This window comes from Narcine bancroftii, chromosome 4 (genome assembly GCF_036971445.1).
Source record: "Narcine bancroftii isolate sNarBan1 chromosome 4, sNarBan1.hap1, whole genome shotgun sequence".
Lineage (NCBI taxonomy): Eukaryota > Metazoa > Chordata > Chondrichthyes > Torpediniformes > Narcinidae > Narcine > Narcine bancroftii.
Window position 1 is genome coordinate 85,374,092 of NC_091472.1, and position 288,358 is coordinate 85,662,449.

The following is a 288,358-nucleotide window of genomic DNA, read 5'->3' on the forward strand; positions in this document are numbered from 1 at the left end:
GATTGGCAATACAGGAATTACAAATTAATCTCCAGGGAATTGGTGCAAGGTATATCTGGGGGAAAATCATGAGACATTAACATAAAAAAATTTGCTTTCAAATTTGTGGTCTTGGAATAGTTTTACAACTAATAAACAAAAATATCAAATGTGGGGAAAACACTGAAGGTCAAGCAACAGCCCTTAAAATAATAGAAAGTTTGTTCACTTTCTAATTTGCTACGGGAAGGGGTGCAATGAGGATGGGTGTACCAGAAGATCAGTGGCTAGGGATGTGGGATTGAGGTACTGTAGCTGGAGATGGGAGGTCATACGATTAAATCTTCTGGAATATGCCCAACCTGTGCAGGCAATCCAAGGAGGCCAGTATAATAAGCTGGTAATTTATAGTTGGTCTCATAATTATTTTCACTCGTACCTTTGTAAGTTAATCATTCATTAGAATGCCATTGATCTGGTTTTGTGCGTTGTCCAAATTACTTGATGTAAAATCAACCATAGAGAGTCTTAAATCAAAATCATCCTTTTAAGAATGGAACTAGTTACTTATATGTGATTGAACTGCCTGGTTTAATAAATTCCTATTTGCCTTGATTTAAAATGGTTTGAATTTTTGCCAATATTTAAAATGCTGTAGGATAATCAAAAAGTCTATTGAAATAAAGTTTGAAAAGCAGAGTATTAACCCATGAGTCTCCTAGCTTGAATCTGACACAAAGCGACAGGCAACTCGAGATGACAAAATGTCCTGCTCTCCACCTGGCCCCATATATCTTGCTTGATCATCAATTATGATTTTTACACAGAAATAAAGGAAAAAAATTCTGTAAAAAAATTTGCATACTTACTTCCGGAGCAGTCGCTTACACAGCACTTTTCCTAAACACTTCCTTCCTGTGCTGCGGAGTTTGTTGGAGGGTGAGCTTTGTATTCATTTGCCCAGTTTCTTATGGAATGCCTGCGGTCAATTTAGACTGCAGTCGCTCCGTAGAAATGTGTAGGGGTCTTGATGGAAAAATGATGGGAAGGAAGTTAGCAAATAAATTCTGTCAGGACATTTTTACACTGCCAGGAGAGCAGAACATTTGCGCAAATTTGCTGCTTCTCAGCTGCTGTGTAAAAGTGCCTAATGAGGTAACATTCAGGCAAGAGATCAGACAGCCTGCTTTTACTTGGAAATTACTCAGAGTCCAGATGTATGGTTCAGCAATGACATAACTGAGGCCTTGATTGGCAGATATGTTCCTATTGATCATTAAGAGGATACAAAGACAGGGAATCTTCCTGGAAGTGGTGCAAGTGGGCAGTAATGGTTCCTGTTCCTGTTAGAAGGAGCAACCTGTTTATTTCCATTGACAGCCATGTATTGAGTCGATGCTGGCTCAACATTACAATTCCACTCTAATTTTGGAGACATGCAGGAGACTGCAGATGCTGGAATCTGAAGCCAAACACAATCTGCTGGAGGAACTCCACAGGTTTGGGCAGCATCGCCGGGAGAAAAAGAATGGTAGACATTTTGAGCAGAAACTCTTGTCGAGGCAGATCAGACAGGATGGGAGGGTGGGGGCTCTTGGTGAAACTTGACAGACAGGGGCAATAGTAGAAATCTACAGATAGCTCATTTTGTTATTGGGGTTGAGCAGCCTCTTCACTGAATGAATTCTTTGATGATTATGCCTGGTCCTAATGTTCTTGGATTGAACATCAGGACTTGATTGGAAGGTAGGTTGTTGTGGAACCTTCCTCCTTGGAGAAAATCATTGGGAATAATGCACTGCTAGAACTTTGCCTGTTCTTCCTTCCCTATTTTCTTCAATAATCATAATTTTTGACGATCAGAGCTTCACTAACACAGACATGTAAATCCTTAAATTATCATAAAACCCTGGGCATTAGGTTCATCAGTGTTCCTGTTTTCATGGATGACTCATCAGGCCATTAAGATCTAACCAAACAACAGATCCAACACAGCAATGATGTGCATTTATTTGGTACAGTTCAAGGCACAAAATGTCTCAACAAAAGCAATTATTAACAAAAAAATTCTGACATTGACTCACAGAAAGAAATTTCAGGACAGATGGCAAAGAGCCTCTTAATTTGATTGAGCCTCCTAAAGGAGGGAGAGAGGGGCAGAGAGCTTTAGAGTTTGTGGGTTAAGCAGGCGAAAGTAGACATCAGTATAACAATTGAACTCAGCAATGCACATAATACAATTGAGGTATATTACAATAAAACATTGCTTAGGTACGACGCAGGATCTCGGGTATGCCATGTTTAATGATTGCATCTCTGCATTTTAAGTGTTGGGATTAGCATTGCCTTCAAATGATGTCCACTTGTGCGCCTTCTGGGCTTGATCCCTCTTCCATGTTTTGGTGTTCAAAGTGAATTGGACAATGGGAAGCTCTGGGAAATAGGGATTTGGAGATTCAACAGCAAGCATTGTGGATATTGATCGTAATACAATTATTTATTTTGGAAGGCACAGTGCACTCCGTCAAGGACAGGATCGGATGCTGCTGTGATGGCCGCATGATTGAAAATATATACCTACCACTGCTGCCGAGACTCACATACACAACGTCACTTATGGAGGAAGGAGGCAAAGAGTGAAAGTCAAAGCAAACAACAGCAAGATGAACATTACTTGTCAATTCCTTGCAATATGATTCTAAGTAAAAAAAACATACAAAAGGAAGAACAAAAGGTGTACGGTCATAGTTGACAAATACATCAGCTCTATTATCTGGATTTCTTCCATATGCCTTACCCATCTATTGACCCAATCATCACAGCTTCTTATGGGACTGAAAGCCAGATAACTTCTACCATTTATGTTTACGAATTCTCTGTTATATCCTCTCATTCTGATTCTCCCTCCAGAGGAAATAGTTTCTTGGAATCCACTCCAATGAATCCATTAGATCATTTAAAACATTTTGAATAGATTCACCTCTCAACCTTCTAAATTCAAAGGCACTCAAGTCCAATTTCTGCATCTGGTCTTCACCATTTTGGGTATTTGTTCTGGTCTCTTTTTGGAAAATCTAAAACAGTGTTTCTCAACCTTTTTCTTTCCACTCACATACCACTTTAAGTAATCCCTATGCCGTTGGTGCTCTGTGATTAGTAATGGATTGCTTAAGGTGGTGTGTGGGTGAAAATAAATGTTTGAAACCCTCTGTCTTAATTGTACCTAAGTCATTATGTGCATGGTTTCATAATTCCAAAGACCAATGACAATTTTTCTGAAGGAAAATATTTCAGTAACAATTGGTTCTAGAGCAGTGATTCTCAACCTTCCCTTCCCACCCACATACCTCCCTAAGCAATCCCTTACTAATCACAGAGCACCTATGGCATAGGGATTATTTAAAGTGGTATGCGAGTAGAAATAGGGTTGAGAACCACTGGTCTAAAGTGTATTTCTTTCCAGACCATTGTATTTTCCCTGAGATTGAAGACCCAAAAGTGAGCATGACAAGCTACTCTTTTGGAATTTTGTATCCCAAAACCCTTAACATCCATTGTTTTCTTTGCGTCTACACACAAGATCTTTGTTCCTTTGCTACTCTCAGCTCTTCTCAAAGAGAATTCAGATTTCTTCTTTGATTCCTAATTGACATTGAACTCCATTTGACACAGTTGTGCCCCATCATTGAAGTCCATTAATCTTCGTCCGCGAAGCCAAGCCAAAGAAAGAGTTTAGTGTACTGCTCTTAACCACACCAGCGCCTGCAATTCCTTTGCAAATTTTGAGATTCAGCATGTCATTTTGCATTTCCTTCAATGTATATTGTGAATCCTTCCAATAAACTCTTGGGGGAATCATTTCCATATCCTGTCAATCACTCAATATATTTTCTCTACCCTGCCTCATATTTCGCAAACCCTTCATGAATTATTACAAGATCGCAAGCCTTAATTTTTGCAAAAAAAAAAAATTTTGGATAAATGCCTTGAGGAAATTCATAGGTGCCAAGCAACAGATTGCCTCTAAAAATTCAATGGAACAGGCAGGACTTGTCTTTTTTTTTAGGCAGGACTTGTCTTGACACAAATCCACACCAGCACCCTTTCATTGACTGTTATTTGTTCTTAATGTTCAGTCTTTGACGATAGGCTCCAGTGATCTCCAATAACTAATGTTACATTGGCATCACTGCAATTACCTGATTTCTCACCACTCCTCATCAAAAAATCCAGAATGGTTCCACAAAAAAGGGATTTTGTAGTGGGCTGCACACTGATCTGTAAACATGCAGGTGTAGGTATGCACTTGCTGACGTCACAACGGTCCTGGTGGGGGGAGCCCAAAGGATCATGGGGTCTTGCTGATAAGCTCTCGGAGAGTTCCAGTAAAATCACTCACAGCTTCCATGTGGTCTTTCTTTCGTTCGCTGCACAGCGCCACCGACCACAATTTAAGGTAAGATTGGAGAAGTCTAGGTTATTCACTTTGGAGGAAAGGAGATTGTTTATTGATGAGAGAATGAATTGAATCGTTTAAACACATGTAAAGGCACGGTGGATCAACTTAGTTTTGTTTGCCATGCAGGTAAGTCGACTTCCTCATAGTACAGAACGTAGTGGATTAATAACAATGTGTCATGTGAAACAAGTGTGAAGTAGTGTTACATAGAAAAGTAATGTTAAACAGTGCTTGCCATCAACTTATACTTATCAGAGGTCCATTCTGGAGACTCATAACAGCAGGAAAGAAATGGTCCTTGAACTTGGAGATGCGTGTTTTCAAACTTGAATATCTTATCCCTGAAGGGATGTTTCCTATAATATGTCAGATGCATTCCTAAGGTAGAGGGGGATGAAGAGAGTTGATGGATAGGAGTTAAACAAGACTGCAGACACTGAGATTGCAGTGCAATACACAAGAGAACTGGAGAAAATCATTAGGTCACGCAGCATCGAAAGGAAGTAAAGGGTAACTGAAGTTTCAGGTCTGATCCCTTCATTGAGGTAAGAACAAAAAGGAGGCAGGTGTCTGAATAAAAAAGGTGTGGTGGGGGGGGTTGTGGGGAAGGAGAGGAGAGAGGAAAGACAGCGGGAAGAGCACAGGCTAACAGGTAAGAGATCATAGGTGGATACGAGTGGGAGGGTAGAAGAAAAAAAGCTGAGATGATGGGAAGGGGGTAGCTCTCTGAATGGAGAAGGGGAATGGAGGATAGAATGTAACATACATGAAATGTTTTAACTTTGTCCACTGTTGGGAAGACAATGTCAAGCACCCCTCACAGGGATGAGGCTCCTGCGAGGGTCAAACTCACAACCCCTGGTTTATAAGAACAGTGCTCTAACCACTGAGCTATCAGAGCCTCTTAGTGCTATCTGGATGGAGAGTGCCCAGACAGAACATTACGTGTTATTCCTCCAATTTATAAGTAGCCTCAGTTTGGCAGTGCACAAGTCCATGGATAGACATATCAGAGTGGGAATGGTGTGTGGAATTAAAAGGTCCCTGTTATTATAGCAGAGCGAAGGTGCTCAATGAAATGATCTCCCCGTCTGCATCCAGATTCTCTAGTGTAGGGGAGGCCACAGTAGGAGAGCCAGATGTAGTAGCTGACCCCTACAGATTCATGGGAAGCAGTTTCACTTGGAAGGACTGTTTAGGGCATCAAATACTGACGAGGGAGGAGGTGTGGGCTCAAGTGTAGCATTTTTGTGGTCACATTGATGCTGCCACAAAACAACGAATTTTCATGACAATGTATTCTAATTTTTAAATACGAAGGGGACGATTAGTGGGAAGGATTGGCTGAGGGAGTCCCAGAGGGAACGATCTCTGCAGACATCATGGAGGAGAGGGGATGGCATCACATTGCAGGTAGTCAAAATTGTGGAGAATAAGTTGGATCTAGAATATAGTGGAGTGGTATGTGAGGACATGGGAAATCCTGTCCTCGTTGCTTCTCAGGGTAGACGGAACCTGGGCAGATGTGTGGGAAATAGAGATGCAGGTAAGGGGTGAGGTGATGGCAGTAGAGGGGAAGCCACATATTTTAAAGTAGGACAGCCCAGATGTTCTGAAATTTAATAGAGGACAGAAAAAGGAATAGAATCCTTACAAGGGACAGGGAGTGAAGAGGTGTTGCCAAGGTAACTGTGGGAGTTGGTAGGTTTATTGAAAATGTCTGTAGAGCTTATTTTCTGAAATGGAGACAAAGATTGATAAAGGGCAGAGTGTTGCCAGATGGACAAACTGAATTTGAGGTTAGGGCAAAATGAATAGAGTTCACAAGTTCCTTATGGGTGCATGACAGAGCAACAATGTAGATGTCCATGTAACAGAGGAAGAGATGAGGAGCTTTGCCTGTGCAGGCTTGTAGCTTGGATGGCTCCACAAAGCCAACAAAAAGGCAGGTTAGCCCCAACCCATGGCTACCCCTTCAACTTGGACATAGTGGAATGAGCCAAAGATGTTCTTTTGAGGATCAGAATAAGTTCTGCCAGACAGAGGAGGGTGATGGTGGAGGGGGACTGGTTGGGCCTGTCGTTGAGAAAGAAGCAAATGGCTTTGAGACCTTCAAGACAGTGGAGGTGCACACTGATTGGATATCCATAGTTGAGATGAGGTGATCAATCAGGCTGCTTTGTGTGATGGTCCATTCACAAATCTCTTGTAGCTTGGTCAGGATAATTTCTAGGGTGCATTTATAGAAATTGGTATGGGACACAAATCAAGCTCGATTTCCTCAGTCTTTTGCAGATGTAAATACATTGGCGAGTTAAATAGAGGGAAGGTGTACTCACTAGTAGATGACTCAAGGACTGTATACATAGATTTAAAGTCAAGCGCAAAAGGTACAAGGAGGACAGGGAGAAAATCTTAAGTGGTTGAGACATGGAATGCACTGCTTTGAAAGGGTGGTAGAGGCAGAGCCAAGTGGGATGTCCAAAGGGGATTTGGCGAGGCATTTGAGTGATAATAATTGCAGCTAGAGAACGAATGGAGAAATGGGCCTGACAAGATTGCTCCATAAAGTGCTGGTACAGTCTCCAGCAGAGTCCCGTGCCAGAACAATTCTATGATTTTGGACGACACTGGCATTGTTCCAATCCAAAAGGCACAATTCCTGAATCTGTAGGGTTTTGGAAAATTATGACTAATGCATCAGTAATTTCCACTTCAATTTATCTTAATAGCCTGGGTGGGGACCATCAGGTCCTGAAGATTTGTCTAATACATATATGGTCTCATGTTCTTTAAATGTATTTTAATCTGTTTATTATCTATTTAAAATACAAAACACTTTTTTGTAGACACATGTCAAGGCATAACCATTACTTGGTTGAAATCCAATTTTCTTCACTCTGCAATTAAACAGGCCAGAAGAAGTCAACCCTACATCATGATTATTTTAATTAGACCCATCAGAAAAAAAAGCCTAAACATAGCAGTTAATAGCAGTTATTTTAGTGAGACGCTTAACATAGTTTACAGACAGAAGAGGCCAATTAAGGGAATGTTAAGGGTTTTATTTTTTATTTGTTTGTTCCATACATTTGATATGACACCTGCCAGTCTTTATATGAATTCTGATCTCAGAAAAGGGAAAAATAAACTTTTGTACATTATGTATATTTTAAAAGACAGACAGCATTCATATATATATCATATAGTTATAATATATATACAAATCTTTTACCATCAGCACTTAAAGGTACGATGAAGGTATACAAAAATTAAATTTACAAACCACTCGACACCAAACACTGGTAACACCATAAACTACCCATGGAGCCATCAACTTTTGAATCCATGCATTAAAATCAGGATACAGGTTACTTTTCAAAGCTCTTAAAGTGCTATTTCCGACATTTCAGTGCATACAGATGAACAGATATCTTTGTTTAACAGAATAAGTATCAACCTTCACTCTGGAATTAAACAGAGTTGAACATGTCACTGCCAATCATGGTAATTCTTGTCCTGAATAGGTAAGCTTACAATTTAACTCTACTAAATCTCACCTTTTCCAACCATCCCATTCCAATTGAAAGCAATCAATTACTTTGCAATCCTGATCTTTGAGGATGGATTCACAAAACAATCCAATAGCAAAAGTTTTTCTTCGAGAAATATAGTAAACAAATGTTTTCAATAGTATAGGGATCCTTTCAAAACAGCACCAAGATGCAAATTTGCAGTGGTATCAATTGCAACGGCCAATGAATGCTGAAGCTTGGAAGAGTTTGGCACACCCAAGGAAGCTTTGTTATTAAAGCTGGTTAGAAAGTCCAGATTAAAAATGCATGCAGAGGTGCTTAGGGCACATCTTATCTTTTCCCTTCATCATGACTACCTACACCTAGCACATAATAACAGGAGAACATCAATGATCAGAATCCACATTAGAAACACGGGGTACAAAATACCTGACCGATGAATGTTTTATGTCAGCTATGAGCATTCAGGCAGATTCACAGAGACTATTCTAACCCAGACTATTCTTGATCATTCTTGTTGTGTCCTCTTGAATAGATTGTACCCAACTATCCCACTTCAACTGAAAGCTGAAGGAAATTCAACATACACAAGGCACCGACATATATAGTGCAAATTTTAATGCTGCCCACTGCAAAAAATATATATATTCTACAATCACTTGGAACATATTTCCTGAGATCCTCAAACTTTTATCCTTGTTCATTGGCTGAGAGAGTTCCCATTGAAAGATGAGAGGAATTTTGGGCAATTGAACTTTCAGACCATGTTGTCTTTGGTCAAACTGAAGCTGTTGTAACAACAGTTTAATAATAGCACCCCCACCCCTCCCCCCTTGCTCATTAAAGTACTTGGTATGGACAAGCACAAGCTAAATACTTCCTCTTTATGCCCTTCTCAAGGACGCAAATCCCATGTCCCAATAAGAATACGGAGGATAAATATATAAAATTAAAAATAAGCACAGACTTCACCCTTTGGATTTCAACCATGGAGAGCTCTGCTTATTTAGGACAGTAATGATTGCTGAACATGGGATGCAAGTACATCTCACCAATTGGCATCAACACGCACTCAATGCCACATAGAGGCACGTCCCAATTAAAATCTAGCTCTAAATTCAACTCAACAATTCTTGGCTTTATGAAAAAAGGCTTTCAGAAAACTGATTTCCCCCTGTTAACTTGGTCCATGAAAATTTCAAGTCTGCAAAAGGAAATTATGCCTTGAAGAGAGATTTTGTGATGCTTTATTATAATTTAGTAACCTTAAAGAGAATACCTTCAGCAACCTTTCTTGCATGGAAGGCAATACACTTGGGATTTTCACATCCAATTTTTAAGCCCGTTCTTGCTTCACGTGACATCTGCCAAGTTGCAGCAATTGCTCTCCAACCTCTACTCAGAAGGAACTTCAACTTTCGAAGTCCATTTAAAAGCACTGTTTAACTCCAGTCCAATTCAATAATAAAGAGCAGAATAAATGGGATCAATTTTGAACACTTCAAAATCTGGAATTAAAATGAAAAGCATTAGCAAATTGAGTGGAATGAACTCATCAAAATGGGGAATATAATGCCAGAAATGATGAAGAACTTCAAGGTTAGTTAACTGCAAGGCAAAGCCCAATTGTTAAATTAATAGCACATTAGCCTCAGCTTGCTTCAAAGTACAACAGTTCAGGTCTCTTTTGACACAGTTGGTCAATTCAGTCCTTATCTGTTAACTACTAAGAAAGTGATTCTGTATAGTAGTATGAGAATATTTTTGTTTAAAGTCTTGTGTTATATCAAGTGTAGAACTTGGAAATTTCATATGAACTATAACGTTTTAAGTACCAGTTCCCCACCAAGGTAGTTAGGGATGGCTTTGCCAGCAATGGCCATGCTCAATGTACAAATAGCAAGGGAACAATGACAGACTCTGAGTCTATTCAAAAGTTTTAACGTTGCATTCTAATTCACAGACACAGGAATCTTTTGACTCAGGGTTTCCACAATATACTTCGTTTTGATGAAACGATAGACAAGGAAGACTTATTTTTCCCTTGGCTGTCATGATGTAGTGCTTGGTTAAAAAGGCAATGCCTCAATTCTCTCAATGCTTTCCCACACATGCCTCAGTCTCCTTTATGTGAATGCAATGAGTACTTCATGAAACACCCATGTTACATGCACAGTGGATTAAGTAATCATGATCACACCATCCACATGCTTCCTATTTTTCTGAATTCCTAAAATAAAGACCTGCACTTACAGATAGATCATCTTTATAAACCTCAGGAAACCCCCCAAAATACTTGCTTTCAGAAACAGTACAACAATTCTAATGTAGGAAACATGCCATTTGATGTGTAGATGGATCTCACAAAGTGATAATAACTTCACAAATTGCTTATTTTCCCCATTGAGAGAAATAAATATGGCCAGAAGAATGCCTCTGAATAGAATCATTGGATTTGTGTTTGCCCACCTGTGGGGACAGATGGTTTCAGTTCAGCATCTCATTCAAAAGACGGCTCTTTTGACAATGCATTGCCTCCTCAGGAGTGTCAGTCTGGATCTTTGCATTTGAGTCTCAGGGGTGGGACTCAAACTTGTGACCTTCTGACTCTGAGGTGAAAGGACTACCCAGCAAACTACAGCTGACACTATAGGGGGGCTGCATTAACATTTAAAAGTCAATTTGGGAGAATAGTTTGCTTCTCAGCCTGTGATTTAAAAGGACTGTTAAACACAAGACACTTGACATAATTTGCACTTCCAGCTGCTGATCAATGGAAATGACACCATGCATAGCCAGGCTTTTGAAACTGGAGAGCAAATTTCTCCACTTGTTCAGCAAAATATAAATAGTGAAGAACGAAGAGACATTCCACATGTGACACCAGGCTTCAGTGCAAACATCAGAGGCTCATCAGTTTGCTAGGAAGAGTCGGTTAACTCTCTGTACCACATGCCAAGTTCGCCACTGCTGTTAACAGGGCCATACGTTGCAGATCAGAGGTGTTAAAAAAGATTCCTCAAGAGCTTTTGGAGGAATTGGCAATAATTGCTCTTGAATCTGCAATTTCAGTCATATCTGTCTTTCTTTAACACCCGCTTTTTGGAGAAGTGCAATTAGAAAGAGGCAAATTTAGGCTCAATGTATCACAGTGCAAGTTAGCTTTGGCATTGATACTGATGAAAGGAGTCATTTCAGCTGATTCCATGCTCTTTATGGCCATCAAATGAGTGATAATTAGGGCAGTAGGTTTGCATTTATTGTACAGGAGAAACGGAGTCTTCAATACAATGGATTTAAAGGCTTTTAACATGGGTTGAATTTAGTGAAGTCCTCCATGTCTGTATTCAGAGGTACCTAGAAACTTTGACTCGAGATGTGTTGCAGGAAATGAGCCACCAATTCAAATTGATTGGTTAAAAAAATATAAGCAAATTATGGTGTTAAAGTACAAATTCTACTGATTCTTTGATCCATCTGTAAATTTGCTATAAAGAAAATGTATGCTTTCCTTTAAAAGCCCTGGTATAAGTGACCTGCTTCCTTGCTCAGTGAGCAGTGCAGGGTCCATTTCTACATGTTGTTGTGAGATCTGGGCACCCTTAGGTGTAGGGTGACCCTGGAAATAAGTGGGCAAAGTGAGCGCATTGCCACAATTATATTCCCACTGGTGGCCTCGCTGAAAGCACCAACTTTGATTTTTCCCTGAGAAGACAGGAGGGTCCTGTATATATATATATATTTTTTTTTGCTCAGCAAGACCTTACTTGAAAAGGATTTTTGAGTACTGTAGGATAGCTATGACTTAGGGTACAGTGTCCTCACCTCACTGGATGGAAGAGGACTGTGAGGACACTGGGAATGTACCAGGCACAAACAAAGATAGTATTACAAAAATGTAACAATGGCAAGCTATTAAAATTGAATTAAAATGTCATAACCTTGAGTAGACAATCTGGAGCAATTAAACCTTCTTTCTACTCCCCTCAAAATATTTCTGTTATGAATTTTACTCTCCTGTTTGCAGAAAGAATTTCACATTTTTAAGAATCATAAACTGCACTGTTTGAACACCAACTTTTAAAATGTGCACCTAAATATCTAAGGACAATATTTTAATGAAGCTTCAGAAAATGTTTACAAAAATTATAATTTCTGTATTTACATATGTTTATCTCCATTAACATTTCAACAGAATTTCAAATGATCATAAAATGCATCTTTGGCAACTTTCCTCCATCAGAACATGTATTTCTCTCCATTGTAAGGGACTGAATCTGGATCCGCCTGAAAATCCAAGTGCATGTGATTCAAAATCTGACATAAATCCAACCTGAACATGCCTGAGTTTAACATTTGGTTAATTTGCAAATTAATATGTATTGGAATAATCACAGTTAAAGATAAATATGCTTTTTAAAACCTTGCTTGGAGTAACAGCAACTGTATTCTTGAATTTTAAAAGAAAAAAAATCCAAAAAGGCAAAACGAGCGACTGAATAAAAACGTCTGCAAAAAGAACAATGCAGGATATTAACGAGGATTTCAGGATCTTCCCTTGGTCTGGCTCGCCAACTCCACACACCCTTCTATCTAAGCCCCCTTCCCTCTCCCCCATAATAACAACACAATGTACAAGGGAATGTATGTTACCAATGTTTCGTCAAGCCCCCTGCTTGGTTAGCCTGGAGAATTTGTGATGTCAATACAGTCTCCTCGTTTTCCCTTTTGTTTCCTCCAATTCATGCTCAATAAAGAGATGTGCACACTGCAATCCTAAATGAGAGCAAAAAGGCTCCTCATAGCTCAAATTCCACACTTTGGACAGGGTTTAGTCTTCCAGTTCGAAGTTGTACTCATCGTAGGGTTCAGGTCGAATGGAAAGTGTCCGCCTGGAGTACTTGAATTGTAGGTAGTCCCCCATTTCATCAAGAACATCCAACACCTGGTACAGCAGAGAGGTTATGTTGTGATAATCATTTTATTTTATAAAAGGCTTTTAACTCGATGCCTATCACTTGACCATTAATGGCATATTTGTTAACAGTTACTTTGTTAATTGGACAAACAAACATTTAACACTATAGAATGACTCAAATTTACACATACTGTATTTTTAGAACACAGTAACAGGCCATTCTGCCTAGTAGATCCATACTGGTGTTTTTGCTCCACATAAACTCCCTTCCAGTCCTGCTAAGGAGTATTTTTCTCTCTCTCAATTTGTTTAGCTTCGTTCAAAAGCATCTCCTGATTTAAAAAAAAACTTATGTTTGATAAACTAAAAAGTTCCTGTGATGTTTGAACTGCAACCACAATTCCACAGTCATCGGTTAACAAATCCAATATAGAGGGTGTAGAGACCAGGAGAAATGGCCCTACATCTCACTTAATTTTGACCCCTTGTACACAGGGAAAGTTACGGAACATTATCCATTGTACCCTGGTGTACTGGCAATGGGCAGTGACCATTTTAACCTGGTGCACTGGCAAAGGGCAGTGTTCACAATCTCATCTGCTGGACAGAAAATAGAATGGGAAATACTGAGGAAAATGGGAAGCTTACTCAAGCCTGGAAATTACTCTTTTCAACCACTGAGCTCGATGCAATCATTTTACAATGAAACCTCATAACTAGTATTTGCTTGTACTTTTAACATCACCAAGAGATGCTTTGCAGGATTTATCAAATACAATTTGATCACTATCCATCTCCAGTTATGAAGTTATACAGCACAGAAACAAGCCATTTGGTCCAATGAGTCTGTGTTTCTATTCACACTTCATCAATCCCATTTCTCCCCACATTCCCCTCAACTCCCTTCAAGACTGGACCATTTTATCACAATGGGAGCAGTTCTGAGTGGCCGATCATCCTAGCAACCTGCACATCTTTTGGAGAAAACTGGAAATCTCATGGAAAATCCATGTAGCCACTGACAGAATGTGCAAACTCCACAGACAATACATAGTCAGGATTGAACATGGATTGCTCGAGCTGTGTGGCATCAGGACTACACATTGCACCGTTCTGTCCCCCCAAAGGTGACCCCCCCCAAAGGTGACCAGATGGCTGGAAGTGTGATGATGATGAACGTATTGTCATTCCAAATACAGTACAACTCCAACGATCCAAAATCGGATTCTCTGAAATCCTCAATTATCTGAATTTTTTTTTTTGATAATTGAGGATAAGGGAAACAAATCAGAAATCCTCATATGTCTAAATTTTTTTCAGAGCCGAACTGTCCTCACAGGTTAAAAAAAAATCACTCAACATTAAATTAAGACAACGATTATCCTCGTTTCAGGTAACTCCCTCCCCTCTCTCTTTCCATTTCTTCTTCACCTTTCCCTATTGACTTTTCTCTCCATCTCTCTTCAAGTTGCGTGCCACTGTCTCCCAGCCGCAAACGGTCGGAAGAATCCTTGTGCCAGCGTCATCAAGGAGAGCAGCCTCACGGGCAGGTGGGGGACTTCAGACAGTGGCATTCCCTCCCCACCCCTCCTATCCTCGGCACACTGGACGCCGACTCTGAATCCTCCCCTCAGCCTACTTCCCCAATGTGTGTGTGCAGTAGGCCTAGGGGAGGATTTGGAATCGGGACTCTGGCATTGGGAGCTCCGGTGACCGGGGAGACAGGAGCCCGCCGACTCGCCAGTAAGTGTTCCACCAGCCCAGGAGCCTCCCCGGGGATCAGGAGCTGCGGTGGGTTCGTGTTGGGGATTGGCAGTGGTGGTTGGGTGGTCTCAGTGATTGACAGCGGCCAGCATTTTATTTGTGAGAATTAAACATTATTTTAATGCTTAAAAAGCCTTCCTCTGTTGTTTGTTGTTGTTTAAACATAATTTGCTGTTGCGGTTGTTATTTGGCTGTTTTAAAAAAAAAATGACTATAGGCCCGGTATAGACTATTTTGGATAATAAGAGTTGTACTGTACAAACCAAAGCAGAGGATAGGAGGAGAGAGCAAGTGGAAAAATCCATTGGGAGAATGGGGTCGGGAGGGGATGGAACTAAAGAGGAGGGGGGGGGGAGAGAATGGGCAGGGGTGGTAAGGAAGAAAAAAATGGAGAAGAGCAGAAGGGGTATGGAAGAGAGAAAGGACTCATTACCTGAAAATTTCATACCATTGTGTTGTGGACTACCCAGACATCCCCTCCTCTTTGGTTCCACCCCTAGTCCCGCACTGGATTCTTTTGCTCTTCCCTCTCCCTTCAGTTCCATCTGGTCTCTCTTTATCTCATCATTCTGACCATCTCTATTTATCGGACCCCAGCAGTGCCAGACAGCCTTTGCACTCGAATCACCCACTCCACCTGAGTGACTCATTTTCCTCTACTTGACCACTTTGCTTTTCTCTCCCTTTGTCTGGTAACGTCCTCTCCTCCGCCTCAGTCTGTAATATTTCAGCTCTGCCTGGTTCACCAGCCTCATGTCTCACCACTCCCGTCCCGCTCTCCGTACACTGCTTTGGAAGTAACCTTTCTCTGTTCTGATGATGAGTTTCTGTTCGAAACGTGGACCATCCTTTTTCTCGCACTGATCTGCTTGGCCTGCTGAGTTCCTCCAGCAGATTGCATTTGCACTCTAGTAATTCATGGAGCAAATAAACTAGGATATGATCAGGAGGTTGTAAGGGTTAATCATGAGAGAAAGTGTGGCTTTAATTTGCTCAGGAGTTTGTGCAAATCTGACTGTTTGCAGAAAAGATGGGAATTCCTGAGCATAAAAGTTATAGATACCAGAACTGAGCAAATTTTGCCTCTCTACACATTCTCTGCCATATTCTTCCTTGGATGTGGAAAGAAATGGAGAAAACTGGGCAATGGGAGCAATTGGAGATTTACATCCACACCCAACTGGTGGTTCAGTATTTGAATTCCTTCCCTTGAACATTCTCCCTGCTTCTTACCTACTGTAAAAACTGGCTGTAAAATAACCCAATGTCATCAGTTTTTAAACACGCTTTATACTTTTCCCTTTCTGACTGTGGCCAAACAATTTATTTTGAACCCGTGTATGTGGTGAAATTAAGCCGGCAAAGAGTGAGAGCCAGGAGCAGAGAGTGGAGACTGTGCTCATCTATGAGTGAGAAGTGAATGGAAAATAAGGTTCTGGTTCCGAGACTGGAAGAGAACGAGTGCAAGAGCTGGGGAAATACTCACTGTGTCCAACATCTGTCGTGTATGGGCTGCGGACAGGCAAAAGCGGGCTCGAGATTCGACGATGGGAGTGGCAGGGAACCCCACCACCACCACTCCAATGTTCTTCTGCAGCATTCTTCTGGCAAAGGCACTGAAAGTAGAGTCCCCTGTTACAACATAATTCCTTGGCTACCTGTACCGTGGCAGCAACAGCATCAACATGTGTTCTCATGGAGCCCTTATGCAGGAGCCTTGGCATCCAAAATGTGGCACTAGCCCAAACCAAATTTACATTGTGTGTTGAATGGAGGACGGAAAATCGAAGGTCTCGATGCAGGAGGGCTGAGAAACGAAGCTGGAAGTCTTACCCTACTTTGCCAGGCATGTACAAGAGCAGAGGCACAACAGGAGAATTATCATTGCCATAGGTAATGAAACCCAACTCGCGCAGGCGTTGCCTGAAGTACCGGGTGTTCACACCGAGTTGTCTCACTCGCTCAATTCCTGCGGGTAAGAAGAAGGTGAGGTGTCAGGATGCTTAGAGACAGGTGTACCTTTTGCATTCTAAAAAGTCAAACTCACTGCATTTACTTAAGGCCTGGATAGAACCGCCACATAAAAATAATCTAGAACCAGTCAGGTGCAGTGTAACTACTGCACAGGGCAACCTCTCAGCAGCAACAATGAAGTAAATGGGCAACTAGCCTACTTCAGTGACGGAAATCAACTGTTGGCCCAGATTATGGAGATTACACTGCTGCAGAGAACCAGATGGATTTCTGTTTCATGTCACATCCGAACGACGGCAGCTCCCAAGGTGCAAACCTCATCCAGAAAGCAGCAGCATGCACAACCTCTGGTGTGGGATTTGAACTTGTAGCCTCCTGAACCAGGGCTGCAAGTGCCCCCAGCTGACACAACTAAAGCACTGCAGGAGCTAGACTTCCATTGGCCTCAAAAGATAAAAGGGCTGCATTTAATACCAGCAACTGATAATGACAAGGAGAGGAAAATGTGTGACTACATTTAAGATCATAACATGATCTGATCCGCAGGAATGACCAACCTTTTAATTTTTAATTTATACATACAGCACGGTAATAGGCCATTTTGGCCCACGAGTCTGTGTCGCTCAATTAACCTACACCCCGGTACGTACTTGTGGGTCGAATCGGCCTGTTACTGTGCTGTATGTCCAAATTAAAAATTAAAAGGTTGCTCACCCCTGATCTAAGGTGTCTGAATTTTAGCACATATGCTCTTGGGGTTTTAATATATATGTTCTTCTTTCTTTCTTCTTTGGCTTGGCTTCGCGGACGAAGATTTATGGAGGGGTATGTCTATGTCTGCTGCAGGCTCGTTGGTGACTGACAAGTCCGATGTGGGACAGGCAGGCACAGTTGTAGCGGTTGCAAGGGAAAATTGGTTGGTTAGGGTTGGGTGTTGGGTTTTTCCTTCTTTGTCTTTTGTCAGTGAGGTGGGCTCTGCGGTCTTCTTCAAAGGGGGTTGCTGCCCGCCGAACTGCGAGGCGCCAAGATGCACGGTTGGAGGCGAGATCAGCCCACTGGCGGTGGTCAATGTGGCAGGCACCAAGAGATTTCTTTAAGCAGTCCTTGTACCTCTTCTTTGGTGTACCTCTGTCTCGGTGGCCAGTGGACAGCTCGCCATATAACACGATCTTGGGAAGGTGATGGTCCTCCATTCTGGAGAAGTGACCAACCCAGCGCAATTGGGTCTTCAGCAGCGTGGATTCGATGCTTGCGGACTCTGCCAGCTCGAGTACTTCGATGTGGGTGATGAAGTCTCTCCAATGAATGTTGAGGATGGAGCGGAGACAGCGCTGATGGAAGCATTCTAAGAGCCGTAGGTGATGCCGGTAGAGGACCCATGATTTGGAGCCGAACAGGAGCGTGGGTATGACAACGGCTCTGTACATGCTGATCTTTGTGTGTTTCTTCAGGTGGTTGTTTTTCCAGACTCTTTTGTGTAGTCTTCCAAAGGCGCTATTTGCCTTGGCGAGTCTGTTGTCTATCTCGTTGTCGATCCTTGCATCAGATGAAATGGTGCAGCCGAGGTAGGTATATGTATAAGAACAGAATCTAACCATTGTAAATTATGTTCAGGATAAACAAGGCAAGATATTTTTCAGTGCTAAACCTTGATAGTTGCTGGAAGCAAATAACTGCTCATAAATACTACAACACACGAGCAGGTGAGAAGCTGGATATCCAGCATGGCAACTCCTGAATGAAATTTATGAATGATGTTTAATGCCACATACAATTGACAGAAGGAACTGATGTCTTGCCAGCTGCAGCTTCCCAGGTACATACAATAAACAAGAAAAAAAAAGAAAATATCAAAGGAAGTGGAAAAAAAATCATAAATATTCACAGATGGAAATAAATTGTGGTGCAAAAAATGCATCATCAGTGGTCTGGACAGAACTTTGGTGGCGTTGAAGCAGTATTGTCAGTAATTAATTTGAGAAATGTCACAATTCCTGACATTGCAAACTCTTCTCATCAGCCAGAAAGTACAAAACAGAAACATGATGGAATTCTCTCAGTTAGTATGGATAACACCCAAGGAGCAGATGTTATGTCAAGGAAGAAACAGCCTGCTTAACTGGCCACATCCACCACCCTATTAACCCATTTCCTTCACCGCTGGATGGCACCTGTGCAGAGTGTCGGAAGAACAAAATGGACTGCAGCCTGACTATTCCAACTATGGCTTTTCTGCAGTGCTTCTCAAATCCTCCACACTAGAACTAACAAAGTCATTGTGAAATGCATCTGTTGTTGGGATATATGAAACAAGAAGCCAGCTTGCCCTCAGCAAGCAAGTGAACAGTGATGACCAGACAATCCAATAAATATTGATCAGTGCACAATGGTTGATGTGTATTGATTTTTAATGCAACTGCTCTTCTTTGTCAGGTGAAATCTGGAGTATCTGTCTGAGGGAGGATTGGGCCTCAGTTTAATGTCCTATCTGAGTGAGCTTATCTCTCTCAATGTCACACTGGGTCATCAACCTGGACTTCTGAAGTTTCAAGTTATGGATTAGAACTTGGAAAATGACTGGTCACTATAGGAACACTGGTAGTGGAAAATATTTTGCAATTCTGAGAATTCCACTCGTTCATTGGAACTGTTACAAACATTTAGATAGCAGTTTTGGGATCAATGCTCAAGATGTGGAAGGAGAGCCTGTATAATGTGCACTTTGTTCAGTTTCACAATAAAATCCATCTTGGGTCACTCATTTGAGTGCTACTGGTACCATGTAACATAGTTACATCCCTGTTGCATGGTTGGGTGATCGGCGACTAAACCGGCTCCCCCACCAGGCTTGCCTTGTGCAGAAGGTGGCTAGACACCTTGCAGGATGAAAAACAAGACCTGTCAAAGGGTGATCAAACCCTCTCGTAGAGTCAGCGGCCATCTCGCATACAAGTGCCGTGAAGAGTGGAAAGGGCATCCCTTGCATCGAAGCTTAGTCTGGCCATTCACTGAAACAGAACTTTACCCCAGCCGTCTTAGACCTCACTGTGCTGCTGGATCCAGGAGGGGATGTCGAGAGGGTGGGTCAGAACTTGTGCAATCCACCTACTCACCTAAATCCATTCACACACATGCTGTTCCTTTCTGAGGAGTGGGGTATCCTCATATCCCCCACAAACTAACTGAAAGGAACCATAATAATCCTTTGGGAAGGATAGCCAGAAGAAGAAATTCAATCATGTTTAATTCTTACCTATTGTTGATCCATCAAGTCCCATAAGACACTTCAGTGATCTGATGATTTGTTCTGCAATTGGTGGAGGCATTGAGGTAGAGTAGACAGCACTGTGGGAATATAGTCGTAGATAATCCACAATCTCCTGGAAGAGAAACAAATGCTTTGCAGAAAGTAGCTAATAGATTCTGTTAAGATGCAATGGAACTGAGACAGTTTCATCGCTATATGGATATGGCGCTCAGGGCAGCATTTGTTAACAGTCTTTTAACTGCCTCGGAACTGAGGGGGATAACTGGCCTATCAACGTTATGTAATACGAGTTATTCATAGGCCATAGTGCGCAAGGATAAGAGCATTTTCTTTCTTGAAGTACAATAGTGAACAAGATAGTTCTCTTTGATCTTGGGTAATTAACTGCACTTTTCACTGTCAGCATCACTGAAAGTAGTTTATAAAACTCTGGGTTATTTGGTCAATTGGATCAAAATTCTCTAGCTGGAATTTGATCTCATCATTTTTGATCATTGGTCCAGGCCCTAAACACAATTGCGCATTTCATCACATTGATTCACCTCAGCAATGCTACGAAAATGAACATCTTCCACGCGACTCTTGAGTCAGACTTTGTCCTTAAGCCAATTACAGTTACTTGAGGCATAAGACAGACACTTCTGCCACACATGCATTCAAACATATATAACAACATAATATATACAGTAAAACCCTTGATATCCAGAATTCAAGCAACTGGCACCCTTGAGCAAATGGCAAAAAAAAAATTGAGGAAAATAAGTAAAAATTTTAAAATTAAATTCAGAATAAAATAATAGATAAAAAATGCGCAAGTTTAAAATTGTAAACGTAAATATTCTCTGAATCAACACATAAACCTTTGGTGAAGATTGGAGCAAGTATTCAGCCAGTGAAGTGCCTTGGTCTTTACTCATAGCAGCTGTTTGAAAACGTTATGTGAAACAGCAATGGTGTTGCCCAGGATGAAGAGCTAGTTGATGCTGCTCGCCATTGGGCTGACTTTCCTAAATTATTTCCTTATTCCTGCTTAGTAAGAGTCACTCCAGTACCCTTGGAGGAGGGGGTATTAATTATTTCTAATGTTATTGTTCATCTTTTGGGTGGCTTCATGGAAGGGGGTGGAACCTACATATGCAACGATAGTTAAATGTTCTCAAAGATTATGACTGAATATATAAAATAAAATGCTTTAAGGTTTATATATTCATGCAAGTGAAGTTTTTTCAGTGTAAGTACAGTATAGATTTTTGTCTTTTACCTTTTAAACTGTTTATTCTTAATGCAGATATATTAGGCATTGCAAGTTTCAAGCAACTGGAAAATACACTTATCTGGGATCTACCAATCCCCATAGGTGCTGGATACCTAGGGATTTATTGTACTTGGATAATTACTTGAAGGGGATAACATATGCAGGGCTGTAAGAAAAGAGGAGTGGTTTAGTTGGACAATTTCACTGAAGGAGGGCAGAAACCCTTTGGGGAAGTTGGCCTTTATGTTGCTTAAAGAGTAGAGCTACTCTTGATTAATAGGTTTTGGCACTGGCTAGATGGATTTGGATGGCATGAGAACTGTGACATAAGATGAGTCTTTAATAATCAGGCTATAAAAGCTGTCTTTCTGTTTTGCTCCTCTCCTTGCAGCTCATCCAAGAACTCAGAGCAATAGGAATTGATTTTATTTCTCTTCCTACCCCCAAAATTACAGATTAAAAATCACAACACTTGCCTATTATATGCCATTTTTAAAATCTTCAGGTATTCATGCATGAAGGGTTGAATAAGTAATCCCTGATCCAAAATTCTGTGTTCCTATCTCTTGTGAATATTGAAAGATTATGGAATATTTAAGCTTGAAGAAAATTAGTTACAACATTATAGATGTAAATTTTCAATTTCAAAAGATCTGGAGCCCATTCATAGAATACCTCATGATTGGCAGATTTAAGCAATTTGGATGCTTCGGTGATTCTCTGTCTAGTTTCTAAAAGTCACTACTTGATCCATATCCTTAATTTTTTTCTATAAGGTGACCTTGATTAGAGGGAGGGGGTAGATTAAATTTAGTTTTTTTCTTTTTATTCATTTTTAATCGATTATATACGGGTTTGATTATGGTTGCCCTAGATCATATTAGACAGATATTACTTTGTGTTACGATTAGGGCTTGCTATATTGTAACTCAATTGGTTTCTATCCAGAATTAGTTTTAAGAACTAATGTTTAATCAACAAATATGGATGGATTTGAATTATTTATATTAATTTGTGATATGTATATGATATGACATGCTTCTTTGCTATACTAGTAGACTTTGTATGTAGGATTAAAATGTTAAACTCAATAAAAATATTTTTAAAAAGAAAAGAAAGGGCAAATAGATCCTAATTTCTCAGGTTCCGGCCATACAACTGAGTTCCTGTGAGAGGCACTGCTGCTCAACATTGTAAAGTACACTGCTGCATCAGTACCCTCTACAGGCATTCACAAGTACTACAATCTTGATGTGCAGTATCCTCCATGAAGCCTACTTCAAGATTCCTTTTATTGTCACGTAATAATACATTAACAATGTAACTTTAACTTTTGTCTGGCATAAAGAAAACGAAGGGTCACCATGAGCCCGACATCCCTAACAATAGGAGAAAGAGAAGCAAAAGAGAGTCAATGAGTGCCTGTGGTAGCCTCTAGCGCTCCTGCAGCCACAGACTCCTGTTTGATTCATCGCCAACTCAAGCTCCAGATCCAAACCTCTGACATAATCAGAAAGCCTTCAGCGTCCCAGCGGTTAAGTATATTCTTAATTAAAACTGCAAAACGCAGTTATTGACCATGGAAACATTTTGGAGTCTCCTTCAAATGGACGTCAAGAAAAAAATGAAATAGTCCAAGTACAGAACTTTGCATTTCCTGCTGTTAAACATCCTTTTCAATACAGACAGAAGTAGAACAAAAAAGCTGCTTTGTGGCATCTTAAAAAAAAATTTCATTTTCCATAAATATATTCACCCAATCTTTAAACTTTTATACACATCAAAGTTATGAAATATTTACAAAATTCACCCCCCCCCCCCCACAAATACAAAAATATAACTTCACCTACTGTCAGAGTTCTCATTTTTTTCTTAATTCTTTTTTGGGGATATCTCCGTTTCATATATTGAAGAGTCAAATTTATAATTGGACCCCGACATAATGCAAGTATGGTTGCCATATCTTAATAAATGTGTCATATTTATTATTTATAGGTAATTTTCTCCATGGGTGTACAACTACGTAACTCCGTGGCCCATCGAGCAAAAAGGGAAGAGTCGGACTTTCAAGTGATTGCTGTACATTTCTTGGCCACAGCTAGAACTACTTTAAGAAGGCAAATTTGAAATTTAGTCAGTTTGTAGCTCACGTCCATAAGATTGCCCAGAAGGTACAGCTCTGGGTTGTATGGGAAGGTCACTCCTGTTACCAACATCCTCTGCTATTATAACTCCCACCTCTCAACCTTAGCACTCGTCTCAAGAACAAAATACATTCTAGTTATAAATTTAGGTGTATTTCCCAGCTGAAGCATCCTTTCCACTTCTTTACTTAAAGGTGGGGCCATTGTGGGACTCCATCTTTCTCGCAAGAAGGATCTTAACTGAAGAAAGCAGTGGGAGGTTCCATTTGACAAATCATATTTCTGTTTTAATTGTTCAGTGGACCTAAGTAGTCCTTCCTCCTAACAATCTTCAATTATTCCTTTCTCATGCCAAATATTTAGAACTCTATTACCCAAATTCATGGGCACAGTGGTGTTTTTGGCGATATCCCCACTTTTTTCCAATACATTCATTAATCTCATGCCAAATTTTAATCATATGTATTTGAATGGGGTAATCTGGTTTTATTGTTAGCAATTTGACGTTCCATCTGTAAATAAAATCCTTCACTGCCTCTCCCTCACTATATGTAATCCATGAGGGAGAGCTCCTTTCTTCAAAGAAGGATGAAAGGAACCTTACCTGGGCTGCTAGATCATTTAAAAAAAATCCAGCTGTCGTAATCTCTCCCCCTCCCCCCCCCAATTTATATTCCCACATCAGTTTCTTCATGGAGATCCTAAGACAATGATTCTCAACCTTTTTCTTTCCACTCACATACCACTTTAAGTAATCCCTATGCCATCAGTGGTCTGTGATTAGTAAGGGATTGCTTAAAGTGGTATATGAGTGGAAAGAAAAAGGTTGAGAACCACTGTCCTAGGCACTTTATTATTAAAAAAAATAGTCTTAAATGATCATTGAGTATCTTTTTAAAAATCCCGAGACAAAGGAATAGGCAATGACTGGAAGAGGTATTGCAGTCTTGGCATCCCTTTCATTTTCACACAGTTCACCATCCCAACTAAAGTATTAGGAAAGTTCTTCCATCTTTGTAGATCGTCTTCTATCTTTCCAAGCATAGGGAGATAGTTAAGTCTGTACAGGTTTTGTAAGTTATTATCCAACATTATTTCTAAATATTTAATTCCTTCCAGCTTCCATTTAAACTGACATCCTTTTTGGAATCTTTCATAATCAAAATTTGTCTGTATATCTTTGCATTTTTCCAAATTATTTTTGTAACCAGAAACTCTTCCAAATTTCTCCTGTGTGGACGGTAGTTTGGCCAAAGACTCATCAGGGTCTGATAAATACAACAACATATTGTTTGCAAACAAATTGTTTTTATGCTCCTCCTGGTCAACTCTGAATCCCTTTTATGTCTAGATCACTTCTTACAGCCTCAGCTAATGGTTCAATCGCCAAACAGAGAGACCTGGAGACAGTGAGCACCCCTTCCTGCTGGATCTACTCAAAGGAAACATCAACGACATTCGACCATTAGTTATAATTATGGCCCGTGGCTTATAATAAAGGGTTTTTATCCAGTCAATAAATATTTGGCCCATTTCAAACTTTTCTAATACTTTGAATAGAAATGACCACTGTAATCGATCAAATTCCAGATTTATTATACTGATTAATCTGCCCAAATTATCCACAGGATGTTTTTTTTTAAACGAAGCCCACCTGATCCCTTTTTAATTTATTGTGTTCCAATTTGTAAGGTGCGTTTCCTGTAGGAAAACTATTCAGACAATAGTGATTTTTTTCCTTTTAAAAAACATGTGTGATGCCCCTGCTCTTACGGCAATGTAAATAAGAAACTCCTGAAGCCCACGATAGAAGCCCTCGGTAATATCTCAGAGAAAATCCCTCCCCCAACTTCGGTGTCACACTGCAAAAACTCCCCTTCTTTGGCATCATTAACCCCCTTAAATCAGGGTATCTGGCCTGCAACTATTTTACTAAGTATTCATCCTCTCCCAAGCTTGTCTTAAACATTTCAATGTTACTTTAATTAACCAATAAAAGATGATTCAAAATAAAACTTTCTGTTTGCTTTTACCCAGATTTTAAAATTCACAGTTCACTTTATCTTTTTCTTGTTCTTCTTTCTGCAATTCTCTCTGAAGTCCCCCTTATAGTTCTTGCATATATCTCTCTACCTCCTTTGGAGATTTACAGAATCTTCAAAGTCCATCTGACGCTTCGATTCTCAACCTCGCTGTGTATAACATCAAATACTTTATGTTCCCTGTTCGCAGTTGTCGCTTGATGCCATCAAATTCCTTTCTTTGTTTAACCAAGTTCGCAGAAAGGTCTTGAAAAATGTTCTTTTCCACCCTCCAGCTCGACTGGGCCTTTATTTTCCCTGGCAGATAATGACTGCTGCTCTTAACATTGCCTCCCGATCCCGGTAACTCAGAAAACTTACCAGGACCGGTCGTGGTCTTTAATTATCTGGTCTTGTGGTGTGCTCTCTCTAAAAGCAAGTTTTCTTTGAATCTTCCTGTTCCCAACACTCATAGGACCCATCCCTCGAAGAATCCCACTAGGGATTCAGGGGCTTCAGTTCTTCATGAGCCATTATCAGGTCATTTTTGGCCTGGCCCACCCAAGTTTTCAGATTTTCAAATGCTGTCGCTATCACCAATATTTTGTCTTCCATCTCTATCAGCAGGTTTCTACCTTAGAAAATTGTCCAGTCAATGTCTCCATTGTTTCCAGCAACTTTGCAGATCAGGTGTTGTTGTAACTTTTTATTTATCGCACTATAAACCATATCAACAAAAATATGTACAAGTGTTCTTATTAAATATACACAGTGATATTTTCCCTCTTTTCTCCTCCCTTCCCACCCCCCTCCAAAACCAATAAGTATTAAACATATAAAATACAATAAAACATCTTCACACAAAAGAAAAACAAAAAAGTCGTGTTGTCTACTTTTACACGTTAAATCTGATCATGTTTATCTTCTTATCACTTTAGAAGATGGAGGTCCGAGGCCAGCATTTTCTGTTATATTTCATGTATGGTTCCCAAATTTGTTTGAACAATGTAAATTTGTCTTTTAAGTTATACATATTTTTTTCCAGTGGAATACACTTACATTTCCATGTACCATTGTTGAATTTTCAGGCTCTCTTCCATTTTCCAGGTTTACATTATACATTTTTTGCAACTGCTAGGGCTATCATAATGAATCTTTTTTGGGCTCTATCCAATTTGAGACCTAGTTCTTTACCTCTTATATTATTTAAAGAAAAATTTATGGATTTTTTGGCATGTTGTTTTTTGTAATTTTGCTTAATATCTGATTTAGCTCTTCCCAAAAAGTATTCTTACTTTAGTTCTGTTTTTACAAGAGAGGATGTTGGGAAACATAGAGACTAATGCAAGGCAGGAACTGAAAAAAATCAGTATCTCTAAGGACATGGTCTTGGGGAAATTGATGGGATTGAAGGCAGATAAATCCCAAGGGCCTGATAATCTACATCCTAGGGTACTCAAGGAAGTGGCCATTCAGATAGCAGATGCTTTAAGAATTATTTTCCAGAACTCGATAGACTCAGGATCAGGACCCATGGATTGGAGGGTAGCTAATGTTACCCCACTATTTAAAAAGGGGGGTAGAGAAAAAGCGGGGAATTATCGGCTGGTGAGCCTTACATCAGTAGTGGGCAAAATGATGGAATCCATTATTAAGGATGTAATAGCGGAGCATATGACTAGCAGAGAAGGGATCGGACGGAGTCAACATGGATTTACAAAAGGTAAATCGTGCTTGACAAATCTATTGGAATTCTTTGAGATGGTGACAGGTAAAATAGATGGGGGAGAGCCAGTGGATGTGGTGTACCTGGACTTCCAAAAGGCCTTCGATAAAGTCCCGCATAAATGACTGGCTTCCAAAATCAAGACTCATGGGATTGGGGGCAAAGTATTGATGTGGATTGAGAACTGGCTGGCAAGTAGAAGACAGAGTTGGGATAAATGGCTCGTTTTCTGAGTGGCAGGCGGTGACCAGTGGGGTACCACAGGGATCTGTACTGGGACCCCAGCTGTTCACAATTTACATTAATGATCTGGATGAGGGGATTGGATGTAATAGCTCCAAATTTGCAGATGACACTAAGCTAGGAGGGGTTGTGTGCACGGAAGAAGGGGTCAGGAAGCTCCAGTGTGATTTGGATAAATTGAGGGACTGGGCAGATACATGGCAAATGCACTACAATGTGGATAAATGTGAGGTTATCCACTTTGGTAATACAAACCGGAGGGCAGATTACTATTTGAATGGCAATAGATTAAGAGATGGGGAAGTGCAGAGAGACCTAGGGGTACTTGTACATCAGTCTCTGAAGGCGAGCATGCAGGTACAGCAGGCAGTTAAAAAGGCAAATGGTATGTTGGCCTTCATATCAAGAGGGTTTGAGTATAGGAACAAGGATACCTTACTGCAGCTGTAAGGTGAGACCACACCTGGAGTATTGTATGCAGTTTTGGTCACCTTATCTAAGGAAGGATGTTCTTGCAATGGAGGGAGTGCAGAGGCGATTCACCAGGCTGATACCTGGAATGGCAGGAATGACTTATGAGGAAAGATTGTGCAAATTGGGATTGTACTTGCTGGAATTTAGAAGATTGAGAGGGGATCTCATAGAGACCTATAAAATTCTGGCAGGACTGGACAGAATGGATGCAGATGGGATGTTTCCAATGATGGGAAAATCCAGAACCCAGGGCCATGGTTTGAGGATAATAGGCAAACCATTTAGGACCGAGATGAGGAGGAATTTCTTTACCCAGAGGGTGGTGAATCTGTGGAATTCATTGCCACAGAGGGCAGTAGAGGCAGGTTCATTAAATATATTTAAGAGGGAATTAGATCTATTTCTTCAGTATAAGGGTATTAAAGGTTACGGAGAGAAGGCGGGGACTGGGTACTGAACTTTAAGATCAGCCATGATCTCGTTGAATGGCGGAGCAGGCTCGAAGGGTCGAATGACCTACTCCTGCTCCTATCTTCTATGTTTCTATTCACTTTTGTGCATGCCCAAATTGCGTGTATTGTTGTTCCAATTTCTTGTTTCTTTGGCTTGGCTTCGCGGACGAAGATTTATGGAGGGGGTAAAAAGTCCACGTCAGCTGCAGGCTCGTTTGTGGCTGACAAGTCCGATGCGGGACAGGCAGACACGATTGCAGCGGTTGCAGGGGAAAATTGGTTGGTTGGGGTTGGGTGTTGGGTTTTTCCTCCTTTGCCTTTTGTCAGTGAGGTAGGCTCTGCGGTCTTCTTCAAAGGAGGTTGCTGCCCGCCAAACTGTGAGGCGCCAAGATGCACGGTTTGAGGCGATATCAGCCCACTGGCGGTGGTCAATGTGGCAGGCACCAAGAGATTTCTTTAGGCAGTCCTTGTACCTTTTCTTTGGTGCACCTCTGTCACGGTGGCCAGTGGAGAGCTCGCCATATAACACGATCTTGGGAAGGCGATGGTCCTCCATTCTGGAGACGTGACCCATCCAGCGCAGCTGGATCTTCAGCAGCGTGGACTCGATGCTGTCGACCTCTGCCATCTCGAGTACTTCGACGTTAGGGATGTAAGCGCTCCAATGGATGTTGAGGATGGAGCGGAGACAACGCTGGTGGAAGCGTTCTAGGAGCCGTAGGTGGTGCCGGTAGAGGACCCATGATTCGGAGCCGAACAGGAGTGTGGGTATGACAACGGCTCTGTATACGCTAATCTTTGTGAGGTTTTTCAGTTGGTTGTTTTTCCAGACTCTTTTGTGTAGTCTTCCAAAGGCGCTATTTGCCTTGGCGAGTCTGTTGTCTATCTCATTGTCGATCCTTGCATCTGATGAAATGGTGCAGCCGAGATAGGTAAACTGGTTGACCGTTTTGAGTTTTGTGTGCCCGATGGAGATGTGGGGGGGCTGGTAATCATGGTAGGGAGCTGGCTGATGGAGGACCTCAGTTTTCTTCAGGCTGACTTCCAGGCCAAACATTTTGGCAGTTTCCGCAAAGCAGGACGTCAAGCGCTGAAGAGCTGGCTCTGAATGGGCAACTAAAGCGGCATCGTCTGCAAAGAGTAGTTCACGGACAAGTTTCTCTTGTGTCTTGGTGTGAGCTTGCAGGCGCCTCAGATTGAAGAGACTGCCATCCGTGCGGTACCGGATGTAAACAGCGTCTTCATTGTTGGGGTCTTTCATGGCTTGGTTCAGCATCATGCTGAAGAAGATTGAAAAGAGGGTTGGTGCCAGAACACAGCCTTGCTTCACGCCATTGTTAATGGAGAAGGGTTCAGAGAGCTCATTGCTGTATCTGACCCGACCTTGTTGGTTTTCGTGCAGTTGGATAATCATGTTGAGGAACTTTGGGGGACATCCGATGCGCTCTAGTATTTGCCAAAGCCCTTTCCTGCTCACGGTGTCGAAGGCTTTGGTGAGGTCAACAAAGGTGATGTAGAGTCCTTTGTTTTGTTCTCTGCATTTTTCTTGGAGCTGTCTGAGGGCAAAGACCATGTCAGTAGTTCCTCTGTTTGCGCGAAAGCCGCACTGTGATTCTGGGAGAATATTCTCGGCGACACTAGGTATTATTCTATTTAGTAGAATCCTAGCGAAGATTTTGCCTGCAATGGAGAGCAACGTGATTCCCCTGTAGTTTGAGCAGTCTGATTTCTCGCCTTTGTTTTTGTACAGGGTGATGATGGTGGCATCACGAAGATCCTGAGGCAGTTTACCTTGGTCCCAACAAAGCTTGAAAAACTCATGCAGTTTGGCATGCAGAGTTTTGCCGCCAGCCTTCCAGACTTCTGGGGGGATTCCATCCATACCTGCTGCTTTGCCACTTTTCAGTTGTTCGATTGCCTTATATGTCTCATCCAGGGTGGGAACCTCATCCAGCTCTAGCCTTAGGGGCTGTTGAGGGAGCTGGAGCAGGGCGGAATCTGTAAACAATTTCTTGTTTACAGCGAAAGCATCTATCCGATATTGTTGGGTCCCACTTTTTTAATTTCTGAGGGGTGATATATAGCCTGTGTAACCAATTATATTGTATCATACATAGCCTTGTGTTTATTGTGTTTTTCATAGTTCCAGTACCTAACTCTTTCCATGTTTCATTCTTTATCTTTATGTTTAAATCCTTTTCCCAGCTTTGTATCTTATTTCATCATTTCCTTGTATTGCAGCTTAATGTACATGTTTGTTATAAATCTTTTAATTATCATTGTATCTGTAATTACACATTCAAAGCTGCTTCCTTCTGGTAGTCTCAATCTGCTTCCCAATTTGTCCTTTAAATAAGCTTTCAATTGATAATATGCAAACATTGTACCGTGAGTTATTCCGTATTTGTCCTGCAATTGTTCAAATGTTAATAAATTATTTCCCAAAAAACAATTTTCTATTCTTTTGATTCATTTTCTCTCCCATTCTCTAAAAAATAAGTTGTCTATTCTAAAAGGGATTAGTGGATTTTGCATCAATAGCACTTTTGGTATTTAGTAATTTATCCTTTTTCTTTCTACATGTATCTTCTTCCATATTTTAAGTAAATGATGCAGTACTGGTGAGTTGTTATATTGCACCAGCTTTTCATCCTATTTATAAAGTATATGCTCCGATACCTTTTCTCCTATTTTATCTAGTTCTATCCTAGTCCAATCCAGTTTTTCACCCGTCTGTTAAAAATCTGACATGTACCTTAATTGCGCAGCTCTGTAATAATTTTTGAAGTTTGGTAACTGCAATCCACCTTGTTTACATCTCTGTTAATTTGTCCAGCACTACCCTCGATTTTTTTTCCCTTTCCTTAAGAACTTCCTTGTTATTCTCCTTAGTTCTATAAAGAATTTCTCTGTTAAGGAAATTGGTAATAAATGTTGTACCTGTGGGAATACATTCATTTTAATGCAATTCACCCTCCCTATCAACGTTAGCGGCAATTCTTTCCAATTTTCCAAGTCTTCCTGTATTTTCCTTATTAATGGCTGATAATTTAGTTTGTACAAGTGATTTAGATTATTGTCTATCCTGATACCAAGATATTGTATCGCTTGTGATTGCCATTTAAATGGAGATTCTTTTTTGAGTTCTGTATAGTCGGCACTACTCATTGGCATCACTTCGCTTTTATTTGTGTTGACCTTATACCTAGATATTTCTCCATACTCCTTAATTTCTTGTATAACTCTTTTATTGATTTCTCTGGTTCTGTTAGGTATACTATGATGTCATCTGCAAATAGACTGATTTTATACTCATTCTCCTTTATTTTTATCCCTTTTATTTTATTTTCCTTTCTTATCATCACTGCCAATGGTCTATTGCCAAGGCGAACAATGAGGGGGACAGTGGGCATCCCTGCCTAGTTGATCTGCTTAGTTTGAACTGGTTCGATACATATCTATTTACCAGTACTTTTGCCAACGGCCCGTTATATAATGCCCTAATTCAATTAATATATTTTTCCGGAAGATTAAATTTCTGTAACACTTTAAATAATTAGTTCCACTCTACCCTGTCAAAGGCTTTTTCTGCATCTAATGCAACCTCCACCGTTGGTCTTTTATTCCCTTGAGCTGCATGAATTAAATTAATAAATTTACAAACATTATCTGCTGTTCATCTTTTCTTGACAAATCCAATTTGGTCTTGTTTTACTAATTTTTGTACACAGTCGGTTAGTCTGTTTGCTAATAATTTTGCCTATATCTTATAATCTGCAGTTAATAAGGACATTGGCCTGTATGATGCTAGTGTTAATGGGTCCTTCCCCGTTTTTGGTATTAGTGTGATTATTGCTGTCTTGCATGATTCTGGTAAGTTTTGTGTTTCTTCCACCTGATTCATTACTTCCAGGAGGGTGGGATTAATAACTCATTAAATGTTTTATAAAATTCTATTGGAAATCCATCCTCCCCTGGTGTTTTATTGTTTGGTAGCTTTCTTAATATATCCTGTACTTCCTCTATTTCCAATGGTTTTATCAGTTTACTTTGATCCTCTACTTGCAGTTGCAGAAATTCGATTTTAGCTAAAAACTCATCTGTTTTATTGTTTTTTCCTTCGTTCTCAGTTTGGTATAGTTGCTTATAAAATTCCTTAAAGTTTTCATTGATCTCTATTGGATTGTATGTGATTTGTTTATCATTTTTCCTTGATGCCAATACGCTTCTTTTAGCTTGCTCTGTTTTAAGTTGCCAGGCCAATATTTTATGTGTTGTTTCTCCCAATTTGTAAGACCTTTGCTTTGTTTTCATTATGTTCTTTTCCACCTTGTACGTTTGTAATAATTTGTATTTTATTTTTTTGCCTGCCAACTCTCTCTTTTTCTTTATATCCTCCCTTTTCACTAATCCTTTTTCTGTAATTGCTATCTCCCTTTCCAACTGTTCTACTTCCCGGTTGTATTCCTTTTTCATCTTAGTTACATAGCTTATTGTCTGTCCTCTAATGAAGGCTTTCATTGCATCCCATAGTATAAACTTATCTTTTACAAACTTTGCGTTTATCTCAAAGTATGTTTTAATTTGGCGTTCAATAAACTCCCTAAATTCCTGTCTTTTAAGTAGCATGGGGTTTAACCTCCATCTATATGCTCTTGGTGGGATGTCCTCCAGTTCTATTACTAATAGCAGGGGGTGAATGATCAGAAAGTAGTCTAGCTTTATACTCAGTTTTCCTGACTCTCCCTTGAATTTGGGCCGACAACAAAAACATATCAATCCTTGAGTATGTCCTGTGCCTACTCGAGTAGTATGAATATTCCCTCTTTTTTAACCATAAATTTGGCTACTTTATTCTTTTTGTTTGTTATCTTTCCAGTTTTATCCAGCACTGGATTCAAATTAAGGTTAAACCCCACCCCACCACATCAGAAAGTTTCCCTGTGTATATGCTATCTTTAAAAATATATCTTGCATAAACTCTTGATCTTCATCATTAGGCGCGTAGATATCGAGTAAATTCCAAAATTCTGAGTCTATCTGACACTTTATCATTACATACCTTCCCACTGGGTCTGCTATTTCCTCCTTTATCTTGATTGGTACATTTTTGTTAACTAGTATGGCTACACCCCTAGCTTTTGAGTTATATGATGCTACTGCTACGCGTCCTACCCAATCTCTCTTCAATTTGCTATGTTCCATCTTGGTTAGATGCGTTTCCTGGACAAATGCTATATCTATTTTTTCCTTTTTAAGTAATGTTAGTAGCCTCTTCCTTTTAATTTGGTTATGTATTCCATTAATGTTTATGGTCATATAATTCAATGTAGCTATCTTATATCTTTGTTTTCACTTCTTTTTTTGCCTCCTCAGCACCCCATCCTCTTTCTTCCATTATTAAGTTTTCCTTATTTATCTCAATATTCAACAATACGCTTAAAACATAAAATACCCCAACAATCCCCACAACCCATTTACCCCAAATGACATTAAACCCCTCCACTTTGGGTTATCCCTAGTCCCTTGTTGGGCAACCACAATCCCCTTTCCATTTGGTTTGCGATAATAATTGTAAGCGTCAATCAATTTCACAGTGATGGTTCCCCCCCCCACCAGCCCCTCAGAGAAACACTATTCATTTTCTGTACATATAACAAAGCTCTTTTTTTCCTTCTTTCCTTCCTTTCCCTTCTCTTTTTCAACTTTAAACCTCTGTATATATTGTCTCTCTTTTATATTATTACGTATTTTTATACATTTTCTTGCTAGTCTTCTTTCTTGTTACTCCTCATCTCGTCTCCTGTCCTGCAAATGTTCTGCGAATCCTGGGCTTCCTTTGGATCGAGAACAGTCTATTCTGTTCCCCGGGGATAAATACTTTAAGTACTGCTGGGTGTCTCAGCACAAAGTTATAGCCTTTCTTCCATAAAGTCATTTTCCCCGTATTAAACTCCTTCCTCTTCTTTAAACGTTCAAAACCTATATCTGGGTAAAAAATTATTTTATGTCCCTTATATTACAACAGCTGCTTGTTTTCTCTTACATTTATTCCTTGCCCACTCCAGTATGTTCTCTCTTGTTGTATATCTTAGAAGTTTTATTAAAAAAGGTCTCGGCTTTTGGTGTGGTTGCGGCTTCGGTACTAGTGCTCTATGTGCCATTTCTATTTCTATTTGTAGGTCTGTCACTCCCAACACCTTTGGGTCCATCTTTTTATAAATTCCTTCATGTCTGTCCCTTCTTCGCCCTCCTTCAGGCCCACTATTTTTATGTTGTTGCGCCTTGTAGTTTTCCAACATGTCAATTTTCTGGGATAACAAATCTTGTGTCTCCTTAATTTCTTAGTCTCTTTCTTCCAATTTTCCTCTTAATTCATTTATCTCCATTTCTACAGGTGCTTCTTGTTCTTCCACATTTTCTATTCTTTCCCCTATTTCTGTCATGGCCAACTCTAAATTTTGCATTTTGTCTTCTGCTCTTTCCATTTTTCTTTTAATTGCATTAAATTCAAGTGTTAGCATCTCTTTTAATTACCTCATTTGGTCTTCAAAAAAGTCTTTATCTGTAGTCTGTCTATTTGCTTTACCTTCTTTTCTGTGTAGATCTTGGTCTTCCTTCTCTTTTTTTGTCTGTGTCTGTGTCTTCTTCATCTCTTTCTGGTGAGCCATTTCTGTCACTTTGTCGGGCCTCTTGTTGCTGAGCCTCCTGCTGCAGGACGTCCTGTTGCTGGATGCCCTGCCGCCGATTGCCCTGTTCCAGCTCCTTGTATCCTTGTTTGCCCCTCTCCTGTTCTTCCCGACTCTGGGCGTCCCTCAGCTGTCTGTCCCTCAGCTGGTCCCCCCTCCTGCCGGCGTCTTCTTTTCCTTGTTTGCGTACTGCGTATGCGTGAGGAGTCGCGCATGCACAGTTGCACAACTTTGTCTGGCTCCATGAGCCATTTTTTTAGTCTGCCGCTCGGGAGGTCACTGCTCCTCTGGGCATCTACCAGCTTCGGGGGTCGGTCGATCCTCTTCACGGTGGCTCCCTGCTCCCGTGTGTAGGTAAGGCTGTCTTCATTTTTTTCCAGGGATTTTCTTTCTTCTCTTTTCTCTGTCATTCTTGCTTTCTCTCTTTTCATTCCCATCTCCTGGCTCTTCCTTGTTACTTTATCTTCATTTTCCTGTGTTTTGCGTTTGTTTGGCAGTTTTTTTCGGACTTTTTTTTCCTTTTCTCTGGAGAGGGCTGGTTCTACTCGACTGGCCACTACTCCATCATGTGACACCTCTCCGCAGATCAGGTGTTGACCCCTTGTCTATTCGAGTAGCTCTGACATCATTGTGGCACCTTCTTCACCACTCCCTCATAGATTTTCTGTCAACGATCTTGGTGACTTTTCAATTACATCAACCTTAGTTTTTTGTGTCTTATATTTCTTAACTGTCCTTTTCTACTTTTAGCATGGAAAATCTTTACTCTGATAACTTTGAATTGTCTTTTTAATCACTCTTCACGGAGAGCTCTTCCAACCCACGTCTGACTAGATCTTTCGCACGGCCACGTCCCTTTTGTGGCATCTTTGAACATAATTACTCAACTGAAGGTGGCAGTGTCTTCATATGTCAAGTTACCAGCTCTGCATTTCCTTCCTAACTTCTCCCCTACATTGTTACCCTTTTCAAACCATTAAAAAAAAACTTTAGATGATCTAATTTAATACTCTTCATGTGGTTCAAAGTCTGCTTTTTCTTGCTAATCATTCCCGTGAAGCACTTTGGAATGCTACACGACATTAACACCATTACATGAATTAGAGAAGATGCTGTGGATAATTTAGAACAAAAAAAACATTATGAGCAGAGGACACATCTTGTGAACTTGGGAGTCATAAAGAGGTATAGCAAGAAAAACAATCCCTTGTGATCATCAACTTTCACAGAACTTAATCTCACATTTTATTCTCCCCACGTTCTCAGTTGCAGAGCATGGAAAGAGATCACCAGACCCATCATGTCCACACTGATTTGCAGGGATCCACTGATTTAATTCCATCTTCAAGCACTTGGCCTGTGGCCTTCAACACCTTACTGATTCAAGTGCTCATCTAAACACTTCTTAAAGGATGTTTGTGACTCTGCTTCCACCACTGTCTTCTGCAGCGCGTTCTAGGTACTTTCCGGTCTGAATGGATAATGGTCCTGCTCAGATCCCCTGAAAATCTCCTACCACATACCATGAACCCATTTCCTCTGGTTTTATCAAGGAGAAAAGATTTTTGTAATCTATCCTGTCTATAATCCCTTAATTTTAAGCACCTCAATTATGTCCCCCCTTAATCTCCACTTCTGAGAAAACAGAAGTAGCCTCTCTAGTCCCCCCTCAAAACGGAAATGGGCCATCCTGGGATAAACCTTGGTGAATCTTCTTTGCAGCCTTTCCAGCAGCTATTATCTCCTTGCAGCATGGTGGCTAGAATTGAAAGCAGCACTCCAGCTGAAGACTGACCAATATTTAAAGATGGAGCATAATCTCCCTGGTCCCTGAATAATGAGGGCCAGTGATCTGTACACCTTTTTCCCACATTATTTGCCCCCTGAAAAGGGAGACCACATATGCTGTCCTCCAGTTATCTGGTATCTCACTTGTGGTCAGTGAAGATTAAAAAATCTCAGCAGGAGCCACAACAATCTCTTCCCTTGCCTCCTGAATCAGACTGTGATGAGTCTCACCTCACTCTGGGGATTTATCAAGTTTAATAAGGCACTGAGTATTGCATCCTTATTTGTGTAGATTTGGATTGGAATTTCACCTTCCCTTTCGCTGGATTTTTCAACTACAACGTTTGTTTCCACTATAAATACCAATTAAAAGTATTTATTTCTTTTAGGACTTCACCTTATCTTTTGGCTCAAAATACAGATCACCAATGTTGTCCCTAATAGATCCACCTCTTTTCCTGCTTTTTCTTTTGTCCTTAATATTAGCTGAGGATACCTTCAGATTTGCCAGTGCTATTTATGACCCCTCTTTCAGGGCAGCACAGGTAATGCAGCAATGAGCACAATGCTATTTCAGCTCAGCAACCCAGGTTCGAATCCGCATGGGCTATGAAGGATTTGAATGTTCTCCCTGTGTCTGTAAAGAGTTGTCCAATGCTGTCTGTAAAGAGTATGTATGATTTCCTGGTGTCCATGTGGTTTTTGTTTGGGAGCTCCGGTTTTTACCCACGTTCCCAAGGACACGCAGGTTTCTTGGTTAATTGGTCACGTGTATATTTGGGCATAAGCTCATGGGCTTGTTATCATGTTGTATATCTAAATGTAAAAAAAATTAAATTGGCCCACTTAATTTCTTTTCTGAGGTGCCTATACTTTCTATATCCCAGGGTGGTGAAGACAGTGTTTGTTGCTCATGCCTTCACTGGTCAGACCATTGAATTCAGGAACAAGGATATAATGATGTTGGTGAGATCACACTTGGAGTATTGTTCACAGTTCTAGTCATCCAACTACAGGAAAGATATTAATAAGCTGGAAAAGGTGCAAAAAAATTACAAAAGTGTCACCAGAAACTGGGAGGCTTGAGTTTTAAGGAGGTTAGATAGGGCTGGAACTTTTCTCCCTGATAATTTGTATGCTGGTGTGAGTGGGGGTGGAGGGTGGAAATGCAGAGATTTATAAAACTATGAGAGAATTAGATAAGTTATAACCTTTTTCCCCAGGTAGAGGAATCTATAACCAGAGGGCATAGATTTAATGTGAGAGGGGAAAGATTTAAAAGGGAGTTGAGGCGCACCTTCTTCACAGAGGGTGATAGATATATGGATTGAGCTATCAGAGATATTGTGCAAATGAGGTCAAATAAAAGACGCTTAGGCAGGAACATAGATAGGTTAGGTTTAGAGGGATATGGGCAGAAGTAGTCAAATTTCCTGGCATGGAGAAGTTGGGTTGAAAGGCCTGGTACAGTACTGCAAAACCTGATGACTTTTCACATTCTTGATGAACATCTTTGGTCTTTGTTCTTCATATCAGCCATACTCTTCCCTTTTATTTTTATTGATAACTCGCAACATCCAGAACTCCCTGCATTCATTACCCTTGGAGGAACAGGTTGGCTTAACTTGTAATTTTTCCTTTAAACTCTCCACAGTGCAGGTGTAAACTTATCTGAGCATTGATGCTCCCAATCTATTTTTGCCAGATCCTATCTTATTTCAATTAAATTGGCTTTACCTGAATTTATACCCTTTAATCCGGGTCAGTCCATGTTTTTTTCTCCATAACCACTTTAAAATATGTCGAGTTATGGTCACTATTTCAAATAACTACCAGAGCACCAAAACAGGTCCTTCAGCTCATCTAGCCCTTGCTGAGCTATTTATTCTGTCTAGTCCCATTTACTTGTAACCAGATCATAGCATTCTGTACCCCTCCCATACATGCACCTTTCTAATCTTCTTTTAAATTTTGAAATCAAACCCTCATCCATCATCTCCACTGGCAGATAGTTCCACACCCTTACCACCCTCTGAGTGGAAATAGTTCCCCCTAATATTCCCCTTAAACATTTCACCCTTAACCCATGTCCTGTTGTTCTTTTCTCACTCAAGCTCAGTGTTGAAAGCCTGCTTGGATTTATCCTATCTATACCCCTCATACTTTTCTATACAGGCATTTCCGAAATGTTGCCCTACCTCTCTCCACCTGACTGGCTCAGGTCCCCAAAACTAGTTCCAGTAATGTTCCTTTCTCATTGGTTTATCAACATACCATGTAAAAGAGCTCTCCTCAGATCCTACCTCTCACCCACCAGTGGGGGACACTCTGGACACACTTCCTTGCCTACAAGTATTTGGATATGGGTGTCAAAAGGAACATCTGTGGTGGTGGTTCGGGGGGCACTCATAACAGGGAGAATGTGCAAACTCCACACAGATAGCACCCAAAGTCAGAACTGATCTTGGGTCTCTGGCTTGGTGAGCTTTAGTAGCTACTATGGTGCCTCAGTTCAAATCTTTAGGCTTGTGTGTCAAAATTCTGATGTAAACTGCAACATTCTGTCTTTGTTCAGTAAACAAGTTCGCAGTTCGATATGCACATCAAAATGTTCTCCTCGGTTCCACCTTGATCGTAACTCACTGCTGCATTGAAGACTGAAGTCAGAATATAAGAGAGCAAGGGAAGAGCAGAATAAGCACCACAGGAAGAGACCTTTCACTGTAGCCTTTCACAACTTCTCAATCAGCCTGATCTTTTTTTCCTTCCTTGAAAGGTTATCAAAGACTGGTCCCCTTTAGGCAGGCGTGTCCAGGAGCATAGCTTCATGACAAGGAGTCACTGAGATTAAAGGAATTTCGTTTTCACGGAAATGTGCAAGTCATTGGAATTCTGTACCCAAGCAGTGATCGAGTCTTGAAGTGATTGGCAGCTGAGACAGTGAGACACTTGAACATAAAGAGAATGAGAGGAAATGCATCCCCTCCAATAAAGTGGCTCACAAGAAGAACTTTTCAATTATGTCCTCTCCTCTAACACCCCTCACTCTGCCTCATCTTTCTCATCGTTAAAATTTATTTTCCTCCAAGTATTCATGACATTTTTATCAAGGCTATGACTGATCTTTGGTCTATTAATCTGTGAGACAGCACATTCCAATTCCTGACCATCCATTGTATATATACTGTACCCCTTGAACTTCCTCATCTGGCAATCACTTTAAATTCTTATGTTCTGGCCATTAATGCTTCAGAAACTGGAAACATTCTATGATTTAATTATTTTGTTATTTTAAACTCCTGTGTATAGCTGCTCTAGAAAAACAAGGAATTCTGTATAAAGCTAATTCAGAAGTTACCTCTTGGACCAGAGAATGGTGAGAATAGGGAACATACCACAGAAAGCTGGATAAATGCAAAATAGAGAAGGAAGAAAAAGGATCAGTTCCCACACGTGTATCTGGGACCCTGGTACTACATCAACAGAAGTGACATAGAACATCTTTGCATGAATGAATTGAACATGTTGTGATTGTATATATTCTGGAATAGAAGGTTAGTGGAGATTTAATTGATGTGTTGAAAACTATAGGAGAATTTGATATTGCGACTAAGGAAAAATTGCTTCCAGTGGCAGAAGTTAGAACATAGTCGACTTGGAATGAAGGTGGCAGAAAATATATGGGAAGTGTAAGGAAGATTAGATTGGAGTTACAGAGCTGTGATTTGCATTGTACTGCACGGCAAATTTAATTGAACGGTTATATCTAACAACTTTCAGCTTCCCAAGCATTGACAAGCATTTTCCCATGAATATTTTCCTAGAATTCAATTTGTGAGCAGCAAGACTCCTCACACTAGAATACAATAATGACCGGGGGTTATACTCTGCTTGAGAAACTTTGGTTTCAGAGGTAAATTTCGACCAGGGCAAGGGGAACGACTCCAATGAGGGAAGATTTATGGCCATTAATACACCACAAGCTAGCTGTATGAGAATCACAGCTCACTGTCTTCACCTAGCTTCTCCACCAACTCCACAATCCTCTCAATTTACACATTCAATGAAGGAATTGTTAATCAGTGCTTAACTAAGATCAGACTTCTCCAATTAACTAAATGATGAGCAAACACCAGAAGCTACTCTGGGGAACAAAAAAGAATGATAGACAGATAGACCAAGAGAGATGGGTGAAGTGAGCACATAAAATGAACTTGCAAATCCTACCTTCTTGCCAGCAATGTATCCTCCAATTGCACCGAAGCTTTTGGTGAAGGTGCCCATCAAAACATCAATATCGAAGGGATCAACTCCAAAGTACTCGACCACACCACGGCCTGTGGGCCCCACAGCTCCTATGCTGTGAGCCTCATCCAAGAACAAGTAGACTTTATACTTTTGCTTCAAGGCTATAATTTCTGGCAATCGTACCATCGAGCCCTCCATGCTGGAACAATAAAAATAACATGCACAGAGTGAAGGAACTACACTAATATGTTATTTGCTCTGAAAAGCCAATGCGAAGAGGGAGACCAACTTCATGGATCTCTGGCCTGATACATTCAAACCACCTTCTTTGTAACTTTTTGTTTCACTAGAAATGAGTGAACACAAGCAGGACACTCACAGTTGCTCAGACATTCAATAATATAATTCCTGATCTTCATTAGTGCCACTTTCCTCCCTTAACTTCACATCCCTTAATAGCCAAAAATTCATTAATTTCTATCTTGTGTACGTTCCACGCTTGAACCCAAGAGCCTTTTTTGGGTGAACATTCCAAACAGTTACGAGAAGAACAGAAATGCATGGAGCTTTCAGGAGGCCAGGCAGCATCTGTGGAACAGAGTGAATATTACTGGTCAGAGCAACAGACTCTAATGTAGAAAGTGACCTGCTTTGGGAGATAGTGAGATGGGTGGGGAATGAGCACAAGCAACCATGAATGTTCAAGCAGTAATGCTATCAATCAGAGAAAAGGAACATGCATATTTCCAGTATCCTTATCTCCAAGTATCCCATAGCAAAACCAGCAGATAAACCTGATGCAACTACTATTTAGTGTTCAGCAAGAGGCTCGAAAGTCAATGCAATGTGTTCCATTCTGTTTTAGAACCACAGAACCATGGAATGTTACAGCACAGAAACAGGCTAAGCCGAACCACTGACCTGCACCCAGTCCATATCGTTCCATACCCCTCCCATCCATATACCTGTTCAAATCCCTTTAAATAATAAAATTGAGCCCACATTCACCATTTCAGCTGGCAGCTTGTTTCACTCTCCCACTACTCTCTGTGTGAAGAAGTTACCCCTAATATTCCCCTTTAACTATTCCCCTTTCACCCTTAACCCATGTCCTCTGGTTTGTATCTCACATAACCTCAGTGGAAAAAACCTACTTGCATGTACTCTATCCATACACCTCAATCAAATCTCATCTCATTCTTCTATGGTCCAGGGAATAAAGTCCTAACCTGTTTAACCTTTCCTTATAACTCAGTTCCTGGAGTTCCAGCAACATCTGAGTAAATATTCTCTGCACTCTTTCAATATTATTGAAATCTTTCCTGTATTTAGGTTACCAAAATTGCATACAATAATCCAAATTTGGCCTCACCAATGCCTTATACAACTTTAACATAACATCCTAACTCCCATACTCAATAATTTGATTTATGAAGGCCAATATGCCAAAAGCTCTCATTACAACCTGATCTATCTGTGACACCACTTTCAGGGAATTATGTATTTGTATTCCCAGATCCTTTTGTTCTACCACACTCCTCAGTGCCTATCCTACCTTGGTCTGTCCTTCCAAAATTCAACATCTCACACTTTTCTGCATTAAATTCCATCTGCCATTTTACAGCTTATTTTTCTAGCTGGTCCAGATCTCTCTGCAAGCTTTGAAATCCTTTCTTGATGTCCTCCATACCTCCAATCTTTGTATCATTTGCAAAGTTACTGATCCAATTTACCACATTATCATCTAGATCATTGATATAGATGACAAACAACAATGAACCCAGCACCAATCCTTGAGGCACACCACTAGTCACAGGGCTCCAGTCAAAGAGGCGATCACCCACTACTAGTCCCATAAAGGTATTGTTGAATCCAGTTCAGTACCTCACCAAGTACATTGAGTGACTGAACCTTACTGAACAAGCTCTCATGAATGACCTTGTCAAAAGCCTTACTAAAGTCCATGTAACCAACATCCACAGGCTTTCCTTCAGCAACTATCCTGGTTACCTTCTTGAAAAATTCTACAAAATTGGTTGAACATGACCTAATATGCGCAAAGCCATGATGACTATCCCTAATCAGCCAGACTATCCAAATGCTTGTATAGCCGATCTCTTAGAACACCCTTCAATAACTTACCTATTACTGACGTCAGGCTCATCGACCAATAATGTCTTGGGTTCTATTTGTCAACCTTTTTAAACAATGGAACAGCATGAGCTATCCGTTAATCCTCCGTCAACTCACCCCTGGCTAAGAACATGTTAAGTATATCTGCCAGGACCCTGCAATTTCTTCACTCGTCTCCCTCAAGGCCTGAGGGAATACCTCATCAGGCTGCGAGAATATATCCACCTTCATTTGCTTTCACAAGAAGCACCTCCTCTTTAAACTGTATAAATTTCATGAATTAATAGGTACATAAATTAAAAACAACTACAAACTGCGAGACACTTGTTCTGCCAACTGTGGCTTCTCATGATTGTGCCTGTGCTCATGTCTGAGAGGGACTGAACCCATAATATTCTAACAGTAAATGTAAATACTTTACAACTATTAAAGATACAATTGCCCCTCTTCCAGAACCCAAAAAGGATTTGACTCTAAAATCACCACCAGACCACCGAAATGAGGAAAAAAATTAAAGCAAAAAAAAAAATGCAGGAACAACATTCCAGCACAGCACAGGCCCTGCAGCCCACAATGTTGTGCTGACCTATATAAGCCTAATCAACTAACTGAACCTCGGGACTGTTACGAGGAGCATGGGACTCTAGAGAGATGGGACAGTCGGGAGACAGCTGGAGGTGAGTGGCTTTAAAAAGTAAGCTGAGGGTTAAATAGAACAGTGATTGGTGGGAGGAGTAATTAAGATGTAGTGACAGATAAAAAGAGGGGTAGCTCAAGTGGAGCAGCCAGTGGAGAGTGGCCCAGGCAGAGGCAGAGTTAGAGAGGAGCTTCAGGAAGACAGTCACTCCTAGAAGTCAGGAGACAGGTAACTGGGTGACTATTAAGAGAGGGAAGAGGAAGAGACCGACTGTGCAGAGCACATTTCTGTCTAGTCCCCTCAACAACAAGTATACTGTTTTGGATACGGTTGGGGAGGGAGCGATATACCATTCGTGGTGGTCATGTCTCTGGCACAGAGGCTGGCCCCTAGCTCAGAAAGAAAGGGTGAGAAGAGGAGAGCTATGGTAATTGGGGACTCATTGGTTAGGAGAGTAGATAGAAGATTTGGTGAATGAGATCAACATTTGCGGATGGTTTGTTGCCTCCCAGGTGCCAGGGTCAGGGATGTCTCTGATTGAATAAAAAGCATTCTGGAGTGGGAGGCAGGGTGAGCAGCCAGATTGCGTGGTCCATGTGGGGACCAATGACATAGATAGGAGTATGGATGAGGTCCTGAAGAGGGAATGTAGGAAGTTAGGAAAGAAGTTAAAAAGGACCTCAAAGATGGTAATCTGGAGATTGCTACCCACGTCAGAGGGTTGGAACAGGATGTTGTAGCAGATGAATGAGTGGCTGAAGAGTTGGCGCAGAGAGCAAGGGTTAAGATTTCTGGATCATTGGAATCTCTTCTGGGGAAGGTCTGACCTGTACAAAAAGGACAGGCTGCATTTGAACTGGAAAGGGACCAATATCCTGGTGGGCAGGTTTGCTGGAGCTGTTGGGGAGGGTTTAAACTAGTTTGGCAGGGAAGTGGGAATCAGAATGTGAGTGCAGAGAATAGGATAGAAGGACAAAAGTATGATGCTCTGTGTTCTGAGTTGGTGAGGAAGGACGGGCAGGGAACAAAACATCAAGGTAGTCAGAGGGGTTGAAATGTGTGTATTTCAATGCTTGGAGTATTAGGAATAAAGGGGATGAACTTAGAGCATGGATCGGTAAGTGGAATTACGATGTTGTGGCTGTTACTGAAACTTGGCTGGAGGAAGGGCAGGATTGGCTGATGCAGGTACCTAGGTTTATAAGTTTTAAAAGGAATAGGATGGGAGGTAGAAAAGTGGGGTGGGGTGGGGGGGAAGAGTAGCATTACTGGCCAGGACAATATCATGGCTATAGAAAGGGAGGGACTCTGCAGAGTGAGTGTCCACTGAATCGCTGTGGGTGAAAGTCAGAAATAGGAAGGGAGCTATCACTGTACTGGGAGTAGTCTATCGGGCTATCCCAAATAGCCCTTGGGACACCAGGAACCATATAAGCAGGCAGATTTTGGAATGTTCGGGGAAATTCAGGGTTGCAATTATGGGTGACCAACTTCCCTAATATTGATGGGCAGAGGAAGTTGAGGAGGTCCTAAATGAATACTTTGTTTCAATATTCACAAGAGAAAAGGACCTTGATCAAGGTGAAGTCAGAATAGAACAGGCCTGTGTGCTGCGCAATTGGGAGATTAAGGAAGAAGTGTTGGATCTTAAAAACATCAAGATGGATAAGTCCCCTGGGCTGGACATGATATACCCCAGGCTGCTGTGGGAAGTGATAGCTGGGGCAGTAGTTATGATCTTTGAATCCTCTTTGGCTGCAGGGGAGATTGGAGAAGGCAAATGTAGTCCCCTTGTTTAAAAAAGGAAATAGGGAGAATGCTGGGAATTATAGGCCGTTAAGTCTTACGTTAGTGGTGTGCAAACTAATGGAGAGGATTCTTAAGGATAGGATCTATTGACATTTGGAGAAGTAGTCTACTCAACGACAGTCACCATGGCTTTTCAAATGGAAGTTTATGCCTCACAAGCCTAATTGAGATTTTGAGGAGGTAACGAAAGAAATTGATGAATGTAGGGTAAAAGATGTGGTCTACATGGATTTTAGCAAGGTATTTGACAAAGTGCCTCATGAGAGACTCATCCAGAAAGTCAGGAGGCATGGGAATCTTGCTGGTGGATAAAAAATTGGCATGCAGGAAGAAATCACAGTAGTAGTGGAAGGCAAGTATTCTCCCTGGAGGTTGATGACTAGTGGAGCGCTGAAAGGATCTGTTCTGGGAACCCTGCTCTATGTGATTTTTATAGATGACCTGGATGAAGAGGCGGAAGGACGGGTCAGTAAATTTGCAGATGACATGAAGGTGGGAGGAGTTGTGGATGGAACTGAAGGTTGTCAAAGGATACAAGACGATATAGACAGGATGCAGAGTTGGGCAGAAAAGTGGCAGATAGATTTCAAACTGGTTAAATGTGAGGTGATGCATTTTGGAAGGACTAACCAGAAGGATGAGTACAGGGTTAATGGTCGGTTACTTAAGAGTGTGGATGAACAGAGGGACCTTGGGGTTCAAATTCATCCATCCCTCAAAGTCAATGCACAGGTTGATAGGATAGTTAAGAAGGCCTATGGGATGCTCAGGAGTAGAGAGGTCATATTGCAACTCTACAAATCTCTGGTAAAACCTCACTTAAAGCATTGTGTTTACTTTTGGTCACTTCATTACAGGAAGGATGTGGAAGCTATGGAGAGGGTGCAGAGGAGATTTCGATGATCCAGATATTGCCTGGATTGGAAAACAAGTCTTATGAGGTAAGGTTAATGGAACTGGGATTTTCTCTTTGAAGCATAGAAGGATGAAAGGACACATGATAGAGGTCTACATATGTACAAAGTGAAAGGAGGGAAGTTTAGGGGAAACATGAGATGTACATTTTTTTTATGCAGAGAGTTGTGGGTTCCTGGAATGCCTTGCCAGGTATGGTGATGGAGGCTGAAATATTAGGGACATTTAAGTCTCTTACACAGGCACATGGATGAAAGAAAAATAGACGGTTACTGGGTAGGGAGGGTTTAGAATTTTTTTTAAGGAATATATGGGTCGACACAAAGGGCTTGTAATGTGCTGCTGTGTTCTATGTTTTGTTCCCCTCCTCACTTCCATAGCCATCTATTTTTCTTGTATTCAAGTCTGACCAAGACTTAATGAAGGCCAATGTACCATAAGCCTTCTGAACTACCCTATCAACCTGCATGGCAACTTTGAGAGACCCATGGATTTGGACCAAAAATGTCCATCTGTTCTTCCACACTGTTGAATCTGCCATTAACCAAATACTCGGCCTTCGTTTGGCGTTCCAAAATGCATCACTTCACACTTATTTTGCTGGAAATTTTAATTGAAACATTGGATACCTATTGAATATATTTCAGAAAATAGATCTGCAATGAAATTAACAGATGGAAATGAGGGGAGAGAGAAAAATAGAGTTGGTGAAAGAAAAAAGTGAATGAAGGCATGGATGTGATTTACAAAGAGCTGTATCCAGTTTTGATTAAAGATGAGGCTTCTCTGCTTTTAGTAGTGTCATTTAATTTGGAGATATAGCATGGTAACAGGACCTCCTACACCACCCAAATATGCCCATGTAATCAATTAACCGCATGCATCTTGGAATGAGGGAGGAATGCATCTTTGATACCGGAATTCATTGCTGAACCCTCTGGAGGTGTTGTGGGTCAATCAGCGAAACACTGAGGAAGGAGGGCGCCCACTTGCTAACCCAAAAGATGCCACCACTCACTTGGCTACCCCGCAGAGTCTAGGCATCAAGTCTCTGGAGTGCAGTAAAAAATATTAACATCTTGTCCTACATAACAGACCTGATCATCTGGTGAACAAGTGACTGCTGTGAAAAAGCAACTGACAACTATGGAAAGACCTTGTGACAGCATGGAAAGACGGGTAGCAGGAGGGAACAGATCCCATTGGGGCTTCCACAGGCTAGCTACCGCAGAGTGGGATCCAGCATGTAAGGTGTGTGGAACCCTCCCATTTTTGGCTAAGAATATACCCCCTGAGTCAGTGAGGGTTGGGGAGGAAGATAGCTCATTGGCAGATAACCTGGTAACTGACACAGGAATGGAACAATGTGTTGGATGATCAGCACACCAGAGGCTGTAAAAGCTGCAGCAGGACATAAGCTCCAGAGTTGCATATGTAGCTGGGCAAAGGTTACTTCCAGTAGAGGAATGATTCCCAAAGTGGGTACTGCCGTCCTCCTCTCTGGCTATCTGGAACATTCTTGCACTACCTGGCATCAGATCCAGGTCACCAAGAATAAGGGAACAGATCTTCAAGTGCTGTTCCTGGACCTTGCCAATGCCTTCGGCTTGGACCCTCATAGCCTCATCTGGACTGCTTTCTTGGTCTTGGGGCCAGTACAGCAGCGTGGAACATGGCTGCTCCATCTCAGATGGAGGAAATTTGTTGGCAGGAGGAGGTGGCAAGGTATGCAAAGGCTGTTGCTCAGGCAAGGCAAGGACAATAGATGAGATGGGAGGGAGTGGAGGAAAAAGAAGATCTCTTGGAAAGTTATGGGAGATGGAGACATTCAGAGCGAGCCTTACCATCTGAGCTGCATTGCCCTCTGCCATGAATCTCAGCCAATGGTACGGAGAGGACCCTACATGCTTCAACACACTAAAACACATTTTGGTGGGCAGCAAGACCAGCCTCATTCAAGGTTGATACACTTGGCATCACAATCAGAAGTCACTGGGCCTTGCAGCAGTGCTAGAAAGTCAGCGGATAAGTGTCAATGCTCTACCTCCCCCTTCATCCCGCTGGTCGTAAACAGCATTTGTCCAGGAGATTGATCTGGCAGAATTGGCTAATTTCTGATGAACCCCTTTTGGATCAGGATTTCTCCAGCTCTCTGCCAGGATGTTGGTATCTCCTGTTTACGCCATACCACCTTCATGAGCCTCCAGAGGATCCACAGGACACCTGGTGTACTTTTGTAGAGCCTGGATGGCACTCCATTGGGACCTGGGGACTATGAAGCCCTTGCTCTAGGCACAAATTTCTCCACCTCACTCCATTTAGGTGGGCTGATATCATGTTGGGATTCCGGTGGAAGAATTGGTGGCATATCAGGTGGGATTGCGATCGCTTCGTGGCGTCGGTTGTCTGTGTAGAGCTTTTCCAGGCTCTGCATATCTGTCCTTGACTCTGAGAGACTTCCACTTTTCTCCCCTGTGAAGAGACCCTTCACAAACTTGGATCATTATTGAAGCTTGATCTTGTCCGCTCCTTCTTCCTGCGCTTCCTTACCAGGTTCTCAGCTCTCCTTAGTGATGCATGCCTGTTCCTGATTTCTGCTTGCAAACTGGAATCGCCACATCAAGATCAGACTCCAGGCAGTTAGGCAGGACATGTGATTGGAATATGGCGGCACACTTAGGCCAGAGGTTCTGCTTCCCAAATTAAATTGTGGAAACCAACCTCAGACCAGACCTTGTGCAGTAGTCGGCCTCTCTCCATCTTGTTTATATAATCGAGCTGACAGTGCCCTAGGAAGATGCCACGGAGGAGGCCTGTGAGCACAAGAAACTAAGTTATACTGAGTTTGCAGCTTATGTACAGCAATGTGGCTGGAAGGTAAGGGTTCAACCAGTTAAAGTAGGCTGCAGATGATTTGTAGCCACATCGACATCACAGCTACTCTGGGAGTTGGGTGTGCGAGGAAAGATACATTGGCAAGCAGTCAAGGATCTCTCCAGAGTGAGTGAATGGCATGTAGGGGGGTAAGCCTTGGACGCCGGGATTCACTACTGAACCTTCTGGAGATGTTGTGGGTCTATCAGCGAAACACTGAGGAAGGTTGATAGCAAGTCTCAGGAGTGCAATAAGGGATATTAACATCCAGTCCTACATAACATAGTTCGAGTAATGGAAGACAGCCAGAGGGTGCAGAGAACTAACAGGATACCTGATAGGATTGTGTCATACCTATAGATTCCTTCCACCAGGATTAGAATTTTCTTCCAGGGCCTGTGGGTTCGGGGCTGACCAATGATCACGGCATCTCGCAGCAGCTTCTCCAGGCTCTGCATATCTGTGGAACAGTACACAAAACACAAAAAAATGCTGCTTGGAAATGGTTCTTCTGAGTTTGTTTAAAAAAAAAATCAATAGAACAAGTTAATTCAAATTGTCCCTAATTGTAACAACACAGAAAATAGCAGGAGCAGGAATTTCATTCAAGATGGTCACAATGATATTCAGACTGCTCCACCATTTAACATGATCACTTCTCGGTTGATCCTGTGCCTTAACGTCACATTCCTGCTCTTTCTCCCCAGTCTCACCCCAATACGCAAGTGGATACCAGGCCAGATGACCAAAAGCTGAATCAAAATGAATTGAGGAGTGTCTTCAAGGAGAAAAGAGTGGCCAAGAGCAGAGAGATTTAAGGAGGAGGCTTGTGGAGCTGAGAGTTATTCCCACAAATGGCACCAACAATAGCTCAATTGAACTGGAATGACCACATGGCAAAAATTGGAGGAAGCGCAGTTACCTTGTAGAATTGTAGGGCTGGGAGAGACCAGAGAAAGAGAATACGACCAGACAATAAAGAGATTTTATATAATTCTGCCATTTCAATTCTGCCTCCCACTCCAGTGCTGACGTGTCTGTCCATGGCCTCAGATACTGCGAAACCAAGCCCATTCATAAATTGGAGGAGCAAAAGCTAATCCATCTGGGCACTCTCCAACTGGATGGCACCAGTTTCTACTAGCCCACTCTCCATTCTCCCTCTCTTCCCCATCCCTGTCTTCTTTCCTCCAGCTCTTCACTCCCTTCCCTCTCCAGTCACAGAGCCACCCCTCTCCCCCGTTTGCTGGCAATTTTCTTATCCACCTTTTACCTTCTGTCTGGAGGACTGTGCTCCTCCCTCTGCCATCCCCACTTTGCCTGTCTACATTTTGCTCATACTTGATGAAGGGCTCAAGCCCAAAATGTTGGTCATGTGTTTTTATCTTTGCTATTTGACCTACTGAGTTTCTCCATCATTGTGCTTTTACTTCAATCGTTGTGTCTGCAGACTTTCGCATTTTATTCTTTTTGAGACAAGAATCCTAACTTTAAAACCAAGATGTCCCCAACCAAGAGGCAAGGCTGTGCAAAAAAAGTGAATGTCATGGGTAGCAGAGATTTGGATGAGAGGTGACTGGTAGAAAGATGAAAGGTCAACTTGGAGACCACTGGCAAAGTCAAGTTCAAAGTTAACACAGGTGCTGAGCAAGGCATCAGCAGCAATGAGCTGAAGTGGGGGCTGAACCAAATTAAAGAAAGGTTTGATTATCAAAACTATGGCTGGAAGTTCACTTGATAAACAAATATGACCCAGGTTTTTATAAGGCGCCTGCCTGTATTTGCTTCTACACAACGAAGGGCCCAGGCCTGAAATGTTGTTTACCCTTTACTTCCTATGGAGTCTGCATGAACTGCTGAGTTTCTCCAGCATATTTGTGTATTGCTGGTGGTTTGGTTCGTGTGCCTGGGAGAGAGATGGAGAGGATGCCGATGGATATTTCACATGCCAGTCTTCTTTTTTCTTCTTTGGCTTGGCTTCGCGGACGAAGATTTATGGAGGGGGTAAAAAGTCCACGTCAGCTGCAGGCTCGTTTGTGGCTGACAAGTCCGATGCGGAACAGGCAGACACGATTGCAGCGGTTGCAAGGGAAAATTGGTTGGTTGGGGTTGGGTGTTGGGTTTTTCCTCCTTTGCCTTTTGTCAGTGAGGTGGGCTCTGCGGTCTTCTTCAAAGGAGGTTGCTGCCCGCCAAACTGTGAGGCGCCAAGATGCACGGTTTGAGGCGTTATCAGCCCACTGGCGGTGGTCAATGTGGCAGGCACCAAGAGATTTCTTTAGGCAGTCCTTGTACCTTTTCTTTGGCGCACCTCTGTCACGGTGGCCAGTGGAGAGCTCGCCATATAATACGATCTTGGGAAGGCGATGGTCCTCCATTCTGGAGACGTGACCCATCCAGCGCAGCTGGATCTTCATAAGCGTGGACTCGATGCTGTCGACCTCTGCCATCTCGAGTACTTCGACGTTAGGGGTGTAAGCGCTCCAATGGATGTTGAGGATGGAGCGGAGACAACGCTGGTGGAAGCGTTCTAGGAGCCGTAGGTGGTGCCGGTAGAGGACCCATGATTCGGAGCCGAACAGGAGTGTGGGTATGACAACGGCTCTGTATACGCTTATCTTTGTGAGGTTTTTCAGTTGGTTGTTTTTCCAGACTCTTTTGTGTAGTCTTCCAAAGGCGCTATTTGCCTTGGCGAGTCTGTTGTCTATCTCATTGTCGATCCTTGCATCTGATGAAATGGTGCAGCCGAGATAGGTAAACTGGTTGACCATTTTGAGTTTTGTGTGCCCGATGGAGATGTGGGGGGGGCTGGTAGTCATGGTGGGGAGCTGGCTGATGGAGGACCTCAGTTTTCTTCAGGCTGACTTCCAGGCCAAACATTTTGGCAGTTTCCGCAAAGCAGGACGTCAAGCGCTGAAGAGCTGGCTCTGAATGGGCAACTAAAGCGGCATCATCTGCAAAGAGTAGTTCACGGACAAGTTTCTCTTGTGTCTTGGTGTGAGCTTGCAGGCGCCTCAGATTGAAGAGACTGCCATCCGTGCGGTACCGGATGTAAACAGCGTCTTCATTGCATGAGTTTTTCAAGCTTTGTTGGGACCAAGGTAAACTGCCTCAGGATCTTCGTGATGCCACCATCATCACCCTGTACAAAAACAAAGGCGAGAAATCAGACTGTTCAAACTACAGGGGAATCACGTTGCTCTCCATTGCAGGCAAAATATTCGCTAGGATTCTACTAAATAGAATAATACCTAGTGTCGCCGAGAATATTCTCCCAGAATCATAGTGCGGCTTTCGCGCAAACAGAGGAACCACTGACATGGTCTTTGCCCTCAGACAGCTCCAAGAAAAGTGCAGAGAACAAAACAAAGGACTCTACATCACCTTTGTTGACCTCACCAAAGCCTTCGACACCGTGAGCAGGAAAGGGCTTTGGCAAATACTAGAGCGCATTGGATGTCCCCCAAAGTTCCTCAACATGATTATCCAACTGCACGAAAACCAACAAGGTCGGGTCAGATACAGCAATGAGCTCTCTGAACCCTTCTCCATTAACAATGGCGTGAAGCAAGGCTGTGTTCTGGCACCAACCCTCTTTTCAATCTTCTTCAGCATGATGCTGAACCAAGCCATCACATGCCAGTAACTAGGAGAGAAATGGCAGACAGAATGCTCAGCTCATGATGAGGGAGCTTCAGAAGTTAGTTTAAACATATCAGGCAGGACTTTAGTACTTTGCATTGGAGCAAAAGTGCCGCACCTCCTCAGTAATCCATTGCAAAGTCAGCCCAGATGATGCAGCCAATCATCTGGATGATTCTCAAGCACAATCTTCCAACAAGTCCAGACTATGAACCCACACCACAAATTCTTCTGCTCATAAACATCTCGCAATACCTATATGCAGAAACTGCATTCAAATTATTTGCTAAGCAACCTGAAACCTACCTCATAAACATCATGATTATTTATGTCTCTATCAACTGAAGGAAACAGATTTAAAAAGCAATTGTGATTCAACTCAAAATTTGAACCAGTGTTTGAGAATTCTAGAAGGCTTTACATTATCTCTTTACATTACATCAATTGATTTAGCTGTTGAAGTTTAAAAGCGAGGAGTGGATTGTAAAATGTGACCTCTGGGAGGCCGGGAACCTATCCACCCACCTCTCCTTGGACCAACAAGGTCTGCTATAGGTAGCATGGGAATGATATTCTACTTCTAGCCACAGTGAAAATACATGTTCCTCAAAGCTCCCTTCGCTGCCTAAGAGACATTAATCCCAGCAAGGGTAAGGACCACAACACAGCAACAAACATATCCCCCCACATGATCTCATTGACAACCAAAGATAGGGAGGACATTTCCAGTACGAGAAAAGACAAGAGGCCATAATCATTCACACAGCAGTAAGACTGGTGGGAGAAGGGGAAAACCTCTCAGTTATAGTAAGGTATAAATCCTGCTCCAAGAGTTAGGGAAGGAAGACCCTTACCACCCACCCAAACTCACTCTTCAGAAGAGATAAAGAAGGCAGAGAAAGTTAATGATCAAGGTAGAGATGGTAAAAGACAAAGTAGTGGGAATGGGACAATTCAGGGATCAAAAAGATGGGTGTAGAGGAGGTTCAGATGGAGAAACAAGCATCAATCTGTGAGGTTTAAGGCTGCAGCTGAAAATAGAGGCAAACAATTGATTCCATCAACATGGAAGATCTCAAAGCTTCAACTTAATTTATATTTATATTTTGAATTTTTCTGCTGCTACTAAAGGTTGGTTCCAACTCAGGTGCAAAGTGAGAATAGGCAATTTCAGACCCAATTCTGCTGCCATTGAGCAATGCGACCTACCACAGTGGATGTTCCCAACTAAATCATCACAAGGGAGTTTATAACCATATAACCATATACAGCACAGAACAGGCCAGTTTGGCCCTACTAGTCCATGCCGGAACAATTCCCCACCCTCCTAGTCCCACTGACCAGCACCTGGTCCATACCCCTCCAATCCTCTCCCCTCCATGTAATTATCCAGTCTTTCCTTAAATGTAAATAATGTCCTTGCTTCAACCACCTCTACTGGAAGCTTATTCCACATCCCAACCACCCTTTGCGTGAAGAAATTTCCCCTCATGTTCGCCTTATAATTTTCCCCCTGCAATCTCAAACCATGGCCTCTGGTTTGAATATCCCCCACTCTTAATTGAAAAAGCCTATCCACGTTGACTCTCTCTGTCCCTTTTAAAATCTTGAACACCTCCATCAAATCCCCCCTCAATCTTCTACGCTCCAGAGAAAAAATCCCCAGGCTGCTCAACCTTTCTCTGTAACTCAAACCCTGACATCCTGTCAACATTCTCGTGAACCTTCTCTGCACTCTCTCTATTTTGATTATATCCTTCCTATAATTCGGTGACCAAAACTGCACGCAGTATTCCAAACTTGGCCTCACCAATGCTTTGTACAATTTCATCATAACATCCCAACTCTTGAATTCAATACTCCGATTTATGAAGGCCAACATTCCAAATGCCTTCTTCACCACTCTAACTACATGAGTATCAAATCTCGGAATGCTGTCAGTCAGCTGCCCCCAGGAGCGAGAGGAGCCAGGTCTGACAGTCTTCTGTCGAAGGTGTGCGAGAGATCAGCAGAAGTTCCTCAGGGGAAGACAGTTGCTGAAGCTCTGAGCACTGAACGTGTGCTGCTACACAGAAAGAACAGAATAAAGAACCCCACAGAGAAGAGAGAAGCAATCAGCCCGAATGAGTTCTGAAATTTCTTTAAGATGGGGTTTAACTTCAAATCAAGTAAATAGAGCTGGAATGGCAAAACAGCTGGGAATTGTAATGGTGACCACAAATCTACTGGGTGGTTATAAATCCCTATTAAACAAGACAAGGATTTTTTTTCTCCCCTCACTGGACTTTAAGAACTCCTTCTCAAAGGTTGATGAAAGCAGTCTTTAATATATTTTCAAGGAAGAGGAAGAAAGCTTTGTGATAGGATTACTATGGGCAGACTAGAATGCAGCACTGAGGTTGCAATCAGATTTTTATTGCAGTCTAATAAAATTGAGGAATGGGTTAGAAGAACCAAAATGCCTACTCATTCTCCTCACTTGTTGTATTGGTTACAGTTCAAGAGTGGCTGTGAATGCTTTAGGATGCAGTGGATTTGGGAAAAATTAATATAACTATGTTAACCAAACATCTGTGGAACATTATTTCCTCTTCCTTACTGACTTGGAATGAGCAGGCCAAACCATTCATTCCCAATACTTTGGAAAAATAGCACAGGTGCTGAAAATTCAAAGTCCGAACACAATACCTGGGAATTGTTAAGCTCGTCTGGTGCTATTGGTAGTATGCAACAAAACCAATGTAGTCTCTCATCAGACCAGAGAACGTTAAGAGATATAAAAGAAGGCGAACAGAGGGAGTGAAACAATGTAGTGCAGAAAGCAGAATTGGATATGGGTCTGGAGAGAAAGAGAGAGAGAGAGAGAGAAAGAGAGAGAGAGAGAGAGAGAGAGAGAGAGGGCAAGAAGGAAAGGGAAAACCTTTGATCTGGTGGAATCAAGAGCAACTGAATGAGAGGATGATTATCATGGAAGGCCAAACTGGAATACTGTTAAGATAAACAGAGAACTGAAAGATGCATTGTGCATTGTGAGTATTGAATTCCTGACAAAAAAAAGTCACAAAATTTATTCAAATAGAAAGTCTTTTTTTTAAATACTTCGTGATGATTTGTGGACTGGCCGAGAGGAGAGGCCATACTGGATCTGGTTATGTGGAATGAACCTGGTCAGGTAGAGGACCTCTCGGTGGGGGAGCATTTGGTGAGTGACCACAACTCCCTGAGCTTCAGCATAGCTATGGAAAAGGATAAAAACAGTCAAGCTGGGGAAGTGCTTAACTGGGGAAGGACTAATTATGAATGGACAAGGTTGGAACTAGCGAGAATAAATTGGAAACAGATAGTTATGGATGAAACCACAGAAGTAACGTGGAGGAAGTTTAGGGACCACTTGTGCAGGGTTCAAGATAGGTTTGTCCCACTGCGACAAGGAAATGATGGTAGGAAAAGGGAAGTGTGGCTGATGAAACAAGTCAGGCAACTAGTCAAGAGGAAGAAGGAAGCAAACATTAGATGCATGAAACAGGAAGGGCTCATGAGAAGTATATAGTAATCAGGAAGGAGCTTAAGAAAGTACTTAGGAGAGCTCGAAGGGGGCATGAGAAGGCCTTGGCATGTAGAATTAAGGAGAACCCCAAGGCGTTCTATGCATATCTGAAGAACAGAAGGATGACAAAAATGAAGATGGGGTCTCTAAAGGATAAAGGAAGCAACATGTGCCTGGAGGCAGAGGGTGGGGAGGTCCTAAATAAATACTTTGCATCAATATTCACAAGAGAAAAGGAGCTTGATCATGAGGTCAAAATTGAACAGCCCTGTGAGCTGGACAATATGGAGATTAAGGAAACGGAAGTGTTGGATCTTCTTAGACACATCAAGATTGATATCTCTGGGGCTAGATGCCATATACCCCAGGCTGCTGTGGGAAGTGTGAGAAGAGATAGCTGGCTCAGTAGCTATGACCTTTGAATCCTCTTTGGCTGCAGGGGAGGTGATGGAGGATTGGAGAATGACAAATGTAGTCCCCTTGTTTAAAAAAGGTAATAGGCAGAATCCTGGGAATTATGGACTGGTGAGTCTTATGCCAGTGGTGTGCAAACTAATGGAGAGGATTCTTAAGGATAGGATCTATGAGCATTTGGAGAAGTACCGTCTACTCATAGTTAGCATGGATTTGTGAAGAGAAGGTCGTGCCGAGGCTAATTGAGGGTTTCAAAGGGGTAACAAAAGGAATTGATGAGGGTAGGGTCATGATGTGGCCTACATGGATTTTAGCAAGGCATTTGACAAAGTCCCCCACGAACGACTCATCCAGAATGTCAGGAGGCATAGGAATCAGTGGACCTTGGCTGTGTGGATAAAAAAATTGGCTTGCAGGAAGAAAGCAGAGTAGTAGTGGAAGGAAAGTATGCTGCCTGGAGGACGGTGACTACTGGAGTGCCACAGGGATCTGTCTGGGACCCCTGCTCTTTGTGATTTTTATAAATGACTTAAATGAAGAGGTGGAAGGATGGGTCAGTAAGTTTGTGGATGATACAAAGGTTGGTAGAGTTGTGCATGGAACTGAAGGTTGTTGAATTTTACAACAAGATACAGACAGTACGTAGAGTTGGGCAGAGAAGTGGCAGATGGAGATCAATCCAGATAAGTGTGGGGTGATGGATTTTGGAAAGACAAACCAGAAGGCTAAGTACAGGGCTAATGGTCAGTTACTTAAGAGTATGGATGAACGGAGGGACCTTGAAGTTCAAATCCTCAAGGTCATCGCACAGGTTGATAGGATAGGTAACCCTCTCAAAATGAGTGGGAGAAATGCCCGCAGTCTGAAATTGTTGAATGATATTGGGTCGGGAGGGATGTCTGCCAAAATCTACAATTCTCTAACTGCAGCCATCTGTCAGCAGGAGGTAGACTTTGACATTTTTCACATCCAAATCCTGACAGTCAGAGAGGGCTCTGAATGTCATCATGAGTTTCACAATTGAAGAAGAAAATCTGGCGAGAATTTTTTTTCCAATAAAAGGTTAACCGAGAAAGGATTGGGAAATTAGTTTTTTTTTTCCATTTCAGGCACCCAGTAGTTGTCTCAAGCCAATTTTCTCACCTTCTGCCACATAGTCAGAAAGAGGATCTTCGTGCTTTCAAAATGCTTTAGGGTTCAAGTCCCATTCCAGAGACCCGACCACAAGAACATCAATAGATTCCAGAATTAGGGACTAAAGCAATGTTGGATGAGACGAATAATGAAGTTTATTGTCATATATATAAGTACAATGTAGCCAAAATTCTGATCTGCTGTAGCCAAACAGTTATGCACCAACTACGACAGTATAAAGTATCACATTATGCCAAGACAGAAAAAAGAGATAATAAATATAAAAGAATAGATAGATAAATATTCATAGTTAGTGCAAGAAAAAAAAAAATCAAGTTTCAACAGTGCAGATGGATCTTCTGCTGGTCCCAAATGAGTATGGTTAGGATTAGGCTAGTGTAGGGAGGTTCAAGACCTGGTAACTGTTGAATAGAAAATGTTCTTGAACCTAGAGGTGCTGGGCATCAGGCTTTTTCCACAAAGGTAGCAGTGAGAAGTGGTTGTGACCAGTTTCCTTTATGATATTGGCTGCCTTCTTGAGGCTGCACCTCACACAGATGTCTTCAGTGGATGGGAGGTCAGTGTCCATGATAGACTTCATTAGGTATGTTGACTTTTGCAGCCTTCTGCATCCCCAGGCATTTAAATGACCACATCAGGCTGTGATGTAACCAGTCACTATACTTTCCATAGTGGATATGTAGAAGTTTGTTAGAGTATTTGTCACCATGGCAAATGTCCTCAAGCTTCTTAAAAATCAGAGGCATTCTTCATGATTGCCTCGATGTGCTGGCTCCAGGAGAGGTCCTCCGATATGTAGACTTCCAAGAACTTGAAGGATCTAACCTTTTCTGGCGTTGTTTTGTTAATGAAGGAAAGTGCATGGTTCCGCAGGTTTCCCTTCTTGAAGTCCACAATAAGCTCCTTTGTCTTACTGATGTTGAGAGCAAGATTGCTTTTCTGGCCCCACCCAACCTGATTTCCGATCTCCATCTTGCAATCTGACTCGTCATTTCCCTTTATTCGGCCAGTAATGCCAGTATCGTCAGCAAATTCACAGATTGTGTTGGAGCTGAACTCGACTACACAATCAAGAGTGTACAGGGAATAGAGTGGGGACCAAGCACGCAGCCTTGGGGATGTTGATAGCCAGAGAGAACAAGGTGATGGAATCAAACTGCACTGATTGAGGAGTGCTGATGAGAAAATCAAGAATCCAGTCGCAAAAAGACGAACAGAGTTCCAGTTAGAGCCCCCTAGTATGATTATGTTTCATAGGTTTAATGGATTCAAGCACCAAGCAGTCATCAATGTACAAGATCACCTCTTCCACGCTGACCATCAACACAGGTTCACCCCAAGGCTGTATGCTTAATCTCTTACTTTATACTTAGCTGTTCCACAATGACTGTGCAGCTAAGTTCAGTTCCAAATCAATCGATAAATTTGTTGACAAAACCAAAGTTGTTGACTGAACAACTGGAAATTACAAGTTAGAATGCAGGATGGAGAGTGAGAATCTGGTTGGGTGGATCCAGAACAACCATCTTGCTATCAACATCACCAAAACTGAGGTGTTTATTGTTTATTCTCAATGCAACCTGTTCACATGGCGGACCGTTCGGTGGAGAAGCATTTTGGTGAGAGCGACCCCAACTCCCTGAGCTTTAGCATAGTTATGGATAATGATAAAAGCAGACTAAATGGGAAAGTGTTTAATTGGGATGAGGTAGGAACTAGCAAGAGTAAATTGGAAACAGATGTTCAAGGGTGAAAGCACAGACGTAATGTGGAGTAGGTTTAGGGGCCACTTATGCTGGGTTCAGGATAGGTTTGTCCCACTGAGACAGGGAAAAGATGGTAGGAGAAAGGAACCGTGGTTGACAAAGAAGGTGATGCAACTTGGCAAGAGGAAGCATACATTAGATATAGGAAAGCTTGAAGTTGGCTTGAGAAGGCCTTGGCATGTAGGATTAAGGAGAACCCCAAGGCATGCTATGCATATGTGAAGAATAGAAGGATAATGAGAATGAAGCTGGGGCCGCTATAGGATAAGGGAGGCAACATGTGCCTGGAGGCAGAGAAGGTTGGGGAGGTCCTAAATGGATACTTTGCTTCAGTATTCACAAGAGAAAAGGACCTTGATCATGGTGAGGTCGAATCAAACAGGCTTGTGTGCTGCACAATGTGGGGATCAAGGAAATGGAAATGTTAGATCTTCTTAAAAACATCAAGATCGATAAGTTTGCATCCCCGGGGCCAGATATGATGCTGTGGGAAGCTAGAACAATAGCTATGATCTCTGAATCCTCTTTGGCAGCAGGGGAGATGCTGGAGGATTGGAGAATGGTAAATGTAGTCCCCTTGTTTATAAAAGAAAATAGGGAGAATCCTTAGAATTATAGACTGGTGAGTCTTAAGTTAGTGGTGTGCAAACTATTGGAGAGGATTCTTAAAGATAGGATCTATGAGCATTTGGAGAAGTACAGTCTACTCAAGGATAGTCGGCATGGCTCACAAGCCTAATTGAGTTTTTTGAGGAGGTAATAAAAGAAATTGATGAGGGTAGGGTGGTAGATGTGGTCTATATGGATTTTACTAAGGCTTTTGACGAGGTCTCCCATGAGAGACTTGGCTGTGTGGAAAAAAAATTGGCTTGCAGAGAGTAGTAGTGGAAGGAAAGTATTTTGCCTGGAGGACATTATCTATAGGAGTACCACAAGGATCTGTTCTGGGACCCCTGCTCTTTGTGATTTTTATAAATGACCTGGATGAAGAGGCGGATAGATGGGTCAGTAAGTTTGCGGATGATACAAAGGTTGGCAGAGTTGTGGATGGAGCTGAAGGTTGCTGAAGGTTACAATAGGATACAGAGGGGATGCAGAGTTGGGCAGAGAAGTGGCAGATGGAGTTCAATCTGGATAAGTGTGAGGTGATGCATTTAGAAAGGTCAAACCAGAAGGCTGAGTACAGGGTTAATGGTCGGTTATTTAAGAGTGTGGGTGAACAGAGGGACCTTGGGGTCCAAATCCATGCATCCCTCAAGGTTGCCTCACAGGTTGATAGGATAGTTTTTTTTGAATATTTTATTTATAGTTTCTAATGTCAAAACATGACCATCAAAGTTCATTTAATCACATATTAGATGTTGATTATAACCATGCATTCCTTCCTCCCTCCCCCCCCCTCCTAAAACAAAAAGAAAAGAGAAAAAAGGGAAAACTAGATTGGAAAAGGAAAAAGGGAAACAAGACAGTAAAGAGAGAAGAAAAGAAAGAAAGAGAAAGTTTGTCGATCCATGGACCTGAGGTCCACCTTTGAGAAGGCTCTGATCTGGTGAGCTACAGCCCAGGTGGACTGAACCATCTCACAAACTTACATAGCCTCCAGGTCACACTAGGAGTCAGATCCCTCAGAGCATGTGCGATCTGTCTCAGCATTTTGTGGGTGAGGACATTTATTTGAAGTTCCCTATGCAATTTATCAAAGTTCAAAGATGAAGGGTAAAGGATTGTGAAGAAATGTCTGTTCCTCATGATTCCAGAAAATGGCTTCTACTTTTCTGGGCTCTGCTATTTGGGTGTACTTCAGCTAACAATTAATAAATCTTTGGTAACTGAGGGAATGAACCAGGTAATTGGCTTAAAATGGAGCATTCAGGCTGGACTACAACTTGAGAAGCATTCAAAATAGTAATAGTGTAAAAGTACTTGTAGAAATTATGCTGTGATTGATAGGGGACTGCAAAAACTTTGTACTGACGTAGACTTTTGAGTTAATGAATGCAATGCAGACTGGCGGGGTTCCTCCAATAAAGTTGGAAAGTAGAATCGCACTTGACATTTAGATATTGTCTACATGTTGATATGATAGAGTCGGGCAGTCTCAACAGAGCCCCAAGCCCGTTTATGCTCTTATTTCTGAGGTTAGAACACAGAATATAGAAATCTGCTGTACAGTACATGCCCTATTACCCCACAATGATGTGACAACCTAATAAACTACTCCAACTGCTTTCTCAATTCCTAATACTATTTTTGTTTCATTTAACCTGGAAGACTGATATGACTCATGCTTCACAAACCAATTCAATGTTGTTCCTCAAGTAATGCAGTGGGTGGTGTCTTTAATTGAAGGAAGGGATTATTCCCACAAACACAGAGAGCTGCCAAATCAACAAAGCACTCCATTTTTACCCTCCAGGGTATTTGAATAGTAGTTAACATAGAGATCCATGAAGGCCTCACCTAATTCAATTGAATGGTCTACTGTTTCAACCACCAAACCATCCCACTTACAACTGGTCCAACTGCATTCCTGTTTGCCCTAATGATTGCTCTTAGCAATCTTTCTTGGCAAATCTTTGTATGATGTCACTAACGATTTCAAAGAGAAACCAGTCCTTCTCCCAGCTTCCCTGTATTCTTTGTTAGAAAACTCGTTTACTCATGTTAAACAAGATTTCTCCTCACTTTAGGGTATTTTTTTTTTAACAACAGGCTCTTGAAGCTTAGAATTTCATTATACTCTCCTTCAAAAAAGGGGCAGCATGGTTAGCGTAGAGGTGGGTACAATACTATTACAGGGCCAGTGACCCAGGTTTGAATCCGGCGCTGTTTGTTTGGTTTGTATGTTCTCCCCATAACTGCATTCTCTGGGTGCTCCAGTTTCCTCCCACGTTCCAAAGATGCATGGGGCTTGTAGGTTAAATGGTCACATGGCTGTATTGGGTGGCATGGGCTCATGGGTCTGAAGGGCCTGTTACCTTGGAGTGTCTCTAAACTAAACTTAACTCTCCAACGCTCTTCTATCTTTACTCACACCAAGACCTATTTTCCTATCCTTCTCAAGGTTGCCAGTCTGCATTGGCTTTCTGCTTTGCTTTTAAAATTCCTTCAAATCTCGCCATGGTCTCTGTCCTCCATTCTGCTACAAACTCGCCCAACCCAACAACTCCGATTTTCTCCAATTCAGGCATTTATCAGGTTTATTAGTTCATGTGCTTTGATGAGGGTGACTTCTAATCTCCATTTCTGAATTTGACAAATGCAGCCTCCAGTTCCATCTCATTGGTATCTGCCTTTCATAATTCTTTAAATTCTATTTGTGTACCTTCCTCATTTCTCTGTGAAAAGATCCAGATAGGCATGCCTCTCACTGCTTTCTGCAGTTGCAAGTTCTACAATGTAGACAGTATCTGTGTAAATAGTTCACATTTTTTAAAAAAACTTAATTTTCTCTGCTGGCTTTGGATTCTTTTACAAGGAAAAACTAATCTGCCCAACCCATTCAAATTTGTAACCACACTTTCTCTTTCCCAAAGCTATTGTGAACGCTTAATCAAATACAAGATTAAACCCTTAACTAGAACCAATCAGCTGAAGTGATCCCAAACCCCAAACACCAGAAAGGTTCATATTCTATCCCAGCTCTGTGCCAAGTTGTCTGATCTTGGACAAGATGTGACAGGAAAAGTCAATGGATAGCCCTGGGCCAGGGATCCATTGTGGACCTTTTGCTAATTTCTCTTCTCTCCCTCCTGGCCTGCCCAAGCTCTTAGATGAAAAAAAGGATAAATTAGGATTAATGTAGATGGGTCAGTGATGCTCAGTGCAGGCTCAGTGGGCCAAAGGGTCTGTTACCATGCTGAATTTCTCAATAACTTCCTTGTCCATGAGACTCATCATCTGCTGCCTTTACCCTTTTCCCACTAAACTGCTTTCTATTCAGCTACCACAAGAGAGCAGACGTTGTTGATAACTATTGCCTATCCTTTAGAATGGATTTATTTCAGCACCTGTCCCACTATCTTAGTCTATGGTTCAGCATCAATTTTTGCTTGATAATGTTGCTGTGCAATGCCTTGGTACATTCCACACAACACCAAAAGCATTCCACAGATCCCACTTGGTTTATACATTAAAGACAGAAGATGCTGGAATCTGGAGCATTGAACAATATGCTGGAGGAGCCCCGCCAGTCTGCACTGCATTCATTGTCTCAACAGTTGTATGTATCTACATCAATACAGAGAAAGTCTTTGCAGTCCCCTGTCAAACACCGTGTTGGTTTCTACAAGCACTTTTACACTACTATTTTGAATGCTCCATTAAGATATTCACCTTTTCATTCCTGGGGCTTCACAAAGATAGAGGTATTCGCACTCTGTCCCATCTTCACGCCTAGAGATCTCGCTGACATTCAGAATCCTCCCTGATCATCTTTTAAATGTTTAAATTTAGACATACAGGTCCAAATTCTGGCTTGTGCTTGCCTAATTACACCCATACATATTTGAAGGGTGGGAGAAAACCATGCAGACACATGAAGAATGTACAAACTTCTTACAGACAACGCCGGATTCAAACTCCCGTCGCTGGTGTTGTAATAGCGTTGTGCTAACCATTACCCTAACCGTGCCACCCTAATCTGCCCAAGCAATTCCCCTTGATCTGCTCTCCATTCTCAGAAATGTAATCTTTATTTTGCAGCTAAAGTGAAACTAATCCTCTCTTTGCCTTATCAAAAGAAAGTCAGTCAGTCAGAAAGACTTTGATAAGAGTCCCACATGGCACCACAGACAGAAACAATCAGACTGCCAGGAAGACGGAAAGATGGGCGGTGTGGGCTCATCGGCTGGAAGAGTCTTGTTACCAAGCTGTTTCTCACTAAAAAATGTAGCAGAAAGCTCCAGTTTTCTTTACTTATTTCAATGTTTTTTTAAAGATATTCAATTTGTTAGGTTGCTTATTGACCGCAGAGCCCACCTCACTGACAAAAGGCAAAGGAGGAAAAACCCAACACCCAACCCCAACCAACCAATTTTCCCCTGCAACCGCTGCAATCGTGTCTGCCTGTCCCGCATCGGACTTGTCAGCCACAAACGAGCCTGCAGCTGACGTGGACTTTTTACCCCCTCCATAAATCTTCGTCCGCGAAGCCAAGCCAAAGAAAAGAAATTTAATGTACCAGGTGTGAGAGATAATAGAATATAGGAAGTAAAGCTAGTATGAATGAAATAAGGAATACTAGACTAGATTAGAGGAAGTTAAGTAAGTGCTGAGTAGGGATGAATAAGAGTGTGAGGAAGGGTTACGCAAGTATAATAGAATAAGGGTCTTATAGAGATAGAAAGAATTAGCAAGTTCTGATTAGTAACTCCTGGGGGTTGAGATGTGTGAATAAGGACAAAGGCAGATTCATGAATAAGGACAATGACATGATGGGATCCAGACAGGATACCCCATGGTCTTTCAAGTTTACAGAAACTGCAGGTACGCAGACAGAATTACCAAATGCCAAACCAATCCAGGAGGCAGAAGAATGTTGGGGGGGAGGGTACCTCTACACTGAAATGAACTTGGGTGAGCCCCAGAATGTGTGTGTATTCCCAGGGTAAGGGGAAACACCCCACTTTGCATTGTTGTACAATAAATGTTTTTTGTTCTCAATTTTTGTCTCGAGCGAAATCTGTGAAGGTACTTCTGTTTCTCACACAGGTATTGCAGGAATGCATCTCCCTCAATGCACTGTTGCAGACTGAGTCAGACACCCCATTCCTTCTCAGTGCCTCATGCAGACAAAGGCCTCCCATCATTCATTAGGTTAGGTGCACTACATGACTACTGGTGATGATGATTCTGGCTCCCTGCATGGTGGTGACACCCATTGCAGCACCAAGGTAGTCAGTCAACTTTACCTCTGCTGAGGTGCCCACCTCATGAAGTGCAGAAGCTCACACTGAACATAGACACTGGTGCAGGAGTGGGACCTCAGGCTCAGTGGTGTTCTTTCCCCTTTCCTCCCTCCTCCCCCCTTCCCTCCCTCCTATCTCCGTCTCTCCTTTGCACACCTGACGCCAACTACAAACCCTCCCCTTGGCCTACTACTGTACATGCACAACGGTGTGTGTGTGTGTGTGTGTGTGTGTGTGTGTGTGTGTGCAGTAGGCTTAGGGGAGGATTCGGAGTTGGGTCTCGGGCATCAGGAGCTCAGGTAACCGGGGAGACAGGAGCCTGCTGATTTGCCAGTGAGTGTTTCATCAGCCCGGGAGACCTCCCCATGGGGTCAGCAGCAGCAGTGGGGTCGTGTCGGGGTTCAGTGGCAGCGGTTGGGAGGTGTTGGTGATCAGCGGTGGTGGTTGGGATGTGCTGGGAATCGGCAGCGGCCAGCATCTTTTTGGTTGAATGAAACATTATTTTAATGTTTTAAAAAACTTCCTTTGTTGTTTGTTGTTATTTAAACATTGATACAAGTGATTTGCTGTTGCCACTGGGCTGTTTTTTAAAAAAATGACCAGTGTCCACCATTTTGGATCAATCGGAGTTGTAATGTATGTTTTCTTTCTTGACACAAGCTGGGGCAACAAACTGGGTCTGACAATAAATGGGAAGATTTTAGGAAGATAAGAAATGTCAACTCTGTTTCTTGCTCCTCAAATATTGCCTGATCCACTAAATATTCCCAGCATTTCATTTCATATTTTGAGAAAATCAATTATAAGGTGCTGAAATGTATCAGTACTGTTCTTACACATAGCTTACATCTTTTTTCTTTGGCTTGGCTTCGCGGACGAAGATTTATGGAGGGGGTAAAAGTCCACGTCAGCTGCAGGCTCGTTTGTGGCTGACAAGTCCGATGCGGGACAGGCAGACACGGTTGCAGCGGCTTACATACAGTTTACATAAAGTGCGTAAGATTGCAGAGATCGAGGATCAAAATTTGTTACAAATATATTTCCAGACTTGATAAAAATTGAAATATAATCACTTTTAAAACAGAATCTGTTCTGTTTGTTGAAACTGAGCCAGTGAGGGTGTCAACTCGATGGAGATAGAATCAGATATCAAGTATTTCAGCAGCGTTTACAATTGGTTAGTGTGAGGGTGTGGACATACCTAAACACATTTAACAGGTAATTTTAGCACAATATGAAAGTTTATGTAGTCTTTGTTGATGACAATGGAAACAGACAAAACCTCCCAGAGTGTATAGCTTTCAAAAATGGCTGAAAAATTTGGATTTATAAATTAGACTAATGCAGAGGTATCACTCCAAAGAAAAATAACTCGATTTTCGACGTTCAAATTTCCCACTTGGTTTTCCTTTAACAGCCACCATGGATGAAGTCGCGATACAACTGGAATGATTCCTAATTTGGCATTTGGAACAGCAGATCAGCTTGAGAGAGATCCAAGAGACTGCTTAGATTTGCAATGTAACTCTTCAAAGGCTATCTAGGTCCTTGAAACAGCTGGCAAGCCTTAAATACAGTCTGTTGCAGGTTAGCAGCAGTTAACTTCCCTTCTGGCAGGCTTTGTAGTGTATAAAAAGAGGAGTTCACCAGCATCGGAGCCATTTTGAGAACGGCTGCTTTCAGGTGGAAGTGTGGCTACATGCTGTGAATGCAGCTCAGACTATCACATACACCCTCCCCATTCATCGACTCTGTTGTTGGAATCTAGGGGTTAAAACATTATGAAAGAAATGATTAATTAATAATTTTATATTTACTGCATGGTTCAGGGAAAAAGAGGAATGTGATTAAGTGGCAATCACAGCATGGAGCAAAGTTGGCTGAGCAAAATTGTCTGCTCCCAAATACAGGGAGAGGAAATGCATAAAACGATTTAGGAGGAATGCTCAAACTGAAGGAGGTGGTGACACAGGCCAGACCAGAACAAAGAATGGCCTGCAAGAAACAAAGGGAATGAAAAACCATTCTAGGAGGAAGATTAAGGCATGAGGAGGTGTTAAAGAGAACAGCAGAAATTGGCCAGACAGGAACAGAATGGTGATTAGAAATATCTGGGGATGAATTAATTTCTGATCAAAACAACAGGATAGTCTGGCCTGGAGGATTAAGATGGGAGCGCTACACCCCAGATATCTGCAAAACAGGAGATGACTTGTGATAACCCTTATGCAAAAAGATCTAGCAAAGGAAGCCAACTTTTTTTCTGTATAATAAGGTTGATCTATATAAACTGAGCCAACTGGACAATAGGGGTCAGTCTTGGGGAATAGCTCACTGTGCAGGTGACCTATGAACTAACGACTGATCCAGAGCTCTGTTAAGTTTTATTCTTGTGCTGTGTAATAAATTGACTGTTGAACCGAATACCTTCTCCTATCACTTCATTCAAAGAACACGCTGGACTCAGACCACACATAGACTAAGTTAAGAGTAAGGTAAAGCCAGAGTCCGACACTATACATACTGCTGCCTCGGAAAAGCAGCCAAGTTATTAAAAGGTTAATCTCACGTCGGTCACCTCCCTCCCCTCAGGAAGAGATTCACTGTGAGATCACGCACAACCAGATTCAAAGACAATTTCTATCCTGCTGTTATCAGACTCCTGAATAAACCCCAATATAATCCAACAATCTTGCCTTTTACCAAACAATCTCTCTCTCTGTAACTCTGCATTTCTATACAGTGTCTTATTTGCTGTACTTTATATGAGATGCTCAAATGGACTGCAAACAAAACAAACTATCATTGCAACAAACTTGAACTTGAGATACAGTGGAGACTGCAGATGTTGGAATCTGAAGCTAAAATCAACCTGCTGGAGGAACTCTGAGGGAAAAAGAATGATCGTCAGTCCCCACCCCCCACCATTTCTCACCCCCCCTCCTCTGGTCTCTCTCCTCATCCCCATCTCTTCACTTGATTCTTCTGTTCTCTCCCCTTTCTCCCTTCAGTTCCATCTGATCTCACTTTATCCAACCACTGTTACCTTCCCTACTTATCTAACATTGGCAGCCTTTGTCTTTTATTACCCCATTCCACTCTACCTGACACCTTGGATTTCTTGGCTCTCTCTCTCCCTTTGTCTTATATCTGCCCACCCTCTGTCTCTATCATCATTTCACCTCTCCCTGGTTTGCCAACTAATGTGGGGCCCCTGTTCCACCCCTCCCACCTTGTCCACTTTACACTGCTCCTGCACTAATGTTCCTCAGTCCTGATGAAGAGTTTTGGTTTGAAATGCCGACTACCGCATATACTTGTGCAAGAGTCATTTTTTTGACTAATTTTTCAGGTCAAGTTTGTGGAGGAGGGTGGGGGGGGGGGGGGGGGTCATACTTTTGACCATTATAAGTACCTGCATCATTCAAAGCATAGGGAGCTCATATGACCTGGACTGGGAGGTAAGCCCATGTTCAGGGAATCGGGAGCTTGCATGGGCAGGCAGCCAAGGCAAAAATCCATGGTCGGGAGCTCTGGTCTGTGGGCGGTGAGGGTGCGAATCCACGGTCAGAGCGTCTGGAGCTCGGATGGGTGGGCGACCAAGGCTAGAATCCATGGTCAGGGTCTTAGGAGCTTGGATGGGTGGACGAATGAGGCACGGGCTCACGGTTGGGGTGTCACGAGCTCAGATGGACTGACGTGAGGATCTGCGGTCAGGGTATCAGGTGTTTGAATGGGTGTGCGGTTGGGGCAAGGATCTGCAGTTGGAGTGCTTATAAGTGTCAGGAGCTTGGATGGGCAGGTGGTCAGGGTGTCAAGAGCTCAGATGGGGCCTAGGAAAGGGTCTGTGGGTTGAGCATCGGGAGCTCGGATAGGCGGACGGTCCGGGTCAAAAATAAGGAGGTCAACTTTTATATGGGATCGACTTTTACATGAGTACAGCCATGTGCTTGGCTGATTCTCCAGCAGATTGTGTTTGAACTTTAACTTGCTTGCAGGTCAATGTTTAGGCTTTGGTGAAAACTGATTCAGAGAAAATTAAATATATGATCATTTGGCCAGAAATTTGCAACAGCCAACTTCTTTTTCCCTAAAAGTTAGTGGAGCAGATGAATTAAAACAGGTCTAATCCCACAGAGGGGATGTCACTTGCAGATGGCCATTATGAAATTGTAGACTGAGAAAAGGATCCAGAGATTTGAAGTGGAGGTCAAGGCGCAGAGATTTAAACGTGTAGATTAAAAATTGGAGGCATTGGTAGACAAGCAGTCGCATAGGAAGGTGAGCAAAGGGTGTCTAATGTGCAGGCCTTGGTATGGGTTAGGATGCTGGCAGCAGAGCTTGGTATCTTGGAATCATAGTATATAGGTGCAGGAATGGGTAATTCAGCGCTTCAAGCCTACATCACCATTCAATCGGATCATGGCTGATCACATAACTCCAGTATCCTCTTCCATGATGCAGAATTCCTTTAGGTCCAGATCCATCTCCACTTTGAACATATCTAATGAACTGGCTGCAACAACCTTCTGTGGCAGGGACTTCAACTTTGAGTGACGATTTCCAAATCTCATTGTCATGTATTATTACACAAAATTGCCTTTTTCCTGCTGTAAGGCAGACAAAGAGTTGCCATTAGTGTTGCCCGGCAACCTTTACAGTTAGAGAGAAAGAGAAACAAAACAGAGTTCCTTCAGTGTCAGTGAGTGTTCGTGGATTCACCTTCTTGTAGCCTCTGCAGCTGCACAGACGATTCTCAAGCAGTTTGGGCTCCAGATCCAAACCTCTGACATGATCAGGAAGCACTCTTGCCGTCAGCACCCTCTCGAATCCTGAAGCACTCTTGCCGTCAGCACCCTCTCGAATCCTGGTTCTGATACATGTTTTTCGTGGCCAGTTTCCAGCAATCTGCAGCCTGTGTGGGTCCCCCGACTACATGTCTCCAACAGCCTATGTGGATTCCTCAGCCTCTGAGCTCCTAATTGGTCTGCTGCTATGTTCAGCATCCTGCAGAGACATCCCCTCTACTTCTCCTTCTCAACGGAGGGTGTTTTTCCTATTTCTAGTGCTCTGTGCCTGTCCGCTGCTCCCAGAGTCCGCAACTCTCATGGCTGGTGCTAAGCACAGGCGCCACCATCTTGAGCACTGATCTCCGTGGTTACAGGATTACTTACAAACTCCGTCGGCTTCTTTAACAGGATGTTTAAAGCCTGTACTGAGCCGTAGGCATTATGATCAGGCAGTTGAACCCTTTGGATCAGTGCTGTGTCTCCACTCTCTTGAGTATTAAATAGCTTACCCCTTATCCTTAGACTGCGATCTCTTGTTCTGGACTTCCACAACATCGGGAATATTCTTCCTGTATCTAACCTACCCGTCTAGTTCCATCAGAATTTTATACATCTCATTGAGATCCTCTTTTCATTCTTCTAATTCTAGTGAATATAACCCTCATCTATCCAATCTTTCTTCATAAGTCAGTCCAGTCATCCCAGGAATCAGCCTGATGAACTTTCACTGTACTCCGTCAATAGCAAGAATGTCCTTCCACTGATTAAGAAACAAACATTGTACACAATACTCAGGGTGTGTGGCCTCAAGGCCCTTTACAACTGCAGTAAGACCTCCCTGGTTCTATAATCAACATTTCTTGCAATGGAGGCCAACATGGTGTTTTCTTTCTTCACTAACTGCTGTACCTGGTTTTCAACTTTCAATGACTGATGAACCATGACACCCAGGCCTCGTGCCACCTCCTCTTCTCCTAATTCTCACCATTCAGATAACAATCTGGCTTTCCTTCATTTCAACCAAGATGGGTAACCTCATATTTAGCTACATTATGTTGCATCTACCACTTTCCTAATCTGTCCCAGTTATCCTGCAGCCTTGTGGAATCTTCCTTTCAGTTCGCACTGCCACCCAGCTGAGTGTCATCTGCAAACTTAGAGAAATGATAACAATTCATCCAACTACATCGTATGTAGCTGGGGTCTAGCACTGAACCTGTGGTTCCCCACTACTAATTGCCTGCCAATCTGAAAAGGATCCATTTATGACCACTTCCTGGAACTTGCCTGCCAAAGTTTTCAATCCATAGGAACATAGGAAGTAGGAACAGGAGTAGGCCAAAAATGGCCCATCGAGCCTGCTCCGCCATTCAATACGATCATGGCTGATCTAATTTATGACCTAACTCCACCTACCTGCCTTCTCCCCATATCCCCTAATTCCTCTATCATGTAAAAATTTATATAACCGAATTTTAAATATGTTTAATGAGGCAGCCTCAACCACTTCCCTGGTTAGAGAATTCCAAATGTTCACTACTCTCTGGGAAAAACTATTTTTCCTCAACTCTGTCCTAAATCTACTCCCCCAAATCTTGAGACTGTGTCCTCTCGTTTTAGTTTCCCCAGCCAGCTCAAAAAACCTTCCAACATCTATCCTATCCATACCCTTCATAATCCTATATGTTTCTATAAATCCACATCTGATACAATACTCTCTAATTCTACAAACCAATCTCTTTTGTGGGACCTTATTTAAAGCCTTTTGAAAGTTCAAATATACCACATCAACTGGTTCACAACTGTCCACTCGACTGGTTACATCCTTAAAAAATTCTAGAAGATTTTTAAAGCATGATTTGCTTTTCATAAATCCATGCTAACTTGGACTAAGCCATCATTCTTCTTCAAATGTGCATCAATGATGTTTTTAACAATTGACTCTTATCACTTTTCCACTACTAAAGTCGAGCTGACTGATCTGTATGTAATTCCCTGGTTTTTCTCTCTTCATCTTTTCTTAAAATGGTGTGATATTTGCATTCCTCCAAATTTGCAATCAAGGAACTGATAGAGAATGTTGAAAGATATAGAAAATAATCTTCTTAAGCACTCTGGGATGCACAATGGCATCACTAGGGGGATGCAGACCACTCCGGGTGACACCATCAGTGGGGCTGACAACAAAATTTTTGCGCGGTGTTACAGCAGAAATTTATTATTTTTTAAATAAAAATATCCCTGTAGTTAGTTATAACAACAAAAACATTTTTGAAAGCCCAACTTACACGTATCAATATACCTACAAAGGCTAAACACTCTATGCTAATTTACTTTTTAAACCTTCTAATGTGCTCCGTCCGGTCAGAGCTGTCATTATTACCCAATTACAATGACGCTTCGAATCAGTTTGTTTCGTCTGCACGCACTAAAAACACGCTGTTGTTTTCATTGCTGCTGGTGTTTTTATTGTCACTGCTTTTGTCAAATTTTTTTGCATCTTAGCTACAATATTTTGGTAATTAGTACAGTACGTTTTTGATTATCTGAAATACTAGGACTGGACCTATCTCTGTTAAGCGGATTTTTCAGATATTCGGGAATTTTCTCCAAAGCAGCGCAGTAGCATCATACTTGTATCAGCTGTTGCCGATCCCTGACACCTCCCCATAAAGTCGCCGATCCCTGACACCTCCCCACTGCCATCGCCAATCCTGCCCGGGAGCCAGAGGACCTCATCTCACCTGTAAGTGATAGGAGATTGCACAGGGATTGTGCTCCAGCTGAATTTCAGCAACATTCACTGAAAGGGTATTTGACAGAGGAAATGGCTCGGGTAAGCAGGGAATGCGGCTCGGGCGGGGAGAGAGCGTGCTTGGGCAGGCAAGCGGGGAGAAGGAGCGACTCAGGCAGGCAAAGACCGTGCTATTCAAATTCTGAGAATGCCACAATGCAATTTATCACAAAGTTGCAGTAACTCATGGCAAAAAAAACAAACAATTTATAAATAAATAATTAGTGCTATCCTTTCCTTCAGTGTGTAACCTGTGGACAAATGTCTCCTTTGTAAAACTAATTCCATGTAGTCCCACTTGAGCATGGTGGGTAAATTTATTTTCAACTTTTCTTTCAAACTGTGATGCCATGTCTCACCCAAAAAAACTTTCGGATGTTTGGAATTTCGGTTGTTCGGTTTTTGGTTAATTGGAAACGTACTGTATTTGAGAACCTATATCAATAACTTTTTTGAGAATGAAGTAATAATTAAAGGAAAAGAAGGAGAAATCAAAAAAGGTTCCCACTCAGTTACTAATAATGTAATTCAATGTAGAAAGACTTTACAAAACAATTTTGTTGTTAGTATTCATATAATCTACGAAATATTATTTGACTTTATTCCCTGGAGCATAGGAAACTGAGGGGTGATTTGATAGAGGTATTTAAAATTGAGGGGGACAGATAGAATCGTTGTAGACATGCTTTTTCCATTAAGAGTGGGGGAGATTCAAACAAGAGGACGTGGATTGAGATTGAAGGGGGAAATGTTTAGGGGAAACATGAGGGGGTATTTCTTCACTCAGAGGGTGGTGGGAATGTGGAATAAGCTTCTGACCGAAGTGGTAGATGTGGGTTTGATTTTAACATTTAGGGAAATGTTGGATAGTTGTATGGATGAGAGAGGAGTGGAGGGCTATGGGCTGGGTGTGGGTCAATGAGACTAAGTGGGAGAAGGTGTTTGGCACGGATTAGAAGGGCCAAACTGGCCTGTTTCTGTGCTGTAATTGTTATATGGTTATATGCTATAAGTAATTTATAACTTTATTGATCACATATTATCCTATATTTTTTATAACAATATCTTTTTCAAGTATTGCTAATTTGCCTTTTTTTACATTGAGGCTGTGCGTATGATATTGTAATTTAAAGGTGTAATTTTAATTTTGCGAGTTGTTTATCTCACTACTATTGCCATTACATGCAGTGATATACGGGAATTAAGATTTTCAAATAACAATAGTACAAAAAATCATTACTAAGGATTCTGTATGGTCTGGTATGGGAGGAGGTCCATGGGGTGGGGGGTTGACATGATGAGTTAACACACTGGGTGGCACCAACCCTAGAGACGCCACTAGGGATGCAGAGTATCAGGCCCTGGGGTTTTATTAACTTTCAACTGCATCAATGTACCCCATATAATTTCATGACATAACAATTTTCATCAATTCCTCTTCTATTCTGGTTCCTCGGACCCATAGTATTGCCAAAATGTTAATTGTGACCTTCCTTCTGCACTATCTTAATTGGGCAGGGGACAGGTCTTCTGCTCACAAACACTAAACTCAAGCAAATGCTGGAAAAGTAGAGTTGTAGCTGAAGGCATGGCTAATGGTGGTACAATAAGGTCACGTCAATTGATGGTTATGATGACTGAAACCGTACTATGCTTCAATTGCATTGTTTCAACAAGTAAAGACTCCCATTTCGCTCTATATTAATGAGTAATGCAACCTATGCAAAATAATAGTTGGAGAACTGTGTGTTTTATTTAGGCTAAAGAAACATCATGCTCAACAATGTCAATAAGGCTGTGCCTTCACTCCAGTCCCCAGTGCTTCACTAGAACAATTACCAATGATCAAAGAGAAACTTTAAACTGTTTGTCATTCTAGGCTTGGAACAAATGTTTGTGGCCTAACTTCCAATCATCTGATCTCAACCCACTGGGATTTGCTGGATATTTATATAACCAAGGAAGTAGCCACTCTCAAAGCAGTTGAGTGTCAGTCCTTTTAACAGCTTCAGGTTCCACACACCATTACCACAATGACATGTCTGTCCATGGCTTTATGTGTTGCCAAGTCAAGGCCATATATTCTGTCTTGGCAATTTCCAATGAGACGTCACCAATATTGATCTCCAATCTCCATTAACCCCCTTCCATGGTTTTTCACTTTCACTACCCCGTCTCCATTTCCTCTAGCTCCCCACCCCTTTCCCAATCCTTCTCCTATCAGGGAGCTACCCTTCAGGAAGGCTAAAATAAGATATAAGGTTGTTTTGGCAGACAATGTGAAGGAAAATCCTAAGGGTTTCTGCAGGTATATTAAGAGCAAAAGGATAGTAAGGGATACAATTTGTCCCCTTGAAGATCAGAGTGGTTGGCTTTGTCTGGAGCCAAAAGATAGGGGGGAGATCTTAAATACTTTTCATCAGTATTCTCTCAAGAAATGGGCACAGAGTCATGGGAAGTAAGGGAAAAAGCAGGGAGGTCATGGAACTTGTACAAGTTAAAGAGGAGGAAATGCTTGCTGTCTTAAAGCAAACAAGGATGGATAAATATCCAGGGACTGACAAGATAGTGCCTCGGACCTTGAGGAAGGATAGTGTAGAAATTGCAGGGGCTCTGGCAGACATATATAAGATGTCCTTATCGATGGGTTGTAAAGAGAGTTTTTGGCATATTTTGGCCTTCATAAATCAATATATTGAGTATAGAAACTGGGATGTTATGGTAAAGTTGTCTAAGAGATTGGTGAGGCCATATTGTGCAGTTTTGGTCACCTAACTATAGGAAATTTATCAATAAGATAGAAAGAGCGCAGAGAAGATTTACGAGAATGTTGCCCAGACTTTAGGAACTGAGTTACAGGGAAAGTTTAAACAGGTTAGGACTTTATTCCCTGGAGTGTAGAAGAATGAGGGGAGATTTGGTCGAGGTAAATTATGAAGGGGATAGACAGGTAGCCTTCTTCCACTGAGGGTAGGTGAGATACAAACCAGAGGACATGGGTTAAGAGTGAAAGTGGAAAGGTTTGGGGGAACATTGGGGAGAACTTCTTCACACAGAGAGTGGTGGGAGTGTGAAACAAGCTGCCAGCTGAAGTGGTGAATGCAGGCTTATTTTAACATTTAAGAAAATGTTGAACAGATTCCTAGATGGGAGAGATATGGAGGGCTATGGACTGGGTGCAAGTCATTGGGACTAGGCAAAAAAATGGTTTGGCACAGACTAGAAGGGGTGAAGGGCCTGCTACTGTTCAGTAATGTTCTATGGATCTTAGCCCACCATTCTCTCCCCCTATCACTTCCCCGCTTCTTTATCTTCTACCTCCCATGTCTATCTACCTATTACCTTTTACTTGGAAGCCTGTGGTCCTCCCCCCTCTCCTCATCTTTTGATTCAGGCATTTTCCTGTTTCTCCAGGTCCCTGATGGAAGGAACAGGCCCAAAGCATTGTCTGCCTTTTACTTCTTGTGGATGCTATGTAATCTGCTGAATTTCTCCTGCACTTTTGTGTGTTGCAGATGGTGTGAATAGTTGTGATGCTGCCAGAAATGGATCTCAATGGGTAGCAGTTCACTACCTAGGCTGAATTGGGAGACCACAATCACAAGTTGGGCTGTGGTTTATGTTTCCTGTTGAAGCAGGTGGCTACCCTGTTCCCTGATCTGTCCTCATGGTTGAAGGTTGCCCAGCTTTCTCTTGGAAGATTAAAGAGTGAGATCTCACCAAATCAGGTCAATTACCAGGTTGTATCTGCAATTTGTTGAGAGGTGTACCACTGAGAAATAGGGTTTCCTGGGGTTTTTCCTGAACCTCCACAGTTTAAGAGGAGGTTAAGTAATGGATTATGAGAAATCACACAGACAGATCGCTGTGATAACAAAGCAGTTCCCAGGATATTTTGAGCCACTGGTTTCAGAATAAATGGTGTGAAATGTGAAAAGAAAACAAATCAAGAGAACCATGGAATATGCAGTTAGAATATGACATTTTATTCTGGGATTCTTGCACCTTGGGTGGAATGGTGGGGAGGATAGTAATGGTAGGGAAGGTAAAAAGAAGAGCCAGTGACGAGGAAGTATACTGAATTGGTCTAAGTTAAGAGTTCTGATAAAAATTAACAGAACGTTAAAGTGACAGGAGGTGCAGCAATCACAAGTCAGAGTTCGAAGGCATGTAGGACAAACACAATGTTGTATGATGCGAAAGCTACAAATTTACATTGGGAACAGGTGGAGGAACAAGGTTTATAAGTTGCTAATGTTTACAACAGTGGTTTAAAAGTAACCGACTCCCTTCACTCTCATTTCTTTCCCACACATAACGCTCAACGTGACCGAAGCTCATCAAATCAAGTGCAATCGGCTCATCAGTTCTGACTCAGAGGATTAAGCAATAATGACTCAGTTTTAAGACACAAGAGACTGAAGTAACACAATTACTCACTGTTGTGTTTAAATACACGAATTGTGGACCCCGACAAACGAGCGCCAAGAATCAGAGATGTGTGGTTTAGCTCATCGCTTACGATAAGGCAACCCTACACAAGAGAGATATTGAGAATGTGAGACACCTGGAGTGGTTGCAGTTGACACAATGCTTCAATGTTCTATGCCAAGGACAATTTTTTAAAAAAGCACTCATTTAGAATTTGAAAGGGATCTCCTCCCCTGGTACTTTTCTTCTTAACCATGTTTATGCAGAATTAGCAATGCATGCCAATCCTTTGAACATCCACGAGTGACCAATGCCAAACAGAGTTGATCTTTGAAGCTAAATAAACATAACCTTCCTGGGTTTTGCTGCATGTAATCTGCAAAATTTTGTAAACTTTGATCTTTCAGGATCAATGCACCCAGGACATGGGAGCCAACATGTCACTTTTGAGTGCTAGATCCAATGCAATGCAGGCAGAAGGATTTCTGTGTTTAATATGGTAAACATTAGCAATTATACAATGAGCATCATTGAACAGTTGCAGAACAAATGAATTAAGAGCTGTTTAGTGGAACAGATTTGACACAGCCTCAATATAGAATGACGCCAATTGTCCCACTATGCTTGTTCTGGATCTGCGTTAAAATTAACTATATGGTCCTATTTTACAGAGGACACGAGGGGATGGTTTTTACTCCAGCAATCTGACCAAATTGAACTTCAGATTCTACAATGGAGTGCCCATTCAACAGATCCTTCTGAGAGTCAACGTTATCCAGTCTCAAGGAAGTCATATTCTGTATCCAATCAGTTTGATACCTGTCCTATGACTGTTTGATGTATACAAAGAGGAAAAACCTGTTGTCCTATTGTAAGTGTCACCACTGAGTTGTTCCACTTTGTATTTGTAGCCAACAAAATGGCTAACAGGATCCTTAATGATGCCTCCAGTGCAGTGTTGTGCTTTCCCTGGTGAGCACGATATAGATCAGTGTTCCCAAGCAATGACAATTTTTATGAGAGAAGCAACACAATTGAGCTGCATGCCACACTTTTTGTTTCTGACAGAGCAGCTGTATTATTGATACAACATCTTCTTCAGAAGGTGTTTTCAAGGTGTGGAGATATATTTGGCACGAACAAAATAAAACTGCTTTGCCAGAATTAGACAATGGTATTGGCTTTTTTGTTATTTTTGCTTTTACCAACATTCATCCATGTTGCTTGTGAAGTGGACTCTTGCAGCATGTACACTGGAAACTGCTGTGCATAATATTTAGCAGTGATGACGTAGACCAAAAACATTAATAAGCAGTAAATGGAATACCCCAAGTCTGTAAAAGGCACTGTAAAAGGTGCAATACATCATTTTCTTTATTTTTCCCTTTTCATAAGACACTCATTTTTTGTCCCCTTTAATATTCCACAATATCCATCCCACATTCCAGGCCAGAGGGATTAAAATGGTTCAATGGTCATACACCATGAAGATCTGTGAAGTTTATGTTCAATAAACTTCATAATTTGTAAAACAGAACCTAAATACAAGTAGCTTGGTGCATTTCTGTGGTCTTATTCATACTTGTTTTGTAACTGCAGAGGCTGCGGAGGCGAATGCATGGACACTCAGTGACTCTATGGGGACTCTCTTTTGCTTCTCTTTCTCTGATTGTAAGGGCACCGGGCATTTTCTGATGATGGCCAATCTTTGTCTGTCTTAAGGTATACTAAAGGAAATTTTGTGTAATATCACATTTTCTGTTTTTATTACAGGACAATAAAAGAAACTTAAAACTTTTCTCCATACTACATGCTGATTGGCTTCAGGTGCATTGAAAAAAAGTACAGCGGGCAAATGCAATGTCTTCAAATTCCATTTCTGTGCTGCCAGCGTAAATAATCAATCATAATAATAAAAAAAGCAACTCTGAAGGGGCTAAATGTACGATCAATGCAGCAGAAGGTTGCTTGCATCTAAGCTGATAGTACTCATACTCAAGTCTGGAAGTTATGGGCTTGAATAACTTCAAAGACCTATTGGCTGATCTTTCCATGAACCATGCTGAACCATGAGTGTGGGACCAATGGCAGTTCTGTCTTTTGGGTGAGATATTATAATCATGGGCATCTTAGATAGGTGCAAAACATTACAGAGCACGAACCCCGGCTAATATTTATTCTTCACTTGATGCCATGAAAAGAAAATTGTCTAGTTATTGTAACATCGCTGATTATGATGTGGAGCATGCAAGCTTGCTGCTACATTTCTTGAAAATGAATCCACTTCAATAGTGTGTAAACTGGCAGTGAAGCATTTTGGGCCATCGATGGTGATATAAAACTTGCAGATTGAACTTTCATTCCACCCAGCCTCCATGTAAGGAAAAAATTGTCATTATGATATAAGCTTTGTAACCAGGTGACATCTCAGTAGAATCAGAAGGAGTCATGAACAAGTCAGAAAATGGGTTGTTTTGCAGCAGCTTCACAGTGAAAACATTTCTATAAACCACCGTACAAAATAAATAAAGATAGTGCAAGGAAAAGACAAAGTAAGGCAGTGTCTGTGGTTCATTATTCATTCAGGAATCTGATTACGGAAGGGAAGAAGTTGTCCTTGTGCCACTGAGTGCTCGTGTTCAGGGTCCTCTATCTTTTCCCTGATGGTAGCAGAGTGAAGAGGGCATGGCCTGGGTGGTGGATAGATGCCTCATGTAGACATCCTCGATGGAGTGAAGAAGACTGATGCCCATAATGTTGCAGGCCAAGTTAACAACCCTCTGGAGTTTTTCTTGTCCCGAGCGTTGGCACCTCCATACCAGACAGTGATGCAACTCTCTACATAATCACTAAATGGAACTATGATAATTTGGAGAGATGACAAAGTCGTCTCAGTGTATGGACTCTGAGCCCTTACAGATTTAACTTTCACATAAGACTTCTCATATTGTTTTATCAAATTGTATTGAATATACTGAAACTCACCTTGCCAACCAGTGCTGGAATATTCATAGAATTAGTGGCAAACCCCATTCCGAACGTCATTGCTGCTTCTACTCCCAGAAACTGGGCGACTAAATTCTCTAGCTGAATGTGCTTGTCAAGGTTGCCTACAAAGAAAAAACACATCAGAGGGAATCTATTAAAAATGATATGTACACAGACAGGTCTCATTAAAGGGTTCCAACCTAAAATGTTGACTGACTATTTCTACCCATGGATGCTGATCGACACGTTGAGTTCCTCCAACAGATCATTGTTTGCTCAAGCTTCCATCATCTGCAGTCTTTGTTTTTCTATTCATGATGTATCCGCCAAATTACACTTGCCCGGTACAACTTTGCCAGTATTATAGTCCCTCCTCCATCCATTGGCAATCATCCTGCACCCATAAATATCTGGGCTGAATATGTAGAGCTGCTGTTACAGGCTCTTTGCATGAGTCCAGTGGTCAGCTGGTTGGCTGGATTTCAGGGTGTGAAGTGGCAGTCCCTGGTCCTAAGTGCCCTGCCAACCAACATAGCTGCAAGTTCTCACCAAATGTAATAACCTTAAGTTGTTGCTGACAATAATGCCAAAAATCCTTACAAAAAAAATAAGAACTCTGAGCTAACTTATGAAAAAGTTTATCTCTCTTACTTTATCTCTCACATTATTGCCTTATAATTCTTACTGAAATCAATGAGGTCTCAGGTACCTGTGAGGTCTTAGCTGCTGGAGGAGAACCTAGGTGGCGATTTCCCCAGTGTGACACGAGGACATCCCCACAGGCTCCGTGGGCACGATTCTCCATACTTCAACACAAAAGATTCATTTTGAAACACAACAGCTTCATTGGGAACAAACTGAGAAGCACCCTTGGGTCAGTTTGCTAGCAGAAAGGGAAATCTACGTAGCGTGAAGACTTGATTGCCAAAATCAAGATTCCAATTTAGGTTGAATTTAAATAATTTGAGTCAATTAATAAGTGAGAAGCTACATCAGCAGAGGAAGGTCGAGAGAATCTTTGGTGAAATAGCTAGTCAAGAAAGCTTAAAATACTAATATCAAATGTCACAGTTTGATGCGCGCATTTATGAATTAAAAATCTTTGGTTTTTACTACTTGCATGATTAGAAATTGGATTTTTAAAAAAATCAATAAATTTTATTTTCTGCGATTTAACATTAGCAATAAAACTGGAAGCCAATATTCAAAAGGCAGATCAATTTTCAAAGGGGCATTCGCTAAATCATAAACAATTGGAAAAAGATCTGGGGAAAGAACAGAAGACTCTAAAATTAATTTCAGGGCAGTTTCAGAGAGGTACTACGGAGACAAAGAACCAAATGTTCTCTTTCCAAATCTGAAATTACAAGCAAAGGTTGGAGAAAGGATTGCTTCCTGCAATTGATTCGACAATCCAATATCCAGCAATGGATACCACGATACCACGAACAGGAGCTAATCATTTAGCCCTTGAACCTATTCACCATTCAATTAAATTGTGGCTGACCAGAACCTTTTCTCCATCCACTCACCTTGCTCTATATTCTGAAAACTTGGGTGAATCAAAATTTGTTTCAGACTGAAATTTTCAAGAGCCACACATAACCATGGTTTTTTGAGAGAATTCCAGATTCTCTCAATGTCTTGAGTACTGAAAGGCTTCCTGACAATTTTGCTGACCAAGCTAGTTCTAATTTTAATCAATGTTCCTTCTCTCATGCAGTGCAAACCTGATGGTTTTGCGAGAAAACTGGCATCCTGTATCAATGTCATACTGCACTTTCTATTTGATGCAATATGGGACTGTTGTCAACTTTATGTGTCCCTTCCTCCCCTACCAGCAGAAGTACTTTCCCTCTCCACCCTATAAAAAACAGCAAACATTACGATTTGATCCCTCTCAGTCTTCCGTATCGAAGAGAATGTGAATTTAGTCAATGTGACCTACCAAACTGTAATGGACCCCTCCCAGGATGCTATGTCCATATGTGCCCAATATGAGTACTGAATGACCCTTTACAACACCCAACAGTAGTACAACCAGATGTCAACATGTCTCCAAGGAGAATGGCAGCACAATGTTCCAAGCCATACATTATCATTTTATGTTACAGCTATTCATGTTATATAAATTCACCTTTAAAAAAATTACAAATCGCTACTCAGGAATTTGAAACATGCAATAAAATTTGCTCCCATGAAATTCACATGGTAAAGATTAAAAAAGAAAGAAAAAATGTACTTTTTCCAACTTGCATTTCTTGACTATGGTTTTGAATTATGAAAAATTTCCACACAGTTAGTTATCTAGCAATGCACCCCATCCTCCGTAACATGGTGTTTATCTGCACAGTGTCTGAATGGAACGGCACAGCGCTGGGCCTGAATGGGAGGGTCCTGCACTGGGTCTGAACAGGATGGTCCTCCACTGTAAGACATATGTGCAGCTGCATGTGACTTCCTCAACTGAATGGGAACTTAGTTGCTCATGGTTGCTAGCAGGTAGACATTTCAGATTCTGAAGAGAATTCTGCCACCATCCTGGTGACTGTTTCCAATCAGGACACACTAAGGACTTGCAGTGTCATTGAAACCAGTTAGAACTGATATTATGTTTGGTTGGGAATATTTTTGGTGGTTCCATCAAGATCTACCATTTCAGCTAAGGAGTTTCTGCTCCTGTCAGTATACTAAAGTATTCTTTGCCTACCATCTTGAACATTTCCTCTTATGAGAACTTTTTCATGGACAAGCCACTGTCATCTCCAGTTCAATACAGGGATGGCCACTACCTTGTGCCAATATCATCTACCCAACAGGCTGAATCAGACTACTTGCAGCCTCAAGATTTGTATTGGCCCAGATTGCATTTCTGATGCAGTTTCCACTCCACTGCTTCTGCCTCCATAGCATTGCCACAGTCTACCTCCTCAAGCATTCCTGGTATGCTTCCCATACTCCAAGACCAACCCAAACCTGCATTCCACTCCACCTTGAGCTGTTCATATTTCACTTCTGTTATCAATGACCAAAATGAGCTTCTGGACCAGTAGCCCCTTCTTACAATTCTTGACCCAGTTTCCTAATTCTTCCGTATGCTTGCCTCTTTTCCATTGATGCCACCTCTTCCAGCCTTATATTTTTCCTTGAGTAATAACCTCTTTTGTATTGGTGACTTGGAAACCTCACAAAGATAAGCGTATACAGAGCCGTTGTCATACCCACACTCCTGTTCGGCTCCGAATCATGGGTCCTCTACCGGCACCACCTACGGCTCCTAGAACGCTTCCACCAGCGTTGTCTCCGCTCCATCCTCAACATCCATTGGAGCGCTCACACCCCTAACGTCGAGGTACTCGAGATGGCAGAGGTCGACAGCATCAAGTCCACGCTGCTGAAGATCCAGCTGCGCTGGATGGGTCACGTCTCCAGAATGGAGGACCATCGCCTTCCCAAGATCGTATTATATGGCGAGCTCTCCACTGGCCACCGTGACAGAGGTGCACCAAAGAAAAGGTACAAGGACTGCCTAAAGAAATCTCTTGGTGCCTGCCACATTGACCACCGCCAGTGGGCTGATAACGCCTCAAACCGTGCATCTTGGCGCCTCACAGTTTGGCGGGCAGCAGCCTCCTTTGAAGAAGACCGCAGAGCCCACCTCACTGACAAAAGGCAAAGGAGGAAAAACCCAACACCCAACCCCAACCAACCAATTTTCCCTTGCAACCGCTGCAATCGTGTCTGCCTGTCCCACATCGGACTGGTCAGCCACAAACGAGCCTGCAGCTGACGTGGACTTTTTTACCCCCTCCATAAATCTTCGTCCGCGAAGCCAAGCCAAAGAAGATTGGTGACTTGAATCTACCTGCCACTGGTGTCTTCAATTGCTGATCACAAGCTTTAGCCCTAGATTTTCCCCTCCTAAACTTCTCAAAATCTTAAAATGTATTCATTTGACCAAATTTACATTCACCTCTCTGAACACCTGTGTTGTGCTGACCAATTGTCATAATGCTCATGAACCACTTTGCATTGCTTTGTTATATCAAATGTAAATAATTCTCAACAAAGGCCATACAAATCCCCTCCTCCCAGGAGCCACAGCATATTTAAGGGGGGGCGGGGGAACTGCAATCATAAAATATTTTTTCTTGCTTTTTATGTAGTTGGTAGGAGAAAAGTACAGAAGAAACCTATTAAACTTGACTTCTTCCCAGCGAAGGGGGCCCATAAGTTTTGAGTCCTAAGGGGGCCCCCAGTCAAAGAAAGGTTGAGAATAGCTGGTTTACATGGTATTTTACAATTTCCTGTGGAATTCAGAGAGTGGAATGTCAGTTGAGGCTCAGGTGAGTCCAGCTTGCATGTTTAGACTGGTTAATGGTTAAATGAAATACAGACTGTTTCTATTTATATGTACCAAAAGGCTCAAAATAGGGTCATCATTATAATAAAAAAGTTTTGCATGCTGTTTAGTATGCAACTCCTGTTCTCAGTTGATGTGATAAAGTGGTTTATGCTACAACCCAGTTCTGATCATTTTATATTTAGTCACAGGTAGTGAGCTGAGATCAGTAAGAATACAGCTCAGGAAGAGGCCTTCAGTGCCGGTTATCTCTGCTGAAAATGATGTCCAAATCAAACTAAAAATCTGCTGCTTGCATCCGATAAATATCATCTCCATTCCCTTCATTTGCAAGTGTCTGCCCTTGTTAGGAATTAAAGTACCTTTAAAGAAATTGCTCGAGACAAAAATTGAGAACAAAGAACATTTATTACTACAACAATGCAAAGTTGGGTGCTTCCCCTTACCCTGGGAATACACACACATACTGGGGCTCACCCAACTTTTATACAGTCAATTTCAGTATCAGAATGCCCTCCCCCTTACATTCTTCTGCCCCCTGGATGGGTTTGGCATAGGTAATTCTTCCTGCCTACGTGCAGTTTCAGTACACTTGGAGGACCAGGGGGTATCCTGTGGGTGCCCCATCATGTCATTGTCCTTATTCACACCTTCCTGATTCTCTGGGCTACAGTCTCTTAATATGCAGAGTTGACTCATTCTATCTAGAGAAATTCTGGCTAATTTCATATGTATAAATCTGTGTATGGTTAGCTAATTAGAAATGTATGACTTGGTACTTCTGTCCAGGGCTAGGAGACCCTTATCTGATCCAGACTACCTCAACTTCCTACATTCTATTGTACCTTACCATTCCTTATCTTAGTCCTATGGTCTTGTCACAAAGGATAGAAGATTCTTATGTTAATCGTGCTGACTCTGCTTTCCTGCATCCTAAGCCCCAAACTTATCCTGTTTGAACTGGTTTCAGCCATTTTACTGATGAACTTTAGTTTCTTCCATGTTCATAATTTTAGGTCAATTTTCCCATCTCTCACACCCTGGAAGCCTCCGAAATGCATCCATTGTATCTGCTTCCATCACTACTCCTGGCAACCCATTCCTGGTACCTACCACTCTATGTAAAAAAAATTCCTTTTTAAACTTGCACAAATTGCACTGATACTCTAGCTCCTTCTTTCTGCATTCTACCCATGAGTTAAATGGGTTTTATTGTTGATATTCACAATGGATAGAGACTCAGAGTAACTTGATAAGCCTTTGATATCACAGCCCCTAAGGCTAGAGCTGGATGAGGTTCCCACCCTGGATGAGACATATAAGGCAATCGAACAACTGAAAAGTGGCAAAGCAGCAGGTATGGATGGAATCCCCCCAGAAGTCTGGAAGGCTGGCGGCAAAACTCTGCATGCCAAACTGCATGAGTTTTTCAAGCTTTGTTGGGACCAAGGTAAACTGCCTCAGGATCTTCGTGATGCCACCATCATCACCCTGTACAAAAACAAAGGCGAGAAATCAGACTGCTCAAACTACAGGGGAATCACGTTGCTCTCCATTGCAGGCAAAATCTTCGCTAGGATTCTACTAAATAGAATAATACCTAGTGTCGCTGAGAATATTCTCCCAGAATCACAGTGCGGCTCTCGCGCAAACAGAGGAACCACTGACATGGTCTTTGCCCTCAGACAGCTCCAAGAAAAGTGCAGAGAACAAAACAAAGGACTCTACATCACCTTTGTTGACCTCACCAAAGCCTTCGACACCGTGAGCAGGAAAGGGCTTTGGCAAATACTAGAGCGCATCGGATGTCCCCCAAAGTTCCTCAACATGATTATCCAACTGCACGAAAACCAACAAGGTCGGGTCAGATACAGCAATGAGCTCTCTGAACCCTTCTCCATTAACAATGGCGTGAAGCAAGGCTGTGTTCTCGCACCAACCCTCTTTTCAATCTTCTTCAGCATGATGCTGAACCAAGCCATGAAAGACCCCAACAATGAAGACGCTGTTTACATCCGGTACCGCACGGATGGCAGTCTCTTCAATCTGAGGCGCCTGCAAGCTCACACCAAGACACAAGAGAAACTTGTCCGTGAACTACTCTTTGCAGATGATGCCGCTTTAGTTGCCCATTCAGAGCCAGCTCTTCAGCGCTTGACGTCCTGCTTTGCGGAAACTGCAAAAATGTTTGGCCTGGAAGTCAGCCTGAAGAAAACTGAGGTCCTCCATCAGCCAGCTCCCCACTATGACTACCAGCCCCCCCACATCTCCATCGGGCACACAAAACTCAAAACGGTCAACCAGTTTACCTATCTCGGCTGCACCATTTCATCAGATGCAAGGATCGACAATGAGATAGACAACAGACTCGCCAAGGCAAATAGCGCCTTTGGAAGACTACACAAAAGAGTCTGGAAAAACAACCAACTGAAAAACCTCACAAAGATAAGCGTATACAGAGCCGTTGTCATACCCACACTCCTGTTCGGCTCCGAATCATGGGTCCTCTACCGGCACCACCTACGGCTCCTAGAACGCTTCCACCAGCGTTGTCTCCGCTCCATCCTCAACATCCATTGGAGCGCTCACACCCCTAACGTCGAGGTACTCGAGATGGCAGAGGTCGACAGCATCGAGTCCACGCTGCTGAAGATCCAGCTGCGCTGGATGGGTCACGTCTCCAGAATGGAGGACCATCGCCTTCCCAAGATCGTATTATATGGCGAGCTCTCCACTGGCCACCGTGACAGAGGTGCACCAAAGAAAAGGTACAAGGACTGCCTAAAGAAATCTCTTGGTGCCTGCCACATTGACCACCGCCAGTGGGCTGATAACGCCTCAAACCGTGCATCTTGGCGCCTCACAGTTTGGCGGGCAGCAGCCTCCTTTGAAGAAGACCGCAGAGCCCACCTCACTGACAAAAGGCAAAGGAGGAAAAACCCAACACCCAACCCCAACCAACCAATTTTCCCTTGCAACCGCTGCAATCGTGTCTGCCTGTCCCGCATCGGACTGGTCAGCCACAAACGAGCCTGCAGCTGACGTGGACTTTTACCCCCTCCATAAATCTTCGTCCGCGAAGCCAAGCCAAAGGCAAAGACAGAACAAAAGAAACATACCATATATCATCCAAACAGTCTCCTCCTCTCCACGTTCATCAAGTATCCCTTTTGTTTTAGAAAGGGAATGATCTATTTCCTTGGCTCTTGCGACCTATGTATATTTATTTTTCAATCTTTTTTCATTTTTTTATATAATAAATACAGTTCAATAAAGAAATGGGAATGAAACTGAAAATACAATATCACATATATATATTTCTCAAGATAAAACTTCAAACAGTATAAACTCAGTCCCTCCTCCACTGCACTGGGTGAAGATGGAAAAGATCAAAAATATTAAACACACACACACACACACACACAGTATAAACCCCACTTAAATTACTCTATTAAAAAAATAACTGAAAAAAAAAGAGCAGCTTATCCTGAGGGTTAAATATATCGAATTTTTTTTCTAAACATAATATGAGAGAACCATTGAAACACTTTTGGAGGTCTTGAGTCTTTACAATTTAATAAGATGGCTCTTCTAGCCAACAATGTAGAGAAGGCCACAACCTGTAGCGCAGGTTGTTTTATGAACGGTCCTTTCACTTTGCAAGTCTGCCATTTAGAGGGAAACTAAAAAAGATTCCCAGAAAGAACAGATTTTACAGATTAAAATAGCTATTGGGTATTGGGAGAAAGGTTAGTTGTTCAAGAGCAACACTAAAAATGTGTTACTCCATCGGCCACCAGCTGGAGTCTCCGCAACCTCTGAATCAACGATAACTGTATTTTGTTCAGGGATGGAGAAATGTTACAAAGATTGCTCAAAATATTTGAGAGCTGGCTGATATACTGCCAGGAAATAGGTCAATCCATTCAATTCAAAGTGCAAGTAGCCTGTGCTTATTTCCTTAAAGTGCAATCTTAATTAGAGGTTCTGTCAAGGTTTGGAGCAATTCATTTTCCTTTGTTTTTGAACAATCGCCAAGTTTCCAAAAATGAATCTTGGATACGTGACTACGAGTTCATTCCAAGTTCAATCTGCCATGTAGCATCAAACAAAAACATCAAGCTGAATTAAAGTTTAGTTATTGGTGGGACAACAGTTGTTTACCGCATCTCAACGGGAAGTAATTAAATTGGTTTCAAGAAGCCTATGTTCCCTTTTAAAAGAATGATAGAGAGAATCCATTGGCACACATGATGGACTTTGTGTCTTATGTCTTTGACAAAATATTGAGGGGAGACAAGAATTTTCTTTTGTAAGTCATCATGGTCCAGAACACTCTGTGAAAGAGTAGTGGATGATTGTTTAGAGAAGAGCTTCAGAGAGATTTGAGGATCAGAATTGTGAGCAAAAAGAAAGAATATGGGGACAAAAGAGTCAGCAGAGGCCTGAACAACCTCCTCTTGCGCTGGAAGTTTCCATGATTTATCCGTTTGATGTTGCTGGTCAATCTAAAGCTTTGCAGAATTGTTAAGGCAAGTGAGCCATTTAACTCAATGAGCCTTTGTCATTGCTTTGTTGGGAAAATTCAACTAGCCCTTTCTCTAGCTCTTTTCTGATTCCAACAAATTATTTTAAATTTAAATGCTAAATTTTAATTTAAAAATTTAGACATACAGCACGGTAACAGGACCTTTCGACCCACAAGCCTGTGCTGTCCCTTACATCCAATCAACCTACAACTCCCCAGGAGTAAACTAGGAACACCCGGAGGAAATCCACGCAGACATGGGGAGAACGTACAAACTACTTAGAGCCAGCGCTGTAACAGAATTGTGCTAACTGCTACGATAACCTGTGCCGCCCCAGAGATATTTTCTCTCTTCACGTTCAAGTTTATTATCATCTGACTGTACATGTACAACCCGATGAAACAGCGTCTCTCCAGACCACGGTGCACACACAAAAATACATAATACACAGTACATAATGATCACATGAATAATCAAAACACACACACACACACACACACACACACACTATATTATTCTGTTAATCAATCTCACAGCCTGTGGGAAGAAGCTATTACCCAGCCTGGTCACCCTACTTTGATGCTCCTGTATCTCCTTGATAGTGGGTTACATACTGTATGCTGGATGGTAAGGGTCTTCTTCAATCCCTTGAGCCCTATTTAAGCTATGCTCCCAGCAAATGGCATCAATGCTGGAAAGGGAGACCCCAGTGATCTTCTTAACTGTTTCAATGATCCTCTGTATTGACTTCCATACCACACAATGATGCAGACAGACAGGACACCCTCAATTGTGCTCTTGTAAAAGGTTGTCAAGATGGGGGCCAGTAGCCTTGCCTTCTTCAGCCTCCTTAGGAAGTGTAGGTGTAGCTGCACTTTCCTGGCAAATGAGGAGGTGTTGTGAGTCCAGGATAGATTGTCCTTATATGCACGCTGAGGAATTTTGTGTTCCCCTCTCTTTCCATGACAGAACCTTTGAGGTATTGCGGAGAATGGGAAACCTTCATGTCTATCTAATTCCTTTTTTAAAACTCTGGTCAACTCTTCTATCCACTGCGAACTCCTGATTATAACCAATCAGGGCTTTTTTGATATTTCCTCCCTGCAGCTCTTGCATCTCTTCAAATCCATCTCTCCAAGTGCATTTGCCATCTGCCTTTAGCTTCTATCTACCAATCCCAAGTCTGTGAAGCTCTGGAATATTTGATGAAGATATTTTCTCTTTATTTTCTTTGCCTCAGGAGAAGAATCCAATGTTCTTAATCTAATTTTCTGACTAAAATCTCACTTTTCTGCAACCATTCTAGTAAAGCTTTTCTCGAACATCATCCAGAGATTAGGTAGCATCTCAGAAACAGCTGTTAGTCAGGAGCTTAGGAAAATTAAAGCCACCAGGAAAGTGGAACTGAGCAAATAACTGGAATTGTGTGAACTGATGAGATTCCAGATCCTGACGACTTCATCCCAGATGGTGGCTTGTTCATGAATGGTTTTAATCTTCTAAAATTGCCCAGATTCAGAGAGGATTCCATTAGATTGGAAAATAATGGATATAAATGTTCAAAAATTTGGGACAGAAAGAAGGAAACGACAGGCCAGATAATTTAACATCTGTCATCGCGGAAATGTTAGCAGCCATTAGTGAAGATGTTACAGCAGGTCACAGAAAAATTCAAGGTGATTGAAGTAAGGCAACATGGTTTTGTAAAAGGGAACCATGCTTGCCCAACACTTTGGAATTATTGCTGGTTTAAGAGGACCAGAAGACATTTGCTAAGGCTCCACACCAAATGTTACTAAAGAAAAGCTTGTGACATAGGAAGCAATATTTTTGCATGAACAGAAGATTGGTTGGCACAGAGGAAACCGACAGTCGACATAAATGCCTTTTTTTTAAGGTTTGGCAAGATATGCACGTGGTGTGCTGCAGAGATCAGTCTCTTGGAATTCTCTTCCTTAAAGCAGAGGAAACAGACGCTTTTAATATTTTGAAGGCAGATGGAAATAAGATTCTTGATAAAATGGGAGTACATCTTGTAATAGGTTACCAGGGTAAGTGAGAATGCAGAATTGGAGATTTCAATCAGATCTGCCTTGGTCTGATTAAAATTATACTGCAGGCACAAAACATTGAGTGGCTTATTCCTGCTTATAATTTGTAGCTTCAAATTTTACATAAAATATGGTAAAAAGGATTGAATACAATGATTATTTGTAGTCTAATGAGTGTTTTGTAAACTTTCAATATAACCTCCTTGCTCTTATATGAAACCCAGATCATTTATGCTTTATAAATTGCTCTCCAACATGTTTCAGTACATTCAGAGATGTATGAGCACCCATTTCTGCACACTCTGTAGAACGGTGACAATTATCTCCCCTAATTCCTTCTGCTAGTGCACATCAGTTGACAACTCAGCAAATATAATTGCCTACCTGTCTATCCAACATGCTGTTGCAGCATATTTCTCACTGTTGTTAGCCACACCTCAAAACATGCACATTTTGTAATTTTATTCTTTCATCCATGTCTAAGCCACTAATATACATTGACCTCCAGCCTGAAAAATGGTTCCAGAACGTTGCCTTTCCATTTTAGTTGCAACTTATGGGTTCAGCCTTCAGAAATTGAGGGGTACAAATGGCAGCATTTTAAAAATCTAAAGAACCAAAATACCCTCCAGTCTGATGAACACCTTTGATCACAATTCATTTGGCTGTGGTCTGCAGGAATTATCATCAGGAAAAGGAGACAGCAGACCTGGTAGGGACTTTCCCCATGCAGACTGCAAAAGTCATTCCGCAGAATACCTCATCACCCAAGCTTTCAAATAGGCACCGAGACCTTGGTTGTTTGGGAGTGGTGAGATCCAGGTCGCTGGCGCTGCAATAGTATTGCGCTAACCACTACATTAACCATGCCCCATCTTGCCATTGCTCACAAGTTAAATGCCTTTGAATCCCATGAATTAAGGTTGTAAATAAATACTAACATCACGCTCATGTTAAGTAACAGGAATAACATTACTCATGAAAAGCTTGAATTAAACATTCTGCAATTACATATTTCTGAATTCTTTAAAATTAAAACATACTCAAAGCTTCACATCTCTGAACAAGTCAATGAGATCTATCTCTACCTTTGAGAAAAATAACTGTACTGTGGCAGGTCACGCTGACCAAGTAGTATTTGGCTTTGAGGAACTATATCAGCCAGACCTGCTCAAAACACACAGCAGAATGTAACTGGAGACACATGAGAAACACATGCTAGAATCCGAAGCAAAAAATAATCAGCTGGAGGGACACAGTGGGTTGAGCAGCATCAGTGGGAGAAAAAGAATGGCCGATGTTTTGGGCCAGAACCCTTTATCAAGACTGAGAGTTTAGTTCTACTTAGCAGCATGTCAGAACCCTTGCGGAAGGTTATCAAGAGTCAAGGTTCCTTTATTGTCATGTAAAAGTACAGAACATGCAAAATTACATAAAATTGGCTTTTGCCTGCCATAAGGCTGACAAAGAGTTGCCTTTAGTGTCACCTGGTGCCCCATACAGAACGAGAGAAAGAGAAGCAAAACAGAGTCCTTTAAGAGTCAAAGTGTCTATGGATTCTCCTTCAGCACTCCCGCAGCCTCAACAGCCATACAGACCCCTGTTTGATGCATCAGCAACCCAAGCTGCAGATCCAAACCTCTGACATGATCAGGAAACCCTCAGCGTCTGAGAGCTTTCAGGAGCGCCCCTCTTGCCCTCTTATACCTTCTTCTCAAGAGCCAGTCTCCAGTAGCCCACAGCCCAAACGGGTCCTCCACAGCCTGTGTGAGTCCCTCAGCAATCTATAGGGTCGTTTTCACTGCTTCTCCTTTGGGGGGTGGTCTTCCTGTATCTGGTGCCCTGTGCCAGTCTGCTGATCCCCAGAATGTGGCTGCTGTTGAGCACAGGCACTGCCATCTTGGGCACACCCTTTGCTGCTGCTGGATTTTAGTTTAAAAATACCATCGGCTCTTCTAATAGGCCATTTAAAGCCTGGAAGGAGCCCTTTGGAGCAGAGCTGCGTCTTTGCTCTCCTGGGACCACACCAGCGGCAGCACTGCCGCTATAGCAGCTCCGGCAGTGCCACTATTTTTCGATCCTCATTTACAAGTTGAGGGGGAAGGAGAGAACAGGAACTGGTAACTCATTTCACTCCTTCGAGTGGAGGTTCTGTGTTTCACGCAGATTAGAATGGGGGGGGGGGGGGGGGAAAGAGTCTCTGGTAGCCTTGCGCTACTCAGGGATACATTTGCCCAAGGCATCAGGCCCTGATAGCATACTGAAAATCTCCACCAACCAACTAGCCAGAGTGTTCACTGACATTTTCAACCTCACATTGGTGCAGTCAGAGGTTCCTACCTGCTTCAAAAGGGCATCAATCATCCCGGTACCCAAGAAGAGTAGTCTGAGCTGCCTCAACGACAACCACCCAAGTGACACTAACTTCTACTGTGATGAAATGCTTTGAGAAGCTGGTCATGGCCAGAATTAACACATACCTAAACAAAAATATGGACACACTGCAATTCGCCTATCATCACAATCGCTCCACAGCAGAAGCAATATCGCTGGCTCGCCATTTAGCTCTGGATCACCTCGAAAACAGCAATTCATACATATGGCTGCTCTTCATCGTCTAGAGCTTGGCCTTCAATACCTCAGTGCTGGTCAAGAAGCTACAAACTCTAGACCTCCGTACCCCACTCTGCAACTGGATCCTTGACTTTCTCATTGGAAGACCACAGTCAGTACAAATTAGAAACAACGTATCCTTCTGTTTATCAACACAGGCACACCCCAAGGATGTGTGCTTAGCCCACTGCTCTACTTGTTATACACCCATGACTGTGCAGCCAGGCACAATTTCAAAGCTATCTACGTTTCTCAATGACACCACAGTAATTGGCAGAATCACAAGCGGTAATGAGCAGGTGTACAAGAGGGAAATATATCTGCTTGTTGAATGGTGACATAACAATAATCTTGCGCTCAACATTAGAAAAACCAAGGAGATGATTGTGGACTTCAGAAGGAAGTCAGGGGAACACGACCTAGTCCTCATTGAGGGCTCAGTAGTGGAGAGGGACAAGAACTTCAAATTCCTGCGAGTCAACATTTCCGAGGATCTGTCCCAGAGCCTCCACGTTGATGCAATCACAAAGAAGGCTCACCAGTGGCTATACGTTGAGGTGTCTAAGGAGATTTGGTAGGTCACCAAAAACTCTCAAAAATTTCTACAGGTGTACCTTGTTGAGCATTCTGGCTGGTTGCATCACTGCCTGGTATGAAGGCACCAACTCTGAGAACAAGAATAAAACTCCAGAGGTACCACATCACAGGTACCAGACAGAATTCACTCCACCGAGAACATCTACATGAGGCGGTATCTTAAAAAAGCAGCCTCTATCCTCTAAGACCCGCACCACCCAGGCCATGCCCTCTTCACTCTGCTATCATCGGGAGAAAGGTCCACGAGCCTAAGACGAGCACTCAACGGCAAAAGGATAGCTTCTTCCCTGCTGCCATCAGATTCCTGAATAATTAATGAAACAAACTGCCTTACTTTTCATGCACTATTATTTTTATTTATAATAATGTTGTAAGATGGTTATAATATGAATGCACTTTGATGCTGCTACAACACCAAATTTTATGACTTGTTCATGACAATATATTCCAATTCTGAAATGTGGGACATAAGAATGTAAGAAATAGGAGCAAGAATTGACCATCTGACCCATTGAGCCTGCTCCACCATTCAATAAGTCTGGCTGTGGATTCAGCTCCAATTACCTGCCTTTTCCCCATTAGCCTCAATTCCTCAACTAGGCAAAAATCTATCAAATATATTTAATAAGGCCGCCTCTGCTGTTTCCTTGGACAGAAAATTCCACACATTCACTACTTTCTTGGAAAAGTAGTTGGTCCACATCTCCATCTTAAATCTACTTTCCCAATTCTTGAGGGCTATTTCCTGCATTTAGTCCAGCCATTCTCAACCTTTTCTCAGCAATAGCCCCCTCGGTCTCTGCGCAAAGTTTATGGGTTCCCTTTTCTGTGAATTAATGTAAATGAATGATAACCACGCTCATGTTAAGCAACAGGAATAACAACTCATAAAAAGCTTTAACTTAACACTCTGTAATTACATACTTTTGCATTCTTTGAGTAAAACTCATTTTGAAATGTTAAAAAGGTATGATTTCAAGATCACAGCCCGTAGACACATTCAAAGCTTCATATCTCTAAATCAACAAGATCTATCCATACCTTTGAAAGTAGCTTCCGTACTTCTACCGACTACATAAAAAAATATTTATGCTCCGTGAGATGAAAAGAAAACAAGGCCTTTACTTAAGTGTGCTGTGCCCCCCAAGAAGGCCATAGGGCCCATGTTGAGAATGGCTAGTCTAGTCTACCTACCAGTAAAAACATAATTTTCCTGCCTCTATCTTATCTATACCTTTCATGACTTTGTTTCCAGCGAGTATGATCTCAGGCAACTCAATCTCCCCATATAGGCTAAACCCCTCATGACGAGAATTCACTTGGTGAAATCTGCATTGCCTCCAAAATCTTTCCTCAAGTTAAACAAGAAAATATACAGATGCTGGGGTCAAGTGCAATGCATAAAAGTGCAAGAGAAACTCAGTGGGTTGTGCAGCATCCAGAGGAAGTAAAAGGTAACTAACGTTTATGGCCTGAGCTCTTCATTGGGATCAGGCAAAACAGGTAGACACATATATAAAAAGGTGGGGGAGGGGTGGGGGGGGCCTCGTGTATTGCCAAATTGAGGCTATTCACAAATTGGAGAAAGAACAGCTTGTATACTGACTCGGCCTTCTCTAACCAAATGGAAATAGGTCAAGACTATATTAATGCTGTTAACCCCCTCCTATTTTTTCTCAAGTACAGAGAACAGAACTGGACACAGTATACTCCAGGTCCAGACTCACTAGTACCCTGTACAGTTGCACTACAACCTTTCTGCTCTGAAACTCAATCCCTCTCACAATGAAGGCCAACATTTCATTTGCCTTCTTGATTACCTGTTTAACCTGTAAGTCAACCAGTATAATTTTTCTCGTCTTTGCACAATAGCATGCTGCAATCTTTCACAACTTAAATATGATCTATTTTTTCTTCCAAATTGGAGGAATAACCCCTCTTATTCCTTCCAGACATTCACCAATCAGATGGCATTAACATCGACTTTTTCAGTTTGTAAGGCTCCTCTCCCCACCCACCCCCCCCACCCTCTTTCCCTAACCCTCTGGTCCCCTTCCCTCTCCCTATTACTTCCCAACTTTTTTCTCTTCTGCCATCCTACCCATACCCAACTATGACCTCTTGCCTGTGGGCCTGTGTTCCTCTCCCTCACCATTTTATTTAGGCCCTTGCCTGCTTTTTGCTCATACCTTGACTAAAAGCTCAGAGCCGAAATGTTGGTTAAGAATGCTGCGTGACCTGCTAAGTTTTTCCAGCAGTTTTGTGTATTAAACTACAATCACAGCATCTGTAGACATTGTTTGATTTAATGGAGGTGTTTTGTAAAACAATCACACAATTTGTTTGATTTCTTTGAATGCAGCATGGTAATGTGAAGAGGTGGAAATAAATCACAACTTCACCTGGAAGGAATGTTTAGATCCCGAGATGGTGGAAGATGCTGTCTTGAAGCAAATAAAGGTAGATAAATCCCCAGGGCCTGATAGGATATTCCCTTGGATCTTAAGTGTAGGAATTGCAGGGCTCTGGCAGAAATATTTAAAATGTACTTAGACACAGGTGAGGTGCTGGAGGATTGGTTGTTCCGTTGTTTTAAAAAGACTCCAATGTAACCCTTGCAATTATAGGCCGGTGAGCCTGATGTCAGCAGAAGGTAAATTATTGGAAGGTGTTCTAAGAGATCTGATATAGAAGTATTTAGATAGCCAGGGACTGATTATGGATGGTCAACATGGCTTTGTGCGTGGTAGGTAGAGTTTTTCGAGGAGGTTACCATGAAAGTTGATGAAGGGAGGGCTGTTAATGTTGTCTACATGGACTTCACTAAGGCCTTTGACAAGGTTCCACATGGGAGGTTAATCAGGAATGTTGAGACACTGGGTATTCATGGTGAAATATTGAACTGGATTCGACAATGGCTGGACAGGAGATGCCAGAGAGTGGTGGTAAATGACTGCTTCTCAGATTGGAGGTCTGTGCCTAGTGATGTGCCTCAGAGGTCAGGCTAGGACCATTGTTTTTGTCATCTATATTGATGATCTGGATGATAATGTGGTAAATTGGATCAGCAAGTTTGCAGATGATACAAAGATTGGAGGTGTTGTGGACAGAGAGGAAGGATTTCAAAGCTTATTGGGCAGTTAGCAACCGCTATATTATTTTCTGGATCAATTCTAATAAAATTGAACATCCTTACTGGGTAGATTTGGAATTGAATTCTGTGCAGAGGTATTCAGTAGGTCTCTTTATTGGGAGCAGCTCTTCCTTTTACACCTTCCAAGATTAGTGGGCATACCTTCATCCTAATACTTAAACATACATTACCGATTTGGTTTCAATTTCGGAAGTTCTTTGACATAAAGTTTTATTTTATGTAGTACCATTTCTCTTATTTTTTTCAACTATCTATAATTGATCAAGCCTTCTCTTTTTGTAAAGTTAAAGGAATTGCCTCTTTTTCAGATTTGTTTATAGATGGTAGCTTAATGTCTTTTGAACAATTATTCAGTAAATATAATATACTCAAGTCACTTTTTTTAAGATACTTCCAAATTAGAAATTTTCTGAATACTTTACTGGCGAAATTTACAATATTGTACCAACTGGTTTGATTGATATGTTTTTTTTCATTTGAACTCTTCTCATAAGGGTTTAATAGGCAACATTTATAGTAAGTTAAGATTGCAATCAAATTCTAATGACAAAATTCAAAGGGCCTGGGAAGAGCAATTTCAGTTACATCTTCCAGAGGAATCATGGGAGAAGACTTTTGGATTGGTCAATACATCTTCAATATGTGCTCATCATCCTCTGATTCATCGGGCTCATATGTCAAAAGACAAATTGACCTGTATTTTTTCTAATGTTAGTCCTATTTGTGATAAACGTAAATCAGAAGTGGCTTCTCTAACTCATACATTTTGGACGTGCCCGATGTTGGAGAGGTATTGAACAGATATTTTTGTCAGCTATACTTTTCAACCTAACCTATTAACTGCTATTTTTGGTGTTACAGTTCCAGAAGTTGGACAAGTTCTCATTTCCACATATTGGGTTGTAGTCTTTTGTATCTTATTTAATGGAAAGATTGGAGATTGCCCCTGTGCGGCCCGTGGCCCTGCTGGGCATGCGCGGTGCCTCCAGGGTCCGCGACTTACTGGAGCGTGTGTGGGCTGTAGGGGCCCAAGTGGCAGCGCCCTGATGAGGTCGGGGTGCTGTCGTCAGGTGTGCAGACCCACAGCCGCATGGGAAAAGGCCTGATAACGGTGGAACAAAAAGACTTACCTTTTATGGTCAGTTCACAGGAACAACTAGAGGAGGAGTTTATAGAAGGTGGGTCCCAAGATGTGGTACTGGAATCCTGACTGAACTCTATTTTTAATGTTTTGGAAGGGATTGCCTGCCATATGGATAATATGTCTCACCAAATGACCCAAATGTAAACTAAAATGTTTAATGTGTCTGAAGATATATCCACACTTAAGAGAGATGTTAATAAATGCCTTACTTCAGTGGATGTAGTACAGGAAATTTAAAAAAAACTTGAGACAGCTTTCTCTGAATGTAAAGAGCAAGTCGTACGTAATAAGGATAAAACAGAGAAAGTGGAAGATTCGTTCGTGGATTGGGGAATTCAGAAGAGAGATTTATTGAAAAAGATTGATTCATTGGAAAATCAAAGTCTGAGAAATAATGTAAAAATTGTGGGCCTTCCAGAAGATATTGAAGGAGCAGATCCAATAAAATGTTTTAAGGACTGGATCCCTGAGATGTTGGGTAAAGAATTCTTTCTGGGTGGTTTAGTATTGGAGAGGACAGATAGAGCGCTAAGGAAGAAACCGATACTGGGACAGCCATCACAAGCAGTTTTAATTTGGTGCCTGAATTATCAGGATAGAGAAATGATTTTGCGGTTGGTGGTAAAGAAGGGAAGACAAAGTCAAGCTCCAATGATGAGTCAGAATAATAGAGATTTTTTTTTACAGGGTGATGATGATGGCATCACGAAGGTCCTGAGGCAGCTTTCCTTGGTCCCAGCAGAGCTTGAAAAACTCATGCAGTTTGGCATGCAGAGTTTTGCCGCCAGCCTTCCAGACCTCTGGGGGGATTCCATCCATACCTGCTGCTTTGCCACTTTTCAGTTGTTCAAATGCCTTATATGTCTCTTCCCGGGTGAGGACCTCATCTAGCTCTAGCCTTAAGGGCTGTTGAGGGAGCTGGAGCAGGGCGGATTCTTGGACTGAGCAGTTGGCACTGAAAAGAGATTGGAAGTGTTCTGACCATCGGTTGAGGATGGAGATCTTGTCACTGAGGAGGACTTTGCCGTCTGAGCTGCGCAGCGGGCTTTGGACCTGGGGTGAGGGGCCGTACACAGCCTTTAGAGCCTCGTAAAAACCCCTGAAGTCGCCAATGTCTGCGCTGAGCTGGGTTCATTTGGCGAGGCTAGTCCACCACTCATTTTGGATCTCCCGGAGTTTGCGCTGAAGATGGCTGCATGCGCGACGGAAGGCTCGTTTCTTCTCTGGCCAGGACGGCTTTGCAAGGTGAGCCTGGTGGGCAGCTCGCTTCTTTGCCAGCAGCTCCTGGATTTCCTGGTTTTCATCGAACCAGTCCTTGTTTTTCCTGGAGGAGAAGCCCAGTACCTCTTCAGTGGATTGCAGTATGGCAGTCTTCAGCTGATCCCAGAGGGTTTCAGGGGATGAGTCCGTGAGGCGGATTGCATCCTCGAGCTTTGCTTGGAGGTTTGCCTGGAAGTTTCCTCTCACTTTGTCTGACTGCAAGTTTCCAACATTGAACCTCTTTCTGGGGGCTTTACTGTTCCTGGAATTTGGCTTGAAGTGAAGGTTGAGCTTGCAGCGAACAAGCCGATGGTCAGTGTGGCATTCCGCGCTGGGCATGAGCCTGGTGTGGAGCACATCTCGTTTGTCTCTTTCTCGCACCAGGACATGGTCCAGAATGTGCCAGTGTTTGGATCGGGGATGCATCCAGGTAGTCTTCAGGCTGTCCCTCTGCTGAAAAAGGATGTTTGTAATAACAAGCCGCTGTTCTGCGCAGAGTTCCAACAGGAGGCGCCCGTTGTCGTTGCACTTGCCAACACCATGCTTGCCCAGGATTCCTGGGCAGGTTTCTGAGTCTTTGCCGACGCGAGCGTTGAAGTCGCCAAGGATGACAACCTTGTCGGCTGTAGGGGTGCGTTGAATGAGGTTGCGCAGATCAGAGTAGAACTTGTCCTTTTCTGCTGGTTCCGCCTGGAGGGTTGTAGCATAGACAGTGATGAGGGTGATGCGATGCTTGTTTTGAAGGGGGAGTCGCATGGACATGATCCGGTCCGAGTGGCCTGTCGGGAGGTTTTCGAGTTTGGAGGCAATGGAGTTCTTGATCGAGCTAAGACACTCCTACCTATCTTAGACAGTTTTGCACGTCTAATAACATTTCTGATTTCTTCTTAATCATAAGATTATGAACAATTCATTCCCAATTCCCTCATCATATTTTGAATTGACATCCAAAGGAAGTGGTCCCTTCCAAGTCAACAACTTTGTGAATGACCAACAGCCTATAGCTTGCTAACAGACCAACTTCAATGCATGGAATTGCTGGGTTTTGGAAGTGCTCCTACAGTATTTAAAATCTGGGAGTGAGAGAAGTTGCCTACCCTTCATCCGGCTTTTGGTAACAGGAACATTCAACTCCAGTATTTCTTCACTGGCCTGTAATTTATTTTGTAATGTCTTTGAGTATTCACAGTGACCATGGCTGGAGCAGACATTAGGGTTCAGGCAAAGTTTAATTACCTTCAATTGGCTGTTACCAGAGATGTTCCCAAGGCTCAAGGTAATTTCTCAGCCAAGAAAAACAGACCACACTTTAAGCAATAAGCTTTGGTTAAAATTAACATCCAAAAGTCTTTGGTATCGCTTAGGCACATTAATTATAGATCTCAATTATCTAAAGGATACTGAAAAAATAGCTAACCCTTTTCTGTTGAGAGGGAGAGGGAGCACAAGGAAAACCCAAGGAAATATGAAAGATAGCTCTATTGATCATGGTGGGAAAGAAAGTACTTGGAAACGACGGACCAGTTCAAAACCTACAGTGAAGGGTTTTCAATCCCTTCAGTTGTTTGGCATGTTTACAGCACTCCGTGAAAAATGAATTGATTAACCTCCCAACCTCCAAAATGAAATGTATTTGTAGTTGCAGACCATATATTGCAGAATTTATGGCAGCATAAAAATAATTTGGCCATGCATCACAGGACTCAAAACTGATTCACACTCTTTGTGCCTTTTACAAGTATGACATACTCCCTGCACGAGTCATGGATGAACAAAATCATGGATAATCCGTATCTTGTGCACCTCCTCCACTTCCTTCAATGACCAAAAATCATTGAACATGATTGAACAGGCCAATGGATGAGAGAATGCAAACATTTCTTATCTTAGAAGAAAATAATTCATCTTCTAAATGGCCGATGCCTTATCTCCATTTCAGTTTCAGGAAATGATACCTTCAAACGTCCTTGATGTGATCTCCTGCTCCTATCTTCCACACACCTATTTGGTCCCATTAGATACCTCTGCCATTCAATAAGATTAGATCTGATCCATATTCCATGATTCATTCAGATTCAATAATATGGATCAGAGTACATATTTGAGAGGAGTGAGACTTCAGGAAAATAATGAGAACCTGTGAAGATGCAGCTGACATCAAAAATGACTGCTTTTTTGGGCTTCCTTGAATCCTAAATTCCACAGTGTCCTTCATGAAAAATAAATCATAGATGATGCAGCTTCCAACATAAAATATCAGCTCTCTATTTTAGCCCTGCAAGAGTAAACTCTGGGCTATGGATATTTGCTGAAGGGTGCTCCTTCAACAGAAAACTAACAGGTAATCAAAGCTATGGACTCATGACTGCAGCATCCATCACACTCTGCAAGAAACACCTTACTCCACAAAAATGTTCGGGCAGCTCAATGAATACTTTTAAATCCCAAGTAAATTTTTTTTTTTTTTTGGCTAAGGGTATAGACACAAATAGATGGATGGCATTAAGATGCAGATCAAACCTGATCTATCAAAGAGTGAAGTCTGTTCTGACTACAAATGAAGGCAGAGGAGTCCTGACTGAACCCCAAAATAGTAAAAATTATGTTGCCTTTACTCTGTATCATCTGATGTCTCTCTGTAACTCTGCACTTTTTGTACTGTCTTACTTGTTGTGCTCTGTTTTGTGAGTCGACCAAAAGATATACAATCTCTATCACATAGTTAATACACTTAACAATAAACTTGAACAAATGTGGATGCTGGTGGATAGAAGATGAGGGTAAGGGGAAACCTATCCCTTTTCTGTTGAGAGGGCGAGGGAGCATGAGGAGAACCCGAAGAAATATGAAAGATAGCTCTATTGACCATAGTGGGAAAGAAAGTCCTTCCCAGATACATCTATGGGACCTCTCACGCTCTTCTGTCATTTTGACAACTTCTTGTTCCATGGACAACACCATTTTATCTTCACCATGGATGTCCAGTCTCTGTGCAGCTCCACCAGGAAGGGGTTAAAGCCCTCTGTTTTCTCCTGGAACAATGTTCTGTTCAGTTTCCCTCCATCAACACTCTCATCCACCTGGCAGAACTTGTTCTCTCCTTGAATAACCTCTTTTGACACCTCTTTTCCTTCAAATCGAAGGTGTAGTCATGAGCACTCCTAAGGGTTCCAGCTATGCCTCCCTTCTGGCTGGCTATCTGGAACAGTCCTTATTCCAAACTTACCCTAGAACCACACCCCAACTCTTCCTCTGTTATATTGATGACATCATTGGTACTCCTTCCTGCATCTGTGTAGAACTCATCAACTTTATACATTTTGCTACTAACATCCATCCTACTCAAGCCTGGGATGTTTTTGAAACTTTCCCCTTCCTAGATCTCTGTTTCCATCTCAGGAGACATGCGACCAATTGATATTTACTCTAAACCCACCAACACCAACAGCTGCCAATATGATATGCACGAGACTGCAGATGCTGGAAACTGAAGCCAAAAGTAATCTGCTGGAAGAACTCGGGGTGTGTGGGGATAAGAGGAGGGAGCAGAAGAATCCAGCATGAAGATGGGAGCATGAAGCTGGATGGAGAATGGGCAGGTGGTTGGGAAAGAGAAACAAAAAAAAAAATGGTGTGGAGCAAAGAGCGCGAGTAGTACAGAAGAGAGAGGGGACATTACCTCAAATGAGGAAAGTCTATGTTCATGCTATTGGGCTGTACAATGCCCTGGTGGAATAAGAGTTGTGGTTCCTCTAGTTTATATTGGGCTTCAGTCTGGCAGTGGAGACCATAAGACATAGTAGCATAATTACACCATTCTGCCTATCAAGTCTGCTGCATTTTTCTTCTCAATCCCATTCGGCCTTCTCCCCGTAATGCTTGACATCTCTGCCTTAAATATACCTAACAATATGGCCTCCACAGCCTTCTGTGGCAATGAATTCCAAAGATTCATCCCCCCTTGGCCAAAGAAAGTTCTCCTCATGTCTTTCTAAAGGGATGACCTTTTATTCTGACATTGTGCCCTCTGATCCCAGACTCTTCCACCTCTGGAAGGACAAAGAGGGAGACTCTCCAAATCCATTCTCTCCATTCCTTTCAATATTAGATGGGCTTCAATGGGATTCCCAGTCATCCTTTGAAACTCCATCAAACGTTCACCATACATTAACCCGCTTATCCTTGGATCATTTTCTGAACCTTCTACAACACATCCTTTCTTAGATATGGGGCCTTAAACTACATACAATAATGTACTCCAAATGTGGTCTAACCAACACCATATAAAGCCTTTATATTCAAATCTTTTTGAAATAAATACTACATTCCATTTGGCTTCTTTACTACTGGCTGAATGTTCAAGTTAACCTTCATGGAATCCTGCTCTAGGACTTGCAAGTCCATTTGGACCTCTACTTTCCAAATTTTCTCCCCATTTCGAAAATAGACTGCATCTTTATTCCTTCTCCTAATATGCATGGCCATACATTTGGCCCATTTTCCCAACTTGTCAAAGTCCTTCTGCAGATTCCCTGTTTTATAAACGTAACCAGCCCCTCCACCTATCTTTGTATCATCCACAAACTTGGCCGCAAAGCCATCAATTCATTCACGTAAATCAATTACATGTAACTTGAAAAGTAGAAGACCCAACATCGACTCCTGCGAAACGTGATTAGTCACTAGCAGCCAGCCAGAAAAGGCCCCTTTATTCCCACTCTTTCCTTTTGGAAGTCAGTCAATCTTCCATCCATAATTATCCATAATCCTTTTCCATAATTATTTGGGCCCCTATCTCGTTTAAGCATCTTGTCAAAGACCTGCTGAAAATCCAAGTAAACAACCACTAACTCTCTTTTGTCTGTCCAGGCAAAATTTCCCTTGAAGGAATCCATGCCTATTTTATCATGTATTTTCAAGTGTTCCAAAACCTCATCCTTAAGAGACTTTAGAATCTTGCCATAAAACACGAAGGTCTGCAAATGTTGTGAATGTAGTATAAACACAGAAATGCTGGAGGAACTCAGCAGGTCTCACAGCATTCACAGGAGGTTAAGATATATTACTGACATTTCAGGCTGAGCTCTTCCTTAAGGTAGGGGAAAGGCTGTGGAAGGGCACAGGCCCAAAATGTCAGTAATATATCTTTACCTCCAACGGACATTGCACCATTGATATTAAAATATCCAGTGATATTAATGTAACTGGCCTATAATTTCCTATTGCTCAAGGTCCTTTTTTAAAGAGTGGAGTGATATTTGGAATTATCTAGTCCCCTGCACCCATTTCCGACTAGCAATTCTTGAAAAATCACTACTCACGCATTTACAATCTCTTCAGCTACCTCTTCAGAACCATGGGGTGTAATCCATCCAGTCCAGATGACTTATCAACCATCACCTTCCCAAACACCATAGCGACTGCACTCACTTTTTCCCCCTGACTCCCTCAAATTTCTGTCACTGGTCTCTTCCATACTGAAAGCTGATGCAAAACACATATAGTACAACTCTGATTATCCAAAAATAGGATTATCCGAAATCTTTATTTATCTTTTTGGACCCGGAAATGGTGTCTGTTTGCCTCAGAAAAATTTTGGATAAATGAGGGTATTCAAAATAAATCAGAAATCCTCAGTTATCCAAAAATATTTCAGAACCGAACTGACCTCACAGGTAGAAAACAAAACTCACCCATCATGAAATTAGAAAGACGATTGTCCCCGTGTTAGGTACTCCCCTCCCCTCTCTCTTTCCATTTTTTATTTACCTACCCCTATTGACTTTTTCTCTCCAACTCTCCCTCTCAAACTGTCTCCCAGCAGCAAGTGGTTGGAAGAAACCCTTCTCCCAGCCACATCAAGGAAAGCGGCCTCCTGGACAGAAGCGGGACCTTGGTGGGGAGGTGTTGGTGATCGTCGCTGGTGGTTGGGAGGGGGTGTGTGCACAGGTGAAGACTGGATCTGTGTCAGGCTCCAACTTTGAGAACCAGGATGCAAAGCCCCTGCTGAAACAAGCCTACGAGGAGACAGGAGCCCACTGACTTGCCAGTGAGTGTTCCACTGGCCTGGGAAGCCTTCCTGGGGATTGGCAACAGCGGTGAGGATGTGTCAGGGATCAGCAGCGGCGAATGGGAGGTCTTGGTGATTGATGGTGGTTTCGGAGATGTGTCGGGGATCGGTGGCGGTCAGCAATTTTTTGATGAGAATTAAATATTATTTTAATGCTTAAAATGCCTTCCTTTGTTATTTGATATTGTTTAAACATTGATACAAGCAATTTGCTGTTGCTACTGGGCTGTTAAAAAAAAAAGACCATTTATCTGAAAAATTCAGTCATTCAAAATTGGTCAGGTTCCAACCATTTTGGATAATGAGTTGTACGGAATTCAGTTTATGCATTATTTCCCCATTATCACTTCTCCAGCATCATTTCCAACTGTCTGATGTCCAGTCTTGTGTCTCTTCTTTACTCTTTATATATCTCAAAAAAAACTTTGGGTATCCTCTTTTATACTGGCCAGCTCATCTTGACCCTTCATCATTTCTCACCTCATTTTGTTTTTAATTGCTTCTATCCAATCCTTTAGCTTCCTATTAATTTTTGTAATACTGTATGCTTTTGCTTTTATGCTGTCTTTGACTTCCCTCGTCAGCCACAGTTGCCTCACCTGCCCTTCAGAATGTTTCCACTTCCTTGGGATGAAACAATGCTGCGTCTCCAAATTACTCTCAGAAACTCCTGCCATTGCTGCACTACCATCTTCTTTGCTTGGGCCCCCTTACTAGTTAACTTTGGCCAGCTCCTCTCTCATGCCTCCAGTTAACTTTACTCAGCTGTAATACTGACACACCAGACTTTAGCTTCTCCCTCTGTGACAGATTATGCTGTGTTTGTATTGTATATAGATATGTTTTTGGGAGATAGAATGTGGTAGGTTTTGTTTAGTGCAGGTCACAAACAAACACTTCAGAAAAGATCTCATTTAAAATACTGGAGCTCTGCTCAAGCCAGACAGGGTGACTCCTGGGGACCTTTGCAAAAACTTTGGGGAGTGCCCAAGAGACTTCACTAATGGATTAATGTTCTGAAAAGGAACAGATGAAAGAGATCGGAGGAGTAGTTCAGACCCGCAGACTGTCTGAGAATGCAGCTTGCTGTTCTAAGAGGGACATGTGGTTTTTGCAAGCAGAGAGAGTTGAACAGCTTTTTCTCTGAGGGAGAGGGAGAGGGGGAGAGAGAGAGAGAGAGAGAGAGAGAGAGAGAGAGAGAGAGAGAGAGAGAGAGAGAGATCTATTCTGCAGTGCTACAATCAGCAGCAGCAGCTGGGACTGGAACAGGACAAGCTGGCAAGCTTGTGGAAAAACCCCATTTGGAAGACAGTTTGTGAGTGCCTGGTCAAAACTTGCTGCCTAATGCTTTTCTTGAAATAAGGGAAACAAAAAGGAACTCTGTGGTGACATGAAAAAAAGAAGTTATCATCTGATGGGGCATGTCTCTTCAGCAAGACACTGACATTGCTGATTAAAAGGGATCAGTTTGTGTCCAGGAACAACAAATCTCTCTCTGAAAAGCGACAAAAACCTTCCTAAGCGGTTACCATTTACCTTTCAAGCACCCAAGCCTGGTGAACTTCATATATATTAAATTCTACGCACAGTATAAGAATTTCCTACAACCAGTAAACTTGGGGGAATGAGAAGTGAGATTGGAATATGAAAAGAACTTTTCTGAACTTACACACACATTACATACACGTGTGCTTAGAATTAGAAGGGGGTAAAGTTAGGTTAGTTAAGTTAATAGTGATGTTAAAGTTTGATCTTGTTTTCATGTTTAAAGGTAATTAAAAGCAACTTTTGTTTAAGTAACCATTTGTCTTGTTGAATATCTGTTGCTGCTGGGTTTTGGGGTCCTCTGGGCTCGTAACACCTCTCAAACTGCAGCATGAATTCTATTATATTGTGAACTGCTTCCAAAGGGTCATTTACCTTAAACTTTCCAATTAGAATGAAGCTTGGTTGTTTATTGTGAAACATTCAGAGCTTTACATTCTCCATGCAGCAGTCTACAAAGTTGCACAAAATTTTCATTCTGTTGTCATTTTCAATTTTACAAAATGTCTGATCAATTTGAGCAAAAAAAAATTGGATCAATTGCAGTAAAACTCTGATAATGTGCTATCTGAACTTTCAGAAATTCCAATGGTTTGACACCAGTCTTACTGGGTAAAGATTGCCATGTTTCTATCTGTTCACTTGACCCTGAAATTTGCTGTTCTATACACTTCCTTCTGACTCATGAGGGCTCTGGTTCCAATTGATCACCATGACCCTGCTTCTTGCATTCCCTTCTGACTTGTTGGGGCCATGGTTCCTGTGTTCCTTGCTGACTTACACATGCTACACACACCCACACCTCACCTCCAACACCATTGGGGCCCCAACAGTCCATCCACTTGTGAACCTGCAGGTATCATCTACTACATCCGGTGCTCCTGTTGTGGCCTCCTCTACATCAGAGAAACAGGACGCAGACTGGGAGATCGTTTGGCTGAGCATGTTCACTCTGCCTGCTGCAATTACAGAGAGCTCCCAGCAACCAATCATATCAATTCCGCAACCCATTCCCGGCCTTGCACTGCCAAACAGAGGTCAATGACAAACTGGAGGAACACCACCAAATATCCATCTGGGAACTCTCCAACCAGATGCCATCAACATTGATTTCTCCAGTTTTTGTTGGCACCTTCTCTCCAGCTTTCCATCCCATTCCTTCTCCATTCAGGGTGTTACCCCCTTCCCCTATCACTTCTCAGCATTTTTCTGTTTTGTTCTCCCACTCATATGCACCTAAAACCTCCTGCTAAGTTTCTCTAGGAAATTACAGACTTTCCTGTTTAACTTTTCTGTTAACTTGGATACTATTATAGAAGCAAAACTGCTGTGTGCAAATTGGCTGCTGCATTTTGTACAAAAACAATTACACTTCAAAGTATGTCATTTGCTGAAAGGTTATTTGGGAAACGCCAATGTAATTGAAGATGCATAATCTTTCTTTTTGATTTGGAATGTACCACGGTCTATTCATGCAAACCTAATATTCAGATTTTTCCCCAGGCAACGCTGGGAAGGGATCATTAATTGGCCATGCAAGCTGACAATACATAGTAGAGTGCTACTTTAGCACATGTTTAATTGAGGTCCCATTCAGATGAAATCGAAGATCTTATTTCCCTTACTTGAAAAATAAAAGTTAATGCTATGCCCTGATCAATTATCTGTCCCTCAACCAACATTCCTGAAACTCTTGAGTTAATCATGGTAAGGTGGCTGTTGAAGTTTCCTGTGCATAAACTGGATGCTACATTTCTTACCGTCCACAGTCTGTAGATTAAAAAGGTATTCCACTGATTATGGAATCCTTTTTTTTTAATTTTTTATTTTTCACACCATAAATCACATTAGCCATGATATACACTATTTCTTTTTCACACATATACAGTGACTTTTTCTCCCCCCCCCCACCCCTCCTCCCAAGCCACCCCCCCACCCCCCCCTCTCATCCATTTTAGGTATACAATCTAGGTTGCATTAAGCCAGTCAGACAATGTTGTCATTCAACAAAAATACACCAGAAATTCTACTGAGTCCATTCTTTTCTTTCCTTCTCCTTCCATCAACTTAGGTAATGTTTGTCCCCGGTAGGTTTTCGCTATTGTATTTAATGTAAGGCTCCTATACTTGTTCGAATATTTCAATATTATTTCTTAACCTATATGTTATTTTTTCTAATGGAATACATTTATTCATTTAAATTTAGTAGTTTCTTCCTTTTAATTTGGTTATGTATTCCATTAATATTTAAAGACATATAGTTCAGCGTAGCCCTTTTATATTTTGTTTATCTTCTCTTTCCGTTTTTCCATCATTACCTTTCCTCCTTTTCCATTTCTGTTTTCTTATTTTCAACTCTTTATAAGACAACATTCCTACAACATCCAACATTTTCCTTATTCTCCTATTTCTATCTTATTTATCCCCAATCTCCCCTTCCCCTCCTGAGTTGTCCTTTATCCCTTGTCGGACAACCACATCTCCCCTCTCCATTTGGATTTGCGAATCCACTCGCAAGCGTCAACTGATTTTGCAGTGACCGCTATTTCCCCTCACCCCGCCCCCCCCAGAAAAGATTTCACTTTTCATATGTCACAAAGGTCACTCTTTTAATTCCCTCCTTATTCTCTCTATTCCATTACCTTCCCTTATTAATTCTTGTCTATACTATCTATATTTTCCTCTAAGTACAGATACATTCATGTATGCACATTGTCTCTATTCACTCTTATACCTCTTTACCCGCATACATATCAATCGTGATCATTTTTACTCTCATTACCCGTCTTCATCCCTCAGTCTATTTTTGTCTTTACCCACATACATATCAATCGTGATCATTTTTACTCTCATTACCCGTCTTCATCCCTCAGTCTATTTTTGTAATTGTTCTGCAAATTTTTGTGCTTCTTCTGGATCCGAGAATAGTCTGTTTTGTTGTCCTGGAATAAATATTTTCAATACTGCTGGATGCTTTAGTATAAATTTATACCCTTTCTTCCATAAAATCGCCTTTGCTGTATTGAACTCTTTTCTCTTCTTTAGGAGTTCAAAACTTATATCTGGATAAATGAAGATTTTTTGCCCTTTATACTCCAGTGGTTTGTTGCCCTCTCTTACTTTTTCCATTGTCTTCTCCAGTACCTTTTCTCTTGTAGTATATCTTAGGAATTTTATTACAATAGATCTTGGTTTTTGATGTGGTTGTGGTTTAGAGGCCAATACTCTATGTGCCCTTTCTATTTCCATTTCTTGCTGTAGTTCTGGACATCCTAGGGTTTTAGGGATCCACTCTTTTATAAACTCCCTCATATTCTTGCCTTCTTCATCTTCCTTAAGGCCCACTATCTTTATGTTATTTCTTCTGTTATAATTTTCCATTGTATCTATTTTTTGAGCTAGTAGTTCTTGTGTCTCTTTAGTTTTTTTTCCTCCAATTTCTTTTTTAAGTCTTCTACCTCCATTTCTGCTGCTACTGCCCGCTCTTCCATCTTGTCCATTTTCTTTCCCATTTCTGTTAAGGTCATCTCTATTTTATTCATTTTCTCTTCTGTGTTGTTTATTCTTTTTCTTAAATCCTTAAATTCCTGTGTTTGCCATTCTTTAAATGACTCCATGTATCCTTTAATAAGAGAAAGTATATCCTTTATCTTGCCTTTCTTTTCTTCTTCTATTTCACTGTACTCTTCCTCTTCCTCTTCTTCTTCCTCTGGGTTGGCCATCTGTTGTTTCTTTGTTGCCCTTTCCTTCTCTTCTTTCTTGTTTCTATTGTCTTCTGTGGTCTCTTCTTGCTGCAGGTGTTCTGCAGCTGTCGTTGCTGGCTGTGGAGATCAACTCCCCAGCTGGTCCCCCTCCCGTCGGTGTGTTTTTTTTCATTCGCATCGCGCATGCGCGGTTGCGCACTTTTACTCGGCTCAGCGAGCCATTTTTGTAGTCCATTATTTACCGACCTGAGGGAGCGGGTTTCTCTCTCCGCAGCGGGCCTCTTCGGACAGGTAAGGCCTTCACCTTTTTCCTCCTTTGTCTTCTCTTCCTCTCTTCTTACCGTTGCTTTCGATTTTTCTTTTTTTGTCGCCATCTTCTTTCCACCTTTATACTCACTTTTCTGAAACTTTTATTTCTGTGCCTTTGTGTTTTCCTTTGTTTTTCCCGACTTTTCTGGAGAGGGCTGGAGTTCACCGTCCGGCCACTACTCCATCACGTGACTCCTCCGATTGTGGAATCCTTGAAGATTTCCTCAGTACATGAAAAGCATTTACATAAATGAAAGGTCCTCTTTCATTTTTTTTTTGGTTTTAAAGATACACTATACAGAACTGTCTCCTTCATCCTCCACCAACTGAAATTAAAAGATATTGGAAATAACTGATGGGTGGTTGGGAATAAATTGCATTTAAAATTAAGCTTCCTGTATTGATACATCATAGCAGAAGCTAAGTAAAGGGCAATTAGTGACAAATGTCACACAAAACTTTCTTAACAATGAACCATTTGTTGCAGGCTTGTTATCTTTTTTGGCAATGCAGCCAAGGTTAATATTTGCTTATCACTCACTGACTGTTACATACCCATTTCCTGCCTTGTGCTGCACACTCCGGCCCCATGCGTCAGTGTAATCTCTGCTACAGAGTTCAAGGATTCCCCTTTGTTTTCAGCGAAACCCAGGTAGTTATAGGAACCCATGTTAATCACATCTTTAATTATTCGTCCAGTGTATCTGCATGAAAATAATGATCAATATTTTAAAAATTGCAACAGCGTTCATTCCATACTAAAAATTAGTTAGGGTTTCATTCTGCCAAGGCAAGGACCCACAGGTTATTAGTCCTGTAATATTGGCTGCTGACAACTAAGACGTCCACTCAAATGTGGACAGAAAGGCTCCAAATGTCTTGAGTGGTAAATGGATCACATTGTTGTCCCAGAACAAGTTGATGGTAAGCTCCAATCCAGACATTTGAGTACTACTGGCCAAACTGCCCATTCCCCACATCTACGGGTAGAAAATCCAGCGAAAGGTTTCCCGCTGAAAAATTTGGGTGGATCATCTCGCTCACCTCCAACCCCCATGGTTTTCAGAGGTGCTTTTAGTCCCACCCCTTCCTCCCAGCCTGAGAATCCCACAAGAAGGCTAGCCTGGAGATGCATTTTACTTTGGATGGCAGCATTTGATCAAGAGTTAACTGGGGTTTGAATGGGAGTGCTGGACTGGCTGAGGCACTCCTTCTGACCCAAAGGGAGCACATTGCCAGAGATGCAAAGGGGAAGATGGGTTGGAAACGGGCTGCTTGGACAATAAACACACAACAGTCGGGTTAAACAATCATTTATAATCATATAACCATATAAAAATTTACAGTACAGAAACAGGCCATATCAGCCCTTCTAGTCCGCACTGATTTATGTGAAACTCCACTAGTTCCACCGCCCACTCCCATGCCCAAAACCCTCCAATCCCCTCACATCCATGTTCTCATCTAACCTCCTCTTAAATGACAAAATTGACCCTGCCGCAATTACTTCTTCTGATATATCATTCTACTCAGCCACCACTCTCGATTGAAGAAGCATCCTCTTATATTACTCCTAAAGTTTTGTCCCCTAACTCTTAACTTATGACCCCTTGTTCCAATCTCCCCTACCCTCAAGGGAAAGGGCCTATTCACATCTACTCTATCTATTCCCCTCATAATTTTAAATACTTCTGTCAAATCCCCTCTCAACCTTTTACGCTCCAATGAATAAAGTCCCAGTCTACTCAATCTCCTGTATTCAAGATAAACCTTCTTTGCACCCTCTCTACCTTATTTATATCCTTCCTATAATTTGGGGACCAGAACTGCACATAATTTTCCAAATTTGGTTTCAATGCCTTAAACAGTCTCAACATCATCTCCCAGCACCTATATTTTAAGCTATGATTTATAAAGGCCAGCACACCAAAAGTCTTCTTCACCACCCTATCTACATGGGAATCCACCTTCAAGGAAGGCTGAACTGTTATTCCAAGATCCCTCTGTTCCTCAGCATTCCTCAATGACCTCCCCTTCACTGCATACATCCTATTTTGGTTATTCTTCCCAAAATGAAGCACCTCACACTTATCTACATTAAACTCCATCTGCCACCTTTCAGCCCACCTTTCCAAATAGTCCAAATCCTTCTGTAGTCTACGAAAACCCTCCTCACTATCCACATCTCCCCTTATTTTTGCATCATCCGCATATTTACTCACCCAATTTACCACCCCGTCATCCACATCATTAATATAAATGACAAGCAACAAAGGACCCAACACCAATCCCTGAGGCACACCACTTGTTACTGTCCTCCATCCTGACAAACAGTTGTCCACCATGACTCTCTTGTGCCCATCTTCCAGCCACCTTTGAACCTATCTGACTATCTCAATATTAATCCCTAGAGAGTGAATCTTCTTCACTAACCTTCCATGTGGAACCTTATCAAAACCCTTACTAAAATCCAAATGGACCACATCAACTGCTCTACATTCAGCAACCTTTGTGGTCACCTCTTCAAAAAAATTCAACATGATTCGTCAAACATGACTTTCCCCTCACAAACCCATGTTGGGTGTCCTTGATCCTGCCTATCCAGATATTTATACATATTATCCCTAAGAATTCCTTCCATAAGTTTCCCCACCACCGATGTCAAACTTACTGGCCTATAGTTGCTTGGCCTACACCTTGCACCCTTTTTAAACAGCGGAACCACGTTTGCAACCCACCAATCCCAAGGCACCACACCCTCTTCCAGAGACCGTTGAAAAATCACTGTCAGAGCCTCTGCTATTTCCTCCCCAACCTCCCTTAAGGTCCTGGGAAAAATTCCATCAGGACCAGGAGACTTTTCTACCTTTATATACCCCAGAAGTTCTAAAATCCCCTCTTTACTAATCCCTATAACTAACCCTTTTGTCTCACTTATCCTACACAATTCAATATCCCTTTGGAAATTTTACAGGGCCTTTTGGTACTGAGGCCCACAAACCACAAGCATCAGTTTACACCCAAAATTCTTGTTGAATAACTGTATTTCAGTTGGAACACCATAAAGTAGGGTGGGGAAATCGGCAGGATCACTCAACTTGATCCACAGACGTCTGCTGGAAAGGTGTCTGGGACTTCACTTGCCATTTAGCAGCCAGTCTAGCCAATGAGCAGTACCATAGCCAGAAGCCCTTTGGGGGCCATTTCCGCCAATCCAGAAATTGGAGGACAGGGAAAATGTTTGCACATTCCTGGAGAACTGACAATTCCAGAAAACATTGATGTAGACGATTAAAATAAAAGGCCAGCACAGGTTTAAAGGTCCCACCTTTGCTCTGGATTCAGAATGACCCACTCTATTCCATCAGTAACTAACAGGTTGTTGCATTCTTGCACAATATTGGAGTTCTCTTTTATATCACACCTATCTCACTTTCATCCCCCCCCCCCCCCAACTCCCACATTCACCCTATGCTTCTGTTGCACGCCTCACTGTTCAGTGTTTGATGAAAGCACAGAGCAGAAAGAGGTCAGTCGAGCCAACTCATCTGCGCTGGAGTGTAACCTATTTGTGATTCTCTGTTCAGTTTAAAAATTATAGTAGAAAACTTTGATGGGCAGTGAACGCAACATAATTCCATTTCAAATTTTCTCTCACTAATGAAAGGGCAGCTATTTTCTCCTTAATTTATTTATTTATTTCATGCTTGTAAAGACCAAACATGCCCCATAACATCTTATGACATGGGTATTTTTGTGAGGGAAGAGTGGTGTGATATAATTCTCTCACAGGTAACTAATTTGATTTGAAGCTGCTGATAGAAGACCACAATCCAAGGTAGACATTTGGGTCCCACCTCAAGGTGGACATCATAACCATAACCTCCTCTCTTCAAAATTACATTCATCCAAGTGAGCAGAAGGTACCTCTGTTTTGAATACTCATTTGAAAAGGTTAACTTCCAGCTGTGCCGTGCTCACTCAAACTAGACTAGTGATTCCCAAAGTGGGTGCTCAGCGAATTCCCGAAGGCTGATCCCCGCCCCGACCGTCCTATCATTGAGCTCCCAACAGCACGATTGCAGATCCTTGCCCCGGCCTCACCCCCATCAAGCTGCTGATGGCTGATCCTCAGCCTGGCTGCCCCCATCGAGCTCCTGTCATGTTGGTAAATATATTGGTTTACAAAGTTTTATTTGTGAAATACATACTTTTGTATTTAGTGTTAGATTAGTTTAAAATTTGTGCTAGACCTAATGCAAAGAAAATGTGTGTGTGTGTGTGGGTGGGTGGGTGGGTGGGTGGGTGGGTGGGTGGTGTTGCTAGGGATGTGGCCTGGGAGCCAAAGGAGCAGCAGCCGAAAAAGTTTGGGAACCACGAGTCTAGACTTTGAGCATTAATTGTCCATCCACAACTACCCGTGCAGAGATGGTGAATCATCTTCTTGAATCAGGTGAAGAAACACTGACAATGTTGCTCAGTAATAGGGAGCTGTAGGAATTTAATCCAGCAACAATGAAAGAACAGTTAGTTTCAAGTCACCTTGGAATGCAACTTTACTTTGTACCTGAAAGTCCAGTTGTAATCATCGCTGACTCTCTCCACCAAGTCAAATGTAGGGCCGGGCACACTGCAGATTGGACGGTTCCAGTTGTCACGCACTCTCATGTACAAGTTTCTTTTGTAGAAATTTTCAAAGTCTTGATAAAGCGGCACAAAATCCTATACCATGAACATCAGACAATAAGTGGTGTGCCAATGAACAAGTCTGCTTATTTACATAATATCAATAATAAGTAAAATGTCCTCAAGTGCTTCACAGAGAATATTACCAATATTTGACACTCAGCCATACAAGGAGGCATTGGGACAGGTTTGTCAAAGTGGATTCAAGGAACAATTTATAAATGGGAAGAGAAAAAGAAGAAAGAAACTTTAGGGAAGAAATATACAAATTTGCTGGAGAAACTATACAGGTTATTCTTTGTTCAGCATCCAAAGAAGTAAAGGGGAACCAACAATTCAGGCTCGGGCACTTTGTCAGCCAGGCACTGAGGTAGAAGTCCTACTATCAATTAATTCTGGGGAACAAGCAATAAAAATGCCTGAAATGGAAGGGCACACAAATCTCAAAAGGTTTACTAAAGTACACACATCGGAAGATGACGCAAAAATTCAATGCATCAATATCTTCCAAGGGGCTGTAGTCTAAACCAACAGCACACAAATCAAATAAAATCAAGAAGCCAGAACATGTTGAACTATCCTTTTGCAGATTAAGATTAGAAAAAAAAATTCTCCTTCAAAACTTCGTTGCAGTACTTAATGCTGGAAGAAATTTCATCCCAAAATCCACAATTATTATTAAAATGCTGAATAATGATTTACCACTCCCCAATTTTAAAGTGTTGGAACCAAGGGGCTTAAGTAATCATAGAAAATATGCCAATGTAATATTCATTATGTATTCATTAATCCATTACTATGTCTTTTCTTCTTTGGCTTGGCTTCGCGGACGAAGATTTATGGAGGGGGTAAAAGTCCACGTCAGCTGCAGGCTCGTTTGTGGCTGACAAGTCCGATGCGGGACAGGCAGACACAGTTGCAGCGGCTGCAGGGGAAAATTGGTTGGTTGGGGTTGGGTGTTGGGTTTTTCCTCCTTTGCCTTTTGTCAGTGAGGTGGGCTCTGCGGTCTTCTTCAAAGGAGGTTGCTGCCCGCCAAACTGTGAGGCGCCAAGATGCACGGTTTGAGGCGATATCAGCCCACTGGCGGTGGTCAATGTGGCAGGCACCAAGAGATTTCTTTAGGCAGTCCTTGTTCCTTTTCTTTGGTGCACCTCTGTCACGGTGGCCAGTGGAGAGCTCGCCATATAACACGATCTTGGGAAGGCGATGGTCCTCCATTCTGGAGACGTGACCCACCCAGCGCAGCTGGATCTTCAGCAGCGTGGACTCGATGCTGTCAATTATACTGTTTAAGGGAAATAGTAATGCAATTAAGTAACAGCCACAGGTATGTAGAAAAGTTGGCTGATTATAGTATGTGTAGAATTTGCTGCCTCCAAATACAAGAGAGAAAATGTATAAACCAATTTAGTAGGAATGCTAAGTCAAAAGGAGGTATTGAGTAGAACAGAAGACTATGGCCAGACGAGAACAAAGAGTACCATGACTGAGAATGTCAGAGACAAAGAAAATGGATAAAACCAATTTAGTAGTAATGCTAAGGCATAAGGAGGTGTTGAGTAGAACAGAAGACTATGGCCAGACGAGAACAAAGAAATAATTAGAAATATCTGGGGTATGAAAATTGATTTCTGATCAAGACAACAGGATGTTCTGGCCTTGAGAATTAAGATAGGAGGTCTACACCCTAGATAATTGCAGAGCAGGAAATTGCTTGAGATAAATCTTATGCAAGGAATCTAGCAAAGAAAGCCAACTCTTGGTCAATGTAATAAGGTTGATCTATATAAACAGAAGAGACTGGACAATAGAGGTCAGTCTTGAGGAATAGCTCACTGAGCTGGTGACCTATGAACTAACGACTGAACCAGAGCTCTGTTAAGCTTTATTCTTGTGCTGTGTAATAAACTGATTGTAAAACCGAATACCTTCTCCTATCACTTTATTCAACGAGCACACTGGACTCAGACGACACATAGACTAAATTGAGGGTAGGGTAAAGCCAGAGTCCGACAATAATGGATCTGAACCCTGCAGACCCCATATAAGATACTGCAAGTCTTCTCAGAGTGATCTCATTCCTCCATTTTGTTCGATTTAACTTTGGACTGAATGACAAGCGAGCTGGGAGCATGAAGTCTTGAAGGCCATAGGAACACAATGCCTGACACCTGTGAAAAAGCTTGATGACACATGAGCCTAACCCAGTTGTGAAGACACCTATTTCTGGGCCCCATAAACTTCAAAGGGCAGGAGGATTTTGGAGAGGATATGGATGATTTGCAACAATGCTTACAGAGATGATACATGTGTACAATGGAGAAGCCAAGGTTGATCCTTTCAGCACACTGAAGCTTTGACGATACTTTAAATGATGAAGGTTTATGATAACATAAAGAAAAACTGTTTTCAATTGCAAAAAGATCAATAACAGAAGAACACAGATTCAAAGTCAGGCATCAGAAACATGGAAAAGCGTAATGCAAAGTGCACTAAACTGGAAAATACAGCTGATTGTACAGTAGTTTTCGGAAGTTTTGTACCAACCAGCCCCTAGATCAAGCTACGAAGAATCAACTGTCCTCATTCTGACACTTGTCTCAATGCTGCCAACAAGTTTTGCTACCTGGGGCAGCACAATAACAATAACATTCTCAGCTTCTCTAGATGTAGAGATTGAGTCCAGATCCTGTGGTGCTCTGTTAGATAGAATCAGCCACACACAAGGTAAAGACTGAACAACAGGCTTTAATCCACAAAAACTTCCACAGACCCAGGCTGGCTGTGGCTGCAGCAACTCAGTGGGAGGCCTCGGGAGGCCAGCGCAGGCTTATAGCCCAGAGGGTGATTGACACCCGACCGGGTGGGGCTTGATCCATTCAGGCTGACTGGTTGGCAGCTGGCCAGGTGTTGTCCTGTCCCCTTACTCTCCTGCAGGTAAGAGGTTGCCCCCTGCAGTAGGATGATGGTGTACCACCACATTCACCCCCTTCTTTAAAATTGTCCCGGGGGCGGGGGGAGAGGGCAGTAACAAGGAATCACACCAACTATGTATACATAATAATTACAGGTTGAAACGGTCTCTGTGACCGTCGTAGAACTGGCTCCTGGTCACTGGTCAGAGGGGAAGTGGGGGGGCTGGGCAGGGGTGTGTGTGGCTGGTGTGGTGTCGCGCAGAGAGGTGGCCAGGGGGGCCGGGGTCGACGTATGTGGGTTGTATTAGATGGGTGGGGGGGGGGGGTGTTTATCTCCTAAGGCTGAAATGGGCACCTGGTGGTCGAGGAGGCCCTGCATGTCCCATAGCTGCATGGGGATGGGGTGTATGCCCGGTCAGCGTCATCCTGGATTGGAGGGTGGCATGGTGTGGTGGGTGTTCCTGCTGGGACCAAGTCCCTGGTTGAGATGGTGTCCTCCCTGCCACTGCCGAACCTAATGCAAGCATAGAGGAAAACCTGCTCTACCAAGGCTTTGGCCTTGTGTGTCCGTACATGCTTATGCATAAGCACCAGTCCCGGGGATCTGAGCCATGCTGGGAGTGACATTCCAGTCGTCGAATTCCTGGGGAATGAGAACAGATGTTTGTGAGGGGTCTCGTTGGTAGCCATGCACAGGAGTGACCGAATGGCATGGAGTGCTTCGGGCAGGGCATCCTGCCAAAATTCAATGGCCCACCCTTTTGACCAGAGAGCCAGGAGGACTGCCTTCCAGACCACCCCATTCTCGTGTTCCACTTGCCAGTGGCCTCTTGGGTTATAGATTGTCATGCGACTGGTTGTGGTACCCCTCGCCATCAAGTATTGGCGCAGCTCGTCGCTCATGAAACTAGACCGCCGGTCACTGTGGATGAAGGCGGGGTAGCCAAACATGGTGAAGATTTGCCCCAAGGCCCTGATGATGGTGGCCGTGGAGGTGTCCGGACAAGGGATGGCGAAAGGTCCATTACCGTGAGGAAGTAGACGTTTCGGTTCGTGGAAGGCAAGGGCCCTTTGAAGTCCATGCCGAGACGCTTGAAAGACCGAGTAGTCTTTACAACGTGGGCCTGGGGGGGGGCGGGCGGAAGAAGTGGGGTTTACACTCCGCACAGATCTGACAGGCCTCGGTCATGTCCCTGACATCCTTAATGGTGTACGGCAGATTTCAGGACTTAACAAAATGGTACAACCGGGTGACACCAGGATGCCAGAGGGACTCATGCAATGCCCGCAACCTGTCGTCATGCATAGACACACAGGTGCGAGAGAGGGCAACAGGGGAGTCGTTAAACTTCCTGTAGCGGTACTGGAAGTCATAGCTGTAGTTTGCCAGCTCGACTCTCCAGTGCAGGATCTTACCGTTCTTAATTTTGCTCTTGTGGGAAGTGTTAAACATGAATGCCACGGTGTGAATCTCCTGCCGGCCAGGTAGTGGCGCCACAATTGCCTGGGCCTCCTTTTCAATGGCGGAGTGCCCTAGCTTGGAGCTATGGAGGGTCCTGGAAAAGGTGACAGGGCGCCCACGTTGATTGAGGGTAGCAGCGACGGCCACCTGAAAGGGGAAGTCCTCATCCACACCCTGCATCGTGGCATCCGCGATGTCTTGCCTGATGCAGGTGAAGGCTGCCTGTGCCTCAGGAGGGAGGAGAAAAGTTGTGGCTTGGGCCAGAGGGCGGACCTTGTCCGAGAAGTGAGGGACCCACTAAGAGTAGTAAGAGAACTGGCCCAGGCACCTGTGGAGGGCCTTTAGCTTGGGGGGGGGGGAGGGGGGGAGAGAGGAAACTCCATTAATGTGCGCATCCTTTCCAGATCTGGGCCAACGACTCCATGGGCCACAATGTACCCCAGGATGGTGAGGTGGGTTGTGCTGAACACACTTCTCCTTGTTGTAAGTGAGGTTCAAGTCCGTGGCCTTCTGGAGGAATTTTTCCAGGTTAGCTTCATGATCCTGCTGGTCACGACCGCAGATAGTGACGTTATCCACATATGGGAATGTCGCCTTTAGCTTATGCCGGTCTACCATGCGATCCATCTCCCACTGGAAGATGGAGACCCCGTTTGTGACCCCAAAAGGAACCCGGTGGAACTGGTACAGACACCTGTCTGCCTCAAAGGCCGTGTATGGCTTGTCCTTCAGGTGGATAGGGATTTGGTGAAACGCCGACTTCAGGTCAATCGTGGAGAAAACCCGGTAGCGGGCAATCTCATTGACCATGTCGGTGATCCTCGGCAGGGGGTAGGAATCCAGCTGGGTGTACCGATTAATGGTCTGGCGTGTAATCCACAACCATCCTCGGCTTACTTCCCCCTTTGACCACCAGGACTTGGGCTCTCCAAGGGCTGTTACTGGGCTCTATAAAGCCTTGTGACAGGAGTCGCCGCACCTCCGCCTTGATGAAGTTCCTGTCTGCAGCACAATAGTGCCTACTTCTGGTGGCAATCAGCTTGCAGCCTAGCGCAAGATGTGGGAAGAGCGCCGGTGGGGTGATGCGCAGTGTGGAGAGGCCGCAGGTTGGCCGGGGCTGGTAGGTTGGCGTGCTGTGCAATGTGAGTGGAGGTTGGGGCCCCCCTGAAGGCAAGGGTGACATTCTGCAGTTGGCACTGGAAATCCAGGCCCAGGAGGAGTGGTGCACAGAGTTTGGGCATGACCAGGAGCCTGAATCCTGTGTAAGTCTCCCCTCCCACCGTTATATTGACCGAGCAGTGCCCGAGAGTACCAACAGTCTTATCCTTGGTGGCGAGGGTGATCAAGCAGGTGGTGAGGTGGACCTTTAACCTTAGGGAGTGGGCTACACTTGGGTGAATGAAGCTCTTGGTGCTGCCACTGTCCAACAGGCACTTTGTTACCTGCCCGTTGACTCGCACATCCATCATCGAGCGCCCGATATCGTGGGGAATGTCCTTGGTCAGCGTGGTGGCGGCCAGGACTATCATGGAGTGGTCGCTATCCGGAGGGATGGGGAGCGTCGATAGGGCGGCCTGGTCATCGGCCGTGTTGATCACGTTGACATCAGTCGTGAGGTGCAGCATGCATTACCCGATGGCCTTTGGAGGCGTGGGGAGATTCAGTAACGTGGCCTGGTCATTGCCCGTGTTGACCATGTTGCCATCGGTCACTGGGTGCAGTGTGCGGCAGTTGATGGCACCCAGAGGCGTGGGTAGCGTCGGTAGGGCAGCTTTGTCATCGGCCGTATTGACCACGTCATTCTCAACATCATCGGGGGCCCTCCATGTCGGGCGCTGCCCGGCCCAAGATGGCGGCAGCACCTTGGTAGCCGCTACGTGCCTGGCCTCCTTCCCCAGCCATGTCCGCTGCACTGGGGAAGTGACGTCATCACGGCCTGCGGCAGTGACGTCACACCGTGAGCCGGAAGTGACGTTGCTGTAGTTCTCAGTGAGCAGTGAGGGTGAAGGTTGGTGCAGATGCTCGGGGCACACGTTGCGACGGTTGCTGGCGGGGCCGGATGTTGCGCGGTTGAAGTCGGGGAAGAAGAAAGTAGTCACGGGGACAATGATACCGTCCGGCACGCGCACTTGAGGGGGTCCGCGGGGGAGGTAGGGAGGCCATAGAGGGCCGCTGAGCTGCTGGCAGTTTTAGAGAGGCACACTTTTGTAAAATGCCCTTTCTTGCCGCATCGGGAACAATACAGGTTCTTAGATGGGCAGTTTTGGCGTGATCGTTGATCTGACCCACACCAGGACCCACAGTACTTACAGGGGAGCCGGGCACCTGCCGCAGCGACGTTCTCCTCCCCAACTCAGCGTGGGGCTGCAGCTGCAGTATGAGGAGGCCATGAGGGAGCCTGGGGGAACCTGGAATTGAAGGCTTTGATGTGCAGGGCTGCTGCTTCCAGGGTTTGGACCACTTCCACAGTCCTGGTTAGGGCAAAGATGTTGTCTTCCAGCAGCTTCTGTCAGATGTCCCTCGAGCATAGCCCTTGGACAAAGGCGTCCCGGATCAGCCTCTCGACCTCCTCTACACCTACCCTGGGTTCAGCCAGACATGGTCGGGCCAACTCTTGCAAGTGTCCCAGGTAAGAATCAGCCATCTCCCCAGGTTGCTGGGCTCGGGTGTTGAGGAGGTACCTTGCACAGACCACATTCAGGGGAGGCTTGTACAAGTTCTCAAGAGTTTCCATTGCGCTCTTGTACGTGATGCAGCCTTTGGTTACCTGGAAGGCTCGGGGACCCAGCTTTGACCGGTGTAGGACCAACCTCTTCCGATCGCAGTCCAGGATGTAGCCCTTGTGTACCTCGATGATTGCCTCGACTGCGTGCTGCCAGATCTCGAAGCGTGTCTGGGCTTCTGGGTGGCATGGGTCGACCTCGAGACTCCCTGAGCACAGGAGTTTTTCCATGGCAGTCGTGGGAAAATTTTGTGGATTAAATTGTGGTGCGTTGTTAGACAGAATCAGACACACACAAGGTAAAGACAACAACAGGCTTTAATCCACAAAAACCTCCACAGAGCTAGGCTGGCTGTGGCTGCAGCAACTCAGTGTGAGGCCGGCACAGGCTTATATCCCAGAGGGTGATTGACACTTGACCGGGTGGGGCTTGATCCATTCAGGCTGACTGACTGGCAGCTGGCCAGATGTTGTCCTGTCCCCTTACTCTCCTACAGGTACAGAGGTTGCCCCCTGCAGTAGGCTGGTGGTGTACCACCACAGAATCAGAAAGGCCTGATTTGTCTTTGGTCAGGCCTGGTCACAGGACCTCAGGTTGACCACGAAGATGTACAAGGCTGTTGTCATATTAAACCTTGCCATATATATGTGAAATGTGATGCCCATATCAGAGTCACTTACATCAGCTTGACCAACTGCAGCAGCATCACCCATGTTCTCTGATGAAGATCACCTGGCAAGACAAGGCCTCCAATAGCAAGGTCCTTTCTCGAGCCAGAATGCCAGCAGTTTCAACCTTGGTGATGTCAGCTCAACTGCGCTGGACAGAATGTTGTCAGAATGCCTGATGGAAGACTGTCCAAGGACATCTTGTACGGCCAATTGTCGAGTGGTACTCGAAAATAAGGAGGCCAGTGATTATGGTACAAGGATGTCCTGCACAGGAGCCTCAAGAAAGCTGACACTGCCCCATCAACTTGGGAAGATCTGGCTCAAGATCACTCTCAGTGGAGGGATGACATCAGATAAGGAGTAGACACTGCTGAGAAAAAGCACAAAGAGGCAACAGAGGAAAAGCACAGGAAGGACTACATCAGAGCTTCTGGCCCTGTTGCTCCTCCAGGCCTCACCTGCCAAGTACATCGCAAGCAGGGCCTGTCACGGATCGGCCTGTAGAGCCACTCCAGGACTCACGTATCAAACCCATAAACTGATTGAAAGGAACCATCATCATCCTAAGGGATGGAGGGCCAGAAGTTTTCAAAAATGAATTAGCTAGATATTTTAAAGTATTTGAGGATATTTGAATCCATGCTTCAAGCCTACACAGGCAAGGCCCCTCAACTTTTCCTACACTAAAATGATGACTAATCGGTGCTGCCTCATGCATCCATGATGAGCTTGTCAACTTTATTCACTTTGCTGCCAACTTTCACCCAGGACTCAAATTCATCTGGTCCATCTCTGACAACATCAAGGCCCAAATGGCCTGTACTGTGTTGTAGTGTTCTATATTCTATATAACACTCTTCCCTTTCTTGATCTCTCTGTTTCCATCTCAGGAAGCAAGCTTTTTACTGACATTTTTTACAAATCCTCCAAATCCCACAGCTACCTCGACTACACTTCTTCAAACCCAGTGGCCTGCAAGGTTTCTATTCCTTTCTCTTAATTTCTCTGTCTTCATCGTACCTGTCACAAGATAAGGTCTTCCAGTCCAGATTATCTGAAATGCCTTCCTTCTTCCAGAATCGTGGACTCCCCTCCATCGCCTTCAACTCAGCCCTTACCTGCATCTCCTTCATTTCTTGCTCATCTGCCCTGGCTCCTTCTGACCCCAGTTGAGACAAAAGCATGATTTCCCCTGTCCTTTCTTATCTCTCACCCAACCAGCCCACACATTATCTCTGTAATTTATGCCACATACAACATGATCCCACCCCCACCAAACACATCTTCTCCTCTCCATCTTCCTCCATGACTCTCTCGTCCACTCATCTCTTTTAGCGGTGCTATGGCAGCACAACTCCCAGGAGGCATTGAACCGGCCATGTGACATCAATGTGTGATGACATCGGCGCAGGTCAAGCACATGATTCGAGCTTTTAAAAGGTTGCGCAGGTGATGAAGAGTAAATCCGTTTGATTCATTCTAAAAACAACTTGTGTGCTTATTTCATCATGTCCACTGCAATTCCAGGGATCACAATTGATGGCTGTGATGAGACCAAAAACATTTTTGGACAAACATGGACTCTGCAGCTGTTGCTGTGAAGCTACCACAGCTAAGCCTGAACTGTGGTTCCTACAGGCTGAAGCACAATTTCACGTTCGCAAAGTCGAATTGGACACCACTCGTTATTACCATCTCATCAGTGCCCTGGACCAGGCCGTTGCTAAGAGGGTTAGTGATTTCCTACAGTATGATGCTTTAAAGGCACTTTTATTACATGTATATGGTATGTTTCTTAAGAAAAGGGCAGCCAAACGTCTACATGTCCATGGGTTGGAAGACCATGCCCCTTCAGAACTAATGGATGAAATGCTGTTCATGGCAGCTGGCGAAAGCCCAATATGTTATTCGAGCTGCTCTTTTTAGAGCCAATGACAGATGATATTAGGCTCTTGTTATCCAAGTGTTCATTTAAAGACCCAAGAGCTGTAGCAGCAGAGGCACACATTCTATGGCTGGCTAAAAAGCACAGTGTGCATAGACAAGTCTACAAAACCAACCCCTCCTATGATGACCCCGTGTCACACTCTAGTGCTCTTAGCATACTGCTGTTAGCACATCACTTCCTCCAAGCAGGCAATTCCCCAAGACAAGCAAGCAGCCTATGGACACCTCGTCTTAATGTTATTACCATAGGCGTTGGGGAACAAATGCCCACAAGTGCCTTCCACCCTGCCTGTTTGCGGGAAACGCCAAAGCCAACCGCCAATAAAGGCTGCGATGGTTGGCGAGAAATCTGCAAGCCTACTGTGTGTATGGAATCAGATGTCCCAGCAAAAATTTCTGTTGTACATGGGTTCAGAAGTTGGTGTATTTCTACCCACCAGTTTTGACACACGCCATCCTACCCTGGACCCTCAACTATGAGCAGTTAACAGTTCCAACATTCCAACCTTTAGCACCAGGAAGATTAATGTCAAGTTCGTGAATCATCTCTATACTTGGCCATTTATTATAGCAGCAGTATCCTGACCTTTGCTAAGGGCAGATTTTCTTCGGGCTCATTCATTCTTCGTCGACTTAAAAGGGCGTCGGCTGATAGATGAAACTACTTTTCAGACTATTCCTCTGGCAGATGCCTATACCCCTGCTCTGCGCCTCCAAACATTAAGTAAACCAGTAGATGGATTCTTCAAGCTGTTGGAATATTTCCCTGAGATTACTACTCTACAATTTTATGCAATGTTACACAATGCATTTGTACTCTGGTCCCTCCTATCCATGCTAAAGCATGCTGCTTGCCTCCAGAGAACCTGCAATTAACTAAGGAAGAATTTGCCAAGATGAAGGAACGAGGCATAATTTGTAGATCCTCCAGTCCCCGGGCTTCTCCATTACATATGGTCCCGAAACACAATGGAGGTTGGCGATTATAGGCAGCTTAAGAACACCAGCATTCCAGATCTTTACCTGATGCTTCATATTCAGTATTTCTCGGCTAATTTTCATGGAGCAAAGATCTTCTCCAAAATAGACGGTGCATGGCCATCACCAAGTACCAGTAAAGCCAGAAGACATTCCAAAAACAGCAATAATTAGCCCATTTGGAATGTTCAATTTTTTACGGATGCCATTCGGATTAAAGACTGCTGCTCAATCATTTTAACAGGTGGATGGATGCTTTAGGACATGGTATAATCAATGTCTTCATTTAAGGAAGAACATTTGGAACATCTTCATAACTTTTTATTTGTCTTTAAAAGTTTAGACTGACCATCAATCCAGATAAATGCGTTTTTGGATATGAAATGCTTGATTTCTTGGGACAAAGGATTACTCAGGAAGGCGCGACTCTGCTACAATCCAAAGTTGAGGCCATTAACAAGTACTCAAGACCCGCTATGGTTAAAAGCCTGCATGAATTCTTGGGAATGGTAAATTTTTACCGTCTGTTTCTTTCACAAGCAGCTCATATAATTTACTGTCTTTTCAATTTACTTTATTCGATTTATTGTCCCAAAAACACCAGAACCATCCATTGGACTGAAAAGGGAAACAATGCCTTCTTGAAGACAAAGGATTTGCTGACTCATGCCACTACGTTCAGCTACCCCAGTTTTAAATGAGCCACCGCCCTTTCTATAGAGGCTTTCAGTTTGGCTGGAGGAGGTGCACTTCATCAATATGTCAACCGGCGACGGAAACAGCATTCTGCAGCTGCCATCTTCATGAAGCAGAGAAGAAATACAGTGCTGTTGACAAGGAGCTTTTGGCCATTTACTTGTCTATTTGACACTTCCATTATTTTTTGGAGGGAAGAAATTTTACCATGTCCACTGACCACAAGCCTTTAACATTTGCGTTTTCCAAGGTCGCAGAGCCCTGGTCAGTGCAACAACAGCAACTATCATTCATTTCAGAATTTTCTACAAATTGCTGAGTAATGAAAGGAGCAGTAGTTAGATGAAAATGACCGAGGAAATGGTGGCCAGATTATTTCAGAGTGGGAGAGCCTTTCAAACAGATTTCCTTAGGGAACTGTTTCTCCTTTTAGACTTCTGAAGTGTCTTTGCCTGATCAGGAAGATGTTACAAAATTTCAAGGATACAGAGAAAGTTGGGTGATGCGAAACAGGGTAATAGCAGGGATCTCCTAGTGGCAACTCATTTCAATTCCCCGCCCCATTCCCATGCCGACATGTCTGTCCGTTGTCTCATGCACTGCCAAATGTACCTCCCGCAAATTGGAGGAACACCACCTAATATTCTGTCTGGGCACCCTCTGACCAAGTGCCATAACATCGACTTCTCTAGTTTCTGTTGGCGCCACCCCTGCCACGCCACCCATTTCACTCCCCCCATCCCTACGACTCCTTTCCTTCAGCTCCCCACACCCTCGTTTCTCTCTCTCCCCCCTTATCTCTCTGTCTCCTTTCCTTCAGCTCCCCACACCCCCGTTTTTCTATCTCTCCCCCCTTATCTGTTTCCTTTCCTTCAGCTCCCCACACCCCCATTTCTCTCTCCCTCCCCCCTTCTCTCTCTGTCTCCTTTCCTCCAGCTCCCCACACCCCTGTTTCTCTCTCTCCCCCTTATCTCTCTGTCTCCTTTCCTCCAGCTCCCCACACCCCCGTTTTTCTATCTCTCCCCCCTTATCTGTTTCCTTTCCTTCAGCTCCCCACACCCCCATTTCTCTCTCCCTCCCCCCTTCTCTCTCTGTCTCCTTTCCTCCAGCTCCCCACACCCCTGTTTCTCTCTCTCCCCCTTATCTCTCTGTCTCCTTTCCTCCAGCTCCCCACACCCCTGTTTCTCTCTCTCCCCCTTATCTCTCTGTCTCCTTTCCTCCAGCTCCCCACACCCCCGTTTCTCTCTTCCCCTTATCTCTCTGTCCCCTTTCCTCCAGCTCCCCACACCCCCGTTTCTCTCTCTCCCCCTTATCTCTGTCTCCTTTCCTCCAGCTCCCCACACCCCCGTTTCTCTCTCTCCCCCTTATCTCTCTGTCTCCTTTCCTCCAGCTCCCCACACCCCTATTTCTCTCTCTCCCCCTTATCTCTCTGCCTCCTTTCCTCCAGCTCCCCACACCCCCGTTTCTCTCTCCCCCTTATCTCTCTGTCTCCTTTCCTCCAGCTCCCCACACCCCCGTTTCTCTCTCTCCCCCTTATCTCTCTGTCTCCTTTCCTCCAGCTCCCCACACCCCCGTTTCTCTCTCTCCCCCTTATCTCTCTGTCTCCTTTCCTCCAGCTCCCCACACCCCCGTTTCTCTCTCTCCCCCTTATCTCTCTGTCTCCTTTCCTCCAGCTCCCCACACCCCCGTTTCTCTCTCCCCCTTATCTCTCTGTCTCCTTTCCTCCAGCACCCCACACCCCCGTTTCTCTCTCTCCCCCTTATCTCTCTGTCTCCTTTCCTCCAGCTCCCCACACCCCCGTTTCTCTCTCCCCCCTTACCTCTCTGTCTCCTTTCCTCCAGCTGTGCATTCACAGAGCTACCCTCCTCCCATCAATTCCCAGCATTTCTCTCCTGCCCTCTAATCCATGTTCACTTAAAGCCTCTTGGCCTGTGTTTCTCCCCCAGCCCCTTCTTGCCTCCTCCCCCACTTTTTTTTAAATTCAGGCACCTGCCTGCTTTTTGCTCATATGCTGATGGCTATGCATCTTTGCTTCCTAAGGACACTGCGGGAACTGCTGAGTTTCTCCTGCATTTCTGTGTATTAACTACAATCGCAGCATCTGCAGACTTCCTTGTTTCACAGTAGTTTTCTTTTCATCAAAAGGGCCTGTCTCTGTGATGAAAATCTCAATGAATGCATTGGCTTGGCAGGAGAAAATGACCAAAGCACCATTATCCCTTGCTTCACTGCAACTCGAAAACCAGAGCAAAAATATTCCAGGCCTCCTGGTTTGAATTTGTTAATTATCACATTCAATTCCGATTAATGGCTGGTGCATGTGCAGAGAAAAAAAGGCAACAAATGTTATAATGCTCCACATTCAGATGCTTTGTTGCAAGGGGCACTAGTGGCCCGATTCTGTGCAGATGTTGTAAATCTAAGAGTCACGTCTGCTACTTTGAGCCAAACGCTCCTCAGGGATTTCATACTCTTTTTAAAAAAAATTTTTATTTTTCACACTATGAACCGTATTGACCAAAATACACACAAACATTTCCCTCTTGAATATACACAGTGTCATTTTCTCCCCTTTATCCCCCCTCTCTCAACATATATGATACATTAAACAATGTCATCACACTATGAAAATAAACAAGTAAATTGTGTCATCTACTTTTACACACTGGGTCAGTTCATTTAGTCTTCTTCTCATTCTGTCATTTTAGGGGGTGGAGGTCTGCGGTCTCTGTTGTGTTCCATGTATGTTTCCCAAATTTGTTCAAATACTGTGATGTTATTTCTTAAATTATATGTTATTTTTTTCAATGGAATACATTTATTCATTTCTATGTACCATTGCTGTATTCTCAGGCTATCTTCTGATTTCCAGGTTGACATAATACATTTTTTTGTTACAGCTACGGCTATCATAATAAATCTTTTTTGTGCTTCATCCAGTTTGAGGCCTAATTCTTTACTTCTTATATTACTTAGAAGAAAGATCTCTGGATTTTTTGGTAAGTTGCTTTTTGTGATTTTATTTAATACCTGATTTAGATCTTCCCAAAACGTTTCCACTTTCTCACATGCCCAAATTGCGTGTACTGTTGTTCCCGTTTCCATCTTACAGTGAAAACATCTGTCTGATACTGTTGGATCCCATTTATTTAACTTTTGGGGCGGGGTGTATAGCCTCTGTATCCAATTATATTGTATTATGCGTAACCTCATGTTTATTGTATTTCTCATAGTTCTGGAGCATAGCTTTTCCCATGTTTCATTCTTTATCTTTATGTTTATGTTTAGATCTTGTTCCCACTTTTGTTTGGGTTTACAGCTTGTTTCCTCATTCTCTTTCTCTTGCAGTTTGATGTCCAAGTTTGTTATAAATCTTTTAATTATCATTGTGTCTGTAATCACATATTCAAAACTGCTTCCTTCTGGTAACCTCAGCCTGCTTCCCAATTTGTCCTTCAAATAGGTTTTCAGTTGGTGGTATGCAAACATTGTACCGTGAGTTATACCATATTTGTACTTCATTTGTTCAAAAGATAATAATTTATTTCCCGAAAAACAATTTTCTATTCTTTTGATTCCTTTTCTCTCCCATTCTCTAAAGGAAAGGTTATTTATTGTGAAAGGGATTTGGATTTCACACTCTTGAAGCTTTTCAAAATTGAATCTGTATTTGGAGGCATTAATCCAACTAAGAGCTCAACCAAAGCGGTAAGTTTTAAATAAGTATTTAAAAGGGTGAGTGATTTAGGGAAGAGGGTTGAGGTCCAAAACAGGAGAAGCCTCACTTTACTTCCAGTAGAATACAGATATGCTTAAATTGCCAGGATCTGAATAATTTCCTCTAAGAATGAGAGTGGATCTAAGAATAATGGCTTTAGGATGCTTGTAGTCTTCCAAAAATGACAGAAAAACGGTGAAGAATACAATAAACAGAGGGATATTCTTCATCCCTACACACAATGGACTCTTCAATCAGATCAATGGAGATCTTTTCCTTTAGTACCCCAGTCCTTAACCTATCATAATAGCCCTCTCATGAATAAACATAAGAACCATCTCCAGAGACACCCTAGAGAGAAAAATGGAGAGAGGAAAATCATGACTACCAACAGAGGAATGTGGGGTGGGGGGCGGAGGGGAGGGTTACTGGAGAAAGGGTCCAAATCACAGGCACTGAGAGAGGATTTTGTGCAAAAGATTGAATTAACAAGAGGGAAAGGAAACCTATAAGTCCACAAGATATAGGAGTAGAAGTAGGCCATTCAGCCCATCATGACTGCATCACCATTCCATCATTAATTTCACTGCAAGAATTGAAAGGATATTGATGTCTCCAGCTACTTAACATGCCCACTCTGACATTGATGAGCGCCTTGTCACATCCCATATCTGCCTCCCCATTAACTGGAAAGCGAGGTTTGGATGGAGGGGGTAAAAGGAGTTGGGGTGTATGGAAGGGCAGATGCTTGTGTGGTGGGAGAGGTGAGGTAGATTTTGGAGTGGATGCCTGGGTGGAAGGAGAGGCCTGGACAGAGAAAAAGGCAAGGAGTTGCTGTGCACCACAGGTTAAGGGGCTGGGAGTAGAATGGGGAGAAGGCTGAAAGAGACCTAACGAGGAAGTGAAAGGACTGGTATTAAGTGCTCATGCTTGAAATAATATGCTCCCCAATGAATGGCAGTGTTTGATTTTTCCACAACTAAGCACAAAACTGCAATAGCATCAACACCAGCTAGGTCAAACTCACAAGCAATTTGTTATCTGCAGCCAGTGATGTGGTTAACACACAGAACTTCCCTCATGCCCAGTTCAATATTACTTGGCTGAGGCATTCCAGATCACTGCCAATTCTCAGACCTTGTATCACATCTGCAGGACATACCGAGGTTCAGTGTGCAGCCTAATTCCAGGTGGAATTTTATATCTTTGTCCTCACAAAGACTTCCCACTTCTACTCAGCGCTATCATGAGGCCCCACCACCTCACGTTGCTCAATCATTCATATGTGACCTTGTAAATTCAACTCCTCTTTCACAGCACAGAGGAACACAGCAGGTCTGGCAGCTTCCGCCATCTCTCGTCATATGGATTCCAGCTCCGGTTTCAGGCCTCCCAGTTTGGTCCCCCACAAGGATCTCGGGTACCTGTGGTGCACTGTTGGACGCTGAGAGACCTGCTGAGTTCCTCCAGCATTTCTGTGTTTGTCCTGCAATCATACTGTCTGCAGACTTCTGGGTTTCACTCCTCTATCAAGTAATTTAATTCACCAGAATTAAATTAATTTTACTCTCTTTCATTTTTTAATCACTGTATTGGCTCTTCCTCTGCAATTCCGTAGCTCATTCCAGCCCTAAATTCCATTCCTTCAGCACACAGCCACCCTTTGGATTTTATCCTCCTGAACAATGAAAGGTGCTATCTCTTTAATTACATTTACAGCTGTGTAATACAGGGTTAACAAAACAACAGTTCTGCAATTTCATCTCCTTCACAATTGAATGAGAATTACTGAGGTGTTTTTAATATGACTGATCTAAGGTAGGTCTGGGGCACAGTTCTTCACATTATCATTGTCCTTGGACTAGTGTTTCATGATTGCAGCACTTCTAGTTTTACAAACAGTAGTGAAGCTGTAAAAGTGATGTGATGACCGTCTTTCTTCATCATATTTTTAGACTGACAGAGAACTTTGTCTTAGATTAATGTCGTCCCATTACTAAGATTCACAATGCATACCCCTTTTTCAGCTTTGTGGTAATAGGGCACAATGAGGAACAAATTAAAAGTTTATGATGGACGTAGTTTCATTTTCTCCCCACTCCACAATATAATCTGCATGTATCATCACTGTTCTACATCTCAGTTTCACTTTCCAGTTAATGGGATGAGCGACAAGGCTGCTACTCTTCAATGCCAGAGTGGGCCTGTTAGGCAGCTGGAGCTTGCAGTGAAATTTTTGGGCATCAGCTTGATTCACTTGCTGTGTCAGATACTAACCCACTGATTTATCCAAAGCTAATTTGCACCAAGTTTTGTTTAACTGGAGCAGGAATAAAATCTGCTGGAGAAATTCACACAGCATCCATAGGAACCAACGTTTCGGGCCTGGGCCCTTCATCAAGATAGGAACAGAAAGCATGCATGCATCGGAAATAAAAAGGTGCGGGGGGGGGGGGTGGGGAGAGGGAAAGGGAAGACGCACAGACCAACAGGCAAGGGGTCATATGTAGATATAGGTAGGATAGCAGAAGAGAAAAAAGCTGAGGTGATGGGGGCATGGTTAGTTCCGAAAAGAGAGGAAAGGGGAGAGGTGCGGGAGGGAGGGAGGGACCTAACAGTTACCTGAGAAGTCCATTTTAATGTCATCTGGCTAGAGAGTGCCAGACGAAATATTGTGTCGCTCCTCCAATTTGCAGTACGTGAAGCCATAGACAGAGATATTGGTGTGGGAATGGGGTGTGAAATGGAAATGTTTGGCCACTGGATCTCCCAGTCTCGTCCAGTCTCTCCAATGTAGAGGAGGCCACAATGAGAGCACCAGATGCTGTAGATGACCGCTGCAGATTCACAAGTGAAGAACTGTTTGGGGCCACAGATAGTGGTGAGGGAGGAGATGTGGGTGCAGGTGTAGCATTTCCCTTTTTCACAGGGGTAGGTTCTGAGGGGAAAATTGGTGTGAAGTGTTGAGTGAACCAGGGAATCATGTAGGGAGCAGTTTCTTCAGGAAGTGAAGAGCAGAGGAAAGTGGAAGATGTGTCTGTTGGTGGGATCATGCTGTAGCTGGCAGAAATTATGGAGGATAATCTGTCGGATGCAGAGGCTGGTGGAGTTATAGGTGAGGACAAGTGGAATCCTGTCCTTGTTGTGTCTCAGGGAGGAGGGAGCCAGGGCAGATGTGAGGGAAATGGAGGAGATGTGGATAATGGCTGAGTCGATGGCAGTCAAGGGGAAGCCATGCTTTTTGAAGGAAGAGGACATCTCAGATGTTCTGGAATGTAAGAATGTAAGATGTTCTGGAATGTGTTCCTGGGAACAGATTGACAGAGGGAATAGAAGCCTTACAGTGGAAAGCATATAGTCAAAGTAACTGTGGAAGCTAGTTGGTTTATAGAAAATGTCTGTAGAGAGTTTGTCTCCCAAGATAGAGACAGAGGGATTGAGAAAGGGGAGCGCATTCTGAGAGATGGAATCTGAGGTAAAGATGAAAGTTAATAACAAGATGGATAAAGTTGATGAGCTCATTATGGGTGCATGAAGCAGCCCCAATGTAATTGTCAATACACCAGAGCAAGTGTTGATGAGCCTTACCCGAGTAGGCTTTTAGCATGGATTGTTCCACATAGCCACAAAAAGGTAAATACAGCTGGGGCCCACATGGGTACCCATGGATATCTCTTTGACTTAGGGAACGTGGGATTAATCGAAAGAGAACTTATTGAGGGCAAGAAAGTGTTTTGCCAGGCACAGGAGGGTGCTGATGGAGAAGAACTGGTTTGGTCTGTGAAGAGAAAGAAACGAAGGGCTTTGAGACCTTTGGTCTGGAGAGATAGAGATCAATAGAGATTAGACATCATTGTTGAAAAGGAGGCGGGCAAGATCAGGGATGTGGTTTAAGAAATGGAGGGCATGTGGAGTATTGCAGATGTAGGAAGGGAATGACTTTCCATTCACCAACTATTTTAATACCTTAACCAATTCCCACAGTATCATGTCAGTCCATGGCTTCATGTATTGCCAAACTGAGGCCACCAGCAAATTGGAGGAACAAACACCTAATATTTGTCATGGCACAGTCCAAGCAGATGGCATTAACATCATTTTCCTGTTTTCTCTCTTTCCCAATCCCTCGATCTCCATTCCTCCAGCACCCCACACCCTTCGCTCTCCAAAAAACTAACCCCTCCCCTATCAATTTTAAGCTTTTTTTCCCTCTTTTGCCCTCCCACCCATATCTACCCATGACCTCTTGCCTGTTGGTTTGTGGTTCTCCCCCTGTCCCTTACTCCTCCACAGGTGTTAGTCTTCTTTCTGCTCATAGCTGGATGAAGGACTTAGGCCCAAAATATTGGTTAGATATATTTGCTTCCTCTGGATGCTGAGCTTCTCAGCACTTCTGTAGACTGCACTAGAATCACTGTGTCTGTAGACTTTCCTGTTTCACCCAATCTGCTGGAGGAAGTCAGTGGTCAAGCTGCACCAGTGGTGGAAAAAAGTGGTTGTCCTTTCAGGTGGATACCCTTTATAAGGACAGAGTGCAGATAGCCAATAATATTGAGGACAGAGCAGGGCTGGGGATTGGACAGAGGAATGGTGATCCAGAGAGGGGTGACAGGTGGGGATGCAAAGGCACTTGACTGGCAAATCCTAGTCAAAGGCAAGAGACAGAGAGAGACAGACACATAAAAATGAAATAAAAGGGGTCAAGTGAAGGGAGAAGAGTCATTCAGAGAGAAGTTGTAAGTGGCAAAAGCAGAGGGGGTGATAAATAGAGACAATGGTTACTAGTGCTGGAATCTGAAAACAAGCCCTGGATCCATATTTTCCTCCCACAGATGCTTCTCAACCCAGTAAGATCCTCCAGAAGATTTGTTTGAACTCCAGGCTCCAGCATCTACAGTCTTTCATGCCTTCTGCTTAATTGCTATCCAGTTACTGTAGTTGCTGACTCATTCTGGCTCCTAGTGTGATATTGTTTGAAATTTACATCATTGTTATAAAATCCTCAAGGATGGCACGGTTTGTATGTTGCTATTACAGTGCCAGCTACCTGGTTTCGAATCCAGTGCTGTCTGGGAGTTTGTATGTTCTTCTTGTGTCGGTTTCCACTGGGTGTTCTGGTTTTCCCTATCAAAATGTTGGTGGCATGGGTGTATTTGGGCAGTGTGAGCTCGTGGGCTGGAAGGCCCTGTTACCATGCTGTATCTCCAAATTTAAGTCTTACAGCCTTCCAATATATGTGTGGTCTTCCAATTTTGGCCTTTGGATCATCAACTTTAATGACTTCACTCTTGGTGGCTCCACCTTTGGATGCCAAGGCAGCTCTGGAGTTCTTTCCCCACATTTCCCTTCCCCTCATTTAAGATGTTGCTCAAAGCCCACCTCTTTAGGACAAACTGTAGGTCATGGCCCTAATCCCCCAATAAGATGTTAGCAAATAATTTTTTAAAAAATAATGTTCTTGAGAAGTGTCTCATGGTGTTTTGAAGTTCGAAAGATTACATGAATAAATGTTATGGATCTCCTTCTGCAGACCTCACCAACTTGGCTACAAACCTCCACCTTGCTCTGTAGTTCACTTGGAGCATTTCTAACATTGTTCTCCTCTTTCTAGATCCCTATGTCTCCATCTCAGGAGAAAACTATATGCTGACATTCACTGCAAATTCAGAGTTCCACAGCTACCTTGACTACACCTCCTCCCACTTGGTCCCCTGTAAGGATGTCACCCCTTCTCTCAGATTCTCTGCCACATCTGCTCTCAAATGCAAACAACATGGCTTTCCCTCTACTGTGGTCGATGAAGCCATCTCTCACATTTCCTCCTTCTCTCGGAGTTCCGCTCTTATCCCCTTCTCACCAAATAGAACATGGATAGGATTCCTCTTGTCAACCTTTCACCCATTTCTGCCAGTTGCAATTTAACCCTACCACCAGACACTCCTTGCCATCTCCACCCTGTTTCACCTTTTGAAGGATCATTCTAACCATGATTCCCTTGTTTGTTCGCGCCTCATCATAAATGATCCCCTCATTCCCATAAAAGCTCCTCCTTCGCAAATTCTATTACTCACTGACACCCAAAGGCTGTAAAAACAGGTAGACTCCTGAATTTAAGAAAATGGGGGCGGGGGGAGAGGGGAAACAATGAGATGAGAGAAGGGAGAAAGAAGCAAGAGCACTGGTTAACTAGCAAGAGGTTACAGGTGGGTGGGAAGAAGCGAAAGAAGCTGAGAAGTGAAGGGGAGAGGGCAGAGGTCTAAGGATAGCTGTCTGATAGGAGAAGGAAGTGGGTGGGAGCTGCAGGAACCAATTGGGCATAATATGCAAAGTATGGGATAAATCAAGTTACAGGAAAATTATCCCAGTTATTTGGAAGGTGAGAGGCTTGTTACTGAAGGGGAGGGAGAATAAAATATGATGTATATTGTTGAAATATTAAAAGAAGGCTTTCATTCCTATATCAGCCATTGCCATCTCAGTATAAAGCAAAGGCCACCACATTCAATGGAACATTTTCTAGAGCATAGCCACTTTGATAGGGAAATGCAGCAACCAATACAAGCACAGAACAGCAACATGATCACCAGTAGATAATGTATACATGTCATTAGGTGAGAAATAAATATTAGCCAGGTCACTGAAAGTGAGTACTCCTGCTTTCCCTTTTAAAAAAAGCACAAAAAAACTTTTAAGTCCATCTGAAAGGGCAGGCAGTATCAATTCTCCCTCTCATCGACAGTTGGCACCTCCAACAGCACAAATCCTATTTCTGGTTCTCTGAAGCAGTATATGAACCCAGAAGCTCCTTGTCTGGAAGCAAGAATACAACCAACAGAGCCAGATCCAATGCAGAAGTAGAGTGGCTTCAGTACTCACAAGTACTTGGAAACAAGCTACTAGGAGTAAGAAATGTTACGTGGTTTGCTCTAAAACAAAACTCTTGCTTCAGTGTTATTCCCCAAAACACTTCTGTCACATGAAGCAGGGTCTTTTTCTGTGAAAACATCAACAAGGTGTCAGCAAATGCTTTATGTGAAGAAGGAATATGGTTGATCATTTCTTGCACTGCTCAGAGAATGCAGAGATCAAGAGAGAGGAATGAGCATGGTGACTTATAACTGTTATCAATTTGGAAATCGAGATAATGTTAGATTGTTACAAGAAGCATTTTTTTCTGAAGTCTTGAGTGAAGTGAAATTTACAAATCTGAAGGAGTTAGTCTGTGGGAGAACCTGTGAATCTAAGCTGCAAAGGCCAATGGAAAATTTAAAAAAGCACAACTCTTGCCCCATCTCTCCTCTCCATTACTGATTTTTCAGGAAAGAGCTCAATGTATTTCCCTTCAGCAAGAATGGCGCTGAAGTATTTCGAACGTGGAAATTGGCGCAGATGCTTTTAAAATAAAGCAAACTACACGGGGGGGGGGGGGGCAAGATCTATGGAGGGAAGGAAAGTGTATAAGGAGATAAAGAATACAACAGACCAGTTTGGTTGAGAGGTCCCATTTCAGAAACATAGAATCAATAATGGAAACTGGGCTTCTGTTGATCAACCACTTATTTACATTCAACCTATATAAATCTCACCTTTATTCTCACCCCATTCCCATCAAATTTCCCCATATTTTACCATTCACCTCCACAGCAAGGACAATTTACAATGGCCTTACAACATGCCCGTCGTTTGGGTACGGGAAGGATCCAGAGCACTGAGAGGAAACCCACATGGTCACAGGGAGAAACTACAAACTCCATACAGAAAACATTGGAAGCACCTTGATCCCACTATCATACAAATAGTCCTGAAATAATCACCGCCTGTTTTCATAATAAAATAATCAGACATTAGATTGAGGAAAATGCGAGGTGGAGTGGGCCAAGGAATCACATTGCAGCATGTCCAGCTAGAAAAGGCAGGTTAAAAAGAAAAGTAAATACAAAAGAAATCTACCCGAGTCACATGCCATTGACTGCTACACCTTGAACCTTAGCAATAAATGCTCAAACTCAGCACAATGTACTGCTCAAGAACGAGACTGCCATACCTTTTGCTCTTTTCTCTCCTGTGCCGCATGACACTTTTCAATGCCCCAAGAGCGTAGAAAGTCTCTCAAATATCCAAACAAGGTTACTATTCCATAGCCCATGTAAGTGAGGACAGGAACATACATCGGAGGCTGCTCAAAGGATTCATGGAAGGTTTTCTTGCGAGGATCTGAAGTGTTTTTTCCATTGTGCTGTTGAAACACAGATTTAAAATGTGGCATTACACTCCCTTTACCTCAGAATCAGAATTTATTGTCATGAACAAGTCACAAAATTTGAAGTTTTGCTGCAGCGTCACAGTGTAAACATTCATACTGTGAACCATCTTACAATTATATATATACACACTCACACACACACTCACAGACAGACACACACACACACATATACTCACACACACACTCACACACACACACTCACAGACAGACACACACACACTCACAGACAGACAGACACACACACTCACAGACAGACAGACACACACACTCACAGACAGACAGACACACACACTCACAGACAGACAGACAGACAGACAGACAGACAGACAGACAGACAGACAGACAGACACACACACACACACTATATATATATATTTATATAAAAAATAGTATTCCATCCTTAGGCTCCTGTACCTCCTTCCCGTTGGTAGCAAGGTGAAGAGGGCATGGCCTGGGTGGTGGGGGTCATTGAAGATAGAGGTTGCTGTTTTAAGATACCATCTCATGCAGATATCCTTGATGGAATGAAGTCTGGTGCGTTTCGATGTCGCAGGCTGAGTTAGCAACCCTCTGGAATTTATTCTTGTCCTGAGATTTGAAGCCTCCATACCAGCTGATTTTACCAGCCAGAATGCTCTCCATGCTACACCTGCAAAAGTTTCGAGCTTTTTCTGTGACATACCAAGACTCCTCAAGCATCTCACAAAGTACAGCTGCTGGCGAGCCTTCTTCATAATTGCATCATCATGGAGGCTCCAGGACAGACCCTTGAAGGTGTTGACACCCAGGAATTTGAAGTTCTTGACCCTCTCCACTAGTGAACCTTTGATGAGGACTGGGTTGTGTTTCCCTGACTTCCTCCTGAAGTCCACAATCATCTTGTTGGTTTTGCTAACATTGAGCACAGGATTGTTGGTGTGACGCAACTCAAAGAGCTGATCTATCTCCCTCATGTATGCTTCTTCATTGCCATTTGTGATTCTGTTGACAACTGTGGTGGCATCAGCAAATTAGTAGGTAGCAATGGAATTGTGCCTGGGCACACAGTCATGGGTGTATAGTGAGTAGAGCAGTGAGGTAAGCACACATCCTTGGGGTGTGCCTGTGTTGATAATCAGTGAGGAGCAGACATTGCTTTCAATTCGTCTGACTGTGGTCTTCCAATGAGAAAGTCAAGATCCAGTTGCAGAGTGGGGTTCAGAGGCCCAGAGTTTGTAGCTTTTTGACCAGCACTGAGGGAATAATGGTATTGAAGGCTGAGCTGTAGTCAATGAAGGGCAGCCGAACGTAGGAGCTGCTGTTTTCAAGATGTACCAGAGCTGAGAGGAGAGCCAGCAATATTGCATCTGCTATGGAGTGATTGTGAATAGGCGAATTGCAGTGGGTGCAGATCTTTACTTAGGTATGTGTTAATTCTGGCTATGACCAGCCTCTCAAAGTATTTCATCACAGTATTTGTAGATTGTGTGATAAATTTCATTCAGCAGCCCAGATGCAGCCTCACCAAATGCCTAACTGTCCTTTTCCTCACAGCCCCCTTTCTTTGGCTTGGCTTCGCGGACGAAGATTTATGGAGGGGGTAAAAAGTCCACGTCAGCTGCAGGCTCGTTTGTGGCTGACAAGTCCGATGCGGGACAGGCAGACACGATTGCAGCGGTTGCAAGGGAAAATTGGTTGGTTGGGGTTGGGTGTTGGGTTTTTCCTCCTTTGCCTTTTGTCAGTGAGGTGGGCTCTGCGGTCTTCTTCAAAGGAGGTTGCTGCCCGCCAAACTGTGAGGCGCCAAGATGCACGGTTTGAGGCGTTATCAGCCCACTGGTGGTGGTCAATGTGGCAGGCACCAAGAGATTTCTTTAGGCAGTCCTTGTACCTTTTCTTTGGTGCACCTCTGTCACGGTGGCCAGTGGAGAGCTCGCCATATAACACGATCTTGGGAAGGCGATGGTCCTCCTTATGGTAAAGTGACACTACCTGATATCATAGCCAAGGCTATGATATCAATTCTGGTCACCACGCTAGACCTCAAGGTTCTTAGCTTTAGCTGGAGGGTATCCACGTAATTGAAAAGAGATACTTTGCTGATCAGCTCTTGTTTTTAAAAAAAAACCTGCTGTGCCTATTCAAACCAGCACTCAAGTATGGAAAGCTCGGAGAGATAGATGCACCACATAGAAGTTAAACCACAAGTGGGTGGGGAATTTCCAATAATTGTTTAATCAATACCTTAGCCCAGATGAGGTTTTTAAATGATAATCAATACTTCAATGGTTATCATTGCTCATGAATAATACTATTTTGTTTAAATTAATTAATAATCTAGAATCTTAAGTTTCACAGCTGTCATGGTGAAATGACATCTATTCAGCAATACTTACTCATTGATAACTTGCTTGGTGCTGCACAGCTTGGCTTTGCCAGGACCACACAAGTTAAACGTTGACAATTAATTGTGGCAGGTGGTGGGCTGGCAATGACTGCTCTCACCATCGAGACAGCACAAGACTGAGCACGTGTTGCCATCAAGCCCCAGTGAAACTGAAGTCAGTGAGAAAACACTCATGGGAATACCTTTACTAGAAGAACTGCAGCAGTTTAAGGAGGTGGCTCACCACCTCTTTCAAAAATGGGTAATAAATGCTGGCCATGTCTGCAATTCCAAAATCTCAATGAATAGAGACAAAAAAAAACAATCTGATATCCTGCTCTGCCGAGGACTGAATCCCAGGAATGGATCCACACTGCACCTCTGAATGCAGATTGAAAGCTAAATGCTGTCCTTAATTTAAGTTTTTAACTTACTTATATCTGAAGAGTGTTTTATGAATGATTTGAAAACTTCTAAAATTATTTTCCAATATTTTTGATCAACCAAAGACAGGGAAAAAGAAGAACTTGGACAGCTGACAGGCAGCCATTAGGTTAGTCAGAGTCCAGACCTTTTCAGTAAACATAGCTGGAAGTTGAGTTGACATGTACAAAGACCCTTGGGGGAGGGGGGGGGGTCCATAAAACATTTTGCTATGGGAACAGCTTTGGGGAGAGGAGCATGGTATCATATTGAGAATGTTTTGACTCATTGGAAAAAGGAACCAAAGCCTTTGTAACTAAATAGAAAGAAAAATGGAGACTCGCAAAGATGATGTCAGTACAAACAGCTTACAACCATCAAAAAGAGTTAATGAATTGCATTTATTTCTTCCAGAAAATTTAAAAAAATCTTTGGTGATCTGTTACTGGTATCATAAATTATAAAAGGGGCTTAATAAAATGGCTGAGAGGCATTTCCACTTGTGGGGAGATACTGGAACTAGTGCCATTAATATTTGGTTTTCACTGACAACTCAAATAGGGCATTTAGGAGGCAATTCTTTACCCAGAGGTTTCAGCAGAAGACAAAGATGGGAGGGAGAAAGCAACAGAAGGATATGTTATTCTAGTTAAACAAAGATCTATGGATACAGAGCTTGTGTGGAACCAGCATCCACAGGGACCAGTGAGCATAGTATGCCAGGGATTCAATGCAAGAGAGGGAGTAAATCAAGGAACGTTGTTCATCAGTTTCTCTCCCTTCTCCAATGTTATTGACTTAGTTGGCAGTGCAATCCTCTTGGGTTCTTCCACATTGCTCCCAGCCAAGTTGCCAGACTGCTACAAGCAGCTCAATAATAATTTGTTCATTGGATTTCCTTTCGTTCAACTAGGCAATCCCTGACTGAGATCACCTTCCTCCATGCTCAGCTCTCTCGACTTGACTCAGTCCCACCCGTGGAATTGCTATTATCAATAAAGCCATGTCACTTGCAACTACATTTTAAAACTCTCAAACAATCTTTCATCTGGTCTCTGTGCTACTTCTCAGGCCAGAGAACATTGCACAGAGGGCAGCCAACTTGCCTCTGGTGACATGCCTAACATTTATTAATGTAAACTAGTTTACCATGATTTGTCCTCCAGCCTCATCAATGCAGCAGATTTCTTTCCTGAAGGGACAGAATGGTGCTCAAAAGTTTTAACTTATTTTTAAACAGTCAGCAGGTTGCATACATTGACACAAAGTAAAATTCAGAGCCCATCTAAAAATAAACAGTGGTAATATGAGAAATACACTCGTCACTCCAGAGAAGCAGAATACGAAAGGCAAAGCTGCAGACATTTTACATGGCCTTGATATTCATTAATTTATTAATTGTTAAGAGAAGAGTGAATTTGATAGGAGTTATTTAATGTCACGAAAATTTTTAAATAGTTGAAATGAGAGAAACTGCAAGTCGAGGTTGCAGAACCAATAACTGAAGGGCACAGATTTAAGGCGAGATTGGCAAGTAAAGAATATTCTCCTTGTGTAGAAAGTGGTGCATTACAAATAGAATGCGTTGGAAAATTCTTTAAAGAAAATTTGATAAATGGGAGAAATAGGTACAAGATAAATATGCAAAGATCCGATAAGTCAGGTGAACTGGACTAACTATTGAAAGTGCCAGCAGGGAACAGAGTGCTCAAGTGGTCAACTTCAGTTCTGAATATTTCTACAGTTCAGATTTCTTTGCAACATACATTTATTCATCATCTTTAATGAGACTAAATGTCCCAAACCACTTTTTTGCAGGATTATCAAACTGGTGCTGAGCCACCTGGAGATATCAAATATTTGGCATTCAGCCAAACACCATCTGCTGGAGGACCTCAATGGGTCAAACAGCATTGGTGGGAGAAAAGGAATAGTCGACATTTCCAGCCAAAACTATTCACCAGGGCGAAGGAAAGTTAGTATAGGAGCCAGGCAGTGGCAAAACATGACAGACAGAGGCAAAGGGAGAGAGGCAAGAAAACCCAATCACATCAGGTGGAATGGTTGATTAGAGGAAAGAGGCTACCTGTGCTGGAATCTGTTAAGTAGAGAAGGTGGGAATGGTGGTATAGAGAGATCAAATGGGGTGGAGGGCAAAAAACTGAAAATTCCAGTGGGGAGATGGAACCAAAGTGAAAGGAAGGGGGGATGGGTAGGGGGACAAGAAAGGAAATGTGAAGACTAGAGGAGTTATAGAAGAGAGAAAGATTATAACCAAAAATATGAGAATTCAATTTTCATACTATTGGCATTCTGCTCTGTCAGGTTTGCCAATCCTGTGTGGGGCCCATCTCACTGCTCCCACCCTGTCCTCTTTACACTGCTCTTGCACCAACTTCTCTCAACCCTGAAAGAACCATAGAACTCAGTCCCCTTCGGCCCTTCTAATTTGTGCCGAACATTTTTCTTGCCTTGTCCCACTGGCCTGCACCCAGTCCATAGACCACCAAACCTTTCCTATCCATATACATGTCCAAATTCTTTAATGTTGAAATTGAGCCCACATTTACCACTTCAGCTGGCAGCTCGTTCCATATTCCCACCACTCTCTGTGTGAAGATGTTCCCCCTAAACCTTTCCTGTATCTCAACTGCCCTCAGTGGAAAAAGCCTGCCTACATTTACTCTGTCTGTCCCCCTCATAATTTTAAATACATCTATCAAATCACCCTTCATTCTTCTGCACTCCAGGGAATAAACTCCTAACCTGTTTAACCTTTCCCTGTAGCTCAGTTCTTGAACTTCAGGCAATATCCTCATCTATTTTTTCTGCACTCTTTCTATCTTATTAATATCTTTCCTATACTTAGCTTACTAAAACTGCACACAATACTCCAAATTGGCCTCACCAGTGTCTTTTACAACTTTACTAACATCTATACTCAATACTTTGGTTTATGAAGGCTAATATGCCAAAAGCTCTCTTTACAATCCTATCCACCTGTGACGCCACTTCCAGGGAATTGTGTATCTGTATTCCCAGATCACTTTGTTCCACCGCACTCCTCAGGGCCCTACCATTTATGTCTTTTCTTGGTTTGTCTTTCCAACTCCTCACACTTTTCTACATTAAATTTCATCTGCCATTTTTCAGCCCATTTTTCCATAAAAACCTTCTTCACTGTCCACAACATCTCCAATCTTAGTATCATCTGCAAACTTGCTGATCCATTTGACCACATTATCATCCAGATCATTGATATAGATGAGAATGGTTCCAGCAGCAATTCCTGAGGCATACCATTAGTCACAGGTCTCCAGTATGAGAAGCAATCATCCACCACTACTCCCTAGCTTTTCCTGTCTAGCCATTGTTGAATCCATTTCAATACTTCACCATGAATACCCAGCGTCTGAACATTCCTGACAAACCTCCCATGTGGGACCTTGTCAAAGGCCTTATTAAAGTCTATTAAATTTACCTACTACTGACATCAGGTTCATTGGCCTATAATTTCTAGGGTTACTTTTGAGCCTTTTTTAAGCAACAGAACGACGTGAGTTACCCTCCAATCCTCTGGCACCACACCTGTGGCTAAGGACATTTTAAATATTTCTGCCAGAGACCCTGCAATTACTACACTAGCCTCCCTCAGTGTCCAAGGGAATTTCTTTTTTTTTTGAAAATTCTATTTTCCATTTGTGTCAAAACATATACAGTATTTATCTATAACATGTAAATGATAAAATTTCAACACAAAAATAATACAATTTTGATATATTTTGTCCCCCCCCACCCATTCCCCTCCCTCCCCAAAAAAAGTAGGAAAAAAAGGAAAAGAAAATGCCGTCTAATAAATCTATATCTTTGAATTAATTAATTGAAATTTACATAACAGTCTTAAAACATAACTAATTATGGCGGGTTGGTCCGATGGAATATCTTGTCAGGCTCTGGGGATTTATCCACCCTTATTTCTTTACGACAGCCACCACTTCCTGCTCTTTAATCTGTATAGGTTCTATGACCTCACTCGCTTCCTATGACTCTGTGCCCATTTCCTGAGTGAATACTGAGGCAAAAAATAAATTTAAGATCTCTCCCATCTCTTTTGGCTCCATACAAAGCTGAGTACTCTGATCTTCAAAGGGACCAATTTTGTCTCTTACTATCCTTTTGCTCTTAATAGACCTGTAGAAACCCTTAGGATTTTCTTTCACATTATCTGCCAAAGCAACCTCATGTCTTCTTTTAGTCTTCCTGATTTCTTTCTTGTGATGTAGGTATTCATCAACTATTCGATGAATAGTTTCAGCTCGAAACTTCAACCATTCTTTTCCACTCATTGATGCTGTTTGAACTGCTGATTTCCTCCAGTGGATTATGTTTAGGTTCAGATTTCAGCATCTGCAGGCTCCTGTGTGTCTCCAGCTATTCTGAATTGATAGGTGTTGTGTGTTTCCTGTACCTGTGAAGCTGCAGCATGTAACATTTTCATTGCTTCTGGACATTGTACTTATGTATAAAACAATAAACATAAACTCGATGCAAACTTAGGACAGAATCAAAAACTTTGTCAGAGATAGCTTGAAAGAGCATACTGAGAGAAAAGAGTGGCAGAGAGGTTTATGTAGGGTATTTCCGAGCTTGGGTGTTCAGCAAGTTAAGGATTTACTTCGTGCAGTTACCTGCAACACGTTTCAGAGATTCAAACTGTTAAAATCTTAAATAAGAACATCATTTGCCTTATCAATGAAGGTCAGCATTTACACTCAGAAGAGTTTGGTGCAATCCCAAGATTCAGTGGTGAGTCTGAGACGGAGAAGGTCAAGTTGTTTATTTTTGGTTAATCTTTTGATATTTGGGAATACTCAACTTAAAATATTTGGACACAGATACCAATGTTAGCATAATTAAACATGGGGATGAAGTGGTTCTCAGAATTAGAGGAAATCCGCGAGGGATCTGGGGCTAGAGGAGATGAGAGTTGGGAGGAACAAGACACTGGATAGATGTGAAAACAAGGATGACAATTTATATCACTGTTCATTAATTAGGAATTGGTGTGAGTCAGCGAGAACTGGGTTGAATGGCAAATGCAACTTGCTACAACACTTGCTGAAGTTTCAAATGACCTAGTTTATCAATATATTTCTGTGATTCATAACAAGAAGGTAGAAGTAGGAGCAGGAGTCGACCATTCAACTGTTCAACCTGCTCCACTATTCAATAATATAATGGTTGATCTGGCCATTGACTTAGCTCCATTTACCCACTTGTTCCCCATAAGCCTTAATTCCCCAACTCTTCAAAAATGTAACTGTGGTTTAAATACATTTAATGAGGCAGCCTCTTCTGCTTCCTTGGGCAGATAATTCCAACGGTTCACTGCTCTCAGGGAAAAATAGCCCCTCCCCATCTCTGTTCTAAATCTACTCCCCTAAATCTTGAAAGTATGTCTATTAGTTCTAATGGAAATGACCTCTCTGCTTCCACATTATCTATTCCTTTTATAATTTTATATTTCTATAGATTTCTAATCCTTCTAAACGCCAATGAGCAAGTTCCAGGCTACTTGATCTATCCCTATAAACTAATCTACGAAAGAATTAACCTGGCGAACAAACACAGGCAAATGGGATTGTCTTAGGTAGACAAACGAGTCAGCTCAAATTTGGCCACCCTTGGCCCAACTTGCATGTTTCAAAGACAATAATGTACCATAAAATGGCACTCTGATAGAAGAGGCATTCTCTGGATTAGATATTAAGACAGCTCTTTTACACCAACTCCCTCTCTAAAGTGGATGGAAATGAATCTTTACTAGTAGTTCTAAGCAGTATTCCAGCAAACAATTAGCTCTCAACTGCATGACAATAATGTACCATAAAATGGCACTCTGATAGAAGAGGCATTCTCTGGATTAGATATTAAGCCAGCTCTTTTACACCAACTCCCTCTCTAAAGTGGATGGAAATGAATCTTTACTAGTAGTTCTAAGCAGTATTCCAGCAAACAATTAGCTCTCAACTGCATGACAATAATGTACCATAAAATGGCACTCTGATAGAAGAGGCATTCTCTGGATTAGATATTAAGCCAGCTCTTTTACACCAACTCCCTCTCTAAAGTGGATGGAAATGAATCTTTACTAGTAGTTCTAAGAGAGGCAGAACAGTATTCCAGCAAACAATTAGCTCTCAACTGCACTTAAAATAGATGAACTAATCATCTGTCCCGCTGGTGTCTGGAAGTGGTTTTGGCCACAATTGTATTTCAAAGTGGGCAAAACAAAAAATACTTGGTAATTCAGCCAGCTTCTTTAGAGGGAGAAAGCAAGTATTGATGCAGGTCAATGACGAGGTATGAAGGGTTTTCTTTCTCTTAAACGTTGAAATAGAAAATAATTCCAAGACTCGTGATTCTCAACCTTTTTCTTTCCACTCACATACCACTTTAAGTATTCCCTATGCCATAGGTCTTCTGTGATTAGTAAGGGATTACTCAAGGTGGTATGTGAGTGGAAAGAAAAATTTTGAAAACCACCATTTTAATCGTACCTAATTGACTCGTTATGTGCACGGTTTCATAACTCCAAAGGAAATGGGCGAATGACAATTTTTCTCAAGCAGAATATTTCAGTAACAATTGGGTCTAGAGCAGTGACTCTCAACCTTCCCTTCCCACCCACATATCACCTTAAGCAATCCTTTACTAATCACAGAGCACTGATGGCATAAGGATTACTTAAAGTGGTATGTGAGTGGAAAGAAAAAGGTTGAGAGTCACTGTCATACAATAAAACATCATTATCCATTTCCCAACCACTTCTCAGCACCTGTTCACCATTCATCACTTGCAATGCTGCCAGGACAGCCTTTTGTTTTGCCACTTTTTTGTTCTGGCGCTGGTGAAGCCATCACTGACGTTGGTCCTGATCCGTGGAGAGCAGGGAGAAGAGACATGGAGATCTGGAGATCTTCTGCAGGGTTCTACCACATAGTCCAACTTACTGAGGGTTCTATACAGGCTTTAAACAGCCTGATAAAGGATTTATTTTAAAATCCTGCGACCACGAGGTCAGGGCTCAAGATGGCAGTGCCATTGCAGCCTTGAGGGTTGCAGACTCTGGGCATCAGAGGACTGGCACCAGAAATCGATGAGACCACCCACCCCCCCCCCCCCCCCATTTGAGAGGGGGAAGCAAAGGAGAAGACCCAAGGGATTGCACCACAGTATCTGAGGCTGAAGAACACAGAGGCAGCAACTATTAATCACTTGAGGCATAGGACACACACTGGCTGCAGGCAACTGAGGTCAAAGGACTCACACCAGGCTGCAGACTGCTGACATCTGGTTGAGAGGTACCTGGTATCAGAACCAGGATGCTACAGGGGTTGACAGCTGAAAGCTTCCGGATAGTGTTGGAGGTTCAGATCTGGAGCTCAGATTGCCAATGGTTTAGACTAGAGTCTGTGTGGCGCTGGAGGAGAATCCATGGACACTCATCGTCTCTGAAGGGACTCTCTATTGCTTCTCTTTCTCTGACTGTAAAAGGCACTTGGTAATTTCTGCTGATAGTGAATCTGTGTGCCTTAAGGCAGATGAAAGCAAATTTTGTGTAATGTTACAACTATTTTATTACATAACAATAAAGGAAGCTTGAATCTTGAACAATGGATAACAGACTTTTCCCATGGGTATGAATACCAAGAAGCAAAGTCTGAATGACTGCTCTTAATATCATGGCAGCATTTGACTGACTGTGAGGTTAAGGAGCCTTCATGACGTGTAAATGAACAGAAATTATGGGAAATTCTCCAAAGATGGTCTTGGACAAAGGAAGGTTGGAGGCCTAACTATCTCTGCTCTCAGCTATTGCTTCACATCATCAAGCATTCTCAGAACAGAGCTTTCTTGTGTTCATTTACCTTCTACTCTGCAAATGATAATTGGTTGATCTGAACAGAAGTAAAAGATGGTGTAAACACAGCCCCGGATATTCAGAGCAGAATTACGCTTCCATGCCCGCAAACTGCTCACATCCCTTTTAAATCTTCCCTATCGGGAAGTGGCTATAATAGAGTATACAATTTTACCATTAGCGCAAATTAAACTACCAAGTTCAGAGAAAAATCGGAGGAGTCAATCGGAATCCTATAAAGAGCACAAATGTATTTATCCAAAGTGTAGTACAACTCCAAATATTTGAAATCAGATTATCCAAAATTTTCAGTATATGAAACCTTTTGGGCCTGGAAGTGACATCTGTTCGCCGCTGAAATTTTTTTCTGATAATTGAGGATTTTCTTTTTCTTTTTAAAATTTCTTTATTGAGTTTAATTTAAAAAATACACATATATGGGCTGAAATACAAGACAGATAATTTGTACTTCTCAAATAATACCTTAAACATACATAGTATAAATTATATGTACCTTTCTTGATCAAACCCATTTTATCAAAATAACTCAAAAGAAAAAAAAACATTCCCAACTATTAAACAAACCCCTCCCTCTAAACAAGGTTAACTTGCATATTTAATCTACATAAGAAACGAAGGACAATATTCGGAAACCAAGACAACACTGTTCCTGAGCATCCAAACACTCATTCTTTAAATTATGGTAATACTCCCTGAATGGGTCCCACATCTGTAAAAATTCACCTTTATATCTGGAGGACTTCATAAAAATCAGAAATCCTCATTTATCTGAAAAGTTTTGCCTCCGAAAAATTTTGGATGAATGAGGATATCCGAAGCAATCAGAAATCCTCAGTTATCCAAAAAATTTTTTTTCGGAACCAAACTGATATCAGAGGTGAGCAGAATTTCGAGTTTTTGATGTTGGATTTATCAGAAATAGGCCTGGTCCTGACCAGTTGTACAGTACTGTAGTTTGGTTTTGCCAGTCAATTATGAGTCCTCAATTTTAGCAATAAAGTTACTGGGTGTAAATTATAACCCAAACTGCTTTGGCAGGAATCTTGTTGGAATTTGAATCACAAGTTCTACACTCGACCCAATATTACTCTCCACCCACATCAACAGTGTGTATGTAATTGGGTGGGGCATAAAACAAATGATCTCATCTCACTCCCAGTGGCTGAACAAAATTACAACTGTTCGCTTCATTTTCTTAGTAATTCCCCATTCCTGAACTTTTCTTTCAGTAGAACTCTCACCAGACAACTGTTTTGCCATCTTTAAAAAAAGGAAAACAATTTTTAAAAAAATTGCTCCTATTATTATATATCATTAACTTATTTATTTCCTTTCCTTCTGTTCATGTTCTTTCTGGAAAATGAAACCACCTCTTTTCTCCTGTTTCACAAAGGGTTCCTAGTCTCTTACATTCCACTTTTGTCCACTCCCATGATCTAGCATATGATGCACCAATCAGGGCTGTTTTAACTCTTACTGGCCTAAGGGTGACGAGCAATGGGCCAAGATTTTGATTGTGGCTACCAGAGCAAGTCAGAGGGTGGGCGACCTGTGGCGCGACTCACACCCTGACAAACGAAAGTCAGGAGTTTGAGGGAGTAATCTTCATTTGTTTGGAGAAACACAACTCCATTAACTCTGGGGTTTGACACTCTCCAGGACAACACAGCTTTCTTGACAGGTGGCACCACCCTGAAAATTAACTCTCAACTACATTGTTCCCTGAAGGTGGCATCACAGGTGGACAGAGTTGTAAAGAAAGCTTTTAGCATCTTAGCCTTTATAAATCAAAGTATTGAGTATAGGAGTTAGGATGTTATGATGAAGTTGTTTAAGACATTGATGAGGCAAAATTTGGAACATTGTGTGAAGTTCTAGTTGCCTAACTACTGGAAGGATATCAATAAGACTGAAAAAGTGCAGAGAACATTTACTTAAATGCTGCAAGGTCTTCAAGAGTTGAGGTACAGGGAAAGAATAAACATGTTAGGACTTTATTCCTTGGAACGAAGAGGGGAGATTTGATAGAGGTTTACAAGATTATGAGAGGTGTAGACAGAGAGGATGCGAGTAGGCTTTTTCCACTTAGATTGGAGGAGATAAGTACGAGAGGATATGGTTTAGGGTGAAAGGGGAAAGGTTTAAGGGGAACATGAGGGGGAACTTCACCCAGTGGTGGGAGTGTGGAACTTGCTGCCATCTGACGTGGTAAATGCAGGCTTGATATTAAGTTTTAAGAATAAGTTAGATAGATACATGGATGGGCGAGGTCTAGAAGGTTATGGAATGGGAACAGGTAATTGGGACAAGTGGAATAATGGTCGGCACAGACTAGAAGGGCCAAATAGCCTGTTTTCTGTGCTGTAGCACTCTATGGTACTGGTGCACAGTGGTTGCAGTGTGCTCCATTCACTAAGCACACTGGGATTCATCACAGGCTGTTCACATCAAATATCTGTGACCTGCAACACTGTGAAGGGCCAGAGCAACAGAAACATCCCTCCAAGTCAGGCCCACTTGAAAGTGCACTGCACATCCTTCTTCACTGCTCAATCCCTTCTTAAGACCTATAAGGGATGGGAACGACTGCAATAAATCAATAAAAGTACCTTATAATCAAGGTTGATCTCAGTGATGGTAAATGGGATCACTAGCGATTGGTACCTGGTGGTGCACAGAATTCTTGAACAATTCTGCAAAAAGCACAAGGAGGAGCTTCGTTACGACGCAGGTCGCAGAAGATTACTTCTGAATACACACTTGGGAAAAGCCTCGCCATTAGGAACAGGGATTGGAAATTCTGGTCATACACAGCCCATTATGTTCTCCAAAGAGTTAGGTAGAAAAGTTGATGGAAACAGTACATCAGTTCTGAGAGAGCCTTGTTAAATATCAGCAACCTCCTCAATCAGTGCCTTCAGATTTTGCGATATGAATGCATGTAGCTCACAAGTAGAGCACGTGCATTTTTTTTTTTTGCAGACAAACATAACCCTTAATGTTGCTCAGAGATTTCACAATGCTTTGAGGTCTCTGCAAATAAGGTTAATAGAACAATATTTATCAACATTTTGCCTTATCCATGACCTTCATGGCAGTAAAACATCCTAAATGGCTTCACAACATTACACTGAACCATGTAAAGAGCTATTAGGAGAACTGAGCAAAATCTCCATCCAAGATGTGGGTTTTAATGATAAGGCAGCCACAGAGACCTCAGGAGGGATGATGTAGCTGAAGATATGGCAACTATCTTATTGGCAATTAGAGGTAGGATTAACAAAAAAGGTCAAGAAGTGTGGTGGATGAGTGGTTATGGGGCTAGAGGTAGTCATAGAGATTGTGAAGGGGTGGATAAACAGTCATGAGGCTGAAGGTGATCAGAGATTGCGAAGGGATGAGACCATGCAAGGATCGGAGAATAAGAATTTTAAAACAGAAAAGTCACATAATAGAGGACATACATTTCAGATGAGGGGTAGGAAAATAAATGAGATGAGTGAGGCACATTTTTTAAAATATATACACAGGGTGGTAGGTGCTTGGATCGGGCTGCCAGGAATAGTGGTGGATGCAGATACAACAGGGATGGAACAGTTAGCCTAGCTGTTTGTGCAATGCTATTACAATGCCAGTGACCTGGGTTCAAATCCTGCACTGCCTGTAAGAGTTTGTATGTTTTCCCTGTTACCAGCAGGTTTCTTCTGATTGCTCCGGTTTTCTCCCACCCGCCATAAAAAAAATTATGAGGATTGTAGGTTAAATGGTGTATTTGGGTGATATGGGCTTGAGTTAGAAGGGCCAGCTACCATGTTGTATCTCCAAAATAAAAATTAAACTAAAATAGTGCCTGAGGTTTTTAGATCGACACATGAATATGCAGAGAATGGAGGGATATGGATCACATGCAGGCAATAGAAATTTACTTTGGCATCTGATTTAATGCAGACATCATGAACCAAAGAGTCTTTTTCTGTAGTGTACTGTTTCCATGTTCTATGTACCAAGGCACAATCAGAGGAGATCAGTGAACGTGAAAAGCCAATAGGTAAAATTTGGCGAATTTTCTAACAAAAGTAACCAAAAGGGATTAAACAAAACTTAATCGCCAATTATTTTTGACCGAAGACCTATAGGTCTCAACAAACATCAGAAAAGGGGCTGAGGGGATGGAGTTACAGGTGGTGGTACTTGAAGGAGTCAGTACAGAGCCAATTTGGCCTGGAATCCCTGCAAGTAAAATGGGAAAGAAGGGTGTTGGTCAAGGAATAATCCTGCAACTTAAGATGGGCAAGGTTGAAGGAAAAGCAGGTCAAGTAAAGACATTTCACATTGACAGAGGAAGGTATGGGTTCCTGCATTAGTCAAGATAATGCACCTGAAGCAGGTAGCTGGAAAAGCAAACTCGGATGGAAAGGAATCACATGTTTTGTACTATAACTCACTCCATATTTACACCCAAATCAAAGAAAAATAATTCTCCCTGTAATTATTTGTCTACAGCGTTAGTATGTGACACATTGCTGTATCCAGACCACCAGTGTACTTTTTGTGTTTAAGTGTAGCAACAGCTACACAGAATGAAACACACCACTACCACGTTGGAGATTTCAAACGAACCGTTTATTCAAACTTCGTGCGCGCCCCTTTAAGGGTGGCATGAGCTCCGCCCCCACATCAGTGGTGATGTTACCACGCTCGCCCGAGGTGTGCGCCCCGGCCTGAGCCTGAGCCATCCCCCGATGGCTCCATTTTCTCGCGGCAGCCCCGCCGGTGAGGTGGTACAAGCGGAGCCAGTTCGCCACAAGGATGTATGCCGCCACTTAAGCACTTTAATGAAAATCAATGTACAAGCACAGTAAGATGGGATAATGCTTCCTCTCCCTCAATTCTTTAAACACCAAGGGGACATATTCATTGGTGGTCTCAAAAACAAGTCTCACTCCCATTATATCCTGTGCATTCACTTTGAACTCTGTTATACCATTTTGGGCGGGGGAAGGGGATGGACACTGGAGGTCAGCTGCAAATGCAAACAAATGAGTTAGTTATCATTCATTCCAGTTCAGGATCAAGGACCTTGGAACAGTCTACACTAAAATCGATAGAAAGAGAAGGGTCAAAGCAACCATGAACATTTAAATTAGTATCAGGCCATGAGGGCAAGAAAAGAGAAGTTCCATATTCCTGCTTCACCATTCAATAAGGACATAGCAGATCTTTTACCTCAACTGCACTTCCTCATCTGATCTCTACATACCTCAATTCCCTTGGCGCCTGCAACTCACTGGAGCAGTAGAAGCAAGCTCAATCCCTCAGGTTGTTAAATTTTCCTATTATAGCTGAGCTAACCAAAAATCTCACCAGCAAGGCAAATATACCCTCAAGGTTGTTGTTGTGAAAAGCAAGAGAAATAAAAAGCACAAAATTGTACAATGCATGCAGAACAAAGCCATGTATCCTGCTGTGCCAATATTGAATCTTTGTTGGAGATGACCTGGTGGCAACCTGTTTTTTTCAAATTATCCCTTTGCTGGCCTAGAGTTTCATTTCAGTTGTACTGCTTTGTGCCTCAATGCAATTCACCAACGAGCCAAACAAAAACCATTGCAGAATTTTATTCACAAATTAGCTTACAAGGTACCTTCTATGCTAGTTTCAAAATCAAAAATATAGAGGGCACATCCAAAGATGAAATGGTTTCGAAGGACTTGCTTGTGGGTGTTCAACAAGTTCTGAAGTGATGTTTCTTTTGGAATATAATATTAATAAGCTTTTAAATATACACTCCACACAATTGACTCAATGGGTCTTTCCATGAATTCAATCAGCAAATGATTCTGCACAATAGCTTTAAAGTTATTCTCATTTTTAAATTTGAGACTCACAATTGGACACTGGACCTTGTTTAGAATTGCTAATGGTTTGTGACCATTTCCAAGTTAAAAAAAAATTAAATTAGACATAATTTAGGGCCAATTCGGCCCTACAAGTCCGTGCCACCCAAATTACACCCAAATGTACTCCAGTACATTTGTGAAGGGTGGGAGGAAACCAGAGTTCCAGGAGAAAACTTACACAGACACAGGGAGAACATACAAACTCTTTACAGACAGCACGGGACTCAAACCCAGGTCTTGTCCCGATCACTGGCACTGTAAAGGCATTGCGCTAACTGCTACGCCAGCCATGTACTGGGCTACTACTATTTAAATAATAAAATGAAAATGCTAGAGGAACTCAGCAGGTCTTGCAACATCCATAGGAGGTAAAGGCTGGCTTAGCGGTTAGTGCAACGCCTTTACAGCACCAGCAATTAGGACTGGGGTTCAAATCTCGACTGTCTGGACATTGTACGCTTTCCCTGTGTTTACGTGGGTTTTCCTGGAGGCTCCAGTTTCCTCCCAGCATTCACAACTTACCAGGGGTGTGTGTAAATTGGGCAGCACAGATTTGTGGGCCAAAATGGCCTATTACCATGTTGTATTACTAAATTTAAAAACTTAAATTTCAGCGAGACCTGCTGAGTTCCTCTAGCATTTCTGTATTTTACTACAATCACAGCATCTGCAGACTTTTGTATTTCCTACCACTATTTAAATAGTGGTAACTCAGCACTGATATACAATTTAAAACAATTTTTCATATAAATGATCCACACCACCCAGAAAACTCTCTGTTCTTGCTGCTACCATCAGGAAAGATGTATATGTGCCACAAGACTCGTATCACCAGGTTCAGGAACAGCTGCTACCCCTCCACCAGACTCCTCACAATAAAATGAATCAGGGACTCATTTAAGGAGTCTTATTGTTCTTTTTCCCTCTCTGCAGTTTGTCTTAACATTTCTTTGTTTACATAGTTTTTTTCCCACTACAAATAAGTGGTAATTCTACCTCGCTTGCAGGAAAAATAATCTCAAGGTTGTATGTGATGACATGCATGTACTGTTGACAATAAATCTGAAATCTAATTGTTCCACTATTCCTCACTCTCTTCAACTGCAGAGCCCCTAAACGTCTTTCCCTCTTTAATTCCATTAAGGCTCTTCTTTTGGCCATCTGATCTAACGGTCAACCATGTTAACCTACCCTTGGATGTTTTATATTGAAGCCCATGAACTTTTGACGACACTGGCTACACCAAAAGAACTTGCTTCTTCTTAGAGAAGATTTTCTACCTCAGCTGAAAACTACCAAGAAGAGATGAAGTGGTTTCTCATTCTCACTTGCTATTCCACTGAATATGGAGGATTTCCTGTAATAAACTACAGCTAAATTGTTTTTCTTTTAAATTTTTTACACTGTGAACCATATCAATCAAAATACATACAAACATTTCCCTCTTAAATATACACAGTGGCATTTTCTCCCCCCCCCCACCTTCCCTCCCCCCTTCCCACCCCCCCTCCAAACCCATTAAATGTTCAACATATACAATACAATAAAACCATTAAACAATGTCATCACACAATAAAAATAAACAAGAAAATTGTGTCATCTACTTTTATACACTGGATCAAGTCATTTTGTCTTCTTATCATTTTATCATTTTAGGGGATGAAGGTCCGAGGCAAGCCCTCTCTGTTTTGTTCCATGTACGGTTCCCAAATTTGTTCAAATAATGTGACTTTATTTTTTAAATTATATGTTATTTTTTTCCAATGGAATACATTTATTCATTTCCATGTACCTTTGTTGTATTCTCAGGCTCTCTTCTGGTTTCCAAGTTGACATTATTCATTTTTTTGCTACAACTAAGGCTATCATAATAAATCTTCTTTGCGCTTCAGTCAGTTTGAGGCCTAATTCTTTACTTCTTGTATTACTTAGAAGAAAGATCTCTGGATTTTTTGGTATGTTGCTTTTTGTGATTTTATTTAATACCTGATTTAGATCTTCCCAAAACTTTTTCATTTTCTCACATGCCCAAATTGCATGTATTGTTGTCCCCATTTCCTTCTTACAGCGAAAACATCTATCTGATAATGTTGGATCCCATTTTTTTAACTTTTGGGGTGTAATATATAACCTGTGTAGCCAATTATACTGTATCATGCATAACCTTGTGTTTATTATATTCTTCATAGTTCCAGAGTACAACTTTTCCCATGTTTCATTTTTTATCTTTTTGTTTAAATCTTTTTCTGACTTTTGTTTGGGTTTATAGCTTATTTCATCATTTTCCTTCTCTTTCAGCTTGATGTACATGTTCGTTATAAATCTTTTTATTATCATTGTTTCTGTAATCACATATTCAAAGCTGCTTCCTTCTGGTAATCTCAGTCTGTTTCCCAATTTATCCTTTAAGTAGGCTTTCAGTTGATGGTATGCAAACATTGTACCATGAGTTATTCCATATTTGTACTTCAACTGTTCAAATGTTAATAAATTATTTCCCAAAAAATAATTTTCTATTTTTTTAATTCCTTTTCTCTCCCATTCTCTGAAGGAAAGGTTATCTAATGTAAAAGGGATTAGCTGATTTTGCATCAATAATAATTTTGGTAGATGGTAATTTGTTTTTTTCCTTTCTAAGTGAATCTTCTTCCATATATTGAGTAAATGATGCAATACTGGTGAGCTTTTATATCGTATCAGCTTTTATTCCCAGTTATAAAGTATATGTTCCGATACCTTCTCCCCTATTTTATCTACCTCTATCTTAGTCCAATCTGGTTTTTGCCTTGTCTGATAAAAATCTGATAAATACCTTAATTGTGCTGCTCTATAATAATTTTTAAAGTTTGTTAACTGGAAACTACCTTCGTTGTACCTCCCTGTTAATTTATCTAACGCTATCCTCGGTTTCCCCACTATCCATAAAAATTTCCTTATTATTCTCTTTAGTTCATCAAAGAATTTCTCTGTTAAGGGAATTGGTAACAATTGAAATAAATATTGTGTCCTTGGGAAGACATTCATTTTAATGCAATTTACCCTCCCTATCAACATTAGTGGTAATTCTTTCCAATGTTCTAAGTCTTCCTGCAATTTCTTTATTAGTGGCTGATAATTTAGTCTGTACAGGTGGCTTAAGTTATTATCTAACCTAATACCTAGGTATCGGATTGCTTGTGTTTGCCATTTAAATGGTGATTCTTTTTTAAATTCTGTATAATCTGCATTACTCATTGGCATCACTTCACTTTTATTTCCGTTGATCTTGTACCCTGATATTTCTCCATATTCCTTCAATTTCTTATGTAGTTCTTTTATTGATATTTCTGGTTCTGTTAAGTATACTATGATGTCAACTGCAAATAAACTGATTTTATACTCTTTCTCCTTTATTTTTATCCCTTTTATTTTATTTTCTGTTCTTAGTTGACCTACTTAATTTAAATTGGTTCGATACATTTACTGTTACCTTCGCCAATGGTCCATTATATAATGTTTTAATCCAATTAATATATTTTTCTGGTAGATTGAACCTCTGTAGTACTTTGAATAAATAATTCCATTTTACCCTGTCAAAGGCTTTTTCTGCGTCTAAAGCTACACCTACTGTTAGCTTCTAATTTCCTTGAACTGCATGAATTAGATTAATAAATTTATAGACATTATCCGCTGTTCGTCTTTTCTTAATAAATCCAGTTTGATCTTGTTTTACTATTTTTGGTACACAGTCGGCCAATCTGTTTGCTATTAGTTTAGCTATTATCTTATAATCTGAATTAAGTAGAGATATTGGTCTATATGATGCTGGTGTTAGTGGATCCTTCCCCATCTTTGGTATTACTGTAATTATTGCTGTCTTACATGAATTTGGCAAGTTTTGTGTTTCTTCTATCTGGTTCATTTCTTCCAGGAGAGGAGGAATTAATAACTCCTTAAATGTTTTATAGAATTCTATTGGGAATCCATCCTCTCCAGGCGTTTTATTGTTCCGCAGCTTTTTTAATATATCCTGTACTTCTATTTCAAATGGTTTTATCAGTTTGTTTTGCTCCTCTTCTTGCAATTTCAGCAGTTCAATTTTATCATCTTTCCCCTCGTTCTCAGTTTGGTATAATTGTTCATAAAATTCCTTAAAGTTCTCATTAATCTCCATTGGATTATATGTAATTTGTTTGTGCTTTTTCCTTGATGCCAATACAGTTCTTTCAGCTTGTTTTAAGTTGCCAGGCTAATATTTTGTGTGTTTTTTTTCTCCTAGCTCATAATACTTTTGTTTTATTTTCATTATGTTCTTCTCCACCTTATATGTTTGTAATGTTTCGTATTTTATTTTTTTGTCCGCCAATTCTCTTCTTTTTGTTATATCGTCCATTGTTGCTAGTTCTTTTTCAGTACTTACTATCTCCCTTTCCAACTATTCTATTTCCCGATTGTAGTCCTTTTTCATCTTAGTTACATAACTTATTATCTGCCCTCTAATGAAGGTTTTCATTGCAACCCATAATATAAATTTGTCTTTCACTGATTCTGTATTTATTTCAAAGTACATTTTAATTTGGCGCTCAATAAATTCTCTAAATTTCTGTCTTTTAAATGCATGGAGTTTAATACGTTCTTGGTGGGATGTCCTCCAGTTCTATTGCTAATAATAGGGGTGAATGATCAGATAGCAATCTAGCTTTATATTCAGTTTTCCTAACTCTCCCTTGAATATGGGCCGACAACAAAAACATATCGATCCTTGAGTATGTTTTATGCCTACTCGAATAATTCCTTCTCCCTTGGGTGTTGCCTCCTCCATATATCCATAAGTTTCATTTCCTGCATTGACCATATATTTGGCAACTTTATTCTTTTTACTATTCTTTTGTCCAGTTTTATCCAACATTAGATCCAAATTAAGGTTAAAATCCCCTATCAATATATTCCCCTGCAAATCTACAATCTTTAAAAAAATATCTTGCATAAGCTTTTGATCCTTTTCATTAGGTGCATATATATTGATCAAATTCCAAAATTCTGAATATATCTGACACTTTATCATTACATACCTCCCTGCTGGATCTATTATTTCCTCCTCGATTTTGATTGGTACATTTTTATTAATTAATATAGCTACATCTCTGGCTTTTGAATTATATGATGCTGCCGCTACGTGCCCTAAACAGACTCTCCTTAATTTATTATGTTCCACTTCAGCTAGATGCGTTTCTTGCACAAATGCTATGTCTATTTTTAGGAAATGTAATAGCCTTTTTCATTTAATTTGGTTATGTATTCCATTAATATTTACAGTCATATAGTTCAACATGGCCATCTCATATCCTGTTTACACCCCATTTCCGCTTCCTCACCACCACCATCCCCCCTTTTCCCCATTTTAGCTAAATTGTTAATGATGTGCAAAGTTGCCCATTGACTAGTTTATTCCATTTATTCGTGTAACAATAAAATTAAGAAAACATACTGTGACAGTATTTTTGGGAGATAAATTGGGAAAGGTTTGCTAAAGTACGTTACATACAAACACTTTAAAACAGATTTTATTTGAAATACTGGAGTTCTGCTAATGCTAGACATATTGGCTCCACAGCTTTTGCAAGAGCTTTGGGGAGTGCTCAGGAGAATTCACTAATGGATTGTTGTTTACAAAAGGCAACAGATGAAAGAGCTTTTTGGAGCCGCAGATTGTCTGAAGTTGTTCTAAAAGAGTCATGTGGTTTTGCAAGCAGAGTCAAACCGGCTTCCTCTGGGAGAGAGAGAGAGAGAGAGAGATCACTTCTACAGTGTTACAGTTAGTAACAGCAGCTGGTACTAGAACAGGACATTTGGAAAAGCCCATTTGGAAGATGGGTTTGTAAGTGCTTTGTTCAGCCTGGTCAAAGCCCTTGTGGTTCATGAAAGAGGAGAGGACTAGCTGTCTAATGTTTCACTTGGAATAAGGGAAACAAAAAGGCACTCTGTGATGACCTGAAAGAAAGAGGTTATCATCTGGAGAACCCTGAAGAGGGCAAGGTTCGTTAGCAAGACACTGGAGTGGCTGATTAAAAAGGAATCAGTTGTGGATGTCCTGGAATAACAAATCTCTCTCTGAAAACCCACAAGAACTTTCCTGAGTGGTAACCATTTACCTTTCAAGCACCAAAGCCTGGTGAACTTTATACATGTTAAATTCTGTGCACAGTATAAGAATTGCCTGCAACCAATGAACTTGGAGGAATGAGAAGTGAGATTGGACTGTGAACCAAAGAACTTTTCTGAACTTATACGTACATTACACACACATGCACTTAGAATTAGGAGGGGGTTAAGTTAGGTTAATAAGTTAAGTTAAAGTGTGATTTTGTTTTCATGTTTAAAGATAATTAAAAGCAACTTTTGTTTAACCATTTGTCTTGGTGAATATCTATTGCTTCTGGGTTTATGGGTACTCTGGGCTCAGAACAATACATTTCAAGTTGGGGTGTTTCCCCCTTTTTAAAAAAAATCAGTAGTAAAAATTGAAAATAAAATCAAATGCTAAACTTATCCTACATTTCAAAAGTCAGAATGTGTTCTGCAAATGCACAGTGTGGAGAAGATGCCATCAACATTCCATAGATCAAAGTAATCTCAACAACCTGGGATCTAGTGATGATGCTGTAATGGAGGGGGGGGGGGGGTGTATTATACTGACTGCTTGCTATTGTCTATGGCTGTAGAGATACTCCACCCTACTTCTATAAAAGATGGAGGTACTTTTCCACTGGCTAGTTCAGTGGTGGTTATAATCTGTTAATAAAAGCCCTGTATTAGTATAACACTTGTCTAGTCCATGTCTATGGCAACAATTTTATTAACAGATTCTTAATCATGGATACTTCCCTGAAACCTGGAAGACTCGAGATAGATCAAGATGCCAACAGAGCTGGAGAAATTTTTTACCACTGGCTCCAGTGTTTGAAGCATACGTGTGAGTGAACAATGTTGTGCAAGACGCAGTGAAAATGGACCATCTTGTGGCTCTCCTCGGAGAAGTACCCTACTCCATGGTTAGGGAGACAGCTGTCTACCAGAATGCACTGAATCTCCTCAGAACCTATTATAGGCCACAAAACACTTTGTTTGCACAACATCAGCTTCACACTCGAAGACAACAAGCTGGAGAGACCAAAGATGCTTTCGCGCTCGCACTAAAAGGGCTATCCAGAGCCTGTGCTTGCCTGCCATCAAGGCCAAAGCCCACCGATAATCTTTGATGCTGGATGCATTTATAACCGGATTGGAGTCAGGGTACATCAGGCAATGTTCACTGGAGACCCCAGGCCTGACCTTTAATGCTGTTCTACCACATGCGAAGATCCTTAAGTCTCCACTTCAAAGCGCTAAAGCCCTTGAGAAAGACAGGTGCTGAAGTGGCACCCCTCCAAGGCCTGGTCGCAGCAATGATCCACTGCTGAGTGCCACTAAATCGCAGCATAAAAGCCGCTACAGAAGATGCTACTTCTGCGTTTTGGTGCTGCTCAGTGCCCCGCACGACAAGCCAATTGTGCCAACTGCAAAAAGCAAGAGCACTGGGCCAGAGCCTGCCATTCGCGAGAGTCCTCGCCTAGCTTACACTGTGAATTGAAGAGTAAGAAAAAGAAGAAGCACTCAAGTGCTACTAATAAGCAGAGGCTCCGCTGCAACACTGCTATGTTGACCTGGAGAGGCAATGATTCATCTAGCTGATCTCTCTCTACTACTTCTGAAATCATAAGTGGAACTGCCAGCGACATGGTGAACTCCAACAGATCACCGCTGCAGGGAGACCCTACTCTAGCATCCATGACGATTAATCAAGATGGACCCCACGACCTGAAGCATTCCACGATGAAGGTGGAGGTAAACGGGGAGCCTATTGACTGTTTGTTCGATTCGGGCAGTGCGGACAGCTATATTCATCCTATGACTGCTAGCGCCCTGAATCTTACCTGGTATCCGTCTAAGTGCAAAATTTCTATGGCTTGTTCTGGACTAAAACGAGACATTACAAGTTGCTGTAAAATAACCCTGAAGGTACATGGAAATGAATAGACAGATTTAAAATTGCCCATGCTCCCTGGTCTGTGCACTCTGATGCTTTTAGGATTAGATTTCCAATGCCAAATGAAAAGTATCATATTGGCATTTAACAGTCCATTACCATCGATCATGGTACCCCAAGAAGCTGTCTGTGGGTTATCAACTCTAAAGATTAAACCTCCACGTCTTTTTATAAATCTAACCCCGGATTGTAAGCCTATAGCTATACAAAGAGTAGGCACTCTAGCAGAGAACAGATTCTTTATTAAGAACGAGGTTAGACGTTTATTAAAAGAAAAAAAATATCATCGAACCCTGTACAAGTCCTGGCATGCACACGTTGTAGTCGTCAAAAATGGTGCAAAACCTAGAATGTTCGTGGAATACAACCAAATTATGAACAGGCTTACGCAACTAGATGCTTATCCCCTGCCTCGTATTTCAGACATGGTAAACCAGTTTGCACAATACAAAATATATTCCACAATTGATCTGAAATCAGCTTATCATCAGGTGCCTATTCACAAAGATGAAAGGCAGTTTACTGCTTTTGAGGCAGATGGCAAACTTTTTCCATTTTAAAAGAATCTCTTTTGGAGTTACCAACCAATGGTGTATCTGTTTTCCCAAAGGGAGATGGATAAGCTAGTAGATGCTCATAACTTGCCAGCCATCTACCCTTATCTGGACAATGTCATTATATGTGGCAAGGACTTAAATGATCACGATCGGAACTTACAAAATTTTCTCCAGGTGGCCAAGCATCTGCACTTAACCCTTAACTACAACAAGTGTGTATACCACACTAAATGTCTGGCCATACGAGGCTACGTAGTGAGTAAGGAGAGATCAGCCCTGACCCAGAGAGAGACCCCCAACTGCGACACAAAAGTCCCTCAAGCGTTGCCTATGGATTTTCTCCTATTATGCTCATTGGGTGCCCAACTACGCAGATAAAGCACAGCCACTGTTTAAAGCTTCTAGTTTTCACCTGTCTGAAGAAGCCCTCCGTGCTTTTGAAAACATCAAACAGGATATAGCCAAGGCAACAATGTCAGCTATTGATGAGGATTTACCATTCCAAGTGCAATCTGATGCATCAGATTGGGCCTTTGCTGGCAGACTGGTAGCCTTTTTCTCTCGGACATTATACGGGCCAGAGTTCAGGCAATCCTCTATCATAAAGGAAACACGAGCTACTGTAGAATCCATTTGTTATTGGGGACAGTATTTAGCTGGAAGGAAATTCACTGCTGACTGATCAAAATTCTGTTGCCTACATGTTCAACATTAAATTGAGGAGGAAGATTAAAAATGATAAGATCATGCGTTGGCGAATTGAGCTTACTACTTATAATTATGATATACTCGCCCAGGAAAATTCAATGACCCTCCGGACGCGCTTTCTCACATGACCTGTGTAAGTCTGCAGCTAGACCCTTTGAAATACCTTCATGATGAATTATGTCACCCAGGGGTCACTAGATTTTCTGGAAATCTGTCAAGTATCACTCTAGTGCTAAAATCGAAAGGTCTCCCCACCAGCCGCTGGCAAGAGGTGCTGCCAGAAGCATTGAACTCTATCGTATACGGCTTTGTCCAGTTCCCAATGAGACTCCTCACCAACGTCTTTTTGTTTTCCCTAGAAAATCGAAACCTGGATCAACCTTGCCGACATGGCTCTCTAACCCCGGAGAAGTTTTATTAATAACCTTGAATATGTGATTACAGATACAATGTTAATCAAAAGATTTATAACAAATATGTATATTAAACTGCAAGAAAAGGAGAATGAGGAAACAAATGGTAAAACTAAACAAAAATGGGAACAAAATTTAAATATAAAGATAAAAAAGGAAACATGGGAGAAATTATGTTCTGGAACGATGAGAAATACAATAAATACGAGGCTGCGTATGATACAATATAATTGGTTACACAGACTATACATTACACCGCAAAAGTTAAATAAATGGGACCCAACAGTATCTGATAGATGTTTTCGATGTAAAAAAGAAAGGGGAACAACAATTCATGCAATCTGGACATGTGAGAGAGTAGAAAAATTTTGGGATGATCTCAATCAGATATTAAATAAAATAACAGAAAACAATATACCAAAAAATCCAGAGATCTTTCTCCTAAGTAACATAAAAAATAAAGAATTTGGAATTGACTTGGAAGATGCACAAAAAAGATTTGTTAAGATAGCCCTAGCCGTAGCAAAAAAATGTATTATGTCAACCTGGAAATTGGAAGATAATTTGAAAATACAACAATGGTATATAGAAATGAATAAATGTATTCCATTAGAAAAAATAACATATAGTTTAAGAAATAATACTGAAATATTCGAACAAGTATGGGAGCCTTACATTAAATACAATAGCGAAAACCTACCGGGAACAAACATTACCTAAGTTGATGGAAGGAGAAGAAATGAAAAGAATGGACTCAGTAGAATTTCTGGTGTATTTTTGTTGAATGACAACATTGTCTGACTGGCTTAATGCAACCTAGATTGTATACCTAAAATGGATGAGGGGGGGGGGTGGGGGGGTGGCTTGGGAGGAGGGAGAAAAAGTCACTGTATATGTGTGAAAAAGAAAAAGTGTATATCATGGCTAACGTGATTTATGGTGTGAAAAATAAAAAAATTTTAAAAAAAAGAGAAGTTTTATTAATAAAACATGTTAGACCCAGCAAAGCTGACCCACTTGTAGAGCACCTTCAACTGCTTCATGCTAATCCGCAGTATGCTCATGTTATTTTTCCTGATGGAAAAAAGGACACAGTTTCCCTTAGGGATCTAGCCTCGCCTGGTATACAGCCTGCCACTGCCCACACAGAGGTTCTGTCATGACCATTTCTAATCTTAGCTATGATTACGGTGAGTGGAGCCACCCTGTATTACCTCAGGCTCGCAGCTTGTTTTTTTTTGCTATGTATTCTCAATAATTCTGTTTGTAACCCTTCATCTTCCGTAATTTTTTTTTTGCTTCTGCTTTTACCATTATTGTATTTTATTAAAATCGATCAATTTTGGGAGAGGTGGGATGAATGTGATGATGTAACGGGGGGGGGGGGGGGTGGGGGGAGGGGGGAGGCATATTATACTGACTGCTTGCAATTGGCTATGGCTGTAGAGATATTCCACCCTACTGGTATGGAGATGGAGATGCTTTCTCACTGGCCAGTTTAGTGGTGGTTATCTTTTCTTTGGCTTGGCTTCGCGGACGAAGATTTATGGAGGGGGTAAAAAGTCCACGTCAGCTGCAGGCTCGTTTGTGGCTGACAAGTCCGATGCGGGACAGGCAGACACGGTTGCAGCGGCTGCAGGGGAAAAATGGTTGGTTGGGGTTGGGTGTTGGGTTTTTCCTCCTTTGCCTTTTGTCAGTGAGGTGGGCTCTGCGGTCTTCTTCAAAGGAGGTGGTTATAGTCTGTTAATAAAAGCCCAGTATTAGTATAACACTTGTCTGGTCCATGTCTATGGCATATCACCAGTTCAGATAATTCTTCAAACCCCACAGTTTCCAGAAGCATTTAATATTAACATATACCTCTGTGAACAAGTGTAGATTGCAATCCCTCTCTCAACCTGCTCCAAGGCAATTGATGATTTCCTGTTGCTGAAGTCAACTTTGGGCAGTCTCCTCAGTTTCACACTGCTGAACATTACACAAACATTTCCTGATTCTTGTGATCAGTGCAAGCTGTAGCTGTCACCACCTTTTAGCAACTCGCAAAATAACACCAGAAAACAATATTTTCTTTCCCCATCTACTGAAGGTGGTGGGTGGAATAGAGGAAACTGTACAATAAATGTTCAAAGAGTAATTTTATTCTGCAAAGGAATGGTATAGTAACATTTTTTTTTAAAGACCAGCATTCTCAAATCAAACTCCAGCCTGAAACATTGGTTATGTATTTTTACATTTCCTATATAAAAGACATTGTTTGACCTGCTGAGTTTCCTCAGCATTGTGTGTTTTTACTTCAATCACCGTGTCTACAGATTTTTGTGTTTTACTTCTTCGTATGATCTAATGCTAGCATCCCTCAGGACATCGACTGCATCAAAATACTGAAACTCTCAAAAGTCTCCCTTTAAACAAATCTGCTTTGCCACAGCCCCAGCTAAAGGCATTTACAGTTATGTTTTGAAAAGCACTTTGTATTATCTCATTACACCTTAGCATTTCCTCATTCTTTTGTCCACACTGACATAACAGTCCATGGCCTAATGAACCGTCAAACTGTGGCCACCCGCAAATTGGAGGAACAACATCTAACTGACCAAATGGTATTATTATCAACTTCCCATCTCGCTTTCCCAATCCCTCTGTCTCCTTACCTCCAGCTCCCCACCCACCCTCTTCCCTGACCATTCAGAAAGCTATCTCCTTCCCCTATCTCTTCTCAGCTTTATTTTGTTCTGCTGCCATCCCCCCTCCCCCCCACAATATCCACCTATGACTTCTTGCCTGTTGGCCTGTGCTCCTCCCCCTGCCCCTTCTTCCCTCCACATTTTTTATTCAGGTGCTTGTCTGCTCTTTGTTCATATCTTGACGAAGAACAAAGGCCTGAATGCTGTGTGACCTGCTAAATTTCTCTCACACTTTTGTGTATTAAACTACAATCACAGTATCTATGGACTTTCTTGTTTAACTTAAAACACAAACACACTGCTTTACTGGGAAATAAAGAGTAGAGTGGAAGGTTGGGGGAGTGAGAACAATAGGATGGCATATGCACTTTATATAATTCCAGGAGGGTGTTAACTTGCAGTTTGGTTATCAGATCACACATCGAAGTTTTATCGGTCAGACTGATTAGACCTGATTGATAAAAATGTGGTATGGTCCATGTAGCTAAAGTGGGGGTGGTTAGTGGCTCCAGGGACCATTTATTCCTTGGAATATAAGAAAATAGAGGGGACTAAATCAGGGAGCAAAACTAAATTTTTTCATCCAAATGGCATCATGTAGGTATGGACATAAAAAAAAATTATTGTAAATGCTTTAAGAATGTTAAAATAGAATAATTGTTTTTTTGAATGTACTGAGATGTAGAACAAATTTTAAAAAAAATTTTAGACATAAAACACAGCAACTGGGCCTTCCGGTCCATGAGCTTGTGGCACCAAAATACACCAAGTAACAAACTACTTTTTCGGAGGGCAGAAGGAAACCAGATCACTCAGAGGAAAACAACATGGTCATGGTGATAACGTACAAACTCCTTCCAGACAGTGTTGGAATCGAACCCATAACACTGGCATTGTAAAGCATTGCATCATTGAATGAACAGATCTTTTTTTCCTTCAAGATGCAAGTCAGAATCAAAGGATAGTACTGCATGGAAGGAGACCATTCTATCCAATGCACTGTCCATTTAGTCCTACCCACTCCACCTTTTCCCCAGCCCTGCAAATTCATTCCTCTCAGATAATTATATTGAACTCTTTTCAACGCTACAACTCAATCTACCAATAGCACTGCATTCTAGTCCCAAACTACTCTACATTAAAGGATTCTGTTTCATTTGCCAATTACCTTCGCTCTTGTTCTCAAATCATTCATCAACAAGAACAGTGTTTATTTATTCTTATTTTCTTCATGATTTTAGCTCATTATGTATCAGCCTACAACTTCCCCCATTTTAGTCTGTCTGTATAATTGATGGTCAGAACAGGCTTGCTGGTCAGGACAGGCCATTGAGTTGACCAAGGCCTGTGCTGACCAACAAGCATTCATTTGCAGTAATCCCATTGTGACAGAGTATATAGAGAAAATAGAAATGTTTTTGGGAGATAAATTGGGGCAGGTTTGTTAGAGTAGGTTACATACAAACACTTTAAAATAGTTCTTATTTGAAATACTGGAGCTCTGCTAATGCTAGGTATAGTAGCTTCTCACACCTTTTTGCAAAAGCTTTGAAGAGTGCTCAAGAGACTTCACTAATGGATTGTTGTTTACCAAAGGCAACAGATGAAAAAGAATGCTGGCACTGCTATTGTCTGGAAGGAGAGCTTGCTGTTGTAACAGAATCATGTGGTTTTGCAAGCAGAGTCAAACAGGCTTTCTCTCAGGGTGTGTGTGTATGTGAGAGAGAGAGAGAGAGAGAGAGAGAGAGAGAGAGGAGCAGAGTTCACTTGCAGTGTTTCAGCCAGCAAGAGCAGCAGGAACTGAAACAGGACAAGCTGGCAAGAAGCCCCATTTTGGAAGATGGCCTAGTCACAGCGCTTGTGGTTCATGCAAGAGGAGAGGACTGGCTGTCTAATGTTTCACTTTGAATAGGATAAATAAAAAAGGAACTCTGTGGTGACCTGAAATAAAGAGGTTATCATCTGGAGAACCCTGACAGGGCAAGTTTCGTCAGCAAGACATTGAAGTGACTGATGGAAGTACATCAGTTGTGGATGTCCTGGAACAACAAATCTCTCTCTGAAAACAGACAAGAACTTTCCTGAGCGGTAACCATTTACCTTTTGAGCACCAAAGCCTGGTGAACTTTATACATGTTAAATTCTGTGCACAGTATAAGAATTGCCTGCAACCAGTGAATTTGGAGGAATGAAAAGTGAGATTGGACTGTGAACCAAAGAACTTTTCTGAACTTACACACACACACATTACATACACGTGCGCTTAGAATTAGAAGGGGGTTAAGTCAGGTTAAGTAAGTTAGTGATAAGTTAAGGTTTGATTCTATTTTCATGTTTAAAGATAATTAAAAGCAACTTTTGTTTAAGTAACCATTTGTCTTGGTGAATATCTATGGCTGCTGGGTTTTGGGGACCTTTAGACTTGTAACACCATTTAATTCTCTTTACATTTGCTTTACTCCCCACTTCCAGATACCATAACTACTCTATGCAACATGGACAATTTATAGTGGCCAATTATCCTGTCAACCTGCATGTCATTGACAAATGAGGGAAATCAGAGCACCCAGAAGAAACCCACACAGACCTGGAGAACTTAACAAACTCCCATGTGGACAGCAGCAGAAGTCAGGAGTGAGCCCAGTTCAGTGCAGCTCTAAGATAGCAGCTCTACTAGCTGCATCAGGTGCCACCCAATCCCCAAGACTCTCACAATGGAAACTCCAAAAAAAATATTTAGAGCAGATTTGGAGTACCATGTGTGTCCATACAACCAAGAGACATCAAAAAGCATTGTAGACAGTGCAGAAAACTGAACTCAGAAGAAGCACCACCAGAAACCATTGACCTGGTCAGATGCTTTCTCCTGGAAAGGAGAACATCTAAAAATTACAAATATTTTATGGAGAACATGCAGAGAAACCAATTTTTTAGGAGGCAAGTTCAGAATGAAGTTAAACAAGAATAGTTGCAGATGCAGAGGTCCAGTGCAGTGCTGGAGAAACTCACCAGGTCATGCAGCATCCATAGGAAGTAAAAGGCAGTTGATATTTTGGGCCTGAGCACTTCCTGAGGCTCAGGCCTGAAACTCTGATTGCTGTTTTCTTCCTTTGGATGCTCTGTGACTAGTTGAGTTTCTCCAGCATTTTTGTTTAAGTCCGAAATGAAGATCTAAAAAATATACATTTTAAAATTTAGAAGGAACATTTCCTGCACAGAAAACTTGGAAGGTGTTGAAATGCTGGTCTTATGGAATAGGTGAAGGTGATCCCAATATTGCATGAGAGAGGCAGCAGAGAAAATATGGAAACAGCGAATGGCATTGTTAGAATATAAATATCACAGCCCAATCTGTTGTAACTTTGATTCTCTGTAATTTGGTACAAGGCTATTAACATTGGCAACCCTGTGGAAATATATGGCAGTGAGAATCTGCAAACCTAAAGAATCATTATCCTTTGAAAGTTATTTTTGAGATTAGAATCTGTATCACTTCCGACAGGCATGCTTTGTCGGTAAAAACACAACAGAGATGCTGAAATGGCTTAGCAATTAGCAAGCTGCCTTATAGCCCCAATAACGCAGGTTCATTCATAATCTCTGCTGCTGTTGCATGGGGTTTGCATGTTCTTACCAAGCTTATAAATACAATGATATTGTATTTATTGCATATAGGTACATATTGATGAGAAAAATAAGGACGACTTGAAAGGATGCTGGCCTTCATTTGTCAGGACATGCAAGGTAGGAGCATGGAGATCAACTTCAGAAAACCTTTGTTAAGCCAAAGTTGGAAGTATGGTGTTCAATTTTAGTTCCACACTCCAAGAAGTTAAACAGAACAGGGTGAAGAATTTTACCAGGATGTCGCCTGAGGAGGAGCATTTTCAGATTTCAGATTTATTGACAAGAGTACATACATGACATCACATACAACCTTGAGATTCTTTTTCTGCAGGCAAGGCAGAATCATCACTTATTGGTAGTCCAAAAAATAACTGTACACAATGAACACATATAAACAAATAAAGAACTGTAAACAGGTAACGAATATAAATAAACAGACTGATTTTTTTAAAATTCTCTCTATTGCACAATAAAGTGCACAACAAAGAGTCCTTAAATGAGTCCTTGATTGAATTTGTTGTTGAGGAGTCTTATGGTGGAGGGGTAGCAGCTGTTCCTGAATCTGGAGGTGAGTCTCATGGCAACTAAATCCGTTTCCTGATGGCAGCAGTGAGAACAGAGCATGTGCTGGGTGGAGTGGATCCATGATGATTGCTGCTGCTCTCTGACGCCAGTGTTTTGTATTAGTTTACCCATACCACACCATGATGCAGGAAGTCAGTACTCTTTCCATCACACATCTATAGAAAATTGGCAGGGTTTCTGATATTATACCAAACCTCTGCAAACTCCTGAGAAACTAGAGGCACTGATGTGACTGATGCGTCCAGGAAATATACTCAGAGATAGTGACTCCCAAGAACTTAAGTTTGCTCACCCTCTCCACCTCTGATTCCCCTAATGAACGCTGGATCGTATACCTCTGGTATTCCCTTCCTAAAGTCAACAAACAGCTCCTTGGTTTTGGTGACAGAGTGCAAGGGTATTGTTGGTGCCAAGTATTCAATCATCTCCCTCTTGTATGCTGATTCATCGCCTTTCTTTATGCAACCCACTACCATGGGATTATCGGAAAATTTGTAGATGGTGTTACTGTTGTACCAAGCCACATTGTTGTAAGTGTAACGTGAGTAGAACAGGGGGCTAAGAACACAGCCCTGTGGTGCTCCGGTATTGATGGAGATTGTGGAGGAGATGTTCTTACCAATTCTCACTGGAGTTGGTCTTGGAGTTTGCTGATCAGCTTTGAGGAGATGGTGGTGTTTAATGCTGAACTATAAGTCATCCTCATATATGTATCTTTGCTGTCCTGGTGTTCCAGGGCTTTGTGCCAGTAAGATATCATCCATTGTTGCTACGTTAGGCGAACTGGAATAGATGCATATCACCACTCAGTCAGGAGCTGATATGCTTCAACACCAGCCTTTCAAATCACTTCATCACTGTTGATGTAAGTGCCACTGGTTGATAGTCATTAAGGTAGGTTACTGCACTCTTCTTGGGCACTTACAAGTAGAGACTGGATCTTCTTATTTTCTTATGAGCAGAGGAGGTGGATGGAGACTTTAATCGAGTTTTACAAAATTATGAGAGGCAAAGATATGGTGGATAGTAAGAAGCTTCTCCCTATAATGGAAATATCCAAAACCTAAGGACTTTTATCTTCAGTATTTCATTTTCAAATGTATTTTTTTTAAATTGGAAAATACACTGAAGTAAAGCTTTGTGTGAACAGCTTAGAATAAAATCAGGTGAATTGACCTCGATCATGATTGTATACTCTCGCACTAACACAGGAGTTGTCACCCTAAAGTGAAGAATGGGTCCAGGGTATCACTGGATTGCAAGGGAGGTTCAGAGGCTACTTATGTATTCCACACTGAGCAATTTATCTCAACTGCCTCCCCACTAACCAGGAAAAATATTTCTCCAACATCTACAAACCTAACATCTCGAGCAAAGTACAAGACATACCCTTGGAGTGCAGGCACAAGACTCAAGTGTCCTCTACAATAAGCAGAGAGCTGCTCAATTTGTATACACACATTAGACTCAATATTCTCCCCGTCCATTACCAGTATTGTGTGACTGCAATCTGTATCTTGAACTTCTTTCATCTTCTTGAGAGTCTCTCCCACTCCTATAACTCTCTAATTTCTCTCTGCTCATCAAATTCTGGATTTCATTTTTACTTGCTCTGCTCTTAATGGCTGTTGTTTTGTCTACTTTGGTTCTGGAGCTCCAAAAATTTCTTCCTAAATCTCACCTCAGGATATTCCTCAAATTCCATATCTTGGACCTAACCCATCTTGATATCACCAATATTGTTCAGTATCAGCTATGGCAACGGTATTGATAATGCTTGTGTGAAGCGTTTTGAGAGGTTTTAGGTTGCTTCATTGCAAGATGCAAGTGCTTTATGTTGGTATAGGTCATTATAGATGTGGTAAAAATTTGTATAGATTCTACTCTGTTATCCCACCCTCTCACCCCGATACATACAGCTTTGAGCTGAATTACATGGGTTGAAATATTGAAATTCATTTCTCCATAGTCACTGTCATCCTCAAAAACAATCAATTTAAAATTCTCCTCCATCAATCCCCTTTATTTTCTCACCACTCAAACAAATCCTCTAGCCTTCTATCCTTCCCCACATTATTAATTCCCCAACTCTGGCCTTGTAGGAAGATTGGAGCAAGAGTAGGCCTTTCACCCTTTTGAGAATGTTTTTGCATTTGTGAGATGATGGCCAATTTTCATCCAGAGACTTTCATCAACATCTTTTGCCAGCATGAAATTTACGGACATGGAATCTCAAATTATTCTTGAGCTAGATGCGTGTGGTTTTTGAGAGAGAAAGCTTCCCAGCTGAACACAAGGCAAAAAAAACAGAGGCAATGCTGTGCTGAAATTGCAATCGTGTTGCTGGAGAGAGGAAACACACCGCTCCTGCGCAGGGCTCTACCTCCCAGTCCAACTACCGACTGCTCTGTACAGGCTTTAAATGGCCTGTTAAATTGACCAATGATGGTTTATTTTAAAATTCTGCGATGGCAAGATCTGGGTCCCAGATGGCAGTGCACGAGCTCAGCAGTGGCCTCAAGGGGCTACAGACTCCGGAGAAGCAGAGGACTGGCTCAAGTCACCAGAAAATGGGATGAACCCAGTCCTGCTTGCGAAATAGAAGCAGAGGAGCTCAGGTTGCCAATGGTTTGGACTGAAGTCTGCGTGGTGGCAAAGTCTGTAGGAGCATTGGATGCGAATCCATAGATACTCAGTGACTCTGAACGTACTCTTTTGCTTCTCTTTCTCGGTCCGTTTCTGCTGCTGGCAGATCTTTTTCTGTCTTACAACAGATTAAAAGCAATTTCATGTATTATTACACCTGTTTTAAAACATTACTCTTCTCTGTGGATTGTCACCTTGTTGTGGTGGAGAAGCTTGGGTGGTCCTGTGATTCCGAGAGTGATGCTATCTGGAGCTATATCCCTGGTAGGGTCACCCATGGTGGTAAGGTCCCTGACAAAGAACAATCCAACCAAGTCCTCAATAACGGAACAGGTGAATGAAGTTACCCTGAACTCAACTGCTGTGAAGGCAGATGACGACGGCTGGTCCTTGTTTTCATGCCATTGGAACTAGTTGGTTGATTTGTTAAATATCGTGAGCTTTTTGGAGTGCCACATCAAGTACACATTAAACAAATACATGCACAGGCGTCTTTGCTCTGTGGATCAACTGAATGAAGGCCATCGTCCTCGACTATGAGGGACAGCCACGACAACGATTACATTACAATAAAATCATCTTCAGAACGAACTAATTCTTAAACTTACAAGTTAGCATACTTGTGAAAAGTTATTTCTTAATCTTATCAATCTCTTTAAAATGCTGAGAAACACAAGGCAAATCCTCATTAATCCTGTAATATCCTATCCCTTTTTATTTCACCGTGGATAACAGAGCCTGAACAGTTGCCCCTCGATCCAAATCTTCCCCTTCCCATCCTTTCTCCATTTCTGCTTTTGGTTAGATTGGTATTTATAATTGACGAACAGCAGCTGAGTGCAAATTATTAATGAAATAGGCTTGAATTTAGTTCTTAATACAAATAAATGTCATACAGGACAAATACTTGGCTCCAATTGTTCAGCTTCTCCCACTTACGGTTTATTATCACACCAACATCAGTCTGACTTTGGAGTATGGAAACTACAACCCTGCCACCCTATTATGCAACTTCAGCTTCCCAATCACTTTCACAAACACGTGTAATTCAGTGACCTCCACATGCTGACAGGTTCCTGTATTATTTGACTCATCCACGGGTCAATGAAATATTTTTGCTTAAATGCTCACCCATACTCCAAAAATTTCAAAAATAGCAAACTTCCTGAAACAAATATTTGTGACAAGGTTCATTTCCTTTCAAAAAAAACCTCACTTTTAACTTCCTTGTCAAACAATCATTCTCCATTGTTCAAGTGCAAAGCTATCACACACTTGAATGGAAGGAGGGACACACACAAAGTGAGACTGCCTCCCAGAGAGAAGCCATTGACAGGGATTTTAATAAATGCAGAACTGTGATTGCTTTTAAACAAGTGAAATGAAACGAGGTGGAGGTGGGGGGGGGGGGTGCATTAATTATCTTATTATAAACTCATCAATGGTTGCATTCGAATCAATGGAGACTATATTCCTTCCAATCAATAGACCTTTCACTACAGAAATCCAATAAAATCTGAGGCGGCTCAACAGGAAAGAAATCAATAACTCACTGACAAACTAAACACTTAACGAGAAGAGAAAGTGATTTAGTGTTTGCAGCAACTTAGGTGACATGTTCCAATGAAGGGTTGAACTGACAGGCAAACGCCCCGCGGGGGGACAGGGGCGGCGCGCCCTGGGCTCCTTACCTGCGGTCTCCGGGTGCAGCCGTTCCTCAGGACGCTGCAGCCCTTCTCCGAGCCGCCGCTCAGGTCCCGACCCACGACGTGCCCATTGGAGAAAGCGGTGCTCGCCATCGCCCGCCCTTGGCTCCGCGTCTCAAGCGACCGCCGGGGGAAAGTGAAGCGGCGGCTCAGGCTGGAGCGGGGGCGCCGCGCCGGGCTTCGGCGTGCTTGGGTCCCGACCGCAGTAGCTCCCCCTCCCGGGCAACCTGAGCCGAGAGCCTGGGCAGCGCCCGGGACGCGGGAACCACTCCCCCTGCTGGGAAAGGAGCCAACACCCCCCCGCCCGCCCGCCCTTAACAACCTCTTCCTGCTGGCCAGGAACCAAATCCTCCTGCAATGACAATCACTCCACCCTGGAAAGCAGCCAGTCCCTGTTGGGAATGGCGCCAACCTGTTGATACAGGCGCATTCTTTCTTCTGCGACAAGAACCATTCTTACCTGCATTGGACCCATGTCTGCTGCTTGGACTGGAGATAGGTTTCTGCTGTGACAGGACCCATGCTGGGATCAGTGCTAACCCTGCTGCTTGGATTGTTCTCTCTGTTGGAAAAGGCAACACTGTTGGGATAGGATTTTCTCCTATTGGGACAAGTTCCTCCCCTATTTGGAAAGAAACCAACCATGAAAGGATAAAAATCACTAATGTTTTGATAAGAATCCCTCCAGTTTTAGGAAAGGGAGCCAATCACTGGTGGACAAGATCGCCTGCTGGGACTGACATCAGTCCTCTTGTGACAAGAATCATTCCCTCCTCCCTCACCACTGTTAAAGAGCCCCCAAACAGTCCTTCCAAGGGAAACAACATTCCACTTGTGGATCTGAAGGGGTCATCTACTGCATCCGGAGCTCCCACTGTGGTCTCCTCTACATATGAGAGGCTGGGAGATCGCTTTGTTGAGCACCTCGGCTCTGTCCACCTGAATAGCGGGCATCCCCCAGTGACCACTGTGACAGATTGTTATATTTTATATGGTATACAGATATGTTTTAAAGGAGATAAATTGTATGAGGCTTTTTAGTGTCAGTCACACACTTTAAAACAGATCTCATTTAAAATGCCCAAGCTCTGCTCAAGCCAGACAGTCCAGTCTCTGAGTGCCTTTGCAAAAACTTTGAAGAATGTCTATAAGAACTTCACAAGTAGATGTTAATTGGACATGCTGTGGAGTAATGGATTATTCTTTTGGAAAGCAACAGATGAACAGAAGATTGGGTCTGGTACTGCAGTCTGAGTGCAATTTGCTGTTCTAAGAGGGTCATGTGGCTTTCTGAGAGAGAATTCATTTCTACAGTTCAGCAGCAGCAACTGGGACTGGAACAGGACAAGCTGGCAAGCTTGTGGGGAAAAACACCATTTTGAAGACGGGCTGTGAGTTCTTAGTTCAGCCTGGTCAAAGCCCTTGTGGTCCATACAAGAGGAGAGGACTGGTTACATAATGTTTCACTTGAAATAAGGGAAACAAAAAGGAACTCTGTGGTAATCTGGAAAACCCTGATGGGGAAAGTTTCTTTGGTAAGGCACTGAAGTGCCTGATCAGAAGGAATCAATTGTGGGTGTCCCATGAGCAACAAATCACTCTTGAAAACCGACAAGAACCTTACTGAGCGGTAACCATTTACCTTTCAAGCTCCAAAGCCTGGTGAAATTCATAAATGTTAAATTCTGTGCACAGTATAAAAATTGCCCGATACTGATGAACTTAGAGGAGTGAGAAGTGAAATTGGACTGGGAATCAAATAACTTTTCTGAACTTATACACACATTACATACACATGCACTTAGAATTAGAAGGGGGTTAGGTTAAATAGGATTCTACTAAATAGAATAATACCTAGTGTCGCCGAGAATATTCTCCCAGAATCACAGTGCGGCTTTCGCGCAAACAGAGGAACTACTGACATGGTCTTTGCCCTCAGACAGCTCCAAGAAAAGTGCAGAGAACAAAACAAAGGACTCTACATCACCTTTGTTGACCTCACCAAAGCCTTCGACACCGTGAGCAGGAAAGGGCTTTGGCAAATACTAGAGCGCATCGGATGTCCCCCAAAGTTCCTCAACATGATTATCCAACTGCACGAAAACCAACAAGGTCGGGTCAGATACAGCAATGAGCTCTCTGAACCCTTCTCCATTAACAATGGCGTGAAGCAAGGCTGTGTTCTCGCACCAACCCTCTTTTCAATCTTCTTCAGCATGATGCTGAACCAAGCCATGAAAGACCCCAACAATGAAGACGCTGTTTACATCCGGTACCGCACGGATGGCAGTCTCTTCAATCTGAGGCGCCTGCAAGCTCACACCAAGACACAAGAGAAACTTGTCCATGAACTACTCTTTGCAGACGATGCCGCTTTAGTTGCCCATTCAGAGCCAGCTCTTCAGCGCTTGACGTCCTGCTTTGCGGAAACTGCCAAAGTGTTTGGCCTGGAAGTCAGCCTGAAGAAAACGGAGGTCCTCCATCAGCCAGCTCCCCACCATGACTACCAGCCCCCCACATCTCCATCAGGCACACAAAACTCAAAATGGTCAACCAGTTTACCTAACTCGGCTGCACCATTTCATCAGATGCAAGGATCGACAATGAGATAGATAACAGACTCGCCAAGCCAAATAGCGCCTTTGGAAGACTACACAAAAGAGTCTGGAAAAACAACCAACTGAAAAACCTCACAAAGATAAGCGTATACAGAGCCGTTGTCATACCCACACTCCTGTTCGGCTCCGAATCATGGGTCCTCTACCGGCATCACCTACGGCTCCTAGAACGCTTCCACCAGCGTTGTCTCCGCTCCATCCTCAACATCTATTGGAGCGTTTTCATCCCTAACGTCGAAGTACTCGAGATGGCAGAGGTCGACAGCATCGAGTCCACGCTGCTGAAGATCCAGCTGCGCTGGGTGGGTCACGTCTCCAGAATGGAGGACCATCGCCTTCCCAAGATCGTGTTATATGGCGAGCTCTCCACTGGCCACCGTGATAGAGGTGCACCAAAGAAAAGGTACAAGGACTGGCTAAAGAAATCTCTTGGTGCCTGCCACATTGACCACCACCAGTGGGCTGATATCGCCTCAAACCGTGCATCTTGGCGCCTCACAGTTTGGCGGGCAGCAACCTCCTTTGAAGAAGACCGCAGAGCCCACCTCACTGACAAAAGGCAAAGGAGGAAAAACCCAACACCCAACCCCAACCAACCAATTTTCCCCTGCAGCCGCTGCAACTGTGTCTGCCTGTCCCGCATCGGACTTGTCAGCCACAAACGAGCCTGCAGCTGACGTGGACTTTTACCCCCTCCATAAATCTTCGTCCGCGAAGCCAAGCCAAAGAAGAAAGATTAAGTTAAAATTTGATCCTGTTTTCACGTTTAAAGATAATTAAAAGCAGCATAACCATTTCATGTTTAAAGATCATTAAAAGCAACTTAACCATTTATTTTAGTGAATATCTATTGCTGCTGGGTTTTGGGGTCCACTGGGCCCATAACACCACCCATTTCAATTTCCCCATCCCATACCCTTGCTGACTATCTGTCTATGGTCTCATGTACTGCCAGACTGAGACCACCAGTAAATTGGAGGAACACTTCATCTTCTGACTTGGCAACCTCCAACCAGATAGCATTAATATCGACTTCTCTGGCTTTTGTTTAAACCCCTCACCCCCTTCTTCCCCCAATGTCTCTCCTTTCCCTGCCTCCTTTTGCAAAGACATGACAAACTCTCACCTAGTCTGTTATCATATCCAATTAACACCTTGTGTTGGCCTGGATTCCTCCCCCATGGTTTGAATTCTGAGACCTTCTGATATATCCTGCTTCTGCCTTTTTCTGATTTTTCCATGAAGGGCTCAGGCCCAAAACATCAGCAATATATCTTTGTCTCCTATAGATACTGAAAAGATCAGCTGAGTTCCTCCAGCATTTTGGTTTGTTTACTACAATTACAGCGTCCACAGTGTTTCACTTGGAAATCACTGCCTGTCTGAGACAACATTTTACAGTCTTAGTTTCAAAACCTTAAGGGATTCCCAATTACATTATGGCTAATGAGGTATTTTTGTCAAGTGCTGTTGCTAAAGTATTGAAGGGAAATGCAGCAGTTAATTGTCACAGAGCAAGCTTCCACAAACTGAAGTGAGATGCATGAAGTGAGGCTTGAGTTGAAGGATAAATGTTGCATAAAAACATGGAAACTAGGAGCAGGAGAAGGCCATTCAGCATTTCGAGCCTGCTCCAACATTCGACCTGGTCATGGCTGATCATACAATTTCAGTACCCTATGCTTTCTCTCTATACTCCTTGATCCCTTTAGTTCTCTTTCAACTCTATTTACTGAGCAGGTCACAGCAACATTCAGGGGCAGGGAATTCCACAAGTTCACAACTCTGAGTGAAGAACATTCTTTGTGATATTGGCCAAGATTCCTTCCTTGCATTTCTTCAAACAGTGCTGTGGGATCCTTTGTATCTGAACGGAGAGATTGAAGGACATCACAAAAGAAGTATTTAGGTGATGCAATATAATGTGGATAAGTGTGTGGTTATCCACTTTGGAGGAAAGAATGGGAGGGCTGAGTACTATCTTAAAGGTATCCAATTAGGAAAAGGGGAGATGCAAAGAGACCTGGGTGTTGCTGTGCATCAGTCATTAAAAGTGGGCAGGCAGGTGGAGCAAACAGTAAAAAAGGCGAATGGTATATTGGCGTTCATAACAAGAGGATTCGAGTTCAGGAGCAGAGAGGTATTGATGCAGTTGTATAGGGCCTTGGTGAGACCTCACCTGGAGTATTGTGTTCAGTTTTGGTCTCCTTATCTGAGGAAGGACATCATTGCCATGGAGAGAGTGCAGAAAAGGTTTACTAGATTAATACCAGGGATGGCGGTACTTGCATATGAAGAAAGGCTTGAACGACTGGGCTTGTACTCACTGGAGTTTAGACGATTAAGAGGAGATTTAATAGAAACGTTCAAAATTCTTAAGAGATTTGACAGACTAGATGCAGGAGGATTGTTCCCAATGTTGAGCAAGTCTGGAACCAGGGGTCACAGTTTAAGGATAAAGGGGAAGTCCTTTAGGACTGAGATGAGGAAGAATTTTTTCACTCAGAGGGTGGTGAATTTATGGAATTCTCTACCACAGGAAGTGATTGAGGCCGGTTCCATAGCTATATTTAAGAGAGAATTAGATTTAGTACTTGTGATTAGGGGGATCAGGGGGTATGGAGAGAGAGCTGGAACAGGGTACTGAGTGGATGATCAGCCATGATCAAAATGAATGGCGGTGTAGGCTTGAAAGGCCAAATGGCCTACTCCTACAACCAATTTTCTATGTTTCTATGATAGCTTAAATTTGAAGGCAGAATACAATGTTAATAGGAGGATACTGAGAAGTGTGAAAAAACTGAGATCTTAGGGTCTGTGTCCACAGGACACTCAGAGCTATTGCATAGGTTGATAGTATTAAGCATGGTGTGTTGGCCTTCATTATCCATGGGATCGAGTTCAAGAGTTGTAATGTTGCAGCTATACAAGTCCTTAGTTAGACCTCACTTTGGAACACAAATTTCTGGTCACCTCACTAAAGGAAAGATGTGAAAGCTTTAGAGAGAGTGCAGAGGAGATTTACAAGGATGCTGCCTGGATTGAAGTGTGTGCCTTATGGGGATAGATTGAGTGAACGTGAAGCAATGGAGATTGAGATATGACCTGATAGAGATGTATAAGATGATGAGAAGCATTGATCGTGTGGATGGTCAGCAGCTTGTTTCCTGAAATAATTCATGTGAAGTGGTATAGATGTAAGGTGCATGGGAGTAGGTACGAGGAAGATGTAAGAGGTAAGTTTTTCCACACTATAGGATCTTTTAAGAGACAATTAGATAAATGCATGGAACTGTGAAAAATGGATTATGTGCAGTGAGGAAATTAGATGCAGTTGTTAGGGTAGGTTATTAGGTTGGCATAACAATGTGGGGTGAAGACTTCTATGTTCTAAACAGTATGTTTGTTCTTTTGTACTGGAAAGGAGCCTAGATTCCACCATTGCATTGCAGCTGTGAGGTTTGAAGCCCACAGCCTTCCGATTCAAAGTGAGACGGTTACTTGGTCAAGGCTGACTTTCTAAGGGCAACAATGGATGTCATTGCATGAAAATAATGAGTTAAATTAAATGCAGACTTCATTACGATAGGTCCTTTCGTACAGTCAATAAACCCGAGTGTAAGGGCGGAGATCCTCCGCTCTTACATTGGGAGACTTGACTCCATGAATGTGCCCTGGCTAAGCTCCAAGCCACTGACTCGGGGGAAGGGTCAGCAGCAGAGTGCTACATTTCACCATCTAGCATTGCATGTAATGCCGCTGCAAGCGGCTGGCTAGGGGAAGGCTGATGACATCATGGTGACATCGTCAGCCTGCAACCCATCTCACTTACCCCTCTCCTTCCATGATCCTCTCAGGGCAGGGGTGGCTGGTGGGGGCCATCAGGGCAGCGGGGGCCAGGCCAGCCTCCAGCACCTCACCTGGCTGCTTCAGCCTTCGGGGCTGCTTGTTGACACCAGTAGCTCAATATGTGGCAGAGCAATTGCCGTCTACCCTACCCATAATCCCCCTTGCAGCTGGAACTATTCTAGGAAATGCAGAGTGGTTCCAGCTGTATGGGGGATTATGGGTAACGAAGTTGGCCATTGGTTGACGCGTATGTATGGCATCATGGCACCAGTACCAATTCCTTCTGAAAGCCGCCGCAATGCTCCAGCTACCTCCAGGCTGAAAGGAGACATCGGAGCAGGCATTTCTGGGCATGTAAGAAAAGGTAAATACAAAGGCCAAATGGCTCATCATGAGCCAGATTACTAGTCCCTTTAACACAGTGCTGGATCAGACAAGATAAATTAGTAACATTTTTCTTGTTGGAACTGACATATCAGATTCTGTTTTAAAGAAATTATAATTATTAGTATATTCATTTCCCAAAGCAGCATCATGAATGAGCAAAACGATGCAGATTTAATTGTTTATTACTATATGTACTGATTTACAGTAAAGTTTTGTTTTGCGTGCTATCTCAACACGCTGATGCAGTGTAATAAGAAATAAGTAAACAAGCAAATGTGTTGGGAATAGTGTTGCAATAAGCCAAGAAATGCAAGGTCTAGAGGAAAGTACAGTTTAAAAACAATGCAAGGGCATCATCGATGAGAGAGCCATTTAAGAGTCTAATAAAAAGAAGTTTGCGTTTTCAAGCAAGTGGCTGTTTTGCGGAAACTGCCAAAATGTTTGGCCTGGAAGTCAGCCTGAAGAAAACGGAGGTCCTCCATCAGCCAGCTCCCCACCATGACTACCAGCTCCCCCACATCTCCATCGGGCACACAAAACTCAAAACGGTCAACCAGTTTACCTATCTTGGCTACACCATTTCATCAGATGCAAGGATCGACAAAGAGATAGACAACAGACTCGCCAAGGCAAATAGCGCCTTTGGAAGACTACACAAAAGAGTCTGGAAAAACAACCAACTGAAAAACCTCACAAAGATCAGCGTGTACAGAGCCGTTGTCATACCCACACTCCTGTTCGGCTCCGAATCATGGGTCCTCTACCGGCATCACCTACGGCTCCTAGAACGCTTCCACCAGCGTTGTCTCCGCTCCATCCTCAACATTCATTGGAGCGACTTCATCCCTAACATCGAAGTACTCGAGATGGCAGAGGCCGACAGCATCGAGTCCACGCTGCTGAAGATCCAGCTGCGCTGGGTGGGTCACGTCTCCAGAATGGAGGACCATCGCCTTCCCAAGATCGTGTTATATGGCGAGCTCTCCACTGGCCACCGTGACAGAGGTGCACCAAAGAAGAGGTACAAGGACTACCTAAAGAAATCTCTTGGTGCCTGCCACATTGACCACCACCAGTGGGCTGATATCGCCTCAAACCGTGCATCTTGGCGCCTCACAGTTCGGCGGGCAGCAACCTCCTTCGAAGAAGACCGCAGAGCCCGCCTCACTGACAAAAGACAAAGGAGGAAAAACCCAACACCCAGCCCCAACCAACCAATTTTCCCCTGCAACCGCTGCAACCGTGTCTGCCTGTCCCGCATCGGACTTGTCAGCCACAATTGAGCCTGCAGCTGTCGTGGACATTTACCCCCTCCATAAATCTTCGTCCGCGAAGCCAAGCCAAAGATAAAGACCTTCTGTCCAGTGTAAGTGGGGAGAATAGAGCATGATTGGAGTGGGATGGGCCCTTCAATATGTTGACAACTTTCCCAAGATAGTGGGAGGTAGAGTGGAGTTGGAAGTTGGGCTGTTAGTTGACATGATGGCCTGAGTTGTATTTACATCAGTTTCTAGTTGATGCTGGAAGTCTGAAATAAAAACAGAAAACACTGGAAATATTCAGGCAGTATGAGTGGAGAGAGAAGCAACTTTAAAGTTTCAGGCCTTTCATCAAAACTGGGAAAAGCTAGAAATCAAAAATAGAATCATAGAGGCATACAGCACAGAAGCTGGCCCCTGGCAGCCAACTCTTCCATGATGACTCTGATGCCTCTCTCCATTTGCTCACATTAGGCATTGGTGAGACCTCACTTGGACTATTGCGAGCAGATATGCTCATGTTGGAGAGGGTTCAGAGGAAGTTCACAAGGATGATTCTGGGAATGAAAGGGTTATATGAGGAATGTTTGACAGTACTTTGTCTGCACTTGTTGGAATTTAGGAGAATGGGGTGGGAGGGGGGGGTCCCTCACTGAAACATTTTGAATGTTGAAAGGCATGGACAGAGTAGATGTAGAAAGCTGTTTCCCATGGTGGGAGAATCCAGAGCAAGAGGACACTTCAGGATTAAAGGGTGGCCACTCAGAACAGAGATGAGGAGGAATTTCTTTGGCCAGAGGGTGGTGAATTTGTTGCCACAAGCAGTTGTGGAGGCCAAACGATTGGGTATATTTAAGACAGAGATTAACAGATTTTTGATTAGCCAGGGCATCAAAGGTTATGTGGAGAGGGCCAGGCAGAGGGGCTGAGTGGGAAAATGGATCAGCTTAATGGGCTGTGTCAGACTCTGGCTTTACCTTACTGTTAACTTAGTCTATGTGTGGTCTGAGTCCAGCGTGTTCTTTGAATGAAGTGATAGGAGAAGGTATTCGGTTTAACAGTCAATTTATTACACAGCACAAGAATAAAACTTAACAGAGCTCTGGGTCAGTCGTTAGTTCATAGGTCACCTGCACAGTGAGCTATTCCCCAAGACTGACCCCTATTGTCCAGTTGGCTCAGTTTATATAGATCAACCTTATCATACAGAACAAAAGTTGGCTTCCTTTGCTAGATTTCATTATCATACAGAACAAAAGTTGTCTTCCTTTCATAAGGGTTATCACAAGTCATCTCCTGTTTTGCAGATGTCTGGGGTGTAGCACTCCCATCTTAATCCTCCAAACCTGACTATCCTGTTGATTGGATCAGAAATTAATTCATCCCCAGATATTTCTAATCACCATTCTGTCCCTGTCTGGCCAATTTCTGCTGTTCTCTTTAACACCTCCTCAGTTTGAGCATTCCTCCTAAATCGTTTTATGCATTTCCTCTCCCTGTATTTGGGAGCAGACCATTTTGCTCAGCCAACTTTGCTCCATGCTGTGATTGCCACTTAATCACATTCCTCTTTTTCCCTGAACCATGCAGTAAATATAAACTTATTAATTAATCATTTCTTTCATAATGTTTTAACCCCTAGATTCCAACAGTCCCCCTTTTGGTCTCATGAAAATGAGACCATCCACCAGTTAACTTATGGGACCAAGACCTCAGGAGTTTTTTCAAGGACCGGCATCTCCGACCCCTTGTTAAACTTAACCTCACAAACTTGGCCATTATGAACACACTTCAGTCCAGTGGGGCCCCAACACAGTGTTCAGAAACGTCAGTCCAATCCGCAAAGTACTGTTTCGGTTCGTTATGGGCCTCCCAGGCTGACCACAAACCCTTTGTACAGTTGTTTCCTTCTCCAGATGCTTCAAGGGCTAGGAACAACATCACCCATAGTCCCCACATAGTATTCATCCCAGCTCCCTTCATTGTTTTGATGCCAATAAATGGATTATACCGTCAACCACTGATACACAGTCACCATAGTCCAATAGTCTCTTTAAAAAGGGACGTTAAGTGTTCTTAGTCCGTGGTTTCTTCACAGAGTCCCAGTCATCTCCATTCGAATCTGTTCCAGTGTCCGTGTCGGTGGGTCCGTTGCTGTTCACTGACTCCAATGATACCACGTCTCGCCTTTTCCCTGTAGTCGAACCGCGTGGGACGTCCTCTCCACCACTCTGTAGGGTCCTGTCCACCTGGGCTCCGACCCCTTTCTCTTGATGACCTTTAGCAGAACCCACTCCGCGACTGAAGGTATCGGTGTTTCCCCTTTTCTGTTGGGACTTGTGACCTGTTGTGAAAAATCTGACACCAGAGCCGTTAGTTTATCATAATAAAGCTTGCATCTCATTGAACTTACCTCATTCTTCGTAGTCTGAATTCCGGCTCCCGGTCCCGGAAACTGGTGCCCCGTTTGTAGTTCATATGGAGTAAATCCTGTCACAGAACTTACCGAACTCCTTATTGACATTAATGCCAGGGGCAACGCCTCCACCCAATTTAGTTTGGTCCATGCCTGTACTTTCCCGATCTTACCTTTTATTGTTTGGTTCATCCTCTCCACTTTCCCTTGGGATTGTGGATGGTACACCGTTCCAAAGGCATGTTTCAATCCCAACATTGCTTCTACCTCCTGTAGATCGTTATTTTTAAAATGACTTTCATTATCGGACCTAAATTTTCTAGGAAATCCGTGTCTCGGAATATACTGGTTGATCAGGAATTTACATACCGTCCTTGCATCATCTCTTTTGGCAGGGATTGCCTCCGGCCACCCTGTGAACACATCTACTGCTACTAAGAGGTATCGATAGCCACTTACCCTCTCAATCATGTCCGTATAATCAAGTACAATTTCCTGCCCTGGTAACTTAGGTAACGGGAACTGTCCTTCATGTGGCTTTACAGTCGCCTTGACATTGAAAGTTATACATACCTCACACTCTCTAGTATGGATCTCCACCATCGCCGGCAGGAAGGGGTGCCACCAATGTATCAAATACCTTATCATCTGCTTCTTTCCACAATGTGTTAGCCCATGCGCCTCCTCGAGGAGGGGTTTCATGAGTCCAGATGGTAAAACTGGCCTCCCGTCTGTCGATCTCCATAGTCCTTGATCCTCGGATGCCCCCCTTTCCTCCCATACCATCCTTTCCTGAGGTGATGCCTTTGCTTGTTCCTGTATTATTACTTCTACCCTACACGGTGGTAATAAGTCATGTGCTGTTCTGTCTGCCTGTATCATAATAAACTGAGGGCCATATCCTGCTGCCCTTTTTAGCGGCCATGTCCGCTTCCTGATTTCCCCGAGCCACCATCGTGTCTGTTCTATCATGTCCTTTACATTTAAGAACTGCTAATGCCCTTGGTTTTAGGAGAGCCTCAGCCAGTTTCCTAATGTCCTTCTCGTGTTTACTTGGGGTCATTGCTGCTGTTAAAAACCCACTTCTAATCCATTGACTAATGCTCAACCTGTATTGTCCCTACCACATATGCCGAGTCTGTATATATATTGACCTCCTTCCCTTCTGCCCATTCTAATGCTGCTATCATTCCCTGTAGTTCTGTGAGTTGTGCTGACTCCTTTCCTCTCACTGTCCCTGTAATGATTTCTTCAAATCCTCCTGTAGTTTTTCGTACCACTGCATAGGCAGCTTTCAATCCATCTGTGGGGTGTCTGTAACACCACCCATCTGTAAACAAGGTTTCATCTGGTTCTCTTAAGGGTGTAGCCTGTAAGTCAGGTCTTATTTTAATATCCTTTACTACCCTCTTCTCACAACAGTGTGGTTCTCCCTCTCCCATATTGTCTGCCATGTTAATGCCTTCATGGGTAAACGTAACATTTGGAGCATTCAGGATCTTTTCTAGTCTCGTATGCCTTAGCGAAGTCATTGTAAATGCTGTCGAGCTCACAAATGCTACAATACTATGTGTTGTTAATACTGTCAGGCCATGTCCCATTACTATGTGTGCCACCTTTTGTAGAATCTTTGCTACTCCCGCTGCATGTCTCGTACATGGTGGGTGTCTGTCTTCCGTCAGGTCTAGTGTGATACTCACATACATGAGCACACATCTTCCACCCCCTTTTTTCTGAAAAAGAACACCATCAATTGTGTGTGCTTTTTCAGAAACATCCAAAAAGAAAGGTAGTTTATAATTTGGAATCGCCAAATCTATAGCTGTGGTAAGAGCTTGCTTCAATAGAATAAAACTCATCTCAGCCTGTGCAGTCCATTCAAGTGTAGCTCCCAGATTCCTCATCCCCTGCTCATTCACCAAAGTTCGCAGTGGATGTGTCAACTCACCATACGATGGGATAAACTGCCTACTATAACCTGACAAACCCAAAAACGAAAGCATTTCCTTAACTGTCTTTGGTTTTGGATGATGTAGTATCGCTGTTCGATGTGCAGGGGAAATCCCTGTGCCTTTCGCTGAGACCATTCTACCTAAAAAGGTGACCACCTGTCTGCAGCATTGCAGCTTTGAGCGAGAGACTTTAAAGCCTGCCTTGAACAGCTGCACTAGCAGGAGACAGGTGGCCTCCAAACAGGAAGTATGATCAGGTGCTGCTAATAGGATGTCATCTACATACTGGATCAGAACTACCCCACCTGGCAGTGCTAGCCCCCCCAGCTGTTCTTTCAACACCTGATTGAAAATCCCTGGAGATAAGATAAAGCCCTGCAGAAGCCTAGTATACCGCAACTTTCTACCTTTATCCGTGAACGAAAACACATCTCTTAATGGTTCTGCCAGCGGCAAGCAAAAGAAAGCATTTGCTAAATCTATGCAAGAGAACCACTTGTGGGTTAGGGGTTAAAGCAGTCATGGCAGTATATGGGTTCGGTACCTGAACTGTGGGTGTTCGCACAATACCATTGATGTGCCTTAAGTCATGGGCCATCCGATATTTGCCCGTGACCTGTTTCGGAACAGGTAAGATGGGTGTATTCCAACTAGAACACGAAAGTTCCAACACCCCTGAATACATAAGGCCATCAATGGTATCTGCCAAACCTTCCTCAGCTTCTGGTTTGTGGGGATACTGCATCTGCCAAATAGGGGTGCAATCTGACAGTTCGAAGGTTATGGGATCAACCTGCTGACAAAAACCCACATCTGCTGATTCCACTGACCACAGGTTCTCAGGGAGAGAATCTAGCATAGGGGCCAATTCGGGGTGATCCATCTTCTCTCTACCATGAAAGCGTTCAATCTGTCTATGCTCAAGGAGGACTCGATCATATGTCGGGGACAAAATCCTGTATGCCTGACCAGATGAGGAGAACTGCACTGTCGGTATTTGGGTATCAGACCAGTCACTTAGGGACATCAAGTTCCGACACATCGGTCCCAAATCTTTTGCCTGGTGATTAGTGCCAATTGCAAGGGTGACATGAGGAATGGCCTCACCTGCCATCTCATACCATTCCAGCTGTTCAGATGTCAGTGCCACCGTAGCGGCCACTCCCTCCTTTCCTACCACTATGTAGTCCGAATTAATTTCCCATAGCATGCCCTCTACCTCTTCATAAAAGGCATGCTGATACATTTCATCCCCATTCCTATCGTAAAAGAGGGTCATATGGGGGGGGTCCGAGGGAGGGGTATACGGGTGTAACGTCTGGATCCACGGCTTCCATTGATTATAAAGCTTTAGCAGCCCTCCCTTCTGTGGGTCCTCTGGTTCCAACAGCCCCCAGTAAATGTCAGCCCATTGTCCCTCAGACGCGGATCCTCCAGCTGCCGCCAACAACATCTGAGAACCGGAATGAAGTGTAGTTACTGAACAGTTCATAGAATATCCATTTGGAAAGGTGACCTCTATTCCGCTGGGTCCACAAAGGATCGATGCTCCACACCTGACCAACAGGTCTCTGCCCAAAAGATTGGTAGGGCACCTGGCTGACAAAATGTATTGATGTGTAAAAGTCTGTCCCGCCACAGAAGCGACTAGTGGTGTAGAAAACGGCAGATTTTCTGGTGTACCCGAGAACCCTATCAGCTGGACGCTAGAGGATGATGTTTTATCTTGAAACTCAGCGCCAGTGAGTGTTGAAAATCTGGCTCCCGTATCCATTAAAAAGGATACTTTCATGTCCATTACTTTAGTCTGCAGGAAAGGGTCTGCCAACCTAGCCTGCTCGTGGGTGCTCGGGCTCCGTCACTGTGGGCAATATTGCTCCTCCTCTGTCAGCAAAGGGAATTGTCTCTTCGGAGCTAGAGCCGCATAGGGTGCCTGATGTACCGGGGGTGGCACTGACGATCTCTGGGGCTGGACCCAATGCTCATTTTGTTGTGGTCCATATCCCCTTTCCCCAGTGTCCTGAGGACCCCAAACTGGGGCAGTCTTTCTTCCAGTGTCCTGGCTGACCGCATACAAAACATATGGCTGGCTGCATTCGTGGAGCACCCTGACCTCTCCCTCTTACTTGAAATCCCCCTCCATTGGACCTCCCATTCTGCCCACATAGGTGGGACCCGGTGCCCAATATGGGGCCGGGTGCCAACTCATATTATTCCCTTGTGGTGGCTGCGGTGGCTGCTGAATCATCTGGTTCGCACCCTTTGAGGAAATCTTTTTTGCCTCGTTTGCCTTTTTCCTAGCCTCTTCCAATTGAAGCTTAAGGAGTTGCACTTGTGCCGACTCCGTAGTTTGTTTGTCCTCCTTTTGCTTAGCCCTGTAACGTTTCATGTGATGGGTCAAATGCTTTTCCCATTGCTCATTCGAGCAGCCAGGAATATCAGGGTTATTCTCTAACGCTTCCCTAACTACAGCTGGCAGTCCACTCGTTACTGCAGCCCTAAAGAGTGTAGTCTGCAAGGGATCTGTGGCTGGGTGTACTCCTGCTTTATCCGTCCAACTCTCCTTACACTGACTCCAAAAGGTCAAGATCTCCTCATCCTCTGACTCCTTTTGTCTATTGTGAGGAGTGGAGGTGGTGTGATCCTCTGACATTCCTACCGAGAAGGCATTCTCAAGTGTCTGTTCTTGCTCTCTCTCATTTGTTTTTTCCAGTCGCATACTAGTTTCCCTCACTTTACATACATCATTCTGTATTTCCTTTGTTAACTCCTTCATTTCCTCCACCCTTTCCTGCATAACTCTCTTAAGTCTCTCCTTCGCCTCCTGGAGTTCGTGACCTGCTAATTCAGTGACATTCACTATTCCCTCATTTATCTGCATCACTGGCATCTGGGGAATAGGATAAGGTGGTGGCAATGTCTCTGGTAACTTTGGATATAGCGGGGCTGATGGCTTAACCTCCCCCGTTTTCTCCTTTATGATAGGGGTCCTTTTTTAATATCATGTTGAAGGTTCGCTTCCACAGCCATGCAAGCCAATGTCATATTGTGTAAATCTGCCCTTCTCTGTTTCTTCACTTCTTTCTGTTGTTTAAGCCTTCTTCTATTCCATATAGATCCTTGTCCCTTTGCCTCATGTTTCTGTACCTCCTTGGCTGCTTCCCTCTCTGCTTCTCCTAAGTACAGTACACGTGGTACCTTCCCCTGACTCTGCAGCTCTTTCCATATCTGTTCGTACCGTGCAATAGACTGTACCTCCTCTTCCTTCGGTAATCCTCCCAGTAATTGATTCCTTGTTTTTTCCCACTGTCGGTTTACAGATGGGGGAACCCCTCTGTCTTCCCCGAACTCTTGCCCTACATCCCTATTTACTCCTTCCATCTCTGTTCCGATTTTTAACCCTTTAGTCTTCGTACTTCACTGGGTCTCTCCCCTGGTAGGATTTTGCCACCCTGCAATCTACTTCGACCCTTCCCACGTTATTATAAACACCAGCGGCACACTGTACACAATCCTTAAACAAATACTTATTATAAACTATTATGATACACTATACGATTCTTAAACAGATACTTATACACTATAGAAATAAATAACTATAACACAATACACCTTATACAGATACTTATTATACACTACTATGGTACATGATCCTTAATCAAATACTTATTACACACTATAGAAACAAATAACTATCACAATACACCTTATTCTAATTGGCCAAGTGTCTAAACCTATCTCTCGAGATCGCTACGAGGGGACTCCAACCCCGTTCTACTAGGGGGACTCTAACCCCCTTTTTACTACAGGGGACTCCAACCCCGTTCTACTAGGGGGACTCTAACCCCCTTTTTACTACAGGGGACTCCAACCCCGTTCTACTAGGGGGACTCCAACCCCCTTTTTTCTACAGGGGGCTCCAACCCCGTTCTACTCGGGGGACTCCAACCCCCTTTTTTCTACCTCGCCAAGAGCCAGTTTGGCCTACCCACCATTGACTTCTTGGGGCACCGGATCGACCACATGGAACTGTTCCCCTGCCAGGGAAAGTGGAAGCCATTCACAAATTCACCAGGACCAAAATAGTCAAGGGCCTGCAGAAATTCATCAGGATGGTTAATTTTTCCCAGTTTCATTCCCTCAGTGGCTAGGATCATGTGCCCCTGTTTGGCTTGATGTCTGGAAAACCAGAGGTAGCCTGGACAGAAGAAGTGATGGCAGCTTTTGTCAAGGCCAAGGACGCTCTAGCAAATGCCAGGCTCCTGGTCCACCCCTGGGTAGACATCCCTATGGCTCTCACTGAAGGCACCTCCGAAGCAGCAGTCAGTGGCATACTTGAACAGTTAATTGAAGGCCAGAGGAAGCCACTCGCCTTCTTCAGCGGACTCCTGCACCTCCCAGAGATCAAGTACAGTGCATTCAACAGAGAGCTGCTTGTCCTATATCTGGCCATTCAACACTTCAGGTATTTCCTGGAAGGGAGGGAGTTCATGATCTTCATTGATCATAAGCCCCTCACCTTCGCATTCGTCAAGGTGTCTGACCCGTGGTCTGCCCTCCAGCAATGAGACCTGTCGTTCATATCTGAATTCACCACCTCGATCGTGCACATCTCGGGGAAGAGCAACGTGGTGGCTGATGCGCTGTCCTGGACGTCCATCCAGTCAGTGCATGCTGTAGCTCCTAGAGTGGATTGCATGGTGTTAGCAGAGGCACCTCAGGGGGGGCAATGAACTATCAGCATTGCAGTCATCGAACTCCGCCTCAAGGAGGTAACAACTAGGCACAGAGGTACCAATCTTCAGTGCGACACTTCTACTGGGTAACCTCACCCATCGTATCGACCGCTTTGAGGCGTCAGATCTTCAGCACTTTGCATGAGTTAGCCCACCCTTCCAACTGGGCGACCACCCAGCTTATCGCAGATCTTCATGTGGCATGGCCTACGCTTGCAGGTTGGCCATTGGGCCAGGACTTGCACACACTGGCAGACTTCCAAGATCTAAAGGTACAAAAAGGCACCAGTGCAACCTTTCCAGGTAACATACAAGAGGTTTGAACATGTTGGCCCATTACATGCCTTGAGAGGAGCAAGGTACCTAATTACAAAGGTGGACAGGTTCACAAGGTGGCCAGAAGCCGTCCCAATCACCGACACAATGGCAGAGACGTGTGCCAAGACACTGATCTTAACCTGGGTGGCGAGGTTCAGGCTCCCCACCCACATCATTTAGGATAGAGTGTCACAATTCACCTCGGCTCTATGGTTAGTGGCAGCGCAGCCACTAGGAATCCAGCTCCACCAAATGACTGCCTACTACCCTCAATCGAACAGCCTGGTAGAATGTTTCCACAGGCACCTGAAGTCAGCCCTGATGGCCTGCCTCCAAGGGCCCTACTGGGTAAATGAACTCCCAGATGCTATGAGAATCCATACAGGCCCCAAGGAAGACCTAGCAGGATCATCTACTGAACTAGCTTTCAGTGCACTGCTCACAGTACCTGGTGAATTTGTGCACCCACCCTGTGGCCGAGGACACACTAGCAGAGTTCCTGACTTCGGGTGAGACTCTAAACACTGGTTCCAGTGCCGCTGTCCGAACATGGGGCAAGGCCCCCACCCACCCTATACCCAAATTCCTGTAGCAGAGTGAGTACATGTTTGTCTGTCGAGGAGCGCACAGACCACCCCTGCTGTGGCCGTATTAAGGACCCTTTAAAGTAGTACATCATAATGGGGTAACTTTTGGATGTTGGTGGCCGGGAGGAGACATTTACCATAGACTTCCTCAAGCTGGCACACCTGGACATTGAGCACCCAGTCCTGGTTCCACTAGTCAAGAGGCGGCCACGTAAAGTAGACAGTACACGGAGTATGGTTTCAGCACCTCCTGTTGCCAGTTCTGGGGGGGGGGGGGTCATGTGGCAGCACACCCATGTGGCAGGCAAACTGGCGCCAGCAGTCACGGTAGAGTCGACAGTCAGAGACATACTTGGGAGCTCACAGTGCAGGGCAAAACAACAGATGGGAAGCTGATGTCACTTCTGCCCTGCTCGAGCACTGAGACCAGTATGAACCATTTAAGTGTGCGAATTTCAATCAGTAAATCAGTTGGTTTGAAACTCAACTCAACTCAGCATGTTTCTTCCACTCGCAATGGCCAATAGCAACACTTCCCCATTTTAGGGACAATTTTATCTTTTTCTGTGGCTGCTTTGAAACTTACCGAACATGTAAAGTGACGTCATTCAGCTCAGGGCAACCCTTATGGACTGCAAAGAGTATTTTGTGAACCATCACCAAATCCACACTTCACATGAATATTTGCTTTCGAGGATTATTGAAGTTGGGTGCAGGAAAAGGTCAGGTTATTCATTGAGCCATATCCACCATTCAGTGAGATTACAGCTGATCACCTCTTTGGCTTGGCTTCGCGGATGAAGATTTATGGAAGGGTATGTCCACGTCTGCTGCAGGCTCGTTGGTGACCAACAAGTCCGATGCGGGACAGGCAGGCATGGTTGCAGCGTTTGCAAGGGAAAATTGGTTGGTTAAGGTTGGGTGTTGGGTTTTTCCTCCTTTGTCTTTTGTCAATGAGGTGGGCTCTGCGGTCTTCTTCAAAGGAGGTTGCTAGCCTCCGAACTGTGACGAACCGAGCTGATCACCTACTTACCCCCAAATATCGAATGGTTTCCCCATATCTTTTAATTCTCCTCGTCAGCCAAATCCTTAAACTTGGATTTAACATTAACAGTTTTAGTTAATGACCCATTCCAGAGGTTCTTCAGGTGAATAGATGATAGCCTGCACAGAGCGGAGCTAGCAGAGCCAGCATGTCAGTATTACCACATTCACCTCATTGAAATTAAAGTAGGTGAAGTCGCTTCTACTCACCTTTGAGACAGGCAGATTTTTCCTTCCTTTTATTTCCTTCCTTTGTTTCATGCTTTTGTTTCGTCCTGTTTTGCGGAAACTGCCAAAATGTTTGGCCTGGAAGTCAGCCTGAAGAAAACTAAGGTCCTCCATCAGCCAGCTCCCCACCATGACTACCAGTCCCCCCACATTTCCATCGGGCACACAAAACTCAAAATGGTCAACCAGTTTACCTATCTCGGCTGCACCATTTCATCGGATGCAAGGATCGACAGCGAGATAGACAACAGACTTGCCAAGGCAAATAGCGCCTTTGGAAGACTACACAAAAGAGTCTGGAAAAACAACCAACTGAAAAACCTCACAAAGATTAGCGTATACAGAGCCATTGTCATACCCACACTCTTGTTCGGCTCCGAATCATGGGTCCTCTACCAGCATCACCTACGGCTCCTAGAACGCTTCCACCAGCATTGTCTCCGATCCATCCTCAACATTCATTGGAGCGACTTCATCACCAACATCGAAGTACTCGAGATGGCAGAGGCCGACAGCATCGAATCCACGCTGCTGAAGATCCAACTGCGCTGGGTAGGTCACGTCTCCAGAATGGAGGACCATCGCCTTCCCAAGATCGTGTTATATGGCGAGCTCTCCACTGGCCACCAAGACAGAGGTGCACCAAAGAAGAGGTACGAGGACTGCCTAAAGAAATCTCTTGGTGCCTGCCACAGTGACCACCGCCAGTGGGCTGATATTGCCTCAAACCGTGCATCTTGGCGCCTCACAGTTCGGGGGGCAGCAACCTCCTTTGAAGAAGACCAAGGAGCCCACCTCACTGACAAAAGACAAAGGAGGAAAAACCCAACACCCAACCCCAACCAACCAATTTTCCCTTGCAACCGCTGCAACCGTGTCTGCCTGTCCCGCATCGGACTTGTCAGCCACAAACGAGCCTGCAGCTGACGTGGACATTACCACTCCATTAATCTTAGTCCGCAAAGCCAAGCCAAAGAGGACAGCTAGAATAATAGAAGCTCACAGCATGAACCAAGCCTTTATCCTGAGTCTATGCTCACCATTTAGCACCCACTTTTAGGCTAATCCTATGCTGGCCAATTTATTCTCCCCATATATTTTTCCACTCTTCTACACACCAGTGGCCAATCACCCTTGCAAAACTTTGGGATATACTGAAGAACCCAAAGGAAATCCATGCAGCCACAGGAGAACCTGCAATCTCCACACAGACAGCTCTCAATGGTATCAGGATTGAACCTGGAATGTTGGGGATGTGTTGTAGTGGCTCACTTAGCTGGATCACTATTCTGCTTTCTTCATTCTTTTCTTACCTTCTTCATTCCTGCCCTTTTTAATTATTTTTTAACTGCAAAATGGCTTAAAATATTAAATGGCTCCACTGAGAGTCATGTGAAATACAACAGACTCGGGGAATCTAAAATGCTGGAAATACTTGGCAGGTTAGGCAGCATCTTTGGAAAGTGAAGCAGAATTAATGTTTCAATTCAAATTTCCTTCACCAGAACGGGAATAGATGCAAGGGCAAGACCTGTCCTTTCATCTGCTCTCTCCACATCATCCCAGGAGGCAGAGGGACTTTCCAGATGACTTGTACTTCATCCAATCATGATGTGGACCCCTGAGGGTTTGTGATCACTTGTAGATCATCTGCATTTAGTCCTCAGATGTCATCTTGTGCTTCCTGTTGCCCCCCACTTTATTCCCCATCTCACTCCCTGTCTGATCTATGAATTTTAAGGAGTTCCAATGCAAGCCTGAGGTACAACATCACTGGGTATGTTGCAGGCTTCTGGGCTTGATTTTCAATTTTTGTTCCGGTGACTTGCTTTCTCCATCTATAAAAGAACTGACCATTTCTACTGACATTGGCTCAGTTTTTGCTCTCTCCATCAATATATTCTGGGTACGTTCCACAGCCCTGCTGTTAGTAATCCATAACACTGACAAAGAAGTGTAACCACTACCTTACCGCTCCCATTAACCACTTTGACTGATTTGTCTTTGCCTTATCTATCCTTCCTCCATCTTCTCTGCAAATGAAAACTGACTTCTATTTTACTCAGGTCTTCAACCTGAAAAAAATGACTCAATTTAATTTTCTATAATTGGTGCCTGACGTTTGAACTTTTCCAGCATTGTTGTTGTTTTTGTTTCTGATTTTCAGCACCTGCATTTTTTGGGACTTTGCCCTACCTTTATTCTGGTCCAATTGTTCCTTGATCCCCTGAATGCATAAATTTAAGCTTAGACAAACAGCACAGTAACAGGTCCTTTTGGCCCATGAACCAATGCCATCCAATTACACCCATTTAACCTACACCCCCAGTACATTTTGACAGTGGGAGGAAACTGGAGCACCTGGAGGAAGCCCACACTGGCACAGGGAGAAAGTACAAACTCCTTAGAGACAGCGTGGGATTTGAGTCCTGGTCCCAACTGCTGGCTTTGTAACCACATTGCACTTACCACTATGATAACAGTGCCACCTGAACTATGGGAAGTGTTCTGCTTATCATAAAATTATGGATTTTCCATCACAAGGAGAGCTCCACACAGACAGCATCTGAGATCAGGATTGAGCTCAGGTGACTGGAACTGTGGGGCAGCAACACCACAAGCTGCACATGGACACAATTAGTTTGTAACACTGATTGTTTCTTGAGGAAAGGATTAACTCTGGTCAAGTAAGGAACATCACTGACAACACATTGCTTGTTAAATCATTTGGGGAATAGGACATTATCTTGTATTGATGCAAGCTGCTGGCTGATATAATGATTCAAAATAATGGCCACTTCTGAGCATGAGAAGGATTGCACAAAATATCAAAGATCAAGTTCAACCATCTGTGGGTCTGTAAGAAATAATTTTCTTCACACTTTAAAGGTGTAATCCATTCCCCCAACAAGTAGTTTTATCTGACAACTTCCTATAATCTTCTGTCTTCCATGAGAATAGGTTTTAGTGCAGATTGATATAGGCGTAACCATGCAACAACTTCTTAATTATTCCCTGCATACAAAATTGCTCAAGAGTTTGAGCCTTAATTTATCTTTAGCAAAATCTAAAGACATTTCTTGCCAAGCAATGACAGGCAACATAGAATTAAAAGGGATTGAGGTCATTTATGCAATGCCTTCATTGCATTATCTGAATTTAATTTGAAACATCTGTTTGGATGGTGTAATTTTAACATGCACATGCAATTAGTTCAATTGCCCCACCTCCTTTTAATTAGGACAGTTATGGTTGGGTAATAAGTACTGGTCTTGGCAGGATCTTCCATATTTGCCTGAAAAAAAAATATAATTTTCAGTTACATGACAGTGGCAAACTTCAATCATGGATATGTGTCCCATTGGGAATCGATTGGAGATTATTCAGGAGTTATGGATTTATTTATTTATTTTGAGATACTTTCTGGCCCCTGAGCCTGTACTGCCAAAATACACCCTGTGACCAATTCACCGACTAACCCATATGTCTTTGGAATATGGGAGGGTACCAGAGCACCAAGAGGGAATCCATGAAGGCATGGGGAGAATGTTCAAACTTCTTACGGACAGTGGTGAATTCGAACCCAGGTCTTTCGCATTGTAATAGCATTGTGCTAACCTCTATGTTAACTGTGCCACTGTAAATATGTGGATAGCCAGCATTGAGTCAATTAAGAACCATTCTTTAAAAAAAAACCCACATTTTAATTTCCATGAAAGGACCTAGGCACCAGTCATTGGATGACGGACACATCTGATTCTATACCATTATAATTATGCAGGCGAAAATAATTAATTATTCATAGCATGAAACAAAAAAGTCTGCAGATGCTGTAATTATAGTTAAACACATAATTGCTGGAGGAGCTCAGTGGTTCATGCAGCGTGCATAGGAGGTAAATATACTAACCAATGTTTCGGGCCTCAGCCCTTCTTCAAGGTATGAGTAAAAAGCAGGCAGGCACCTGAATAAAAGGGCTTGAGATGAAGGAAAGAAGGGCAGGGGAGGATCACAAGCCAACAGGCAAAATGCCATAAGGTCATGTGAGGAAAGGTGATCAGGAGGAGGGGTGGTTCTTTATGACCCCATATTGTTATTATTGTTAGTAGTGGACTCCTTAACTTGGCTAGCAACCCTCATAGGGTGGGTTTTGATTCTTAGTTTAGGAATATATATTTTTATTTTCATTTACATTTTTTCATTTAATAACATATTTACATTATTATTATTATTATTATTATTATTACTACCATATGTACCCATGTATCTTTCAAATGTTAAAACTAATAAAAAGATTGAATGAAGGGATGGCTCTGAATGCAGAGCTGGGGGAAAGGAGATGGAGGAGAAGAGAATGAGACAGAGCTAGAGAAAAGGAGAATTAAAGCATAGAGGAAAAAGAGGTGGGTGTGTGGAGTGGGACTAATGGAAACAGGAGAAATCATTGTTAATGCCCATTTGGTTGGAGTGTGCCTAGACAGAATATGAGGTGTCCCTCCAATTTCTGGGTGCTCTTAGTCTGGGAGTACATGAAACCATGGACAAATATTTTGGCATGAGAATGGGGCAGGGAATTGAAATGGGTTGCTACTGGGCGATTCCTGCTATTGCAGTGGACAGAGCAAAGGCACTCAATGAAGCAATCTCCCAGTCTGCATCCAGTCTCTCTGATATAGAGGAGGCCACAACAGGAGCACCGGATGCAGTTGATGACCCCTGCAGATGCATGTGAAGTGTTCCTTCACTTGAAGGAACTATTTGAGGGTCTGATTGATGGTGAGGGAGGAGATGTGGGCAGAATTATAGGATTTCTAGCAGTCATAGGAGTAGGTACCAATGGCAGAAATGATGGAGGTTGGATCTGGAGGCAGGTGAGGTGGTAGATGAGGACAAGGGGAATCCTTGGACTAGCCACTGGTATTTTAATATTCCAAAAATGTTCTGTCATTTGGGATGTGTCCCCTTGTAAATGGCCAATTTTGTATTCAAAAACTTTGAAGTTTAACATTAACTGTTTAGTCATTACTGCCATCAAAACTGTCATTAGTCGTTTATTGTTAGCTTTATTTATAAAAAAGTATAAAATACTTTTAGAATAAAGTAAGCTATAAAGAAAAGTCCCCTATTTAAAAAAATGGAATTTATATTTGTCAGATATTATCAGGTTTTATTGTTTATATATATATTTTACTCTCCCCCTTACTGGGGGATTATTCTTCTATTCTTTTTCTTTACAATATTATCTTTGATATATTATGAAGAAAATATCAATTGTTAATTCAGTCCAATCATAAATGTAATGTTTTGGTTTAGATTAAGTTAACTAATGATTTAAGGCTGTGTTTTAAAATTTATGTATGTAATGTATATGATATGACCGAGGCCAGTCACTAGGTTATTATGTACATAGGTTTTTTTTATTAAACTCAATAAAAATATTTTAAAAAGTAAAAGTATAAATCAGCATTACCACTGAGTGTTGATGGAGAGGAGAAACAGACTGTACAGAGAAGGTCCCCACGAATGCCTGCAAGCTGTGAATAAAGACCTTTTTTTGCAGTTACCTTCTTTGTCCTCCAATGTCACAGTTTACAGTCTCAACAGAACCTGTAGATATAAGAGACTTCAGTTGTTAGAATCTGGAACCAAAAAAACAATCTGCTGGAGGAACTTAGTGGGTCAAGCAGCATCTAAATGGGGTGGGGGTGGGGGAAAGAAGGAATTGTCGATGTTTCGGGTCGAGGCGCTGCATCAAGAATCAACAGAACCCAGTGGCAGGAAACTGAAAATTTTGATGGCCTGTGGCACTTTAAAAGGCAATTAAATGAGCACTTACCTGTGTGAAGTTTGATGATTATTATTCAAGCAATGGGAGTTGGTGAGTCAACATGAGATCCCATCCGCACATGCGCAGCCATTCCTTTACAGTACAGAAAAGAAAAGCCACCGAACTTAAATGTGCTAAATTAAATCAACCAACCATCACACGAACCTGTGACTGAATATGTTCATTACAACCAAAACATCTTTATCCATAAACAAGAAAAAAGAGGGGAGGGAGAGCTGGGGATGTTGACTCACCAACTCCCATTGCTTGAATAATAATCATCAAACTTTGCACAGTTGGAGGGAGTCACGTGATGGAGTAGTGGCTGGTCGGGGAACTCCAGCCCTCTCCAGAAAAGTAAAAAAAAGACAGTGAAAAAACAAAGGCACAAACACAAAAACCAAAATAAAGTGAAAGTAAAGGTGTGGAGAAAATGGCAGCGAAAAAAGAAAAGCCAAAAGCAACGGGAAGAAGAGAAGAAGAAAGGACGTCTGAAGAAGAAGGTGAAGGCCTTACCTGTCCAAGGAGGCCCGCCGCGGAGAGAGAAGCCCGCTCCCTAAGGTCAGTTGAAGCCCCGAACTCGGGACTACAAAAATGGCTCACGGAGCCAAACAAAAGTGCGCAACCGCGCATGCGTGAGGAGTCGCGCATGCGCAAGACAAAAATAACACTGACGGGAGGGGGGACCAGCTGAGGAGTCGATCTCCATAGCTGAAATTGACAACCACAACAAAGCAGCAAGAGGAAAACACAGAAAATAACGAGAGCAAGAAAGAGAGTAAAAAGAAATCAAAGAAACAACAGATGACCAACCCAGAGGAAGAAGACCAGCATCAAGACACTTCTAGTAAAAATAAGAAGACCAAAAATACCCAACAAAATAAAACAAACAAACCAACAAGAAAACCAGAAGAGACAGAGGTAAAGGACACAGATCCTGGAGTGGTCTCAGAAGAAGAAGAGGAAGAACACAGAGAAATGGAAGATGAAGGGAAGGGCAAGTACATGGATATATACATTTTTTAAAGAATACATGGAATCAGTTAAAGAATGGCAATCACAAGAATTCAGTGAAATAAAAAGAAGAGTAAAAAGTACAGAAGAAAAAATGAATAGATTAGAGATGATCATGTCAGATATAGGAAAAAGAGTGGACAAGGTGGAAGAACGAGAAACAGCCGTAGAAATGGAAGTAGATGACTTAAAAAAGAATTAGAAGAATCTGATAAAAGAGATACAAGAAGCTCAGAAGATAGATATAATGGATAATTATAATAGAAGAAACAATATAAAAATAGTGGGCCTTAAGGAAGATGAAGAAGGCAAGAATATGAGAGAATTTATAAAAGAATGGATCCCCAGGGTCCTAGGAAGACCAGAATTACAGGAAGAAATGGAAATAGAAAGGGCACACAGAACATTAGCCCCTAAACCACAACCACAACAAAAACCAAGATCCATTCTAGTAAAATTCCTAAGATATTCAACAAGAGAAAATATATTGGAGAAAGCAATGAGGAAAATAAGAGAAGACCAAAAACCATTGGAATACAAAGGTCAAAAAAATTTTTTCTATCCAGATATAAGTTTTGAACTCCTGAAGAAGAGGAAGGAGTTTAATACAGCAAAAACGATCCTATGGAAAAAAGGATACAAATTTATGCTAAAGTATCCAGCGGTACTTAAAATAGTTATTCCAGGGCAGCAAAACAGACTATTCTTGGATCCGGAGGAAGCAAGAAAATTTGCAGAACAAAACTGACAGAGAGGAAGTTATACAACGAGAACAAAAATGACCACAAATTATATGTATGTGTGTAGGTATATACAATTAAAAAAATAGAATATAGGTAAGAACTAAGAAGGGAAAGAAAGGGAAGAAAGGAAGTATGGGGGGAATTAAGAGAGTGACCTTTGTTGTATATGAAGATTAAAATCTTTTCGGGGGGGGCTGGGTGGGGAAGAGTTACGGTCACTGCGAAATCAGTTGACACTTGCGAGTGAATTTGCAAATCCAAATGGAGAGGGGAGATGTGGTTGCCCGACAAGGGACAAAGGGCAACTCAGGGAAGGGAGGGGATAGTGGGGTTAAAGGAATTTTAGATAGGAGAATAAGGGAAATGTTTTATGTTTTAGAAATGTTGTGTTGTCTTATAAAGTGTTCAAAAAAAGAAAGCAGAAATGGATAAGAAGGAAAGGTGATGATGAGGAAACGGAAAGGAAAGATAAACAAAGTATGAAATGGCTATGTTGAACTATATGACTTTAAATATTAATGGAATACATAACCAAATCAAAAGGAAGAAACTGCTAAATTTACTGAAAAAAGAAAAAAATTGATATAGCATTCGTACAAGAAACATACTTAACTGAAGTGGAACACAAGAAATTAAAGAGAGATTGGATAGGACATGTAACAGCAGCGTCATATAATTAAAAAGCTAGAGGAGTAGCTATATTAATCAGTAAAAATGTACCAATCAAAATAGAAGAGGAAATAATAGATCCAGCAGGGAGATATGTAATGATAAAATGTCAGATATATTCGGAGTTTTGGAATTTACTCAATGTATATTCACCTAACGAAGAAGATCAAAAATTTATGCAAGATATTTTTTTGAAGATAGCAGACACGCAAGGGAACATACTAATAGGAGGAGATTTCAACCTTAATTTGGATTCAAACATGGATAAAACTTGGGAAAAAAATTAACGGAAAGAACAAAGTAACCAAATTTATAATTAAATCGATGCAAGAAATGCAACTTTTGGATATATGGAGGAAACAACACCCAAAGGAAAAGGAATATTCATATTATTCGGGTAGACATAAAACATGCTCAAGAATAGACCTATTCCTGTTATCAGCTCGTATGCAAGACAGAGTTAGGAAAACAGAATATAAAGCTAGACTATTATCAGACCACTCACCCCTGATATTGACAATAGAGTTAGAGGACATCCCACCAAGAATGTATAGATGGAGATTAAACTCCATGCTACTTAAAAGGCAGGATTTTAGAGAATTAATTGAATGACAAATTAAAATGTACTTTGAAATAAATACGGAATCAGTGAAAGATAAGTTTATACTATGGGACGCAATGAAAGCGTTCATCAGAGGGCAAATAATAAGTTATGTAACTAAGATGAAAAAGGACTACAATCAGGAAACAGAGCAGTTGGAAAGGGAAATAGCAAATATAGAAAAAGAATTAGCAATGAAGGAAGACACAACTAAAAGAAGAGAATTGGCAGATAAAAAAATAAAATATGAAACACTACAAACATATAAGGTAGTGAAGAACATAATGAAGACAAAACAGAAATATTATGAACTAGGAGAAAAAACGCACAAAATTCTACCGTGGCAGCTTAAGACAGAACAAACTAAGAGAATGGTATTGGCATTAAGGAAAAAAGACAAGCAAATTACATATAATCCAACGGAGATTAATGAAAACTTCAAAGAATTCTACGAACAATTATACCAAACTGAAAACGAAGGGAAAGAAGACAAAATAGATGAATTTTTAACTAAAATTGAACTACCGAAATTACAAATAGAGGAACAAAATAAATTAACAGAACCATTTGAAATAGAAGAAATACAAGAGATAATAAAAAAACTACCGAATAATAAAACACCAGGAGAGGATGGATTCCCAATAGAATTCTATAAAACATTTAAAGATTTATTAATTCCTCCCCTTCTGGAAGTAATGAACCAGATTCATGCAAAACAGCAATAATTACAGTAATACCAAAGATAGGGAAAGATCCACTTGCACCAGCGTCATATAGACCAATATCTTTACTTAACACAGATTATAAGATAATAGCTAAACTATTAGCAAATAGATTAGCCGACTATGTACCAAAAATAGTAAATCTAGACCAAACTGGATTTATTAAAAAAAGACAAACAACAGACAATATCTGTAAATTTATTAACTTAATTCATGCAGTAGAAGGAAATAAAGCTCAAACAGTAGCAGTTGCTTTAGACGCAGAGAAGGCCTTTGACAGAGTAGAATGGAATTATTTATTCAAAGTACTACAAAAATTCAGCTTACCAGAGAAATATATTAATTGGATTAAAGCATTATATAAGGGGCCATTGGCGAAAGTGACAGTAAATGGATATATATCAAAGCAATTTAACTTAAGCAGATCCACAAGGCAGGGATGCCCACTATCTCCCTTATTGTTCGCGTTAGCCATAGAACCACTAGCAGAACTGAGAAGAACAGAAAATAAAATAAAAGGGATAAAAATAAAAGACAAGGAATATAAAATCAGTCTATTGGCAGATGACGTTATAGTATACTTAGCAGAACCAGAAATATCAATAAAAGAATTACATAGGAAATTGAAGGAATATGGAGAAGTGTCGGGGTACAGGATTAATGCAAATAAAAGTGAAGCAATGCCAATGAATAATGCGGATTTCTCAAAATTTAAGAAAGAATCACCATTCAGATGGCAAACGCAAGCAATGCGATACCTAGGTATACAAATAAATAAAAACCTCGGCCATCTATATAAACTCAATTATTATCCACTAATGAAAAAAATTACAAGATGACTTAGAGCATTGGAAAGACTTACCACTAACACTGATAGGAAGGATAAACTGTATTAAAATGAACATTTTCCCAAGGATATAATACCTATTTCAGGCATTACCAATACATTTAACAGAGAAATTCTTCAAGGAGTTAAAGAAAATAATAAGGAAATTTTTATGGAAAGGGGGGAAACCGAGGATAGCACTAGATAAATTAACAGAATGGTATAAACAAGGAGGCTTACAACTACCAAACTTTAAAAATTATTATAGAGCCGCACAATTAAGATACCTATCAGATTTTTATCAAACAAGGGAAAAGCCAGATTGGACTAGGTTAGAACTAGATAAAATAGGGGAGAAGATACCTGAACATATATTATATAAATGGGATGAAAAATTGGTACAACATAGGAATTCTCCAGTATTACATCATCTGCTCAACATTTGGAAGAAGATTCTTGTAGAAAGGAATAAAACAAATTACCAACTACCAAAACTAATATTGACGCAAAATCAGCTAATCCCTTTTACAATAGATAACCTTTCCTTTAGAGAATGGGAGAAAAAAGGATCAAAAGAATAGAAAATTGTTTTTTGGGAAATAAATTATTATCCTTTGAACAAATGAAGAATAAAATTAATATAACTCACGATACAGTGTTGGCATACTACCAACTGAAATCCTACTTGAAGGACAAATTGGGAATCAGTCTGAGGTTACCAGAGGGAAGTAATTTTGAATATGTGATTACAGACACAATGATAATCAAAAAATTTGTAACAAACATGTATATTAAACTACAAGAAAAGGAGAATGAGGAAACAAATGGTAAAACTAAACAAAAATGGGAACAAGATCTAAACATAAAGATAAAGAATGAAACATGGGAGAAGTTATGCTCAGGAACTATGAGAAATACAATAAACATGAGGTTACGTATGATACAATATAACTGGATACACAGGCTAAACATTACACCTCAAAAGTTAAATAAATGGGACCCAACAGTATCTGACAGATGTTTTCGCTGTAAAAAGGAAATGGGAACAACAATTCATGCAATTTGGACATGTGAGAAAGTGAAAAAATTTTGGGAAGATCTAAACCAGATATTAAATAAAATCACAAAAAGCAATATACCAAAAAAACCAGAGATCTTCCTCCTAAGTAATATAAAAAACAAAGAATTTGGACTCGATTTGGATGGTGCGCAAAAAAGATTTGTTATGATAGCCCTAGCTGTAGCAAAAAAATGTATTATGTCAGCCTGGAAATTAGAAGATAACTTGAGAATACAACAATGGTATATAGAAATGAATAAATGTATTACATTAGAAAAAATAACCTATAATTTAAGAAATAACATTACAATATTTGAACAAATATGGGAGCCATAGATGAAATATAATAGAGAAAACCTACCATGGACATCTACCACCTAAAATGACAGAAGGAGAAGAGAATGAAAAGAACTGACTCAGTGAAATTTCTTGTTTATTTTTATTGAGTGACAACATTGTTTGATGGGTTTAATGTATCTTATATTCTGAACTTTAAATAAATGGGAGGGGAGGTAGGGAGGGAGGGAGGGGAGGAGGGAAGGGGGTAGAAAACGACACTGTATATATTTAAGAAGGAAAATGTATGTATCTTGATCAATATGGTTTATAGTGTGAAAAATAAAAAATAAAAAAAAACAAAAAAACTTTGCACAGTTAAGTACTCATTTAACTCTTAATTGTTCTTCACAATGTATGTTGCTTCGCCAACATAGGAGTTTGTAGTCCAGTGGCTTATCCCCTTCAGGTGGTCCAACAGATCATAATAAGTTTAATGGATCCCCTTCCCGTGGTCTTGTTCAATCTGCCGCGTGAGATGGAAGCTGTGAAACTCAGCCCTTTTGAGTTTAAAGGTTTATTTTGAACGTATTAAAGATCCTCCCGTTGCTCCATTCTACCTGGTGAAGGATATCCCATATAGGGACTTCGGCCCTATTGGCTGCCGCTCAAGTTGAATGGGACCCAAACTGAGAAATATCCACTCCAGCAACTCTCATGACCTCCTGCAGCCATCTGGCCAACTTCTGCGGGATAGCCCACTGATGCAATTTCTTGTAGCATATAAAGAGGTATTTCTCATTTAGTCTAATATGTTTTGTACATACAACGTATTTTTTTTAACAATCCAACACACATAATCTTTCATCTTCCTCATATGGATACAATGAAACTTCTGTCCCAATTCTCCCTTGCCTGTTATGTTTCAAAATATCTGTAACTTGAATGCTTACAGTCCTCCTCCCAACAGATATAGTCCATATGAATCTGAGTCAAAGTTTGTACCCTCTGGGCTGATGCCAAGACCACAAGCATTATCAGCTTATGGGACAGGCTACGTAAATCCAAACTGGAAGTTGGTGACAGTAGCCTTAGATAGTCCAAAACAATCTTTACGTCCCAAATATCCTTATATTGGGGTACCGGAGGATGCAAGTGGAACACTCCTTCCATAAATATTTTGATCAGGGGGTTCATCATCTCATGCTCAGAGTCCTAGAATGTCAAGAAAGCAGCCAACGCACTCTTTGCTGTATTCACTGTGCTGTAGGTGGCCCCCTCCACGTAGAACATATCAGTGAAGAAACTCAGTATGCCTTCGATAGAGGCTGACTGTTCATCAGTCCGATTTATGCACAGTACTTTTTCCACTTCCCCACATAGGAGGCATACTTCTTCTGAGTAGACTTTCTCCAAGATGCCCGCAGGATGTCCAGAGTTCTAGGCTACAGAGTGTTTATGTCGATCCTCGCTCTCCGATCCCACAACCTAACAGACTTAACTGAGACAATGGATGAGATATCTTTGACATCGGTTGGATTAGCAGACCTCTGCTTTTTGTGAATATCAACAGAGTCCCCACCATAAGTCTAAGGAGTACGGGGAACCAACATTGGGAAGGCCAATTAGGTACTACTGGCAATCCCGAGGCTCCATCTTCCTGTATCTTATTCAGGCACTTCGCCACTAAGGCAAATGGGGGAAACACATAAAAGTTAAATTTTGACTAGTCTAGGGTAAAGACATAAATGGCCTCCGCTTGGTGATCCAACAGCCAGGACATGAACCTCGGAAACTGGGCATTAAGCCTGGATGCAAACAAATCGATCTCCGGCATGCCAAAGGTGTCTGATAGCCATTTAAAATATTTCTTACCTGGAGTCTACTCAGTGCTATCATTGAATTTCCTGGACATCAGGTCCACCTGTATGTTGATCTGACCCGGCAGGTAGGCTGCAGTAACCCAAATGCTCCTCTGAATACACCAGTACCAAGTCTCAATGGCTAACTTGTTACAGGAAGGAGATTTGAGACCTCCCATATTATTGAGGTAGGCCACAGCTGAAGTGTTATCTAACCTCAGCAGTGCATGAATGACAGCTTCCCTCGCACAAAAAGGCTTTAGTGTAGAAGCCCCGCTAGCATTTCCAAATAATTAATGCCTGATTTAGAGGCCTCCCTGAGCTCCATGTCCATCCATCTGTCCCCAGTAGAGACCTTCAGATTTGTGGCTCCCCAACCTTCACCACTGGTGTCTAACCTGATCTCCAGGTCCATCTATCTGAGCTCGATCCTTGTGTAAGCCCACGAGATATGGTCGCTTCAGCAAACCTGGTTGAATCTGGCCTTGCTAGTTGGTCTGTGAAAATGTCCCCTGGCTGCCTTAAGAGCAGATATTTTGTCTCTTTCCAGGAACCTATAATTTAGCGGGCCATGTTGTAATGCCGGGAAAGCCGCCACCAGTTTCCTAATCAACCTGCCCACCTTTCTTAAGGAGGGGCGACCCTCTGTCATGAGCCTTCTGCAGGCAGTCCTGATCTTTGTCGCTTTATCCTCTGGCAGGGTAACTATCATGTTTTCTGTATCAATAATGAAGCCAAGAAATTTTAACCTCTTGGTAGGCTCCAACACTGATTTCTCGGGATGTATTAGAAACCCCACATGGCTTAATAATCTCGAGGTGGCGGCTACTGCCCTTTCTGTTTCCTCGAACAATCTGCCCACCATAAGAGTATCATCTAGGTAACCCATTACCATGTGCCCCTCTTTCCTGAGCTTGGCAAACACCAGCTTCAGTAACTTGGTGAATGTCCTGGGGGCCGAGCTTAGCCCATTTGGCAAAGACTTAAACTGCTATGGCTCTCCCTTCCAGGAAAATGTTAAGAACTTCCTGTGCTGTGGGCAGATCGTGACCGAATAATATGCATCTTGCAAATCTGTCGAGGCCATGTAATAGCCCTTACGTAACATGGGCATCACAGAATATATGTTAACCATTTTAAAGTGCCTGTACAAGACATATTTGTTAAGATTCGATAGATCCAGTATCACTCTAGTGCCACCACTTCTTTTGGGCTGCATGAAGATGTTCGATACAAACTCTTGTTTTTCATGGCTACAACATTCAATAATGTTTTTCCTTTTTAACGCCATGATCTCGGCATGTACAACCTCCGTCAGTTGCGGTCTGCGCATATATGTATATAGATCCTTCCTCCTTATCAGAGGGGATTTCTGTGGGTCAAATTCAATTTTATACCCCTTCACTGTCTGCTGAATAGAAGCATCAGTGGTAATATTACACCATCTATCACAGAATAGTGTTAATCGACCACCAAACTTTAAAGACTTGTAATTATCAAGAGTACTCAACTGTAAATGTGTCATGTTCACTTCCTCGACCTGTCTAGTCTGCAGACTGGTGCATTCTGGGCACACCTCTGTGAAGTACTTTGACTGGGAAAATTCTGCTGCCACTGTCACCACGGAGGGTGTGACCCAAAAAGAGATCTGCTGGCTGTAGCTGCATGGAGTGGGAAACTGCCTCAGATAACCCGCTTAAATTCCCCCACATACCTGCAATAGGGGTGAAACATAACAGTTTCTCTTGCCTGTGCTCTCGGCCCTCTGACCATGCCAGCCGCTGCCTTCTGCTGCTCATTCAAATCTTTCACCTGTTTGCTGAGATCATCACCAAATAGAAATTTTGTTACAAGGTTAGATGGTTTGCATAAATGAGCATATCTTACATTTAGGTCGGGCTTGATCAGCTCCTTCCTGAAGGCATTCAATTCATAATTTGCATGGGATAACAGCCCTAGAGCGTCTTATTGGGTCTCCGATGAATCGTTTGAGAACTTTTGTACGAATGCAGTGATACCTTTAATGAGTGGCCCCTGTAGTCTTTGCAATTTTCAGTCTTTTGCCCTTGTTGGGACCTTCAAATTGTCCCATATCACGGGGTTTACCTTAGGCACCTCCAACAGAGGGCAGTTAACAGGGCAGGGGTACTTCTTGATGGATTCTTCTAGTGCCGTCTCCTGAAAAGCATTCAACACTATATATGTTTTAGACCCCGCAATAGTATCTTCTAGTGGCTGGCCAATAACCTTTGGAACTGCAACCTTTGAGACAATAGCCAGTATATTCTCCTCCTGAATGGCCTGAGCAGTGTATGGGGATTTAGGTGACTTAGCCTTCATTACTGGCCCTTCATCATCTTCCCATGTTTAATCATAAATGTCCTCCCCCTGCACTGATGGTGTAGGAAACCTGCTCACCAAATCCATCACTAGTTCCTCCAAGTTGTACAGACGACTTACAATTTTGTCGCTGGTCGAGGCCTCTCCGCTCTGGCAGGCCTTACTCCCAGGCCTCAATTGAGCGGGTGCCCATCGTGCAGAAACCACGCCCTTCTTCGGGCTTTTTCTAGTTATTCTCTCCCGTCAAGTGGGCAGCTTCGCTACATGACGTGTTAAGTTTGGCTCAGGTCCTACCTGTTCTGTGCGGGGTTCTTCCCCTTGCTGAGGTCCAATTAATATACTGAGGTCCAATTGTCTCATGTAGCTCTCCTCATGCAACGACATAATGGTATCACTGCTTGCTTTTTGAGACCCCGACTTCCACGAAGCCAGGTTGGTGCAGCCAGACTTTGACCCCACCTTCAGCGAAGGTAGATCTCTGTTGCCTGATCTCACCCTCAGCGGTGGTGGATCAGCATTGCTGCTATCGTTGGCAAACTGCAACTTCAACGAAGCTAGGTCAGTGCAGCTAAGCTTGGGCCCCACCTTCAACGAAGGTAGGCCACTGCCGCCTGATCCCACCCCCATCGGAGGTAGATCGGCCTTGTTGCTCCACAGCTGGAACACTGTATCCCGACAGGCCTGCTGGATTTTTAGTGCTAACGAAGTGCTACAGGGGCTCTTCTTGGAGGCCTTCCTCCTTGGGGTCTTGCCACCCTGCCTCTGCCCCACCCCCTCCCGCCAGTTGTTCCGGCCCTTTTCCGGTGCACCTCCACCTCTGGAGGGCTACATCGGGGCCTCCCCTCATCAGGACCCAGGAACCTCCCATGGGGAAGTCCCGGAATTTTTACCATTCCCCTCCTTCTCTGGAAGGCTCGTACGGGGGTTTGATTCCATTTTGTGGATCACACTCCTAAGATCTCCCTCAGGGCTCTGCTCCTGCAGGCCCACTAATTTAGTGCTGTCTTGCAGTCACTCTTCTGCGATTCCCCACCGAATTAACGCTTTTGATCCCACGCCAAAAACGCGTGCTGCTCCTCACAAGTCAACGGATGTAATGGCTGTGCATGCGCGGATGGGATCTCACGTTGGCGAACCAACGTACAATGCAAAGGATAATGTGTCTGTTTCTTTAAAACATTTTTTATAATGATACTTTCCGGCCCGTGAAACCCATGATACCCAATTACAACCCCATACATTTTGGAGGTTGGGAGGAAACTAGAGCTCCTGGAGAAAACCCCTGCAGGTCACGGGGAGAACATACAAATTCCTTACAGACTGCGTTGGATTTGAACACGAGTCGCTGTCACAGTAATAACCTTGCACCAACCACTTCAAAGGCAAAGGAGCCAATCATGACCACAAATACTTGTAACAGCAGCAGGAGCATTGACATTTTCCTGAAGGGCAAGCACATTTCTGCCTTTTGCAAGTCGAGCAAGGAAATCTTTTTGTTTTGTCGGTCTGGTCATGACTAATGTATGAATAAGCAAGTCACTTGAATGGTGAGGTTGGAGTCAGCTAGGATCATCAGTCTGATTGATGAATGAAATTATAACAGCGAAAGAAATTTAATTAGAAAGAAAATTAAGTCTATCATCTATATGGCCTCAGGAAATCCCAAGGCACTTCACAGTCAATGAAGTATTTTTGAAGTCTAGCCACTGTTCTAATGCAGGAAAAATGACAGCCAATTCACACAAGAGGAACCCTCCACAAGTACATTACTATAATAAAGCAATTGCTTTCTTTTTGGCAATCGATAAATCATTTTTCATTTTTAAAGAATTAACAGGTGACTTCTGCTGTTTGTGGTGTTTAATGTGCTCCTAAGTATTTTAATAAAATATATTTAAATAGTTTTAAAAAACAGGAGACTTCCTTGATCCTCTTCAAGTAACAATGTATTCAGCTGTGTTCAGTTGACAGGTCTGGAATCATCCACTTAGGCATTGAGGCATCCACTCAGGCATTGCGACCCAACTGGCTGTCGGAAGACGGAACACTGTGAGAGGACACAATTGAAGTGCTATAATGTAGGAAACATGGAAATCAATTTTTATTTGTGCAAAGCAAGCACCCATAAAGAACGGCTTGATGTGAGTGGTCACCCAGTTTTTCTGTTCAACAAGAAAATTTGCAGATGCTGGGGTTGAATGCAATGTACAAAAGTGCTGGAAAAACTCAGCAGATCATGCAGCACCCATAGGAAGTAAAAGGGTAACTAACGTTTTGCGCCTGAAATGTTGGTGACCCTTTACTTCCTAGGCATGCTGCGTAACCTACTGAGTTTCTCTAGCACATTTGTGTATTGCACCCTGTTTTCTGTAACATTAGTGATGGATGAATATTAGCCAAGATTCTGCACTGTACTGCTCCTCTTCTTCCAAGTCATGCCTCAAGATCTTTCATGTCCATCTGTGAGGTCTGAAAGAATCTCAAGTTCGGCATCTCAGCAGTGAGACTGTGGATCACACTCCTAAGATCTCCCTCAGGACTGTAATACACTGGAATACCGACCAAACTTATTTTCAAGTCCCTGGAATTTACTTGAACACATTTTTTTGACCTAAAGAATAGCTCATTGGGACAACTGACTTCTGTGACCTTCTGAGTGAACTGCCCTTTTTTGTCCACTTTACTCCTCTTACAAGTGTCATGAGAGGTCTTGTCATGGTCTGATAGAGTTGGATAAATGCAAACCCTGGCTGTCATATAACATTTTCTTGCATTCGGAAAAACCTTAAGGCGGTTGGTGAAAATTATTAAGATCAAATAAAGCAGTGATTTTTTTCCCCCTAAAACTGCTGTACAAAATATGTTGCTGTCATCTTTGCTCACTCTCTGTATTGTTTCTGTCATTTTGGCAGATGATAATTCAATAGCTTCAAAGTCTGTGTTGACTATTCCACCTCAGCAAGGGAGAGATCAAAGTCTACGCATGTAACAGTGCATTGCCTCACTGGCCATCAATCAGTGCACCTAGGCTGTTATCTTAAGTAATTTATTTTAATAATCTGTAAGAAATAATTTAATGTATGAAGAAACAGAACATCTGCAATTTTTTAGAGTTGGGAACCCAACAGGGATCATATAATGAAAGAGAACTTCAGTGAGGGGAAGAAAATAAATACATCAATGAATGTGACTGGGGAATGTTCAAAGAAATCTGCAATTGATGTTAAAATTATATTTAAAATTTGTTCTCATTAGGAATCCAGATATGTCAAATGCCATATGATTCAGTAGCCAATTAACAAAGTAGAGAGAGATCACTGGGGTTGGGGGGGGAGGGGTTGGGAAGGGAGAAGAGGGAAGCAGAGTTGGAGAGGGATTACGGAGGGTAATTAGAGTGTTGAATGTTGATTTTGAAGATCCTTGTGCATTTTTTTTGAATTGCCATGTCATCTTATTTAATTGCAAACATGTCACAACAGAACCACAGATAGGGTTGTTGCTTCACAGTTCCAGTGACCCGGTTTTGATTTTGACCTTTGGAGCAGTCATTGAGTCAGTGCTTATTTCCCCTGGTGGTCTGATTTCCTCCCACATCCCAAAGGTGTGCTGGTGGATTAATAGGTGACTTAGTGTAGCTGGGTGGCAAGGGAGTCGAGGAACACTGCATCACAGAGAAAATAAGCAGGAGAATTGGACTGATAAGAATGCACTTGAAATCTGGTCTAGACTCATCAGGCTGAATGCCCTCCTATTTTGTTGTGAAATAATGATGTGAGTTTTAAATTTTTTTCACAAATGAGTATCAGTTTCTTTTATGTCTTGTCATCTCATATTTAGGGATTGTTTTGTTTTAGTAAGACTTTATAAAGTGGTTCACAGGAGAAAAACAGGACTTTTTACTGAGTCACATAAGGTGCTTTAGATGAATGAGAAAACGTTTGAGAAAAGCAGCATGTTTTAAGAACATAAGAAATAGGAGCAGGAGTAGGCCATCCGGCCCATCAAGCTTGCTCCGTCATTCAATAAGATCATTGACTGAACTCCACCTACCTGCCTTTCCCCATATCCCTTAATTCCTTTTTTTTAATGTAAAAATCTATCTAATTGAACCTTAAATATGTTTAATGAAGTAGCCTCAACTGCTTCCCTGGGCAGATAATTCCACAGGTTCACTACTCTCTGGGAAATACAGTTTTTCCCCATCTCCATCTTAAATCTATTCCCCTGAACTTTCAGGCTGTGTCCCCTAGTTCTGGTCTCTCCTACCAGTGAAACTGCCAATATCTATCTCTTTCATAATTTTATACGTTTCTATAAGATCTCCTTTCATTCTTCTAAATTCAAATGAGTATAATCCCAGGCGATTTAGTCTCTCCTCGCAGGTCAACCCCCTCATCTCCGGGATCTTGGACTGCCTCCAAGGCCAGTATATCCTTCCTCAAGTATTGAGTCCAGAGCTGCACACAGTTCTCCGGTGTGATATCTTTAAGCAGGAGATAGATGTAGAAGAAGTGACTGTGTTAATTGAGAGAATTTCAGGGTTAAGGCCCTTGTATCTGAAGGCACACTTACCAATGTTGTGTTGAAATTTATTTGGCACAAAATACCTAGTACAGTGAGAAAGGTTCTTCTTTGAATAGACCAACTGATTATCTCTAACATTACGTACAGTCATGTATGGATCACAATTTACAGAGCATGGAAATACAATGAAAATGAAGATTGATTAGCACCAAGTAAATACCAATTTCCATAATACGTGGGGCCCATTTATGGAATATTATCATAACCTAAAGAATTTTTTATTCCATTATTGTCATGTAATACTACATTTTGAATGTTACATAAATGGAATTCTTTAACTTTGTCTACCGTGAGGAAGACAGTGAGTCACCACTTTGTCCAGTGCCTAGTGTGGTTAGATACTCTGGTGCTGTGCTGCCTGGTTCTGGGTTGGTGCCACTTGATTCCCATGTATCTTTTTTTTTAACCTTGCTTTGAGGTATGGTTTTGATTATGAAGGGCTGATTTTTTTTCTTTTTCTCTTTGATAACATAATAGATAATTACTTTGTTCTTCTGAGAATATTGTAAATATCGATAAAATTATTATAGAAAAAGAAAAGAGAATTATAATTTAAAAAAAAAGAAACTAAAACTTTTTTGAAAAGTAATTACAATTTTTTCTATTATTTCTTTCCTTTCTTTCCCCGCTTTGGAATTTTTTTTAATGTTATGCTTTGATATATTATTAATAATGTGCTTTTGAGTTTTGAATTGTGTTCATATTTGAGATAATTTCTCTTTTTCTTTTCATTTTATACTGTGTTGCACATTGTCTAATTGTAATTGTATACTATTTAGAATATGAATTAGGGATATGATTTACAATTTATGTATGTTAATGACATACAGAATATCTTATTTAGTTTATGTAACTGTCCATATTATCTTATTGAATTGTACCCATTTGGTTCTTCATTAAAATCAATAAAAAATATTTTAAAAATACAAAAGATGGTGCACATGTAGAAGCTGAGGGATAGGGAAACATGCTGAACTTCCTCATTCTGCCAACAAAGTAGAGGCATTGGTTCACTTTCTTGATCATCTCATCGATATACTTGTCTGAGGTCAGGTCATTGGCATATTTATTCCTAAGAACTTGTAGCTATCTAAAAATAAAAAATTATATAAAAAAAAAGAACTTGTAGCTATCTACTGTTTCTACTTCAGCACCATTAATGTGGACAGGGGTCTCTGCCTCCTCACATGAAATCAAAGATTACCTCCTTCATCTTACTGACATTTAGAGAGATGGTTATCTTGGCATCATGCATTAGATTTTCAATCTCTTTCCTGTATTCTGATTTATTATTTGATACCCAACTCTCTACTGTGGTGTCTGCAAATTTGAAGATGGAGTTGGAGTGGTGTTTCGTTGTACCGTCATGGGTGCAGAGGGAGGGTAGTAGGGAACTGAGTACACATCTGAGAGGAGTACCAGAGTTTTATCATGGAGGAGATGTTGTTACCCATCTTTACTGACTATGATCAGAGAAGGGTCCAGTTGCATTGAGGCTAAGATCCTGAAGTTTAGGAATGTGTTTGCTCGGGTTTATGGCATTGAAGGCAGAGCTGTAGTCTATAGAACAGGAGTCTAACGTACAGTAGGTGTCCTTAGTGCCCAAGTGTTCTCGGGTTGAGTGGAGAGCGAGGGAGATTGCATCTTCTGTGAATGCTTGTCTGGTATGCAAATGGAAGTGGGTCAAGGCTGTCTGAAAGGCAAGAGGTGATGTGAGCCATGACCAGCCTCTCATAGCACTTCATGATGGTGGATGTCAAAACCACTGGTTACTTGGCCTGTTATTATTCTTTTCTTTAATACTGGTATAATGGTGGGTCTCTTGAAGCATGTGGGGAATTTGTCCTGTTTCAGGGAAAGCTTCAAGATGTCTGTAATTACACTCACTAGTTGATCTGCACAAGCTCTCAGGACACATTTTGGGATTCCATCTGATCCATGAGTTAACCTGTCAGAACACCTTCAGCAGCAGCGACCCTAGGCATAACATCATTTGCAGCATTTGATGTGGATGTCACATCCCTGTTCAAAGCGAGCATAAAACATGTTGAACTCATCGGGGGAGTGTTGCACTGTTGGATTCTGTGTGGCTGGGCTTTATTTTGTATTCTATTTCAGCAAGCATTCCCTGTCAAAGTCACCATGTGACTGTGATTTTCTCTTGTGACTGGAGCTTAGTGTGATACCCCTCTTGGCTTTTCTAATGGGAGAGTTCAGGGAGGCTGTAATTGGAGGAATGCAGCAATCTCTGTGGTCTTAAAGACTGGTGGGAAGATCCTGGGCATATTTACATAGTTCTGGCTGCATCAGGTGCTGGTCTTTTTTTGGGCACTGCTGTCACCTCAGTGTAATTGAAAAGTTCCTTTTCCATGACCTCACTGCCCAGGGAGCTGAACATACCCTTAGCTGCAAGACCTGCATCGCCTTGTTTTTATCCAATTTCTAGGTGTCGGTAAACACATTTCTTTAGCAGGAAGCATATGTTCTCTTCACACTACTCAATAGACAATGTTTAGTGTGGGATTTGAGGTTTTAGTCTTCAAAAACACTTCTTTTCTCCGATGGTCACTCTTGTTGGTAAGATCATTTTTTTTTCATCATCTTGTTTCTTTGCTGAGTCCTGGTTGCTGATGTCCCTATTTACTAAGGTTGTGGAACTTTATGGCCAGTGAGATTATAGTTAGATGTGTGGCTCGGTAGTGGTAGAGAACGTTTGCCTATGAATTACATAAGTCTAATCCTCTTGTATGAAGGATTCAATGATGACTTGGAGTTTGGCCTGAGTGTGGGAACACATGCAACTACTATATATATATACTCTAGCTCACACATGTCAAACTCTGGCCCGCGGGCCAAATTTGGCCTGCGATATAATTATATTTGGCCCGTATGATCATTTCAAAAATGTATTAGAGGTGGCCCGCTGGCCGCCGCGCCAGTATAGTGCATGCACAGTAATACAACAGATCCCAAATGCATTGGCGTCAGCCTGCTAATCGCCCCCACCTCCTCTGTTTACGTTGCAGGGTCTCACCGTGGACTCTGGTTTTGGGGCCTGGCTGGTGTCAGGGGAAGCCAGGGCCGCTTCCCAGCTCCCGGAACCGGAGGCCTCGGGCCTGACCTCGCCAGGACTGTTGCCCACTCCTCCTCCCTGCCGCAGGCCAATCCGCAACTCACGGTGACGGGGCCGCTGATCCGCCGAGATGCCGCCCTGCAGCGAGAGCCGATGCTCCTGCACTGTCGTTGTCCAACCCGATCGCCCGCAAACCCCGCCCTCCCGCACATGGGTCTGAGTAAGGATTATGAACTTTTAATCTCAGGATAAAACGATCTTCCAATAGTTTCATGTCACAGTGGTCCTGCACCTGGATACAAGCTCATTAGGCATAAAACTTGAAAAGTGTGTAAATCAAAGGATATCTGTACCAATGGAAAAAGGGCATGGCAAATAACCCTGCTAGAGTTCATGCCCACAATCAGTCACCCATTTGATTGTTTCAGGAATCATGTTATTCTCCCACATTCTCAATAGCCCTCAGATTTTACTATTCGACAGCACACTAGCAACATTTGACAAATCCTCTATAGAGAAATATTATTTATTGAATATTTTATTTCTCATTTGTTAATGCTTCTGGAAAGAGTTTATCCAAAACTATTATTAAACATTTATTTTAATAAGAAAAAGTTTAACATTACATATGTTGAAAGAAGAGAAAACATGGAGATGTTGTTGAAAATTTTCAATAAATATTTAGTTTGGCCCTCGACTTAGTCCAAGTTTTTAATTTTGGCCCTCCGTGAATTTGAGTTTGACACCCCTGCTCTAGCTGAATGATTTAAGTTGGGATGTCTTTAATTCTTGTGCAGAGATTACGTGGACATTCCTATTTAAATCAATTCAGTTTCCCATTCATTCTGTAAATTAGCCGTGGGAAAAGTTTTGGATGCAAATCACAATATTTAGTTTTAATTTTGAGATACAGCACAGCATCTAGCCAATGAACCCACACCACACAAATATACCCATTTAATCAATTAACCTGCTAACCATGCTATGTCTTTGGAGCATGGGAGGAAACTGGAGTGCCTGGAGGAAACCTATGCCGATATGGGGAGAATGGGCAAAACACTTCAGGGACAGTGACGCATTTCAACCTGGGTTGTTGGTGCTGTAATAGCATTACACTAACCACTGCCCTAACAATGCAAAGAGAAAGATTGAGTGAAGGTTTAAAGTAATGACATAACCTTACTTGACCCTGTCTGCATTGGGATTATGTCTGCATTGGTTCATATCAAATAGGAGACGTGCAGTGAGGAGGTATTTTCAATGAAGCCAAATTTGAGAAGGACTCCACAATATTTTTCTGATTGTTTTGTGAAGCCAGTAAAGTACAATAGGTGCTTCTTCCCCCTGAAATTGTCCTCAATATTTTGCATCATTAAAATCATGCCCATTGAGGACATTCAAATTCCAAATGAGCCTATAGATCAGTTCCAGCATATTTAAGTACAAACAGATGACGCTGGAAGTACTTGGCAGTGTAGACAGCACCTGTGTAGAGGGAAACAGAGTCTGTGACCTTTCTTAATAATTGGAATATATTGGGGATATATTGGATAATGGGTTCAAACAAGAGCAGAACAGATAGTGGGATCATTTATTTATTTATTTTTAAATTGATTTATTTACAATATGGTAAAAGATGTTCTGGCTATTGTTAGGTCTGCTTTGTTCATGAATGAGTGAGACAAACACCAGACTGAGTCGAAATCAGGGTTCTTTGTTCTTTATTACCGGATTGTAACACTTGCGACTAACAAAGTTAGTCGGAGAATGCATTCTGCCGTTATCAGCAAAATGGTGATTTTTTATACCCTTGGATACATGCTTAGAACATCATCATATCATTACTTGTCCAATGACTAAAACTGTTGCTATCCTTTCCCTGCTAGCTTCCTGCCTCTCAATCCATCAATGTCTCTCTTATCTTGTAAGTACAAGGATGCATTTACATCTTGTTACAGCCCTGTACATTCCCATCTCATGATGTTTTACCTAACAGGAGTACAAGGACACCTCCCCTTCTTGTTACTGCCCTGTACAGGGTAACTCCCTACACATTCCCATCTCATGATGTTTTACCTTACAATCCCTCCTTTGTCCTCTTTAGAGGACAATCTCGCCCTGACTATGCTACCACCGCGTTACATTAGTTCGCCTATTATTGCCAAGCTCTATACGGGTTCTGTTCACAGGGCAGTTCGGCTGGTGGGCGAGGGCTCCCCCAACCCTCCTTTGCGTACACCCCCCATCCGTCACCCCGATCCCATTGCCCGTTTACAAGTTTCATCCCATTTGCCCCCAAGCAAAAAACTAGCTAACCCCCCGTACATTAGTAAATTCCCAAGTTAACATATGGTCTACAATCTAATTCATAATACTTGTTCTACAATCTGATTAATAATGTTTGTGTTACAATCAATGTTATAATATTTGGGTTACAAGCAAGGTTAAAATTATATGTGTAACAATCTAATTCACAATCCCTCCTTTCCATCACATTCCCCATCAGACTCCAGATCGATCTCAGCAACTTTCTCCGTCTCCTGTAATGTGAGATAGTCTTGCTCCACAGCCTGCACAGCTTGATATTTCGGAGGCAGTTCATCACGGTCAGCAAAGGTTTTCTCTATGGTCCTCGTGACCAGCGTTCGAATGCATGGAATACAACAACAGCCACAAGTGATAAAAATTGATACAGAAATGAACAAACCCAGCAAAAGTTGTCCTAACAATGTGCTCCATCTCCCAAACACTCCCTGTAACCAGAATAAAACAGGATTGGAGACTCCAGACTGGGCTTTTAATTCTTTCGCCAATGCCCTAAGTTTCGTTAACCCCTTAGTGAGTGATCCATCTGGCCCTGTGTTATTAGAGATAGAAGTGCAGCATAGATCTCCAAACATAGCACACACTCCACCTTTCTCTGCCAGGACCATATCAATCGCTATCCTATTCTGAAGTGTCATAAGGGAAGTTTCTGACAGTTGTTGATGTATTGCCTCAACAACGTCCCTGGTCAAATTTGCAAGGCGCTGGACATTATAGTGAATAAGGTTGATCCTATTAACATTCTTATTTACAGTGATGGGAAATATTGCACTAAAAACAGGAAAGCTTTCAAACCCAGCTGCAATCTCATCGGCTAATTTAAATTCGTCCGGAATATTCCGGGCTTGGCCAATGGCATCAATCCATACCCCATCAGGGTTCCTTCCTCCCGGCCCCAAGAGTCCAACACTCCTCCTTTTTCTCCACAGCCAACTCTCTGTGTGGCGCAATTCTAGGGAATCCTCGTCTCCCTCCTGCCTTTTGACAATCAGCACTGGCGCATTAAGGGTTACTAGAGCACACCGACCATCCCAGTTAGCGGGGAGCCAGTTGTACAGCACTCTTCCTCCACAAAACTCATCTGTGTAGTTATGCAATCTGCTACAAGTCTCCTTAGTTTCAGATTCATTTTTTTTGTTATGGGACCTCAAAATCATCCCTTGTATATGTTCATGATAACCAGTAACCTGTTTGGCTGCCCTGTCAGGCACCCATGTGGCGTTTTCCCTGCTAATAGTAGGTCGTCTACATACTGAATCAGTGTAACATCTTCCGGGAGCTTTAATTTCATTAGGATTTCGCTAAGGGCCTGATTGAACAGTCCTGGACTGTCCTTATAACCCTGAGGTAATCTAGTGTATGTGTACCGATGTGCTTGGTAAGTGAAAGTTAACCAGTCTTGGCATTCCTCAGCTAATTTCAAGCAGAAGAATGCGTTTGCCAGATCCATGACAGTATAGTATTCGTGCTCCGGACTCAGAGCCCTAAGTGCTACATATGGGTCTGGGACTGGTCTCCCGATAGTCTTGGTAGCCAAGTTAATCTCCCGGAGGTCGTGTACCATCCTCCAGTCTTTTCTACCTGGTTTGGGAACAGGCATGATCCACATACTGTCAGGTGCCGCCCTTAAAACCCCTGACTCCATTAACCCTTCTATCGTTCCTTTAATACCCTCCTCCTGACTGGGCGACAAGCGGTAATGTTTTCTCCATATTGGTTTCTGCCCGGGGTTGGCCAATTCTAGAAATACCTCTCCTTTTATTACTCCCACATCATAGGGCCCCGTTGTCCATATATGTGGACTCAGATTAGAAAGATATTTGTCTGAGTCTCTGTGATCAATATTTTCTCCTTCTATGGCTCGGTCTCTTTCTACTTTCTCATTCACTACCTGGTCCCATGCTTCAATATTCAGTCTGACAAATTTTCCTCCCTCCGAGGTGGAATATCCCGGGATTTCTGTCTGCCTGTATTCACACCCTATCGCTTCCTTTACCATCGGACCCAGCTGTCGAGCGTGATGATCTTTGTCAATACCCAAGGTCACATGAGGCACACTTTCTACTCCTAAGCAGAACCACTCCATTTGTTCTTCTGTCATGACAACCATAGCAGCTATTCCCTCCTTACCTACAAAGATAAATGGACAATGTATCGTTTCTGTCTTCCCTTCTTTTATAGAGTCCCACCTCTCCTCATATTCCTGGTCCGGGTGGATGGTGTAGTTTAATGTAACATGCATAGGATCTAGTGGATAATGGTAATCCCCATACCGAGGAATACTGGCCCTCCACTCAAAAAACTGTTTAATCAGCCCTGGGCCTGGTTCATCATACAGTAGCCGACTCCAGAAAATACTAACCTCCACAGAGTCTTCTGAAGCGTTAGATGGGGTCATTACTATAAACTGTCCTCCCCTTCTTATTGTATCCCCTGGGTATGTTAACCGAAGGCCCTTCTCAGAACATTGTATGGTTATTCCTAGTTTGGTAAGAATGTCCCTTGCTAATAAATTAATGTGGCAACTTGGCACAACCAGGACAGGCGTTTTAACCCTTTGTCGTCCAAATGTCATGTCGATGTTATCTGTATAGGGCTGTGTTTCCCTTATCCCGGAGAATCCTATTGTAGATAATGTTTTGCCCGAAAATGTGCTCCCTGGGGGTTTTTTAATCACTGTCGTAACTGCTGCCCCTGTGTCAACCATAAATTCAATTTTTTCTCCATTTACCGTCCCCCAAATTTTTGGTGGCTCCCAGGGAGGCGTGACTTTTGATTCTCCAGGGCACCTTCAATAATCAAATTCAGCACCTTCCTCAATATAGTCATTACACTGAGGTGCCTGGACTTGTTGATCACTCTGCCACCCCCCGATTCTCTGGGGCCCATCAATGTGTCCACCCCTACCCCTTGCTTGTCCTCTTAAGTTTCCTCCTCTTCCCCGATAGCCTCTCATAGAGGGTAATCTTTTTCCCCTTGCTCTCCCAGCCTCCGGACAGTTCCGCTGGTAGTGTCCAGGATTTTGGCAGTACCAGCATACTACATGTTCCCCTCTATACATTGTACCTAGCTGTCTTTCCCAACCATTTCTTACTTGGGGTCCCGGATTTATCACTGGCCCCATGACCTGTGGGACTATCTGTTGGGCCGCTAATTTAACCCCTATATGTTCTATGGCTCTCACCAATTTATCGGTTGTTTTGTCCACCTCCTTCTGGGACGCACTTTCTGACTTAGCATGCTCTGATTGATGATGTCGTTTGATTGCATGTGTCAGGTGTCTTTTCCACAAATCCTCTGACATTGTCTCTAATCCCACAATGTCCCTTAATTTTGCTTGAACCGTAGCAGGTAGTCCGTTTATTATCCCATTACGAAAGTGAGCCCTTCCTAAGGGGCTGTGGTCGGGTCTTTCTCCAGTCCCTGTTTCCCATAAGTCCCATGCTCGAGTGAAATACTCGTGTGCAGTCTCTCCTTCCTTTAGTTGAAGGGTTACCAAGGCATCCAAACTATAGGGTGTAGGAAATGTTTCTCTAAGTGCTTCCCAAAATTTATTCCGAAGTGGGTTAAATTCTATTTCATCCCCCAATTTACTGCTTCTTACAATTTTCTCTATTTGATTCAGGGCCCCTTCTGCCTTTAATTTTATCATGATAGTTCTGACATCTGCGAGTGCTAATTGTTCTTGGCAGGTTTCTTGCTCAAAACAAGAAATCCATGGACTAGCCCCATTACTCAACGGAGGTAGTTTTTTCATTAAACTCTCTAAGTCCATTCGTGACCAGGGTACATATTTTTGAGTTCCCCGTCCCGTGATCAGTAATGGGCATTGATATCTCAATTTTGGGGATTTCTGCTCCTTCTTTACTCTTGGCATGCATTTATTTATCCCACCTTGTTCTGACTCTTCTTCGTCACTGTCACTGTCCCTATCAGCTTCCAATGTCTCAGGGTCAAAGGTATATTGGTCACGTTCATCTCTAAGATAATCTTTTCGGCCATAGTTTAGTTGTTTTACATCTTTCTCTTTTGTTCTAACTATGTCCAGGTAGGCATGTCTATTTTTCTCCCTCCCGAGTCTTTTCCTTTTACTTTCCTCCCATGGTGGATCGTATCTCGTTTCCTCATCTGTACTACACTTTTCGTCCTTTACTCCTATTACCATTCCTTCAGCTTTAATTTCTCCTGACAGTGTTGTAGTTATCTTTTCCACTTTCTTCAATACACCTACCATTAAATCTTTTTGATCCTCACTGATCTGCCCCAGCACATTAATATCTCTGTTTAAGTTTTTAATGTTATCCTGAACCTTTTTCATGTTCCATTTCTGTATCTCTAACTCCTTTTCTATTTTCTTGGACTCCAGAGGGGTCTCCACATCTATTACTCCCCCTTCTATTTTTATTAAAGGGGCCTGTACCTCGTCTGATGTGTCCCTATTCCCGTGGTTCTTGTCACACCCCAGTGTCTCAATATCTGAATATAAGGGACGTGACTCCAGTATCCCATCTGGGGTGCCACAGAGAGAGAGAGAGAGAGAGAGAGAGAGAGAGAGAGCATAGCGAAAGAAAGAGATAGAGAGGCAGATACACAGAGCACAAGAGATAGAGAGAGAAAATGCCTTGCACTGGCCCCACTGGGAGAAAAGTCTTCAGATTAACACTTTCGTTTCAAAGGTTTTAAAAGGTTCTCATCCTGTGATCACTGGTCTGGATCAGATTGGGTCTCCCACCACTGGGAACTATCACTCCTTCCTTCCCTCCCACCTCGAGTGAGCTACACGTCAGCCCACAATGTCTGCCCTGATCCCGCAATGGTGGGGGTGCGGGAAAAAGGGAGGGAGAGAGGATAAAACAGGATCCCATTTGATGCGGAGCTGGAATTGTGGGCACAAAATTAAAACCAAATTGTATTTCTCTGCCCTGCCCAACCTGGGGATTTCAGGGCAGCACCGCCACAGATTGGGATTGGGAGGGGGAGTGGGTGAGAGAGGAGGGGGGGGGAGAAGAGAGAGAGGGGGAGAGAAGAGAGAGGGGGGAGGGTGAAAGGAGGGAGGGAGAGAGCAAACCCGGACACTTCGTGGCTGGAAACTGGAAACAGGCACTTTTCCTTTCCCTTCTGTGTTTTGTTTCTTCCAGCTTATCTAAGACACTACGTTTTAAAATTTTTTTTCCTCACCTGTCAGGAACATCTCAGTGCCCCCGGGTAACCAACCCCTCTTCCTCCAGCGGTCTACACATTTTCGGAGCATTTTTTGTTTTTCCAATGCCGCATTACTGGTATTTCGCTCCTCTAATTCCTGATTAATTTCCTTAATAACTTGGTCAAAAGTCTTAGCAGGCAACTGTACAGCCATAGCTGCGGGACCGCTTTCTAATGCCTATTTTAATTTAGGTTTTTGTCCGTTTAGGGGATCTATGTCAACGAAAATTGCTTTTAAAAATGTCTCCTTGCAAGCTGGATGACTAATATCTTTTAAAAGAACAGTCTCTAAGTCTTGTCCTCCAATTGACTTCAGACTGTCCTGTATACTCTGATTGCTCGTTTTCCACTCTCTGTTTTCCCAAAGGGGTCTGAAAGTTAAATTACAACTAGAAAACCAAATATTTGGGCTATACTTTTGTCCTGTTTCCCTGTACCAATCTATGAATTTACGTAACTTTATCTCCTTGGTGATGTTGGGAATACCCTCATTTAACTTATCAAAAGTATTTTGAATAAACTGGGTGTCTCTTAGGAGTTTGTCAACTTTTTCATTAATATCTCCTACCTGATCCGGACACAGCTGTCGCAGCCTTCTGTCGTCGTTCTTGTTCACCAGGCAGGCGTCCCTGAGAACTTTTTTTGTTGTCTCAAGGTCTCTAGTGTCTGCTGTGGTATTCCACCACGGCGAATTGGGGAAATAAATTCTTAACTTCTCAAGTGTACAGACATTATCATACCTACCGGACATTTATAAGTCAGTCTCTCAGATACAATTGAGGCCAATAAGCCTGAACCTTTGTTTTCTTTCAAAGCCCAACCTTCACGTGGGAGATTTCTCCTCTTAATAACCAGTTTAGGGCAGAAAACTCAGGTCCTCAATTGTTTATAGACCACCTTCTCACTCTATTGGACTTTGCAACGACACAATAAAGACTTTTAAACTCTAGTAGTTTCTTGCGAAGCACTTAATAAATGTCATTCAAACACCTTAAGGACTTTTATCTTGTCTGTAATCACTTACATGTTACAATCCTGGCATGCGACCTTCAATTGTGGTCGTCTAATTTGTCCGATCTCCAGTTCTTACTGACAATCATAAAGATTTTTAAAAAAAAAGAGAATTTTGTTAAAACAGGCTTCTCTGGACCTTTTTATCAGCCGGCTGAGATGATTGTCAGAAAAAACAGAAACCGTCGTCCAGTGTTCATTCACCCATCACGTCGGGGTCACCAAATTGTTAGGTCTGCTTTGTTCATGAATGAGTGAGACAAACACCAGACTGAGTCGAAATCAGGGTTCTTTGTTCTTTATTACCGGATTGTAACACTTGCGACTAACAAAGTTAGTCGGAGAATGCATTCTGCCGTTATCAGCAAAATGGTGATTTTTTATACCCTTGGATACATGCTTAGAACATCATCATATCATTACTTGTCCAATGACTAAAACTGTTGCTATCCTTTCCCTGCTAGCTTCCTGCCTCTCAATCCATCAATGTCTCTCTTATCTTGTAAGTACAAGGATGCATTTACATCTTGTTACAGCCCTGTACATTCCCATCTCATGATGTTTTACCTAACAGGAGTACAAGGACACCTCCCCTTCTTGTTACTGCCCTGTACAGGGTAACTCCCTACACATTCCCATCTCATGATGTTTTACCTTACACTATTGAAACCCGTACTGCTGAATTACACACAATAACCCCCGTTTTTGGAGGGTGGGAGGAAAGCAAAGCATCCAGGGACAATCCACGGAGGTCAAAGGGAGAACATAAAAACTCCTTACAGACAGCGCGAGATTTGAACCTGGGTTGCTGGCTCTGTAATAGTGTGGTGCTAACCTCTACACTCACTGTGCTAACCGCTACACTCTCTGGCTAACTGCTACACTCTCTGTGCTAACCATTACACCCTCTATGCTAACCATTACACTCTCTGTGCTAACCGCTACACTCTCTGTGTAAACCGCTACACTCTTTTTTAACCATTACACTCTCTGTTGTTAACTGCTACACTCTCTGTGCTAAACTGCTACACTCTCTGTGCTAACCGTTACACTCTCTGTGCTAACTGCTACACTCTCTGTGTTAACCACTACCCTCTCTATGTTAACCGCTACATTCTCTGTTCTAACTGCTACACTCTCTATTTTAACCATTACACTCTCTGTGCTAAACCGCTACACTCTCTGTGCCATTGCATAATTGATGACAGCGAAAGTATGAAAAGGAGAGCCATTATGGGGTGGAAGCTAAGAGGGATTTTGAAAATTATTGATGAATCAATATAATATGAGATTTGTTAGAGGACAAATTAAATTTAGCATATGCTAAGTGGGTCAAGGGCTCGAAATGAAGATGAGCACATTCACTTTGTCCATCACAACAATCAAGACCTCCTCGTGGCCAGCCACTTTATTTCCACTTCCCATTCCCATTCCAACATGCATGTCTATGGCCTTCCATTTTGCCAGGTTGTGGTTGCACACAGATTGGAGGAATAGGGCCTTTTATTCCATCTTGACAGTCTCAACTCAACCTCACTAATTTTCAGTAACTCCCCCCCTTATTTTTCTCAACCTCCCCAGGTTTCCCCTATCTCTCTCTGACCCCATTCCTCTTCTTTTCCCTCTCTTTGCTCTTCCCTCCCTCCCTTCCTGACCATCACCCAAACCTTCCTTTTTCCAGCTCCCACTCCTTTCCTTTCCTCCCTCCTATCAGAGTGCATCTTCCTCAGCCCTCTACCTCTTCCTCCTATCACCTCCTAGCTTCTTTACCATTTCTTTTCCCTCCCACTTCTTTCAGCTATCACCTGCCAACTTGTGCTCCTCCCCCTCTCTTCCTCTTAATATTCTACCCAATTTTTGTTATTCCCGATGAAGGTTTTTGGCCTGAAATGATTGCAGCCATGGATGCTGCATGACCGGCTGAGTTCCTCCAGCATTTTGAGTGTGTTTCATGTGAAAACTTACTTCAGTTGACCCCTTCTAAACCAAAAATTGCTGGACTAATTTTAAAATAATCTGCTTGGAGGTCATTGAACCCACAAACCACCTCAAAAGCAAAATACTGCAGACATGAGAAATCTGAAAAATAGTTTCAGTAAATGTTGGTTAACATTGATTAGATCAGAGAGTACTTGTTTAATAAAAGGTCATCAGCTGTAAATGTTAACTCAAATTCCTTGTCCACAGTTCCTACCTGATTAGTTAATGTTTTCTGTTTTGGTTCCATCAACAGCGTCTTGTATTAATGTGGTGGTACACCACTGGCCTACTGCAGGGGGCAACCTGTGTACCTGCAGGAGTGTAAGGGGACAGGACAACACCTGGTCGGCTGTCAATCAGTCGGCCTGAATGGATCAAGCCCCACCCGGTCGGGTGTCACTCACCCTCCGGGATATAAGCCTGCGCCGGCCTCCCAAGGCCTCACACAGAATTACTGCAGCCACAGCCAGCCTGGCTCTGTGGAAGTCTTTGTGGATTAAAGCCTGTTGTACAGTCTTTACCTTGTGTGTGTCTGATTCTGTCTAACAACGCACCACAATTTCTAAATGAATACTTTTACTCTGCTGGTCTTGAACTGCTCTTACAAATAATGGAGTCTTTGCACCCTCCACATTTGACAAACGATATTCATTCAAAATATCATTCAATATTTATGATTCCAGATGGAATCCTGAGCTCTCTTAAGGCACTTTCCCAATAGTTTTCCTCATTTCTTCTCCCCACACTGCATCACAATTACACCCCCAAAAGAGACAAAGAAAAGTATATGAACAATTTAGTCATGGAAGCAGCCTCTTTGACCCATCTCATCCATGCCGACCAAGTTGCTCATTAGAGCTCATTCTATTTGCCTGCATTTGGCCTGTATCCCTAAAAAAAAGCTATATTTGGTGTAGCTGTCCAAATGTCTTTCAAATGTTGTAATTGTACCGATGCCTTTCACTTTAGGACATTTTAAATCACTTTGCTGCCAGTGAACTCATTTGGTAGTTTATTCTCTCTTGTACTGTGGGAAATATGGCAATTAATTAGTGTTCCATAAGCTTGCATAAACATTGAAATCAAAAATAAAATACCCAGGGCGTGCTACTTGATGACGCGGGGATTGACTTGGAATCCCTTCTCTCTCTAAAAAAGTTTTTAAAAAGAGTCAAAAATGCTGAAGTGATTAAAAGAAAATAGAAAGAAAAGCTGTTGGAAGGCCTACAGGACAACACAGAATGCCACCTAAGAATGATAAAACAGCTATTACCTTTCAAGAACTTGAACAAGAAAAGGAAACAGATAAAGAAGAGAGGCCTACCTTGAAGAAGGATCCTGGAGCTGCCTGGAGGATAGGAGTCAAAACGGAGGCAATTTTAAAAATGGGCTCAAGAAGCCTCCAGCTCCAGTGATCAAGAAAGAAGAATAAATGTATGTAAAACAAAGAATCTTGACTAAAAAACAGGAGAAAATAAAAGAGACTTATATATCTACCACAGAAATGAAGAAATATATGGATACTTTTCAGCAATCTTTGACAATGGAAGTTTAAAAATGTAATGAGTGTATAGTTAAGAATAAGAGCTTTACAAAAAAGAATGATGTCGCAAATGGATAAAAAATTTGAAGTCATAGAAGAAAAAAATTAAAGGGAATGAATTTGAAAATCAAAATGTTAAAGAACAAGTGAAAAAAAATCAGGTTGAAGTGGCCACAACAAAAGATCAATTAACTCAAAAAATTGATATGTTAGAAAATTTCAGTAGAAGAAATCTTATAAAAATTGTTGGACTTAAAGAAGACGATAAAGGTCAAGACATGAAGAGGTTTTTGCAGCGTTGGATTCCACAATCTTTGGGGGTCACTGAATTTCAGGGAGATATTGAGATTGAAAGAGCTCATAGAGTGTTACGGCTGAAATTGCAACCAGATCAAAAACCACGTTCAATACCTGTCAAGTTACTTTGTTATGAAGTGAGGGAAAAGATGTTGGAACTGACAGCGAAACAAGCGAAAGAGAGACAATCACCATTAATTTACAATGGAAATAAGATCTTCTTTTACCCTGACATAAGTTTTGATTTGTTGAAAAAAAGAAAAGAATTCAATACTGTTAAAAATGTGTCATGGAAAAAAGGTTACACTTTTGTTTTAAGGTATCTGGCAGTTTGAAAATTTTTGTTCCTGAAGGAAAAAAATAGATTTTTTACAGAACCCAATGAAGCAAAAGTGTTTGCAGATTCATTGCCTGAGAAAGAGAGATGATGCCTGAAGTAAGAAGGATGCAGAAAGATTACAGCTGAGGATATAAAGAAGAAAAGATATGTTTTGATAGAGAGAGAGAATATTAGGAGGAAAGTTCTTACCCAGTAGATCTATGAAAAAAATTGAAATTCATAATTGGTAGAGATTGAATAGATCAAAGGCAATAAGAGATAGCATAATATTTTGGGGGAGTTAATTGGGAGCATGAGCCTGGCCTCAGCAGAGTTATGCAAGCAGGTGTGGTTTTGATCACAACTCCTACAGATGAGGGTGTAAGGATGTATCATTAATAATGTATGCCTTTGGTGGTGGTGGTGGGGGGGGGGGGGTTCTATCTTTTTCTTTACTCGTACACCTTAATATAATTATTAAATTAAATATATTGTTAGCATTTTAATTGAAAGAGGAGTGAAGGTAGAAAGATGGATGGTTAGTAGATTTTGTGGAAGATTTGATGGCTGGTAAATTGAACTTTATTAGTATTAATATTAATATTAATATTAATATTAATGGGATACAAAATCAAATAAAGCAGAAAACATATGAAAACCATATAACCATTTACGGAGCGGAAACAGGCCATGTTGGCCTTTTGAGTCCACACCAGTTCACTGATTTTGTGTGCCTTCTTCAGGCATTGATCCCGGTAGATCTTCATTCAATAACGATGGGTGAATTCAATGCAGGTGGAATCTTACTGAAATTGAAAGCAAGATTGTTATCCTGGCACCACACAACCAGATTCTTGATCTCCATCCTGCTTTCTGAATGAGATGAAAAGCTTTTTTTTAAAAGAAAAAAACCAGTGCTGTCTATGTCAATTCCTGGTTTACATGCTGTTCAACCTCCAACTCACTGATTGGTATAAAGGCGTCAGTACAATTCAAACAGTGGATCAGGATTGCTTTTCTTTTTTCCAGATGCTCTATCAGCTCATTTATTTTTCTACATTTTTGTTTTCTTTCTTAAATCATATATGAAAAAAATGAAAACATATATGCAAGCATATATGAAAAAAATTAAAGCAGACCACTTACTACTAAAAACACATTTGACAGAAAAAGAACATGAAAAATTAAAAAAAGACTGGGTAGGGACTGTAGTAGCATCATCATTTAATTCTAAGGCTAGAGGTACAGCAACATTGATAAATAAAAAATTACAATTAAAATACTAGATACTAGTATAGGTGTAGCTGGAAGACATGTTACGGTAAATTGTCAGGACTATTTGGAACAATGGACCCTAATGCACTGTCTTGGGTAAACTTATACCTCTCATTTTGTTCATTTTAGATTGGTCACAGCTACCGAAAGAAAATAGACACACACACCGAGAGCAGTTCAGTTTATACAAATGTTTATTACTAATTCAAAAGCTGATTTCACACTACAATATGCAAGCCCTTCCCAACTATACTTATCAACGCTTGGACTGGTCCCAACTGCCGAAGCGACGCAACGACTGCACACTTGTAGTAGGTTGTCAGGGCGCTGGTAGCAGCTTCTCCACCTCCCCCGACCGGGACGTTGCTCGGACTCTGGCTGTTCTTCCTTCTTGACAAGGGGTGTTCCCACCCCTCGGAGAGTCTAAACTTCAGCAGCAGGACCACAGGCTTATATACCCCAAAAACAATTAATCATGCGCCTACTCCTTCTAATATTTGTCAGTCAAAATCAAAACTGAACATTACATTCTACAATTTAGAAGATTAATTATTATGGAACCAGGATGTTATAATTTCCTGGTTTATCTCGTAGATACAAAGACTTATTAAAACTTCTCGAGCAAGACAGGTTGTGACCAATTCGTCAATTTCAGAGTGTTGCATTTGACAACTGCTATCCCTGGGCCTCACAGTGGAATTCCATTTCAAAGTGTATCTTCAGATAAGTCCCCATGGCTGAGTTTAATTACACCTGCTAGTTCTGAAAGTAAGGTGACCTGCGTGTGGACCCAGTGTCGTCAGTTCCACATAAGCAAAAAGCATCTGGGTACATGGTTTTAATCCTCCATTGCATTCCACCCCTTGGTCACAATCTGTCATTTGCGAGGCCTAACCAGTATTTGAGTACAGAGGGAGCGAAAAAAGAGAAATCAAAACAACAATTACAAAGATAAGCAATGACGCGAGCAACCAACGGAGGATAGTGTGGCCCACTCCCCCAAATGTAGCAGTTAGCCATGAGAAAGGATTCCAACCAAGGCTCAAATTATCCTTGTTGGCCACAATACCCAGGTACTGGAGCTCACGAACAGATTTTGAAACATGCTGAACAATAACATATTTATATAAGCTGCACTTGAGGCTGGTGACCGAGGACTTCCTTGGTGTAATGCGTCGGACCGTGTTTCCCAAGGGGAACTCCCTTGGAACGTCCTCGACATTACAAATCCAATTGCTGGCATCAAAGCAGCTGTTAAGCCAGATCACCAGGAGTGTAAAATGGAGAACCTGGAACAAAGAAGCCTGACACATGTCACTCACGATACCATAAGCGTTCAGTGTTTAAACAGACTAAATCATCCTGTCCCTCAATAGCTACCCACCGAGTGTTACCCTGGGCAGGTGTCACTATTTCCCCTTTTACAGGAGGGCCACTACCTGGTGGTGCCACCCATACCTTTTGTCCAACATTCTCTAGTTCAGGGTTGGGGGGCAATGACTGTTATTCCTCTGGAATAGGCTGTAATTCAGGAGCGTGAAGAAGTCGGTGGAAAGGTGTACCTCCTTTTAAAGGGCGATGATTCAAATTGTCGACTGCCTGCTGCAGCACATGGCACCATCCCTTCTGGGTTCCCAGTGATGTTAACAAACGAATTTGTTCCTTCAGTAAGCCGTTCATTTGTTCAACTAACCCGGCAGCCTGCAGGTGATAAGGAATATGGTGGACCCATAAAATACCGTTGTCATTTGCCCAATCACAGATTGCTTTCCCGGAGAAGTGCGAGCCATTATCAGAGTGAATCTCCTCTGGAACATCATAACGATAAATCAAATGGTTTAGTCCTTGGATAGTGCTAGCTTGGTCAGACGTCTTGGTGGGAAAAGTAAAAACCAGGCCCGAAAAGGTGTTAACCATTACTAGGACGTAATATTTACCCATACAGTCTAGCATGGGGCCTATGTAATCAATTTGCCAGACCGCAGCTGAGTGAGCACCCCGTTTTATTCGGCCATGCGGACCAGGTGGAACGGTATGGAACTTTACAAGCTGACATTCTGGGCATGTGCGTACGACCATGCGGACATCATCCTGATGGACGGATAAAGCATGTGTACGGGACCACATTGCTGATCCCTTCTCCCCCAAATGACCACTCTGTTCATGTGTCCATCGAGCCAGGGGGACGGTATCAGCACAGCTGATAGTGGCAAGCTGATCTGCTACTGCATTATGTTGAGCCATGTTAGTCGCCATATTGGTATGGGCATCAACGTGATAAACGGTTATCTCACGATGGTGGGAAGCATCCCACAACAGCTGCCACAACTCTTTGCCCCATACTGGGCGGTCATGTATCATCCAGTTGTTCTTTTGCAAATCAGGCATCCATACCACAAGTCCATTAGCCAAAGCCCAGGAATCAGTAAACAGGCGAAGAGGGTGATCATGGGGATCTAGTGGTAAAGTGACTGCCTTCAACTCAGCATACTGACTGGAGCCACCTCCAATAAGTGAGTTCCTGACCTGGGATGGTAAGCCACCTGTTCGTGTACGCGGCCCACCCCTTCAGGCCCTCTGGTCGCATGACTCTGAATATACCACTTCCATTTAACAATAGAAGACTGCTGAGCCCGCCCGATCTTTAGATTAGCGTCATTAGCCAGGACCCAATTCATTATAGGAAGTGCAGGTCGCACTTGAACATCTGCATCACCTGTCATTCTTTCAGTCTCTAGCAGGGCCCAGTAACAGGCTAGTAACTGTTGTTCAAAAACAGAATAACGAGTGGCAGCCTCAGGCATGGTACGTGACCAGAATCCCAGTGGGACTCGGCGACCCTCTTGTTTCTGCCAGAGGCTCCAGGAGGCCACATCATCAATATAATGGTGAATTGAGAGGGAAGGCGATACTGGAAGGTGGGTGAAGGTATACTGGTGCCCCTTCCAGGTAAAGGCGAACTGATCCTGTGAGTCCTCAGCTATAAGAATACTGAAGAAGGCGTTAGCGAGATCAATGACAGCATACCATGTTCCTGAGTTCCCAGTAGCAATGTTTTCAATAAGGGTGACAATGTCCGGAACTGCTGAAGCAAGTGGTGGGACATGTTTGTTCAAAAAACGATAATCAACTGTCATTCTCCAGGAGCCGTCCGGCTTCTGGACCGGCCAAACAGGGCTATTAAAGGGCGACGTTGTGGGCCTCACTACCCCTTCTTCTTGCAGAGCATCGATGGTGGCAGTAATCTCTTCCTGCCCCCCAGGGAGATGATATTGTGGAATGCACACTGGTTTCATGGGGGCTGGCACCATCACAGGATCCCACTTAGCCTGACGCACTACTAGTTTTTTTGTAATAGTTCGAATTCCAAATTCAAATCCCCCTTGGCTAGTATTAAGGGCCATACCGGCCAACATATTAATACCCAGGATACACTCGTCAGTAGCAGCCACCAGGGCATGTAACCAGACAGGGGAAGGGCTATCACCCACCACGGCACAGACTTTTATTTCCTTTGCCAGTGTGACCGCTCCTCCCAACCCCTCTATTTGAAAGGCCGGTCCAGTCCAGAGGTCGGGATTACCAGGAATCACCGAGTGCTCTGCACCGGTGTCGACCAAAGCCAAGTATTGGCGATCATTACCCCCACCCCAGTGGATTGTTAACGGTATGTAGGGCCGCGGATCCCCGTGTGTGCGCCGTGTCTCGATGGAGTAGACACGGGAATCCTGCCCACTCCTTCAGGCTTCAGAAGGGTTCGGGGGCTTCCAGGACCACATGCTATTGTTATCTTTAAGAGCCTGTTTAACCCATTGTTTTACCTCATCATGAGTAACTGGAGCAGGAGAAGCCAGCTCGATAGAAGCAGCAGTGGGAGCAGAAAGCACAGCTGGGCCAGGAGGACTCAGCAGCTGGGGATGATGTTCCCCTGCTTTTTGCCTAAATCGATCTCCAATGGCAGCCAGCTCTTTTACAGAGAAATCACCGATCATTGACTCCTTCCGACCCCTGTTCCCACTTTGGCTCACAGGGTCCTCCACCCAGTCTAGGGGAGGAGGTGGAGGCCATCCAACAGAGGGAGTAGGCCATAGAGCATAAGCAGGGGTTTGGGTATTTTCCCCTGGGTCCACATGGGAAACCGGGGAATCTATCCCTTCCATCTCTACCCTTACATCATCCCCCCTTCTGTCTGTTTGGGAAATCTGCTGCCTTATAGGAGGGGCGTGAACAGCAGATGGAGAGGGTAGTATGTTAGACACATGCTGAGGAGTATCTGCATTATTACCATTGTCATTCCAGATATTCCCATCCCAATCCTCAATTACATCAGGATCGTCACCATTCCTTATCATGGCATGAATACGACATGGATCGGGTTCTACTCCATGCCTTTCCTTATCTGCACAGAGCTGCTGCCGGAGTTTAATATTACAGCAAATCATTTGGACATGCTTATCTTCCCATTCTTTGGCTCTGTCCTGACTGGTGCGAACAATCTCGCTCATCATGGAACAGCATTGCCACAGGACTTCTAGCTCTTCCTCTAATTGCTTTCTTTTGCACTGAGATTCTACTTCTCTTTGAATTAATTCTGCTTCACGCTGAACGGAGTGGCGTAATGCTGTGGCCAGCAACCAAAAACCATTCGTCAGCGTTCCCTTTTTATCAGGAAATTTATTTTCTCGAAGGAGAGTGGCAACCCGCTCTCCCAGAGGTGCACTTGATGAGTCTAACTTCTCATCCCAACTAATGGGTGGTCCCAACAAAGACAGGGTATTGGCCAACATGCCAAACCCATTGTCTTTGGAAGTCCATCCAGGAATCAAGAACTGCTCAGGGCTCACCTCTTTCTTTCGGCGAAACATCTTGAGACCAACCCTGCTCGCAGCGCCAATTGTCTTGGGTAAACTTATACCTCTCATTTTGTTCATTTTAGATTGGTCACAGTGTTTGAGCTACCGAAAGAAAATAGACACACACACCGAGAGCAGTTCAGTTTATACAAATGTTTATTACTAATTCAAAAGCTGATTTCACACTACAATATGCAAGCCCTTCCCAACTATACTTATCAACGCTTGGACTGGTCCCAACTGCCGAAGCGACGCAACGACTGCACACTTGTAGTAGGTTGACAGGGCGCTGGTAGCAGCTTCTCCACCTCCCCCGACCGGGACGTTGCTCGGACTCTGGCTGTTCTTCCTTCTTGACAAGGGGTGTTCCCACCCCTCGGAGAGTCTAAACTTCAGCAGCAGGACCACAGGCTTATATACCCCAAAAACAATTAATCATGCGCCTACTCCTTCTAATATTTGTCAGTCAAAATCAAAACTGAACATTACATTCTACAATTTAGAAGATTAATTATTATGGAACCAGGATGTTATAATTTCCTGGTTTATCTCGTAGATACAAAGACTTATTAAAACTTCTCGAGCAAGACAGGTTGTGACCAATTCGTCAATTTCAGAGTGTTGCATTTGACAACTGCTATCCCTGGGCCTCACAGTGGAATTCCATTTCAAAGTGTATCTTCAGATAAGTCCCCATGGCTGAGTTTAATTACACCTGCTAGTTCTGAAAGTAAGGTGACCTGCGTGTGGACCCAGTGTCGTCAGTTCCACATAAGCAAAAAGCATCTGGGTACATGGTTTTAATCCTCCATTACATGCACCAAATGTAGATGATGGTAAATTTATGCAAGATGTTTTTATGCATTTATCAATTGCTAAGGGGAAAGTTATACTAGAGGGAGATTTTAATTTTGCTTTAGACCCTAAATTATATAGGTCGGGAGATATAATCATATAACCATATAACCACTTACAGCACAGAACAGGCCAGTTTGGCCCTACTAGTCCATGCCGTAACAAATCCCCACCCTCCTAGTCCCACTGACCAGCACCCGGTCCATACCCCTCCAGTCCTCTCCTCTCCATGTAACTATCCAGTCTATCCTTAAATGCATAAAGCGATGAAAAATAAAGTAGCAAAAATGGAAGATATGGACCTTGAGGATATTTGGAGAAAAATTCACCCAAATGAAAGGGATTGTTCCTTTTATTCTTGTCAATATAAAATATATTAACAAATTGATATGTTTCTAATTTCTACACAATTGCAACATAGAGTACGAAAAGTAGACTATCAAGTGTGAATTGTTTTGGATCATTCACCTTTAATTTTGTCAAATTTGTTGGAAGAAGAACAAAAGATAGGTTATAGATGGAAGTTAAATACAACTTTATTTAAAGAAAAGAATTTTGTGATTATATGAGGCAACAGATATTTTTTTTTCTTGAAACCAATAAAGATTCAGTTATGAGTAAGTATATTATGGGACTCTATGAAGGCATATATAAGAGGTCAAATAATAAGCTATACTTCAAAAGTAAAGAAAGAATATATGAAAGAAGTAGATCAGCTAGATAAAGAAATAATGAAATTGGAGGAGGAAATTCAAGTGCAAAAAGATGAGAAGAGAAAATTGCGAGAATCAAAGAGATTAAAATTTAATTCAATACAGACTTCTAGAGTGGAGAGGGTTATAATGAGATTGTGATAAAAAATATTATGAGTTCGGCGAAAGGGCTCATAAAGCTTTAGCATGGCAATAAATTTCTAGAACAATAACTGGAACTAAGAAACCTACAGGTCAGATTACATAAAACACAGAAAATAAATGATAATTTTAAGGAATTTTATGATAAAATTTATCATTCAGAATCTATAATAATAATAAAATAATAATATTATTTGAGACAAGTTAAAGTACCTGTGATAAAGGAAAATGAAATGTTATGGTTGTCTGAAAATTTTTCTGAAATAGAAATTTATGAGACTAATGTCTAAAGCATTGGGTGAAGATGGCTTTCCACCAGAATTTTTTAAACAGTTTAAGGAGTTATTATTGCCTATATTAATAGAGGTATTAGACCAAATGAAAAAGGTACATAGTCTACCAGAATCATTGAAAACAGCATTAATAACAGTGATTCCAAAGAAAGGGAAAGATTGTTTACAACCTTCTTCATATAGACCTATATCATTATTGAAAATACAGATTATAAAATTGTGTCAAAATGATTAGCTAACAGGTTAGTTGAATTTTTGCCAAAATTAATAAATATGGATCAAACTGGCTTTATTAAAAACAGAAGAGCAACATACAATATTGTTAAATTTTAAAGTTTGATAAATATAGCAGAAAATAGAAAATCCCAGTGGTGGCGGTAGCATTAGATGCAGAGAAAACATTTGATAGATTGGAATGGGAATTTTTATTTGAAACACTTAATGCTTTTGGGATTCCAAATACTTTAATAAATTGGATAAAGGCATTGTATGATCCACCAAAAGCAAAAGTGATTATGAATAAACAAATATCAAAACCCTTTTTATTTAGAAAGGTCTTCTAGACAAGGTTGCCCATTATCAACTTTTCTATTTGCATTAGCAATTGAGCCATTAGCAGAAATAATTAGAACTGATAAAAAAAAGGATTTGAAGTAGGTAATAAAGAACATAAAATTATTTTGTCAATGATGTTATAGGATATTTAACAAGACCAAAAATATCATTAAATAAGTTGAATGAGAGATTAAAAGAATATGGACTATTATTAGGTTATAAAGTCAATGTTGATAAAAGTGAGGCAATGTCTATGATAGATATGGATTACTGTCCATGTAAAAGATTGTCAAAATTTAAATGGCAAAATGATGCAATTAGGAATAAAAATTAATCAAAATATAAATAATTTGTTTAAGTTAAATTATTTGCCAATATTAAAAAACCTGTAAGAGGATTTGAGAAGATGAAAATACTTTCCAATAATGCTAATAGGATGAGTGAATTGTACTAAAATGAATATTTTTCTGAGAATACAATATTTATTTAAATAATTACTCATCCATGTATGTACCTGAATCATGTTTTCAAAGTTTGAATAAAATAATACAAGATTTTATTTGGAAAGGCAAGATGTCAAGAATTGGTTTGGAAAAATTAATGTGGAAATTTGATCAGGGTGGATTAAGATTACCAAATTTTAAGAATTATTTTAAAGCAGCTCATTTGAGGTTTTTGTCCTCCTGTTATCAAAGGGGTGAAAAAAAGCAACTTGGGTTCAGATTGAAATGAATAAAATTGGTGAATTTATCCCAGAGCAAATTTTGTATAAATGTTCAAAGGAACTAAGGAGATACTAGTTTTAAAACATTTATTAAAAATATAGAATGGAATTCATATTGAGAGAGGAATTAAAAGTTATCAGTTACCAAAAATGTTGTTAAACCACAATCAACTTCATCCTTTTACTTTTGAATAGTTCTTTATTTGATCATTGGTATCGTAAAGGTATATAGAGGAGAAAAGATTGTTTTTTAGAATCTTTTTTTAACTTTTGACCAATTAAAAGATAAACACAATATATAATAATACAATTTTTGGATTTTATCAATTAAAATTGGGAACATATTTGAGACCTCCAGAACAAAGTCAATTTGAAGATATAATAACAGTTACATTCATGGTCAAGAAATTGATTACTAATATGTATATTCTTTCTTCTTCTCTTCTTTTTTTGGCTTGGCTTCGCGGATGAAGATTTATGGAGGGGTATATAAAATTACAAGAAACAACAAAGAAAAACCATTTTTTTAAATCAAAAATGCGATGGGAGGAAGATTTAAACATACAAATTAAAAGGTAATATGGTCAAAATTGTGTCAAGAAAGTGTTATGAATACAGTTAATGTTAGATACCAAATGGTTCAATATAATTTTCTCCATCAATTATATTATACTCCATATAAATTAAATGGACTTAACTCTAATTATTCAAATAAGTGCTTTTGATGTACAAAAGAAGTAGGAAGTTTTTTTTTACATTTAGTGTGGTCTTGTGAAAACGTGGAAAGGTTTTGAAATGATTTGAGTCTATAATTAGGACAAATTATGAAGATAAAGGGACAAAAGGATCCAAGATTTTTTTAAACTTGGGGATATATATGAAAAGGACACAAAATTGAAAGTGGATAAATGCCAAGTAAAATTTTTAAGTATTGCAATAGCGGCTGCAAAGAAATGAAGAGGGATAACATGGAAAACTGATAATGTAGTATCATTAAGTAGATGGCATAGTGAAATGCAAAATTGTATACCTTTATAAAAAATAACATATAGTTTAAGGAATCGAGTTGAACATTTTTATAGCATTGGGAAACCATATATGGATTTTATGAATAAATTTCCATTCCACCTCTTCCACCTTATACACTCCTCTCAATTAGAAATTATATTAATAATTAATGAATTATACACACACATATGCTAATGCTATTGTACATGGAGTAGTAGGTGACTCCTTTTATTTTTAATTTTGGGAGGGGGGGGTTAGGGAGAAAAATCTAAAAGTTTTTTTTGTATCTCTATGAATGATCAAACGATTAATGTTACATTCATTGAATCTTTTTGTCTGTTTTGATATAAATGATAAATAAAATTTTTAAAAAACCTAGCTGCCATACAGCCATCTTTAAATTTTAAATTCAAACATATATAAAGCACAGTAGCAGGCCCTTTTGGCCCATGATCTCATGCAGCACAATTACATCCAATTGACCTACAACCCTGCTACGTCGGAGCAGCTGGAGGAAATCCACACAGACCCGGGGAGAACGTATAAACTCCTTACGGAACACCACTGGATTTGAACCCTGGATGCTGGCTCTGTAACAGCATTGTACTAACCGCTACACTAACCGTGCCATCCTGAAGATAGTTTGAAATCCAAAGAAGACCTGAAGGTTGTTTACTTATTGCTCTTTGGAAAAAAAGCAAGCAGAAAAGCTGAGTCAAGTAACATTGGCCCTTTCAAACTGCCATGAAAAATGGGGTTAACTGGGCCCAGTTCGTGCCCCAGTTATGTGGCAGTTAGAAAGGGTCCGACCTGGTCAGTCTTGTTGGAATCCAATCAGATCCATGACCTACTCAGAGGTAGTCAGGGAACCCAGTTAAACTTACCTAGGTCATGTCCATAGGTGATTTGAACAGGAAAATGGCCGACCAGCTTATTCCGGTGATGTCAGCACTTGCATGCGTGTGTCAACAGATGGCCAGCGTCTGAACATCTGATAGTACTTCCAGTGAGTGCGTGACGTGTCCTTGGGAGGGTGGGATCCCCCTTAAATTGCTGGGTTGACAATTTAATGGGTTGATCCCCTACGATTTAAAAGGTGATTCCCGGACCTTTGCCCCAGTAATCACACCCGGGTCCCAGGAGGGCTAACCAGGTGCTGCAGTTTAAAAGGGGCTATGGTCTAATGTTGCCTTGACAGTCCTTAATAAAACAAAGAAAACTAATTAGGTTTACCAGCTTATTATTATCAGATATGGAAAATGAGATTTCCTCTGGTAATGTGAACCATCCACTAGATGGTGACATATTATTACCCAGCTTCAGAAAATCTAGGAACAGCTGCAAAATCATTTAAGAGCTCACAATTCAACCAGCAACACGGTAAATCTTCTGTAGGGAGTCTGTGCTGTCAAGAGATCAAACATTGCAGCAATTATGACTTGGGTGAGATTCTTACTCTGATCCAGTTGATTGGGTTTGCTGATGTGCCCATGTATGCATTGCTCCAACTTGCTTCCTTGTGGAATTTGTTCCACATTTCCATCAGTATGTGTAAGTGTGGTGCGCTGTTAGCCAGAATCAGACACACACAAGGTAAAGACTGTACAAAAGGTTTTAATCCACAAAGACTTCCACAGAGCCAGGCTGGCTGTAGCTGCAGTAACTCTAAGTGAGGCTTCAGGAGGCTGGCGAAGGCTTATATCCAGGAGGGTGATTGACACCCGAACGGGTTGGGTTTGATCCATTCAGGCCGACTGATTGACAGCCGGCCAGGTGTTGTCCTGTCCCCTTACACTCCTGCAGGTACAGAGATTGCACCCTGCAGTTGGCCGGTGGTACACTCCTGCAGGTACAGATGTTTCCCCCTGCAGTAGGCCGGTGGTGTACCACCCCCTTCTTAAAATTGTCCGGTTGGGGGGGGCGGGGGGGGGCAGTAACAAGGAATCGTACCCACTATACAATATACAATATTTACAGATTGAGACGATCCAGCAGTCACCAGGGTCTCTGTGACCGTCGTAGGACTGGCTCTTGGTCACTGGTCGGAGGGGAAGTGGGAGGGGGCTGGCGGCAGGGGTCTGTGTGACTGGTGTGGTGCCATGCGGAGGGGTGGCTGAGGGGGCCAGGGTCGATGTATGAGAGTCGTATTGGATGGGTGAGGGGGCGGGTTCATCCCCCAGGGTTGAAGCGGGCCCCTGGTGGTCAAAGACGTCCTGCTCGCCCTATAGATGCCTGGGGGCAGGGATGTATCCCCGGTTGGCGTCATCCTAGGCTGAAGGATGCCATGGGGTGGTTGGAGCTTCTGCTGGTGCCAGGTACCTGGCTGAGACGGTGTCCTCCCTGCCACTGTCAAGCCTAACGTAGGCGTAGTTGTGGTTCACATGTAGGAGGAAGACCTGCTCAACCAGTGCTTCGGCCTTGTGTGTCTGTACGGGCTTACACAGGAGCACTGGTCCCGGGAACATGAGCCATGTTGGGAGGAACATTCCAATTGCCGACTTCCTGGGGAATGAGAACAGATGTTCATGAGGGGTCTCGTTGGTAACCATACACAGCAGTGACAGAATGGCATGGAGCGCCTCGGGCAGGGCATCCTGCCAGTACTCAACGGCCCACCCTTTAGACTTGAGAGCCAGGAGGACTGCCTTCCAGACCACCCCATTTTTGTGTTCCACTTGTCCATTGCCTCTCGGGTTATAACTCGTCGTGCGACTGGTCACGATGTCCCTCACTGTCAGGTACTGGCGCAGCTCGTCACTCATGAAATTAGACCCCCGGTCACTGGGGATAAAAGTGGGGTAGCCAAACATGGTGAAGATCTGCCCCAGGGCACTGATGACGGTGGCCGTGGAGGTGTCCGGGCAAGGGATAGCGAAAGGGAAGTGTGAGTACTCATCCACTACCGTGATAAAGTAGATGTTTCAGTTTGTGGAAGGCAGGGGCCCTTTGAAGTCCATGCCGAGACGCTCAAAGGGCAGAGTGGCTTTTACAACATGGGCCTGGGGCGGGCAGAAGAAATGGGGTTTACACTCCGCGCACACCCGGCAGAACTTGGTCATGTCCCTGACGTCCCTGATGGTATACAGCAGGTTCTGGGACTTAATGAAGTGGAGCAACCTGGTGACACCTGGATGGCAGAGGGACTCATGCAATGCCTGCAGACTGTGTTGTGCATAGACGCGCAGGTGCGAGAGAGGGCATTGGGGGAATCGTTCAACATCCCAGGGCAATACTGGATGTCGTAACTGTAGGTTGCCAGCTTGACTCTCCAGCGCAGGATAGAAAATAGACAATAGGAGCTTGAGTAGGCCCTTCGGCCCGTCGAGCCAGCACCGCCATTTTACAGATCATGGCTGATCACTACTATCAGTACCCCTTTCCAGCCTTATCCCCATAACCCTTAACTCCTTTGCCCACTAGAGTCTTATCTAACTCTCTTTTGAACATAATCAGCGAATCTGCCTCTACCACCCTCTGTGGCAGAGCATTCCACAGATTCACACTTCTCTGGGTAAAAAAATGTTTTCTCATCTCCGTCCTAAAGGGCCTACCCTGTATTCTTAAACTATGCCCTCTAGTCCTCGTCTCCCCCATCATTGGGAACAAGTAATCCGACTTCACCCTGTCTATCCTCCTGATAATTTTGTATACCTCAATCATGTCCCCCCTCATCCTTCTAAACTCCATCGGATACAAGTCTAGTTTTTCTAGTCTTTCAGCATATGTCAACCCCGCCATCCCTGGAACTAACCTTGTAAATCTGCGCTGCACACCCTCTATAGCTAGTATGTCCTTCCTCAAAATTGGAGACCAGAACTGAACGCAATACTCCAGGTGGGGTCTCACCAGGGCCCTGTACAACTGCAGAAGGGCGTCTCTGTTCCTATACTCCAATCCCCTCTTTATGAAAGCCAACATGCCATTTGCCTTCTTCACAGCTTTCTGAACCTGCATGTTAGCCTTCAGTGACCGGTGAACAAGTACACCCAGATCCATTTGCACCTCCCCACTCCCTAGCTTGTCTCCATTTAAATAATACTCAGCTTTCCTATTATTGCCCCCAAAATGGATAACCTCACACTTGCTCACATTGAACGTCATCTTCCATTCAGCAGCCCACTCCCCCAACCTGTCCAAGTCCGTCTGCATTTTCCTGACATCCTCCTCACACCCCACACCACCACCCAGTTTAGTGTCATCTGCAAATTTGCTCATGTTATTAATAATCCCCTCATCCAAATCATTTACATAAATTACAAACAACTGAAGACCCAATACCGATCCCTGCGGCACTCCACTCGTCACATCCTGCCATCCTGAAAAAGACCCGCTTACTCCAACCCTTTGTTTCCTATTTCGTAACCAATTTCCTATCCATGTCAGCACCTTACCTCCAATACCATGCTTCCTGATCTAGCCCACTAGTCTCCCGTGCGGCACCTTATCAAAGGCCTTCTGGAAGTCCAAATACACCACATCCACTGGCTCTCCCAAGCCCACCCTCTTTGTCACGTCCTCGAAAAATTCCAGAAGGTTAGTCAAGCATGACTTACCCTTAAGGAATCCATGCTGACTAGCCCTTATACTATTATTTCTGCCTAAGTGTTCTGCTATTACTCCTTTTATGATAGATTCCAATATCTTCCCCACCACCGACATCAGGCTGACCGGTCTATAATTTCCCGTTTTCTCCCTCCCTCCCTTCTTAAAAATTGGCACCACATCAGCCACTCTCCAATCCTCAGGGACCTCCCCCGAATCTATGGAACTTTGGAAAATGTCGACCAGTGCCTCCACAATTTCCATAGCAACTTCTTTTTTTTAAATTTTTTATTTTTCACACCATAAATCACATTATCCATGATATACACTATTTCTTTTTCACACATATACAGTGACTTTTTCTCCCCCCCCTTCCTCCCAAGCCACCCCCCCACCCCCCCCCCCCTCTCATCCATTTTAGGTATACAATCTAGGTTGCATTAAGCCAGTCAGACAATGTTGTCATTCAACAAAATTTCACCAGAAATTCTACTAAGTCCATTCTTTTCTTTCCTTCTCCTTCCATCAACTTAGGTAATGTTTGTCCCCGGTAGGTTTTCGCTATTGTATTTAATGTAAGGCTCCTATACTTGTTTGAATATTTCAATATTATTTCTTAACCTATATGTTAATTTTTCTAATGGAATACATTTATTCATTTAAATTTAGTAGTTTCTTCCTTTTAATTTGGTTATGTATTCCGTTAATATTTAAAGTCATATAGTTCAGCGTAGCCCTTTTATATTTTGTTTATCTTCTCTTTCCGTTTTTCCATCATTACCTTTCCTCCTTTTCCATTTCTGTTTTCTTATTTTCAACTCTTTATAAGACAACATTCCTAAAACATCCAACATTTTCCTTATTCTCCTATTTCTATCTTATTTATCCCCAATCTCCCCTTCACCTCCTGAGTTGTCCTTTATCCCTTGTCGGACAACCACATCTCCCCTCTCCATTTGGATTTGCGAATCCACTCGCAAGCGTCAACTGATTTTGCAGTGACCGCTATTTCCCCCCACCCCTCCCCCCCCAGAAAAGATTTCACTTTTCATATGTCACAAAGGTCACTCTTTTAATTCCCTCCTTATTCTCTCTATTCCATTACCTTCCCTTATTAATTCTTGTCTATACTATCTATATTTTCCTCTAAGTACAGATACATTCACGTATGCACATTGTCTCTATTCACTCTTATACCTCTTTACCCGCATACATATCAATCGTGATCATTTTTACTCTCATTACCCGTCTTCATCCCTCGGTCTATTTTTGTCTTTACCCACATACATATCAATCATGATCATTTTAACTCTCATTACCCGTCTTCCTCCCTCAGTCTATTTTTGTAATTGTTCTGCAAATTTTCGTGCTTCTTCTGGATCCGAGAATAGTCTGTTTTGTTGTCCTGGAATAAATATTTTCAATGCCGCTGGATGCTTTAGTATAAATTTATACCCTTTCTTCCATAAAATCGCCTTTGCTGTATTGAACTCTTTTCTCTTCTTTAGGAGTTCAAAACTTATATCTGGATAAATGAAGATTTTTTGCCCTTTATACTCCAGTGGTTTGTTGCCCTCTCTTACTTTTTCCATTGTCTTCTCCAGTACCTTTTCTCTTGTAGTATATCTTAGGAATTTTACTACAATAGATCTTGGTTTTTGTTGTGGTTGTGGTTTAGAGGCCAATACTCTATGTGCCCTTTCTATTTCCATTTCTTGCTGTAGTTCTGGACATCCTAGGGTCTTAAGGATCCACTCTTTTATAAACTCCCTCATATTCTTGCCTTCTTCATCTTCCTTAAGGCCCACTATCTTTATGTTATTTCTTCTGTTATGGTTTTCCATTGTATCTATTTTTTGAGCTAGTAGTTCTTGTGTCTCTTTAGTTTTTTTATTAGATTTCTCCAATTTCTTTTTTAAGTCTTCTACCTCCATTTCTGCTGCTACTGCCCGCTCTTCCATCTTGTCCATTTTCTTTCCCATTTCTGTTAAGGTCATATCCATTTTATTTATTTTCTCTTCTGTGTTGTTTATTCTTTTTCTTAAATCCTTAAATTCCTGTGTTTGCCATTCTTTAAATGACTCCATGTATCCTTTAATAAGAGCAAGTATATCCTTTATCTTGCCTTTCTTTTCTTCTTCTATTTCACTGTACTCTTCCTCTTCCTCTTCTTCTTCCTCTGGGTTGGCCATCTGTTGTTTCTTTGGTGCCCTTTCCTCCTCTTCTTTCTTGTTTCTATTGTCTTCTGTGGTCTCTTCTTGCTGCAGGTGTTCTGCAGCTGTCGTTGCCGGCTGTGGAGATCGACTCCCCAGCTGGTCCCCCCTCCCGTCGGTGTGTTTTTTTTCATTCGCATCGCGCACTTTTACTCGGCTCTGTGAGCCATTTTTGAAATCCATTATTTACCGACCTGAGGGAGCGGGTTTCTCTCTCCGCAGCGGGCCTCTTCGGACAGGTAAGGCCTTCACCTTTTTCCTCCTTTGTCTTCTCTTCCTCTCTTCTTACCGTTGCTTTCGATTTTTCTTTTTTTGTCGCCATCTTCTTTCCACCTTTATACTCACTTTTCTGTAACTTTTATTTCTGTGCCTTTGTGTTTTCCTTTGTTTTTCCCGACTTTTCTGGAGAGGGCTGGAGTTCACCGTCCGGCCACTACTCCATCACGTGACTCCTCTCCCATAGCAACTTCTTTAAGCACCCTGGAATGCAGCCCATCAGGCCCTGGGGATTTATCAGCCCTCAGTCCTAACAATTTACTCACAACCTCCTGCTTCTGGATCCGGATATCCATTAGATCCCCTAATTCCCCAGGAAAGTTCCCCAAGTCTCTTGATACCGCATGACCACTACCCCCTAATTGACCATAACCTATATCCTCCTTGGTGAAGACAGTTGCAAAGTATTTGTTAAATTCCTCAGCCATCTTGTTTCTGGTAATAATTCCACCCTTTTCCATTCTTAATGGACCAATTTTAGACCTAACCAATTTCTTCCTCTTCACATATTTAAAAAAGCTTTTGCTATCCTCCTTTATATTATTTGCTAATTTCCTCTCGTACTTCATTTTCCCCTCTCTTATGACTTTCTTAGTTATCCTCTGATGCTCTTTGAAGGTTTCCCAATCTTCTGACTTCCCACTCCGCTTCGCTATCTTATACTTACTCCCTTTGGATTTGATATTGCACTTGATTTCATTCGTTAGCCACGGCTGCCATTTGCATCTCCTAGAGCCTTTCCTCCACTTTGGAATAAATTTGTCCTGAATCCTGTGAAAAATGTCCAAAAATACCTGCCATTTTTTCCCCAGTTGTCCTCCCAGCTAGTGTATCTTTCCATTTTATTTTGGCTAGCTCCTCCCTCATAGCTGCATAATCCCCTTTATTTAACTGCAGGACAGATGCTTCCGATTTCCTTTCTTTTTCCCTTTCTAATTGCAGCTCAAAAGTAACCATACCATGGTCACTATTCCCTAATGGCTCTCCTACATCGAGGTCACTTATTAACTCTAAGTTGCTGCACAGCACAAAGTCCAGAATCGACTTCCCCCTGGTAGATTCCTCCACTAGCTGCTCCAAGAAAGTATCTCGTAGACGTTCAATAAACTCACTCTTTTGTGTTCCTGCCCCCGTCTGATTATCCCAGTCCACCTTCATGTTGAAGTCCCCCATAACTACCGTATTGCTACCACTGACATGCCACTCTTAATTCCTGATTTATACTTCTACCGATATCTGAACTACTTTTCGGAGGCCTATAAATGACCCCCATTAAGGTCCTCATGCCTTTACAATTTCTTAATTCTATCCAAACAGACTCTACCCCACCTGTTTCAATGTCTTTCCTTTCAAACGCCTGAATTTCATTTCTTACCAACAGAGCTACCCCACCTCCTCTTCCTAACTTTCTGTCTTTTCTATAGGACGTGTACCCAGGAACATTTATTTCCCAATCCTGCTCTTCCCGCAGTCATGTCTCCGTTACTCCGACAATGTCATAACCTCCCATTGCCATTTGCGCCTCAAGCTCATCCATTTTATTCCTTACACTCCATGCATTCATACACAATACCTTGATACCATATCTCCTTTCTCCCTCGACCTTTGTTCTCGATGCACTTGCCCCTACTCTCCTATCACTTTTAGTTCCCTTTTTCCTTATTGTTTCACCGTCTAACGGAACCACCCCTATATTCACTCTCCTATCTGCTTCCCTATCAGTCCTGTTCCCTTCCCCCTGCCAAATTAGTTTAAATCAAATCTGACAGCATTATTAAACCTAACTGCCAGTATATTGGCCCCCGTTGCATTCAGTTGTAAACCATCCCTCCTGTAGAGGTCTTGTCTTCCCCAGAAGAGATCCCAATGGTCAATGAACCTGAATCCCTGCACTCTGCACCATTCCTCCAGCCACACATTTAACCTCCTGATTTTATTATTTTTGCCCCCACCCACGCACAGCACAGGTAGCAGCCCCGAGATTACAATCCTGGAGGTCCTGCTTTTTAACCTCCTTCCGAGCTCACGGTAGTCCCTCTTCAGGATCTCCTCCTTCATCTTATCCACGTCATTTGTACCCACGTGTATCAGGACTTCTGACCGTTCACCTTCCCCCCCCAGGATACTCTGAACCCTATCCGAGACGTCTCGCACCCTGGCTCCTGGGAGGCAACACACCATATGGGAACACTTGTCAGGTTTGCAGAATCTTTTGTCTGTTCCCCTGACGATGGAGTCCCCAATGACCACCTTGTTCCCCTTTCTTCCTTTCCGCACCACCGGTTCCCTTGGTGCAACCTCTGGCAGGTTATCTTCCCCAACTACATCCAATACACTATATTTGTTGCTAAGAGCAGTAGCCACCAGGGTGCTCACCACAGAGCTAGCAACTTTCCCCCTCCCCTGACAGTAGTCCACTTACCTGACCCCCCCAATCCAGGGGTAAGCACTTCCCTGAGTGTTGTATCTATAAATTCTTCACTCTCCCTGATAAGCCTCAGATCATCAAGCTGCAACTCCATTTCTTTAATTTTATTCTTTAATACTTGTGTCTCATTACATCCCCTGCAGGTATGTCCTGTGGGAAGATTTAAGGTCCTGTCACTTACCTCCTCACTCTCTCTTGCGAGCCTAAGGTCATCAAGCTTGCTCTTGTGGGTAGTGTTAAACATGAAAGCCACGGCCTGCTGGTCCGTGAGGAGGGTGAATCTCCTGCTGGCCAGGTAGTGGCACCAGAGGCAGACCGCTTCCACAATCGCCTGGGCCTCCTTTTCAATGGCAGAGTGCCCTAACTCCGAGCTGTGGAGGTTCCTAGAGAAGAAAGCGATGGGGCGCTGCCCTTGGTTGAGGGTAGCGGCGAGGGCTACCTCGGAGGCATCGCTCTCCACCTGGAAGGGGGGAGTCCACATCACTGGCATGGTCAATATGATAGCCCGCTACTGGGATTTCTCCACGATTGACCTGAAGTCAGCGTCTCACCAAATCCTCATCCACTCGAAGGACAAGCCATACACCGCCTTCGAGGCAGATGGGCGCCTGTACCAGTTCTGCTGAGTTCCCTTTGGGGTCACGAACGTGGTCTCCGACTTCCAGCGGGAGATGGATCGCATGGTAGACCGGCACAAGCTAAAGGCGATGTTCCCGTATCTGGATAACATCACTCTCTGTGGCCATGACCAGAGGACCACGATGCCAACCTGGAAAAATTCCTCCAGACATCCGTGGAGCTGAACCTCACTTACAACAAGGAGAAGTGTCATCCGCGATGTCCTGCCTGATGTGGATTAAGGCTGCCTGCGCCTCGCGTGGGAGGGGAACAGTTGTAGTTTGGGCCAGTGGGCGGACCTTGTCTGAGAAGCAAGGGACCCACTGCGAGTAATAGGAGAATAAGCCAAGGCAGTTAGAGAGGTCCTTTAGCGAGGGGGGGGGGAGAAGTAGCTCCATTAATGGGCGCATCCTTTCTCGATCTGGGCCAACGACCCCATGGGCCACGATGTACCCCTGGATGGCGAGACGGGTTGTGCTAAACATACACTTCTTGTTGTAAGTGAGGTTCAGCTCCCCGGGCGTCTGGAGGAATCTTTCCATATTAGCATCATGGTCCTGCTGGTCATGGCCACACATAGTGATGTTATCCAGAAACAGGAACGTCGCCCTTAGCTTGTGCTGGTCTACCATACGATCCATCTCCCGCTGGAAGTTTGAGATCCCGTTCGTGACCCCAAAGAAACTCAAAGGGGCTGGTACAGGCACCCATCTGCCTCGAAGGCGGTGTAGGGCTTGTCCTTTGGGTGGATGGAGATTTGGTGATACGCCAACTTCAGGTCAATCATGGAGAAAACCCAATAGTGGGCTATCTTGTTGACCACGCCGGTGATCCTCGGCAGGGGGTAGGCGTTGAGTTGGGTATACTGGTTAATGGTCTGGCTGTAATCCACGACCATTCTCGGCTTACTTCCCCCTTTGACCACCAGGACTTGGGCTCTCCAAGGGCTGTTACTGGGCTCTATGATACCTTCCGCCAGGAGCCGCCGCACCTCTGCCTTGATGAAGTCTCTGTCTGCGGCGCAATAGCATCTACTTCTGGCTGCGATCGGTTTGAAGCCTAGCGTAAGATGTGGGAAGAGCGCCAGTGGGGTGATGTGTAGTGTGGAGAGGCCGTAGTTGGCCGGGTCTGGTAGGTTTGCGTGCTGTACAATGTGAGTGGAGGTTGGGGTCCACCAAAGGCAAGGGTGACACTCTGCAGGTGGCACTGGAAATCTAGGCCCAGGAGGACTGGGGCACAGAATTTTGGCATGACCAGGAGCCTGAACCCTGTGTATGTCTCCCCTCCCACCGTTATATTGGCCGAGCAGTGCCCGAGGGTACCAACAGTCTTATCCTTGGCGGCGATGGCGATCGAGCAGATGGTGGGGTGGACGTTTAACCTCAGTGAGTGGGCCACGTTCAGGTGAATGAAGCTCTTGGTACTGCCACTGTTGAACAGGTACTTTGTTACCTGCCCGTTGACTTGCACGTCCATCATGGATTGCCCGAGGTCATGAGGGATGTTCCCTGGTCAGTGTGGTGGCAGCCAGGACCGTCTTGGGATCGGAGCCGTCGCTCTCAGGTTGTATGCAGCAATTTATGGCGTCTGGAGGCATGGGGAGCATCAGTAGGGCAGCCTGGTCATCACCCATGTTGACCACATTGACATTGATCGTGGGGTGTGGCGTGCGGCAGCCAATGTTGTCCAGATGCATGGGGAGCGTCGGTAGGGCAGCCTGGTCATCGCCCATGTTGGCCACGTCATTCTCATTATTGTTGGTGGCCCTCTGTGTCGGCTGCTGCCTGGCCCATGATGGCAGCGGCATGTGGGGGCCCGCTGCATGGCTGGCCTCCTTCCCCAGCTGTGTTCGTTTCACCAGGAAAGTGACATTGTCGTGGCCGGCAGCAGTGACGTCATTACATCAGCCGGAAGTGATGTCACATGTGAGCTGGAAGTGATGTTGCTGTAGATCTCAGTGAGCGGCGCTGGTGAGGTCGGAGGCTGGCCCAGGTGCTCAGTGCACACGCTGTGATCGTCGCTGGCAGAGCTGGATGCTGCACCGTCGGAGTCGGGGAAAGTGGAAGTTGTAATAGGGACAATGGTGCCACTCGGCTTGCACAAGTGGAGGGGTCCGCGGGGGAGGTGGGGAAGTCATAGAGGGCCGCTGAGCTGCTGGATGGTTTTGAGAGGCACACTTTAGCAAAGTGGCCTTTCTTGCAGCATCAGGAACAGTACTAGTTCCTAGCTGGGCAGTTTCGGCGTGATGGTTGGTCTGACCCACACCAGGACCCACAGTACTTACATGGCGCTGGGTGCCTGCCGCAGTGACATTCTTCTCCCCAGCTCGGCCTGGGGCTGCGGCTGCAGTGTGAGGGGGCCATGAGGGAGCCTGGGGGAACATGGAATCGAAGGCTTCGATGTGCAGGGCTGCTGCTTCCAGGGTTTGGACCACTTCCACAGTCCTGGTTAGGACATAGATGTTGTCTTCCAGCAGCTTCTGGCGAATGGCCCTCGAGCATAGCCCTCGGATGAAGGCGTCCAGGATCAGCCTCTCGACCTCCTCTACGCCTACCCCGTGTTCAACCAGACACGGTCGGGCCAACTCTCGCAAGTGTTCCAGGTAAGACTCAGCCGTCTCCCTGGGTGGCTGGGCTCTGGTATTAAGGAGGTACCTTGCATATACCACATTCACGGGGGGGCTTGTACAAGTTCTCAAGAGTTTCCATTGCACTCTTGTACGTTGAGCAACCTTTGGTTACCTGGAAGGCACGGGGACCCAACCTCTTCCAATCGGAGTCCAGGATGTTGCCCTCGTATGTCTCGATGATTGCCTCAATCTCAAAGCGTGTCTGGGCTTCCAGGTGGCGTTGGTTGACTTCAAGGCTCCCTGCGCTCAGGAGTTTTTCCATGGCAGCCGTGGGAAAATTTTGTGGATTCAATTGTGATGCACTGTTAGTCAGAATCAGACACACACAAGGTAAAGGCTGTACAACAGGCTTTAATCCACAAAGACTTCCACAGAGCCTGGCTGGCTGTAGCTGCAGTAACTCTGAGTGAGGCTTCGGGAGGCCGGCGCAGGCTTATATCGCGGAGGGTGATTGACACCCGACTTGGTGGGGTTTGATCCATTCAGGCCAACTGATTGGCAGCCGGCTAGGTGTTGTCCTGTCCCCTTACACTCCTTCAGATACAGATGTTACCCCCTGCAGTAGGCCGGTGGTGTACCACCACAATAAGATTGATCTTAAGTGATAGGCGTGATGGGATTCAGATTTCAGTTTTCAGATTTATTGTCAGAGTACACATACATGACATCACATAGAACCCTGAGATTATTTTACCTGCAGGCAATGGGGAATTACCACTTATTGGTAGTGCAAAAAAATTGGATTCAATGCATGCATATAATCATATATCTAAATGTAAATGAACTAACTACAAAACAGAGAGAAAACATCAATAGAATGCAAAAGTAAGAGTCCTTAAATGAATCCCTGATTGAATTTGTGGTTGAGGAGCCTAATGATGGAGGGGTAGCTGTTCCTGAACCTGATGGTGTCAGACTTGCAACACCTATAACTCTTTCCTGATGGTAGCAGCGTGAACAGAGTGTGTGTTGGGTGGTGTGGATCCTTGACGATCGCTGCTGTTCCCTATAGTTATTCCCGATGGTGGGCAGGGTTTTATCTATGATGTCCTGGGCTGAGTCACTATCTTTTGCAGGCCTTTATGTTCAGGAGTATTGGGGTCCCCATATCAGACTGTGCCGCAAGCCGGTCAGCATACTTTCCACTGCATATCTGTAGAAATTTGCCAGTTTCTGATGTCAAACCAAACCACCGCAAACTCCTGAGGAGCTGACCTGCTTTCTTCATGGTGCCATTTGTTTGTTGTGTCCAGGGTAGATTGTCTGAGATAGTGACTGTCAAAAACTTAAATTTGCTTACCCTCTCCACCTCTGATCCCCCAGTGATACACCTCTGATTTTTCAATCCTGAAGAGAACAATCAGCTCCTTGGTTGTTGTTGGTGCACCATTTATCCAAGTTTTCAGTCTTCCTCCTGTATCATTGTCCCTTTTTATACAACCCACGACCATGTTATCATCAATGAATTTGTTGATGGTATTGTTGTTGGACTGAGAAAAACAGTCATAGATGTATTTCGAGTAGGGCAGGGGGCTAAAACTGCAGCCCTGTGGTGCTCCAGTACTGATGGAGATTGTGGAGGAGATGTTCTTACTAATCCTCACTGATTGTGGTCTGGAGATGAAGAAATCACGGATCCAATTACACAGTGGGGTGTTGAGTCCTAGGTCTTGGTGTTTGCTGATCAATTTTTGAGGGGATGATGGTGTTAAATGCCAAACTGTAGTTGATAAATAGCATCCTGATGAATGCTTCTCTGCTGTCCGTGTGTTCTAGGGCTTTGTGTAGAGCCAGTGAGAAGGCATCCACTGTAGACCTGTTGCTATGATTGTTGAATTGGAATGGATCCATGTTGCTACTCAGACAGGAGATGATATGCTTCAACACCAGCCTTCAAAACAGTTCATCATTGTTGATGTGAGTGCCACTAGTTATTTCGGCAGTCATTGAACTCATCAATGTAGACTATGTCCTCTTCCCTGAGGATATGCTTATATTGCTAATTTCACTGTAGGACCATTGCTGAAACATTGTGTATATTGGGGTCTGGCCAAGCCCATTGAAAGTTTATTTGTAGCTGAAGTTATTTTGGAATGAGGGGTAGGGTACATGGTGATAGAGATGGGAAAAGCAACAGTGAAGGAACTGCAGGTATCAGAAGCTTACCTCCAGGTACAAGTTGAGGAGCAATTCTATTTTTAAAAAGCTTTCTATCTTAATACATTTCTCAGGCAGAGTGGAGGTAATTGAAGTATTCCTATATCAGATTTCAGATTTATTGTCAGAGTACATATATGACATCACATACAGCTCTGAGGGGCTGTTCCTGCACCTGGTGATGCAAGTCTGGTGGCACCTACACCTCTTTCCTGATGGCAGCAGCAAGAACAGATCTTGTGCTGGGTGGCATGGATCCTTGATGATTGCTGCTGCTCTCCGACGGTTTGGGAAAAGTGGCGCTGGCGACCCTTGGCAACTTTCTGTGGGCTGTAGAACCCCTGTTAAATACTCCTTTAAAAATTCTTATATCATACATGCTGAGTAAATATTTGAATTATATCCATTTTAGGCACATATTTCATATGTATTTATTGCAATTTCTTGAGAAATTAGCCTGCTTTTATTGGGAGAAGTATGGGTTTGATTCCTGAATTCCTTAAATTCTAAGTAAATTGAAAATTAAACAAAAAATAAATTACTGATACTGGAAATCTGCAAAAAAATTACAGCAAATAGTGGAATGAGAATCAGTTAAAGTTTCAATCAACAACCTTCAACAGAACTAGAAAAGAAAGGAGGCAACTTAGTCTTCGATTACAATAAAGTGAGGAGAAAATGGACAGGACAAGGATGATATCTGTAACAAGTGAGTAGATCAAAGAGTTAGAACATAGAACACAACAGTACCGTACAGGCCCTTCAACCTTCGATGTTGTGTCAACCCACATATTCCTTAAAAATAAGAACTAAACCCTCCGTACCCCATAACCCTCTATTTTTCTTCAGTCCATGTCCGTCTAAGAGTCTCTTAAATGCTCCTAATGTTTCAGCCTTCACCACCATCCCTGGAAAAACATTCCAGGCACCCACAACTCTGCGTTTCCCCTAAGCTTCCCTCCCTTCACTTTGTACATACAGTATACCTTCTGAGTTTGCTCTTCCTGGGAAACAGGCACTGGCTGTGCCTTTCATAATCATATAGACCTTTATTAAGTCTCCTCTCATCCTTCTATGCTCCAAAGAAAAAAGTCCCAACTCTGATAACTTTGCCTCATAGATTTATTTTTCAATCCAGGTAACATCCTGGTAAATCTCCTCTGCACCCTCTCCATAGCTTCAACATCCTTCCTGATTTGAGGTGACCAGAACTGAAGACAATACTCTAAGTGTGGTCTCACCAGAGATTTGTAACATGGCCTCTCTACTCTTGAACTCATCCTCCTATTAATGACACCAGCATCATATAGGCCTCCCTAATCATCTCCACCTCCAGGCACATGTTGCTTCCTTTATCCTTTAGCAGCCCCACCTTCATTCTTGTCATCCTTCTATTCTTCACATAAAACACCTTGGGGTTCTCCCTAATCCTACATACCAAGGCCTTCTCATGGCCCTTTGAGCTCTCCTAAGACCTTTCTTAAGCTCCGCCTTGGCTATCGTATACTTCTCATGAGCCTTTCCTGTTTCCTGGTTCCCATATTCAATTTTTGGTTCCTTCTTCTTCTTGACTGGCTGCCTCACCTGGTTCATCAACTATGGTTCCTTTTACCTACCATCTTTTCCCTGACCAAGTGGGACAAACTGATCCTGAACCCAACACAAGTGGTCCATAAATATCCTCCACATTTGTTTTGTACTTTCACCCTTGAACATCTGTTTCCAATTCTTGCTAGGTAATGGGACTGATTGGCCAGTGATTAAGTTTATTTATCACAAAAGACCCAGCAGAGTGAGAAGGGTTCTTCTGCAAACAGACCAGCAAGTTTTCTTCAGCACAGCTGTTCTCAACCTTTTTCTTTCCACTCATATACCACTTTAAGTGTTCCCTATGCTATCAGTGCTCTGCAATTAGTAAGGGATTGCTTAAGGTGGTATGTGGGTGGAAAGAAAGTTTGAAAACCATTTTAATCATACCCAATTGGCTCATATTGGGCACAGATTCATAGTTCCAAAAGAAATGGGCCAATGACAATTTTTCTCAAGCAAAATATTTCAGTAACAATTAGGTCTAGAGCAGTGATTCTCAACCTTTCCTTCCCACTCACTCACCACCTTAAACAATCCTTTACTAATCACAGTGCACCTATGGCATAGGGAGTGGAAAGAAAAAGGTTGAGAACCACTGCACATGCAGATATAAGAAGCACAATTTACAAAATGCAGGATTACAATAAAAAGGAAGACCAATTAGCACCAAACTAGGTAGCATGAGAACACTTTTATGGGGTTCATTCAGGAGAGAATGAACTATCTTTATGCCTGTTTATGCATCTTTTCACCGTCTTCTACCTGATGGAAGGAGGGAAAAGAGAGTGTGCCCAGGGTGCAATGGGTCTTTCAATGTGCTCACTGCTTTTCCTATGCAGTGGAAGATGTAGATGGAGTCGATAGAGGGGAGAAAAGTTTTTGTTATGTTCCGAGTTGCACTTACCACCTTCAGTGATGCATCCAGCAAATATGCTTTTAATGGGCACCTCTTGAAGTTGAGGGTCAGTGGGACGTGCCAAACTTCTCAGATTTCTGAGGAAGTAAAGGCATTGGTATGTTTTCTTGATTGTTTCATCTATGTGCTTGACACAGGTCAGGTGATTGGAGATATTTGTTTTGAAGAATGTGAAGCTATCTACTATTCTACTTCAGCATCATTAACCTGGACAATGGCATGGTCTCTGACTTTTCTCAAGGATGGTTTCCTTCAACATACTGATGTTGAGAAAGAGAGAGAGGTGGTTATCTTGGCACCGTGCTTGTTGAATTTTAATCTCGTTCCTGTATTCTGTCTCATCGTTATTTGATACCCAGACTGTTACTGTGTCATTGGTGAATTTGAAGATGATAGTTAGGTGTATGATTGTGAGAATAGAGAGTTATTTATAGTAAGGCTGTGGAATGTGCCCAGAATCTACTAATGGAAAGAGAGAAAACCGGAGTCAATATTGCAGATGGGTGACTTACAGTAGAAATGGTTAGTTTTATACACCTGAAGGTGGAGAATTGAAAATCAAGTCCAGAACGCTGCAACATGCCCAGAGGTGTTGTTTCTCTTGCTTGCATTGGGACTCCTTGTAAACAGATGGGTCGGAGAGAGAATAGAGTGAAAGGTATCAGGAAGCGTAAGATGCTTCCTGAGGACTAAATGATGTTCCACAAAGTGATCCCCAACTCTCATTTGGTTTCTCCAAAGTACAGGGGACCACATTGTGAACACCAAAAGTAGTTCACCAGTTTGGAAGAAGGGCAAGTCACCCAGGAAGACTTCCCACCTCAGGATGATGTGGAGGGAATAGGTGGAAGGACAGGTCTTGCACCTATTCCAGCTCTGGAGAAGAGTCTTTGACCAGAAACATTGAATATTTCTAACATATTTATTTTTATTTTAGGGTAAATTGACTTTGTTTGCCATGCAATAGAATAGACTGTTTGAATGCGCTCAGCCATGTATTCTGCTCTCTTCAATTCTTCTGACAATGTGTTGAGAATATTTAAAAAAGAATCCCTGTTTGGTGGCAGCTCCTTTAAAGACCATGTTTTCCTGAACACAGCTGCAGTACTTTACCCTTGTTATGATACTTGGCGTGTGGTTTGCGCTAAATGCTATATCACTGAATGACAGGATGTAGCTCTGGAACATTGACTCCCTTATGGTTAGATTTTTCTTAAAAATAAACAGATGGAAATTATGCACTCAGATGTAATTATTCTTCCCTGGAATTCCATAATGCCACAGTGCTATATTTGGGAAGTTAAAAGCAGAAATATCAAAAAGACACAGCAGACCGGTGAGCATCTGTGGAGTGGGAGGCTGAGAATTGACTTTAGTGGGATTTTCCATGTTTGAGGATGATTTTCTTCCATTCTAACTACTTGGCCCATACAGATCTGCAAGTTCCATCACAGATATGGCAGTGGAACTTGACAAGGCAGACAAGTAGGTTGACTGGGTTCTTGCTTGTTTGTTCATATCACAGCTTGCACTTGGCCTTTGTGTGTTGCCATTAGAGAGTCTTAGAGTACCTTCCCAAATGCTTTTCTGCCAGTTTGTGTGGTCTAATCTAAGAACTCCTGATGAAGGGCTCCAGCCTGAAACATTGACTGTCTTTTACTTCCTCTCGCTGCTGTGTGATCTGCTGAGTTTCTCCAGCAATTTTGTGTGTGGCGCAAGCATCCCCATGAGTGGCTGAAAAATCAACTGCCCAGAACTTGGAGTTGACCGTTTTTTAATGCGATCGACTGATGGGAGCAGCTGCTGGCATCTACTGGGTCACTTTAAAAAATAAACTGGGCATTGGTAACCAAAAGGTTAAAATACTGTTGATGTAGTTTTCATGCTACTGTAGCGGCACACTCTCTCATGGCGAGCGTCCCGCGTGTAATGCCACATAGTCAGGCAGCCATGGGAAGCCATCAGGGGTTCTTCCTGACTCAAGCCTCCCGTGCAGCGTGCACCTCATGCAGTGATTATGACGTCACCACACACGTGGTGACTGAGCCAGCGCTGCCCTTAAAGGGGCGTGTGCTAAATTCAAATAAAACAGTCGTTAACTTTGAGACTTTGTGTCTACCTAGATGTGCTTTTTTGAGCTGCGCCTAGCACCACATTGGTGACACCGATGAGCCCAGACATCTTTCTGGTCTCCACGACATGGATTCGGCTGAGATTAATGCTGTGGCAATCAAGCTTCCCCCTTTCTGTACCCATTGCCTGCAGAAGAGGTTTGGGCAGGCGGAAGCACAATTCCAGCTCAGAAACATTTCAGCAGATGCCACGATGTTCTACTACATCGTGAGCATGCTGGCCCAAGAAAAAGCAGCTAGGGTGGACGACCTCATACACCATCTACCAGCAGAGGGTAAATATACCACCCTCAAGAACTTGCTCCTAGGCATGTTTGGCTTCACCCCCCTGCAGCGGGCTTCCAGGCTCTTACATCTGGACGGGCTTGGGAACCACAGCCCATCAGCACTAATGGACAAAATGCTGGCCCTGGCGGAGGATCATAAGTCTTGTCTCCTCTTCCGGCAGATTTTCCTCAAACAGATGCCTGAGGATATCAGCTGCTCCTGGCAGACGAGGATTTCGCAGACCCACATAGAAGAGGGAGAATGAGGTAGCCCTCAACCAGGTTTCACGACCAGGAACCAGCCGACTGCAAGCCACCCCTAAGCACAAGCTAGAGGAGAGCCATTCCATCTGGTGCTTTTATCACCAGGACTGGGGAGCACAACCCCATAAATGCTGGCAACCTTGCAGCTTCCAGGGAAATGACCAGCCCAGCCGGCGTTGATGGCTGCGACGGCTGGCCCCTTGAACAGCCTCCTTCATGTCACTGATAAATCCACTGGCCAGCATTTCCTGGTGGACACAGGGGCCAAGATGAGCGACCTACCCCACACTGCTCTAGAGACTCACACCCGAACTCGCAGTCCAACCGTGCGGGCAGCCAATAGTTCCACCATCAAGACCTACTGTACCTGGAGAGCACAGATCCAGATTGGCAAAGAAAAATTCCACTGGAGGTTCATGTTAGCCCTCAGTGGGCACCGTGTTGTTGGGGGCTGACTTTCTGAGGGCTCATGGCTTGCTGGTTGATATGAAGGGCAGGAGGCTGGTCAATGCCCGTACATTCCACTTAATGCGCTTGGACCCCACGGATGCCTGCAAACCCGAGATCGCCACCATTGCTGCCACCAGGGACGAGTATTCGAGTATTCTCCATGAATTCCCCACCATCTTGGAGCCATGCTTCAACACTGCCTTGCTCCAGCACAGGGTGTTCCATCACATCTCCATGAAAGGCCTCCTGTTGCATGCCAAACCCAGACGGCTGCCGCCCAAAAAGCTGCAACATGTGAAGGAGGAATTTTCAAGGCTGCAAGAGTTGGGGATCGTCGGTGCTCGGACAGTGCCTGGGCATCACCCCTCCACATGGTCCCCAAATCGTCTGGGGGCTGGAGACCCTGCGGAAACTATCGGCAGCTGAAAGATGCAACAATCCCTGACAGGTACCCAGTCCCTCACATCCAAGACTTCTCGGCCAATCTCCAAGGCGCGCAGGTCTTTTCCAAGGTCGACCTGGTGCGGGGCTATCACCAGATTTCAGTGCACCCTGACAATGTGGGAAAAACAGCGATCATCACCCCTTTTGGCCTTTTCAAATTCCTCCGGATGCCCTTTGGGTTAAAGAATGTGGCCCAGACCTTTCAGTGCCTCATGGACTTTGTGTCTACCTAGATGATATTCTCATTCCCACCTACAACCGCGAAGAACAAAAGGCCCATCTCTGCACCCTGTTTGCCCAGCTGGCGGACTTTAGCCTCACAGTCAACGCAGCCAAATGCCAGTTCGGCAAGCAGTCACTGCAGTTCCTGGGGCATACCATCTCTGAAGCTGGGGCCACTCCAGCACCAGAGAAGGTGGCAACTATCCAACGTTTCCCCCAACCATCCACCCTCAAAGGCTTCCAGGAGTTCATGGGGATGGTGAACTTTTACCATCGTTTTAACCCCGGCACCACCCACACCATGCGTCCACTGTTCGCACTGATTGCTGCAAAGGAAAAGACTTTATCCTGGTTGGAAGAGGCAGGCAGGGCTTTTACGGCAATGAAGGAAGCCCTCACCAACGCGACGCTACTGGTGCACCCACGCCCGGAGGCACACATGGCGCTCTTGGTGGACGCCTCAGCCACGGCGGTAGGGGGAGTGCTGGAGCAATGGCTTAATGGACAATGGGGCCCACTGGCTTTTTTCAGTAAGCAGCGCACCTGCTGCACCTGTGCTCAAGTAGAGCACGTTTGATTGGGAACACCTGGTGCTGTATTTGGTCATCCGCCATTTCCGTTACTTCCTGGAGGGCAGGCCCTTCACGGTCTACACAGCCCCTCACCCAGGCATTCATGAAGGCCAAGGACCTGTGGTCAGCCAGGCAACAGAGCCACCTCTCTTACATGTCAGAATTCACCACTGACATCCAGCACAGGGCAGTCAAGGATAATATGGTAGCCCAACCATCAACACTGGCCTTGACTATACGCAGCTTACCCAGGCCCAGTGGCACGACGCAGAGACACAAGCCTTCCAGACCGCCATCTCAGGCCTTGACCTCAAGGACATCCAGTTGCCCAACAGCCCGGACACGCTGCTCTGCGACATCTCCACTGGCCCACTGTGTCCGGTAGTCCCACCACAGTGGAGAGTGAGGGTCTTCAGCCTAGTCCACGACCTAGCTCACCCCTCGGTGAAGACGTCCGTGTGGATGGTGGTGGAGCGGTTTATGTGGAACGGGCTCAAGTAAGAGGTGGCAGAGTTGGCTAGAAACTGCACCAAGTGCCAGGCCTCCAAGGTCCACCGGCACACACATGCTCCGATCCAACACTTCAACTCATCGGCGCGGAGGTTCCAGCACATCCACGTTGATGTTGTTGGTCCCTTTCCAGTGTTCAGCGAGGTGCGCTACCTCCTTATGGTAGTGGACCGATCTACGAGATGGCCCAAGGCCATCCCTATCAGAGAGGGTTCTGCGGGGACGTGTGCTAGGAACCTGGTCAGTCAGTGGATCACTCGATTCGGGGTTCTGGTGCATAGCATTAGCAACAGGGGCCGCCCAATTTACCTCTGCACTTTGGGCCCAGTTGGCGAGACTCCTGGGGGGTTAAACTCACCACACCATGGCCTACCACCTGCAATCCAATGGTTTGGTGGAGAGATTTCATTGGCACCTAAAGTCTGCACTCATGGCTCAACTCACCGACCCGGACTAGGCAGACGAACTGCACTGGGTCCTCCTCGGGATCAGGACTGCACCCAAGGAGGACCTGCAAGCCTTGTCAGTGGAACAGGTATACAGCATGCCACTCTCCCTGCCCAGTGAGTTCTTTGGCCCAGAATCCGGCACCGCACCTGAGCACGTGAACGTGCTGGCAGATCTCCGCAGAAAACTTACCTCCCTGCACCCCCCAACCTCATCGTGCCATGGAACCCGGTCATCTCACTGCCCCAAGGAACTGGACTCGGCACTGTTCGTGTTCATCTGGAGAAGATTGCAGACGGCACCATTGCAGCGCCCATACGATGGTCCGTATAAGGTCCTCCGGCGATCCGGCGGAACTTTCACATTGGACATGGGGGGAAGGAGGAACTTTTCACAGTGGACTGCCTGAAGGTGGCACACTTGGACTTATCACAGCCTGTACGTTCGGCCGTGCCTAAACGCCGAGGCAGCCCGCCCAAGTGGTGGGACGCGTAGCCAATTCTGGGGGGGAGGGGTTGTGTGGCAGTGCCCTCTCTCATGGTGCAATGCCACGTGGCGGAGCAGCCATGGGAAGATGGCGCCATTGGGGTTCTTCCTGACTCAAGCCTCCAAAGCAGCACGCATCTTGGGCAGTGATTATGACGTCACTACACACATGGTGACTGAGCCAGCGCTGCCCTTAAAGGAGCATGTGCTAAATTCAAATAAAACATTCATTAACGACCCTCAATGCTACACTACCTCATATAAGAAAGCTTTACTTGCATGTTTCCAGTCTACAGCTGTGTAATGCGCGTTGATAGAATCTGTACTATCACAAGCTGCTTCATTGTTGCAACTACAAACTAGGGGAAACTATTTAGTGCCTTAAATAATCTGTCCCCATGACAGCCTTGGAATAGTTGTAGAAAGAACTTCCTTGGAGGTGAAGGAGAACACGGTGGGGGGGGAGGGGGGCGGGGTGTGGGTGGGGTGGTGGGGATGCTCATGTATTTTGGTTGTGTTTAGGCAGCTCAAATCTGGTGTTGCAGGTTGGTCCATGCCTCTGATGGCCATTGTCCTGCTCATTGAATTATGTTGAAGGGTTACTATAAATTATAGACTCCCAGCAATGCTATTAGAAATATGGCATTGAATAATAAAAATGAGGATGAAGGATGCAGAGCGCAATGCATCCATGGAATATAGCAGAAGCTTTGAAATCATAATATCCAGCCACAGGGATCCATCAGCAGTGTGGCACCAGCCACACGAAGTGCATACGGCAAGGTATCAAAACTATACAGAGCATAAGACAAACTCACGAGTCAATGACAACGGTGCTTTGCTTCCGGACAAACTGAATATCTTCTATGCATGGTTTGATGAGAAGAATAGGATGATGCCAAAGAAAGCTCCTCCTCCTCCCTGAGATGATCTTATCCAGGTGAACCTCCACAAGGCAGCAAGATCAGACAACATACCCAGTTGGATATTGAAAGACTGTGCAGACCAAATGATGGAGGTCCTTATGGTCGTCTTCAACATGTCATTGTAGCAGTGCCTTGTCCCTATGGGTTTCAAAGCAGCCGCCATCATCCCTGTACAAAAGATGACAACAGTAGCAGGCCACCCAGTTATTCCGACCTCCACCATTGTGAAATGGTTTGAACGTCTGGTGGTGGAACATATTAAAGCACACCTCCCAGAAATGCTAGTTCCATTTAAATTGGGCTACAGACATTGTTCCTCCATTTCATTTGACCCATCTGGAGAACACTCACATCGTATTCAGGCTTCTGCTCATTAATTCATTGGGATGTAGATGGTCTTAACAGTGACCCAAAAGTCTGCCGGAGTAGCTGTCCTCACTGGGATTCATCACCCCTCTGTAACTGGATTCTAGACTTGCGAGTGGAAAGACCACAGTCTGTCCGGGTCAGCAGCAAAACATCACTCTGAGCACTGGCATACCTCAGGGCTGTGTGCTCAGCCTGCTCTTGCTCACATCACATGACTGCAATGCCAGATCCTTCTCCAAAAGAGTCATCAAGTTTGCAGATGACACAACAGTACTTGAGTCGCAATGCAGAGAAGAGGTGGAAAATCTTGTGAAATGGTGTAAGAATAATAACCTGAGTCTCAACGTGGACAGGACAAAGGAGATAATTGTGGACTTCAGGTGGACCAGAGATGACCACCCTTCACTATACATTAACAGTTTGGTAGTGGAGAGAGTGAAGAGCACCAAGTTCCTCAGAGTTCACTTAAGAAGTGATCTATCCTGGACATACATCTTCTCACTTGTCAGGAAAGCATAACAGAGTCTGAGGTGGGCAAGGCAACTTTCTACAGGAGCTCTATTGAGAGTGTTCTGGCCAACTGTGTCACAGTGTTGTACAGGTGCTGCAGAGCATTGGGATTAGAGGCCATCCTTAAGTTAAAGCAGCAGAGAGGATCATTAAGGTTCCCCCTTCCACCCACTGTCCCCCATCGATGTGATTTACCGGGATCATTGTTAAAAGAGAACTTGCAAAATCATTGAGGACCTTACAGCTTCTCCCATCAGGAGAGAGATACAGAAGTATTAGAGCCAGATCCACTAGGCTGAGGAGTAGTTTCTTCCCTCAGGCAGTGAGATTGCTGAGTTGCTGAATGATTGATGAACTGCCAAATCTACTATTTATTAATAATATTTATTTTTTTTTAAATATATATAAAACATGCATATAGGTTCTGTGCATATATATAGTTTGTCTGTATGTGTATTTGCACTTTGGAATGCTGTTTCGTCAAGTTGTACTGTTACAATCAGATGATTATCCTGAATTTTAACTTGTACTGCTTCTTGTTTTGTCAAGATGAAGCACACTTTACAGGTATTACTTTTAATGTTCAACTGATATTTACTAAATTTGAGGCTGTTCATTGTGTGATCCAAATAGAAGTGTGTTGGGCAAATATCAGGTGTGCTAAGGTAAATCACAACCGAATATATATCTGGGCCAATTTCTCAGTAGGTGTCCTTTCAACCTGTTGTCGTACTGGTGTAGTACTGGGATTGTACGAAATAGCATCTTGTGGGATGGAGTCCAGGATGATCACATCAGTGTTCAAGGTGGGGAGATCTACAGTTGGGGGGGGAGGCAGTTGGTGGTCCTTGGGTTTGGGATGCAGATGGTCTTAATAATCCTGACAATCCAAGTTGCTGGGATTCTTGTGTTCTTTTCCAAACCACGTGTTCTTTAGAGCGCAATATTTTTGTTGGACCTTAGCTCCATGCAGATGTGTTTCCTACTCTGTGAGTTGTGGTATATCCATTTCAAGAACATTATCTGTTCTCTTCTGTTCATTCTTGTCAAACCAGCCTCACTGATTGCTAGTTGAGCAAAATGAAAATCTCTTTTCAGACCAGCCAAGATTTTCTCTGTTCAGGAACATCCATGAAAAAAATGGGTCATTACCACGATTCAGTAATTTTGTGGTAATCAATGCTTGTTTTTCTTTAGTTCAAATTCAGGCTTATTGTCACATGTACAGAACAAACTAGAAGAGACAACGGGGCCTGTTTCTGTGCTGAAATGGTTCTATGCTTCTAAGATGGCACAAACTCCTTACAGACAGCACCACATTCAAACCTGAGTTGCTGGTGCCGCAAGAGTACCCTAACTCTTCTGCCCCTTTTACTGCTCTCACTTATATGCTCACTCCAGTCTTTTTCCCCTCTACCTATTTCTCCATCTCCCCCACATTCTGGCCAATACCCTTGCGTCTATTAGCCTCACCCCAACTTCATCCACCCCTTGATATAGTTGATATCTCCCTTTGCTTCTTTAGTCTTGATAAAGGGACATAACTGGCCTTTTCAACTCGTGGTTGCTGCCTGACCTGTATCAGCAGGACCTGAATCAATGAGAGACAAACCGATAATCTATGGCAATCTGGGGATATTTTGGAAAAGGTTCCATGGGCAGCGAAAGAGGTGAGAAAGCTAAGTTGTCGGGAGTCTACTTCCTGACAACATGCACAGATCATGGAATTGTTGTAATCGACAAGTGTGGTGGGACACCACCGGCCAACCTCTGTACCTGCAGGAGTGATTGGCTGGCTGCCAATCAGTTGGCCTGAATGGATCAAACCCCACCCGGTCAGGTGTCAATCACCCTCTGGGATATAAGCTTGCACCGGCCTCCCGAGCCTTCACACAGAGTTGCTGCAACCACAGCCAGCCTGGCCCTGTGGAAGTCTTTGTGGATTAAAGCTTGTTGTACAGTCTTTACCTTGTGTGTGTCTGATTCTGTCTAACAGCACACCATAATTTAATCCACAAAATTTTCCCACGGCTGCCATGGAAAAACCCCTGTGTGCAGAGAGCCTCGGTCTCCCCATGCCACCCGGAAGCCCAGACACGCTTCGAGATCTGGCAGCATGCAGTTGAGGCAATCATCGAGGCACACGAGGACGACATCCTGGACTCCGATTGGAAGAGGTTGGGCCCACGCACCTTCCAGGTAACCAAAGGCTGCTCAACGTACAAGAGCACAATGGAAAATCTTGAGAACTTGTACAAGCCCCCCCATGAATGTGGTCTGTGCAAGGTACCTCCTCAACACTAGAGCCCAGGAACCCGGGGAGACGGCTGAGTCTTACCTGGCACACTTGTGAGAGTTGGCTTGACCATGTCTGGCTGAATCCGGGGTAGGTGTAGAGGAGGTCAAGAGGCTGATCTGGGAAGCCTTCATCCAAGGGCTATGCTCGAGTGCCATCTGGCAGAAGCTGCTGGAAGATAACATCTATGCTCTAACCTGGACTGTGGAAGTGGTCCAAACCCTGGAAGCAGCAGCCCTGCACATCGAAGCCTTCGATTCCAGGTTCCCCAGGCTCCCTCATGACCCCCTCACATTGCAGCTGAAGCCCCAGGCCGAGCTGGGGAGAAGAACATTGCTGCGGCAGGCACCCAGTGCCCTGTAAGTACTGTGGGTCCTGGTGTGGGTCAGATCGACGATCGCGCCAAAACTACCCATCTAGGAACCAGTATTGTACCCGATGTGGCAAGAAAGGCCACTTTGCAAAAGTGTGCCTCTCTAAACCTGCTGGCAGCTCAGCGGCACTCTATGACCTCCCCACCTCCCCCGCGGACACCCCTACGTGCGCGTGCTGAGCAGCGCCATTGTCCCCACGATGACTTCCCCTTCCCTGACTTTGACTGCACATCATCCGGCCCCGCCAGCGACCATCACAGCGTGTGCCCTGAACATCTGCACCAGCCCCCGCCCTCACCGGCGGTGCTCACTAAGAACCACAGTGACATCACTTCCAGCTCATGGCATGATGTCACCTCCGGCCGACGTAACGACGTCTCTGCCTACGGCCGTGATGACGTCGCTTCCCCTGGCACAGCAGACACAGCTGGGGAAGGAGGCCAGCCACGCAGCGGCTCTGCGCATGCCGCCACCATCTTGGGCCTGGCAACGCCTGACACGGAGGGTCCCCAACGACATTGAGAATGACGTGGTCAACACGGGTGATGACCAGGCCCCCCTACCGACGCTCCCCTTGCCTCCGAATGCCATCAGCTGCCGCACGCCACATCGAGCGACCAACGGTAATGTGGTCAACATGGGCGATGACCAGGCCACCCTACCGACACTCCCCACGCCTCCAGAGGTTATCGGTTACCACATGCTGCACCTCACGACCAATGTCAATGTGGTCAATATGGGCGATGACCAGGCCACCCTATCGACACTTCCCATCCTTCCGGATAGAGGTGACTCTGTCTCTGAGACAGTCCTGGCTGCCACCATGCTGACCGGGGACATCCCCCACGATCTCGGGCGCTCGATGATGGACGTGCAAGTCAATGGGTGCGTAACAAAGTGCCTGTTGGACTGTGGCATCACCGAGAGCTTCATTCACCTGAGCGTGGCCCACTCCCTAAAGTTAAAGGTCCACCCTACCATCTGCTCGATTGTCCTCGCCACCAAGGATAAGACTGTTGGTACTCTCGGGTGCTGCTCAGTTGATATCCTGGGCCTGGATTTCCAGTGGCACCTGCAGAGTGTCACCCTTCCCTTTGGTGGGCCCCAACCTCCACTCACATTGCACAGCATGCCAACCTACCAGCTCCGGCCAACCTGCAGCCTCTCCACACTGCGCATCACCCCACCGGTGCTCTTCCCACATCTTGCACTAGGCTGAAAGGCGATCGCCGCCAGAAGTAGGTGCTGTTGCGCTGCAGACAGGGACTTCATCAAGGCGGAGGTGTAGAGACTCCTGGTAGAAGGCGTTATAAAGCTCAGTAACACCCCTTGGAGAGTCCGTCCTGGTGGCCAAAGGGGGAAGTAAGCTGAGGATGGTCGTGGATTACAGCCAAATCCTTTACCTGTGACAAGGAATTTCACCCACTATGTACATACAATATTTACAGGTTGAGACAATTCGGTACACCCAGCTGGATGCCTACCTCCTGCCGAGGATCGCCGACATGGTCAATGAGATAGCCTGCTACCGGGTTTTCTCCACGGTGTATCACCAAATCCCTATTCACCCGAAAGACAAACCCTACATCGCCTTTGAGGTGGATGGGCACCTGTACCAGTTCCGCCGGGTTTCTTTTGGGGTCACGAACGTGTCTCTGTCTTCCAGCGGGAGATGGATCGCATGGTAGACTGGCACAAGCTGAAGGAGTTCCCATATCTGGATAATGTCATTATCTGCAGCCGTGACCAGCAGGACCACGATGATAACCTGGAAAAATTCCTCCAGACAGCCGGGGAGCTGAACCCCACTTACAACAAGGAGAAATGTGTGTTCAGCACCACCCGCCTCGCCATCCTGGGGTGCATTGTGGCCCATGGAGTCGTCGACCCAGATCCGGAAAGGATGCGCCCATTAATGGAGTTACCCCTCCCTCCCCACACTGAAGGCCCTCTGCAGGTGCCTGGGCCTGTTCTCTTATTACTTGCATGGATCCCTCGCTTCTCGGACAAGGTCCACCCACTGGACCAAGCCACAACTTTTCCCCTCCCACCTGAGGCACAGGTAGCCTTCACCCGCATCAGGCAAGACATCCTTGCAGGTGAAGAGCGATGCCTCCAAGGTAGCCCTTGCCGCTATTCTCAACCAAGAGGGACACCCTGGCGCTTTCTTCTCCAGGACCCTCCACGGCTCCGAGCTAGGGCACTCGCCATTGAAAAGGAGGCCCAGGCGATTGTGGAAGCAGTCCGCCACTGGCGCCACTACCTGGCCGGTAGGAGATTCACCCTCCTCATGGACCAGCGGGTCGTGGCATTCATGTTTAACACTACCCACAAGAACAAGATCAAGAAAGACAAGATCCTGCGCTGGAGAGTCGAGCTGGCAACATACAGCTATGACATCCAGTACTGCCCCGGGAAGTTTAACGACTCCCCTGATGCCCTCTCTCGCACCTGCGTGTCTATACATGATGACAGGTTGCAAGCATTGCATGAGTCCCTCTGCCATCTGGGCGTCACCCAGTTGTACCGTTTTGTTATGGCCCAAAATCTGCCGTACACCATCAGGGATGTCAGGGACATGACCAAGGCCTGTCAGGTCTGTGCGGAGTGTAAACCCCACTTCTTTCACACCCCCAGGCCCACGTTGTAAAGACTACTCGGCCTTTCGAGAGTCTCGGCGTGGACTTCAAATGGCCCCTGTCTTCCACGAACCGAAATGTCTACTTCCTCACTGTAGTGGACGAGTATTCATGCTTCCCTTTCGCCATCCCTTGTCCGGACACCTCCACGGCCACTGTCATCAGGGCCTTAGTGCAGATTTTCACCGTGTTTGGCTATCCCGCCTTCATCCACAGTGACCGGGGTTCTAGTTTCATGAGCAACGAGCTGTGCCTGTACTTGATGGCGAGGGGCATCGCCACCAGTCGCACAACAAGCTATAACCTGAGAGACAACGGGCAAGTGGAACACGAGATTGGCGTGGTCTGTAAGGCAGTCCTCCTAGCTCTCAGGTCAAAAGGCTGGGCCGTTGAGTACTGGCAGGATGCCCTTCCCGTGGTGCTCCATGCCATTCGGTCACTGCTGTGCAAGGCTACCAACGAGACCCCTCACGAACGCCTGTTCTCATTCCCCAGGAGTTCGGCGACGGGAATGTCACTCCCAGCATGGCTCACGTCCCCGGGACTGGTGCTTCTGCGTAAGCATGTATGGACACACAAGGCCAAAGCCCTGGTAGAGCGGGTTTTCCTCCTTCATGCAAACCATAACTATGCTTACGTTAGGTTCGGCAGTGGCACGGAGGACACCGTCTCAACCAGGGACCTGGCACCAGCAGGAGCACCCACCACACTACGCCACCCTCCAACCCAGGGGGATGCTGACTGGGCATACATCCCCATCCCCAGGCAGCTATGGGGCACGCAGGGCCTCTTGACCATCAGGGGCCCGCTTCAGCTTTAGGAGACGAAACCGCCACCCCCACCCATCCAATGTGTCCCGCATACATCGACCCCGCCCCCCCTGGCCACCCCTCCGCACGGCACCACATCAGCCACACACACTCCTGCCGCCAGCCCCCCCACTTCCCCTCTGACCAGTGACCAGGAGCCAGTCCTACGATGGTCACAGAGACCCCAGCGGCCACCGAATTGTCTCAATCTGTAAATATTGTATGTACATAGTGGGTGAGATTCCTTGTAACTGCCCCCCCGGGACAATTTTAAAAAAGGGGGTGAATGTGGTGGTACACCACTGGCCTACTGCAGGGGGAAACCTCTGTACCTGCAGGAGTGTAAGGTGACAGGACAACACCTGGCCGGCTGTATATCAGTTGGGCTGAATGAATCAAGCCCCACCCGGTCGGGTGTCAATTACCCTCCGGGATATAAGCCTGCGCTGGCCTCCTGAGGCCTCACTCAGAGTTGCTGCAGCCACAGCCAGCCTGGCTCTGTGGAAGTCTTTATGGATTAAAGCCTGTTGTACAGTCTTTACCTTGTGTGTGTCTGATTCTGTTTAACAGCGCACCACAAGAAGTCAAAATTTGAAGGCAGCGCCCTGGATCCAGATATCGACACCTGTTAGGTTACATCATTTCCCAGAAAAAGGACTGTAAAAATATCTGCATCACTCACACCATGACAGGATCTAACAACTGCTAGATTGTGCACAACATTTTAAAATTTATGATTCAGGGTCTGGGCATTGCTGGCAAGTCCTCTATTTATTGTCCATTTTCAAGAGCTCTTGCAACCACGTTGTGGGTCTGACTTCCACTGTTTCCATCTTTAACTTCTCTTACTTTTCCCCTCTCTCAATTGTTTCTCCCTTTACCTTTATCCCTGCCTCTCCCATCTTATGTCAATACCCTATCACCTCTTCGCCCCTCCACAGCTTCTTCCACCCTTTAATATAGTTGCCATCACCCCTTCCCATTTTACTCTGAATAAAGGGTCCCGACCCAAAATATTAACTGAATAATTCTACCCATGGATGTTGCCTGACAGAATGAAGATCGAGAATATAGTTGGGTGATGCCATAACGACAATCTTGTTCCTAACATCACTAAGTCTGATCTTTGTGGCTGATTTGAGGTAGGAGAGGCCAAGGGACCACACACCTCTCTGCAATGATGGGACAAGGTGGAGAGGGCTAGAATCTTCAATGTGCTTAGGCCCAATGTTTCAGAGGACCTCTCCTGGAGTCAATAATATTGAGACAACTGTGAAGAAGGCTCTCCAATGCTATTACCTTACAAGGAGATTTTACATGTCACTGAATACTCTATCAACCTTCCACAGGAGTACTGTGGAAAGTATACTGGCTGGTTGCATCACAGGCTGGGAATTCAACTGCCCTGGAATGCAGAAGGTAACAAGCACAGCCAGGTCTATCAAAGGCACTGACCTCCCATCCACTGAATATGTCTATATGAGGCACTGTCCCAAGAAGGCAGCCAACATCATAAAGGACCTCTATCGCCCTGGTCACTTCTGCTACTTTTGGGGAGAAGTTACAGAAGTCCAAAAACCAGTGCCTCTGGGTTCAAGAACAGTTCCTTTCCCACAACTATCAGGCTCTTGAACCTCCCCTTGTTAAACTAATCAGGGACTGGTCTGACACCACAAAAGAATTGTCGGCACTATTCCAAAGTCACCTTTTTTTCCATTTGGAAAATTGTGAATATTTACTTTCTATATTTTTGTATTATCGTTTCTTTTTAGGGCAGTACTGGAGGTGTAGCAGTTAGTGCAATACTATTACAGCATCAGTGACCTTGGTATGAATCCAGCACCATCTGTAAGCAGTTTGTGTGTTCTGCTCATGTCTGCCTGGGTTTGCTCCAACTTCTTTGGCTTCCTCCCACATTCCAAAGCTGTATGGGGTTAAAGGTTAATTGGTCAGAGATATATTTGGGTAGCATCGGTTTGTTGGCCAGAAGGGCCTATCACCTCGCTATATCTCTATATTAAAATTAATTGAATTAAAGTGAACTATGTAGTGGTGAAGGTTTTTCCTGAAGGGGGATGGAGGTGTAAAGAGGCCCAGAACACTGATCTAGATGCCTGAATTTGAATCTCGCCTGGGCAATCATAATCTAAGTTCAAGTAATGAGATCTTTGCTTTTTAAGAAAAAATGTTCTTTTTGTCATAGTGGCCATGGAACTGCCAGATTGTTGGAAAAGTGCACCTGTTCTAGTACTCTCCTTCTGGAAAGAAAACCCGCCTCTCTTATCCTCAGGAGAGGCCTCATTTTTGTCCAGCTGCCATGCATCTCAATGACTTTCAGGCCCATTGTGAAGTTCAACTGTTCTTCTTCAACCTCTGCACTATTTCTTTGGTAAGATTTCTCCCTACCCCTCAATTGATGACCCCTTCTTGAGTCTACACCACTCTCCTTTTTCTTGGACAGCCTAACCCCATTGGGTACTTTACTGTCTTGACCCAACCCTAATCCCGCTGACTAATGGGTTATCTGCAATAATTCGTCATTCTTCAGTTCCACCCATTTGGCCTCAGTAGAAGAGCCCTCTCATCTGTCAAGTCTGAGCACTGTCCTGACATCTTCCCTGACAAGCAACACCACCTTTCCTCTTTTCATCCCTCCCTCTCTGTCACATTTAAAACAACAGAACCCTGCGCCATTGAACTCCCAGTGCTGTCCCTCCTTCCAATAAGCCTCACTAAAAGCCTCAATGTCATAATTGCTGATCCAAGCTCGAAACGCATCCACCTTTCCTGCAATACCTCTTGCATTGAAATAGATACGACTCTGAACATATTTCCACCATATTCAACCTTTCTACATCGGTCTTTGTCAACATTTCTTCCACAACCAAACTGGTCTGGTGGCGTCTCCCACCCCCTGCAACTCTCATTAAGAATTACACATGGCATCTGCTTGTTGTGGTGGAACAGGGTACTGCGGGCATGTCCAGCCATGTCCTCACTGGGCTTGGCAGGCTGACCAGCCTTCTGTAACTGTAGCCCCTCCCCATAAGATCCTCTCATAAAGGAGCCCTAGTCTCCTCCCTCATACTTGCCTTAGATGTGATCCAGCAGCATATAGAGGAATATCTGGGTCTTCTGATCAATAAAGTCTTTGACTACCTTCTTCGTGTCTGTGAGTGGTCATTGATCACGCCACAATTTATTGATCAGAAATTTTAAAGTGCCATGAACAAGGTAATCTGATTGGAGAAGCTGGAAATCGATCCAAAGGATCCAGAGACCTCTGTTAAGTTTGATATGTGGCTACACTGTTTAAAGGTCTACCTGAGGTGCCATAAAATCATTGCCGATAGTGATCTGTACGACCTGCTCTTCACAGTGGGGGGGCCACCGAGTGTACCAATTAATTTGTGACTGAACTGGATACGAAGAGGCAATGGCCCTACTCTGACAGCAGTTCGGAGCTCTGAGGAATGCTATGTATGCACACTTCCAGCTTGACTCCCAACACCAGGGTCCAGGTGAGTTGGTCGATTTTGTGAGGGCCACGCAGGAACTGGGATGAGACTGCGGGTGCTGGGATGTGACTGTAGCAATTTACCAGGAGGAGCTTATCTGTGACGGGCTAGTCATTGGATGCTGCACCCATCAAATACTCCTGGAGAAAAGCAATTGGTCCCTACAGGAAGTGGTACAGATAGCCTGACTGAAGGAGACTGCTCAAAAGAATCCGGAGGCCTACTCAGCGGGCCATGTGGTCACCAGGTGGGAAGAATGGGCGACGTCATCTTGGGACTTGGGGCCCCTGACTGCCACTGCCACTGCTGAGCAGACGAGGTGCAACTACTGCGGTCAAAGCAAACACCTGCAGAAGTACTGCCTGAACCATAGTGCGACCTATTCAAAGTGCCAGAGGAAAGGACACTATGCCAGGTTATGTTGTTCTAAATCTCTCTCTAGCAGTGCCACGTGTAGACTGCAACCCGCGTTGCCATCTTGGATCATTCCACTTACATCATCATTTCCGATTGCTGAGAACCAAACTTCTGGGCCAAAAGCACGATGACATGGAGAAATATCACATCCAGCTTCACTTCTGGACTCCAGCATGTGTGATCTATGGGGGCGGCCATCTTCATGAACTCCCGGGCGGCCATCTTGGCAGAAGCTGACCCAACGACATAGCAGCAGTGATTCAGACAGTGAAATGACATTGGCTTCCATCATATTGGCCCAGAGCAGACCACACCAGCTGGGACAATCAATGATGGACATAGAGGGTGGGTGTGCCATGTGATGATGTGAGGCTAGACTTGAATTCTCTACTCTCTCTGAAAAAGTTTTAAAAAAGAGTTAAGAAGCCTGAACTGACTGCAAGAAAGTAGAAGAGGAAGGCCTTCAGAACAATAAACAATACCTCCTAAGATAGATAAACTGATTGTTACTTTTCAAGAACTTGATCAAAAAAAGAAGCTGATAAAGAAAAGAGGCCGACCTTGAAGAAGGATCCTGGCGCTCTCTGGAAGTCAAGTGCCCATTGTGACAGACCTGGAGCTGGGGAGACCTTAGACATTGCTGTACAAGGTCTTCCCCGATAATGGCCAACTGCCACGGATGAAGAAGTGACACTGTGCATGCATGATTCATCGCGTATGCACAGAGCACAAAAAAACCCAGAGGCAATTTAAAAAAATCTCAAGAAGCCTCTAGCTCCAGTGATCAAGAAGAGGAAAAGGAAGAAGAAGAAATGTATGTTGAACAGAGAGTTTTGGCCAAAAAAACAGGAGAAAATAAAGGAGTCTTCCATATCCACAACAGAAATGAAGTATAGGGATTCTTTCCAGCAAACTTTGTTACAGTTAACAATAGAAGTTAAAAAATGTAATGAGGGCATAATTGAAAATAAGGGTTCTATGAAGAAGGTGGAGAGAATGCTGTCTCAAATGGAACAAAAATTTGAAGTGATGGATACAAATATTAAAGGTAATGAATTTGAAATTCAACATGGAGCAAATGAAGAAGGTTCAAGCTGAGGCAGCTGCAACTAAAGAACAATTAACTCAACAAATTGATATGTTTGAAAATTTTAGTAAAAGAAATAATATAAAAATTGTTGGACTTAAGGAAGGTGACGAAGGGCAAGATATGAAGAGATTTTTACAATGTTGGATTCTTCAAACTTTGGGGGTTATTTCAAGGAGCTAATGAGTTTGAAAGAGCTCATCGAGCAATGCGACCTAAGTCACAGTCAGATCAGAAGCCACATTCGATTCTGGTCAAGTCGGCTCATTATGAAGTATGGGTTATTATCGGGTTATAAAGTGAATGATGATAAAAGTCAAGTGATGCCTATGGTGGATATGGATTACTCTCAATGTAAAAGATTGACAAAATTTAAATAGCAAAATGAAGCAATTAAATACTTAGGAATTAAAATTAGTAGAAATATAAGTAATTTGTTTAAACTAAATTATTTGCCATTGTTAAAAAAATTGGAAGAGGATTTGAAAAGATGGAAAGATTTACCAATAACATTAATAGGATGAGTGAATTGTATTAAAATGAATATTTTTCCAATAATACAATATTTCTTTCAATCATTGCCCATTCAAGTACCAGAATTTTTCTTTTGAAACTTGAATAAAGTAATAGGTGGATTTCTTTGGAAAGCTAAGATGTCAAGAATTGGTTGAATAAAATTATTGTGGAAATTTGATCAGGGCGGACTAAGACTATTAAATTTTAAGAATTTACTTAAAAACAGCTCAATTGAAATTTTTGTCCTCCTGTTATCAAAGGGTGAAAAACCAACTGGGGTTCAAATAGAAATTAATAAAATTGGTGAAATTATTCCAGAGCAAATTTTGTATAAATGGAATAGTGAGTTGTTCAAAGGAACTAAGGAGATATTAGTTTTAAAATATTTATTATAACTATGGCACAAAATTCATATTGAGAGAGGAATTAAAAATGATCAATTACCAAAAATGTCATTAAAACAAAATCAACTTCTTCCTTTTACTTTGAATAGTTCTTTATTTGATAATTGGTTTAGTAAAAGTATATAGAGGAGAAAAGATTGTTTTTTAGGATTTATTTTAAAAACTTTTGATCAATTAAAAAATAAATATAATATACATAATAAGACAAAGTGATGGCTAAGGAACTGAATTAATATTTTGGATCAGTCTTCACTGTGGAAGACTCTAGTGGCATACCGGACTCTCAATGGTCTCTGGGAAGAGAAGTGAGTGCAGTCAAGATCATGAGAGAGAAGGTATTTGGGAAGCTAAATGGTTTAAGAGTAGATAAGTCTCTCAGACCAGATGGAAAGAGATTACTGTAGAGATTATGGAGGTATTGGTAATGATCTTCCAGGAATCAATGGATTCTGCCATGATTCTGGTGGACTGGAGGATCGCCAAGGTCACTCTGCTGTTTAAGAAGGGAAGGAGGCACCAGAAAGGAAATTGTAGACCTACTGGAGAAGAGGTGGCAGATGAAATATAATGTTGGAAAGTGAATGGTCATACACTGGTAGAAGAAATAGACGGGCAGAGTATTATTTAGATGGGGATAAAATTCAAAATTTGGAGGTGCAGTATGCCTGAAAGGTTAAGCTCCAGGTTGAGTCACTGATGAAGAAGGCAAATGCAGGGCTGGTATTCATTTCTATAGGAATAGCATATACTGTAAGAGCAGGGATGTAATGTTGAGACTCTAAAGGGCACGGGTGAGATCTCACTTGGAGTAATGTACAGTTTTAGGTGCCTTATTTGAGAAAGGGAGAGGGCTCAGAGAAGATTTACTTGAATAATACCTGGAATGAAATGGTTAGCATATGCCAGTTTGTCCTAACTTTTTTCTTCCTCCGTAGGGTTTGGCTTGTTGGAGCATATAGTTTGAAGTTCATGTGGAACTTTTTCCAAGTCAGCTTTACAAAATAAACACCCATTTCCATAAAGATTTTCACATCTCTTTTATGAACATCTCAAAGTAATTTCCAGTCAATGAAGTGTATTTTAAAATGTTGTCACTGTTGCAATATAGGAATGATTGCAGTCAATTTGGACCTAGCAAGATTCAACAAACATAAATGCATTAATGATCAGATATCTTAGAGAAATCACAGCCAGAAGACAGTTCTTCTGTTCTGCTATCTGCTTCTTCATTTCTTCAGTTCTGCTATCTGACTGTTTAAGACGGTGTCTTTAAAAAAAGTAGCCTCTATCCTCAAAGACCTCCACCACCCAGGCCTTGCCGTCTTCACTCTGCTTCCAGGGTTGAGGAAAAGATACAGGAGCCTAAAGATGAGCACTTAGTAGCACAAGGGCAAGTTCTTCCCCACTGCCATCAGATTCCTGAATAATCAATGAAGTAAAGACAAAGCTTTACTTTTCATGCACTTTTATTAACTTACTTTTATTGTTATTCTTATTTTACTTTTTATAGTAATGTTGTAAGATGGTTATAATATGTATATTTGCTCCATGATGCTGCTGCAAAACACTGAATTTCATGATTTGTTTATGACAATAAATCCTGATTCTGATTATTTCTTTCTTTGGCTTGGCTTCGCGGATGAAGATTTATGGAGGGGTAAATGTCCACGTCAGCTGCAGGCTCGTTTGTGGCTGACAAGTCCGATGCGGGACAGGCAGACACGGTTGCAGCGGCTGCAGGGGAAAATTGGTTGGTTGGGGTTGGGTGTTGGGTTTTTCCTCCTTTGCCTTTTGTCAGTGAGGTGGGCTCTGCGGTCTTCTTCAAAGGAGGTTGCTGCCCGCCAAACTGTGAGGCGCCAAGATGCACTGTTTGAGGCGATATCAGCCCACTGGCGGTGGTCAATGTGGCAGGCACCAAGAGATTTCTTTAGGCAGTCCTTGTACCTTTTCTTTGGTGCACCTCTGTCACGGTGGCCAGTGGAGAGCTCGCCATAGAACACGATCTTGGGAAGGCGATGGTCCTCCATTCTGGAGAAATGACCCACACAGCGCAGTTGGGTCTTCAGCAGCATGGATTCGATGCTTCCGGACTCTGCGAGCTCGAGTACTTCGACGTTGGTGATGAAGTCATTCCAATGAATGTTGAGGATGGAGCGGAGACAGTGCTGATGGAAGCGTTCTAGGAGCCGTAGGTGATGCCGGTAGAGGACCCATGATTTGGAGCCGAACAGGAGCGTGGGTATGACAACGGCTCTGTACACGCTGATCTTTGTGTGTTTCTTCAGGTGGTTGTTTTTCCAGACTCTTTTGTGTAGTCTTCCAAAGGCGCTATTTGCCTTGGCGAGTCTGTTGTCTATCTCTTTGTCGATCCTTGCATCCGATGAAATGGTGCAGCCCAGGTAGGTAAACTGGTTGACCGTTTTGAGTTCAGTGTGCTCGATGGAGATGTGGGGGGGCTGGTGGTCATGGTGGGGAGCTGGCTGATGGAGGACCTCAGTTTTCTTCAGGCTGACTTCCAGGCCAAACATTTTGGCAGTTCTGCAAAACAGGACATCATGTGCTGGAGAGCTGGCTCTGAATGGGCAACTAAAGCGGCATCGTCTGCAAAGAGTAGTTCACGGACAAGTTGCTCTTGTGTCTTGGTGTGAGCTTGCAGGCGCCTCAGATTGAAGAGACTGCCATCCGTGCGGTACCGGATGTAAATCCGGATTCTGATTCTATTCCTGTAGTAAATTATACAGAGCAGCCCTTTCCCAGGGCCACACTAAGGGCTCAGCCAGGACCTTGTGCTCAGATTTCCACAACTCAGAATAAATTAATTTAGAATCAAAAGTATTACACTATCCAGCTACTGAATCCCGTCCATTCACAGCTTGTTTGAACAAAAGCTTTGCAACAAAGATTTGTGCCTTTATTTTCAATCTCATTTTTTAATTACCACGCTGTTGACTTTAAGTGCAAAATTAACCGTAATCTTACACCATCAATGCTTGAGCTTTTAATGTGATCTTCGATTGGAATTTTAAATGGCAGATTCATTGGGCCACTCCCTTGCCTGGAAATGACCTTTTATATCAATCGGAAAATTCACCTGTTCCCTAGACATTCTACACCATTACCTTGAACCGTTTCTCACCCACAGAGTCATCCTGCGGCAACTTTTATCTGAAGCAGGTACTCAAAAGCAGTGGCTTCATTGGCATGTCTGGGAGAAGCTTGAGACAGGGGCAGATACAAGCCAGCTATGGCAGGGAGTGCAGGCCATTACAGCCTACAAAGTGAGGGCAAACTCACTTTGTGTGTGAGTTTGATGGCTGTGATGCTTCATTACCTGATGAGCTGAACACCTTCTATGCTCACTTTGAGAAGAAGAACCACACAGTGCCTACTAGAATCCCTGAAAAGGCTAAGGACTCTGTGATATCTGTCTCTGAGGGTGACATCAGAACATCATTCAAGTGGGTGAACCCTTGCAAGGTGTCAGGGCCTGGCGGCGTACCTGGCAGTGTACTGAAAATCTGTACCAACCAGCTAGCCGGAGTGTTCGCAAACATTTTCAACCTCTCATTGCTACAGTCAGATTCCCACCTACTTCAAAAGGGCATCAATCATCCCGATACCAAAGAAGAGTAGTGTGAGCTGCCTCAACAATTATCGCCCAGTAGCAGTACTACTGTGATGAAATGCTTTGAGAGGCTGGCCATGGCCAGAATTAACGTGTACCTAAGCAAAGATCTGGACCCACTGCAATTTGCCCATCGTCACAGCTCTGGATCACCTCAAAAACAGCAATTCATACATATGGCTGCTCTTCATAGACTACAGCTTGGCCTTCAATACCATTATTCCCTCAGTGCTGGTCAAGAAGATACAAATTCTAAGCCTCTGCACCCCTCTACAACTGGATCCTTGAATTTCTCATCAGAAGGCCACAGTCAGTATGAATTGGAAACAATGTCTCCTCCTCACTGATCATCAACATAGGCGCACCCCAAGGATGCGTGCTTAGCCCACTGCTCTACTTGTTATACACCCATGACTGTGTGGCCAGGCACAATTTCAATGCCATCTGCAAATTTGCTGATGACACCACAGTTATCACCAGAATTACAAATGGTAATGAGGAAGTGTACAGGAGGGAGACAAATCAGCTCATTGAATGGTTTAATGACAACAAGCTTGCGCTCAACATCTGCAAAACCAAGGAAATGATTGTGAACTTCAGGAAGATGTCAAGGGAACATGACCCAGTCCTCATCCAGTGTTCAGTAGTGGAGGGTCATGAACTTCAAATGCCTGGGTGTCAACATCTCCAAGGATCTGTCCTGGAGCCTCCATGTTGATGCAATCACAAAGAAAGCTCACCAGTGGCTATACTTTGTGAGGAGTCTGAGGAGACTCTTCTAAACTTCTACAGGTGTACCTTAGAGAGCATTCTGGCTGGTTGCATCACTGCCTGGTATGGAGGTGCCAACTCTCAGGACAAGAATAAACTCCAGAGGAGGTTATTAACTCGGCCTGCGACGTCACAGGTTTCACTCCGTCGAGGATATTTTCAAGAGGCGGAGTCTTAAAAAAGCAGCTTCTATCCTCAAAGTCCCCCACCACCCAGGCCATGCCCTCCTCACTTTGCTACCATCGGGAAAAAGGTACAGGAGCCTAAAGCCGAGCACTCAACAGCACAAGGACACAGCTTCTCCCCCGCTGCCATCAGATTCTTGAACAATCAATGAACCAAAGACACTGCCTTACTTTCATGCACTATTATTTAAATTTTTTATTGTAATGTCGTAAGATGGTTATAATATGAATGTTTGCTCTATGATGCTACTGCCACAGCAAATTTCATGACTTGTTCATGACAAAAATATTCTGATTCTGATTCTGATGTGCCTCAGTCAGGGACTTGTGAAACCACTCGATCTTCTCAGTTGCTCAAACCTGGCTTGCAGATTAAGCTTTCTTGAACTCTGACATCAACAAAATGTACTCTATTCAGTTCTGTGAGTGAGGCCATTTGATCCACCAAGTAAATGATAGCATATAGTAAAGCAATCAAGGAGCACTATTCTCCTGCTCTCCTACACACTTTTTCCATGGCTTTGCAAATTATTCTATTTACTTTTAAAAGCTGATTAATTCTATTTCCCCAATCCCTAAATTATAAATATTCTCAGTGTAGAAAAGTTTTCTTTATGTGCTGTGATAGTCCAGATCTATCACCAATGTATAACAGTATCTAGAGTGTAATGACTGTGCTTACAGCAATTGGCAGAGAGCTCAGCCACGCCTACTGTCTAGGCCTTAAAGGGTTGTGTCCCTAGCCAGGTCGGATCATTCTGGACTGGTCGGCCACCTATGAAGAGCTCCTGTCTTTTGTTAATAAAAGCCTTGGTTTGGATCAACAAGTCTTTGGTTCTTTTGACGAGCTCTACAATTTTATTAGCAAAGAGAATTTTTTTTAAAAAAGGGATGGAGCGTCTGACTCGGCCAGAAAAACTTGATATCGACCCACAGTCAGCTACAAAGCCTTTACATTCTGGCTGTTGAACTTTGAAAACTTCCTAAGGCTCATTGAGGTGGAGGAGGATAACCAGCATCTAACAGCATTGCTGTCTATGGTATCCTTGAGAGTCTACAAGAACATCCAGGATGAAACCACTTACACCGCAGCCATAAAGTTACTGAAAGAACTGTACGATCAACCAATGAACAGAGTTCATGTCCGGCTTGTGCTTGCGTCGAGGAAGCAACAGCCCGGTGAGTCCAGCAAGGCATATTTACAAGTAGTCAAGGCGTTGGGCAAGGACTGTAACTGTGGACAAAACTGCTGCCGAGATCATAAACGATCTCGTCTGGGATGCCTATGTGGCCGGGCTCCGATCGAACGAAGTGAGGCTGCGCTTGCTCGAACAAGGGATAGAAAAACTAGAGGACGTGGCCCGGATTGGAATCACAATGGAGGATGCAGCCTTAAAGTCAAATGAGCTCTCTAGGGACTGGACCCCTCGTTCTGATGTGAGTAGAGTGCCAACTACCCTACCACCCCCCGATATACTGATGGCCTGTTGGCTGCTGCTACACTGCCCCCTGTGAACCCAAAATGTTATTTCTGTGGGAGGGACAAGCACAGCAGGTCCCAGTGCCCAGCAAGAAAAGCCAGGTGCCAGAAGTGCATTAAAAACGGCCACTTTGCTGCAGTCTGTAGGTCTAAAATGGCCGCCGGCAAACACAGTGCCTCATGTGAAGCCCTACCGCCACTATCCCATTCAAACTCTTCTTCCCCAGAGCTCTCGTCCCCTCACTAAAGCAATGGATCTGATTAAAGTGCATGGACACTACACCAATTGCTGATTTGACTCTGGGTCAACTGACAGTTTTATCCGGCCAGATCTGGCCCTCCGTTGCGGACTTGACATTATCCCCACTACCCAGAGGATCTCATTAGTGATGAGGTTGCACTCGACCGGGATAAAGGGGTATTGCATCACCACGCTGGAAGTACAGGGCATAACGGTCACCCATTTCAAATTATTTATCCTCCCCAATTGTGCGCCCCAGTGTTGCTGGGATTAGACTTTCAGTGTCAATTTCGAATGGTGTCCCTACACTTTGGGGGACCCCACGCCCCCCTCTCGGTCTGCACCCGAGCAACCCGCCCCCGTGCCCTGGGGCCACTCCTGCGGCCTTTCCACACTCCGGATTACCCCGCCAGCACTCTTCGCAAACCTCACCCCTGGCTGGAAGCCTGTGGCCACCAAAAGTCGACAATATAGTTACGAAAACAGGCAATTCATTAGGAATGAGGTGCATAGATTGCTGGATGAGGGCATCATCGAACCCAGTTCAAGTCCCTGGAGAGCCCAGGTGGTGGTTGTCAAGAACGGGGAAAAGCTACGGATGGTGGTCGACTATAGCCAGACCATTAACCGCTTCACGCTCCTGGATGCGTACCCCCTGCCACGCATCACGGATGTGGTGAACCAGATCGCTCAACACCGCATATTCTCCACCACTGACCTATGTTTGGCCTACCACCAGCTCCCGATCCGCTATGAGGACCGATCATTCATGGCCTTCGAAACGAATGGGCGGCTGTATCAATTTCTCAGGGTACCATTCGGTGTCACGAATGGTGTCATATTCTTCCAGTGGGAAATGGACTGGATGGTGGACCAGAACGGGCTAACCGCTACCTTCCCGTATCTGGACAATGTCACCATCTGCGGCCATGACGCGCAGGACCACGACGCCAACCTAGACAAATTTCTTGAAACTGCCGGTTGGCTGAACCTGACCTACAATTTTGACAGGTGTGTCTTCTGGACCACACGACTCGCGATTCTAGGTTGCGTGGTGGAGAACGGGGTAGTGATGCCAGATCCTGACCGCATGTGTCCCCTAATGGACTTACCCCCCCCACCCCCCCCCCCCCCCGCATACTCAGAAAGAGCTCAAACGCTGCCTGGGTTTTTTCTCATATTA

The 288,358-nt window shown here is 43.0% G+C and overlaps 1 protein-coding gene across 3 annotated transcripts; it reads right to left on the reverse strand.

The window, feature by feature from the left end:
* Positions 1 to 7,482: 7,482 nt before the first annotated feature.
* Positions 7,483 to 178,017, reverse strand: sptlc3 (serine palmitoyltransferase, long chain base subunit 3). Of its 3 annotated transcripts, XM_069931842.1 has the most exons (13): positions 177,747 to 178,017; positions 153,477 to 153,560; positions 139,919 to 140,110; positions 116,646 to 116,800; positions 112,634 to 112,782; positions 80,737 to 80,861; positions 77,761 to 77,854; positions 49,661 to 49,766; positions 40,918 to 41,137; positions 19,884 to 20,010; positions 16,490 to 16,625; positions 16,143 to 16,272; positions 7,483 to 12,919 (listed from the first exon to the last, which is right to left on the reverse strand). In XM_069931842.1, exons 1-13 carry the CDS (start codon positions 177,852 to 177,854, stop codon positions 12,806 to 12,808), a joined length of 1,740 nt encoding a protein of 579 aa, XP_069787943.1. In that variant the 5' UTR covers positions 177,855 to 178,017; the 3' UTR covers positions 7,483 to 12,805. The 3 variants fall into 3 exon arrangements, with proteins under 3 accessions (XP_069787943.1, XP_069787945.1, XP_069787946.1); XM_069931844.1 differs by lacking the exon at positions 153,477 to 153,560 and having other exon boundaries at positions 177,747 to 178,015; XM_069931845.1 differs by lacking the exons at positions 139,919 to 140,110; positions 153,477 to 153,560 and having other exon boundaries at positions 177,747 to 178,015.
* Positions 178,018 to 288,358: the final 110,341 nt, after the last annotated feature.

Bases quoted from the DNA above. Each gene is read 5' to 3' on its own strand.
- sptlc3 (XM_069931842.1), bottom strand. From the start codon at position 177,854: ATGGCGAGCACCGCTTTCTCCAATGGGCACGTCGTGGGTCGGGACCTG. The intron at 49,767-77,760 runs GTGAGTAATTGT...ACTGTTCCACAG, and splicing joins TCGTGTATTTAAACACAACA to ATATGCAGAGCCTGGAGAAG. The intron at 12,920-16,142 runs GTGAGTATTTCC...CTGCTGTACCAG, and splicing joins CACGACAGATGTTGGACACA to GTGTTGGATGTTCTTGATGA.